Source organism: Xylona heveae (assembly GCF_001619985.1).
Source record: "Xylona heveae TC161 unplaced genomic scaffold L228scaffold_3, whole genome shotgun sequence".
Lineage (NCBI taxonomy): Eukaryota > Fungi > Ascomycota > Xylonomycetes > Xylonales > Xylonaceae > Xylona > Xylona heveae.
The window spans coordinates 1,705-239,439 of NW_017264195.1; the positions used below are offsets into that span (position 1 = coordinate 1,705).

The 237,735-nt window shown below is 47.9% G+C and overlaps 94 protein-coding genes and 1 non-coding gene across 95 annotated transcripts; 39 read left to right on the forward strand and 56 right to left on the reverse strand.

Annotated features, from left to right (window-relative positions):
* Positions 1-935: 935 nt before the first annotated feature.
* On the reverse strand, positions 936-1,521 carry L228DRAFT_259203 (hypothetical protein; the record flags this gene model as incomplete). Its single annotated transcript, XM_018334145.1, has 2 exons — positions 1,462-1,521; positions 936-1,370 (listed from the first exon to the last, which is right to left on the reverse strand). Exons 1-2 carry the CDS (start codon positions 1,465-1,467, stop codon positions 936-938), a joined length of 441 nt encoding a protein of 146 aa, XP_018189469.1. The 5' UTR covers positions 1,468-1,521.
* Positions 1,522-2,196: 675 nt separating this feature from the next.
* L228DRAFT_259204 (phosphoesterase-domain-containing protein) lies at positions 2,197-3,682 on the forward strand (the record flags this gene model as incomplete). Its single annotated transcript, XM_018334146.1, has 2 exons — positions 2,197-2,379; positions 2,447-3,682. The coding sequence occupies 2 exons, from the start codon at positions 2,197-2,199 to the stop codon at positions 3,680-3,682; spliced, it is 1,419 nt and encodes a 472-aa protein (XP_018189470.1).
* Positions 3,683-4,064: 382 nt separating this feature from the next.
* On the reverse strand, positions 4,065-5,383 carry L228DRAFT_208682 (hypothetical protein; the record flags this gene model as incomplete). The annotated part of the gene is made up of 2 exons (XM_018329767.1): positions 4,065-5,052; positions 5,136-5,383. 2 exons carry the CDS (start codon positions 5,381-5,383, stop codon positions 4,065-4,067), a joined length of 1,236 nt encoding a protein of 411 aa, XP_018189471.1.
* Positions 5,384-5,992: 609 nt separating this feature from the next.
* Positions 5,993-7,678, reverse strand: L228DRAFT_244781 (hypothetical protein). Its single transcript, XM_018332012.1, has 4 exons — positions 7,410-7,678; positions 6,954-7,347; positions 6,857-6,890; positions 5,993-6,804 (listed from the first exon to the last, which is right to left on the reverse strand). The coding sequence occupies exons 1-4, from the start codon at positions 7,559-7,561 to the stop codon at positions 6,050-6,052; spliced, it is 1,335 nt and encodes a 444-aa protein (XP_018189472.1). The 5' UTR covers positions 7,562-7,678; the 3' UTR covers positions 5,993-6,049.
* Positions 7,679-8,815: 1,137 nt separating this feature from the next.
* L228DRAFT_266292 (hypothetical protein) lies at positions 8,816-9,684 on the forward strand (the record flags this gene model as incomplete). The annotated part of the gene is made up of 3 exons (XM_018334839.1): positions 8,816-9,093; positions 9,170-9,305; positions 9,385-9,684. The coding sequence occupies 3 exons, from the start codon at positions 8,816-8,818 to the stop codon at positions 9,682-9,684; spliced, it is 714 nt and encodes a 237-aa protein (XP_018189473.1).
* L228DRAFT_218164 (hypothetical protein) lies at positions 9,591-11,208 on the reverse strand. The gene is made up of 6 exons (XM_018330174.1): positions 11,113-11,208; positions 10,898-11,054; positions 10,531-10,828; positions 10,395-10,471; positions 10,246-10,335; positions 9,591-10,188 (listed from the first exon to the last, which is right to left on the reverse strand). The coding sequence occupies exons 1-6, from the start codon at positions 11,177-11,179 to the stop codon at positions 9,708-9,710; spliced, it is 1,170 nt and encodes a 389-aa protein (XP_018189474.1). The 5' UTR covers positions 11,180-11,208; the 3' UTR covers positions 9,591-9,707.
* Positions 11,209-11,829: 621 nt separating this feature from the next.
* On the forward strand, positions 11,830-13,608 carry L228DRAFT_236903 (MFS general substrate transporter; the record flags this gene model as incomplete). The annotated part of the gene is made up of 4 exons (XM_018330876.1): positions 11,830-12,222; positions 12,260-12,413; positions 12,480-12,922; positions 12,994-13,608. The coding sequence occupies 4 exons, from the start codon at positions 11,830-11,832 to the stop codon at positions 13,606-13,608; spliced, it is 1,605 nt and encodes a 534-aa protein (XP_018189475.1).
* On the reverse strand, positions 13,521-15,009 carry L228DRAFT_227741 (S-adenosyl-L-methionine-dependent methyltransferase). The gene is made up of 2 exons (XM_018330459.1): positions 14,102-15,009; positions 13,521-14,002 (listed from the first exon to the last, which is right to left on the reverse strand). Exons 1-2 carry the CDS (start codon positions 14,826-14,828, stop codon positions 13,875-13,877), a joined length of 855 nt encoding a protein of 284 aa, XP_018189476.1. The 5' UTR covers positions 14,829-15,009; the 3' UTR covers positions 13,521-13,874.
* Positions 15,010-15,329: 320 nt separating this feature from the next.
* On the forward strand, positions 15,330-16,533 carry L228DRAFT_255290 (hypothetical protein). Its single transcript, XM_018333878.1, has 2 exons — positions 15,330-15,567; positions 15,677-16,533. Exons 1-2 carry the CDS (start codon positions 15,489-15,491, stop codon positions 16,354-16,356), a joined length of 759 nt encoding a protein of 252 aa, XP_018189477.1. The 5' UTR covers positions 15,330-15,488; the 3' UTR covers positions 16,357-16,533.
* Positions 16,494-18,484, reverse strand: L228DRAFT_218170 (cytochrome P450). Its single transcript, XM_018330175.1, has 7 exons — positions 18,353-18,484; positions 18,113-18,291; positions 17,444-18,050; positions 17,160-17,379; positions 17,031-17,095; positions 16,868-16,975; positions 16,494-16,802 (listed from the first exon to the last, which is right to left on the reverse strand). Exons 1-7 carry the CDS (start codon positions 18,458-18,460, stop codon positions 16,587-16,589), a joined length of 1,503 nt encoding a protein of 500 aa, XP_018189478.1. The 5' UTR covers positions 18,461-18,484; the 3' UTR covers positions 16,494-16,586.
* A 255-nt stretch (positions 18,485-18,739) lies between these two features.
* Positions 18,740-20,009, reverse strand: L228DRAFT_208979 (aromatic prenyltransferase; the record flags this gene model as incomplete). The annotated part of the gene is made up of 2 exons (XM_018329786.1): positions 18,740-18,881; positions 18,964-20,009. The coding sequence occupies 2 exons, from the start codon at positions 20,007-20,009 to the stop codon at positions 18,740-18,742; spliced, it is 1,188 nt and encodes a 395-aa protein (XP_018189479.1).
* Positions 20,010-20,614: 605 nt separating this feature from the next.
* Positions 20,615-21,977, forward strand: L228DRAFT_281051 (aminotransferase GliI; the record flags this gene model as incomplete). Its single annotated transcript, XM_018335861.1, has 3 exons — positions 20,615-20,794; positions 20,856-21,452; positions 21,501-21,977. 3 exons carry the CDS (start codon positions 20,615-20,617, stop codon positions 21,975-21,977), a joined length of 1,254 nt encoding a protein of 417 aa, XP_018189480.1.
* Positions 21,978-22,074: 97 nt separating this feature from the next.
* On the reverse strand, positions 22,075-28,272 carry L228DRAFT_244788 (putative non-ribosomal peptide synthetase SirP/GliP2). Its single transcript, XM_018332013.1, has 2 exons — positions 27,852-28,272; positions 22,075-27,798 (listed from the first exon to the last, which is right to left on the reverse strand). The coding sequence occupies exons 1-2, from the start codon at positions 28,207-28,209 to the stop codon at positions 22,334-22,336; spliced, it is 5,823 nt and encodes a 1,940-aa protein (XP_018189481.1). The 5' UTR covers positions 28,210-28,272; the 3' UTR covers positions 22,075-22,333.
* A 664-nt stretch (positions 28,273-28,936) lies between these two features.
* On the reverse strand, positions 28,937-30,421 carry L228DRAFT_259215 (FAD/NAD(P)-binding domain-containing protein). The gene is made up of 2 exons (XM_018334147.1): positions 29,871-30,421; positions 28,937-29,813 (listed from the first exon to the last, which is right to left on the reverse strand). The coding sequence occupies exons 1-2, from the start codon at positions 30,266-30,268 to the stop codon at positions 29,252-29,254; spliced, it is 960 nt and encodes a 319-aa protein (XP_018189482.1). The 5' UTR covers positions 30,269-30,421; the 3' UTR covers positions 28,937-29,251.
* Positions 30,422-30,603: 182 nt separating this feature from the next.
* On the forward strand, positions 30,604-31,827 carry L228DRAFT_281054 (hypothetical protein). The gene is made up of 4 exons (XM_018335862.1): positions 30,604-30,913; positions 30,965-31,031; positions 31,115-31,582; positions 31,632-31,827. Exons 1-4 carry the CDS (start codon positions 30,709-30,711, stop codon positions 31,756-31,758), a joined length of 867 nt encoding a protein of 288 aa, XP_018189483.1. The 5' UTR covers positions 30,604-30,708; the 3' UTR covers positions 31,759-31,827.
* Positions 31,828-33,808: 1,981 nt separating this feature from the next.
* L228DRAFT_227756 (hypothetical protein) lies at positions 33,809-36,362 on the forward strand (the record flags this gene model as incomplete). The annotated part of the gene is made up of 7 exons (XM_018330460.1): positions 33,809-33,922; positions 33,985-34,033; positions 34,083-34,699; positions 34,757-34,810; positions 34,861-34,985; positions 35,044-35,242; positions 35,297-36,362. The coding sequence occupies 7 exons, from the start codon at positions 33,809-33,811 to the stop codon at positions 36,164-36,166; spliced, it is 2,028 nt and encodes a 675-aa protein (XP_018189484.1). The 3' UTR covers positions 36,167-36,362.
* L228DRAFT_218188 (allantoate permease) lies at positions 36,243-38,265 on the reverse strand. Its single transcript, XM_018330176.1, has 4 exons — positions 38,158-38,265; positions 37,867-38,094; positions 37,204-37,787; positions 36,243-37,112 (listed from the first exon to the last, which is right to left on the reverse strand). Exons 1-4 carry the CDS (start codon positions 38,229-38,231, stop codon positions 36,580-36,582), a joined length of 1,419 nt encoding a protein of 472 aa, XP_018189485.1. The 5' UTR covers positions 38,232-38,265; the 3' UTR covers positions 36,243-36,579.
* Positions 38,266-39,421: 1,156 nt separating this feature from the next.
* L228DRAFT_259219 (FAD dependent oxidoreductase) lies at positions 39,422-41,223 on the forward strand. Its single transcript, XM_018334148.1, has 2 exons — positions 39,422-39,716; positions 39,807-41,223. Exons 1-2 carry the CDS (start codon positions 39,530-39,532, stop codon positions 41,105-41,107), a joined length of 1,488 nt encoding a protein of 495 aa, XP_018189486.1. The 5' UTR covers positions 39,422-39,529; the 3' UTR covers positions 41,108-41,223.
* On the reverse strand, positions 40,924-42,942 carry L228DRAFT_244794 (hypothetical protein). Its single transcript, XM_018332014.1, has 6 exons — positions 42,691-42,942; positions 42,560-42,632; positions 42,278-42,480; positions 42,213-42,224; positions 41,888-42,145; positions 40,924-41,825 (listed from the first exon to the last, which is right to left on the reverse strand). The coding sequence occupies exons 1-6, from the start codon at positions 42,774-42,776 to the stop codon at positions 41,276-41,278; spliced, it is 1,182 nt and encodes a 393-aa protein (XP_018189487.1). The 5' UTR covers positions 42,777-42,942; the 3' UTR covers positions 40,924-41,275.
* A 1,096-nt stretch (positions 42,943-44,038) lies between these two features.
* L228DRAFT_244796 (glycerate-and formate-dehydrogenase) lies at positions 44,039-45,719 on the reverse strand. Its single transcript, XM_018332015.1, has 3 exons — positions 45,248-45,719; positions 44,782-45,198; positions 44,039-44,729 (listed from the first exon to the last, which is right to left on the reverse strand). The coding sequence occupies exons 1-3, from the start codon at positions 45,353-45,355 to the stop codon at positions 44,232-44,234; spliced, it is 1,023 nt and encodes a 340-aa protein (XP_018189488.1). The 5' UTR covers positions 45,356-45,719; the 3' UTR covers positions 44,039-44,231.
* Positions 45,720-45,937: 218 nt separating this feature from the next.
* On the reverse strand, positions 45,938-46,885 carry L228DRAFT_244797 (hypothetical protein). Its single transcript, XM_018332016.1, has one exon. It carries the CDS (start codon positions 46,835-46,837, stop codon positions 46,043-46,045), a length of 795 nt encoding a protein of 264 aa, XP_018189489.1. The 5' UTR covers positions 46,838-46,885; the 3' UTR covers positions 45,938-46,042.
* A 2,577-nt stretch (positions 46,886-49,462) lies between these two features.
* L228DRAFT_252492 (multicopper oxidase) lies at positions 49,463-51,631 on the reverse strand (the record flags this gene model as incomplete). The annotated part of the gene is made up of 8 exons (XM_018333689.1): positions 49,463-49,556; positions 49,624-49,698; positions 49,753-49,975; positions 50,034-50,037; positions 50,087-50,381; positions 50,448-50,668; positions 50,726-51,220; positions 51,278-51,631. The coding sequence occupies 8 exons, from the start codon at positions 51,629-51,631 to the stop codon at positions 49,463-49,465; spliced, it is 1,761 nt and encodes a 586-aa protein (XP_018189490.1).
* Positions 51,632-53,412: 1,781 nt separating this feature from the next.
* L228DRAFT_236918 (plasma membrane iron permease) lies at positions 53,413-54,862 on the forward strand (the record flags this gene model as incomplete). Its single annotated transcript, XM_018330877.1, has 6 exons — positions 53,413-53,437; positions 53,514-53,638; positions 53,706-54,169; positions 54,225-54,336; positions 54,401-54,487; positions 54,542-54,862. 6 exons carry the CDS (start codon positions 53,413-53,415, stop codon positions 54,860-54,862), a joined length of 1,134 nt encoding a protein of 377 aa, XP_018189491.1.
* A 927-nt stretch (positions 54,863-55,789) lies between these two features.
* L228DRAFT_236919 (hypothetical protein) lies at positions 55,790-57,196 on the forward strand (the record flags this gene model as incomplete). The annotated part of the gene is made up of 2 exons (XM_018330878.1): positions 55,790-56,549; positions 56,619-57,196. The coding sequence occupies 2 exons, from the start codon at positions 55,790-55,792 to the stop codon at positions 57,194-57,196; spliced, it is 1,338 nt and encodes a 445-aa protein (XP_018189492.1).
* A 1,709-nt stretch (positions 57,197-58,905) lies between these two features.
* On the forward strand, positions 58,906-59,724 carry L228DRAFT_208827 (hypothetical protein; the record flags this gene model as incomplete). Its single annotated transcript, XM_018329778.1, has 1 exon — positions 58,906-59,724. One exon carries the CDS (start codon positions 58,906-58,908, stop codon positions 59,722-59,724), a length of 819 nt encoding a protein of 272 aa, XP_018189493.1.
* Positions 59,725-59,840: 116 nt separating this feature from the next.
* Positions 59,841-61,280, reverse strand: L228DRAFT_255303 (kinase-like protein; the record flags this gene model as incomplete). The annotated part of the gene is made up of 5 exons (XM_018333879.1): positions 59,841-60,025; positions 60,086-60,257; positions 60,326-60,639; positions 60,742-61,015; positions 61,125-61,280. 5 exons carry the CDS (start codon positions 61,278-61,280, stop codon positions 59,841-59,843), a joined length of 1,101 nt encoding a protein of 366 aa, XP_018189494.1.
* Positions 61,281-63,443: 2,163 nt separating this feature from the next.
* On the forward strand, positions 63,444-64,823 carry L228DRAFT_259228 (hypothetical protein; the record flags this gene model as incomplete). Its single annotated transcript, XM_018334149.1, has 3 exons — positions 63,444-63,522; positions 63,572-64,065; positions 64,428-64,823. The coding sequence occupies 3 exons, from the start codon at positions 63,444-63,446 to the stop codon at positions 64,668-64,670; spliced, it is 816 nt and encodes a 271-aa protein (XP_018189495.1). The 3' UTR covers positions 64,671-64,823.
* A 340-nt stretch (positions 64,824-65,163) lies between these two features.
* Positions 65,164-66,136, forward strand: L228DRAFT_244801 (hypothetical protein). The gene has a single exon (XM_018332017.1). It carries the CDS (start codon positions 65,242-65,244, stop codon positions 65,941-65,943), a length of 702 nt encoding a protein of 233 aa, XP_018189496.1. The 5' UTR covers positions 65,164-65,241; the 3' UTR covers positions 65,944-66,136.
* A 211-nt stretch (positions 66,137-66,347) lies between these two features.
* Positions 66,348-68,882, reverse strand: L228DRAFT_218207 (hypothetical protein). The gene is made up of 2 exons (XM_018330178.1): positions 68,723-68,882; positions 66,348-68,586 (listed from the first exon to the last, which is right to left on the reverse strand). The coding sequence occupies exons 1-2, from the start codon at positions 68,784-68,786 to the stop codon at positions 66,782-66,784; spliced, it is 1,869 nt and encodes a 622-aa protein (XP_018189497.1). The 5' UTR covers positions 68,787-68,882; the 3' UTR covers positions 66,348-66,781.
* A 635-nt stretch (positions 68,883-69,517) lies between these two features.
* On the forward strand, positions 69,518-71,695 carry L228DRAFT_244803 (hypothetical protein). Its single transcript, XM_018332018.1, has one exon. The coding sequence runs from the start codon at positions 69,540-69,542 to the stop codon at positions 71,592-71,594; it is 2,055 nt and encodes a 684-aa protein (XP_018189498.1). The 5' UTR covers positions 69,518-69,539; the 3' UTR covers positions 71,595-71,695.
* A 529-nt stretch (positions 71,696-72,224) lies between these two features.
* L228DRAFT_244805 (Glyoxalase/Bleomycin resistance protein/Dihydroxybiphenyl dioxygenase) lies at positions 72,225-73,279 on the reverse strand. The gene is made up of 2 exons (XM_018332019.1): positions 72,799-73,279; positions 72,225-72,412 (listed from the first exon to the last, which is right to left on the reverse strand). Exons 1-2 carry the CDS (start codon positions 73,191-73,193, stop codon positions 72,394-72,396), a joined length of 414 nt encoding a protein of 137 aa, XP_018189499.1. The 5' UTR covers positions 73,194-73,279; the 3' UTR covers positions 72,225-72,393.
* A 334-nt stretch (positions 73,280-73,613) lies between these two features.
* L228DRAFT_244808 (splicing factor, CC1-like protein) lies at positions 73,614-76,002 on the reverse strand. Its single transcript, XM_018332020.1, has 5 exons — positions 75,903-76,002; positions 75,053-75,853; positions 74,679-74,987; positions 74,144-74,614; positions 73,614-74,078 (listed from the first exon to the last, which is right to left on the reverse strand). The coding sequence occupies exons 2-5, from the start codon at positions 75,793-75,795 to the stop codon at positions 73,820-73,822; spliced, it is 1,782 nt and encodes a 593-aa protein (XP_018189500.1). The 5' UTR covers positions 75,796-75,853; positions 75,903-76,002; the 3' UTR covers positions 73,614-73,819.
* A 207-nt stretch (positions 76,003-76,209) lies between these two features.
* L228DRAFT_244809 (Inositolphosphorylceramide-B hydroxylase) lies at positions 76,210-78,017 on the reverse strand. Its single transcript, XM_018332021.1, has 3 exons — positions 77,014-78,017; positions 76,718-76,966; positions 76,210-76,653 (listed from the first exon to the last, which is right to left on the reverse strand). The coding sequence occupies exons 1-3, from the start codon at positions 77,805-77,807 to the stop codon at positions 76,500-76,502; spliced, it is 1,197 nt and encodes a 398-aa protein (XP_018189501.1). The 5' UTR covers positions 77,808-78,017; the 3' UTR covers positions 76,210-76,499.
* A 1,093-nt stretch (positions 78,018-79,110) lies between these two features.
* L228DRAFT_85647 (hypothetical protein) lies at positions 79,111-80,369 on the forward strand. Its single transcript, XM_018336912.1, has one exon. It carries the CDS (start codon positions 79,340-79,342, stop codon positions 80,177-80,179), a length of 840 nt encoding a protein of 279 aa, XP_018189502.1. The 5' UTR covers positions 79,111-79,339; the 3' UTR covers positions 80,180-80,369.
* L228DRAFT_85699 (hypothetical protein) lies at positions 80,088-82,411 on the forward strand. The gene is made up of 2 exons (XM_018336913.1): positions 80,088-80,822; positions 80,922-82,411. The coding sequence occupies exons 1-2, from the start codon at positions 80,561-80,563 to the stop codon at positions 82,313-82,315; spliced, it is 1,656 nt and encodes a 551-aa protein (XP_018189503.1). The 5' UTR covers positions 80,088-80,560; the 3' UTR covers positions 82,316-82,411.
* Positions 82,412-83,039: 628 nt separating this feature from the next.
* On the reverse strand, positions 83,040-84,059 carry L228DRAFT_209061 (alpha/beta-hydrolase; the record flags this gene model as incomplete). The annotated part of the gene is made up of 1 exon (XM_018329793.1): positions 83,040-84,059. The coding sequence occupies one exon, from the start codon at positions 84,057-84,059 to the stop codon at positions 83,040-83,042; it is 1,020 nt and encodes a 339-aa protein (XP_018189504.1).
* Positions 84,060-85,806: 1,747 nt separating this feature from the next.
* L228DRAFT_236931 (hypothetical protein) lies at positions 85,807-86,608 on the forward strand (the record flags this gene model as incomplete). Its single annotated transcript, XM_018330879.1, has 3 exons — positions 85,807-85,989; positions 86,056-86,178; positions 86,243-86,608. 3 exons carry the CDS (start codon positions 85,807-85,809, stop codon positions 86,606-86,608), a joined length of 672 nt encoding a protein of 223 aa, XP_018189505.1.
* Positions 86,609-88,127: 1,519 nt separating this feature from the next.
* On the forward strand, positions 88,128-91,639 carry L228DRAFT_244813 (aspartyl-tRNA synthetase). The gene has a single exon (XM_018332022.1). It carries the CDS (start codon positions 88,578-88,580, stop codon positions 91,386-91,388), a length of 2,811 nt encoding a protein of 936 aa, XP_018189506.1. The 5' UTR covers positions 88,128-88,577; the 3' UTR covers positions 91,389-91,639.
* A 3,324-nt stretch (positions 91,640-94,963) lies between these two features.
* On the forward strand, positions 94,964-97,803 carry L228DRAFT_236933 (hypothetical protein; the record flags this gene model as incomplete). The annotated part of the gene is made up of 3 exons (XM_018330880.1): positions 94,964-94,995; positions 95,055-95,265; positions 95,317-97,803. The coding sequence occupies 3 exons, from the start codon at positions 94,964-94,966 to the stop codon at positions 97,801-97,803; spliced, it is 2,730 nt and encodes a 909-aa protein (XP_018189507.1).
* Positions 97,804-98,517: 714 nt separating this feature from the next.
* On the reverse strand, positions 98,518-101,314 carry L228DRAFT_281078 (S-adenosyl-L-methionine-dependent methyltransferase). Its single transcript, XM_018335863.1, has 2 exons — positions 100,863-101,314; positions 98,518-100,792 (listed from the first exon to the last, which is right to left on the reverse strand). The coding sequence occupies exons 1-2, from the start codon at positions 101,100-101,102 to the stop codon at positions 98,693-98,695; spliced, it is 2,340 nt and encodes a 779-aa protein (XP_018189508.1). The 5' UTR covers positions 101,103-101,314; the 3' UTR covers positions 98,518-98,692.
* A 376-nt stretch (positions 101,315-101,690) lies between these two features.
* Positions 101,691-103,089, reverse strand: L228DRAFT_281079 (PIG-P-domain-containing protein). The gene is made up of 2 exons (XM_018335864.1): positions 102,360-103,089; positions 101,691-102,302 (listed from the first exon to the last, which is right to left on the reverse strand). Exons 1-2 carry the CDS (start codon positions 102,946-102,948, stop codon positions 101,821-101,823), a joined length of 1,071 nt encoding a protein of 356 aa, XP_018189509.1. The 5' UTR covers positions 102,949-103,089; the 3' UTR covers positions 101,691-101,820.
* A 733-nt stretch (positions 103,090-103,822) lies between these two features.
* On the reverse strand, positions 103,823-104,326 carry L228DRAFT_266329 (hypothetical protein; the record flags this gene model as incomplete). Its single annotated transcript, XM_018334840.1, has 2 exons — positions 103,823-104,176; positions 104,234-104,326. 2 exons carry the CDS (start codon positions 104,324-104,326, stop codon positions 103,823-103,825), a joined length of 447 nt encoding a protein of 148 aa, XP_018189510.1.
* Positions 104,327-105,135: 809 nt separating this feature from the next.
* L228DRAFT_85816 (hypothetical protein) lies at positions 105,136-107,950 on the reverse strand. Its single transcript, XM_018336914.1, has 5 exons — positions 107,675-107,950; positions 106,881-107,616; positions 106,699-106,827; positions 106,579-106,647; positions 105,136-106,520 (listed from the first exon to the last, which is right to left on the reverse strand). Exons 1-5 carry the CDS (start codon positions 107,717-107,719, stop codon positions 105,379-105,381), a joined length of 2,121 nt encoding a protein of 706 aa, XP_018189511.1. The 5' UTR covers positions 107,720-107,950; the 3' UTR covers positions 105,136-105,378.
* A 309-nt stretch (positions 107,951-108,259) lies between these two features.
* L228DRAFT_218233 (glutathione S-transferase) lies at positions 108,260-109,483 on the reverse strand. Its single transcript, XM_018330179.1, has 3 exons — positions 109,260-109,483; positions 108,830-109,206; positions 108,260-108,759 (listed from the first exon to the last, which is right to left on the reverse strand). The coding sequence occupies exons 1-3, from the start codon at positions 109,307-109,309 to the stop codon at positions 108,407-108,409; spliced, it is 780 nt and encodes a 259-aa protein (XP_018189512.1). The 5' UTR covers positions 109,310-109,483; the 3' UTR covers positions 108,260-108,406.
* A 920-nt stretch (positions 109,484-110,403) lies between these two features.
* Positions 110,404-112,065, reverse strand: L228DRAFT_208790 (hypothetical protein; the record flags this gene model as incomplete). Its single annotated transcript, XM_018329774.1, has 3 exons — positions 110,404-111,326; positions 111,394-111,778; positions 111,832-112,065. 3 exons carry the CDS (start codon positions 112,063-112,065, stop codon positions 110,404-110,406), a joined length of 1,542 nt encoding a protein of 513 aa, XP_018189513.1.
* A 531-nt stretch (positions 112,066-112,596) lies between these two features.
* L228DRAFT_266333 (hypothetical protein) lies at positions 112,597-113,027 on the forward strand (the record flags this gene model as incomplete). The annotated part of the gene is made up of 4 exons (XM_018334841.1): positions 112,597-112,618; positions 112,681-112,716; positions 112,779-112,894; positions 112,974-113,027. The coding sequence occupies 4 exons, from the start codon at positions 112,597-112,599 to the stop codon at positions 113,025-113,027; spliced, it is 228 nt and encodes a 75-aa protein (XP_018189514.1).
* A 188-nt stretch (positions 113,028-113,215) lies between these two features.
* L228DRAFT_236940 (hypothetical protein) lies at positions 113,216-113,728 on the reverse strand (the record flags this gene model as incomplete). The annotated part of the gene is made up of 1 exon (XM_018330881.1): positions 113,216-113,728. One exon carries the CDS (start codon positions 113,726-113,728, stop codon positions 113,216-113,218), a length of 513 nt encoding a protein of 170 aa, XP_018189515.1.
* A 1,335-nt stretch (positions 113,729-115,063) lies between these two features.
* L228DRAFT_227812 (hypothetical protein) lies at positions 115,064-116,540 on the reverse strand. Its single transcript, XM_018330461.1, has 2 exons — positions 115,464-116,540; positions 115,064-115,302 (listed from the first exon to the last, which is right to left on the reverse strand). The coding sequence occupies exons 1-2, from the start codon at positions 116,405-116,407 to the stop codon at positions 115,104-115,106; spliced, it is 1,143 nt and encodes a 380-aa protein (XP_018189516.1). The 5' UTR covers positions 116,408-116,540; the 3' UTR covers positions 115,064-115,103.
* A 115-nt stretch (positions 116,541-116,655) lies between these two features.
* L228DRAFT_281087 (hypothetical protein) lies at positions 116,656-118,013 on the forward strand. Its single transcript, XM_018335865.1, has 2 exons — positions 116,656-117,016; positions 117,136-118,013. The coding sequence occupies exons 1-2, from the start codon at positions 116,922-116,924 to the stop codon at positions 117,866-117,868; spliced, it is 828 nt and encodes a 275-aa protein (XP_018189517.1). The 5' UTR covers positions 116,656-116,921; the 3' UTR covers positions 117,869-118,013.
* Positions 118,014-118,047: 34 nt separating this feature from the next.
* Positions 118,048-119,796, reverse strand: L228DRAFT_244824 (NAD(P)-binding protein). Its single transcript, XM_018332023.1, has one exon. It carries the CDS (start codon positions 119,559-119,561, stop codon positions 118,413-118,415), a length of 1,149 nt encoding a protein of 382 aa, XP_018189518.1. The 5' UTR covers positions 119,562-119,796; the 3' UTR covers positions 118,048-118,412.
* A 557-nt stretch (positions 119,797-120,353) lies between these two features.
* Positions 120,354-122,252, reverse strand: L228DRAFT_201934 (hypothetical protein; the record flags this gene model as incomplete). The annotated part of the gene is made up of 2 exons (XM_018329637.1): positions 120,354-120,773; positions 120,849-122,252. Coding segments are annotated over 2 exons (1,824 nt in total), but the record flags the coding sequence as incomplete, so codon positions are not given.
* Positions 122,253-125,071: 2,819 nt separating this feature from the next.
* L228DRAFT_266339 (hypothetical protein) lies at positions 125,072-127,221 on the reverse strand (the record flags this gene model as incomplete). Its single annotated transcript, XM_018334842.1, has 3 exons — positions 125,072-125,261; positions 125,321-125,585; positions 125,640-127,221. The coding sequence occupies 3 exons, from the start codon at positions 127,219-127,221 to the stop codon at positions 125,072-125,074; spliced, it is 2,037 nt and encodes a 678-aa protein (XP_018189520.1).
* Positions 127,222-130,664: 3,443 nt separating this feature from the next.
* On the forward strand, positions 130,665-130,736 carry L228DRAFT_t38. Its single transcript has one exon. It is a non-coding gene; the product is annotated as a tRNA-Arg (tRNA).
* Positions 130,737-131,186: 450 nt separating this feature from the next.
* Positions 131,187-132,601, forward strand: L228DRAFT_266340 (mitochondrial cation transporter; the record flags this gene model as incomplete). The annotated part of the gene is made up of 5 exons (XM_018334843.1): positions 131,187-131,290; positions 131,394-131,527; positions 131,624-131,718; positions 131,822-132,353; positions 132,453-132,601. 5 exons carry the CDS (start codon positions 131,187-131,189, stop codon positions 132,599-132,601), a joined length of 1,014 nt encoding a protein of 337 aa, XP_018189521.1.
* A 1,274-nt stretch (positions 132,602-133,875) lies between these two features.
* L228DRAFT_266341 (hypothetical protein) lies at positions 133,876-135,754 on the reverse strand (the record flags this gene model as incomplete). Its single annotated transcript, XM_018334844.1, has 2 exons — positions 133,876-134,564; positions 134,626-135,754. The coding sequence occupies 2 exons, from the start codon at positions 135,752-135,754 to the stop codon at positions 133,876-133,878; spliced, it is 1,818 nt and encodes a 605-aa protein (XP_018189522.1).
* Positions 135,755-136,127: 373 nt separating this feature from the next.
* On the forward strand, positions 136,128-139,680 carry L228DRAFT_244829 (hypothetical protein). Its single transcript, XM_018332024.1, has 5 exons — positions 136,128-136,444; positions 136,499-136,596; positions 137,040-138,177; positions 138,234-138,894; positions 138,975-139,680. Exons 1-5 carry the CDS (start codon positions 136,295-136,297, stop codon positions 139,466-139,468), a joined length of 2,541 nt encoding a protein of 846 aa, XP_018189523.1. The 5' UTR covers positions 136,128-136,294; the 3' UTR covers positions 139,469-139,680.
* On the reverse strand, positions 139,623-140,049 carry L228DRAFT_85951 (hypothetical protein). Its single transcript, XM_018336915.1, has one exon. The coding sequence runs from the start codon at positions 139,919-139,921 to the stop codon at positions 139,691-139,693; it is 231 nt and encodes a 76-aa protein (XP_018189524.1). The 5' UTR covers positions 139,922-140,049; the 3' UTR covers positions 139,623-139,690.
* Positions 140,050-141,168: 1,119 nt separating this feature from the next.
* Positions 141,169-142,829, forward strand: L228DRAFT_85954 (hypothetical protein). The gene is made up of 2 exons (XM_018336916.1): positions 141,169-141,909; positions 141,983-142,829. The coding sequence occupies exons 1-2, from the start codon at positions 141,368-141,370 to the stop codon at positions 142,698-142,700; spliced, it is 1,260 nt and encodes a 419-aa protein (XP_018189525.1). The 5' UTR covers positions 141,169-141,367; the 3' UTR covers positions 142,701-142,829.
* Positions 142,830-142,958: 129 nt separating this feature from the next.
* Positions 142,959-143,882, reverse strand: L228DRAFT_266344 (hypothetical protein; the record flags this gene model as incomplete). Its single annotated transcript, XM_018334845.1, has 2 exons — positions 142,959-143,312; positions 143,484-143,882. 2 exons carry the CDS (start codon positions 143,880-143,882, stop codon positions 142,959-142,961), a joined length of 753 nt encoding a protein of 250 aa, XP_018189526.1.
* Positions 143,883-144,502: 620 nt separating this feature from the next.
* Positions 144,503-145,819, forward strand: L228DRAFT_236951 (DNase I-like protein; the record flags this gene model as incomplete). Its single annotated transcript, XM_018330882.1, has 1 exon — positions 144,503-145,819. One exon carries the CDS (start codon positions 144,503-144,505, stop codon positions 145,817-145,819), a length of 1,317 nt encoding a protein of 438 aa, XP_018189527.1.
* Positions 145,820-145,868: 49 nt separating this feature from the next.
* Positions 145,869-146,188, reverse strand: L228DRAFT_85986 (hypothetical protein). The gene has a single exon (XM_018336917.1). It carries the CDS (start codon positions 146,088-146,090, stop codon positions 145,917-145,919), a length of 174 nt encoding a protein of 57 aa, XP_018189528.1. The 5' UTR covers positions 146,091-146,188; the 3' UTR covers positions 145,869-145,916.
* On the reverse strand, positions 146,188-147,246 carry L228DRAFT_85995 (hypothetical protein). The gene is made up of 2 exons (XM_018336918.1): positions 147,229-147,246; positions 146,188-147,160 (listed from the first exon to the last, which is right to left on the reverse strand). The coding sequence occupies exon 2, from the start codon at positions 147,075-147,077 to the stop codon at positions 146,286-146,288; it is 792 nt and encodes a 263-aa protein (XP_018189529.1). The 5' UTR covers positions 147,078-147,160; positions 147,229-147,246; the 3' UTR covers positions 146,188-146,285.
* Positions 147,247-147,690: 444 nt separating this feature from the next.
* L228DRAFT_86005 (hypothetical protein) lies at positions 147,691-149,793 on the forward strand. Its single transcript, XM_018336919.1, has 4 exons — positions 147,691-147,799; positions 147,855-148,154; positions 148,207-148,590; positions 148,644-149,793. Exons 1-4 carry the CDS (start codon positions 147,724-147,726, stop codon positions 149,531-149,533), a joined length of 1,650 nt encoding a protein of 549 aa, XP_018189530.1. The 5' UTR covers positions 147,691-147,723; the 3' UTR covers positions 149,534-149,793.
* A 260-nt stretch (positions 149,794-150,053) lies between these two features.
* On the reverse strand, positions 150,054-151,740 carry L228DRAFT_209128 (glycosyltransferase family 4 protein; the record flags this gene model as incomplete). The annotated part of the gene is made up of 4 exons (XM_018329798.1): positions 150,054-151,125; positions 151,185-151,573; positions 151,624-151,658; positions 151,707-151,740. The coding sequence occupies 4 exons, from the start codon at positions 151,738-151,740 to the stop codon at positions 150,054-150,056; spliced, it is 1,530 nt and encodes a 509-aa protein (XP_018189531.1).
* Positions 151,741-152,125: 385 nt separating this feature from the next.
* On the forward strand, positions 152,126-154,405 carry L228DRAFT_266349 (P-loop containing nucleoside triphosphate hydrolase protein; the record flags this gene model as incomplete). Its single annotated transcript, XM_018334846.1, has 1 exon — positions 152,126-154,405. One exon carries the CDS (start codon positions 152,126-152,128, stop codon positions 154,403-154,405), a length of 2,280 nt encoding a protein of 759 aa, XP_018189532.1.
* A 124-nt stretch (positions 154,406-154,529) lies between these two features.
* On the reverse strand, positions 154,530-155,130 carry L228DRAFT_86014 (hypothetical protein). Its single transcript, XM_018336920.1, has 2 exons — positions 154,825-155,130; positions 154,530-154,762 (listed from the first exon to the last, which is right to left on the reverse strand). Exons 1-2 carry the CDS (start codon positions 155,008-155,010, stop codon positions 154,655-154,657), a joined length of 294 nt encoding a protein of 97 aa, XP_018189533.1. The 5' UTR covers positions 155,011-155,130; the 3' UTR covers positions 154,530-154,654.
* Positions 155,131-157,071: 1,941 nt separating this feature from the next.
* Positions 157,072-157,798, reverse strand: L228DRAFT_86061 (hypothetical protein). The gene has a single exon (XM_018336921.1). It carries the CDS (start codon positions 157,651-157,653, stop codon positions 157,285-157,287), a length of 369 nt encoding a protein of 122 aa, XP_018189534.1. The 5' UTR covers positions 157,654-157,798; the 3' UTR covers positions 157,072-157,284.
* Positions 157,799-158,382: 584 nt separating this feature from the next.
* L228DRAFT_209276 (aspartic protease pepA) lies at positions 158,383-159,823 on the forward strand (the record flags this gene model as incomplete). The annotated part of the gene is made up of 5 exons (XM_018329804.1): positions 158,383-158,699; positions 158,757-159,040; positions 159,115-159,360; positions 159,425-159,628; positions 159,693-159,823. 5 exons carry the CDS (start codon positions 158,383-158,385, stop codon positions 159,821-159,823), a joined length of 1,182 nt encoding a protein of 393 aa, XP_018189535.1.
* A 1,231-nt stretch (positions 159,824-161,054) lies between these two features.
* Positions 161,055-162,166, forward strand: L228DRAFT_236958 (signal recognition particle, SRP19 subunit; the record flags this gene model as incomplete). Its single annotated transcript, XM_018330883.1, has 2 exons — positions 161,055-161,601; positions 161,835-162,166. The coding sequence occupies 2 exons, from the start codon at positions 161,055-161,057 to the stop codon at positions 162,164-162,166; spliced, it is 879 nt and encodes a 292-aa protein (XP_018189536.1).
* A 701-nt stretch (positions 162,167-162,867) lies between these two features.
* On the reverse strand, positions 162,868-165,420 carry L228DRAFT_86088 (aminotransferase). The gene is made up of 5 exons (XM_018336922.1): positions 164,785-165,420; positions 164,510-164,540; positions 163,903-164,212; positions 163,498-163,754; positions 162,868-163,361 (listed from the first exon to the last, which is right to left on the reverse strand). The coding sequence occupies exons 1-5, from the start codon at positions 165,173-165,175 to the stop codon at positions 162,905-162,907; spliced, it is 1,446 nt and encodes a 481-aa protein (XP_018189537.1). The 5' UTR covers positions 165,176-165,420; the 3' UTR covers positions 162,868-162,904.
* Positions 165,421-166,327: 907 nt separating this feature from the next.
* Positions 166,328-168,008, reverse strand: L228DRAFT_255323 (serine protein kinase). The gene is made up of 5 exons (XM_018333880.1): positions 167,763-168,008; positions 167,385-167,701; positions 167,111-167,323; positions 166,916-167,034; positions 166,328-166,862 (listed from the first exon to the last, which is right to left on the reverse strand). The coding sequence occupies exons 1-5, from the start codon at positions 167,930-167,932 to the stop codon at positions 166,587-166,589; spliced, it is 1,095 nt and encodes a 364-aa protein (XP_018189538.1). The 5' UTR covers positions 167,933-168,008; the 3' UTR covers positions 166,328-166,586.
* Positions 168,009-169,890: 1,882 nt separating this feature from the next.
* Positions 169,891-172,094, reverse strand: L228DRAFT_209255 (dual specificity tyrosine-phosphorylation-regulated kinase 3; the record flags this gene model as incomplete). Its single annotated transcript, XM_018329802.1, has 6 exons — positions 169,891-170,091; positions 170,153-170,243; positions 170,323-170,785; positions 170,849-171,196; positions 171,298-171,379; positions 171,465-172,094. The coding sequence occupies 6 exons, from the start codon at positions 172,092-172,094 to the stop codon at positions 169,891-169,893; spliced, it is 1,815 nt and encodes a 604-aa protein (XP_018189539.1).
* Positions 172,095-173,211: 1,117 nt separating this feature from the next.
* Positions 173,212-174,058, reverse strand: L228DRAFT_244845 (hypothetical protein). Its single transcript, XM_018332025.1, has one exon. It carries the CDS (start codon positions 173,823-173,825, stop codon positions 173,580-173,582), a length of 246 nt encoding a protein of 81 aa, XP_018189540.1. The 5' UTR covers positions 173,826-174,058; the 3' UTR covers positions 173,212-173,579.
* Positions 174,059-175,449: 1,391 nt separating this feature from the next.
* L228DRAFT_266356 (hypothetical protein) lies at positions 175,450-180,183 on the reverse strand (the record flags this gene model as incomplete). The annotated part of the gene is made up of 15 exons (XM_018334847.1): positions 175,450-175,476; positions 175,529-175,761; positions 175,875-177,116; positions 177,166-177,399; positions 177,448-177,595; positions 177,646-177,684; positions 177,736-177,890; positions 177,949-177,964; positions 178,023-178,120; positions 178,196-178,435; positions 178,493-179,405; positions 179,461-179,555; positions 179,606-179,732; positions 179,790-179,931; positions 179,990-180,183. 15 exons carry the CDS (start codon positions 180,181-180,183, stop codon positions 175,450-175,452), a joined length of 3,903 nt encoding a protein of 1,300 aa, XP_018189541.1.
* A 981-nt stretch (positions 180,184-181,164) lies between these two features.
* On the reverse strand, positions 181,165-181,572 carry L228DRAFT_86259 (hypothetical protein). The gene has a single exon (XM_018336923.1). The coding sequence runs from the start codon at positions 181,445-181,447 to the stop codon at positions 181,199-181,201; it is 249 nt and encodes an 82-aa protein (XP_018189542.1). The 5' UTR covers positions 181,448-181,572; the 3' UTR covers positions 181,165-181,198.
* A 125-nt stretch (positions 181,573-181,697) lies between these two features.
* Positions 181,698-182,723, reverse strand: L228DRAFT_252518 (CDP-alcohol phosphatidyltransferase; the record flags this gene model as incomplete). The annotated part of the gene is made up of 3 exons (XM_018333690.1): positions 181,698-182,072; positions 182,127-182,503; positions 182,567-182,723. The coding sequence occupies 3 exons, from the start codon at positions 182,721-182,723 to the stop codon at positions 181,698-181,700; spliced, it is 909 nt and encodes a 302-aa protein (XP_018189543.1).
* A 995-nt stretch (positions 182,724-183,718) lies between these two features.
* On the forward strand, positions 183,719-187,226 carry L228DRAFT_259270 (hypothetical protein). Its single transcript, XM_018334150.1, has 11 exons — positions 183,719-183,859; positions 183,911-183,952; positions 184,014-184,062; positions 184,116-184,247; positions 184,346-184,366; positions 184,445-184,563; positions 184,618-185,185; positions 185,238-185,259; positions 185,316-186,011; positions 186,078-186,167; positions 186,245-187,226. The coding sequence occupies exons 1-11, from the start codon at positions 183,776-183,778 to the stop codon at positions 186,771-186,773; spliced, it is 2,352 nt and encodes a 783-aa protein (XP_018189544.1). The 5' UTR covers positions 183,719-183,775; the 3' UTR covers positions 186,774-187,226.
* Positions 186,841-189,310, reverse strand: L228DRAFT_218284 (carbohydrate-binding module family 50 protein). The gene is made up of 6 exons (XM_018330180.1): positions 189,231-189,310; positions 188,885-189,136; positions 188,642-188,804; positions 188,098-188,585; positions 187,922-188,038; positions 186,841-187,852 (listed from the first exon to the last, which is right to left on the reverse strand). The coding sequence occupies exons 2-6, from the start codon at positions 189,094-189,096 to the stop codon at positions 186,913-186,915; spliced, it is 1,920 nt and encodes a 639-aa protein (XP_018189545.1). The 5' UTR covers positions 189,097-189,136; positions 189,231-189,310; the 3' UTR covers positions 186,841-186,912.
* A 152-nt stretch (positions 189,311-189,462) lies between these two features.
* On the forward strand, positions 189,463-189,854 carry L228DRAFT_244851 (hypothetical protein). The gene has a single exon (XM_018332026.1). The coding sequence runs from the start codon at positions 189,467-189,469 to the stop codon at positions 189,656-189,658; it is 192 nt and encodes a 63-aa protein (XP_018189546.1). The 5' UTR covers positions 189,463-189,466; the 3' UTR covers positions 189,659-189,854.
* A 1,141-nt stretch (positions 189,855-190,995) lies between these two features.
* On the forward strand, positions 190,996-194,420 carry L228DRAFT_266360 (glycoside hydrolase family 18 protein; the record flags this gene model as incomplete). Its single annotated transcript, XM_018334848.1, has 5 exons — positions 190,996-191,704; positions 191,840-191,982; positions 192,036-192,323; positions 192,391-193,006; positions 193,096-194,420. 5 exons carry the CDS (start codon positions 190,996-190,998, stop codon positions 194,418-194,420), a joined length of 3,081 nt encoding a protein of 1,026 aa, XP_018189547.1.
* A 108-nt stretch (positions 194,421-194,528) lies between these two features.
* On the reverse strand, positions 194,529-195,890 carry L228DRAFT_244852 (hypothetical protein). Its single transcript, XM_018332027.1, has 3 exons — positions 195,334-195,890; positions 194,860-195,095; positions 194,529-194,747 (listed from the first exon to the last, which is right to left on the reverse strand). The coding sequence occupies exons 1-3, from the start codon at positions 195,755-195,757 to the stop codon at positions 194,619-194,621; spliced, it is 789 nt and encodes a 262-aa protein (XP_018189548.1). The 5' UTR covers positions 195,758-195,890; the 3' UTR covers positions 194,529-194,618.
* A 963-nt stretch (positions 195,891-196,853) lies between these two features.
* Positions 196,854-197,931, forward strand: L228DRAFT_244854 (hypothetical protein). The gene has a single exon (XM_018332028.1). The coding sequence runs from the start codon at positions 197,184-197,186 to the stop codon at positions 197,781-197,783; it is 600 nt and encodes a 199-aa protein (XP_018189549.1). The 5' UTR covers positions 196,854-197,183; the 3' UTR covers positions 197,784-197,931.
* Positions 197,932-198,008: 77 nt separating this feature from the next.
* L228DRAFT_227864 (protein phosphatase 2C) lies at positions 198,009-200,243 on the reverse strand. Its single transcript, XM_018330462.1, has 2 exons — positions 200,084-200,243; positions 198,009-200,017 (listed from the first exon to the last, which is right to left on the reverse strand). Exons 1-2 carry the CDS (start codon positions 200,154-200,156, stop codon positions 198,171-198,173), a joined length of 1,920 nt encoding a protein of 639 aa, XP_018189550.1. The 5' UTR covers positions 200,157-200,243; the 3' UTR covers positions 198,009-198,170.
* Positions 200,244-201,026: 783 nt separating this feature from the next.
* Positions 201,027-203,019, reverse strand: L228DRAFT_227865 (hypothetical protein; the record flags this gene model as incomplete). The annotated part of the gene is made up of 4 exons (XM_018330463.1): positions 201,853-203,019; positions 201,517-201,797; positions 201,324-201,437; positions 201,027-201,245 (listed from the first exon to the last, which is right to left on the reverse strand). Exons 1-4 carry the CDS (start codon positions 202,535-202,537, stop codon positions 201,027-201,029), a joined length of 1,299 nt encoding a protein of 432 aa, XP_018189551.1. The 5' UTR covers positions 202,538-203,019.
* Positions 203,020-203,903: 884 nt separating this feature from the next.
* Positions 203,904-204,693, forward strand: L228DRAFT_236971 (translationally controlled tumor-associated; the record flags this gene model as incomplete). The annotated part of the gene is made up of 4 exons (XM_018330884.1): positions 203,904-203,918; positions 204,011-204,122; positions 204,249-204,552; positions 204,609-204,693. The coding sequence occupies 4 exons, from the start codon at positions 203,904-203,906 to the stop codon at positions 204,691-204,693; spliced, it is 516 nt and encodes a 171-aa protein (XP_018189552.1).
* A 544-nt stretch (positions 204,694-205,237) lies between these two features.
* L228DRAFT_218299 (phosphodiesterase/alkaline phosphatase D precursor) lies at positions 205,238-208,502 on the forward strand. The gene is made up of 8 exons (XM_018330181.1): positions 205,238-206,155; positions 206,216-206,624; positions 206,672-206,810; positions 206,927-207,096; positions 207,167-207,253; positions 207,400-207,559; positions 207,670-207,874; positions 208,083-208,502. Exons 1-8 carry the CDS (start codon positions 205,721-205,723, stop codon positions 208,338-208,340), a joined length of 1,863 nt encoding a protein of 620 aa, XP_018189553.1. The 5' UTR covers positions 205,238-205,720; the 3' UTR covers positions 208,341-208,502.
* Positions 208,503-209,742: 1,240 nt separating this feature from the next.
* On the reverse strand, positions 209,743-211,150 carry L228DRAFT_266367 (hypothetical protein; the record flags this gene model as incomplete). The annotated part of the gene is made up of 2 exons (XM_018334849.1): positions 209,743-210,219; positions 210,629-211,150. The coding sequence occupies 2 exons, from the start codon at positions 211,148-211,150 to the stop codon at positions 209,743-209,745; spliced, it is 999 nt and encodes a 332-aa protein (XP_018189554.1).
* A 1,252-nt stretch (positions 211,151-212,402) lies between these two features.
* On the reverse strand, positions 212,403-214,123 carry L228DRAFT_236974 (hypothetical protein; the record flags this gene model as incomplete). Its single annotated transcript, XM_018330885.1, has 8 exons — positions 212,403-212,640; positions 212,728-212,735; positions 212,848-213,004; positions 213,223-213,326; positions 213,365-213,379; positions 213,508-213,663; positions 213,858-214,016; positions 214,085-214,123. 8 exons carry the CDS (start codon positions 214,121-214,123, stop codon positions 212,403-212,405), a joined length of 876 nt encoding a protein of 291 aa, XP_018189555.1.
* A 370-nt stretch (positions 214,124-214,493) lies between these two features.
* L228DRAFT_198165 (C4-dicarboxylate transporter/malic acid transport protein) lies at positions 214,494-215,600 on the reverse strand (the record flags this gene model as incomplete). The annotated part of the gene is made up of 1 exon (XM_018329618.1): positions 214,494-215,600. A coding segment is annotated over one exon (1,107 nt), but the record flags the coding sequence as incomplete, so codon positions are not given.
* Positions 215,601-219,665: 4,065 nt separating this feature from the next.
* On the reverse strand, positions 219,666-221,750 carry L228DRAFT_266370 (hypothetical protein; the record flags this gene model as incomplete). The annotated part of the gene is made up of 2 exons (XM_018334850.1): positions 219,666-221,110; positions 221,252-221,750. 2 exons carry the CDS (start codon positions 221,748-221,750, stop codon positions 219,666-219,668), a joined length of 1,944 nt encoding a protein of 647 aa, XP_018189557.1.
* A 1,209-nt stretch (positions 221,751-222,959) lies between these two features.
* On the forward strand, positions 222,960-223,694 carry L228DRAFT_208920 (P-loop containing nucleoside triphosphate hydrolase protein; the record flags this gene model as incomplete). The annotated part of the gene is made up of 2 exons (XM_018329784.1): positions 222,960-223,008; positions 223,087-223,694. 2 exons carry the CDS (start codon positions 222,960-222,962, stop codon positions 223,692-223,694), a joined length of 657 nt encoding a protein of 218 aa, XP_018189558.1.
* A 220-nt stretch (positions 223,695-223,914) lies between these two features.
* Positions 223,915-225,444, reverse strand: L228DRAFT_255334 (NmrA family protein; the record flags this gene model as incomplete). The annotated part of the gene is made up of 2 exons (XM_018333881.1): positions 223,915-225,262; positions 225,441-225,444. 2 exons carry the CDS (start codon positions 225,442-225,444, stop codon positions 224,046-224,048), a joined length of 1,221 nt encoding a protein of 406 aa, XP_018189559.1. The 3' UTR covers positions 223,915-224,045.
* Positions 225,445-226,789: 1,345 nt separating this feature from the next.
* On the reverse strand, positions 226,790-228,047 carry L228DRAFT_236980 (NAD(P)-binding protein; the record flags this gene model as incomplete). Its single annotated transcript, XM_018330886.1, has 3 exons — positions 226,790-227,370; positions 227,507-227,933; positions 228,027-228,047. The coding sequence occupies 3 exons, from the start codon at positions 228,045-228,047 to the stop codon at positions 226,790-226,792; spliced, it is 1,029 nt and encodes a 342-aa protein (XP_018189560.1).
* Positions 228,048-230,259: 2,212 nt separating this feature from the next.
* L228DRAFT_86597 (hypothetical protein) lies at positions 230,260-230,981 on the forward strand. Its single transcript, XM_018336925.1, has one exon. It carries the CDS (start codon positions 230,389-230,391, stop codon positions 230,857-230,859), a length of 471 nt encoding a protein of 156 aa, XP_018189561.1. The 5' UTR covers positions 230,260-230,388; the 3' UTR covers positions 230,860-230,981.
* Positions 230,982-233,636: 2,655 nt separating this feature from the next.
* On the forward strand, positions 233,637-236,231 carry L228DRAFT_208782 (hypothetical protein; the record flags this gene model as incomplete). Its single annotated transcript, XM_018329773.1, has 3 exons — positions 233,637-235,653; positions 235,711-236,123; positions 236,184-236,231. The coding sequence occupies 3 exons, from the start codon at positions 233,637-233,639 to the stop codon at positions 236,229-236,231; spliced, it is 2,478 nt and encodes an 825-aa protein (XP_018189562.1).
* Between the last annotated feature and the right edge of the window lie 1,504 nt (positions 236,232-237,735).

Sequence of the window (237,735 nt, forward strand, 5' to 3'; positions counted from 1 at the left end):
GCAAGACAATGACAACAAATAGAACTAGAAATCTTTGGCATGATGGAACAAAAGGTTAGAAGAATGAAGAAATAACAGGAAGGAGGGAAGCCTTACCTTTTATAAGAAGACCAGGCAGTTATAGAATTAGCCTTTTGAGTCAAAAGGATGAAAAGGGAGGACCTAATGTAACAATGGTTACAAGGGTTGGTAGCAGATGGTGCAGAGCCTACTTATAAAGTGCAGAGGCATGGTATACTAAATGATATCACAAGATAGGAGGTCACATGATGATAAGATAAGAAGGTAGAAAGCAGTAGCAGAAATAGTAATTGCAGTGATTACAAGTAATTACAAGGTGATCAAGGTAATCAGGTGTAATCAGCATGGAACAGATTGTCTATATAAGGAGGATGGTTTTCCTATGTAGCTAGAATTGTTCTGTATAGTTCTTGAAGTTACTGTATTGACATTATTGTTTTAAGCATTACTGCTTTACAGTATTTAGTTATCAGTATCTAGATAATAGTACAATGGCAATCTTATTGTTTACTTTATCTACCAGACCTGAATCACTTCATTCATCTCATATCACTCCTATCACTAAATAATATTGCAGGATGCTATATTACTAGGTAAGAACCCTTGATGTACTGACAGGAAACTATCTAGGAAGATACAACCTGACACCTATCTATAGGTGTCACCATAACACTATCTAGGAAGATACAACCCAATGCCTATCCATAGGTGTCATCATAACATAGTCTATATTAAGATATCTTGACAGCTCTTATTACTAAATAATATTATAAAATACTATATTACTAGGTAAGAACTCTTGAGATATTAACAGAAAACTATCTAGGAAGATACTACTTGATGCCTATCTATAGGTGTTACCATAACACTAATTGACATTATATCTTGGTATAAGAGTAGAAAAAAAAAGTACACTAAGCAATACCAAGGTGGGCAAAGTTATCCAGAAACTTTTCACTAAGAGGAACTTCCTCCTCCATCCGGTTGTAGCATTGCCTGTAAAAGTTGCACTGGCCTAACCGGCCCACATAGTGCAGCTTTCGTGGAGGTGTTCGTTCGCGTCCAGTCACCTGGAGCTTACTGGAAACGTCACAAAAGCATGGAGGGTTGCGAAGAGAATTCCCGCCACGATCGTCAAAGCACAAGAACTTTCCACAAGGGGAGCACTTGTAATACGGACGTCCTGCATTGCCATTGCGGTTGGAAGACCGGGTGACAAATCGGTGGCTGGGACGGTGGCATAGGATACACAGTGGTGGTTTGCAAGGTGGATCGGCAAGTTCCACACTGCCATCGGGCAGCAAATCGAACGATATACAGTCGATAACGGGGGTTACTTTGTGAATAGTCTATGCTAGGACGTAAGCCGAGATTTTTTGGATGTCCCATGGAGGTGTTGGAGGGGCAGGGGGCAGGTATAGAAAACAACCTTTAACATACCCGCATCTTAAAGGTAATGGCTTCCAAAGAGCAGTCCGAGGATCTTCAGCGTCAGGAAAGACAGGAGGCCTCAGACAAATACCAACCAACGGAGAGCTTGCCCCCTTTTTATGTATGCCGCCCAACCATCCATCTCTGCTTCAAGTTGATTTTGGACGTTTGCAGCGAAATGGGATGGTAGTAAATATTAGAGGACATACTCAGCCAGTCATCAAGGGTGGAAGGGAAATGATCCGTTGCCTTTGAGGGTGGTGTATTTGTTGGTTGTGGTCATACGCTTGTTGGCAACATGAACACTCATTGGTGGTTAGTATTTACTAGATTTACCAGGGATAGTAACGTTGAAAGAATACCTGATCGGCTGACTTCTTGGCATAGTACTTTAGCTATTTGATTAACTATGTTATACTAGGGTGTGCTGGTCCTGGTCGGGTTAATCTTGACTCCTCTTTTCTTAACCTGGCTTAGGAGTAGTCCAGGTTGGTTTCTAGCCTCTATCGTTAACCTCTAGACTAATTAACCTTAATAAACTTTATAATATTTTGTTTATAAACTCAATTATCTAAATTAACCTAACTATTTCAATTGTTCTAAAATTTTCTATAGATATCTCTATACTCCGTAAACAAAATGATTTAGGGACAATGGCCTCAGGAGAGTCAACTAGTTCTTCCTCGCATAATCTCCTCCCTATTTCTTTTCTCGCTATTTGTTTTTTTTTAGTCGCCTGCTATAATGGGTCTCGTGGCTGCTCTCCTTGTCATAGCAACTATGGCTGCTGCTGACACTATCGCCAACCGCGAGCGGCTTGGGGCGATATCTAAGGCCGCCGAGGCCACAACAACGCCGCAGAACTGGACCTCCAACGTGAGGGGTACTGCTTTTGACCGCTTCTACCAAATCTGGCTGGAGAATGCTGTATGTATAATATTACGCTTGTGTGCAAGCACAAAGTTCATTACACAAACTGCTCACGATATAACAGGATTACAGCGGGGCTGCGAGTGACACCAATCAGCAGTGGCTAGCTAGCCAGGGTATCACCCTCACCAATTTCTTCGCAGTCGGCCACACCTCCGAGCCCAATTACTGCGCTGCGGCCAGTGGCGACAATTATGGCATGAACAACGATAATTTCCACCAGATTCCGACCAATGTGTCGACTATAGCAGATTTGCTGAATACCAAGGGAATCTCGTGGGCTGAGTACCAGCAGGACCTACCCTACCCGGGCTTCCAGGGCAACGACTATCCCAACCAGCAGACCCATGCCAACGACTACGTCCGCAAGCACAACCCTCTGGTGCTCTTCAACAGCATCTCTAACAATGACACAGCGCTGCGCCTGATCAAAAATTTTACTAATTTCTACGACGACTTGCGCAACAAGCAGCTGCCGCAATGGGCCTTCTTTACTCCCAACATGACAAATGATGCGCACGATACTAACATCACCTTTGGCTCCCAGTGGCTGCGCGACTTTGTATCCGAGCTCATGAACAACACCTATTTCTGGGACAACACCTTACTGCTGCTAACATTTGACGAATCCGAAAACTACGCCAACAACAATCGCATCTTCAGCATCTTGTTAGGTGGCGCTGTCCCGAAGAAACTGGCGGGCACGAAGGATCACACCTTCTACACCCACTATTCGGGCATTGCGTCCGTCTCGGCCAACTGGGGCCTGCCATCCCTCGGCCGCTGGGACTGCGGTGCTAATATCTTCCAGCTAGTCGCCGAGAAGGCCGGCTACACCAACTGGAATGTCGATACCACCAACCTGTCCCTCAATCAGTCCCTGCCCGGCCCGCTGGCGCTCGGGGCCCGCTCCAGGTACCGTTCGACCTGGCCGGTGCCCTCCACCAACGACTCGTGCTCCGCCGGCCATGGTATCCTCCAGGGTGTCGTTGACACCTACACGGGCCGTGCTCCAACATATAACTACACTGCGCCCTTCCCGTACGATGCCTCCCACGGTCTTGACGTTGGTGTGGCTTATTTCCGCAACGGCTCTACCTACTTGTCGGGTGTCAACAGTACCGGCCTAAGTACCGCCGAACGGTCTTCCAGTATCTCGAGCTCTGGCTCCAGCTCGGCCTCAGCCTCTTCCAGCAAGAGTGCTGCCGCGAACGTCACCGTCCCCGCTGTCAATGGCTTCCTGGCTGTCGTGCTCTGGCTGGCCTGCTGGGTCTGGTGTACATACTTGCTGGATGTATAACAGCAACTCACTCTGGTTGGACCAATCAGGTGTCATGTCATCTTTGAAAAGTAATAAGGATCTCATGTCTCTTTTTGCACGTAGGTTCGCTGACAATTTCTGTTCTTGTATAAGTGAATGTTATGTATCAGGTTATTGGCTTAGCGCGGCGTGAGAAAATAAGTATGATACTTTAAGTAGTTATGTTTGAGTAAATCAACAGAAGTTTCCCTGCCTGTAACCCGTTAATTTTAATAAGACAAAGGACTGTTCCTGTTTTAAGGATTAGAATTTCACAGTTACACCTTGTTTGTAATTTATTGCAATTTGAGCTTGCCAAATCATTTTGACCGTTCACTACTGATTCAAATCATCATCCTTTGTACCCAGCTAAAATTCCAGGTCAACTCCACCAGCTGCGATGCTTTCTCCAATCTCGCTGTGTTGCGTCCCTCAAATCATCCACATTAATTACATCCACGCCTTCACGCACAAGTATATGCCACACATGGTTTCTTAACCCACGCGGCCAGCTTGGTGTGCCCCAATATCGTACTTTAAGACCGCGCTCGTGTGCAGCGTTGATTTGGCACCGGAGCTTGGAGAGCTGGCTCTGAGAGAATCGGTTAAAGTTCAGATGTCCAATTGCCTTGTAAAAATTGACAGAGGCGTAATAACTATTAGAAGGGGTGTACGGAAGCTTGTCTGCCGATCGTTGCGAACAATGAGCCGAGATATCGTCGAGGGGAGTGTCGAAGAAGATATCGCGATACGTGATTTGCCCAAAGAGACGATGGAAAGGCGCATCTCCTGAGACAACAACCGTAATCGGTCGCTGAATGACGGACGAACCGTTGAAATGTGTGAGGTACCCCGCTTCACGGAGCGGCTTTAGATTTTCGACGAGACGAGGCCAAAGATGCTCACCGTCGGCTTTGAAGTCGACAAGCAACACTAAACTCTGGGACGGATCATTTGCAAACACACCGGCGACATCGTTCCTGTCTGCATTATCATCCAAGGATAAATTGACCGATCGGGGGTTGTGGTCTTCAAGCATCTTCAGAAGTGGATCGAGATACAGGCTGCGCAAGCTCTGATCTTGTGTTAACGTAAGGGGTAGATGTCCCACTAGGAGTTCGTTGCCCGAGAGCCAGACATCAGCCTCTATGCTGGTGCAACCAGCAGCGAGGGCAGAATGCAAGGGAACGCGACGCCAGTAATCGTTATGTGAGTGGCAAGCGACGGGAATGACACCGTACGTTGCCCAGTGAGAGAAGATCGACGGGCGACCACCGGGTAAAACCCATGCATCGAGTGCAGAGTCAAGATCATCCGGGAAGAGATACACAAGGCCCTGCCAGGTCAGGGAAAGGAGCTTGAGGAGTCCACTAGATTGATTGAATGAGGTCAGCCTTGCAGGATCGTCATCATCGGAAAGGAAGTAACGAAATGTAAACCCAGGAGAACCTACAGAAGAATGATGAGACCCCAAAAGGGACGCCGCACCAATCGACAGAACAGAGCCTGTTTTGACAAAGGTCGGGTATTGCACCATACATGTGAGCATCTCCACACCGACAGGCAGGATTTGGTAACAGAGATTGGATTGTACTTGGCCCAGGTAGCCCGCTTGGATTTCGACAAGACTGAAGTCGACAGACCCTCCTCCGATGATATCTCAAAAGGACTGAACTCAGACCTATAGTATGGCGTAGCCATGATGGTTTGTATAATTACGAGACTACCAAGAGACTGCGAAGAGGTACTACAAAGCTTGATTATTATAACGAGGGTGCCCTGGTGCCTAACCCCTCAACTACGATACCTTAGGGACTCACGTTACCTTACCTACGCTGTTTGTAGTAAACATACTCCGATAGCTGCAAACTAGGTAGGTAGCTACCCTGCTCCCTAGCCAAAGGCATCCATCTCGAGAAGACGCTGGTAGGTACCTGAGATACATGTTGAAGACTTCACTGATACCTGGCAGCCCTCGTAGCTTACCGAGAGCTGCCGTTAGCGGTTTGGTTTAGCTGGGGCCTTAGCCGATAAGCAGCCACTCGTTGCCGTCTTCTCCTGATACCGCCACTGTCCCCATCATGGTTGCCTAGATAAGATATTGAGAGATTTTCCGACCCCCGATTAATTTTGTGTTTTGGTGTATATAGCATAGCGATCGGAACTCATTCATGTCACCCCGACAGTAGATGGTCGGACTGGGCACCCACCAGGCTACCCGTACCCATTCTGCAGCTGCTATCATCTATTGTTTATTGAAAGACTATTATAAAAGTTAAAACGTATCATAGGCGATGGTGGTTAGACAATGAATCGTAATTTGTTTATTTTTGCTTCCAGAGCAATTTGATCGATCAATGAAAACTTTTAAAAAGGTATACTATTCTGTTTCAAACAGTCTATACCTCCTGAGCCCCCGGTTTGCTTTTCTAATTTTACTACCTCTTGTTTAAATTTCCTTACTTGAAGTTTGAGATACTCACTATCCGCTTCATTCCCTGACGACCGATTTGCCCTCTGGTCAAAGCTTTCGACAATGGACTTTACATCTCTCAAGTGGTGTCGGATAAGAAGGCACTTGATACTAGTTGCAAGCTGACAGGAGGGTTGATAGTTTCCAAGTCGGATGTCAAGTTGCGAGATGGGTTCCTGACAGGGAGCAGACGAGGTAATATATAGCTCAAACAGCTTCGAGAGAAGCATCGAGGTTAAAAAGAAACCTTGGGTATTGGAACAACAGAAGCTGCAGTGGAGGAAGCGCGATATCGAAGGGAGTACCTGCTGCGAGAGAATTAGGACAGTATCGAGTCTAACGACACGATCAAGACCAGAAATGGTTTGTAGATGACAAAGATGGTCGGAGAGACGGTGAAAGCAATTGCATGATGCAACTGCCGCTTCATTTTGTTGATAGAAAAGTGGTTGAGGCGATATTAGCTCCCTGCCCAAACTTTTTCCGCGCTGGGGTTGTCGATCCATTGGGAGTTGATAATTGCTGACAGATGGTGATAGCCATGGCGAGGAATCCTGAGACGTGTGTAGCTGTCCCTGCTCGTCTTCGCCATCCTCATGGCATGATTGTGTGCTTTCTATATCAAAATTAAGGTATTGAGTATCGAGTCCTGTATTTAATTTAGTTAGACAATGATTTTATATGGGTGCGCCATTACTAACCAGCTCCTGTCAATTCCGGAATTTCCGAATGGTCCTGTAGAATTCAGGTTACCACAAGTCATGATAGCTAAAGCAATTCCGTGTGAATGAATCTTACCTGCTGATGGTTGAGAAATTCAAAATCATCTGCCGTGGATCCCCCAAAGTCTAAGAGCGGATCGAGAGGCATCTGATAGGGCGGTGTGTCTAGTGGAAATATAGAAGGTTTATCGGAATCCGTTCTCTCCACCGGCTGAAGTGAAGACAGATCTGCTGCAGGCGGCGAGATCGTGGAGGAAATTGTGGTGATAGGTTGAGTTGAAGACGGAGAGCAATTTCTGCCCTGAATTGCGCAATCGCTAGCGGTCTGGGGTGTCGGCACTTGTATCGACTGTGCCTCAGACGATCCTTGTTCTTCTCTCATTCTTTTTAACCTTTCCAGAGTCTTCTTATTGACGCTCCCCTTTGGCTTCCCCAGCTTTGCTCGATAACTGTAGCGGCACTCCATACCACTGGCGTGGAGACGTTCAACGGTCAGCTCAAACCCCTGCCCAGATCTGTAGATAGAACTTACTCCCTCGCGCATCTTGAGCATGGCATACCGCCACTACATCGGACCTTTGCACCATGGCATGCGTTACATGCAGAGCGAAGCTTTCTCGTCTCTTCCGATGCTCGCCTTGCATTTGTGTTTCCTTCGGAAGCTTGAGGTGACGGAAGAGTCATGTTCGGCAACTTTCCTTGTATGATCTTGTAGACCAAAGACTTGAAATTACTGTCTAGATCTCTTAGTACCCTGTATGACAGTGAAAAGTCAGGTATTTCAGATTGGCTGAAGATTAGAGAAACCGCGGCTTTCAGGCATCTATATTTTATTCGTTCAAACACTGTCACATTTGCGGTTGGTTCCTTTACATAACCTCCCTATCTGCCTTCAAGATACCCGGAGGGAAGCCATCAAAATTGCCCAACGGGTCCTGCAAATCTAATAAACTAACAGCAAGGGCTGGGATGCCATATGGTGTATCCCCACACGGGAGAGTCAGACCAAGAGTAAGCCGCAGACATGCTAATGCAGATCTTGTATTTCATGCCAATGAACAACAATGGTGGTAAAAACCTAGCCGTCAAAGACTATATTAGTGTACCATGGATGGACGGAGTAGTCAGGTACATGTTAAAGCTACTGGCAAGGCTTTTCTTTCAGGCAATCTGGTAGCGAATTCCTTTGGCAATCGCTCCTAGCTAAACTGAAACTGAAATGCAATCAATATCGGCGGAACTGATCAGAACAACAATGTAGTCCATCTCGATAGATGATTGATCACTCCGTAGAAGAAATAACTGTAGGATGCAGGTACTGAAAATTAAAGGATTAAAAAGAGAACGAGACAGAAGCATGGATTGGGCTGTAGGCTGATACACGTGGCGTCCATTGTGCTCGGCTAATGAGCCACAAGGGTAGTTCTCTGTCGACTGTCAGTAAACCACCAAGGGACCCTGAATGTTATGTCATTCATCCCTTTCCAACCCCAACAGCATCACCATTTAACCGACATGAGGAGAACCAAGTTATATGTATGGGCAAATATCAATAACGACTTGGTTTCATCACTTAACTATTGTACAGGCCCCACTCTAATATGAGGGCGGTCTGAAATTTTTCTCAGCGGTAACTGTCACGGAAGATTTTTCGGAGACTTATTACGCTGCTGCAAATGTGGATAACGCCGAGCTGGACATAATGGCAGGGTTTGGAGACGGCTCGTGGACGGAATTTATCCATTGATATGGTAGATATCACTACAAAATTGAATCCGATCTAATACCATAGCGAGTCAAAGTTTTCCTCACACCACAATTACCGGTAGAATGATAATACTTAATTTATGGAACTACAGAACCTCACCAAACATATAGAGAGCGTTCAGCAAGTTCTGGTAGTTCGGATTACGTGTCTCGGGGATGCAAGCCACCGCAATGAAGCCCAATGAAACCGATGCATCTTGGTACTTTGCGTACGGCTCCAACATGGTGTCTGATGTCTTCGTCACCAGGCGGAAAATCAGCCCGGTGAGGAGCGAAGTAGCGTGTATCAAAAGCCATACACTATGTTTCAACATAATGGGTATCCCGTATTCGGATCCTGCAATGGCAGGTATTCGCGCAATTGAGGATGAAAAGGAAGATAAAGCTGTGTACGGTGTTGCTTACTTGTTGAGCCAAGAAGATCTCCACCGAGTGGTACTCACTGAAGGGTAACGTTGTCAAATCCCAAGGCAGAATCTCATTGCTCGTAACATGGACAGTCCTCTCACTGAACATCCATCCCAGTGGCGGAATTGCATACGATACGGCAGTCCTAGATGGCAGTCTTGAAAGAGATGGTTCTCCCATAAGAGTAACAACTCTGATTGGAAGACACGCCATCGAGCTCTCCTACGAGCGATTGCCTTCTGAGAGATACTTGGTAAGTCCACTTTCGACTGCGCACCAATATGTGCGGCCTAGGTCTCATGTCACTAATAATTATCTTTCTTTCGTGACAGGGTCTGCTGGTCCGTGGTGCTCGCGACCATTCGCTTCCTGAGCCTTATCAAAACAGACTGGCTGCGCATGCAACCTTTCATCCATTGCAAACCCGGAGATATCAGATTGGTAAATGGTTATTCAGCAGCTTCTGGCAGCGGGTTGCATATTGGATTGAAAGAGGTGTTCACAGGTTCAAGGGTCCCGATGGTTGCGTTCCAAAATGGTTCCTAATAATATTTGATTGCCTGCTATGGACTATGTGGATATACCACGACTATGTTCATTGCCACCTTTGGGGACGGGGCGACGGTCGTTGAGCAATGTTTGCAATAACTGCTTTTCATACTCGATTGTCTCTCTCTGCGTTTGGGTACACCTGCCTTACAAACGCTCGCAAATTGTCATTCCAGAGTTGCTTTACCTCATCTTCCAACACCGGCAGCTTGTTCTTGTGCGCCCTTGACACGTTTTCAACGTCTGTCAGTACCCGAATAATATTGAAACCCAAGACCTTCTTTATATCCTCTCGTGCAATCCCTCTAGCCAGCATCGAGGCTACCAAGGCTGGGTATTTCGACACATCCTCGAGACCTTTGACCGCGCAAACCATCCCGTCATAATCTGAGCCTAGACCAATGTGAGAATATCCAATTTGGTTGGCGACATGACATATATGGTCCACGACATGGTTTATCGTCGCGGCTTTCGAGTCGGAGTGGGTTAGGGAGGGAATAAAAGAGATCATGATCACGCCGTTGTTGTCTTTTAGTTTGGCAAGCACGGCATCTGTTACGTTGCGATTGCTTGGTACGAGTGCAGAACTACAAGACAATTTATTAATGTAAGTTGCATAGATTAAAATGCGTGACTTGACCAACCTCGATGAATGAGAGAATATGACGGGCGCTTTGGATTTCTCCAAAACCGCATGCATCACATCGTCGCTTGTATGAGATAGATCAATTATCCTATGTGCCAGTAAAACCAAGTTAGAAAATACAATATAGTATGTAAAAAAGGGCCTTACATTCCGATACGATTCATTTCTTGAATCATTGCCACACCTTGTGACGACAGGCCGTTATGAGCTGGAGTATTTGATGTCTTTGAATTTGGGGGTAAGCAAAAGTCCCTTAATCGGCGCATACAGAAAGAGACAATACCGCGCTGTCTGCATAAAGATTGTTTTTGTTGTGTGCCAGAGTAACGTAACGGACGCCGAGCTTGTGATAGAGGCGTAAAACACTGGCGCTGTTTGCGATTTGATGCAGACCCTCTACACCAATCAAACTTGCAAATTTCTGTTCTTTAAAAAGCTCTAGGACATCCTCTGCCTTATACACTATCCCCATTCTCTCGGGATACAAGTCATGGACTCGGTGAACTAGATCGATTTGCTGCATCGTATCGCGTACGGCTTCGAAGTGTATAGAGTCATCTTTGAAATTGTCCTCGTTGGGACTGCGTACATTCACTATCAGTGTCTCCCTTGTAAACCATTAATCACGATGCAACTGGGAGAACACCAACCAGTCGACATAAACACTCCAGAAAGCTCCGCCGGATTTTCCTTCAACCAGCCTTTTAAGGTCTACATGGCCTCCAAGATCCTTGTGAGACTGGAATCGCTCGTCCAGTTTATTGTCATAAAATCCGCGAATCAAATGTGGCCAGTCATTATGTCCGTCTGCAAAGAATTAGCTTGCTACATTAAATTTTGTACTGGTTTTTGATATGCCACGAACCAATTAAAGGAACTTCAGAAAGAATATCAAGTGCTTCTTCCCTCCAAAACTCAATGTCGTCTTCCATGGCAGGTAGTCCTAAATACGGGGTTGGCAACAAACGGTCACTGTAAAGAGATTTACGTTCTAACTGAGCGGCCGATATATATAGTTATATAGATTTTTGGATGTGGATTAATTCGATTTCGGTGATTATTATCCTATCCTTCAATACCACAGCTAAATAAATCGGCCTGGAATAGGTCTACATAGGTATGGAATACCCAGAGTATATATCAGTCTCTTATTCACAATCTCCTCTTGAGAATGACTGGAAAATGGATTGATTTAACAATTTATATTTTGTCTATTTAATGTTCTCTAATTCCTGCGTCGAATCGCTCTTCGAGCAGCCTGCAAGGTTGCCCGTAATATGTTGATCGTCAGGTATTGATTATCTTTTGCCGAATTGGGATATCCAGCGTCGGACAGATTTCATGTCGCTACAGAAAAGTCTCCGAATAGTCTCCGCATCAACCAAATATTGTTTCATCCAATATCCCAACGGGCCAGTAATTAATTTTTCTTTTCTTTAGGGTTCTATCGCAATTCTCTTTTATTAGCTACGTCGCCAGCATGAAAGATAGCTTGGAAAAGCTTTCGAGGAAAGAGTTCTTTGACCGTCCCCATTTCACCTCCAACTTTCCGACTTGACGACTCGCCCTGAATCCGATAGCCATGAGCTCTACGTTCAAGGCATTTATGCCGCCCTATCAACTCGGGGCACGGCTTGGTCATAAAACCAATTTGGGCGTCATTCTTGTCACTTCCACCTTGGTTAATTTCCTCGACCTTTTCCAGCTCTCGTCAATTCTCTTTGGATTGCCTGAAATCGAAAAAGCTCTCGATTTTGGTGTAGATGAGATAAATTGGGTGCTCGTGGCTTACAATATTACGTTCGCTTCATTTTTGCTCATTGCGGGACAGCTTGGTCAGCGACTCGGCTTGGAGAAGATTTTCATGACAGGGACCGCAATATTGACTATATCAAATATTATAAACACTGCTGCACCTAACAAATCGGCGTTGATTGTTGGCCGGGCCATTTCAGGAATCGGTGCTGCTCTGACTGTAGGTGGAAATTGTCAATACTCTTCCCTGATTGCAGTCCATTGACCTCGCTATACAGGCTCCAAATGGACTCGCGATAATTAGCAGAACATTTGCCGACGGCAAGGGGCGTAGCCAAGCCTTAGCACTATATACTGCTTGTGCACCACTTGGATCAGTCATTGGAACTGTTGTTGGAGCCCTCCTTGCCGGTAACTATATCCAGTATAACCCAGACAAAAGTTCCGATAGAAACGACTAACGCACAAGCAACGTAGCATCCTCGGCCGGCTGGCGTTCCGTGTTTTGGGTCTGCTTGATCCTCTCGGCTCTGGCGCTCATTGTAGCGGCACTCTTTCTCCCGGCCTTCTCATGTGAGAACGAGCTCTCTGTCGACTATATCGGCGTTGGAATCTTCACGGCTGGGATTGCATTACTAGTGTACGGTCTCAATGACAGTTCTCGAAGCGGATGGCGATCTGCACAGGTCATTGTTGGACTTGTCTTGGGCGGATGCCTCCTTTTGCTCTTTTTATGGATCGAGACACGCGTAGCAAATCCGACAGTGCCGCGTTATCTTTGGAAATCTGGCTCGTTTTTCCTCATGCTTTTGGTCATTTTTGCATTTGGCGGTAGCTTTAGCGCCTGGTTCTTCATCTCTACGCAGTTGTGTGTAAACCTGCTGCGTTACACTTCCATTTTGACTGCCGTATATTTCTTGGTAAGTGATTCCCTTGCATCCCACCCCCTTCGACTCCGAGTTATACTAATATGGGCTACCGTCTGAAATAGCCCGGGGCATTCTCAGCCATAATGACCGGTGGATCATCGGAACCTCTCGTGAGACTTATCGGCGAGAAGCTCACCATGATGGTGGGATTGGCCATAACGGGTGCAGGCGCGGTGGCTTGGGTATATGCCACGCCTGAGCGAGCCGCCGGCACGGGTCATCATGGAGGATACTGGTACGCGATTGTGGCAGCCATTATTTTTGTCTGTGCCAGCCCCGTGTCGATGGTGCCCGCCCAAAGTGTCATGCTGCGCCCTGTTCGAGAGGGAGATTATGCTGTGGCCAGTGCTTTATTCAACGCTGCATACCAAGTTGGTGCCAGTGTTCTGTTGGCGGGCGCAAATACTATCATGGGCAGCGAAACAACCCAAGTCAAAGGTCCGAACGGCATGCCGATCGAAATGATCGATATGGACGGCTACCAGGGCGCTTTTTGGCTACTTGCCGGAGTCTTGTTTGCTGCGACGGCCATTGTCGGTGTTTCGTATTGGCCAAAGTCTGAGAAGAAGAGTGAGCAAGAATCATTGGAGGAGGCAATTCCAGAGACAATCCAGCCAGACGAAAAAGGATCCGTGCCGCCGAACCATCAGTCCGAGCGCGACGTAGCTATTCCATGAAAGGGATAGCCAGCTGGTATGCGGGAATAGGCATGCCTTCAAAAAAGTCATTGTGATATTGCCAGAAGGGCAGAATATTTAGGATTTAGAAGCATTATTTGAAAATTGTCTCCCAGGCATGTCCTTGTGGAAAGTCGACGTTATTGATCGCGGAAATGTCTGCTATGTTATTTTATTTTGGATTTTCCCAGTATAGTCTTTTTAAAGGGTATAAACTTCTACGTTTCTAACAGGTGGAACATTCATCCTGACAAAATTGAACGATTCTATTTCTGCGAGACCTTGCGACCAAAGGCCAGACGGTAGTGGTAAACATTGCCCACTGTATTCATCTCTTTCTCCAGGTCGACCTTTAATTGGTCAAACTCCTCCGCCGAAGGGTGCCCAGGCTTGTCTGTTTAATATCGTTAGTTAATCTCCGCAAAATTTCATGCATGTATCAATCGTTCGGAGAATGGAACGGGTCAGCTAAAATGTACTTGGGAATACTCACCGGCCAGCATCTTCTTCATCGCATCCGAGAGAAACAAGAGCATGTCGACCGCCCGTTGGCCCTGCTCTCTGTCCTCCGACGCAGCGCCCACCTTGATGGTCTGCACGTGTTCTTGGACATCCACAGCACCTGCCTTCTGTAGCCATTCAACAAGGTGCTCGGCCGGCCGCGGTCTATTTCCAATGGCGCCCCACGCGCGAACCATGACATCTCGGAAGCGCGTGAACGCTGCATGCTCTGGGCCCTCTCGGATGGACTGCATGTCACCCTCGTGCAACTCGATCCAGCCGCCTGGCTTGACGCACGCGAAGAGCTTCTTCACCGCGTCAACGCCGGCGTCGTCATTGGGACAGACTGACAGGACGAACCGCTGATGAGCCACGTCAAAGTACTCTTGCAAGTGGGCCGGCCAAGTGTCAAAGATGGAGTGGAGACTTAGTTCGACATTGGCCGGTCGGTCCGCCGGCGGGAGGAAATGCTGGGCAGAAATGTCCGTGCCAATTAGTGTTGCGCTGGAAGGGACCGTCGTTGCGAGGTCAACCAGCCAGGTACCCTCGGCTGTGGCAGAATCCAAGACCCGCAAGTCGGGCCGTGACAGGTCGGCGGGGCAGAGGAGGAGTTTTCCTCCCATTTCCGCCTTGACCAGTTCGTGTTGAGCCCGTAGTCGATCATATTCGACTTTGTGTCGTGGTCCGCCGTATGTGTCTTTGACTTTTTGCTCGCTCATTTTTTATCCTGGGAATTTTCAATCGTTGATAGGAATTTCGTAAATTCTTCGAGAAGAGAAAAAAAAACAGGAGAAAAAATGTGGGGAAATATTATATGGATATTTTTTTTGAATAAAAAAATAAATAAATATATAAATATAAAAAGGGAAGGAGATAAAATGATTTTGAGACTGAGAGAGGTTCTATGCTGGTAGCAAGTCCGGAAGACTACAATATTAGAAAAGGATTTGCTTTAATAACTCTCCGTATTAACCACCTCTCATTTCCCTCTCGGTAGTGATAATGGCCGAGTTTCTCAGCGGAGTTTTCGTGATGCTGCATTCGATATCCAGCACGGTCAGTAATTTTGGGACAAAAATGCGATTCCCCTCATTACGTGCTTGGAACAATGAATTTAATGCCGACGTAGAAGTTATTTCGCTAGCAAGAATATTGACTATTGTATAAACATAGCTGCATCTTGACCATGAGCTAGCTGCATTTCTTCACCCTTCTTCTGAAGAAGTAGCTCCCTTTTTATTGTCCGAAAGCATTTTATAAAAGATACAAGGGCATCTATCGCACAAAATCAACGATAGCATAAAGTTTATAACATATTGGCCGATCCATCTCCCGAGAACAGGACATTTGTCATTTGCTCCACAAACAAGGACGAAAAAATGAGCTCAGAAACCACAGAGGACTTGTCTCAACACCCGCCCATTGCGGCGGACAAGTTGGTCTTGTACGTCAAGAAAGGTATGTTTCCTCGTTCTTGTGCTTGAGCGGACTCTGTCTGCTTGTTGGCCCTTTTTCCTGCCTCGAAGTATAAGCAGATAGTAGAAAATGATACTTACTTCTGAAATAGCTAGCCCGACATCGACAGCGAATTCAGTAAAACCGCTTATGCTTCTAGAAGCACTTTCGATTCCTCATGACATCCATATCATCAACTCTACGAGCAACGAAACATGGTTTCATGCTGTGAATCCATACAAAATGGTCCCTGCCATCGAGGACGTCGAAGTGTACCAGAGTAGCGCAGGCCATGAGCAACGACTGAATGTCTTTGATAGTTCGGCATGTTTGACGTACTTGGTAGACAAATACGACAAGGACGGGCTGTATGGAGGCAAAGATCTCATTGAACGGACGATCGTCATGAATTGGCTCATGTCATACACGGCTGGTCTTGGCGCTACTGGGAAATGGTGGCTCCTCATGAAACCCCGTGCGGAGACGGTTGGCGAGGCCATTCAGGTCTTGGTCAGGTCGATCAAGTCCGAGTACAGCTTTCTCGAAAAGCGCCTGAACGAGCCCGGCCAGAAATATGTTGCCTTGCCGGACAGGCCCACAATTACTGACTTTGCCATCTTCCCATTGGCAAATGAACAAGTCGCTGCCACGGCAGAGATCGATTTCTCAGAATGGCCAAAACTGAAGGAATGGAGCGAGAACATGAGCAAATTCCCACCCGTCGCAAGAGCTCTTCATCGCATCTGCCGATTTGGACTGTCAGAGGAGGAGCTGACTGCTCAAGGATTGTAAACATTTTTTGTTATTTCTAATAAAGTTTGTAAATAGTGCTTATGTTTAAAAATATTTCAAATGAAGAGCGATTTGCACGATTGGTAGAATAGATACACATAAGAGGTTTTTATAACAGTATTTGGGCCGACTTGCCCGGAAGCAACTATTCGATCAATGAAAGTACACGCACAGGGCTTTTCTCTTCTATTTTTGTATCTGTGGTAACACATATTATTGACAAAGTTACTCTATTCAATCCTTTGTAGATCTATCTTGACATCGGAAATCGGAGTCCAGCTAGTCTTCGAGTCATCTGCAACCTTCTCGGCTAGGGCGGATGATGACTGAGAAATCTTGTACTGGCTGACAAGATGGAATAAAAAGGCTTTCATCATGGAATCTGCAAAATGCTGGCCAAGACACTTTCTTGTCCCAAAGCCAAAGGTAAAAAGATTATATCGCAGCTAAGATCTCGTAAGCCTCCAACTTGTTCTGTTCCCCCATCGTAAAACCTATTCTCAAGACTCACCTCTGCGGGCTTGACGTGTTGGAGCCTGCTTGGATTGAACATGTGGCTGTCTTTACCCCAAAATGCTTCATTGTGATTTATCTTCAGGGTGTCGACGACGACAGAAGTCTGACAGTGACGATGTTAGCAAGTAAACCGCCAAAAAGGTGCAACCATCTCATACGTTTGGAGGTATCACGTATCCGCCCAATACTTTCTCCGTGGGAGAACTTTCGGGAATTGTAAAAACTGAGCGCAGATTCAGCATATCTTTGTTTTATTTTCACCAGCAGCAATATTTCTTGAAACAAACCTGTAAACGGACGAAGACGAAGGGATTCTAGGAAACAGAGGTGTAATAGCGTATCTTTACGGCGGTAGTAAGCATCCGGATCATCGACATTCTTGCGGATTTCTTCACGCAGCTGCTCTTGGACGGAGCTACTCTCCGCCACCAGCGCAACCAGCCAGCTGAGAACATGCGTGGAAACGTCCAGATTGGCGAAGAGCATTTCGCTCAATGTCTGTAGAGTCTATGAAAGGTGTTAACTAATCTTCCAGCATGACTGAGGGACAAAGGTCTCGTGTCAAAAATACCTCACTCATTGGGATCTCTCCGTTGAGGACCTGATTCCAGGCTTGAACGATTGGCGGTGGTGACGAAACGGTCTTTTTCGCCTGATATATCTGATCATTAAATGTCATCCACTCGTGGCGGAAGTTGATGAGCTCTTGAGTTGCTTTTCCTTCCAGCGGACGACCAAGCTCGTAGCGAAAAGCTCCCCCATTGAGCACATGTACCATCAGTCCCAGACTTTTCTGGCCAATAGACCATAGCTTTTCTTTTTCAGCATCAGTTAAAGGACCATAGATGTATTCGGCGGTGCACATGAATGGAAATCGAGAGATTGCATGTGCGCTGTGTACATCGAAAGACGTAGCTCCTGCGGTTTCCGTAGCTACCATAGATTTAACGTAGCCGCGCGCATCTGATTCAATAGATGAGCTATAGCTCCGCACCCCATGATGAGCGAAGAACGGTTCCCATTCGCCGCGTAATTTCTTCCATCTTGTACCATTGATCAGCCCCATACAATCGCCGAGAAGTTCATGAAACATCCATCCGGCGTTGCTTGATCTGGCTTTATTATGGTGAGGAGAGTCCGAATGAAACACTCGCACATCCTCGGGTTTGGTTATAACTCTAGTGATAGGTTAATAATGATATGCTCACGGGATGTGGTCCCAATGACAAGAATCACTGACACCTCTGGAATGGTCCCTGCCCAGACCCTGTAAACGGCGCCGTATCGGCTCCATACTCTGCTGCACTCTCTTCCATCTAGAAATTTTTCTATGCACTGACCATTTGGCCATTTCCACCTGGGGCCAGCGATTGATTCTCCACGAGCATTGCGAATGGGATATATAAACGACAAGATATCCTAATTTCGTGTTAGAGAATATTCGCTTGCTTGGTAGGTTATTTCAAGTATCGTGACATACCGAGACAATGGAAGTAACCACAGGTTCACCGTTTAACCGAGCGATGAACCATCCAATACCAACAAATAGTGTTCCCACTATTGTCAATAGAGAAAGTAGAGTGAACATAATTGTAAGTGAAGTGGGGGATAGCTATGCTTGCATTGGAACTGGCACGAGCGCAGGAAATAAAGTACAAACAGCTCTTACATCCCAAAGGCTTGAAAAAAGCCCGGACATTATTCGGACCTTAGAAATATACTCCGATTTCAGACTTCACTCGGAGGCAAAATGAAGTGGATTGCCAAGGTAAGAGAGACAAAAGTATATGTATTTCATATTGGATAAGGCGTCAAACATCATTTCCTCAATCTTGTAATCTAACTAGAATCAATAGGTATAACGCAATCAGGCTTTCACATTTCCACGTGGCCGAGACGAATGATATGTCTCTGGGTTCAAGTAAGATGTAACGGCCAGAGAATCACCATCAACTGCACAAGTAACATAAGTATGGAACCCCAAACCGTCGCCCAGGTTTCGGTGTTTACTGTATAGCAATGAAATAAACAGTTAGTGGGGATAATCTAGGATTGAATGAGGTAAAGAAGATAGACACGGGCCGTACGTACCAGAGCCGAGAGACCCCTTCATAGTAGGATCCGTTACTCAATCCTTTGCCTCGCTTTTCAAGAAAGGCCGATAAACCTCGTGCCACCTGCTCGTCATCCTGAGCATAGTGTCTCACTGGCAAGTACACCTTCGTCTTCGGACTAGGACAGCTGGCTTTGATTTCCAGATAGTAAAGCAAGCCCGAAGTGCGATGGCCTTTTTCTGGAAGGGAGTTCGAGGCGTCGAAGCTTTGGTCATCAATTCCAAATATATTGCACCATAACTCTTTCAGCGACGCAATGTCGGAGATGGGATCGAGTTTTCCCTTCATGGTCAACATATCCACAGCACTATCAAACGAGGTCCGTGGTGATCTTATATAGATCTTTATCCGCGATTGTACTGGATCCACACAATCGATGGCGAGAATTTCGACCTGGAGCTGCTCTTTTTCATCAAACGAACGCAAGAAGTCGGTGACTAAATTAAGGGAATTGCCAAAATGGATTCCAACTGAGTCTAGACTCTGTATCGCATTTTCGACAGTTTCGAGGTTCGATTTCCCCGTTCGTGATGATCTCCAACTGGGCATAAAATAGTATTTCGTCACGACCTTATCCTCCAAAAGATCAAATGCTATGAATGTTTGAGACTGAGGATGTTGAACCCCGTTCTCGACTTCCGAAGGCTTGATTTGCTGAGGACTGAGCAGCTTGTTGGAAAAATGTCGATACAGCTGGAGATCCAGATCTGGAGAAACCGGGAGAGCATTCCCGAGCATCTGCACACCTGCAAATAAATTGAAAGGATCGGATACTGATCCCGCTGATTGTCCAATTGGCTCAACTGAATAGCGTACGGCTGGGATCTTGCGCTTGGAGCACCAGCACCAGCTAAGTTCGGCAGGTGTATGATCATCTGTCATGAAACTCTGCCACGACTTCGGCGGACCACTCGCGCGAGGATGAGGCCCGAGAGATCGTGCTACACGATCTGTGAAGAAAGTTCGGTGAAAGTCCTGAGACTGCTTCGAATAGCCGGCAATTTCCATCATATCCGACAACATGTGCCCAAGTTCATGGTCCCATAATGTCTTGTCTTCATTTTCGACACTCGGTCTGTCTGAACTTCTGCCCTGCAACAATTCTTCGTCTGAGCTTACTTTTTCCGTGACAACGGTTCGCTATTTGGTTATATCAGCTGAGACTCTCTCATATGTTCTGCTTTATTGTTTGCCTTACTGCAGACTTCACCGCAGGAAAGCTCGGTGTTGTCCAATATTCGCTACTATAAAACCTCTATCAGATGAATTTTCAATAGGACGCTTTGCAATGAAGAACTCACAGTGTCTGTATTTGAGGAGACATTGTTTTTGGAATAGTCGGATACGGATGATCTCCAAATGATCAACCAACAGACCTTGAAATACTGTAGATCCACGGTCCTCAAAAACACTGCCCTCCAGGAATCGCATTCAATTCAGACAAGGCAAAAATTCAGGCCGGCGGCACATAACTTAATCGCCGATTACCTTCGTTTCGGGCCAAAAACATTTAGTCCACCCAATTTCGCCGATCGGGCTTTATGGCAACACAGACATTTTCTCTAATTAGAGAACTACTAGTGAGGAATCGTGCCCCTGCGTATCCCTCACTTCAGTTCAGAGTAGCCATGTTGTCCCGCCAAAGCAAAGAGAGAAGCAAAACGCTGATTCCGTACTTACTGAGCCAGCATGACGCAGTACTCTCTGGCAATCAAGAAACCGTCGACCTAAGCACTGCAGAGAATTGGCTGATAAAGGATAAAATACTGGAAGGCCTACCAAAGGCGTTGGAGAGTTTTGACAATTCTGTACGCTCTATAAGCCACTTTCTTCGCCACAGAAAGCAACCGATATTGACACATTGCGTAGGATTTATCATACGCTCAAGGTATCGGCGGGTGCTCGAAAACAAGAGAGCGCCTGTCTGCATTCATTAATGAGCATTTCAACCCATTCTCCAAGGTTGATTCATCGGAAATTGTTCTGGCGGCGGGTGGCAGTTTTGCTCTGACGGCGCTTGCGCAGCAAATATGTGACCCTGGGGATGGAATACTCATCGCGGCTCCATACTGGGCCGGACTAGATATCTCCCTAAGCGTACATCATGATGCAAAGGTCGTTCCTGTTCATATACCGTTGGATGAATTTTTCGATGTGACAGGCGTAAAATATTACGAGGCTGCACTGAAGAGCAGCCCTGTTCCCGTCAAAGCTGTGCTGGTTTGTAATCCGCACAATCCATTGGGCAGATGCTACCCAAGGGAAACGCTGCAGGCAATGGTAGACTTCTGCTCTCGCAACAGCCTGCATTACATTTCCGATGAGGTCTATGCCCTGTCCTTGCATAGACCTGTGGAACATGACTATGTCCCGTTTACATCGGCTCTGTCACTCGACGGTGGAAAGGGCTTGGTTCATGTGATATACAGTCTTAGCAAGGATTTTGGATGTAGCGGACTCCGTCTGGTAAGTTGTTTCGCCCTAGATTGCAAAAATATATGCTCAATCTTCCAGGGCGCATTTATCACACAAGGCAATGAAACCGTTCGTCTGAGTGGTGCACTGAACACTCATAGTCAGACATCAACCATGGCGACGTCAATGGCTTTGCGGCATTTCCTGAGGGATGATATCGTGACACACATTCAAACCGAGGGAGCAGAGAAACTTACCACTGCTTACCATAAGATACGCGACTTTCTAGCTGCACGGCGCATTCCGTTCTCTCAAGCACCCTATGGCCTGTTTGTCTTCGCGAGACTTTGCCTCAGTGACAGTGTCGAAAGCGAGAAATTACTGAATCAGTGTATCAAAAAAGCTGGCGTAGCAGTCTCTACTGGCACAAGCTACCATTTTAACCAGGCTGGTTGGTTCCGTATCTGCTATGCTGTTCCGCCGGAGCAACTGGAAGAAGGCTTGCGAAGGATTGATAAAGGCATGACGATGTTTCATGACCTGATTTCTCAGGCCGATAGTACTTTATCCGCGTAGGAAGATATATATAGTAGCCTGAATTGAAACAACTTGACACAAAATAGACTTTTTTTTACAAAGAGCATCGACTCTCACTCAACCTCTTCTTTTATTTGGCAGCGGATTCCATTTAAATTAATATGAGCGTACGTGAAAACCATAGACTACAAGTTTACGTCAGGCATTTCAAGGAACTTCATCTATGATTCTAGAATTCCCTTCTCTAAATCACATAAGAAATCAAAAATCTATACGAAAATCTGGAAAGCGTAACAGTTCAAAAGTTTAAATTCAAAGCCTTCGAACACCCGTCAACCGCCTAGAATGTTACTTTGAATATCCAAAGCATGTCACTATAATGGGAAGCGCAACCTCTATCGGTTTCGCCCTATAAATTGGCCCACCACCCTTTGAATATTTTCTTGAATCCGAGCAGTAACTGGAGTACTCACTATGTTCTCCATATATTCGAATTCGCATACAGTTCCTTCCGTGGTTTCAGTGAATTCAACCAGGAGGGGAAACTTAGCCCCCGTTGGTCTTAGCTGAATCTCCTCCTCCGTCTTGGCATTTGGGAGGCTGAATTGACTCGAGAGCGAATCTTCCCGCCTATTGTAAACCACAATGATGTCAAACAGCGCGCCCTCGCAAGCCGCATTAAGAATGTTTTTGTAGGGCAATGCATGAGCGATAGCTCCTTGGATTGAGGAGCGCACTGAAGAAGTTGCCGGTTCAATAGCTTCCGTCCAACCTTCATCGACCTTGATGCGCAGCGGGAGTCGGTCCAGGAATAAGCCTAATAGTTCACCAGTTCCTGGTTCTGTTCGATCGATATACGGTATGGCGATGACTGTGTCTTTGATGCCCGCTGCAGAGCACAGTGCAATAGAAACAGCGGATACATATAGCTCTAAAGAGCCAGAAAAGTGAGGGTCGTCTGTGATGGTGAATGAAGTAGATGACCCTTGGCTATCAGAAAGTGAAGCGCCGTTTGACGTGAATGGCGTCGTTCGAATGTTTCCAAGATGATTCGTCCAGTATCTAAGATTTTCCATATCAGGAGATTTCGAAACAAAGTTTGCCTTCCAATAAGCCCATGCAGCATAACTCGGCTCAGATGCAATGGCTCGCGGAGGAGGCAGGCTTCCCTGCAAGAGCTGCGTGTAGTATTTCTGAGTAATTTTGAAGAAATTATTGATAGAAACTTTATCGGTAATGATATGGTGCTGAACCAAAGTGACTGTAGTGCATCCGTCTTCCTCGACCAGTAAGATTCGGATTAGTGGGCCAGTAGACAGGTCAAAAGGCGTATTTACTAATTCCCCAATTAGGCCCGGCTGAGAATTTTTGCTCCTGATGACCTGCGGAGAAGTATTGCATTTTGTTCGGCGCAAAAGGCCGTCTTCAGTACGATATGAGGAACCAAAAATAGCCTGTTCCAAGAAGACCTGCTTCATAGCTTCCTCGAGGTAATCAAGTTTGATGTCTCCGCTCATAGAGACCGTATAAGCAACGTTGAAAGTTTCCGGGTTGCTCGAACTTGAAGAAAGCTGGAACATTTCCTGTTCCAGATGTGAAGCCTTATCCCATGACTGAGGAAGAGTTCGCCATGCTGAGAGAAACGAGGGAGCTCCGGTAGGGGCCTCTTGCTTCGTTGCAAGATACTCGTCCAATACCCTCGCGAGGTCAGATAACACTGTTTTCTCCAGTATTAATCGCATTGGTATTTTGATTTCGAAAATTGCGGACAGTCTCCGAGCAATTTTAATTTGACGCAAAGAATTTCCACCGAGGTCCAAATAATCAGCGGTAGCATCAATCTCGACATCTGAAGCGAGATTCAATGTTTCCCGCCACACATCTCCCACTAATCTTTCTGTACTGTTAAGCGGTGCCCGGGACCCACAAGGGGTTAATTGAATAAATTGCTTCAGTGATTTTCTGTCTAGTTTCTGGTTGGCTGTGGTAGGAAATCGTGGCAGAGCAATAATAGTAGACGGGCAAGCATACGCGGGCAGCTTCGAACGTATTGCATCTTGGACGTCCGCTATGACCACATCATCAGGTGTCACGAAAGCGACGAGATTTCCGTCATGGACAATAGTTGCTGCTTGACGGACGGTGGCGCATGCTGAGCGAAGGGTGTTTTCAATTTCTTCCAGTTCGACACGGTATCCTCGCACTTTCACCTGATTATCGACTCGTCCAAGGAATCTTAGCTCCATCGATTCGGTCCAGACACCTTGATCACCAGTCCGATACATTTTAGATCCTGGAACAAATGGGTCCGGTACAAACCGGCTTCTGCTGATGGAAGCCATTTCGGATCCAAGGTAACCATCAGTCACTTGTATGCCGGACAGGCAGATTTCTCCGGTCACCCCAATTGGGACTGGTTGATCCTGAGCATTAAGTAGGTACACTCCCACACGTGGGATTGGGTATCCCAGCGTAACCCTCTTTCTCGGTCGAAGCAGTAGAAACAAACAGCCGATAGTGCATTCGCAAGGCCCGTATGAGTTATAGACGGTTCTATTACCAGACCAGCGTTCAGACAGACTTTGAGGAACCGCTTCACCTGCGAAGAGAATGGTGTCCAAATACGGAAAGTCTTCTGGCGAACAAACTGAGAGAAAAGAAGGAGTGACCATTGTTGCATTGACGCGACCCACATGTGCAAAAGGGTCATTGGGATCCACAAGGACTAGAGTAGCCCCGTAACAAAGAGTGCCGAATATTTCTGCAATGTTTACATCAAAGCCCGGGGAGAACATTTGAGCGTGCCGTCTTCCGGGGCGCGCATGCATCCTTGCCGGCTCGTAGGACAGATATGAGAGTACCGAACCATGGGTCACCCGAACGCCTTTTGGCTTGCCGGTGGAGCCGGATGTAAAGATGATATAAGCAGAATCATCTTTTGTCGTGCATGTTGTGAAACGAGGGACTGGTAACAGCTTTGAATGTCCTAGAACCTCATGAAGGAGAAGCTTTTGGGACGATGATATTGTGGAATAGAGATTGTGACAGGACTCATCCGGAAAAATGCACAACTTAGCATCAGACGTCTGGACTATGATTCCCATCCTGTCTAGTGGAAGTTTTGTATCCAAAGGAACGTATGTCGCTCCGGCTTTGATAACAGACAAAACGGCAATTAGCCAGTTCAAGCTGCGGTTGCTGACAATAACGACAGAATCCCCTAGGGAGGCATGACGAGAAATCTTCGTAGCAACATAGTTGGTGACTGCATCTAACTCTGAGTAGGTGATGGACTGTGTGAGAGACTCGATCGCTGTTGCGTCCGGCCATTGGTCAACACCATTCTCAAAAAGATCTTTCAATGAAGAAGGACCTGAGTAGGGATCCCAAAATGTGGGAGAGTTTCTCACAAGCGTGAGATACTCCGAAGGTTCCAGCATACGCTCTCGGATATCGCAAAGCTCTTGCACCCTTGGATCTATAAGAGCAAGAAAGAGGTTTCTATAATGTTTCAGTAATCTATCAATTAGTGGCGCTTCAAAGAGAGACTCATCAAAGAGCCCTTTGAAGCGCAGGTATCCATCGTTATTTTGAATGGAAATGACCAATCCAAATTCGGGCTTATCCCTGCGGTTGAATCTACGCAAGGTAATACCATTTTCTTGCCAATCTATTGCAAATCCTGGCAAGTCATATTCCAAGAATAACACTGTCTCAAATATACTCGAATGACTTGTGGATGCAATCTGTTCTAGAGCCTCAGCGGCGGACCACTGATTATCTCCAATCTTCAATAGCAAGGACTGAATATGCTTTAAAAGCTCGTCTCTCGTTTTGAGATTTCTCATATTGACAGGGAAAGGACAAGTATTGATCAGAGGCCCGACAATATTTTCTATTTCGGGTATGGGAGAGTTGCGTCCAGCAAAGACAGTGCCAAAAACAGCTTGATCTTGGGAAGTGTAACAGCCTAGTAGGAGCGTCCATGCAGCGTACGTTATTACGGCTGAAGACACTCCGAAATCACGAGCGCTTCGTTGAATGTGTGGCAGGGAAATACCAACATCTAAGGATGCTTCCCCGAACTGATATTTCTGGCCAGGAACTTCTGGAGTTGGGAGGTGTAATGGAGTCCCATCTTGAAAACCATCCATCGCCTCGCTCCAGAATTGCTTTCCTCTCTCGTTCTGCTTTCCTATTTCATTCTGGAGATCGATCGCAAAAGTCGAAAATTGAGGAGGATCTGGCAAAACAGCTCCTCTGAGAATAGATCGAAGTTCCTGAACAATTAATCCCATTGACCAGCCGTCAATCCTACTGTGATGGACAATCCAAAGAAGGATTGAGCGGCGACCCGCAGCTGTAATTAGTCGGAAGGCGTTGGCGGGGCGGAAAATGTCTCTCTGGTTTTGCTCTTTTGTCAGGGCAAACAAGTTCGCGGACTCTTCTTGAACCGCGTCATCCAGAGCACTCGGCTCAACAATCCGCTCCATCCAATCGTGCTCGTAAGTTCCGTTGATTTTTTGCTCTCCGCTCACAATGTCGAAAGAGGTCCGGAACACCGCATGCCTTGCCAGAAGTCTCTGCCAGGCTGATCTTAATTCAGCAGCGGCATCCTGGTTGCTTATATCGTCAAACTCAAGCGAAATAAGCATATATCCTGCTGTCGGTTCTTTTATGCTGGATCTGACCATCCCTGCCTGAGCAGCCGTCATCGGCACCGAGCATTGTGGCTTTGCCGTACAGGCATCTGCAGCCCCCGTCGGAGGTATATTTGTAAGTGTAGTCTCAATTCTTTGCAGTCTCTCAGACACCTCAACCAAACTCGGAAGAGCGAAAAGCTCAGAAAGCTGAATAGAGAACTCATTTTTCCTCAGGTAAGACAGCAAAGTGATAGCAGAGAGAGAATTGCCACCCAGAGCCCAAAAGGAGGATTCCGTTTGTATGGAGGGTTCTGGCAAACCTAATGCATCAGATACTGCAGCTCTCAGAATGTCTATTTTCGTGGTGTGTTGTTGCTTCCTTCTTGGTGCATCTGATCGCTCATCTAGTCGGTGTTTCAGAGCTTGAGTATCGAGCTTCCCGTTCGATGTTTGAGGAAGTTCATCGTAAGCGAAAATTAGATCCGGAACAAGAAACTCTTCGTGCTTTTCTGAAAGTTGGACACGGATATTATTGACATCCAATTTGGAAGGACTAACAAAGGCCACGAGTTTCGTTTTATGCATAAGTGCCACAGCTTGTCGTACGCCGTCAAATCCGAGTAGCGCGGGGACGACTTCTAAATCGAGATTTATTAAGAAACCTCGGTTTTTCACCAAGCTACCTTCCCGGCCTAGGAATTGAATGCCACCTGCCGTTCGCTTTCCAATGTCAGAGGTTCGGTATATACGTTGATCTTTCCATTGGATGAATTTCTCTGCGGTCAATTCCTTGTTCTTAAAGTACCCAATAGCAAGGCCCACGCCACTGATACATATCTCCCCCTGATCGGATTCCTCTAGACTTTCATTGAGTAGAAACATCTGAGATCCGCCGATAGGATATCCAAGGGTTATAGGAATTTCAGGACGAAGTTCTGCGATGCTCGTCGAAATTGTCGTTTCAGTTGGGCCGTATGCATTATATATCTTGCGATGTGGTAGCCACCATCTTCGAACCAACTCTGAGCTCGGTGACTCTCCGCCCAGAAAGATACAACGAATATTCTCATATCGACGAGGTTCGTGAAGAGTGTGCAGTAGTGTGGGCGTTGTGGGTAATATAGTGCAAGTCTCTGCGTCTTGCAGAAACCCAGCCGATTCTGAGAGAAGCAGATGACCACCGTTGCACAGGGTGCTAAACAGTACTCCGTAACATGCTGCGCTCGTGTTGGTTATATACCGAACTGTCTACAATGAGAGCTTCACTTACCATCAAATGCAATGGAGAAAAGAAGCATGACGCGGTCAGTCACCGTCACTCCTAAATTAAATGGTATTCTCTGAACATAGTTGAATACACTCCGTTGAGAAATGACAACTCCTTTGGGTTTTCCAGTCGTCCCAGAAGTGAATATAGTGTAGATGGGTTCTTCCAGATCCTCGGTCGTATGAGAATGTTGGGCTGAAAATTCGCCCGGCTGAGTTCTATTGAATTCCGCCTCAATTTCTTCGGCAGTAATGGCGTACTTGAGATCAAAATTGCATTTCCTGGTGACCAAGGAAATTTTGGGCTTTACTGTTTCCAGCACTGCATCGATTCTGCCCTGACTCCAACTTTCGGCATCCATTGGCACAAAACACGCGCCGATTCTGATAATCGCCAAGATTGACGCAACTGTCTCCAGATTTCGACATCCCAAAACTGGGACTACGTCTCTTGCAGCGACACCGCGGCGTAATAAAAGAGACTGAATCTGCAATACCTTGGAATCCAGACTAGCGTAGGATAGGCGTTGATCGCCTTGAGAGACGGCAATAGAATCGGGTTGATCTTGGACATACTTGTGTATCATACCCCATATTGATCCTAGATTGGTGAAATTGGGCGAGTAAATGGGAACTGGGGACATGATGTCTGAGTATACCTTGGTATGTGCGAGTCCAAAACGAACCAGACACGGAATTGAAATAGATTTTATTCTCTTTGAACAGACATATATTTTCTACGTGTTAGTCTGTAATTCTTCCCTCAAGAATACCTTTACGTTTTTCGGAGATTGTCAGTGATGCATCTAATGCCCGGAGCTTAAGCGTCGGTGTCAAAATGTTGGTTAAAACAATTCGCCGCCACCGGCAACAAAAGGACAAAATTTCTAGTAACACTTCTAGCTCATGTTAGCCCTAGAATGACCATGGTTTTCTGAATAGTTAGATAAGCAATAATTGATTCAATGGATTGTTTGTAATTTCGCAGAATTGCTTATACCTATATAGACATGCGTGGCACAGTGTTTGAGAAAATCCGTTTTAAACCAAGTTGACAAACTAATCCAAAATTCTGGTCATCATACTTCACGGCTGTCTTGTAATTAAAAGCATAAAAAATCTTCAGCATGATGTACCATCATTGTTCACTGTGCTTCGTGTGACACATCACTACAGATCATCCAAAATGGTCAAGTTGTAAACACTTTTGAAAGATTAATATGGCATATTTCTGAGCCTCCTCGGGTCCTAAAATAATCAGGAACGAGATACATATATTCGGTTCTAGCATCATTGATAAAATAAAATATCGGAGAAGATATGTATGATGGTGATCATTGAGACGAGTCATAGTGTAAAATCAACTTCGCAAATATTGCTTTGGGTTGTCCGAGCAGTAGGATATTAAAAAAGGGCCTTCTGGCCAAGAGCCTCTGCCAAGATCTGAGAAGATGCGCCCATGGCCGCCAAAGAACCAGAAAAGATCGCATTCGGCACGTTCTTCATCATACTGCAGTTGTCTCCTGCAGCAAAGACGCCCTTCACGCTGGTTTCGTAGAAAGGTGGACCTGCTTTAAGATCGCCACTGGGAGTCTTTTCCAGTCCAAGGTTCTCGCAAAATGGACCTTTAGGCTTGGATCGCGGATGGTGGGCTAAGAATCCTTCCACAGCATGGGTGCCGTCTTCAAACTCAATAGTCACTTCCGCGGGGCTACCGGTCCCCTTGTTAAATCTCTTGATCCGACGAGAATCGACTCTCATCTGCTTGGCTGATCCAAAAGCCGACTGAAGATTGGTTGACAGTTCTTCGGAACCGTTGGTGTAGAGGGTTACGTTCGAGCTGAGGGCAGCAACCTGGCGCGCTACATGGAGAGCAAAAGGTACATTGGCCAGCCCTTCGGTTGCAAGGAGACCCGCTGAGGGACATCCACGTTGTTCGTAGCCTTTGCAGAAGAGACAGTGAAAGCTGCCAAACGTCAGCGAGGGCTTGGTTAACCCGCACTCGGATTTCCCACAAACTTACATTCCTTTGCCCCAGAAATCGGCGTACCCTTCAAGATCTGGGAATATATCCTCAACTCCACTAGCGAGAATCACTTTCTTCCCAGTCCAGGTCTTGTCGTTTGCATCGACAAGCTCAAAACGCCCAGTACCGTCGGTTTTCCGAATCTGCTTCACCCCAATATTCTGAATAGAGACTTGATCATAACGCGAAGTAATGTTTTCTCGGGCTTTCGAGCGGAATTCCGCTGGCGCTGCATGGTCAAAACCAGGAAGTAGGTGCATGTGGTCTGTCGCATCATTGCGATAAGAGCCTGCGTCAAAGACAACTGATGTATGTTGCTGGCGGGCCAAAGTAAGGGCGGCGGTCAACCCAGCAGGACCACCGCCAATTATGAGTGCATCGTATGTTGAGCTCATTGTATATCGTGCGATGAATCTGAACGAGATATTGAAGACTTGTCCGTGGCAGTATGTTGGTCGAGAATATCGAAACAATTATCACTGTATTTTCCTAGGTTGCAGAGATATTTCCCCATGATGAAGGATTCTAATCTGAAATTGTAACCTCCGGAAACAAAGAACAAGAATGACATCGAATTCCCCAGCTTAAGTTTCCGAATAGTGTCCGAGTTGGAGTCGTCGGAGACTAACGATGCTGGTTGACCTGCAGGGTCCTCACGTCGGGTGCTGCCGACACAATAATGTCCCGGGATCACCACAACTCTGGGGAAAAACGAAGCCAGTCGAACTATAATGAAAAGCATGCCAATGCAACTGAATGTGATTACTTATAAGATGGAGAGCGCCCCATTTCAAAATTTGATCAAAAATTATATTCGACTTGGACACTTATCACCATGTCTTCCAGCACCACGACGCCTTCCGCGAATGAAAATGTTGAAGAGGTTGGAAAGAGATATTTCCTTCCGCGGAGCTACGATGAGGGTAGGCGCATGCAAAATCAGCATGAGTGGATTAAGGGATGCGCTGGTGGCCTGATTAAGGCCCCAATTGACCGAACACGCTCGAACCTTCATGTGCTGGACGCTGCCACAGCGGATGGTAAGTTCAGTAAACAATCTAATGAGAAAACCGTGTACTGAACCTCTATAGGCTATTGGATACATGACGTCGCCAGGGAATTTCCAAAAGATGCCGAGTTCGTCGGTTTTGACAGCGCGTAAGTTGAATTCGCTCGATACCTATTGCCCGCGTCCTGGTTGTTTCAGGAACAAATGATTTACTGTGGTCCTTTGATGTTAGCCCTGAGGAGTTTCCGCCCATCGAGAACCCCTCTACCAAATTTCATGTTGCCAAACAAAATTTGATCGAGACATTCCCGGCGGAGTGGGCGAACAAATTCGATCTGGTTCATCAACGCTTCGTCATCCCCCTGTTCAAAGAAGCGGAGGTTCCAAACGTCCTAAAGAATTTAACCGGCTGTGTCAAGCCTGGAGGATGGATTCAATTGGTGGAGATGGATTTCAGCGCCTATGTCCAAGCCGAGAAAACTACTGCGATCAACATGCTTCATACATTGACGAACTCAATTGTCTCGGACCCCAAGGCTGCTACAAAGCTTGGACGTCGCCTTGAAGAGCAGGGTTTTGTCAATGTACACTCTGAGGGAATTAATCTGGTTGCCGGAAACGCACCTGAAAGTTCTGAGCTGGGTGAACGGGGTTCTCGAAACATGCTGGCTGTCCTGCAGTACTTTATGTCAGTAGCAAAGTAAGTATCCTTATTGGATTCGAAAGCAGAAAATATACTAATGACCTAGGCCGGAAATGTTTGGCATGACCCAAGAGGAGTGGGCAAGCTTGCCTGAGAAATTTACGCAGGATATGAAGGAGCATAAGATGGTACTGAGAGTGTATTACGTTTGGGCGCAGAAGCCGGAACAGTGATTTATTTTTGATGAAATACATTGTAATTATTTCTTTTTTTTAAAAAATAAAATAAAGAATTTCTAGAGCTATACTGTGAAAAATGTTCTCGACTAATCTCTCGGCATGATACTTGAATCAGAGTTTAACAGGGAGATATATCCAGATTTGGGAGTATCAGTGGTTGGATAGCCACAATTCATTGTTCGTGGTGAGAATTTCTAGCCAGGTATATCACAATGAATCTCTTCACATCAACTTCCTTCACCCCTTTACATTCCCATTTATAGGGTATCCGTTAGTCTAGTCTGGGTCAGTCTTTGCCCAAAATTTCCACACCAAGCTAGTCTTTGGTCTAGGTTAGTCTTTAAGGTAAAGACCAACCTCCAGACCAGACGTGGGCGGTTTTTTTAACTAAACCCATCTATGCATAAATCTGGTATAAATGTGCATATTTTAGACAAATCACCAGCATTCTCAGCATAATTTTACTAACTGATTGTTAATATATTTCCTATAAAGGTAATATTGGTAGTAATCACAGACCAGTAGAAGCACATTCAAAAGACCAACCCAAGGTGGTCTAGTCCTACTCTCAAATTTCCCAACTTCGAGTTAACTGCGTAGAAGACCAAAGACCACCGGTTTCCACCAGCCCCAACGGACACCCTACCCATTTGGTATTAATTTGCTCTATCCATTTACTTAAATACTGTTCAAATTCTTTTTTAATTTCATTAATGCTACAACGATTCTGCCTGGCATGCAGCAAGTGCATGCTTGTTTGTATTGTTCATTTCCTCGATGGAGACGACGACGAAATTTCTTTCTGTATACAGAGCGGGTCAGTCGCATGGGAAGAGCTAGAAGAATGGGAGAACAGCTATTTCCTATTCCATCCTCTTCCTTTTTAGAGAATAGTCTGTTTTAGATCCAACCATGTTATCATGCTATCCTATCACCAGAAGGTTTCTCAATTCTTCCCGACATGTCTCCTTCATACTGACTTGCTCCTAGGTTCTCCTATTGGGCTTGACATAGAACCCGGATATGCGATCAACCCAGACGTTAGTTCACAGTCGTTTTCTTCTTTTTTCTTCTTTAAGAGCATTGCTGCTAAATCACGTTTCATCCTTGTCAGAAAAGCTACAAAATAACCTACTCTGTTGAGACGGATCCAAATACTGGCGATGGGCAAGCAATTTATCGCAACTCCGAATACGCTGAAACGTATCAGCCAAATCGGGCCCTTCTTAAGCGACACTACCGGATGGCTGTGCTGTGCAATATGACGGGCCGGGGGCCAGCCTACGACTAGGATGAGGACATCCCTCCAGGCATGGACCAGGCCCACGAAATCTCCAGCTCAGAAGAAGGAAAGTTGCGTTTCGAACTGGAATTGGCAGCGGCAACTAGAGCAAGCACTGCTCAGCTCTAAAAGCAGAATGCCCAGAGAGGCGGCCAACTTGTAGAATAGCAGCAAAAACTGTCTCGACTGAAGGTGAAGATTTCTGATTTTGAAGAGAAAGATACCATGTATGTCTAGCAAATTCGAATACAGAGGCTGTCAAGAAGATTCGCAAAAGCGGGACTCACAGAGTCACAGCCATGCAACAGTTCCACTCGCAAACTACGCCAGCAAGCTCACGAAGAAAGAATTGAAAAATGCCGGGCTAAAGGCGGAGTGCCTGCCCCTGCTGCAAAGTTTCGAGAAAATAAGTTGAACGGTCTGGATGCCTGAGTCCAGTTACTCGTAAGCCTTCCCATGATTTGGCGCTTCGATCAAGTTGATAACGAGAGCTTAGATAAGGACCCCTTGCTGCACTGGCCCCTTTACCCGTTTTGGAGTTAGAGCAATACGACTAGTTCCAGTATAATCCTGGTTATATCGTTACCCAGAGTTGTTGCTTTGTCCGGGCCTGATAACGATTCGCCGATATCAGCAAGTTGCTTTTGGCCCCGGATCTTTCTTGTTAGATGATGATCGATCAGTCAAAATGAATACTTGCTCACTTGCCCTGCATCTCAATTCTGCAATGACCGACGTGAACTCGTTTAAAGGCCTTCAAGCATGTCAAAAGTCGAAACTGAATCTCCCATTCGTACCGCTCCAGTTGCGAAACGGCTTCGGGTCGGAGACAGGACATTAGTTGCTTGCCTGGGCTGCAAGCAAAGGAAACAGAAGGTTTCCCATTCTCAGAACCACATTTTGTTTTCTGCGCCTTGCTAATTGCTCCAAAAAAATAGTGCGACGGCCAATCACCGACATGCAGAAACTGTCGTCGCGCTGGACGAGGTTTGCGACGTAAAGTCCTGACTGTTTCCAACTGCTGACCAGCTGGCAGAATGCCTCGTCGAGGACCCGACCACTAAGCGGCACCAGCCGCGAGGATATCTACAATCGTTGGAAGAGCGTGTGGCTTTCTTAGAAGGAATGCTTCAAAGCGTCAACCCGGATGTTGCTCGCGATCATCTGGGGCAAAAGGTTGCCGCGGAAAGGGCTTTCAGTACGGAGCAACCTCAAGCCACAGCTTCGGACACCATCAGTAGCACATCTAAAGACGCTTTAGAAGATGAAAAAGTCGACGACCTTTCTTCAGAAGTTGGTCTACTATGTTTACATGCGGCGGGGCGCGAGCCTCACTATTTCGGCTCCTCATCTGGCTTCGCTTTCACAAAGGTCCTGAATTCGTCGCTGAAAAATTTCCGGAGCCAAGGTCCAGGCATTTCTCTTGGGTGCGTGAACGACTCTTCGCTGAATACGAGGTCGATTGTGCCACCTTGCCCTCTCCCTAGCAAGCCTGTCGCGAGTATGTTGACGCAGGCGTACTTCGAAAACATACACACCCAATACCCGTTCCTCCATCGACCAACGTTTGAGAAGTGGGAGGCGGATGTTATGGCTGCAAGGGATGGAGAGCCGAGACATGTAGATTCGATCATGTTGTTTTTCTTATACATGGTAGGCGCTTGTTTTACTGTCGTACGGCATTTGGGTTGCTAAACTGCTTTTACCCAGGTATACGCTGTCGCTTCAATGATTGTTCCATTCAATCCAGAGGGGTCAGCCGAGGTAAGTTCATGCTACCGAGTCACAGAGATAGAGATGACTGAGGGGCGTAGGGATACAATGCTGCAGCTCAGCAACATATGGATTATGTGATCCAACTAGATACCGTCGAATCAATTCAGGCAATCCTGTGCTGTGCCATGTATTCTTTGAGATCTCCTGTTGGTGTATCAATATGGTACGCTATCGTGTATATCTTCTAAAATTCCTTTGGCTTGATCGCTGACCTTTTTTAGGACACTTTCTGGTTTTGCATTACGACAATGTATGGAGCTAGGACTTCATAGAAATACTCGCAAGTACTATCGCAAACAAGATCCTCTACGCTTTGAAATTGGAAAACGAGTATTTTGGTGCTCTTATGGCTTGGACCGGGCTGCTGCAATCACGCTTGGAAGACCGTTTGGTATCATGGACAAGGACATTGATGTAGAGGTAAGCATTTTTCCCGTCTCTGGCACTGGTCTAAATTGACAAACTTCCACTCAGTATCCTCTGGATATAGACGATGCTTTCATCGATGCCTCTGGGTTTCACTCAGCTCCGAGGTCTAATCCGGCTGATCCACCAACGAGCATATCAAGTGCAATTCACACCTTTCGGCTCCGACGAATCTGGTCGAGGATCAACGAATCTCTGTATCCGAGCGTAATCTCAGCTGACGCCGATATTCTGGCGTCTCCGGCAGTGGTTCAGCAGCTGCGAGAGGAGTTGGATGGATGGCATGCCTCGACGCCGCCTCAACTCCCTCCGATTTCTGCCGCACTCTCCACTTTTACATCTCAAGAATGGTTCCAGCTGGCCTACGATCATAGCGTTTTGATGCTGTATCGGAAGCATCTCACGACAGAGTACGCCTCCAGAGATGCAAATGCCGGAGCTATATTCCTTGAATGCACGGCATGCGCTCGAGAAATATGTCATCTTTATCGCCGCCTGTACATCCACCATCCGGTCAGCTACACATGGGGCTCTGTGCATATCCTCTTCCTTGCAGGTCTGACATATCTGCATTGTCTGTGGACATCACCGGTGCAGGACCAAAACTTTCAGCGAAACGAGGTATATGGCACTTGCACAGCCTGCACGATGGTATTGGTGGTAATGGCCGAGCGGTGGAGCGCAGCGGCAAGCTATCGCGACATATTCGAGACGTTGGCCGGCAAAACAATGAGCATGGTCTGCGATAGGGAGAATGGAGTCTGGCTGGCGCCAAATGAACCTATCATGAGCTTTGAACAAGATCCGGACATGTCTCTGATGAACGAGTGGATCATGAATGCCGTTGACGTTGGCATGTGTGGAGGAGTAGAGAAGTTGTTGAGCGATCTCGTGGGAGATCCGTTTTCGAGTTTGTGATAACCATATATATATCCACAGGGCAACGGGTCTAGATGGAGTCACGGTGATGCTTGCTTTGTATAAATTTCACACAATGAATTCTCGGCGCATAGGAGAGCTAGATCCCAAGGCTCGAAGATCTAAATATTCCATCGACTTCGTCCTGAGACTTTCAAGATACTGCTACTATCGCAAAAATCTATACATTCCACACTCTACCAAATGACAGGTATTCGCTATCTGCACTCTACACCAAAACGCCAATGCTGGTCTCTAACTCTGGCAATTCGTAACTACCTCTAAGGTCTTTGCAAGTCATCTGAGAAAATCATTACAAGTCCTTCCAAAACTGCTATAAAATAATAAAATAACTATCAATAGTCAATTGAAGCCAACTGGATAATAATAACAACATCAATAACAACAAAAAACTAGTAAAGCCATCTCCAGCTCGGATCCTTTGGACCCCGGGCAAGCACGTCCGTCGGAACATCCTTTTGCTTGAGCTTGACTCCCTGCGCGGCATCGCGTTTCTTGTTATCCCATCTCAGATACATTCCAAAAGCAAAACTCAAGAGGATGCCTATGGCCTGGAACACCGCCGTGACGATCAGGGCAGGGAGATACTTGGGGGCGGTATTGGACTTGAAGGCGATCGAGCTGACGATTCCACCAGAGTTACTCGCGCCGACGAGGACGCCAGTGATGGCGGCGCGTCCGTTCTCGGAGGGCTGGTTGTTGTTGTGCCAGCTGTGGAAGAGACAGCTGGGTGCAAAAGCGCCAGATGTCAAGAGGAAACACGCAAAGTATGCGAGGCCCTTGTGGTGCAGGGTGTCGACTTTGATCAGGATAATGTATCCGATCATGGTCAGACACATGGAGAAGCACAGATGGAGGGAGCGTTCTCGGAAGAGATCGGACGAGCGGGTGATGGCGAGGAGAACGACGCATCCGACGCAGTATGCTGTTTGATTGGGTCAGTAGATGGAAATGCTGGACTAAGGATTAAAAAAAAAAGAGGGGGGAAGGGACGAGGGGAGGATATGGGAACTTACGAGCAACGGTATACAGGTTTGTCTTGACGATAGTAAATCCCAGACGCTGAACCATTTGGGGCAGAAAGTTGGCTACGGACGCAGTAGCTACACCGTACGAAAAGCCAATGCTGGCCCAGATCATGATTCTGATATCTAGAATGCGCTTCAGAGCGGTCTTGAGGTCAAACTTTTCGTCCGTCTCGACGCTACAATCTTGAAGGAGACGCTGCTCGCCGACAATCTTTTCTTCTTCTGTGAACCAGCTGCATTGACTCATGCTTTTGGGAAGAATCCACAGCGCACAAGAGGCAAGAATGACGGTAGCGCCGCCTTCGATGATCATGAGCCACTTCCACCCGGGAACATGGGGGTCTTTGATCTGGAAGACGCCAAAGGCGAGTAGGCCGCTGAATGCGCCAGCGATGGTGGCTGATCCGTAGAATATGGCCATACGGAAAGCGAGTTCGTTTCGTGTGTAAAAGAGGGTGAGGTAGAAGGTCACGCCGGCGAAGAAACCGGCTTCAAAGGCGCCCATGATGAGACGAAGAACAATAAGGCCTGCCCAGTTGTGAGCGGCACATTGGAGCATGGTCATTGAGCCCCTGTGTTTACGAGTCTTGAGTCAGTACTGTGTGAAATACCAAAGGTTTTGAGAGGTGTTTAGGTTTGATTTGCGCTTACCATCCGATCATGAGGGTAGGAAGCATGATTTTTCCGCTGAATCTCTTCAGCAGCAAGTTCATGGGCAGGTCTAGTAGACAGAATGTAATGTAAAAGAGAACCAATGTGATCGAGTATTGGTTTCCGTGCATATGCAGGTCTCCCTCGAGACCATCGGTTTTGGCGTTTCCCAAGTTTGACCGGTCAACGCTGTTGAATAGATACATCAAACTAAGAAGAGGTAGAAGTCTTTTTTTCACGAGTCAGCGGGATATATCAAACATGGTGTTTTCATTGTATTGGAACACGGACCTTGTATCAAGCTTCCATACGACCCGCTTCTGAACCACGGGGTCAATGGCTGAGAAGACCTCGCCATATCCCATGTCGCCGTTCTTGCTTCCCTCCACGTCGCTCTCGACGGTTGGGGTCTTGATGTTCTTGCCATCGTCCGTTTCCATTGGAGAAATTGCGTTTGCAAGAAACCAGATATGTGTGGTTTTTTTTTTTTTTTTGCTAGAAATGTCTGGATCTAGATGATCCTTCAATATTATGGTGTAGAGGTCCAACTGAATTGCTAATTCAAAAATGTGTCAATGGACAAGTCAAGAAAACATCAAAAGATCAACAGTGAAATATATCTTCCGTTTATATCCACCGAGCTAATCATGCCAAGGCCAACAATAAATGCATGATTGATGAAGACACACCCAAGGAGGGTCAACAAGCACATGGGAAGCATGGAAGCTTGTTCAAAGATAGGAAACTACCACTAGGGCGGTATGCGGGTAAATGCGATAAGCCTGTTGCATGTCTAGAGATGGTGGCCTGCGCGGTCTTTGGCCTGAGAAGCCGTTGTTGTCTTGGCTGTAGTCGCACGACTGCATCCTTGGTTCCTGGCGGGGAAAACAATGCCCCAGAGATAGTAGACGAGGAACGTCCCGACGAACCTCCGCTAGTCCGGGTACAATTCGTGTCATAGTTTCAGGCAATATACGCTCCGTACGGGTATCAGAGACCAATATTCAGCAAAGACACTATTAGCCTCCCGCCCTGAAGGACCGATAAATTGCGGGGACCTATTGGAGAGCCAGGCATGATCCAAGTTCAGGAGAGATGTCGGAACATTCCTCCAATAACAGTTGAAGCAGCGCCGGTTCAATGATAGCCGTTGGGGACGGTCGGGGTTGGGCCGATCTAGTGGCCGACGGTTCAAGATCGTATTCTTCCGACGTCTACAAAGAAGGTTAGTATTTGGCCATCCATTCGAATTGACACCTATTATGTACTCTACCTGAGATGTACGAAAATGATAAACGAATTACTGCATTATTATTGAACGATGATCATGTCAAGTAGATTGTTCTCCTCACAGGCATCTTAAGAGCTCATTCGGTCATATCTATCCCCGAAATGCGTAGTCTGGCTGGGACTAGTTGAGACCGCGGCAAACCTCCCGCTCGAACCGATCAGGATAACCGTCAGGCCGTCAGACCGCTATCTTCCGATCCAGGGTCGCTGGGATCTCCTCCATCAACACTTTGTTGTCTTGACTAATCTAGTGTGTATGCTATATATTATAGCAATGACGTGCTCCAATTGCGTGTTTGTTTCGCAACGCCGCGTTCTTGCCGTTGCTCTCCGCGGTCTGCTGCAACGACTGTACGATATACATTGAACAAGAATGGCTTCAAGACCTCTGCCCCCGTCCAAAGACGCGCCTATCGTGATCATCGGGGCGGGCATCTTTGGTCTCAGCACATCAATTCAACTTGCGCAAAGGGGATATACGAATGTCACTGTCATTGACCATCAACCGTATGATGTTTCGCAATATTCTTATGATGCGGGCTGTGATGCTGCTTCGGCAGGTATGTGCACCACGGCATTCAGATAACCACAAGCATGCCCCGCATCGATTTAATATCTAGCCTTAAATGTTGACTCTTGTTGGAATTCAGACATCAACAAAATCTTCAGAAGTGCATATGGTTCGCAAACCGTGTACCAAGACATGTCACTAGAGGCAACGAATGACTGGAACGCATGGAACGCCGAGCTGGCATCCATGGCTCGGCCCCCACCGGGACTCACAAACCACGACGAGCTCTTTGTGAAAAACGGAAACGTTTCGATTACAGACCAATCCTCTCTACCTGATTTCGAGCTGCAGTCATATAATAACATAAGCGCTGCGGGATTGCGAAACAACCAGGTGATACTAACAAACGACGAAGACGTCCAGCGAGCGAAACTCAGCGGATACGGCTATGCCGTGGATCCATTTGGTCGCAAAGCTCGCGGCCACTCGTTTGTAGGGTTATTAGATATGGGCGGAGGGTTTATGCGCGCTGCCAAAGCCTGCCGCTTTGCGCTTCACAAAGCCAGACAGTCGGGCGTCAACTTCATCTTGTCGCCCAAGGGAGGGCGATTCGAGTCATATGTCTATGCTGCGACGGACCCGACTCAGGTCACTGGCGTGCGTACCGCCGACGGAAACGTACATAACTCTGCGCTTACCATTGTAGCTGCTGGTGGATGGACTCCGACCTTGGTGCCGGAGCTTGACGGCCTTTGCGAAACAACCGCGGGCACGGTTGTTATGGTTCAGCTTCCCGTGGACTCGCCACTTTATGCTCGATATGCGCCGGAAAACTTTCCATCGTGGTCGTACAAGATGCGGGATGGTGCAGCTGGAGGCCTGTACGGCTTTCCCAGGGACGAGAATGGTGTTGTAAAGATTGGATATCGTGGAACTAAGTTTACGAACCCGCAAATCCAACCAGATGGCAAAATACGCAGTACCCCTGTCACGCGGTGGACAGCGGAGGAGAAAATCACCACCGTGCCCAAGACTGGACTCGACGTGATCCGCAAGTTCATTCAGGATTTCATGCCCGATATACTGGATGCAAATCTCTCAATCACAAAATCGCGGATCTGTTGGTACAATGACAGTTATGACAATCACTTCGTCGTAGATCACGTGCCTGGGAAGAAAGGGCTGATGGTCGCGACGGGTGGCAGCGGCCATGCGTTCAAATTTTTGCCAAATATTGGGAAATATATTGTGGATGTGGTCGAAGGAAAGGGCCTGGACCGGGCGCTCATTAAGCATTGGAAATGGAGGGCGCTGGCGCCCAACCAGCCTTTTGTGAACAAATTGATGGAGGGTTATGCTGGCGCTCGCGTTCTAAGCAAGCAAGAGCTTCTCGAAGCGGAGAAGCAGAAGCTTGCAAATAACCCCAGGGCCAGGATATAAGTGATATAATCCTCTATGATTATAGTGTATTTAGAATTGAGCATAGCCGACGCTAGAGGTCAAAATAAAGATGAGAAACATGACAACAAACAAGTAAATGAACCAGGGTATCGCCCACGAATTTCCACCATTATAAAAACGAAAAGTAATAAAGAAAGCCGGGCTCCTTCACGGCAAGGGATTAGTGGTGACAGACCCTTTGTCCTTTGTTGGAGAACCATGCTCAACGTGGGATTTCCCGCCGCGCTCAATATCGAATCCAATTGCCTTTGCGTCATCAGAGCCGCGCCGCGGTTTTATCCGCGGGTCATCTCGATTCTCATCATTGTAGTTATGAGATGGATTATAAATGGCTTCCTGGCTGACTGAAGTGATGCCGGAAATTGACGTTAATGATCGGCACCGTTGGCCACGCTTGAAAGGGTTCAACACCCCAGCTCGACGTCGATTGCCATCAAAACTAGCTAGATGCGATGCCTCCATTTTGCTTCCAGAGGCACTGGTGTGGCGTCCCGAAAACGACCGTAGACCAAAGAGCATGCGCAGTAGCGGCCACCAGCACATGAGATTTGAAACGTATATGGATGTTGACGATTCGCGAATGTGCCAGACCATGTAAACCGGGATCGTGGGGAACGAGAAATTATAGTATTTGTTTAGAATTGCAGCTACTATGACGAAGATGCCGAGAGAAAAGACAGCCAGCAGGATTCCTTTTCTGATTTGTCAAAGCGTCAGTATAAAGCACGATTCGTATCTGTTATGAAAGATTATACCGACTTCAATGGAGGAAGCTGAGTCTTCACGATCAGAGGGATTGGGATAGCCAGCATTAAAGCGTCTGATGAGATGTTGAATACTGTCTGGGTAACGCAATATTTGAAGTAATTGGCGCATTGGTAATCTCTTGGCGGGACTGCCCAATAATCGGAAAAAGGGCGACAGTAGACAAAGAAGAATGTGATTTCGATAAAGACGAATCCAAATGCGACATATCCTGCAAGGATTTTGACGAAGAGATTCTGCCTAAGACCGATCCTGTGATTGGAGATTTGCGGGTGAATTTAGACTCCGCGCAGTCCGGATATGTCCAGTGATAACTTACGTTAATTTGTGACTGGCATATTGTTAGTTCAAGCTACTATCACACTTGATCAGCTGCTGACTTACTAAAGAGCAAGAATGGAAGCCTTGACACCCCATAACGTCACGAGCATACACTGTTCGACGCCAATGTCGATTTTACTGCCAAAAATTCGATCGGCGACATCCTTGGGATTTGCCAGCACCTTTGGAATGTCTGCGGGATCGATCAAATTGGTAGCATATCTCGCAGCGATTTGTAGGAGGACTAGAAGCGCCGTATAAAAGCACTGTTCAATATGCAGTCATTAGTAAACTACTCCTGTCCCCAATCTTCCCATTTCGAGTATTAATTTTGTCTCAACATACAAAAGTCACAATCATGACATAGTCGTCAATTTTGAGGCGTTTTATCGAGCCGGTGCTTATGATTCTAGACCAACTAATGTATATCTCAGCATTGACTGCCTTTTGGGGGATACAAAGCGCTCAAAACGAACATTCGTCCCCCAAATATAATCACCGCTATGCTATAGAAGATGATCGACTCCTTTAGCAATTGTGCAGGCGTAGGTGCTGAAACCATAATGATCACAGATGGGGCCTTCTATGACCTTTAACTAGATCCCTCGTTTGGGGTTTGAAACGGCAATGGTTGTCAGAGCCAAGGTTGGAGAAATTTAGAGAGCTGTCAGATTCAAGCATGCGACATGCGCGCGCGTGCTTGGGGTTAAGAGTCTCCCCGGATCCCATATCGCATCTGCTGAGCTACTCAACGGGGATATCACAACGGCATGAAAGCTGGGCCCGCTATCAACGTGGGAGAATCCCCCAGCTAACCCGATGCTCTGGAGCCGACCGTAGATTTGCCAAGGGTCAGTGCACTCCATTACCGTGGGAGTCGCTGATAAGCCGGCGATAATTGCACAAAAAGGGTACAATGGTGACAGGGCTTGCAGCTTCCACCTGCCGCGTTGGGTTCGATCGGAACGGCTCGCGAATGAGAGGACTTGTAAAAAGCGTCATCAATTACCGTAACACGGGATTGCTGAGGCACAGCTCCTCAGTCAATTTCCGCGTCCTCATAAAAGATAAGGATTCTTCTCGCCACATCGGATGACTTTTAATCCTCGTCTGTCAAAAGGCCGCCCTCTTGGGGAGGTTGACTTGTCGTAGTCAGTGGTCACTAGTCTTCTCTTTGGATGTCTTGGATCGCTCTCTTACCCAAAGGACTCTAAGGCCTCAATTAACGGAGCCAAAGCATGTCATACCGTCGTCAGGGTCCGTTGGTGCAAATCGTTAAGCCCTAAAAGGCAATCATGTAATCTGAAACTTGTGGGCAAAATCGCGAGGGTTTGGACGATCTATTGCACCGTTCAGGGTCCATTGAACCGATCGGGCATATCCGAAGCCATGCCATCCAGAACTCCGTGAGAGACTCCCAAGTCCGAAGTGCATTATTGTTATCAAGGAAACCCGTCAATAACTGTTAAGGTTCATGATTGGTCTTTTTCTCGGCCAGCAGCCTCTTTCTGCTTTTCGCTTTTGATGTTCAAGATGCCCCGGCAACTTCCACCCTACTGGCTGCCCGTTTGTAGAATCCCTTGATTAATGGCTCATATCGCTCGACTCCCTGCGTGTCGATTATTATCGCACGGAATACTCCGGTCCACGCGCATCCCGCGCATCCTCGTTGGCTTGGATGTTGTGGTCATCCTGGCTAAACCTCTGCCTTTTAATAAAAAAAATAGAAAAAAAAGGATAAGACGAAATAATAATAATAATATTATATTAAAGATGAATAAGAATAAAACAAATAGAGACTAATATTAGATAATAAAAAGAAATGCACCTTGTGAAGTAAAATGTATAAATGTATAGAAATTAAAATTCATCGTCTATCCAATATCTACACAAGCGTTAGTTAACGGGTTGATAACAAAAACAAGGACGTAAACAATCGACGCCAGTATCCATGCTCTCAAAGTGACACAACTGTGTGTTCTATATACATACGACATCAGCCATGCAGGGTAAAGCCTTAGACTTCGTTTTCGTTCACTGGCGAAATAGCCTTTCCAGTTTCCAAGAAAGACCTTATGTTTTCCAAACATTCCAGCTCCGCTCTTTGCCATGACGCATTCGTGAGACCTCCAAGATGGGGTTGGAGGGTGCAGCGGTCGCTATCAATGAAGTATTGCTTGATCTCCGGTTCCTCTTCAAAGACATCCAAGCCTGCACGTCGGACCTTTCCAGTCTCCATTGCTTCAATGAGTGCATCTTCGTCAACGATGGGTCCACGAGCAGTGTTGACGAAAAAGACACCATCCTTCATCTTCGCAAATTGCTCGTGAGAGATCATCTTAGTGGTCGCGTCATTAAGAGGACAATTGACCGAGATGACGTCGGAGGTTGAAAGCAGCTCATTCAGTCTCGCGCAATACGCCGCACCATAGCGAGACTCCTCCTTTGCAGAAAGTTGGTTCCTATTGTAATATTGAACCTTCATATTGAACACAGCAGCTTTATGCGCCAAATGCTAGAAATTGTTAGCGGAATCCTCATGATTGTATCTTGACATGCTTTCGTACCTTGCCAATGCTTCCCATCCCAATAATACCCAAGGTCAACCCGCTTGGGTCGACAGTTGGAGAATGGTCGTGTCTCCATTTCCCTGTCCGTGCAGAGTTCTCCGCCCGTGTAGCATCCTTCAAAACGGCCAGCATCAAAAAGATTGCCATGTCTGCTGTAGCCTCCGAGACAGCATTTCGAGTATTACAGAAGATCACCCCGTTCTTAGTCATCCAGTCCACGTCGAATTCATTGTAACCCGCCGAACCAGAAACCATAATCTTGCAACCCGGAAGCAGACCTTGAAGCAGTTCGGCATCGAAAGGCTCGTAAGGCTTTGTGCCCATACGGATCAGAAGAGCGTCGTACGGACCGGAAGAAGCGACCTTTTCGGGCACTTTGCGGATGACCTCTTCTCGTGTAGTTGCTTCCAATACCTGTACAAAATTAGCTCATGCCGGAATGGTCAAAGATATATATTCCTACATCGAATTGGAATTTGGCCTTAAATTCCTTCATGTATTCTTCACCAGCACATTCAGGGTAGGTAAACGCAAGCACCTTGGGCTTGTCCGAGATTGCTGATGGTGCCATTCTTGCCGCACTTCTCCTGTATGATTCAACAACGGATCGAAAATAAAAGAGAGAGTATTCTTTGTATTGTTCCTAAGTATGAAAGGACAGCGACGGCGGCTTCTATATACTATCCCGCCTCGAGAAATCTGGAGATGAGCGGTAGTGCGCTACTCAATCACTCAGAGGTGTCAGAAACCGGGGCAAACCGCCTCGGCTCCATCATGGGAATTCCATCGATCATGGCTGACCAGAGCGGTGTCAAGGTCATCAACAGGGAGATTCCGACCAAGATGCGCTGTTGAATTGAGAGGGTGTCGAAGCATTTGGCGGGGTTATCTGCCCCACTCGGAAGGATACGATCAAGGGCGAAATGTACCAGAGCTAAAGAAACGGAAAGGCGGGGAGGAATTGCGTGTTCGCCTTGAAACCGCTGATAAACCCTTCTAAGACTTGGGCCGATGGAAATGATTCGCTCGTTCAGTGGGAAGGCTACAATCCGCCAAGGGAGGTTCAATTAGCGTTGATTGGAAGCTTTCGCTAGGTTAGGGGCTGTCATCCAGGATTACTCATAAAGAAGCGCATTGTTCTATCTGAATACTATGCCCAAAATAAATACACTTCAAAGTCCGATATAAGTCAACCTTTGATTCAATTGCGATGCAGCGAACAGTCGTGATTATCACGGGACTCTACTTCTTCGCCGATCTATATTGGATATGTCCTTACTCCTCCTGCTTGAAACCCAATCTCGCAAAAACGTCTCCGTGTATCTGTTTGATTATCCCTACCCTTTTGGCTTATAGTTCCCTCTTCCGTCTCCACTGTGGCTGCGATTGCTGTCTGCATGTAATCTTGCCAGTCCCCAAATTTACTGCCAACTTGGCTTTGCGCACCTCGTTCATATCCAATGTTGCAATGTGCCTCCTCGGTGTTGATATGAGACCAACCCTCCCAAAGATCTTCTTCGTCGCTACTCTGCTGACAATGCGAATGAAAATTTTGATTTGGCTGGCTCGAATTCGCGGAATTCGAAATGACTGTTCTTTGTCGCGTTGCCTTCACCATTTTTGCATTCTGACTTCTCCGTTTTCTATTCGCAGCTTTTCCCTCCTTCCTTACCACATGAAGTAGATGACCTTGTTCATCGCTCCATTTCAACATTGCGTGCTCATCTGCTGCATCTTTTGCAGCATTTTTAATCCACGCTTCGACCCACCGCAATAGACGAGGCTCCTCCCACCAATATCTGACGCGTGAGAGCAGCGAAGCACGGAGGGCAAGCAGGGTAGAAACGTCGCTGCCTACACGGGCGAGTATGCATGCCTCGCACCTATTTTCCTGGTAGCACCATTGCCAATATGGAACTCTCAGATCTCCATGTTCTTGCGTTGATGGAATGGATCCTTGATAACGGGCTTTTGAGTACGAGCGCGAAGGCGAGTACTTACTGGTTTGACGCTCCCAGAGCATTTGTATATATGCATCTGGTGCGATCCACATTCTGCAAAGAGCTCGTAACTGTTGGATAACCAATAGTGTAACGTGGACATGTTCCTCGGTGGTAGAACTTCGGCCCGTTGCGTCCCGCTGCGACGATTTTCTTCGGTATCCCTGACCCTGTTCAACGTAAGTAATAGGTTCGTCGTCAAGTGCTTCTGTATGATGGAAGTTGCTGCTTCTATGGTGCCTTTCCCTATTACTGTCAAACACGGTAAAGTATACCGTATCAGTATTGTGGGCATACCTGAAACTATCGTCTTGGCATAGATTTTTCCGGGTTCCCGACTGCATTGGGAGGGGAAAAACTCTCACCAGTTCAACCGTTTCTCCTCGGCCTTGTGTCATTGTCCTTTTCTCGCTGCTTTTGTCTTTTTTAATGGCGTTGTTTCTTTCCGAATGTCTCTTACAATGTTCATGATTTTCACCTCGATTGGCTTCATCTTTCACATTTCCATCGGGTTTCAAATCCAAGAAGTCCACAAATGTCTCCAACCGGAGGCCTACTTCAGCTACAATAGCAGCAAATAGTAGTCGGATAACGACAGAATTAAGGCCGCGGTGAATGTCGCATAAGGTTGCGCACAGCCCGAGGCGATTATCTGTACCGGCCGTCTTATTCAACGAAAGGGACGAAGTAGAAGATGAGGGAGAAAGATGGTTTCTCGAGGACGTTCTGTGGGGCCATTCTGCGCCCCCAAACCATGCAACAAGACGCTGCTGGATGCATCCGGGTACGGGGCTGCGTAGGTGTACGGGCAAAGAACGGATCTGGGCTCTGGTGATTTTCTCGTACTGTAAGTCGAGGAAAGACTTGGTCCGATGATGTTCCCGATAGTGACTAAGTAGCAAAGTCAAGTCATGAATATCTGAAGATGAGAAGGAATTCAGTGTCAACGTTGAGTTTGAAGAGCCTTGTTTTTGTACACAGCGCTCTCCTCGTCTTCCGTTTTGCAATTGTCTTATCTGGGCTGGTATGCATTCCTTCTCCCACCTTTTGCGGATGTGTCTTTCTGCTGGAGCATGAGGTTGAGGCGGTAAGTCTTGAGCTGGAGAATTACGATTAAAATGCGGAGCTTGCTGAAAAGCCTGTCTTTTTGATCTGCCATTCTCGGTATCTAAGCTAGCGTCTTGTGATCGCGAAGGAGCAGAGCGATAACAGAAACATGATCTAGAATCACCACTGCTCTCTGTTTGCTCCCGCGACAAATTCGATCCGGTTTGCACAGACGGATCGAATTCTGGTTGATCCTTCGTAGGAGCTGTTCTTGTAAGCTCGGAGCAAGGGCAGCAATGGCACTGCGATGGAATCTGCGGTGACGGTGGTGGTGTGGGAAGAGTGACCTTTTGAGCCGGCTTTGTTTCCAATTTGGGGTGATCTCCAATATTCATGCTATTGTGGAATATGAGATCTGCACTCAATCCTGGGAAATAACCATCATTTTTAATTATACCAGCAAATAGTGGGGCTGGCGCCGCAGATATGCAATTGCAGCTGCATTTTGAAGTTGCGCCTGAAGAATCAGTCTCGGCCGTCTGAGGCATTGAGTTTGGAAGGAAGCGTTCGTCTTCTCTTAAGGAATTACAACGAAATGTCGAGCTGGATGCTGAATAGACACTGCTTTTGGTTAGCGACTGGGGCCTCTGTGTAGTTGAACTCTGTTCTGCTGATCCGGCTCGTCTGTGTGTTGTTTCATTAGCATTATTCACACTTTTAGGTGTTAATGGCCGTTCCATTCTGTCTGCTTCAGCTCCATTTGTATCTGAAGATAGTAATACTTGATAGACCTTGTTAAAGTCCGATGGTAGTTGTGGTTGCATTCCAACGCGCATTATAGATGCAGAGAATATCGCTACGGATGTTAGCAAAATCTTCTTTTTAGTCTTTTGGCGCGGCAAAATTTAGAGCGGAACGAGCTTTATATGGCGCTGAATGTGACTGGCGCATTCTAGTCTGGGCACAAAAAATGTCATTGTCTTAGTTTAGTATAGACTTTGGAAAGATTTCGAAATATCAAAAGACTAGAATCATCCATCGTATAAAACATTGTGTTTCATATTTGTTAGCGTTCTGAAAGCGAAAGAAGAAAAGGTGTGTCATGACACAAAGAAAACTAAAAGTTTTTAATTCTCCAGGACAAAAGGCTTGGAAGGCAGACCTGAACAAAGTGAATTAAAACGCGCTTTGCAATGGGTGAAACTGCCGAGTAGCCTTTTCTTTGTCAAACAATAAAGACAAGCGTTGAAATATCAAGATGTGCCAGTCTGATCAGCAAGTAGCCGAATGCGGGATATCAGAGGCAGAGCAGGCAGTATAATATCTCCCGGATGTACGAGAAATCTAGCGAGAAAAAGCACCCCGCCGTTGCTTCGCCGTGTGGCGCAGGAGAAGGGCGATTCACTTTTCAAATGGATAAAATGACAAATCGTTGTGAGAAACCAAAAACGCCATTGCATTACAGATGATATCTACCCATTACAAATATCAAGGTATAAAAACTAAGAGGAGCTTATAACATCATCTCGTTAAATTATATCGAGCCCGTCCCTTGGAACGTACCATCTTTAGCATAGAATCAGAAGTATACCAAGGCATACCAACTCAAGCCCGGCAAACAAAGAAATCTTTTAGTGATTATCATCCTGAAGGCTGATACCTCCCTCGCGAATGCGCCTCTGCGCTGCCGCAAGCTCATTCTTCCCCAAATCTCCAAAACCGTACCTGTATTCAAGTTTAGCCTATGCACAGAAACAAAGTCATTACTAGCATCTGAACATGGAATACTTACCATGTGATCGCAGCCAGTCCCAAAAATGCACTGATACAGCTGAAAACCAGAGCAACAATTCCTCTAGCGGTAAATCTGAGAGCCGGTTAGCAAATGTATGGAGCATAGAGTTTTCGCATGATCACATACCCAGCAGGAAGCGGCTTCACAGAGATATTTTCGCCGGAAAGATCCAAAAAGTTCTTGGTGTTGCCCGCAGCATTTCCAGCAGTCGGGATATTTTTGGCCTTGCAGGTATCGTAATGTTCCGGGGGAATACTAATCGTTTTCTGGATATCAAGCGGCGCCTCAATCATTGTAGCGATAAGACCCGAAGCAACGTGCCATTCAATGTGGCAGTGGAATAACCAAACTCGTAAAGACAAGATTAATGTCAGTTGATTGGCTGAGAGATCAGTGAAGAAGGTGACTTATCTGGGTTATCGGCGCGGAATCGAATGACAAAAAATCCCTCCGGCTCGACCACAAGAGTGTCTCTCCGCATGGGAGTCTGAATCAGTGGCACGCTTCCATTATAGTTGCCCACATTTTCAGTGGACCGATAAGCAACTTGGAATGCATGACCGTGCAAGTGGAAGGGATGCTTTCCAGTATCATCATTGTTAAGAACAATTTCAACAACTTGTCCCTTTTCAAGGACAAAGGCATGAGAGTTTCGACCGTAAATTGCCGGATTGGTGGCATTAGGGCCAGTTGTAAGGACAGAATACAAGGTGGGAACCTTGGGTGGGACATAGGTGATTCCGTTAAAAAAGGCGCTGGATTGGTTCGTAAGAAACATTTTGGGAAGAAAATATAAAGCGCTCATGGTTAGTTTAACTTACTAATTTGCACCATCGCCAAGATTATCCATAGTTAAGTCGAGGTTGAAGGAATAGTCCACATGATCGAAGATCTTTTCGTGATCGTGAGGCACAAGGAGACTGTCGTCCAAGGGAGCAAAATCATCAAGCAAGGCTGCCTGTGGCATGTCCTTCTTCGAATCATACACCAACCAGCCCGTCGCGTTAGGGTTCAAAGTGTCAGGAACAGTGTCAAAGAGTGTCTAGACTAATGTCAATGACCAACGTAATACGGGGTACTGTTGAGAGGATCACAATACCTCATCCATGCTCATCACGAACGGGAAGTTGGCATCCGTAGAGTTTTTCATTGAGATGAGAACACCATAACGCTGAGCTGCGCCCATGTAGATCATATCAGTTTCGTAAGGCTCCGTATAGATGCCGTCAACTTCGATGACCTTCATAGTATGGCCTTCAAACCAGATATACTGGCCAGCAAAAGCGCCAATATTGATCATTCGGAAGAAGTAAGTCTTTCCAGGTTCAACAGAAACGGTGAGGTTTTGGGTGTCATTAACCAGTGCGGCATCCGGCACCGGCTCCGCACCCGTTGGGTTGGCGTAGCTGATAAACCACTTGAGCAGAGGCGGCATTTGGTCATGATACCAGTCAGAGAAGGTCAGAACAACCTCTTCATCATAATCATCCTTGAAAGGCGATTTAGGGTCATTGACGATCAAAGGACCGCGGAGACCATCGGGATATTGGCCTCGCTCGTGGGAGTGATACCAGTATGTTCCCGGCTGGTCAACCTATTGCACAGATATCAATAAATATCACATAACCTTCTCGCGATTTGTAGAGCATACCGTGAAATTATACAAGAAACTCTGGCCTGGAGCAATACTGCATTGAGTTACGCCGACGACGCCATCCATTTCAGTGGTGCCATTCATGTAAAGTCCGTGAAAATGTAAGCTCGTGCTCTGGTTTCCCAGTTGATTGTTGACATTCACAAGAACTCTGTCGCCGACATCTGCGGTGATAGGCGGAATTGGCCATTGGTTGTTGATACCAATTGTTGGGCGCTCCTTGGCACCGTCCGGGTTTGCAGTCACCCAAGTGATATTGAAATCATAGTTTCTCGTTGCAGCCCGCGCAAGCCCACCTAAGCTGGGGAGCAACGCGGCTGCAAAGAGGAAATTGGAAAGAGAGAGGGCCATGTCTGGCACAAATGAAGAAGAAACCAAGCAAAAGGGAGCGGACAGGGTGTGCGATCAATGAAGTCTTTTGTAGAGAAACAGGAATTGCCACTCAAATCTTCAAACCCTTTGATGCGCGCGCTGTGTCGCTCTGTCAAGGCGTCACAAAGCTTCAGCTTGTTGACAATGAGGTTGTTCGGAGGTCGAGCGGAGGGGGAAAGAGCATCAGATAAGATTTTCGCAGCGTTCAAAGGGTTCGGACAGCGTCGGAGAAGATATCTGATGGCGTGGTTTTTAGTCGTAGAAAACAGCCTTTTGAGGCCCCACGTTAATCGTGGAGTGGATCAAGAATCAAACAAATTAAATGGCAAGAGCGGACGGGAAAGTGAACGCCAAGGAAGCACAGTCGCCTGGCCTGGCCCACCTTCCAAAAAGCTTTCTTCTGAGTTCAGTGCGTATTGGCCCTCCTGCCCATCCACCCAAATCGAGGACAGCTCAATAGCGATTGGTCCAGAATGGACCGAAAAAAAAAAAAAAAAACCACCGAAGCAAATCGAATCGACGGCGCCACCCTTGCCCGCCCAGGTCTTGGTAAAATGCTTATTCGCCTGCCGATCCTGGTCTGAGTTTGGAGTCCGCGAGGCAAAGAGCGAGGCGTCGGTTGGGTGTGAAGAAAGCCCTAATGGGGGAGACTCATCCGGACTCCTTCAGTTTCGTTAGTCATCGGATCAGGTCAAGTCCAGCAAGATCTGATGCAGGTTACCAGGCATGCGGGCAACGTGACCAATAAAATGATTAACGTGGCTAAAGAGTGGAGATATATTAGCTTCGGGCATGAGCGAGCAACTCTATGCGGCATTAACTTATCAGATGGTTAGACAAGGATCCGCTCTGCACCCTTGAGGCACCCAATATGTGTCGATCCGAGAAGCGATACCGTTACAGGATATTGCGCGAATGGGATCGCGGTGGCCTTGGCAGAACTGGGAGCAGCCTAAAAACTTTTTCTAGCAGTTACGGCAGTATTGGTGCCACAAAAAGGTGGGTGTTTAATCTGGCGAACATTCTCGCTGCCGATGAACGGTCATTTGAATCCTGGCGAGGGCAAGCTCCACGGTCGAGTCTAACGAGGATAGCTTCGTGGGTTGAGTAACATGATTTGACGAAGAGAGCGAAGCGGGAACGTCCTGGGAATCAGGCGAAGGCGAAGCTGCGGCCAAAGACACATGGAATTATCTTCGGCAAAGAAGCCCCACACCAGCGGATCCATCGAGCTCCCAATCTACCGATTTTTTCTGCACCCATTCCAATTGAATTCAACCGCCTAAAATTCGAACTCGTAATACGACCCTCGATTGAATTTTGTTCTTTCCCTCTCTTTTCTCGTCTCGGTTTCCGGCAAACAAGGATCGGCTAGTGGGCTGATCGAGGGTTTCCGATATCGGGTGAGATTTCCAAGTTGAGTGGGAACACGGCTGAAGGAACTTTTTAGCGAGGATCAAAAGCTCGGATCCCCACCCTCCCACAAAAAGGTCACCTTATCTGATCATCAATTCCCCTTCCTAATCCCACTCGTCCCCCCTCCACATCTTTTTGACCTGGAGATTTTTATCAGATCCGTCGCCCACGCGCTTCTTCTCTCCTTCCTCTTCTTTAGAATCATCCTGGCGAACGAGCTGCTGGCTTCGGCTTCAAAAGCGAAAGGTCCTGAAGCTGAAACTTCGTCCCGCAGCTAAAACAAATTGAAAAATAAAACTCAGTAAACAAGCTCAAGTGGTCAACAGACCGCTGCAGTTGCAAAAATGGTCAACGTTTTCGCCGTACCCAGTAAGGTCCCTGGCCAAATATGACCTGTTTTGACAGAAAAGAACATGAAAGAGCTGACATGAATAAAATCTCATAGTCTTTTTCATCTGCTTTAGAGAGTGTCTGGAGACGAGTATTATTGTCTCAGTGCTCCTGGCCTTCTTGAAGCAGACTTTGGGACCTGAGCAGGACAAAACAACATATAAAAGATTGGTGAAACAGGTTAGTGCTTTGCTATGAACTCTCTCATCAACTACTTCTCGCCTGCTAACAAAATGAAATGCAAAAGGTATGGTGGGGCACAGCGCTCGGTCTGATCATTTGTCTTTGCATTGGCGCCGGAATGATTGGTGCCTTTTACGGCTTCGGCAAGGACCATTTTGCCAACACCGAGGACATCTGGGAGGGCACTTTCGGAATCATTGCCTCCCTGATCATCTCGGCCATGGGTGCCGCTTTGTTGCGAGTGTCCAAGTTGCAAGATAAGTGGCGTGTCAAGCTTGCAAAGGCGCTCGAGTCCAAGGAGGTCAAGAAAGCTGGTTCTGGTCACCGTATCAAGAGATGGGCTGCTCTTAAGAGATGGGCCGAAAAGTATGCCATGTTTATGTTGCCATTCGTGACTGTGTTGCGTGAGGGGCTCGAAGCTATTGTTTTCATTGGTGGTGTTGGCTTGGGCCTTCCTGCTACGGCTTTCCCCATTCCCGTGATCACTGGTCTCATGGCGGGCGCCGCCGTCGGTTACCTCATCTATAAGTAAGTCGAAATTAATCAATCGTCTCTGAGGCACAGTCTAATCATTTTCTCCCAGAGGCGGAAACTTTGCTTCTATCCAGGTCTTCTTGATTGTGTCCACGTGCTTCTTGTATCTGGTCGCTGCCGGTCTTTTCTCAAAGGCCATCTGGTATTTCCAAAACAATAACGTAAGCTTATTAGAACTATTGCTTTTCAAATTTTGCACGATCAAGATGCTGATAAGATCATTAGTGGAACAAGATCGTTGGCGGTGACGCCGCCGAAGTCGGCAATGGTCCTGGTTCTTATGATATTCGCCAGAGTGTCTGGCATGTCAATGTTCGTGTCTCTATTGCCTTGACTTTTTGATTCTTCCGACTAATCATCTTCTAGTGCTGTGGTCCTGAGATCAACGGTGGTGGTGGCTGGGGTGTCTTCAATGCTCTTTTTGGCTGGCAGAACTCGGCCACTTACGGCTCCGTCATCTCATACAACATCTACTGGATAGTCATTATCGTGTGTTTCTTGGCCATGAGATATAACGAGAAGAAGGGCCACTGGCCTTTCTTGAAGCCCAAGAAGAACCTTGATGTTGAAGAGTGTGACGATGCCGCAAGTGGCTCGAGAGCCGAAACCGTTGAAGTTGATGTCGAGAAGAAAGACCATGCGGCAGATCGGGCAACTTCAACCAATGTCAGGACCATTGAGGGATAGTAGGGCGCTCAACATGAACACATATTGAGAGCTTATCCCTTATCCTCTTGAGCTTCGACAGATGAGGTGACAGGTCCGTTGAGCGGCGCGTTTCCGGACAGCGCAGGGTAAACAGAGAGGAAGAAGACATGATCCAGAGAGTGACAGCACATACCGAGAATGGCGAATGGGCGTTTCAATTTAACTTGTTTTACGATACCTGAGTGTAAATATTATAAGCAAAGATCGGATTAATGAGATGGAAAGATGCTGGGAGGGAGAAATTATGGAAATTTATACACGGCTCGTGGCGCACAATGATATGGTGAAGATGGTGTCAGCCGAAATGGAAGCAATGTGATTGGACGGCACCAGATCTCCTGCGTGTCAAGGTCTCGCTCTCTCTAGGCAGCCCTGAGAGACAACTGATGCAAGGAGAAATAAAGGCGGATAAATTGGTGCCATTTTGCAGAAGTTTCTACGAAATATTTTGAAGATTTATGTTTCATCTCGAATCGTACAATTTATATTTAATTTTCTTTCATGCTGACAATTAATGATGCTTGAACGCTGTGAAAGTCTCTGATGTTTTTATGCGACTTGTCTGGTCGGTTAATTTGTCACACCTCGCACGAGCTTTATCCAAGCGACGTCATGAGTACCTGTGCTGAGGTTCCGTTGTTAGAAAGCTGCAGTTCTCTTTGCTTCGTCTTGTCCAGAGTGTCTTTTGTTGAATGAGAGCAATGGCGTGGCCATACCCCTGAAATCCAACTCCTCCATTGTGTTCCGGTGATTGAACACTTCACTTCCTTTAAATCGGCGATTTTATGGCCGCTGACCGCGGCATTCGAACTCGAAAAGTTTTTAGGGCGCCGACCGTGCTGCCTACCGCCTCACAAGCAATTGGCTTTACGCACATGATCATATTATACAATTCAGACTTTGGCCATGCCTGCTGAGCCGCCCGAGATATCCAATTTGCAACTCGAGGATGAGCCGACAAGGGTCATCTACTGCAATGGACATGCCGTACTTCTAACTCCTGTATCGAAAGACGGCGATATTGTTATAGAAGTCCGAGATCCATCCACACTTCAATTCTCTTTCTTTCAAGTCGACTCTCAATGTCTTTCTCGAGTTTCACCGTATTTCGAAACTCTCTTCCATCCCACCAAGTTCCACGAAGGCGCGACGCTCAGCGAAGCAAGGCTACACCTGCACGAGAGCCATAAGAATTCGGAAAGGGCGGCAGTCGAAAGTCTGCCCAGGGTGACCCTTGAGGAGCTTGGACATCTCACATCCACGAGGCCATCCGATCGCGTGGTGGCTGATTTTCTTCGATTACTCCATGGCTACGACCTCCCCGATCTTCCGAAAGAAATCTCGGCTCTCAAATACGCTGCCACCCTCCTGATCTTGGCGGATCGGTTCCAAACGATTTCTACGGTAGCTCCGCATGTCCAGCATGGGAAGCTCGCTCAAGCTCTTGATCGGAAGCTAAAGGCATCCAAAACGCTACAGTTCAATGAAGAGCGAGAGCGACAAAAACTCTTGATTGGCCTGATGATTGGTCATTTCCCATTGGTTCAACGATCAAGCAAGGCATTAATCATTAACGGATCAACCATGTGGGACCCTGAGGAGGAAGAAGAACAAGATGGGGAAGAGGATGTGGACATGTGGTGGGACCTCCCGAATGGACTAGAGAGTATGTCCCCGCTTGATCGTCCTTGCTTGTTTTCACCTTCTTTTGGATACAATTCTGACAAATATTCAGCGGAATTACGCTATCGCCGCGAGTGTATCTTGCGAACGTTGAATTCTATACAGACATACTTTCTGAAGCAGTTCACATCCAAACAGCGACAATGCCGACTAGGCTATGACTCTTCGGCGCAATGCGATTCTTTTCAGCTTGGCGAAATGGTTCGATTCTTTGTCCGAATTGGAACTCTCCGCCTGCAAGGCAACATTTATGACCATGGCGAAGGAGCCGATGCGCACCCTGGAAATCTTGATCGGCTCTTGGAATCGTTGCGCCAATGTCCGTCTTATCAGATTGATCGAAACCATTCGCATTGTGGCCTCCGCACATTGATCTTACCTATTTTAAGCTATCTTGAACTGTGGATCTCACTGGAGGCTCAAATATGCGCTCGATGCTGGAAGGATGATCGAGCAAATTACTCATGGTTGAGTGCTCCGCCGAGCAGAACCTATAAATTCCAGGTATCTGCACCACGAGGCTCTCGAAAGAATAAGAGTGCCACTTCCCGTACTCCTTGTGGCACTGATCATGGTGTTGCAAAACACATTTTCACCGCCGAGACTCATGAGTGGAAACCCGATGCATAGTTGCAGCTAGCACTCCGGCCTAGACTAGGCAATTTTCAAAGCGGCGGCAGTGCGTACAGCCGAATACAGTCATATGCTATGATATTTTGCCATATATCTTCTGGCGAGCCCCCGATATTAGCATCTTGGTAGCATTTGCAACAACAGCGCATGTTGGAAATCGATTGCGTCTACAATGAAGGCCCATTGCCCTTATTTTGAAAACTTTGATTGGTTTTTTTCGTCCGGAATGTCGGCCTTAAAATTTCCTATCAAGCGTTCACTCTCTAATGTTCATCACTGTAGTGGGGGGGTTTGCCGCAAGGCTGGGGCCATGCGGGAGCAGCGGATAGCTTAGACGAGCCGAGGCGCAGGCGACAACTCGACTTTTGATTAGCCCGTTAGTCTCAGAGGCTCAGTCTGTTAACCACGAGACAGCTGCATAGTACATTGGCGGTCTGCATAAACTAAAGACTTGGCTACCGAATACTTTGCTCAGCCCCGATCCAGCGCTACATGACCCCTGTCCATAACATGGATTCCCCACTGAAAACTGTTCCATCTGGCGCTCAACCTCACTCACTAAGATCTGTAGCTCGTGGCTGTGTGAGGCATATACCGCACCGGTCATACTTTTGACATACCTGTTGTTTTTCTGTTTACTAGACTATAACCTCGTGATTCATGAATGCGGAATACTACATTGAGGCTATTCAATATAGCTTCGCTGCTCCGCCTACAAGCACAAAACATCTCTAGTCATGACGTTTCTAACCTTGTTTCATGATCGCGTTCATGTCCAAGCCTTGACAGGGCAATTGCATAAAGCCCAGTGTTTCTGCCATAAAGCATATAGCATCATCGCAACATTAACATTTAATCGCTACACTCTTCACATACTGAATTCATTCTTGTCTCCACACCAGCCTTCTAGTATTCTCTATCTACAATAATATCGTTTGAAGAGTTTGAACATCTGGCACATCATCAATCTTTCGGAAAACACTCGTCCGATTGAATACACTGCATATGCTCCTATCCGTCAGCTACCCAGCTCACGGTGTCACACTTCACTATCCGGAGGTCATTTCGCAATACGCCTAGATTGCTTGAACTGGCGGTCTGAGTTGGTAAAAGCCTCAGCAAACAGTGCGAGTCGCAGCAGCTCCACTTTCGGGCCTTTCATCCGTCGGGAGACACGACAAACATTGAATTGCGGGGTGGCGCTCTTTAGAAGTCTGGGCCCGACAGATCGAATCGTGAATACAAAAGAAGTAGTAACGACTGGGGAAATTAAATATGGCAGCTACATTAGACTGCCGCTATCCTTCTTTTTGCGAAGCATACCTTTCTTCATCAGACTACCCTGCACAACTTTCGTCAACGCCCTTGGATTACCATCGCCGAAGCTTTAATTCTTCCCGTCGAGACAGTTTTTACACGCGCCATCCCAGCCAGGAGGGTCGCAAAATGTCAGGATTTCTAGGGTCTCTCAAGAAGAGACTTTCTTCGGCATCCTCGCGAAAAGAGGATTCTGCGAGACAAAGTAGAAGCTTCCCTATGCATTATCAGGACGTCTGGGATCCCACTCCACAAGGTAAATTCCCATGCTTCCCTTTTTCGAAAGCTGGCTTGGTCCAAGAGTTAACATTTAATTTCTTACTGTAGAATACCACTCCAACTCCAATTATAAACCTACCCTGACTTCGGACTCTCAAGGTTTCACGAGCATGGCCGACGCTCCTCCTCCGTCCTACACTGACAGCACTTCTGCGATAAGGTCATTCGAAGATCCATACAGCGCGTATAGTCCCGAGTCGGTGGGCTACACGGCTCCTGCTACCCAGGCTGCTGTAGAAACAGCAGCTGGCGACGATTCTTATGCATTCCTCTCTCAATTCGATACCATCTTTTTAATTGACGACAGTGGCAGCATGGCCGGTCGATCGTGGAGAGAGACCGCGGCTGCGATCCGCAGCATTGCACCCATATGCACTGCGCGCGACAAGGACGGAATTGATATCCATTTTCTCAATGCCCCAGATTGTAGCGAGTACTGGGGTGTCAAGACTCCTGGTCAAGTCGAAGCTATATTCTCATCGGTGAGACCGTATGGTGGTACGCCGACTGGCACGCGCCTGCACCAGATTCTAAAGCCATATTTACAAAATTACGAGGCTCGACCAAACTCGATGCAGCCGCTAAATATTATTGTCATCACCGACGGTGTGCCCAGCGATGATGTAGAGAGTGTCTTGGTCAATGTAGCGAAAAAGCTGGACCGGCTGGATGCTCCTGCTTGGCAGGTGGGAGTACAGTTTTTCCAAGTCGGCCAAGAACCTGGCGCTGCGGAGGCACTTAGAGAACTTGATGATGGACTGGCAGAGTTGGGCGGCGTCAGAGATATGGTTGATACAGTGCCCTGGGCCGGCGTTTCTAGTGGAAATTATAGCGACTTAAACGCAGATGCGATCTTGAAGGTCGTGCTTGGTGCGGTGAATCGGAGATTAGATCGTAAAGTCTTGAGATCCGGGAGGTTGCAAAGATAACAAGAAGTAATAATACACTTTATAAATATATCAAGTTCATAATGTGCCCTGACTTTCGTAACATCCTTGGTCACTCGTTCTAACGTCGGGTGTCAAAGTTGTAAATTAGATAGGACCTAACTATGAGCCAGCCAAGGATGATTATATAGCTCTTCAGCCGTTGCTCGCTCTTCGGGAAGCCAGCATAGCAGTTTTGACGCAAATTCTAGGAATTGCTGCTTCTCTGCTCCTTCAAAAAACGGTGTGCGATTTGCAAAAGTATATTCTGTAGACGGAACGAGATCCTGGTATATAAAGCAGCCTGAGAAAGCTCTTAGCAACCAATATTAATGAGTCAATTGCATTGTAGGACCGCGCGTACCATCTTCAGAATATAATTTAGAGTAAATGTCTTTGTCCGCCCGGTCTAATAGTGACTGAGGAGGCGGCCCTAGCAAGGCAATCATCTGAGTAAAATGAGTCACCTGCGAGTACTCTGAGTTATTTGAGTCGAGCCCATCAAGGAGTGAGGTTTCGTTCAATAATTCCCAGAGCTAAGCAAGCATAGAAATATGTTAGCAGAGCGGACAAGGAAGATATACTACGTATATATGAACCTTACCACCATGCCCAAGTTCCAGATGTCGGCGCTATATGTCCATCCGGCCTTGAGCAAAACTTCAGGAGCACAAAATTGCTCGGGCTGGATATCATGATAGTAAAGAGAGGAAGTGTCTCCAAAGACAGCAGCTCCAAAATCGGATATCTTAAGAGCCCCGAAGGCTTTCCTTAATCTGCCGAAATCTGTTCGAGATTGATAGATTGGATGTCCGTCAACTTCCTTGAACACCGGCGGATTGATACTCAGGTCCTTGATGTAGTCTTCAATGACTGATTTATCTTCGAACGGGACGAGGAAATTATCCCCTTTGAGATCTGTGAAATGTACCGGCGGTGAGTATAACTTCTATTTGGTGTCGTGTAATAGGAACTGACCTGTGTGTATCACATGACACTCCGTGTGAAGGAAATCAAGACCTTGTAGAACAAGCCTTAGGAGAGATTTGAGAACTCGGGGCGGTAGGCCGATAGAGTTGAGATGGCGGCCGACCATCCAAAGAGGCTCTCGCAACGGCTCATACACTAGTATGAGATGTTCTCCAAACGGCCCGGTGATAGTGAAGGAGTCTTCAATCGACCGAACATAGTTGCGGCCCCGATGTTTTGATGAAGCTGCTATCTGGGAAATATGCTGAGATATTCTGAATTCAACAAATGCCGATTTGCGATCTCTTTCAAAGCAATTGGTAATCTTAAGAGCTTCATATTCATTTGATTGCCATGGCCATCTAGGAAACGTCAGTATACGTGGATTAGCAAAGACGAATAACCTACCAATTTGTGTATTGAGCAAGCCAGACAGTGGAGCCAGTTCCCCAGCCAAGTTTCGAATTAAGTCGATAATTCCGAATTACTTCTCCAGCACGTGCAGGATAGAATCGCCTGGGGTCGTAATCCGGGTTTCGCTCCTCTTCAAGGAGTGGCTCGTTTGGGAGCGAGCGAGCTGCCTGATTCATTGGTCCAACGCGAGAGCTGGACCATCGTATGGCTGATGTGCGAAATCGCCGCATGGAGGCTCTGCAAATGGCGTATATCGAAGAGTCTCTATTTCCGCATTCGTACTGGCAAAGGTTGATTATTATTCAGGCCGAGATGTCTACTGTGATTTTCCAATGTCCATGTGGCTTCTTCGCCTATATATATCCACAGGTCCGCAGCGAACGATAAAGTGTCTCATATATTTATTTGGAAGACAACCACCTATCATCCATCAACTACTGTCTTCTCGTGATCAAAACAAGGTCAATGCGCTCCTCCAGCAGTACTGAATAGGCGAAGACCTTGCACAGAGAAATTCCAGAGCAAGAATCGATCTCTAGCCCGTTTGCCAAATGAAGGAAGAGGACGGGATTCCTTACAACGAGCTACCCGACGAGAGCGCCAGTCCCGAAGAGGTCAGAGAGGCTCTTCTCGAGCTATTCATTGGTGGGGGTTTGGATTAAAGACTGCGAGAGACTGGGCGATGCAATGGAAGACCGGGTCCGGAGCTCTACTAAGAGCAGCAGATAGAGAGTCGATAGAGGCACAGTTTGAAGATAGCTTGGCCGCAACAGCCACGTTGATCTCTATTGAAATATCTCTAAGAATGGAAAAGAAACTTGAAGCCATCCGAAGGCGAGAGGAGACAACTGCTCATTTCATTCAAGTAAGTTTTACGGAATTTTAAAACAAGTATCTTGATTTAACTTCCAGCTAGTTCTGTAAAAATATCCCTTATTCGATTTTTACGTGGCAAAGGCGTTCTTGGATTTCCTTGCCCTCACATGCAGCATCGTTAAGCTCGAGTGAAGCGGAAATCTCGTCGGCATCTCTGTCAAGCTCTGGCATTTCACGGTCTACAGCAGATGAAACCAAGGACAGATCCTGTTTGATGAGAAATCGAAAGTCAAAGACCCAGCCGGAAGGTAATATATCTATCTGCCTTTTCAAATATGGAGAATTGCTAATCCATACAATGAAGCAGAAAGCCCGTAGTAAACACACTTACCTCCATAATGTCAGAGAGCTTGACTATCCATTTTATCTAACAAAGGAAAATTTCAAAGAGAGAGTAATCACATATTGTATTTTGCAATCTTTCGTGAAGGTGATGATTCAATATAAGATGTCTGCTAAATGATTTTGGTATTATTTCGAACATGAATTTAACGTTGTGTGATTACCTGACAGCATTACCTTTTACATAGTATACAGACATTTTCTGGAGTTAATTGTACCTCTTATAGAATTTATTGTCCATAGTTATTCACATTATAGAGGATTTCTATATAGTCGACCACGATTGCCTGCTTTAGAGCCTGCTCTACAGGGAATGTAGCTAGCCGGACCAGACCAACACACTTTTATTTCTGCTTATAAGCAGCACAGAAGGGACATTGATTTTCCAACCGGATAAGAATTGCTGCTAAATCCATCCGCAATTCAATTTAACTTTGGTTCCTACAGTCCTACTTCATCCATATGTATTGTAAGAATGAATCTGAAACGTGTGTTACACTTTTCGCCTTCGCATGGCTAAACCAAGATTTATTTTAAAATATGATTGTCGTCTGGCATCATGCCCAACCCTCCTGGATGGGACCGCTATCAAACGGTCGAGAAGCGGATTTCAAACCCCTTGAAGAACAGGAACTTCATTGAAAAGGCGGACCTCTTGTCTGAATCTGCAAACTTTCGAATGAGACATTTCAACATTCTAGCTGAAAGGTCAATATTAAACATCACATAAAACGCATGCTCGAGACCGACAATAACAATCACCAGTCCGCGGTCGCAGCTCAGCCTTAAGATTCAAAGAAACTGGAAAGATATACGTCACCTCTTTTGTGCTAGTTGCATAGACTACTTGTTATCAAGTCTGTACCTGAAATTAACAAGCTCAACTGTTCCCAACCATGGTTGAGAACAACCAAATTGATGACAGGTACTCTTGGCCTTCAAATAGATTTCTCAACTGTGGTTGGAATACTAAACAGCATACTTTCTACGCATTGTTTGACGCGAGCAGATCCTACACAGGCTCGTCTATAATACACTCTAGGTGTCACTATTCAGAAACTGGTCAGAAAAAAGCGGACGAGTACCATGTCAACATCGTCAGGCCATGTCCTTGATGGGACATGGCCTGGTTCTGGGAGAACTTGTCTCTGATGAGGCGGCCCCCAAATGCAACCATGAACATCTTTATGCAAATGACTAGTTAGTATCGGGAAACCATATGGCAGAAGCATGTATACTGACGCATCAGCCACAGAAGTTCTCAACTTCAATGGCATTGGAACCTGCCACGCAAATGACATTCTACACCTTGCCTGCTGGGTGCCATTCACCAATACTTCCAGCCAGCACGAGACCCGTCATCAGAATACCACATACTTCCGATCATCATCTACGCTCTGCCGCGGTCGCCGCATCGACAAGATCACGATGATCCACGCCCGAGCCAAACGAGGGGACTATGATGAGAAGCCAGTCAACGCAACCTTCGAAAACTGTCTCTCGGAGGGGTTAACGCACTTACAACGTGCCAATGAGGAGGTCGAAGACACAGAGGTTGACGACGATGATTTTTACGTTCTCACTGACGAGGACTCCTCCTCTGAGGAATCGGTGGATGCAATTGTGAAATGTGTCCCAGCTTGCACGAGTGAGGGGAGTGCCTTGACAGTCAGCCGTTATATTCGCGGCAGTTTCACCAAGGTCTACCAAATGGCTGCTCAATGCGTGCTGATGAAGAATGAGGTAATCAAGGACATGGTGAATCGCGGCCTGATTGATCCTTCAAAAAAACATAGGTTCAAGACATGTATACTGTCACACAAATTATAGAAGATTTGAACTTCGATGGTATTGGTACCAGCCATGCCGATGATCTCCATATTTCCCCAGAGTCCAATCGCGTGTGGCCGTGCTCGTCCTACTGATGCAGCGACAGGTACTGATCCAACCACCCCCTAGTGCATAGAAGGGCAAGTTGCCGGGAAAGTCGGATTGGAGGCATCTGGTTGCGATGTTAGAAAATCATCTCGATGAAGTTGAAGAGGCGAATCAGCCGCGCCATAATAAACGCGGGGCAGTGACGCTCAAAATATCAATAAAACCAGTCGGTCAAGAACTGTGCAGACACGGAGGACCTGATATCCTCTGTGGTTTTCGACACAACCACAAGTGCGGTTCGACTATTCTCTGTCACAATTGTCATCGTCATGCATTCTTGCAGCCAGCTTCAACTGGTGCACACAACAGGGTCGGTTGTTCAGCTAGCTCTGTCGGAGTCTGGAACACAACACAACCAGATGGCATCTATCCTTGAGTTTGTCGTGGTTTGGGAATTGTTGAGGGCTTGATTGGATGAGTATAAGATAGTGAAGATCCGCTTTTACAAGAATTAATAAAGAGAGTGTAGGAGTTCGTACCTTTTCAATAAACTTGTCAGTGGCTTTCGTTGAAGATGTCTCTTGTCAATCAGTGGGCAAAAAAACGATAATGATAAAGAGTGTAAGAGGTGCAAGGTCTTGTATTGGGCCAGTGAATTTTTATACGTTGTTTACATGTATTGGTAAACGGATATAATAGTACAAAATAGACTACATTTTCTGTCAAATATTTTCCCCACTTTGCCCGTACCCGATATAAGATACAGCTAAAGGCTAGCGGTGATTCTCTAAGAATATTACCTACAAGTAGCTCTCGTAGGGGACTCCTGGTTAACGGGTGGACCGCACAGGGTTAAGGATCAGCAACTTTACTCTTCCGGCTTAGTTAACCGGAAAGATATCAAGTGTCCACTACCATTTATCCGATTTCAGATTCTCCAGACTCCTTCACCATTGCAAACGAATTGCAGCATTCTCCACTTCCGATACATATAAGAATCGTTTTGCTATCCCACTCAAATCTGGAATCTATTGAATAATAATGTCGGCCCAAGCTCAGTCTGCCAGTGCCAACAGCACTTTGCGTCCCACAATCTTATTGCTTTCCCTTGAAAAAGAGAGTTTCTGGGAAGAGCAATACTCAGACCTCGTCAAACTGATTGGGACGGATGCAAACATTGTTCGACTCACAAAGGCTGATGGCGCCCTTGACTATCTCACGAACAATACACCATCTGCGATTCTCGTCACTGACCCGGCCATGGTCAAACGTAAGCCTTCTTTTTCAGTCGTCAGCCAGAAGGTTGTCGAGTACGTCCGTAACGGTGGTACAGCCGTCTTGGCCACCCACTTTAGCAGTTTTGTCCGACCGAATGACTTGGGCCAGTGGTTCCAGAGAAGCTGGGGCTTGCCATGGATCGCCGGGGACTATCACCGCACGACCGTGCAATTGAATCACGACTGCTCATCCCCCCGCCTAGAGCAAGCTGAAATGCTCAAAGAATATAGCCAAAAGGCTGTCTTTCTTAAGAACGTCCCAAAGGATGCAGCGCTCTATCTGCCGTCCTCTGATTCCAGGACCGAGAGCTTCGGTTTTCCTGCTTCCCCTGTCGACACTTCCCAAGTGCCTGTCGTATTTGCCAAAGTCGGCAATGGCCGACTGGGTTACGTTGGAGACGTTAACAATGAGTGGGGATCTGTAGCAGTTGTCTTGTATATGATTGGCCTGAATCCCGAACCTTGAAGCAACCATACCTCATGGCACATTCAAAATGGTGAGCGGATAGATTCAAAAGCACAATCCCAACACATACTAACGAGGTTACCTGAAGACCATTGTTTTCGATACAAGGGCAGAACGCAGCACATACTATTTCAGCTGGACAGCTCGATGCTAATAAACCAACTGTCAATTTTTTTATTTTCTTGCTATCGCTTTACCTTGTGATCCGCATATCGTTTTTGTAGAGAAGCATAGCTTATTGAATTTCGGGCAAAATCTTATTCTTCATGCATTGATTGCTCATTGCTTTTCATTTTTCTCAGCTTCTTTTGATGATATTAGTGCTTCAGTGAAAGACAGAGCTATTGAAAAAAAGCTTAGTCAAGCTATTGCCCGTGGAGAAATAGAAGAGCGCGTAAAGACAGAGCCAAGGAAAACATCAAATTAAACAATTGAATAGGAAGTTCGTGAATCCCATTGAAATCAGCGCTCTTTAGTCCTTCTCACAGACCAGGCCACCACTACGGACCGATAATTTGAACCCTTCTCCAATGGTCCCCAGTCACCGCCATCGATCTGTGAAGGGAATGGCTAAACGACTTGATAGAGGCGAATCTCAAAATCTAGATACGTTTATTGCAGGTAAAAAGTGTCTACACAAGCTTAAAATGATGATTTGCATAGGTCAAACAAATGGTATATTCTGTATTCATTTACATTGTAACGCCCAGAATTCCCTTTTCAGACGCGAAAAAATTTATCCAAAAGACTTTGGGACGCTCTTAATATATACAAACGCTACTAAACAAAAATAGGTATTGAAAAATACGAGATATATACAACCCCAATCTACAAACGATCATGAGACGACGCAGCCTGGTGCCTGCCGCTGCGGCCACCACGAGGTTGGGACGTTATGTGAGGACTCAGTATCTGCGCCGGCATTTCCAGCCGAAGGTACAATTACCGGGCTCTCGCCGTCCTCTGTGGGCGGATGCTGTGAGGTAGGTGGGGGAGGGGCTTTGGTTTGGATGGGACTTTGCTCATCTCGCGATTGCCAGGCTTCTGGCACGAAACCGTGTGCAGGGCCACTCGTTTTTACTGGTTCGAGCCTCGGAGTTTCCGGGTGAGGATGGCGACGGATATCTGATACTGAGGATGACAATGACTGGGGCTCCGATTGTGAAACTGAAGATGGGACCGAGTCTTCTGGCGTCTCAAGTATTTGGGTCGCAGACTTCATTAGCTTGCCTGCTACCGAGACGCATCCGCCGTATGAGTATCTGATGAGGGAGTCTCCGGTAAGGCTTCCAATAATAAAGGTGTTCGGTGCGATTTCGAGGCTTTTCTCGGCGCCCGCTCTGAAGGTGTCCCCAGAGATCGGGGCTTGATAGTTGGCAGCTGAATCATGCGAAAATAGCTGCTTCTCGTTCCCATGATGGCTAATGGCTTTCGCAAAAAGTTCATCGAAAAGTGGTTTAGAAAGATAGTCTAGGGTTCCGCGTCGCCCAACGGCATATTGCAGCCCCAAAACACGCCGCTCAATGACAGCTTCGCTTGGCAATTTGATCGTCACTATCGCTGCTCTGTTGTCTTCGCCGTCTACATCCACGTTGATGATTTCTCCATTAGGAATCCCCTCGTAGGTTGTTTTCCAGTCGCGGCCTCCCAGCATTGCGATGGATTTTCGCCTGTTGGACATAGTTGAGTTGCGACGGGTTTGCGCGTTGATGCTGGTCCTCGATGAGATTGAGGCAAGCTTCATATGTCGATAAATACCGGCATACTCTGGGTAAGCCTGATGATGGCATGCCTTGAGTGGTGATGGACGGGCTTCAGGGTTCCATTTGAACATGTGGATGATTTTCTGTGTAGGAGGTGCTGAAAGGATCACATCTGCCGCGCCGAATCCGGATCCGATGACGAGCAGTGCCTCCTCAGGCGACGGGTTTGGTGCATCACTTGCAACCGGTGTTTTATTCAACATTGTAAGTGGTTGTAATCTCGGAGGCGGAAGGATTTTGTTTGTGAATATACCAGTCGCCAAGACCAAATTTTTGCACGATATTCCGTGAGAGCCAATGTAGAAACTTTCTGAGGTCCTACGAATGTCTGAAACATGAATGGAACTCAACACAGCGTCGTCGATTGCGACGGCGGCAGGATAAGCAGCAAAGTATTCCGCTACCTCGCGCCGCGTGGGGCGTATGAGCTCCGGCATCTTCTCTCCATATACCTGCAGATGATGATCCTCAATGCTGTAGTCTGGTAGCGAGAGCATCTCTGCATAACTCAGAGTACCAATATTCATGTCCAGCGTGCCAGGGTCCTCTTCCCACTGACCTCCTGGGCAGGAAGCATCGCCGACTACCAGGTGCGAAACTGCAAGCTCTGGCCGATAAGCCCATCGCACGCAAGTGCGGGTTCCTAGTGAAGTATCCGCATCCGGTCGGATCAAGGTATCGAGCAGCACATTGATGGGCAACGCCTGCGTGCTATAACGCATTGATGAGGGGAAATGTGCGGCATATTCAGGTTTCGCATTGAGAAGATTCGGACATGCTGCGAGTTTGGAATCTAATATACGATCGTCATGATTACCGGCGTAGAAAGGGACGTGACCGTGGAGGATATAAGACAAGATCAACGCCGAAGGGCCGTTCCCTAGGTTCCGAGTGAGCAAGAACTTCGCCAGAACAGATTCGGCAGGGATTAAAAGCGATTGGCAGCATTTCTCCTTTTGAGAGTATTGGCTTGGCGTTGTGGAACAATATATGAGTAGCCAAGAGGATCAACTTACCAACTATGACGGTATCGACGTTAATAGGCCCCATGTTTCCGCCATTGGGCGAACTGGAATTCATAGGGCCTTCAAGGGCAGAGACGCATAGATTTGGGCATGCAGCATGGGTACAATTGCAAGCAGTAACCCGGAATCATGAAAGGATTAAAAACGAGAAAAAAAAAAGAAGCTTTTGGAGTAACAATATGAAAAGGTAATGGATTCGTAAGGCGCCCGGTTCAGGGACCCAAGTGGCCGAGCGATAGCGGGGTTGTCGGGTTGTATCTCCGTCAAAGCTTATACTTGATAGGGGAACACTTTCCTTACGATCTTAACTCATTTCGTCAATCATAGCCATTAACGTCTCTGCCACCTTGAAAGTAAACATCCCATGTCTGAGACTTCAAAATTTTGCTTTCCACAATGTATCACGTCATTTGTTAGTGGTGATTGAGTGATCACTCCCTGGATGCAAGGATACTGGCCTGATAACACCTAACCAAGAACGATAACTAACCGCGGAAAAACAACAAAGCTCTCCATATCCTACGCCTTCTTCATAGCATCGTAAGGCAATTAACGTTTTCATATTTCTACAGCAAATAATTCATATGACATTTAGATCGAGTTGAACCGTCTGATCCTTTTTGTGCTGTCTAGACTATGCAAAAATGATGCTGCAAGCTTTCTCTGCACCTGATAAAATCCCTGTGCCTGATATGGGCCAATACCCGATCAATATGTTGCTTCAAATTGCTCTGCCTCTTTTCCCGCATTCAACTCGCTCAATGGCAAATGTCAAGATCAAGAACAACTCAAATTGCGACGACGCAACATGACAAGTGAGAAATTGGACAATAGCGGCAACGGTAGCCTAAAAGTGCCTGGCTTCAACAACATTCCCATTTACCACGAGCTAGAGCTCCAAAAGCGATTCACCAACGGCATTTGTGAATGGGAACAAAAGTCCCGCTTGACGGCGCGAGAAATCGCCATGCTACGACTTATGGAGAACATCACGGAGAGTGAGCATTGGCAGACGTCTCTTTTCGATGACACAATCTTAGACAACTGGCGCCCTGAGGCATTGTCTTCCGGTTTCCTCATGAGTCCCATGGCATGGGAATGGTGCGTTTCCGAACTTCGCGACAAAGCCAAGCTTTTCCACCAAACTGGCCGAATAATTGTTCTCAATGCCGGATCTGCAGTTTGCAAGTCAGATTCTGTCTTGGAGCCCGGACTGCAGAAGGAGCTGCAGCAATCAATGTCTGCGTCATATTTGCTGTCGACGGACTCGGACCCAGTGAAGGCACAGGTGCGGCACCGAATCGACCCGTCTTTATACGCTCTGGTCTATGGTCGGTCGCACGTTCTCACGGACGGCGGACGAGTGGAAATGGAAAATCTATGGGAGTCGTGGCCCAAATGTCGCGTGGCTCCAGCTCCTATCTATCCCTCCGTGAGAAACAGAAACCGAGAGATCCCTCATGGAGGGGCATACTGGAGGGTACAATGCTGGTCTAATCGGTTTCAATGGCTCCCTTGTGAAGTTGAATTTTGCAAAAGTACGGGCACAGATGTGCGGATCACATCTTATATAAACAATCTGCACCCTCAGAACGTCTCTGCGTACGCCGCGGTTGAAAAGCTCATATCAGCAGCAATTGGTGCTTGGAACGACATTCTTGTTGTGGGCGGGCAAGGCAGATGGCCAATGCGGCTCAGAACTTTTGATTTCGAGGAAGAGAACGATGAGCAACCCGACTGGCACAAGGAAATTCATGCCTATACGGGACGTTTTCCGACGAAGGAAAAACAGCAAGAATTATGCGCAAAAGCCAAGGAGTATCTGGCTCTTCCGGAATATGACCCCGAATGTTGTGTCTGGTTAGATGAAACCGGGAACCAATCGGATTTACTAGCAGAGATGACTCCTGAAAAATGGGAGGATACCCTCGCCTTAGCAGATGTCCTGCTGAATAAGTACGGTCGACTCAATTATTTCCATTACCCCGATCCCGGGATCTCTTTTTCCTACGAGGACTGGAAAACAGGAAACAACACCGGTAAAGCCGTCATGGATAAGGTCAACCTCTTCGATCCAGAATACCCACTACCTCCGGATCCAGATCATCAGTACTATGCAGTGGCGCTTGAGGATCAGTTTCGCAAAGCGGGATTGCAGGTCATTGTCAGAGAATCAAGCATAGAACTCACACCCGAACATCCAGATTACGCTGGAGATGACGATTATCGCATTGAGGGGACACTCAACGAGCATATCGTCGCAGCGACCAGTTTCTATTATGACGTTGAGAATGTAACCGAAGCACGAATCAGTTTCCAACAAGAAGCTCCCATGGAGGAACTCGAGTATAACTTTGACAAATACGTAATCATCGAGAAGGTCTGGGATTTCCCAGGTATGCGATTATTTGACAAGGACAAATCGCCCGCAGCTCTTCAGGTCATGGGATCCGTCACCACGGCACAAGGACGGCTCCTTTCTTGGCCAAACACGTTACAATACAGGAGAGAACCATTTTCAATCCGAGATCGCTCCCGTCATGGACACCAACGAGCCATTACCATTCTACTCGTGGACCCTAATTACCGTATTTGCTCGACCAGGAATGTTCCCTCGCAGCAACTCGAATGGTGGGCTGAAGCCGCTGTTCAGAGCGCATGCCTGTATCAAAAATTACCAGCTGAGCTTGTTAGGATGGTGAAAGACGAACTTGAAGGATGGCCGATGAGTCAAGATGAGGCCGAGACGTACAAGAGGGAATCCAATGCTGAAAGAAGTTCGGTCATGGAAAATGTGTATAATGGAATAGAATCCTATAAATTCATCGAAAGGTCACATGAATTAGCGGATTATAATGAGTAAAGGTGAGGCTCAGGTACACAGGCAGACATCCAAGGCTGAAAAAGGTGCGCTCATGAAACATGCTCGGCGAAGTACGAACCTACACATTTATCGACACGTCACATGGGTTGTCAAAATAACAACCAACTTTCAGCTTTTAATTTATCTTGTGTTATCACATTCGTCCACGGTCTAGTTTCATTTAATCGACAATTGAGATTTCAATTTCTGAATGTACTTGTCCAAGCTACCTCGTTTCTTATTTAACCTAACCTTATGCATTCCTATATTCCGCAATCTTCTTGCTTATGTGATTGCCTTCTCTCTGCATCCGTCATTAATGTTCCATTTCCTTTTGCTATCAAGGCAACTGAATCATCCTTAACTTAGACCTCCGATGTTGTGCCTTGGATCTGGGTAGACGAAACAGAACGGTGTATATAGCTATCTTCAGCGTCAGATCCAAAGGCCCGATTCCTCTTACTCCGTTGCCTGGTCTTCTGCTTTGTTCGAGAAAGTACCCTGACAATGACCAGTGTCAGCCAGTCTTTCCATAAGGATCTTCAGGCAAAAATTTATGAAACACTGCATTCAATCCATGTATCTCTCGAGTCCACGAGCTTTACTTCAGCAAGTAAATTAGGAATTTATTCCCGTAATTGGAGCATGGTCACCCGTGAGTACCTTTAGGCCTGTGAGGATGATCGACTCCGTTCACATGACCTCTCAAACCAAGATCCCATATAACTTGGCATTATTTATCCTGATAGTACTGTACTGTGCTGTGCTGTACAAAAGTAAAGCATGAGCCGAAACATGCTCAATGATAATTGGATATCCTGCGCCGCCAGTCAGCACAAGAAAGTCGTGATATCCTTAATAATGTAGGCAGAAAACATGACCCGATTGTCACGTAGCCGTAGCTATGTAGGCAAACCACGCAGCCACGCTTGTCTTTCTTTCTTTCTTTCTCCTCCCCCCGCAGCAAAAAATAAAACAAAATTAAAACAAATTCAAGTTACCAAATGGCAATAATCCCAAAAAAGCAGCGAAAACAAGATTTACTATTCCATAGAACCCAATTTATCATTGTCTTTTCTTTGTTCACTTCTCTTTCTATCTTTTTATTGGAAGAGAAGCAGGGACAATACAACAAATACAACAGTCCAACAACACAACAACACATCAATCCAACAGCACAACAATCAAGAAACGCAAAACTCACTCTACAAGATTCCCATCCGGATCCCGCACATAAAAACTCCTAATTCTCCCTCTCGCTCCCGTGCGATCCACCACTTTTCCGCCTTCCAGTACTTCCAGCCCCGCGCGCTTGACCTCCTCCAGCGCATCCGCCACGGGGGTTTCAGTCAAAAAACAAAGATCCGCGGAGCCAGGGAGAGGATATTGGGCTTTCGGTTCGAATTCCTTGCCGGCTTCGTGCAGGTTGATTTTGTGCGGGCCGAAGAGGAGGGCATGGCGTTTGGTGTGCGGGGCGGAAGGGGGCGAGAAGGTCTCGGCTTTCATGCCGAGATGGCGCGTGTAGAAGTCGATGGTGGCGGGGATGGAACGCACAGTGAGGACGAGGTGGTCGAGGGAGGAGATGGTGAGTGGAGGCATTGGTAGGCAAAGAATCAAGATGAATTTTATACAGATTTTCCTGGGGTTTATTTTTGGAAGTTTGGAGGGGGGAAAAGGGTCTGGGAGAGATTGGTGTGAATCATGCGGGGTGTACAAAGTACAGAGGTACGTTGTATTGTTGATGATTTGAGGGTTTATAACGAATTTGGAGAAGGTGGGCTGTCACGTGTGGGGATGAGGGTACTCCGTGTGAGATCTCTGTTTTTGCTTATATTGGAGAGGAGCTATAAAGAGGTTTAAGATTGGTTTGATGATCTACTGGATATTGCTTGGGGGGGATTGCGTGCAATCATGAAGTCATTACGAGATGGAGCGGAGTACCGGTGCATTTGAGCATCGATACATCGATAATCGTCACACGAATTCTCAGGAAATGCAATTATTCACATATAATAAGCACTATCAGAAGAAATCTTTTAAATTTGCTATCCTATAGCGAAGAGTAGATATTGCACACAATGGTTGGGTTGGAAAGCAAAACTTCGATGCGGCGGAAGAACACCCTATGTAGCTTGGTAGAAAGAAGGGCAAACGACATGACAAATCTCGACCTACAAACTGGTTCTAAAAGACAAAATATGGCATCACGGTTAGCTTTTTCTTCTTCAGATGGCTTTTGTGCGGCTGAAAAGCGAGCTGTAGACGGCGTCAACAACGGGCGTGGCGGTGATCTGCCTGCCGCCAAAAAATCTGCCGTTGAGGCCCATAATGGCGTTCTCGCCTCCCTGGACACGGTCAAATTTCAAATAGATATCGCCTTGAGAATTGGGGTCCAAGGAGATGTGAACGACATGTCCGTACTTCTCCTCGCATTCGGCCCGAACATCGTCTTCAAGTTCTTTGATCCAAATCTCGCCCTCCTCTCTGAAAAGAAAAGAATTAGCACCAATTCGAAAATAAATGACAAAGTATGTGCTGAATAAACTTACTCGGACGGATCGAACATGTTGCGTAGCACAACGCATCGGCTGGCCATGCTGACATTGACTGGTAAAGGCTTGGTCTCCGTCTTGGGTTTGATGATCTTTGTTCTCTCATCAGCAGCATTCGTATCAGCAGGCTCATCGGTACGAGCAAGCTTCCTCATAAGAGCATCTCTGCTGAAGTTGTTGAAGTTCACACCGGCAACGTCAGTATCGTCTAATGCACTAGCGCCACTGGCACCTTTCTCTTCACGGCCGCCTGCACGGTCAAAGTTTCCACCAGAACCGCCAGCATGCGCACCCCGTCCGCCAGAGCCAGAGAACGAAGAGCCCTGGCCTTGAAATCGTTGAAGGAGGTTTGCCGTAGACTCGGGAGTGAATTTGTCGTTGCCAAGCCCAACACGGATCGGACGACCTGCAAGGTCAAAGCCATTCATTTTTTCTAGGGCCTCACGAGCTTGACCAGGGTCACGGAATCTATATCATCAGAATTAGCAAAGTCCCACATAGCCTTCGCTTAAGGTAGCTGGTAGAAACTTACTGCACAAAACCATAGCCTCTGCTCCGCCCGGTTTCATCCTTTTGTAGTTGGACAAACTCGAGCTCGCCAAAGGGCTCAAAAACATTCTGTAGATCGCTTTCAGTGATACTGAAATGAATATTGCCGACATACAACCTGTGAAACGGAATAGAGTTGGGATGATGAGAGTTGCCTTCGGTATTGCGGGCTTGACGGTTCTTCTCGGCTTCGGTAAGCTGTGCAATGATGGGAATGCCTAAAAGCTTTTGACCAGTGAGCTGGATGGCAAGCGGCACGGATTCCTCTGCTTTAAACTCCACATATCCAACACTGATATAATGATTAGCTACCTTCTTGTAATTGTCAAAAGGGAAAAAACGTGAAACTGTGCTTACCCCTTGGATCTGCCACTGACTCTGTCCTTGACAATCTGCGCTTCTTTGACAGGGCCGACTTTTTCGAAAAAGGCAATCAATTCCTTCGTTCTTAAACGGGCAGCCAGTTGCTGTACGAAGACGGTCCTGCGATCACGCTCATCTTCAGTAAGTTGGGGAGAGGTAGTCCTAGTTCGACCTCCCCGGGGGCTTGGCGAACGACGTCGGCCTCGACCCCGGCCTCCACGATAGCGGTCATCGCGATCCTCACGTTCGCGTCTACTCCGTCCACCAGGTCGGTAGTATCTGTCTCCATCAGGAGACCGAGATCGGGTCCGGTGTCGACCTCCACCACGATAGTAGTCGCCTCCAGAGCGGTATGAATCCTCGGGATCTGCGGAGTCGCGATGACGATCGCGGCGCGAAGCACGTCGGTCGCTGTCCCGACTTCGGCTTCTTCTCTTTCCCCTAAGGCTGCCATTAGCGCTACCGCGGTCGCTCCTTGGGCTCCTAACATCATCCATCAAATCGGCATCTCGATCTCTCTTTGATCGATCCCGACTGCGATCCCGTCGACGGCGCTCACGCTCACGGCTGTCATCACGATATCGATCGCGGTCTCGTCGGTCTGACTTATCGTTCTTATTACGGTCATCGCGCTCATCTCGTTCATCCCGGTCGAGGCTCTTGGGAGTTTCGGACGCTTCAGTGGCTATGCCGTTGGCAGTAGAATCGAGCAGGGCTTCCACATCGAGACCTGACATTTTGGCTATCGGTTGGACACGTGCTGAGGCAGAATCTAGGATGGGAGGAAACTTTTCACTTTGCGTTTGTCAGAATTGATAACGCAGCGACGGTGATCACAGCGAACCCTTTTCTATTTCAATTCGAGGCTGAGCAGTTGGATAGTACGTTGACGACTGAGATATGTGGGTGGCTTGCGAATTTGAAAAACGGAATTGGGGTGAATCGTACGAGGGTAGAGATGATGAAGTTGTAATGAGTTGAGGCAAAACGTGGGTCGGAATAGGTCGGTCACGTGTTGGTAAAAAGTATGTGTCGCTTAGTCAGTCGAGATGGCGATCTCGTGACGGAGTTTTATTTCGCAAAGGTCCAAAAACGGTAATGGACAATCGCGGGAATGGCTGCATGAAATTTGAGCAGACAATGTTATAGATGCCAGTACATGGGTATCTGCACTGCAATTAATATTAATGAATAGTAGCTTAAGTTAGCATACATGTCACATCTTGCTTCCCTAATTAAATGTCAACCAGTTGACAGCCATGACGCGTTGGTAACGGAAAAAAGCAAAACCAGAAAAGGAAAAAATAAAAATTTGAGATGAATGCTGGTTTTTCTCAATTGAGTACACAATTCTATGCTCCAACTGTCCGGGGGAGCATCGTTCCAATAAACGCCATTTTCAAAAGCCACCTTGAACCTCTACCAGCCAGCTGGTATAAAATTATTGACTTTTCATGGTCTTTGTGCCTCCAACGGACAGCTCCGTGCCAAAGATCCTGTCCCAAAATTTGCTAGTTACGCCGAACCCAAGCTGATAGTCAGCAAAGTGGTGAGCAAGGTGATACTTCTTCAACTCGCGATAGTAAGCCGGGAGTCTGCCTTCAATTAGCGCGCAAGTTTCATCGGAAGGTATCAAAGCAAAGATCCCAAGTGACTTACGTCCGGTGGTGAAGGAAATAGTGGGTAAGGTCGTAACAAATGTATCCGAAAATACCGCCACAGTACACTGCAGTAGCGGCATACCAGTTGTAGAAGAAAACAGCGTGGGCTAGCTTCCAGAAAGGAGTTGCAAGTGCGAGGAACAATGTCGGTGGCATCACCAGGCGATACCTGTCCATGGGAAGATAGTGATGAATACCGTGGAGGGTAAAATGCAGTGTTATAAAAAACCTGTTGTCCGGTAGATGGCTACTTCTGTTAGAGGAAGGTCCGCAGAGAAGAATGATGTAACTTACTCGTCCAAATGAAAGAGAAATCTATGCATGAGATATTCGACCAACGTCCACAAACAGAGACCAGAGGTCCAGTAAAGGGCAGCCTCCAAGGGACTGGAAAGGTTTGCAGCCGAAAGGAGGGTACCGTAAATGACCGGAGGTACCCAGACCAAGGGCACTACCCACCAAGGGGTTTTGCTAAGCGGCTCAAGAAAGTTACCAAACAGCGGCGCAGATGCTCCACCCTTGTAGTGTCGAGGCCTGTGAACTTGCTCCAGGTAGAACGCCTTGCTGAATCCGCCGAAAAAGACTTGCTTCATCAGGGGTTGATTGAGATCCAGGAACTTGTGCTGGCGAAAGTCATTCTCATAGTCGGTGTCTTTCGACAAGTCCTCAGCCGTAGACATCCCCGTAGCAGCATACAAAGGTTCCCGTGCAGTGCTAAGCCCATCTGCTGCTCCATTGCTCTTCAATTCTTGCATGCCGGCTTTGGATGGCGGAAGGGGTACGATTTCGTCGGGCCGAGTACTCTTGGCAGCTGAGTCTAGAACGGGTTCCGTAGGCATGAAACCGACCAGGCAGTCATCCAAGATTTCATAAGCAGCCTCTGAATGCGTGTGAGAGATTTCGTCCGCCATAATGTCCGTGACGTCTTTCCCAGCGAACTCCAATATCAGATCTCCACCTCCGGGATGGTCGTTTAAGAATGAAGTTACATCATAGACTTTAGTCCCGCAGGTAACGTAGCATGACTGAGCGGTGTTATGCGACTCGACGTCCTGTCGCAGGATTGTAGGGAGCGTTCTCGCAGGCATTTTGACGCCTAATATCGCTTTTTGTCGCGGATACAATGGCAGGAATAGAGAAAATATTAAAAAGCCTCGAAGGCCGCAATAGATGCGCGAGCGATGAGGGAGACAGATAATGAGACAAAAAGACGAAAATAAAACGACTCAAATCTGACCGCGCAATGGTCAGTAAAGGAGGAAATATAATTGAAGAATTCGCTGGAGATTATTAAAATGAGATCGACTGATGGGTCAGGAGAGACTGATCCGCCATCTAAGTTAAACTGCCGCGGAGCAGCCCTTGACAACTAATTTAGGCGATCGGATCTTGTAAGTCCCGAGCGAGAAGGCAACCGACCAACTCGTTGCCCGCTCTTTCCTTTTCGGGCTGTTTCAACCTCATCTAAACAAATGCTTCATGGCGCGCACAATGGAAATCTTGTGCCTTACGTGTTTATCAACGATGAATTTTTCTCACAAGTCCTGCATGTGTTATTTGAAGACTGATGAATAATCAGTAATATCTTTTTCCAAGTGCAATTTGTTTTCTAGCGCTTCTGAAAGACCTGCGTGCTTTATGAGCTTCTCTTCATTCTGCCCTTTGTTGCTGAAGAATTAGTTGTTGCGAATTGACTCTTTGACTTTATCCAAATCTCCGCATGGTTTTCTGATATATCTTTGGTTTTTAATCCTGTGCGTCTTATTTGCCTGATTTCTGCGTTGCAAGCTGGCATCATCAACGACTGGCAGCACCAAGTTTCGATCGTCCTGGTGATTCGTCTTGCTCGTTGAGCTTATATCAAAAAGAAATGAGGTTCCGCAAAATCATTTGAGGTTAAGAGATATGCCCGAAGGAGATGGGTTTGTATGCACCACCATGGACAAAGAATGTCATTGAATATCTGCTTTACATTGCGAATAATTTTGACGTGCTGCTCTCTTCTAAGCCAGGGAAATCTGAGTCATGTCGAAAATATCTCCTACCAAAATGTCTACTTCTTTTCTCTTTCCGGCGGGTTTGAGAATCGCCATGCCCTTCCCACGTTTTTACAGATATTGGATAGGATAAACATGAGACCGGATCAATCTATGGTAGATTGAATCCCAAAGTTGAGATTTGAGCATTTCACCTCACCTCTGAAGCAGATTCAGCGCAAATTTCCAAAGGGTCTTACAGAGCAGGCTTCATTTATTTCATTTTGTTGCCGAGGTGCAGGACTCATTGAGGGGCTACAATTGCACTGCGTGTGGAGTGGTAAGGTCAGAGGCTCTTCCATTCACCTTTTCCTTGCCTGTCCAATGTTTGTTTCTGTTGTTTCCTGTGAACAGTGAATGATTTTTCGCCTCTTTTGTGGGATTTCCCAGCCATCAGTTATTTAAACCTGACTCACCTTTCTAAACTCCTTGATCATTCGTTACACTCTGTTTTTTACACCCACAATCATCGCTGCTAGCAACCACTTTTCATCTCAAACTCCCATCACCCCTTCACATTCGTTAACATCTCTCATTCATACTTCCCAAGCACTCTTTGAAGTTGATTCTCCAAGCTGAACAACATGTCTGTGAGCGAAGTCAACGCTGACTTGCGGGACCCAGGAGGAGAGAGTGGTCATCGTGGGGTTCAGCATCGAACGCTCACGCCTGGCAGTCAGGAAACTCACGCTGTTGCATCGCAAGCAGAGGAGACCCTTCATCATGGCGGCAATCTCTCGGCGTTTTTGCCGCTTGATTCACCCCCAAATAACCAGATTGAAGGCGTCTCGCCGCTTAACGGGTCCAACTCGAGCGAGCTCCTTCCCTCTTCCTTCCAACCTCTTCGACCCCCTCAGACACGTGATCCCTCCTTTGGCAATACTCCAATTTCCAGACAACCTGAAGAAGAAACAACTCACACTGACAACCCTGGCATAGCTACATCTTCTCAGAGGAACAATAGGAGTGAAAGCACCAATCGACAACTGTCATCGTCTTCCGTCCTTGAGCCGTCGTCTGAGACTCATCAGCCCGAGCAGGATACTCAGGCGCGTGACCGTATCAGCCCCCATCCTCAGAGACCGGATGAGACTTTGACCGGTCCACCCACTGCCGGTTCTAACCAAGGCGAGGAGCTTGATCAGAGTGAATCTTCAGACGAAGAATATTACAATCCTTTTGATTACGGCACAATTGAGCTCGTTCTGCCGATTGAACCTTACAGAATTCTTACTGAAGATTGGGGCACATTGTCACCTGGCGGGCAACACGTTATCATTGACGACATTCAATTTCAAGTAAATCAATCACAGTTGACTGAACAGCCAGCTCGTGCCACTCCTACTGCCACTCCCGCACCACAGTCACCTGGCCGAATTCGACGGCTGCTGTCCAGGTACGTGACACAGATGAAAATCAATTGATTTGCAGAAACTGAGAGACTAGTAGAACCACTCGTTCAATCCGCTCTATTTTGCGTCCTCGTCGTTTCTCCCTACGAAGGCTCTTCCAAGGCCGGCGTCCCACGCAAAGTTTCTCGCCGCGTCTGCCTCGACCGCGTCCACAGGGCTCTCGCACAGCCAGAGGAACTCCTTTCGAAGGTCCTCCTGGAAGATCAGCTTTTGATCAATCAAGAGCCGGACATACCCAATTCAATTTACCGTTTGAACCCCTTCCACTGCCCGCCATCCCTGTTGAGGAAGGTACACTGTTCCCATCTTTCGATCTTCATTCAGACAATACCGCGGATAGAGCGCAAGCTCATCCCCCTGAAGATCGTCAGTAGACAATTCTCATCCCTCAAAATGACGTCGACGACAGGAAGCAGAAACGCAATCTCACGTGTTCAGCCTCTACGTTTCGGGAACAGGAGTGCCGCATTTGTTCGTCGCTTGGGAGAGTTCGAAGCAGTTCGGAAAATTGATGTTGATAGAAAAGCTACTGAAGAAGATAATTGGTACAACTATGCAAGGGCACAGGTGGATAGAACAATAGAACAATCGAAACAGTACAAACAAGATTTAATTGCAAGGCGGGTGAGGGAGGAGGTCTCCAGAAAACTTGCAAGTAAGTTGAATCAGTGCTCCAGACTTGTTTGAGCATCACGATCCATGGCTTCACATGTGGCCAAAAACATCAAACCAGCATGCTAAATTTCTTTTGCAGATGGGAACGTGTTGATCTTACAACGCCTGGCACCGTCTTCCTTCAAGGTGCGCAATCCAACGTGCAGTCACCCGTTCTGCCCGGCGCGCAGCAAAACCAGATCGTCAATCATTTATGGTTTTTCGCTGGAAAAGTACACTGCCCTCGCGGCGGAGCGGGTGCCTTCCTGCATCTTTGAAGGAAGGCGGCGGAGACCGGCAAGCGGCAGCGATAACAGCCGGTGGTGGGGGCAGCCGTCGATTGACGACTACTCCTACGCCTGGTTCTGTGTCGGGTGCCTCGAGTCACTGTGGCGCGGAGACGAGATGCTGCAAGGTGCGATCGACCCAGCCGATGCAGTCTCCGCTCCCCCAGTGGCTAGGGTGCACCCAAACTTGCCACATCTCCCCGTGCTGGCAGATATCTGCCAGTTCATCTTCCCTGAACTACGGTCCCAGGTGTCGGGATTTTTTACGCTGTTGCCGCCGCAGGCTCGCGCCTTGCTGAAATGGAAAAATGCCATCAGCCGCCAAGAAATCCTCGAGAATCAAACCAACAGAGGTTTCTTGGCCCGGATCGGCCTCCTATCAGACTATGATGAGGAGGATCCGGACGCGTTCGAGGTCAAGTTTGCGGACAGGCCGCGGCCCCAGGGTGTTCTCCAGCCCAGTGGGGCCGTCATCGAAATGACGGCGGCCGAAGTCAAGGGGAAGCTGTTGAGCGAGGTCATGACGGCGGTGGAGGCCAAAATCCGCGCCGAGTGGCAGCGGGTTGGCTATAGTGAGCAGCCTGCTACTCGGCCTGCCAGAAATCCACCCAACGCCGCCGCAACTACCGCTTCGACGACTGTCTCTCTGCCACCAAATACTGCCACTGCGCCAGCGACGTCGAATCCTTTTATTCCCGCAGCTGCCTCTTTTGCTTCTCAATCAACCTCCGCTTCTTCCGCTCCTGGATCTCTCTCTTCTCCTGCTCCCGCTCGGTCCTTCGCGTCTACCCCAGCTGTCACTCCGACCTTGAATACTTCGTTACCCGCTTCTTTAACTCCTTCATTTTCTCCCGACACCGCTTCTACGCCGAGGTTGAACCATTCTCTTCCCTCGCGGCCTGCGCGTTCATTCTCATTTGATTACACTTTACTTGATCCCGCTTTACCCGGCGTACCTGCTCTTCTTCTTCAAGCTGCCTCCACTCCCACTCCGACTCCGGCTGAGAATACGTCTGAAACGATGGACATGGACATGGACATTGATATTCCTGACGTCAATGACTCCACCGAGAACGCGGAAGACCAATCACATGGAGCTCAAGACGTGCCTGCATCTGCAGACGAAGACAGCGATATCGATCTCGCTGACCCGTTCCTCAATCCTCGAAAAAATGATAGATTTTACGGTCCTCCGCGCAGCATTTGATGAGTCTTACGATACGGCTGACGAACAACTGATGAGATTTATGATACGAAAATACCGATACGATGGATGATGCATAATGCATATTAGAACGAAGTATGACGAGTTACGAAGTACGATGAAATCTTGCCTGTACCATTTCTCTCCTATTGCTTCTCTGTATTCTCGTTTTTCTCTCTGGACTTTGCTACGTTTGGCTTTCATTTATTTCTCATTTGTTTTTCATTTGTTTTTCATTTATCTTTTATTTTTCATTCAACATTTATTTCTCATGTCATGCTGGCGTTGGTGGGATACTTGATACTTGAGCGTTATGAGCGAGCATATCTACTTGTTCACCGCATTCGGAATGTGTTCTCTGACTGTCTTCCTCGGCAAGGCAAATCACAAGGTTCTCTAGCTTCTTATCGCTTTGAATTGACATTGCATTCTGTTACTTCAAATATGTGACGGGTGCTATTTTCAACTAACTGACATCTTAAAACTGAAATCGTGATTCTAAGGCAAGGAAACACGCGCTTGGGAAAGAAAAAAAAAGGCCAGTTCCGTAGATAACCTAAGCGTACCATAAAAGGGAGTCATTTACACTCTCGGGGACCAAGTTTACATACTCATACAGGGTACTTCCCGCGAGTAATGAAACGCTGAAGCGCAAGACGTATCAGAGAGACATATACCGAAAGGGAGCAAAGATGAATAAATGGAATATAGAAGGGCATGCGTCGTTCTAAATAATGGTTGACTCTCGTTCAAGCACCTTGGATAAATCCATGCAGGCTGACTGATAAAGATCGTCCACGACATGACGCATGAACCATGGGTTCGGGCTCTTGTCCCAAGCATGCTGCACGCCTTGGACAGTAGCGAACTTGACTCTCTTTCCGACGCCGTTCTGCAGACGATCGCTAAAGACCTGCGCTTCCTCCAGCAGCATGTCCCATTCGCAAGCGTAAATGGCAATATCGTTGGGGAGTTGGGCCAAAATCTCGTCAGGGGCGACGCCAGGAGAAAGACATGGATCGCCTCGCTGTTCCTCAGGCGGAAGATATGCTTCGTCAAACAGATTGGTAAGGAAGGTCGGAATGTGTTTGTCTGGACGAGGGTTCCGCGAACGGCGGAATGCACGAGATCTGGTGGCATCGGTAGCAGGATACCAAGCGACAATGGCTCTGATGTTGTAATTTGGCTGTTCGACAAAGGTCTTGCTTCCGTCAGACGATTGCTGTGCCACGATTTGCACTTGTTCAGCGAGCTTAAGCGGCACGGTAAAAGACAGGTTGCCACCGGCGGAGAAGCCAGTCATAGCCATCTTCTGCGCATCAAGGCCCAATTCTTCTGCATGTTCGGCCAGCCAAAGCACGGCGTCTGCTCCGTCTTCTACTGCCGTGGGAAATGGATACCCGGGGCCCAAGCGGTAGTCGACGCTCACAAAGACTGCGTCAATGTGTTTAATAACCACATCGGCCCAGCGTGCATCGTCTGTGGCTGATCCCAGAGTGAATCCGCCGCCATGGAAATTAACAATTACCGGATACTTTTTGCCGGGAGGTCGCTGAACGTAATTTTCCGGAGTGTAGAAAAAGAGCGTGATCTTGCCAGGCCAGGAAGATATTGTTGTTTCTATTCGCTTTGAGAATGCCGGTTTGGGTGGCTTTGGAGGTGCGACCCGATGCAGGTACATGCCCCATGTCATGAGCATTCTCCACCATATTGCCTGAAGGTGGAGAAACCAGCGCGACGAAGGCATTTTCTTGGTGTTCGCTGTCTGCTTTTCTTTTGGTGACAACCGGAGAAATCGATGGCGTTGTATGAGGCGGAGGAATATCAAGCAAATGCTTGATGGGATCAGTACTAAAAAGAATAAGAATGATGGGGTATCTAATGACTGCCACGATACAAGCATCGAATCATGAATGCATCAGGCTGATGCAGAGCAAGGGTGTGTGAAATAAAGCATAGAGTATGATCCCCTATGAGAAATGGGGTCAAGTGGGGAGGAGACGTGGAGAAAAGTTGGAGGTGATGGTAGGTGTTGTCAATTTAGGTGGTTGAGGAGAATGGTCAGGGGGTAAAGAAAAGTTCGACACTCGTATCAGTTGTCAAGGACAGAGAGTGGAGGAATGGTGATCATCACATCATGGTCTGCTTCCTGGCTGATAACCCATTAAGCGTACGTGGGCGTGATCGTCCCCGGACTGGAACTATGTCATTGGCGATGGGGCGTTTGCCTGTGGAATCGATTACCCCCACAATTCGAACCGAGGTACGTACCCCTAAATACCGCATTCGGCCATAGCTCGCTCGCTTGTTGTCGGGTCTTTCTCGGTAGTAGACTCCGATCGAGGTATGACTAATCTCGGACGGTCACATGTACGCATTTCACCTGTATTTCTCAGCACACCCCTTTTTTTATGAAATTTCATTTCACTATTGAAATGACGAGTGCTGATTGGCTCTGTAGACGAATAATTATCGCGGACACTGCAACAACACACCAACACACTACGGCTATGACTGACGCCACAAGATGCCTAAAAGGAACAAGCCCAAATGTCATTTCCCCGACGGTGCGAGGCTATGGCTGGCTGTACTAATTCCACTGTTCCTGGATAGGATGCCATCCGATAAATGACAAGAGTCTGCGGCTGCACGTACCGAAATGAAGCTCATGCTCCACGGCGACCCGCATCGTGCTCGTTCCCGCTCAATGAAATTTGGCCCGAGTCGGCCCCTTAGCTGGGGGCCTTGCCGGGTGCAACATGATATGAATACTCCGATACATGGCGGTAACCATGACAAATGGCCCTAATGAACACCGGCTTCATGAGCTATTTCGCTAAAGCCTGGTTTTTGTCACCCACAGTCCATCTAGGCTCCTCTCAAGACTCGCGACCCAGGGAGCGGGGCCAAGTTTGATACACATGGCCAGAGCCCAATTCGTGCCCTAGCAACTTTAGCTGCGGTTAGCCGGAGATTTGCAATGTGCCACTCGGCATCAAGCGCGTCAATTGTGTCCAGAACGTCCCGAAATGGGTCAATTGAGCATTGACAGCCAAGCCTCAGGGGTATCAATGGGCCCTGTTGTTATTGGACCCTCAATTTAACCTCCTCGCGTGGTTCTCCTTACTGAACATAATTAAAGATGCATCTCCTGTCACCGTCAATCTTCTTCGTCTTCATCGTTCCCTAACAGCGTGCGCTTTGCTGCCAACTTTGTCTCTCTTTTTGAGTCTTCGGACCATCTACACTCATTGATCCATTCATTTGAAGCTTTTCAGTCACTCTCTATCAATCTTTGCTTTTCGTTACTTTTTATTCGTCCACACTCTTTGAAATCTTCTTGTCCAGCCTTTTGTGCCACCATAATTGCATCTTCTATACCGGTCTCTCTTTTATTGCTCGTCAAACCTTCCCTCGCAAGACTTAATACTATAATACTACCGCACGTTAATATTATTATCTTCCATCTGAAAACTCCAAAGCTTTCCGACAATATGCGCTCTTACGGCTTTTTCTTCGCCCTCCTGGCCGCCATCATGGCGTGCATCGGCTTCTCTCAGGCGAAAATGCAACCTAGCGACGTTGAGAATACTTGCAACGCATTGGCCTCCCAGACTTTTACACTCAAAAATCTGGTCAACACAATTCACTCTCAAAACAACCCCGGACCCCTTGAGGTGCGTCACGTTAGCTCTTTAGCTCTATGATACGCTAGTAGGGGGGAAATGCTGACGAAGAACCAGGATGTTTATGAGGAGTTTGACGGTCTCTTTGACACCATCTTGGCGGATATTGAACTCTTGGGCAATACCCCCATTATCCAGGACCCGAACTCGGAGCAGACGGTCTACGAGGCATACTCGAACGTACGTATCTGATAAATATGACTGTATTTTTAACTCTGGAATTGCTAATCACTGGCATGTATAGTTTATCCAAGCCGTCTTTGAGCTTACGGATGATTTGAGCTCGGCCGCTTCAGTTTTTATCCAGCTGGATCCTCACAACGAGTACAAAATCCCCTATGCTATTCGCATATTCAGTGGTGTTGTTGATGTGAGTGTTCTCCTCTCCGCGGTGGATTGCAAAACCAGACGACATCTGGTTAACATGAATGGGTCCACTCAGGCGTATCTCTTTAACATGATCTCACTCTTTCCCAGAGGCTCAGCATACGATGCTCAGGCCAACAACCAGAAGGGTCAGGTTGACAGTCACTTTGATTCTGCAGTGAGCTCTTACCACCTTGTCACCGCGACTACCGCTTCGCCTTACTCCAACTCCACCGCTTCGTAGAAAAGGATGGATCAGATGCGTGGCATCCTTATTGGCGAGTATCCTATCGTGACAAGCATCTCCTCGACGATGTTGAATATACAGCCTTTGGAAGCCCGCGTCTTGGAAACATGCTGTGTATATCTTTCTCCAGGGGCTCTGCGTTGTGTCTTATAATACAAGATATTCCTCCAGCGAATAATTTATAGAGTACTTAGCACAGTGTCAGATCAACCCCTCTATGCTGACGAGATCAGCTTTAAAGTACATCCCAGAGAAGCTTAAACTGAAGATCAATGTCATAAATGGACTAGCCTCAATTGGTCGGCCTTGGCTCCGTAGAGGCAATCCGCGTTTGCACATGACCCTTTGCGGGACGGCACGCTGAGTCAGCCAAGTTATAATCTCACCCCCTGAACTAACAATGCCAAATGCGGAAAGTTGATTGGGCGGGTCGACCAAGCTCGGTCGCACCGGCAATAGGAATCCGTCATGACGCACATGCCTGTGACGTAACGTCAAAGCACATGCTCATTTCCCTCTGAATCCTGTCAGGTGCGTAAATCTTCCGATGCCACAAATCCATCTGTGTGCAGATGGGTACCCCAGTAAAGGGCACAGAATAGAACGATATGGAGTGCCGTGCTCTCATCGCATGAAACGGCGACGTTGAGCCCTCCTCTCTAGGACATGTCACAATCAAAGCAGCCATGAAGAAGAAGAAAAAATTTCTAACAAAAAACCTGCACCGCCTTTAGGGTTCTCGGCTGCGGATCTTGGTTCCTCCCGGATGGCGCACCATGAGTGAAAAGCTTGTTTTGCCTGTTCGAGAGGGTCAAAAAAGGTTGAATAGGTTGAATAGATTGAATAGGAAATGGACCGCTTAAAGCCTAAAAGTCTAATTTGGCTTAGAAAGGGGAAATGATCAGATTTTGTCAGCTCGCTTTCGCACTCGGTCGAGGTGGCCAGGCGAAAGCAGGATTATCGGCGTATACTTTGTAGTGGCCGTAGCATTCTTTTAGGCTCGTCATGCTTACATTATGTTGCAGAGCGGGATGGAGTGTAAGACAATGGGCAAAAAAATGGTCAAAGCTGCGGCTATGAATGGTGTGCGACCGAGGAGCGCAGAGACTGGATTGGATTGGATTACTGATTACTGTAGCGACGGAGCGAAAAGAGGGTGTCGAGCAATTTGCGGATGGCTTCGGAATCGGATTTTACAGCCGTCCATCATGTACCCGCATTCAAAAGGAATCACTCGCATGTACGAAGTAACAAGGTAACTGACACTCTGGACGATTCCAATACCGGATGGGTTGCACATCCTCTTGCTTTCGTATAAGTGTCTTCTTCCTCTCCTTTTTCGACTGGAAATTTTCCCATTCTCGCTTGATAGATTATCCCACGGCGAGTCGCCCCAGTTTATCATCCCACCAGATGACGCTATACGGTTGAAACTAGTCGGGTAGTCGAAAATTCTGATTCATTTCATTCCCGACTTATCGACGGGCATCTACGGAGACAATAATTGATGGGCAGTATTTGCTAGAATCCGGTAGGTACTTTTCGTCCCGCCTGCCATTTTCCCGTTCTGCTTTTCCAAGTTTCCCCCCTTTGCGGTGACGGATTTTGTGGTAATCGCGTACCTGCGCCCTCCGTCGGCTCTGACGTCGTTGCTAAGTCCCAAGTCAGCCACACAGGCACCAACAAATCCTCTTGTTGGTCCCCTCTTTTTAATTTTCTCCTGCCCATCCCCTCCTGCAACTCCCCTCTTGTTACAACATCCTCAACATCATTTAAATTTCCAGAGCGACATTTTTCGCTCCATCACTTTTTTTTGCATCTTTGTTTTCCCCCGTTAGCCTACTAACGGTCATTCCGTCGCAGTCTCGACGAAATATTACTTCCGCTCAATAGACGATACTGCCGGCAGAAGAAACTCACCAACTCTTCCTTAGTCTTCGGACGTGACTGACAACATCCTATCATCATGCCGTCCCTCAAGGACGCCGTGGTCAAAGTTCGGCACGCGTCGATTGACTGGAAACATCGAACGCTCCTGGCAAGTATTAATGGGAGTGTCAAATCATCGAGTGCCTCGGAGTCCTCCAGCGAGGGTCCTCTTAATGAGCTGGGCGAGCCCATGAGCAAGCACCAGCGTCGCAAAAACTCCAGAAAAGAAGACCAAGACACTCGCAGGCGTCTAAACGAAAAACGCAACCAGGAGCTGGAGGAGAAGAAGAGACTGGAGGATGAGCTGGCCGCAAGAGAGGAGCCACCAGAGCTGCATGCACGTTATGGCGCGCTCACCATTAACCAGTCCCAGTCCTGGAACCACGAGCAGCGTTTTCATCTCTCCGAGTTGACAGAAGCGCATCTGGGGCAGGAGATCACCTTCCGCGCCCGAATTCATGCTGTTCGTCGGATGAGCTCCCGCCTGGTCTTTCTAGTCTTCCGTCAGCAAATCCATACCATTCAGGGTGTTTTACACCATGAATTGGGCGTGGTAACAACACATATGGTGCACTGGGCAGAGCACCTTCCGGCTGAGGCCGTCGTGCTGGTTACTGGAAAGGTCCAGAAGCCCAAGGAAGAGGTCACTGGTACCTCTCTTCATACGCTTGAGCTCGCCGTCCGCGATCTTCACTTGATTTCGAACATTTCCGAGGCGCCGCCATTTGACGTTTATGAAGTTGACATCTCGCAAAAGTTTGCGCGCCACGGCGACACCAGCAAGAGCCATCTCTCGGACCGGACTCGTCTCTCCCATCGAATCGTCGATCTTCGTACCGCTGTTTCACAATCCATTTTCCGCGTTCAATCCGGCATCTGCAATCTATTCCGCTCGTACCTTGATACTCAGGACTTTATTGAGATCCACACCCCCAAACTCCAGGGCGGTGCCACCGAATCTGGCGCCAGTGTCTTCAAAGTGGAATATTTTGGCCGACCCGCTTTTCTCGCTCAAAGCCCCCAACTGGCCAAACAAATGTGTGTTGCTGCCGATTTCGAGCGCGTCTATGAGATTGGTGCAGTATTCCGCGCCGAAAACAGCAATACGCACCGTCACATGACCGAATACACCGGTCTGGACTTGGAAATGGCCATTGAAGAGCACTATCACGAAGCCTTGACCGTCATCGACGCCACCTTTAAGCACATCTTCAAGGGATTGTACGAGCGGTATCGAAAGGAACTGGATCAAATCAAGGAGCACTACCCGCACGAGGACCTTGTGTGGTTGGAGAAGACGCCCATCATTCAATTCAAGGAAGGAATCAAGATGCTGAATGAATCCGGATGGAAGAATGAAGAAGGCCAGCCTCTTCCCGAGGACGAGGATTTGGGAACGCGGGACGAGATCCGTCTCGGTCAGCTCGTCAAGGAGAAGTATCTCACCGACTTTTACGTTCTGGACAAGTTCCCCGCTTCCGCCCGCCCGTTCTACACCATGCCCGATCCCAACGACGAGCGTTACACCAACTCGTTTGATATCTTTATCCGCGGCCAGGAGGTCCTCTCCGGTGGGCAGCGTATTCACGACTCCAAGATGCTCGAGGAGCGCATGGCCAAGCAGGGCCTTCGGCCGAATGCCATGGAGGACTATTTGTCTGGTTTCCGATGGGGTGCACCTCCTCACGCTGGTGGTGGCATTGGTCTTGAGCGAGTGGTGATGCTGATCCTTGGACTCGGCGACATTCGACACGCATCGCTCTATCCACGAGATCCGCGAAGCTTCCCGGTTACCGCCTTGGCGCCCGAACTGCGCCATCCCGAGGCGAGCACCATTCACCCGCCGTGGGAGGGTCGGCACCATCGCGGCGTTGATGGCGAGCTGCAGCCGTTGGAAAAGCTCATCGCCAACTATGGTGACTCGTCCAACACCTCCTGGCTCGACGACCGATATCAAGTCTGGCGGCATGACCTCACCGGTGCGGCCGTCGGATTTGTACCTTCCGAGGGCTATGGCATCATTGTCGGTGACCCCTTGTGTGACAAGTCTCAGTATGGCATGGTGATTCCGGCGTTTTTGAAGTGGCTCAAGACGGAGCAGCACCTCAAGCCGATATGGATTTTGGCGGGCGATCATACCGAAACCACGCTCGGAACGAAGCTGAACTGGCGCACGTTTACATGCGTGGGCGAGCAGCGAGCCGACCCGAGCAAGGACATGTCCCACCATGACTCGGCCGTGGCGCGTAAAGTACGGCACGCCGAGAAAGAGGGCGTCAAGGTTATCAGTTCCGGGTCGTCTGTACCTGACGACATCCGACAGCAGTGTGAGCTGCGGATGAAGGACTGGCAAGCCAACCGACACGGCACGCAGGTCCATCTCACTGCACTCCACCCCTGGCGCGACTCGGAACACCGTCTCTACTTTTACGCGCAGGATAAGGAGGGCACCGTGTGCGCGCTTGTTGTCCTCGCTCAGCTCTCGCCCGAGCACGGCTACCAGATCAAGTATGCTCTCGATTTCCCAGGCTCCCCGAGCGGCACCATTGAGTACATTACTCTGCGCGCTCTCAAGGCGGCCGGTGAGGCGGGTGCCAAGAGCGTCACGTTTGGCGGAGGTGCCAGCTCACAATTGACCCCGGGCCACCACCTCAGTGGTCTTCGGATCAAGGTGCTCTCGCGATCATACCACTCGATTGCCACCCAGCTCAAGTTGACCCAAAAGAGCGAATTCCGCGAGAAGCTTGGAGCCAAGGATGAGCCGGTGTATGTGTGTTACCCTGAGCACGGCCTCGGACCCAAGGCGGTCCAGGCTCTGATGAATTTTTTTGAGGCCGACGAGAGTTAGATGGGGACCGTCGGGTGCGAAGTAGATTCTAAAAAGCAGCCTTCAGGACACTCTCAACGTGTCATGGTCACGCGCATTTTGTGAAGCTCGGCGTGGCCGCCACTACCTGCTGCCATCGGGGAGGTGCATATCCATACTACCCTTTTCCCGAGTGACGGTTGGTGGCGGCGACAAGTGTCCCGTTTTAATTCGAAAAAGTCGCGTCATGGCATCTCCCCCATTTTTTTTTTTTTTTTTTTTTTTTTTCTTTTCTACAATACCTTTTTTTTTTTTTTTCCGTCTTAAACTTCTTATCGCAGTTATTGCTGCACTTAATGTGGAGGATAACATAGAGGACGTCTGTTACGACGATACGCAGCATGTTAGAAACGGCTCTTGCTGATAGTTGTTTATTTGATTTTACATGCATCCCCCCCCCCCTTCTTCTCTTTCCCAACCCCCGCCACCCTTGTTTCTGTTTTTTTCCCTCTCATGGTCTTTGTTGGTTCCACACTGTGCTGCATCTCCGTTGCTACTTTTCCTTATACCCGTTGAGTTTCTCTGGTAGCGGTATCGGCATTGGCATTGCTATTACATGAGAATAGATAAGAATGAATACATTGTACAATAATAATGTTTTGTTGGATGTGTTTCCTACATGAAATCTGTGCTGTATTTATTTCGTTTGTTTTTAAGAAAATCTTTTATTGTATTTGTTTTATTTTTTTGTGTTATTATTCATGTCATGTTCAATCTCAAATGATTTGTTTTATTTTATTTTCTCAATAAATGGCTCCTTAATATCCTTGGCTTACTCTGATGCTTATCCGGTATGCAACATATCAGAGATGACTTTGGTATTTATTCCACACAGTGTCAAATAGTTACGGAGTAAACAGTTGGTCAGTTCGCGCACCGCGAGTGGCGTGCACTTCTTCTCCACCTGATTACCTGACATCCTGATATGAAAAACAAGTGCCCGTTACGGCCAATGTGGCTGAGACAGATCAGACTAGCGATCAAGCATATAATTCTCCTTGCTTGTTTACTGTCTCTGTCTTGCATCCACTGCGAAGTATTAACAGCGTCACAAACTATTGTATAATGAATGTGCTTTTAGTGTCAAGTGTACGAATATTTCATTGCTGTCATCATTATTATCATTACCATTATGATTAAAGGATATTCTGTCAGGTTCATGGTGGTAAGCCTTGTGTCTTTGTAGTCTAAATACAGAGCAGTCACTCCAATACGTTAATTATACAGATGGTATCCGTACTTTGGAGAGTTGGAGTTGGTTTAGTACTCCGTATGCTACAAGAGGTATAGTCAGGGGTAAATCGTCAAACACGAGACTAAACCCGATCGGAGTTAACGGGGATTCTCTACTCTCTCTCTCTCTCTCTCTCTCTCTCTCTCGCGCACACTAACACAGAGAGAGACTCGTAGGCAAGGATTCAGCTCGTGCTGACGGCGGGCAGTAGCTCCATCGTAAACCACGCAGGGGATCGCATCTCGGAAGGTATCAAGGCAGCTAGCTGCTGGACACTCGGACGCCATGGTTCTTGTATCGTAATACATCCGTATTGTGGGCCATAAAGTTCACACCAGACATGGGTTAATCGCGACGAATCTACAAACTACCAGAGTGCGGCAACTCCGAGGAACTGAGATCTCGATCGCATCGTGGAGATGACTTTCACTTAAGATACCTCCGTACTTCTTCAACATCACCTTCTGTTGCTATTGACAAAGGTACTCCGTACAGTGGTCCTAAAAATGAGGAGATGAAAGCGCTACATTGATACGTTTGCGTTACGAGGACGTTTGAGGGCTGCAAGGATGGGGTTTAAAGTTGCGATTTGCTGCATGCAGTGTCTCTGCACAAAGTACAGAGAACGGAGTAGGGAGGAAATAAGAGTGTTGTTGCATAAGTGTCCCTCACATATCTTCGTCGATGCTACGGAGTACATAGGACAATGAGAGAGAAAGACTGTACTCCAGAGTACTAAGTACGGATATTCCTTGATTGATTGATTGAATTGCCGGGTCAACGGGTCAGTGGCCTGTACGATATCAGGGCGCTCCAGTTGATGATTCGTCGTCGGTTAGTCGCCGGGTTGATTCCATGTCTCGCGTGTGTGGCTGTGGCTTGTTCCACTGAAAACAGCGAATTGGAAACACCACAACAACAACAATGATACCGTTCTCATCATTGCTTTTTTCCTTGGTCGGATGACGGCATGGCTGACCATGGCAAAAACATGGCTGAGACCCTTGCGCTTAGATTCGACCACAAATCCCATTCCATACACTTCTTCTCCGTGGAATCACTCACCCTCGTCAGTTACGGAGTATGTTGTTCGTACTGCTGATCCCTACCCGCCGGCATCTCGGCTGGAGATGAAGCTGATCCACCGCACTAAACTGTTCAGCTAACTTCTCATCCTTCCGTACTACTACTACCATGCACTGCGAGAGAAGAATAATAATCCTGTTGATGGATGTTTAGTCCACTCGGCCCAAGCATGTTCGGTCGATCGAAAGTCGATCATCCCCATCCTTTTGTCGCCGTCATGGCCGTCTCCCCGATTCTTGTTGCTCCACTCACTTGATCCGCTGCCTCTTATTGCTCTCTCTCCTCTCTCCCCTCCCTCCACACCTTTTTTTTTTGTCCAGCCCTATCACCGGCGGAGTTGATGCGGAGAAACATGTCTCATTGTTGATTTTCCTCTTGATCCCATTGTATCTCTATCTGTATCTTTAACTCTGCTGTCTCGGGAATTCCATCTCTTACTCGTATCATCATCATCCGCTGAAAGTCATCACACCTTGGCGCAAGGACCATATATACAGCGCATGTTATAACAGAAGGCAATCTTTCATCTCATCTCATATAATTCATAAATATCCTTCCCACATTATTATTTATCTTGGTCTATAAATCCCGGCCATCGAAATTTCATACTCATACTTCGGCGGCTACTGTGGCGTGTCAATTGCCGCCGACTCGACCACCTCCAGACTCAAGGCGCTTCGTGCCTCCATTGGCCATATTACTGGACCCTTCAACGTCACCTCATCTCTGTACGCCAACTGCGCGTACACTGACGACGCGACGGTCCCTCTGTCCTGCTTGTGGCAGACACGTCAAGCAGATACACGCCCAGTTTTATATCATCAGCACTTATCAGAGCACGCCGATAACCGCGTGTGTGCCCCAGGCAGCGCCATTTCGTCACTGGGCCAAATTTCCAATTTTTTTTTGTATCAAGTTCTACTCGTGGTCAAAGTATTCTAAAACGTCCGCGCAACCCCACGCATATTCAACGTAAGCTGATCGGCGCCGAATTGACTTGTCCCATTGGCGTCCCGGCTAACATGATATCATTCTACCGCAGAACAATTTCAGAACTGCTCTTCTTGTCGGCTGGCTGGCCAGCGCCGACATTTGCTCATTATCGGATCGGCAGCCCGCAACTGCTAATTTGACCAGGATTGCATCATATCACTCCACACTCCAGGTTGTGGGGTAAACAAAATTGCACGCTGGCGTGCCTTGACGGTCTCTATTTAATATACCCTGTATCCTTACCATGGAGTCCACCGCCCTGGTCACCTTTTTATTGTACGCTGAAGTTGATTTTGTTATCCATCCCTCATCCCAGTCGACTGACACTTCCCTAGACAAACTCCCAGCACAGTGCACTCGGCAGCATTGCGCGGATCCTGGGACAACTTTGCCAACGCCTATCCTATGCAAAAAGACTTCCGCAAAGGCAGAGGTCACTGGCGTGGTTGTCATTCTTTCAAGGATATCATTTGTGACGGAGACTCGCAGGCGACTCTCCAACGTCGAAACGGTGCCTTGAAAATGGGCGAGCGGTATTGGTACTATGTGAGTAGAGGACTGTCTAGTTATGGAACCTGATCTAATCCAAAATTGCAGTACCAGCTCAACGGTGACGAGGATTATCACAATCCTGGCCAATCATTCACCACGGCTTGTCCTTTTCTACCGGGCCAGCCGGTTCATGTTTTGGACATGCCCATTGAGAGCCCAGCCGAGAATTTTGGTGGCGTGGAAGAGTATACTTTTGCGCCGGCCTTTACGATGAATCCCGAAGACAAGTACTTGGCCCCGCGAACTCCCCCGATACCGCGACCTTTTAAAGAGCAAAGGCTTTCTACATCGTCCAGGCGGTCAAGTCGGAAAAGTCGTGGACGTTTTCCGACGCATTCCCGCACAGCAAAAGTCTCCAAGGGCAAACCGATCAACTTTAGTCGTCTCCTGCGCAGGCCGAACAGGAGGCAAGAAATTGCAACGGCGGTCCCATTTCGTATATCCTCTCCCAGCGTTGATGGTCGCCGAAGCCATCATTCTGCGGGTGCAGTGATGCAGTGGGGCACATGGCCACACCCTCTGGAACACGACGAGCCGCAAATTGGCCGACGTGCAAGTCTGGAGTCAATATATTGCACAGGAGGAAGAGATGCGACAGTCTGGGAGCGGAGTCACCGACCTTCTGCCCACCATTCTACACGCCCGCAGTCCTCATACAGACCTGACCTCGCCAACGCGTCACCACTCGGGTCACATCCTCCAGATGCATCGATTCGACGCGAGTGCGAATCGCTCACCCGTCGATATAAAGGGCTAAGCGCCATGCAGCCTGGACTGCCATTATACTTTTTGCCCAACCAAGACAGGAGCTCTGCCGGCTCAGATCGAAACCTGTCCGAGTTGAGCAGCGAAGAAATTCAGATTGGCCTGCTCGATGAGCCTGAAAAGACACTGCTCGCGAGCATTGAGAGTTCATCTCAGGCCACTGAAATCGAGGATGACGGTGATTATTATACTGCGGAGGATGAAGACATTGGAGATGAATTGGTGCGGAGCCCGTCGCCTTGCTCGTCTGAGAAACTGTCGAGGATACCGACGATTACACCCGAAGGCACATTCTCCGCTATTGATCTGCTTAACAAACGGTTGCCAGCGGTCCCGCAAAGTCCGCCTCCGGAAACTGTGTGGGCCCGGTCACACTCACGCTCAAAGTCGCTCGACACTCCGTCTTCCGTTTCTCACAACGTACACTACTGCCGTCCGCGATCGAAATCCTCTCCCAAAGCGAGCCGTTTTGTTCCTTCTGAGGCTATTGAAGCCGAGAATAAAGCCATAGAGCCCCAACCAGCTCAGAAAAACCCTGCCTTTTCACCTCGGCCTGTACTCAAAAGCCATTTCTCGGACTGGACCACTACGACTGCTGCTTCAGCTGACTCTCCTGCTTCGACCTGTGTCAGCCCTACGCTCGGTGTCGAGGGCGATCTTGCATTCGAGTCTCCAAACATTGGTTCGACGACAGATGACACATATAGCCCGCAGTCGTACTTTGGGTTTTCAGAGCAGACCACGCCAGCACTGTCCGTTGACGGATTCAGCGAGCACACAGAATGTGAGGCAGATCAAATAGATGCGACAGGGTTGAAGACCCAAGCTGGTTGTCTCAGCCAGCATATTCCGCTAGTGGATAGGACAGCGAAGAATGCCAATGATCCGGCGTTTATCACTGACAGCACGGATACCTTGTCGTCTCTGACAGGCCTGCGCATTGATACGAGCCAGCAGAGAGCTACGCATCAGCCGAATGAGGACCCGCGAGTCATTCTGGAGAAGGAGACCAGTGGAGATCTGGACGCACAAATTGACTTTCAATCTGCAGGCTCAGATGCCGATCCAGTGCAGAATGATGCATCCCGGGATCCAGACATTACACCTCGCAAGCCATCTCTTGCCGAGGAATCAGGTCTCACCCGCGAAGCGTCTACGCGTTCCAAGTTTTCAATTCCTCTCATGGTTGATTTAGATCTCCCCGACTACCACATTTCATTTCCTTTGCACAGTCAATCCAGTAGTACGCCTACCAAAAAAGTGGAGGAGCAAGATGTCGACCCAGAAGCGTTTTACCTCCACCAGGAATACCACTACCCGGCCGTTCCTCGACCTACACCCTTTGCCAACGCAACCCGTCCCTCCAAACCGGAGCATTCCAACCGAACCGCTTCCGCCTCCCATGACGTCTCAGAAACTCTCCACACACCGACATCACATCGCAACACGTCGTCATTCACCTCACCGGCGTCCAAGCTGACATCGACATTCACATCGCCCATGACACGTACGGAAGTATCAGCCTTTACTCCTCTGAGCTATTACTCGTCTTCGTTCCAGCCTGCTGCGCCAGTCAAGACCACTCCCACTCCCCACTATCACGATGATCACTGCCGTCGATGGTCGCGGGATAGTCACGTCTTTGAGGATAGCCCTGGTTCTAGCGCATCAGATAAGCCCACGCTTGACGTGGATATTCCTAGTAATATTTCCGGCATGGATGACTTGTTGACTGATCTGGGCTATCTTGGCGCGATTGTTGTATAGCCTTGTTCATTGTTCATTTCTCAATTTGTTCATGATGGTCCATCATCTATAACACCTCATCTTTCTTCCGTGTCTTTCATATTCCAATTTCCTATCGTACACATACATAATCATCCTTTAGGAGTCTGTACTAGCTACTACTAGCTATCTTACTACTAGCTATCTCACTACTTGTTATATCAAAATAGTAATTCACTACTTTAACCATTCTTGTATACTTTCTAGCATAGCATATTACATGGCTTCTCAATATCTAGAGTGTCATTTAAACACTTTTATATATAGTACTGCCCCTTTACTTTTTTCTGTCTAGTAACTCTAGGTATATCTATCGTTATATCATCCTGTTTATTACATCTATTATTATATCATTCTGTCCATGTACATCTACCATCATATTTGTCCTGTTGGTTTACATCTATCATTACAGGTACATTCTACATTCTACCTAGAGTATCCAGTATCCTGTACGGTGTACCTACCATGTCAGAATGATAATATAATATACAAAATTGTACAATGTATATGAGTAAGCTACATTATACATCCTGTTAATGCTATACATTTACATTACATATTCTGTTAGTACTTTATACTTTACATTTTACATTTTACGTGACGTCTATTGTTGGTATTTTGAAATGTAATAACAACCAAAATGCAGAAACAAAGAAATACAAAATGTGAAGCATAAAATGCAAATGTAAATAAAGTGTCAAGGTAGTGAGTTATATACATAGTAGGTGGCGATAGAGGCGCTGAGGCAATGATTGAGGTGATGAAGCAGTGATAGGTGCGGACACAGTGATAAATTGCCAGGTATAATGCGTAGGAATTATAATAGGTAGGTATTATAGCGAGGCGGTGAGATGGTGAGCAATGAGCGTGTTCAGTCTGAACTAAATCCTGACCATTCCTCCTCCTCCTCTTCCTCCTCCTCGTCCTCGTCGCCATCCCCCTCAATGCCGTCCTCCTCATCTGCATCTGCATTGGCCTTTCTATTACGATTCTCCTGTCCATTCCGTCCGTCCACATCCATATCCGCATCCCTGTCTTCGACCGCGCTGACTGCACCAACTGTGTCTGCGTCGGTCTCATGGTCTTGGACCGAGTCCCCGTCGGCGCCCGGGTCTTCGACAGTTTCTTCGACGGCGTCGGCATCACCGTCCCGGACAAACCCCGCCAGGAAGAACCCCATGGTCCCGTCCGCTGTGCCTTTATACGCGCGTATACAGCCCTGGCTTATACTCTTAGCATCCAGCCTCTCATCCTTTTCTTTCCCATTGTCAAGTTCCTCTTGACCCTCTAACGCTCGTGCTCGCAGCACAGCATCTACATCTCCCCTGACATCCCACCTCTTCATCCCCTCGACCTGCTCCTCCCTCGTCAGGACCCTCCAACCCCTTGTCCTTGCAACGTCAGATAACAGGGCGTGCACGACAACATCCTCGTTTTCCGCCGCGTGGATCGAACACGTACTATACGTAATCTTGCGCGCGGCGGAAAAGTGCATGGCGTGTAAGAGCAGTTTGAGCTGAAAGGCCGAGAGGGATTGAAGACGGGCGGTGAGCTGGGACTGTGACTGAGACTGGGGATCTTCGGCGTCGTTTTCGGCGAGGAGGTCTTGCGTTACTGCGTCTGCGTCTGCGTCATCTTCGTCGACTGTGGCGTTGGTTGTAGTGTCGGTAGCGGTAGTGGTAGTCGGATTGGTAGTAGTAGTGGTGGTGGCGGTAGTAGTAGAGGTAGAGGTAGGGGTTCTGTGACGAGAGCGCTTATGCTTCCTACCGGAAGAAGTCAAGGCGGAAGAAATAGAGGCAGATGATCGAACAGGAAGCACAAGAGTAGGGACTTGTTCGCGGCCGACGATGCCGCTGCCAGAACAACTGGGATCGAGAAGCAAGGCGCCGACGCGCCCCCACTGCGGATCGAGCGGGTTGAGTTTGAGAAAGTCTTGGCCTTGTTGGACTGTTACTTTAACTGCATCCACAGATGGGACTGCACCGGGGGTAGTGCCAGAAGTAAGAGAAGTCGAAGAAGAGGACGAGAACGAGAACGAAGACGGAGAAGCACCGGCCCAAGTGACCATTTTTTGCAGTGTCACTGCGCGGCGCTTATCGCGTTCGAGAGCAGTGATTTTTTGATCGGGATACAGTTGAGACGTAGACTCGGCGGTACTTGTAGTGGAAGCATTGTCTGTATCTGCAAAAGCACCCGTCCCCGCCTTTCTGCGCTTCCTTGGCCGCGCGGAATCATCATGCGATAAAGGGCGTTGGCTGACCAGAGTACGATTACTGTCCCTGCTCTTTGTAGCCAGGGCAGCCAGATGCGTCGTCTTGTTCCCCGGGGCCGCACATGTATCCATCAAGTCGCCATCGCTGGGCTGCGGGTCTAACAGGAGTGCCGGAAAGCACGAGGCTTTATCCTGGAGAATAATCTTGCCTTGTCGATATGCAGGTGTATTTGTAAGGTCTGTTCCAGCAGGGAGTGCGAGGAGATTTGGTACATGGCGATCGATATGCAGCGGGGGTTTTTCATCTGCAGACTCCTTCTTTGACCCTTGAGGCTTTTGATGCGTAGTGGCGGCAGCAGGGTTAGCTGTATTCGCGACTTGCAGTACCGTCTCCAGATTATCGACCTGCGTATACCCCGCAAACGTGGTCTTCAATTGTTCCTCCAGCGTCGTCCGCAGCGTATTGACACGCACCCAGCGCGGATGTCTCCACTTCAATCTACTCTGTTCTTTTGTATGCTCCCCGGCGCCATTGGATACGCCCGTGGCCTGCTCATCCTCTGCTCCGTCCTCGATATGCGCTTTCCACGCCTCGACCGTAGGGAATCGCCGCCGGATCCGCGCCTTTGTGAATTCCGCTTGTAATCGCGCCTTGTGCCGCGTGATAGCGACCTTGAGCGGATGTGCTGCCGGTGCCGCAATGCCTTTTTTGGACAGTAGTTGGTCGTGTACGAGTAGTAGGGCGAGAATCGGTGTGATCTGTGTCTGTTAGATATATTGAACTTTGAAGATTCTAGTAGTGTCATGGGTATATTGTAAGGTTGCATACCTTCTTCTCCATATCGAGGAGGCCAGACTTCTCAATGACTTCCTTCAGCGGCGCAGCCCATTTGGTCGTCTGGCTAACGAGCGCATATATCGTGGCGGGATTGGACTTGTTTTTGCTGCCATCTTTGCCGCTGCCTTTTTCATTTGCCTTGCTGGTCTGGTTGTAGATTCGTGACTTGAGCGATCCACCTGCATCGCCGGCACTTTCAAGAATGCGCGCTGCGTCGTAGTAGAGGGACATTTTACGTTTTTCGAATTATGCGGTGCCTCTTCGTCATTTTATTCTGGGTTCAAGGTTCCTGAATTCGAGCTGTCCCGGCCGCTGGACTGAGTACCTGTGCCCCTTGCGGGGTTCAATTATCGTTATTGAGATATCAAAAACCAATGCAGCATGTGTCTTGTGGGCCTTTGAAAGAAAATTGAATACGCTAAGAGAAATTGGCCGAAATAAATAGAAAAAGGAAAAACTGAAGCATGTGAAATTCTGTGGAATTATTTTGCCAAAATCGCATCTTGAGATCGGAGGTCGGAGCTAAACATGCAGGCTACGGCGGACTGAATGAACGTAAACTGACGAAACGTAAATGAGTCCAACAGTCCCAGGTTGAAGGAGCATGCAGGTAGTTATTAAGCTTGGACGCATATCAAAAAATATTGAAAGGTTGCCTTCTCATAATCTTTTTTTTTCCTTACGGTACTTCCACCAGCTTACCTGTTTTTCTACGGGGTTAATCATCTCCACGATTACGAACTCTCTGGACCATAATGATCTTCAACAGCAATGGCATATTATTCCTGCTCAGTTGTACACATATTCGTCAGTCACTAACCCCGGTCGAATGATCTCAACATGAAAGTGGTGGGAGGGCAAGTAAGCCATTAACTATAGACGTTATCAATCCAAATGGGTATCATAAGCAAGTATAATAATAATAATCAATATAACAAGGGGCAAGACGCTAGTCGAGATCATCAAGATCTTCAAGGTCCACGAGATCATCCCATTCAGGATCTCTGTCATCCCCATACAAAATTTCGCAGACGCCTCCAACGGGTATATCCATGACCGCATTGGTGCCATCGCCCCAGAGTGTCCGCCACGGCACTTTTGTGGTCTCGTCTTCGTACCCATCCAACTCTATTCCGATCGTATTGGCTGAGAACTTGCCAGCTTTGGACTCTCGATTGCGATTCGGCAAACGGACACGGCCTTTGCTATCAAGCGCGGCAATGTTCGCGGTTTCGTCAACAATATTCTCGATACTCGACATTGGCAGCGTCAAGTATCCCGTGTTATACGACGCCAAGGCAACGTAGATATATAGAACCGTGACAACGAGGTATGCAGGTATCGCAAGAGACCACCATCTGTTCGGATAGTAATGAATGCCGAGTTGATGTAGAAATGGAGACGGTAGATATGACCAGAGGAGGTAAATCACTTGTTTGGTCAGTAGAAAGTCCGAAAAGGGAACCATGGATATGTCTTTACACATACAAAAGGCAAGGGATGACCCTAAATACAGCGCAAATCCGTAGTATTCGTAAGTGGGAACTTTTGGGCTCGCTCGAGGCACTGTCGTGGCGGTACGGGCAGACTTGGCGACAACAGCCTCGGTGTCATTAGGCGTCTCGGCATCAGAACTATCGGGCGTGGTTGGACGTGATGTTTGGGCAGAAAACGGCGGGCGAAGCAGAGATGTCAGCGAAGGCGAAGGAGGTAATGGTGTTGGTGGTCGATTGTAGAATGGAGGCGCAAAGGCATGTGGTGTGCTCCGTCCCAGAGATGAGCCTGACGTCTGCCTCACATGGCCTGGGCGGTGCAAGACATCGCCGTCTGGTTGGGGGACCTCAATGTCGCCATCTGCTTCTGATGACGCAGATTCTGATGAAATCGGTGAAGAAGCTACAACCTCATCAAGTTGCTCATGCTGGGTTGGATCGAAGCTCTGGACAGCATCCAAGGGAGTCTGATGGCTGTTAGATTCGAGAGGCGTCAGACTGAGCAGATCCGAGGTTGAGCCCGAGCGCGAAGCAGATGATCGATGATGGCCTTTGCCCTTCTTTCCTCGATTCTTAGGAGACATGCCTCATATCATGCCATTGTCAAAAGCAGAGGTGTTGTTTGCGTTTTCGTCTTTCAGAGTTGTTCAATTGATAGAGAAGCCAGTATTTATCTGATCATCTTATCTTTGAATCAGGAGAAAAACGGTATAACCAACTCCACCATTGGACCAGCGCCATTAGGAATCGAACCCAATATCAGTTAAATACACACTCTCGGCACACCAAGGATCTATCGCTCCGAATAAATGATTCAAATCATCAACGTCATGTCTAACAACAAGACAACGTTTCAAAGAAATTGAACGACGATGTTCGCTGATAATTAAATTCAAGTTCAAGAGTATCGAGGCCACTGACTTTTCTCGCCTTTTTACAAAATGAGCTTCCATCTCATTCTGTCATGCAATTGGACATCCAGGACTAACTCCAACTCGAATTCATGTCGCGACAACATGTTACGAAAGATGGAGATCTTTTAATCACACAGCTCACTTCACATACATGTCACAGCCATAATTTACAGTTAAGACGACAAATTCTGAATGCCACGTAACTCGTTGATTCATTATAATACACAGAGCACTATGCTCTAAGCAATGGTTCTGCTTTTTCCACGCTACGTCAACTCAATGTTTTGACGAAAATGCTCGATCCCTGCCACGGTAGAAGAAGGGAAAAAAGTAATCCGCAGCTATAAAGTATGGTTTTCGACAATAAGACGTCCTCAACTCCGTATTAACGTTCCGAAGCATTGCAGATGAACTAGGACATGGATGGATTGCTAAGCACAACCGGACCAGCCCGTTGAATCTCATTCAATCCGATCCATGTGAGCATCAAAATATTCCAGCCGATGCTCAGCTCCCAATCCAGAGGGAATGTGGATGAACCCATTTAAGGGCGGTCCAAGTGCTGGCCGTGGACGGGGTTGTTGGTGGCAGGAAGACCAGACACACCAGTGCCAGTCAGACCTTCCTTGGCCTTGGTGGCATGGTGCTGTCCACCATGGTGCTTCTCAGAGCTGGTCTGACCCTGGCCAGGGTGACCGTAGCCGGTGTTGACGTCAGCAGAGGTGGCACCGCCGAGGGTGTCGGCAGCAGAGGTGAGCTCGCCAGCCTCCTGGCCGGGGATGGCGCCCTGAGTCTGGTACTGGAAAGTGTGCTCCGGGGGAGCAGTACCCGCGGGGAGGGTGTGAGCGTGGTACTCCTCGACGTTGTCATTGGGACCAGACTTCCGTCCAGGTTGGTGCTTTGTAGGTTGTTAGCTCAAGAAGTCAACAATATATCAAAGAAAGTAAACACATACACCGTGGGTAGTCATGGGCTCAGCGCGAGGGACGTGAGCGCTGAATTCACCAGTCTGGTGAGCAACAGCTTCGGTGTTTCTGGTGGCGGACATTTTGATTGTTTGTGTGGATTGATATAAAGAAACTAAAGGAGTCTCCGTAGAGTGTTGATTATGGAGGTTTATGTGTGAAGGACTTTGGAGCTATGAATTGATCTGAAGAAGTTCGTAGTCAAAGGGTGGTTCTCAGGGACTAAATATCTTTCTCCGAGTGTCTGAGAATAACGCAAAGCTGATGTTTGAGCTCTCTGGAGTGGCCAAAGTGACGAAAGCGTTAGTGGACATGATTGAGTGTAAATGACGTCAACCCCATGCCGCTCCTGGCAAAACCCCACATCCTTCAGCTTCTCACGGCAAGAGTAAATTCGAGTACGGGAAAGACTGGAAAATCCATAAAGATCGCGATCGGATTTGTCGATGAAACTCTCATAGTAGGGATCGGTAATTTTTTTTTGCATCATCGCGTGCTCATTCTCCGGTAATACCATGCTATTATGCTGTGCGTGCCCCACTGTACTCCACAGCGCACACGCCAACCTTTCCCGTAGGCTGTCTAGGGTCAAACAGCTGTTCTCAATGATACAATATCTTCCACTTATGGCCTTGATCACCTTAATCATTTCGTACCTACTCCACCAAGAGTCCCGAGCCTCCTCCGGTAGACGGATACAAGATTCGATAAACGTACCACACGCCTCTCCCGACCACCTTATTATCGTCACATTGTCTCAGGCCTTGCTTAGGTCTCCACAATTGACATAATGCAAGTATTGTACTTCGTACTCCGTAAAGCAGCTATGTTAGCGGATATTCCTCTTAATCGCTTAGCGTTCGAAGAGCTCAGCGGCGACGCAAATGGAGATTCAGCCCCATTAGCTCACGTGACCTTGATCCAGAGTAACTCTCGGTGCTCAACCTTTGTTTAAAAACTCCTAGAAGCTATTCGCAATTTCGACGTGTTTGCTGCAGAGATGGTGTGAATATGTATGTGTGATTGGAAGAATATAGTGGATGCATATATGGTGTTCAACGAGGAGTTGGCGTCAATGCTTATATAGGCAATCTAGAAGGGCGCAGTCCAAAGAGTCTTCAAAACATGTCTGGTATCAGTATGTCAAGAATGGTCGCTGGCGATTCCTTCCAAGCTGGCCACTGTATGCATCAAGTTTGACTGCCACCAAGACCAGTTCCATTCTACCCCGTGCTGCTTCTTCTTGACACGGTTGCACGCGCAAGCGCCACTGTCCAGTTCTTACTATCCATTCACCAGCCTCCTCTCTGCTATCCCTTCGTTTAATCTTTTTACCCGCCTTTGCCTGCGACACTGGGGACTGCCCGACCCGAGGTCCGGACCATCCTGGAGACGGCGTCGTACCGGCAGGACCAGAAGTGGGGAGGCCTGAATCATCCTCATCCACCTCATGGTCCATCCGATATGGCTCGCCATCTAGAATAATGTCTGCGTGCTTATCAACTTGAATCTTGACCAAGTCCTCGCTCAAAGGTGTGTTTCCGGGGCTCACAGGCTGCTTCGCCACGCCCCCGCCGGACATCATCAAGAGCCCCAAAGGTTGATTGACTGGTAGATTCATTTTATTCGCAATCACCTGAAATAAACTGCTAATGCGGGCTTTGTCCTTGCCATGAAAATCTGCTCGGCGGGCACCAACGTTTAGCCGTGTGCTTTCCCCGCTGATTTGAAGGACGAGTTCATACGAAGCTCCATCGGCAAAGGGTCGGGCGTAATTGACCCAGGCAATTGGTGAAGCTTGGTTGACCGCCGGTAAAGGATCATCCTTGACCAAAATCCCCGAGGGCTTCACATCTTCCAATCGAATTACAATCTCGCTTCGATGGCGCTGAGCATTGAAGCTAATGTGATGTGGGATGAGCTTCTGTTCCAGCCCACGCAGATGGAAATACCGACAATCTCGGATTAGTTCGGCACGATGTTCTTCGTTTCGGATATGCACAGGATATCCGCGCAAAAGATGAATTAGGTCGGCGAATGTGTCGGCTGACCGATTAGGCACATTTGGAGGCTGGATAGAAGGTGGACGAAGCAATCCGACCCGATCCAAACCGGGAAATGTTCGAGCTGGCGTGGAGAAGAAAAGACCAAATCCAAGTGAAAAGAAGTTTGGTGAATCACCAGGGCCAGAAAAAATATCACGTGGGATCTGGAAAGACCGTCCTCCAATCTCAACAAATATTTCCGACTCGAAAAGCTGCGATATCAACCTGGGCACTGAATTGTAGGTCAACAAAGAATGCACGTCTAAGTGGATTCCCCCAGAAAATCTTACAGCTATAAAATTGAGCATCTGAAAACAGCTTCACGTAGTGTGTCACATCTCTTGGTTGCACATAGTAGCCTTGAATCAGAAATTAGCACCAGCATAAGATTTCGTCGGCAGGTATCAAACCTTGTAAGTGAAGCGAGATATCCCGAAATACGACTGGGTCTCTATCAATGTATAGAGTTCTTATGTTTTCAGCATTATCGCCGCTCTCCTCCAGTTGTTTGCGGAAGAATTGCGAAAAGTAAGAGGGTGCTCTAAGCCTCTCAGCTGGGCGCCATAGCATGTCGTTTGCAAGATATACTGACCATCGGACGATAATGATGCACCCGAAAGCCGGAACAATTCGGAGCCAATTTGAATTGGGAATACTTTGTCGTGTGGTAATGCCAAATCAGTTTCGAGATGATGTTTTCCATCAATCGTTCTTAGAATTCCAGGCGGATCTGTGATCAAAACTCCTTCCCCACCTGAAGCGCGACGGGGTGGAGTAGGGCGCAGCCCATTGACCGGTTTTAGGCTTTGCAGTGACGAGCTGGGAGGGCGTGATTCATTTTTGTGCTTTGGGAAGAAAGAGGAAGGGTTTTCTGGCGTGAGTTTATCTTCAGACTCATCCTCGGGAGCATGAACTGTAGCTCGTTTCTGTGAAGGACCCCGGGCATCTTCTCCAATCGAAATAGCTGGAGTGGCTGAAGGAGCAGACCTTGATCCTGATGAGATATTTGGATCAGCTTTTCTTTTGAGTTGATTATGGCCATGCGATCTAGCGGCCGCAGCAGATATGTCCGGTGCAGTGTTTGGGTTACTTTGCTCGCCTGACGACGTGACTACTGGACTAGGGATTGTGAATCCTTGCGCTGGTGCTCTCTGATCAGATGGATCCTCAAGAAGCACTCCTTGTGGCTGGTATAAATTTGAAAAGTCAGGTGGCCCCAAAATTGAATTGCCCCAGTCCATCTCATAATAACTTCCCGCGTTAGGAGTTTGTTGTTGTCGTTGTTCGGTCTCAGCAGCAGGAGTGCCGGACCATGATGCCGAGGGATTCTGGTACAATATCCGTTAAGCAATATGTATAAGAAAGAGCTGAAGCTTATATACTTACATCTGATCCATTAGACCCTGCGCTATCTTGCTGAATGCCTGACATGGTGACAGCAAGCGTGTGAAAACACGTGATGCGAAGCTGCTGAATTAAGGACGGTTGTGACACAATAATCAATAGCTCAAAGAAATAAAACAAAGGTAATCCATTAGCTTAAAAGCACTCTAATCCCAAAATTCGGTTTTGGGAGGCTTAAAATTTTGTTGCAAAACAAAAAAAGAGCTGTGGAGAAGAGCTCAGCGGGGAATGATTTCCCCAGTGATAAGAGCTTCAGCTCCACAGTGACTAAGCGACCAATCGGCCCTAAGGTATCAGCGGCGAAGCTTGAAGCTTCCACGAGTTCCATTTTCAAAGGAAACCTTCCGCACTCTTCTCAAAGAAAGTCGCAGAGTCGTTCTACTATAGTCAATCCACAGAGAAAGTCTAGATCATTCGCCCTATGTAGAACCACAATATCGTCAAGCTCGCAGTGGCAGTACTGCTGACTGAGCCGAAATGCTGACACACCTAAGCGCGACTCATGTGTGGCCGCAATGCGTTTTCCTCAGTATTATGAAGAAAAGCCTGGGCTAACATCAAGGTTTTGCATTAGAAGGTACTTAAATTCACTAATTCAACCGTTTCTCTAATAGTGCTGAGATGATTATGCTATTGAGTTTAATTGTAAAACGGTACAAAGTCAAATGAGGTGACATTTATTAGTCCGAGCATAACAATGCAGGAACAGCCATATCAGATCTTCGAGGTCTTGTCCGATCCCTCAATCTCTTTGATCTTTTGACTAGCTCGCTGATAGGCCTCCCTTTGCTGAATCTTACTGACATAATCACAAATCTTGGGATATTTGTCTTGTGTGATTACTCCACGATTCACAGCAGACTCTAGAGGGAAGATCATTAGAATATCGGCGCCAGTCAGTTCCTTTCCACAGATAAAGTCTCCTCCGTTCGGGGAAGTGTTGAGTTGACTTTCAATGAGAGCAAAATGATTGTCGAAATTCGGCTGCGTAAACGATTTCTCCACATTTCCACCGATCATATTCGTGATCGGCTTGATGAAGAATGGCACTGGCGCATTTTTGATCTCTGAGAAACCCATGTTATTAGCATCGACTTTTTAAGAAAGCTAAAGCATAGCTTGGATATGTAAACCTACTTTGAATTATAACCCAGACAACCATGATTGCCATCAAACTTCCTTCCGTATAATGCATGAAATATCTGTATCGAAGCCACTCTTCGGTTTCTCCGCCAAGTTGGCCTTCTTTACCTGGGGCATATTGCTTGGGGGCCAGCCATTGTCCAAAATGTTCAGTCAAATATTCGACAATGGTACCGGATTCAGCCAAGACGAGTGGCTTTGATAGCGCTGGTGCTTCAAGGACGATGACTGGAGACTTTCCCAGCGGATGAACTTCTTTCAGCTCGGGAGGCGCAAGATAGTCTTTGTTGCGTTCATAGAGCTTGACCTCGTAGGGAAGCTTGAGCTCCTCCAAAAGCCATACGATGCGCTGGGAGCGAGATTGATTCAACCTACAAATTTCGGTCAGTAGCAAATCACGGTGTATCGTCACGAGCGATCATACCAGTGGAGGGTGAGTTTGAAGTTGTGCTCCGCCGGAGCTTGGCTTGCCATGTTGTGTTGTTTCTTTGGGTTTGGTTGGGAAATGTGCAAATAAAAGTAGTTGTCTAGTAAGTACCTTATATGAGAATGAATAAAGTGAAAGTAACGTCTGCCTTTTTAAAATCGCGATGAGTGAGTCAATCAATTGACACAGTAAGCTTGGTGGAAAAAACACCTTGACGTAAGATAAGTTACCAAGTGTACGGCCGCCGATCACCCGGCACAGCGCCTACAAAACACCGAGAACCTCGGATGTGAGAGTCGCTAGCGAACCATGTGCCTGCATTGAACCATTAGAGCTACAAAACAATTCCAACCGTCCCTCGGCAGAAGATTTAGAACAGCAAATATAACTACCGGGAAAGAAAATGTATTGATTTGCAGAATGTTAAGAAGAATAAAAGTCCTAGTGTAAATACGGCCAAATATACTGTGAATGCTAATTATGATGCGCTTTGGCATAAACACGTCAGAGCGTCAAATACAGATCAAATTAAATAATTAGTGGACTACCTTAAATCTAGGACCAGATTATGAGCTTATTTACTAATTTATATATCTACTTTATGCGTACGATGGCTCTCAATCATTTCAGCAAGTGCAATTGCCTTGGCGACATGGTATCTGCATCAGCAACGGCATCCTACAGATAGCCAGAGTTAACCACTAGAATCTTAGAATTAGCTCGATCCCTTCTTAAGTGAATAAAGTGTATGGAATATGCGGCTAGCTCATTGGTCAAAGAAAATAAAATTGAGGCGGCACTGAAGCAGTTGGCGAAGAAAAGTCTCCCGCAAATTGTAGGAAGAGGCATAGTACGGATACCACTTCATCGAATGCGGCAGTAGAGAAGCTTGTCGAGGATCTCGACACACAAAAATAAAAATATCAAGGATCGGAGGCACTCTGCATGCGCTTTAGTTCTCTAGTCAGTGCTCCGCCCTCTAAAAAAATAGAGGCGAGACAGGATTTTGCAGCGCTGAAAGGAATCTTTGTGCTGTGCTATTAGTGGTTGAAAATATTCCAAGGACTCAATAATCCCGGCAGCGACCATTGTTTCGCGTTAGAGACTGTCAGCGACAAAACAAGGCAATGGTTTTCTTAAGTCAATCGTCAAACGGCCATGACTTGCTCCAAGCGACTCGCTCATCCTCAGAATGTGCCATTCGCCCAATCGTCTCCATTTTCGCCTGTTTCAAAAGCGCTTTAGCTTGATCGTATTGATCGTGCGGTACAACACCTTTCTCAGGCCATGCTTCACCCAACAGCTTCCTCAAGTCGCGCATTAGCTCCATACCTTTGATAGAACCAGAGACGTCTTGCTCAATCGAAGCAGCCTCGTCAGCTGATAGCTGTACTGGAAATGGTGGATTTCCATAAGCTTGGACACCTGGGAGGCTCGACCATTCGCCTTCTAGATCAAGCACCCTAGATTGATAAAGTGCCTCCCCGTCGATCAGAAGGTTTTGGGCCAGTAACATCATGTCAAAACTAGTGGTCTCTCGAAACTCCATAGCTTTGTAGAGTCTTTCGTTGGTGGTGTAAGTATATCTTCTATATAAGGCTGCGAGCGACATCTTTAAATACAGACTCTGAGCTTTATCTTGCTCTGCAGAATCTAGCTGGTCATAATTCTGCGGAAACGCTGGGGGATCAATACCGCTTATAGGAGGGCCATCGTGGTCGAGGAGATATGGCTGGCGAGCGTGATCAAAGAGCGGCAGAAGTTCGCTTGATTGCCAATCGATGATGCCCAGTACCTGCCACGGCCTTTCAGGGGTAACAAATATATTCTCGGCGTGAAGGTCAGGGTGCCATAAAAAAGAGGATGAGATTGATGTGTCAGTTGGTAGAAGAAATTTTAGCATGCGAGGATAGGTGTTTAGCGCGGCTACTTTTTGTGAGCGAGAAGGGTAATATGTGCCGGGACCATAAAGTGATATTGATGACTGTGGCAGCTTGGTGATTTCCTGTACACAAATAAGCTCCCGGAGACCAATCGCCGTTTTATATTGTTCCGCGCTGCTCCCTAAAAAAAAAAGTCAGGTCAGCATTCAGCGTGCCATTTGTAGAAATCATGTTAAAAATTGCCTTACGCGGGCCTCGGTCAAAGTTCAATTCCATTCTTCCATCATCGAGGAATTCTCGACCTGTCGAGGGACCGACCGCGAAACGAGGCTCTCGGGTTTCGGATTCATTCTCTCCGATAAGAGAGCATCCTTCGGAATTTTCAAAAATATCGGATGAGTAATATAGGCTTCCGTACTGAGCGAAAGAAGTGGACATCCATGATTTTTGGTATCCTGAAATAGCTTTCACGACCTCGAGTCTGTCTTTGATATCCAACTTTGGCCAAATTTCTTCAAGCTGGACTCCTGCAATCTTCTCCATTATAATATACTCGGCGCCTACGGGATTTTCTTTCGCCTTCGAGCTCCAAGCTAGCACTTTTGGCGCCGGTGTGCCCAGTCTATTCCGGACCTGCAGTTGGGCATTAGGTAAGAGGCAAGGGATCAGCATGGAAGGCCACTTACAAAATCCATTGTGGCCACTTCGCTAGCAGTCGTGTAGTGCGCAAGCCCGGCGTTCGGGTTTGGGGCTTTACCCACAACCTGTGTGCCATCCTGCATTGTAAAAAGAAAAGATTTATTGAACATTCCGTCCGAAAATTTTTCAACTTGTACGCATTGTGTATGTGCATCGCCGGCCGCTTCTGCAGCACGCTTTGCCAGCTCGTTCATATTGAATCTAGTGTGCCGCATCGCCATTTCATGAGACTCATTTGCCACAAAGCGGCCCCTCGTATATTTGAAAAATTCATCATGTGAGTTCCAATCTGCATGGAGTCGCTGGCTGATGTTCTTCCTTGGTTGACCGGTAAACAATAATTTACCTCGCTTTTTCAACAGAGGAAGAAACGTACGTATCATAATTGAACAAAGCCTATTATAGCATTAGATGCATTGCATAGAGAAGAGGAAGCAACTTCACAAGACGTCAGGTGAAATGTCACAATTGCAAGACTGCGAACCCTCGAAGAAGCTTGCAAATGAAAAGAGGCCCGGGAAACAATGGCTTGAAGTGACGTAGCTGAATAAGCATATTAACAATTTAGGACTAGCGACCACTTCCGCGACGATCAAGACAATGCGCGCTTGCTCGCTTACCGCACCCGCACTGCATCGTCAGCGGGTGATCCACTTCCCCAGCTCAACATTCTCCACACTTGAAGCCAAGTGGGCGTTGTTATCACTGCTATCATCGTTCACACAGCTTATCGTCCAAGCAATCTGCCCATCATGGCAGGCCACAATCACAATGGTGAGTATTGAACCATCACTGGAATCGAAACGAAATAATTACTAATACGCAATGGCTTTTAGTTCTTGCCCAGGACCCGGCGTTGGTGAAATGGGCGGGTATGTGATGGGCATCATAGCAATACAGGGGATGATATCAATGAAGGCTAATTCATCATTAGCAATGGTTACCAACCGCCATAAGTACTTTCGATGGACCGGTCGAACGGCGTGGTTGACATTTGTCTACGTTGCTGCTGTGCCGTCGATTGTTTTATATCTTGGTTACAAGACAGACGTACGTGTTCATTGGCATAATTTCCCTTGGCGGCTACACGAGAAACATTTGCTTATGATGTATGACTTGGCTATTGCAGGGCAAATACGAAATGCGGGGCAAGCGACGAGGCGACATTATCTCTGAATATTAGATCATCAGCACTGGAGCACTACTAAATGCATTCATTCGGCATTCTTAAAGCAGCAATATCAAATTAAATTCTTCAAACCCAGTACACATGTGCTATACATGTACAAGCTGCATATCCAACTGATATCCTTCAATTTTTCCCTTCAATCAAATAGCTTTCCACATATCCAAGACAATTGCAACTCAAACCTACGCCCGAGGGGGCATATTCGTCTCCTCCAAGACTCTTCCATCTTCCAGCACAATCTTTTCGCTTCCCACCATGACAAACAAGATGCGGCACCACTCGTTAGAATTATTTCTCCACCTATGCATAGTGCCGCGCTGAAGAATCAGTTCTCCCGCCTTGATGACCCTTTCCTCGCCGCTGTCCAGTATCATGGTAATTTCTCCCGCAAGGACAACGGAATAATCCATGCTTTGAGTGCGATGAATCGGGCTTTCACCACCATGGGGCGGAATGTCCGCCGTCGTAAAAATGACACCCTGGGGCGGGACCCGCGGGAGAGTGTTTTGCTGCGGTGCCTGGAGATCCGTATTTGAAACCGGCACGCTCGGCGCGCTATGAATGACTGCAAATGCGCTTCCCTTGGGCCCGAATGGGGAAAAGGTCTGCAATGGAGCATCTGATGCAATGATTGACGTGCCAGCCGCATCGTGCGCGGTAGCAACTAGACGCGGGGGCGGAAGTGGGCTGGCCATTCTCTTTATTTTATTTTATTTCAAGGCTCCCTTGGAACGTTGCGTGGGTATTTTTGTGGTGCTGTAATCCGCTCGTATAGCTTTCCTGTCACTTGACTTTGTATTTGCTGGTCTAATTGTATCGAAGTGATCCTTTATTCAGGACGTCTTTGGTCTCAATTGGGATTTGCTGACGTCTCGTAGAAGAATGATCTCAAAATCGATGAAGAAGCAGCTCGAATAATGGATTAGAATGAACCTGAAAACTGATATTACATTCTCAAGGGGCCATCATGGTCTTCAAATACTCGTAACTCACAATCACGCACTACCGAATACCTACCAATCTACCTACTACAGCCCCTCTTTCGCGCGATGTTGGTTTTAATCAATTGGGGGCCACAAAAACAAACCGCTTGTGAGCTTATGCTGAGACTAGACCTAATCAAGCTACCCACAATGGGCTTCTTGTCTTGCCATTTTCCCCCTCCTTGTAAACGGTCCACGGTCACTGAATTAGCGTTAAAGGCTCCAGAGGTAAAATTAATTCGCGATCCAGGCAGCATCGCGTCAAGTTGTCAGGGTATCGATTGTCATCTTCCGCCATAGATTTTGGCTTTGATTTTTGGGGTATTGATAATACGCTTTGTAAAGAACCGTAAGCAATCCGTCCCTGGCATCTGTTTTGGAGGTCGGTATGTCGGTAGGTCGGTATGTCGGTAGGTCGGTATGTCGGTAGGTCGGTAGGTCGGTGAAGCCGGTCAAATCGGTGAAAGCGGTGACTTTTACGCCGTAGACAACGGCGGATATCAGGATAATTTATGCGTTTCTGCCTTTAAAGAGGCCTCCGTAAGTTGTCGGCCTTGCCGGGGCTGGGGGGCCCGCGCTGGAAAAGGCTTTTGAACCCTTAACTAGGACTTAAGTGAAGCTGTCGGGAATAACCGCCAAGCGCCGTCGCCCGAACTCCGAGCGCGTGAAACAAGGAACGGGTTTTGTTGACACTGCTAGGACTTAGCTTTACAGTGGGCTGCTAGTTGAAAGAATAAGATATTGTTGATTAAGGATTATAATAATTTGAATGCTTACGAAATTCTGGAGTTTGCTTACGGATGAACGTTCAAGCATTGAAGAAGCGAAGTGTTTGTTTGGTAAGGATTCCATAGCCAAGTCGTCGACGTCGACGAAAATAAAAATGGAAATAAAAATATACAAACAAATCAAAATAGGTTCGATAACTAATGTATCTAGAGGATATATGAGAGCACATGAAGTGAAAAAAATAAAATAAATAGAATAAAATAATTGAGAATTTAGGATGCTTAATATGCATATATTATTCGTATAGACATCTACCATCAACCGCATACAATAGAGACACGATACTGTACATCAAAAACTATCCCATGAGCTGCAACTGGTCCTCGGGGGGCCAGCGGGTCTGCGCAAAGCTGAGGCAGCGCTTAATACTCTGGAGCATTTTGCGCGTGGCCTCGTCACTCATAATGTGCGCTTGGCTTTCTCCTGTTCCCTCGTTGATCTTCTCGCGGGCTGATCGCGCGTGGATGCCGACCTGGGTCACACCAATTGGCCATGCCCTGTATCGTGTTAGTATGGTTCGTATTCTAAGTCTGGCTTCATCGGGGCGAGAAACGAGCGAACCATGCAATGAAAAGAGTGGAGCACAAGCACGATTAACCATAGGCAGGAAAAACACTGGGGCAGTAGCGGAAAAATTGGGAGATTAATAAGGACTTACGCCTTTCCAATACTCAGTCTCAAATAGCCATCATTCGCATCCACATATCGTCTCTCCTGCGCAGCATGCACAATCTCGACAATCGGCTTGAGCAAATCATCCTTGAGGTCGGATTTCTCAAAGTTTCTAAACAGCGGCCGCATGTTCTCTCTTGCCTGCAACATGGCATTGAATGCCGCTTTCCCCTGGAAACTCTGCCTCACGCTCTCCGGCCGGTTCGCCAGCGCGGCCGCCCACTCTCGTAGCACCATTGTAAAATACGACGCGAGCTGCCTGTACAAGTACTCCCGGGCCTTGTCGTCCTTGGGCGGCAGCGCAGGGACCTTCATTTCTTTCTCTGGCACCAGGATGAGTGTCGTGGGAATGGGCAAGTCTGCAGACGTCAGTCCGCCGGGCTGTGGCGTGGACGAAGCCTCCCGCGACTTGGCGGCTGCTGTGAGTCGCCTGTAACGTCTGACGCGCTGCTTGTGCGACTCGCCGAAGAGAGTGACTGGTTCTGATAGCTCGCGGAGTTTCGAAACAAGTTCATCGTCGGGAATGTCCTCGTCTTCTGGGAGAGGTGTGCCGTCCGCGCTGCTGGTGCCGGTTGGTGTCTCGCTCGACGGCCGTTCTGGTAGACCGAGACGTTTTCGCCGTGCGCGCTCTTCTCGCTCGGCTTCTTCTTCGCGCCGTTTTCGAGACTCTTCGGCCAGGCGTTTCCGTTTCTCCTCGCGCGCAGCATTTCGTGTGGCTTCCTCTTCTTCGAGCTTTCGCTTCTTCTGGGCGCGCTCTTCTTTGGCCGCCGCTATGGCTTCTTGCTCGGCTTGGTATTTCGCTAGTCGTTCGGCTTCGAGGTCTGCTCGTTTGACGTATGCCTTGTTATTGGAAGATGAAGAAGAAGTAGATGTGTCTTTGGATGGTTGTGACTTTGCGATTTCTCGCGACATGAGCGCCTTGAAGTCCATGATGATCACGCCCCGCCCGCGGTCCAGATGTAAAAAGTGTCAGATCGCGTAACGGAGGTATATAGAGTGATTTGATAGGATTTTAATAGTAGCTGAGTGGCTCAAAAGAGTACATCTGCTGTTGTGGTCTGAGGTTATTGTCGTCAGTTAGACTTGATATTATTTTGAACGACATGTCGGCCAATTTGGCCAGAAACCGCCGATGTCATTCCGCGCCAGAGACAAAGTGCATTTCCCTTTCATTGCGCAACCAACCAACTACGCTCGTGTCTTGAGCTTCATCGCAGCTTGAACATTGCATTTTATCCTGCAAATTTATTCTTCTCTACTTCCACTTCTAACACAATCCTCAATTCTACATTGCCGACCACGTCAAGCCATGAAATTATAGTCACCGCGACTTCACAACCTCAACGAGCTCCACCGTTTCAAAGCCCCAGCTCGTACGTAACCTTCCACCATTTCAACTACCCAGCATACCAAAATCAAAAGGCTCCATTCGACGTGTTATACAATGGCTCTGCAAACCGCGCCAGGCGGCAAAGTAGACCGCCAAACCACTACTCCATTTCTTCTCAAGCTCTTCTACCGCACCGGTAGCTTCCACAGGTATATTTCTCCCCACAACTTCCCACATTCCCACAAATTTCCATGTATTCCCCCAATTATCCCACTCCCACTACGCGTTCCCGTACTTGAACTAATATATTAAACTAACACCCAAACAGACTCGACGAATTCCACCCCACAGGCCCACTACCACCGCATCTACAAATCTACACCTGGTCATCCTGCACACTGCGCGAGCTTTCGCACCTCTTGACATCCGCACTGCCTACTCTTCTCCCCGACCCTGTCATCGGCACGCGACTCGCGTTTCGGCTCATATTCCCGGACACGCGGAGCGGCGGGGGCCCGGACGCTGGGCGGCCGGGAGGAGGTCGATACGTGAGTAAAGAGCTGGGCAGCATCGTCGTTGGGGCCGGAGGGCCAGGGATCCTGCCAACAGAAGATGAAGCGAGCATTGTAGCGGACGGGCCCATGGCTGGGGAATTGGGAGGCGAGCCAGACAAGAGTCTGGGCGACGCGCGGTTCGTGATTGGCGATTATGTTTCCTGCGCAATATTCCCGCCGCTCGCGGACGGGTCGGTGGCTCCCGTCCCGGGTCCGAGAGGGCCGGGAGGACCAGGAGGGCTGGGATTGCCGGGCAGACAAGGGAACATGAGCGACTTTGGAGGCGGGAGGGGCGGTGTCCTGGGTGGTCCAAGAGAGAATGGGTTCGGCGGGTTCAGAGTCAGAGGCGGACCGAGAATGGGCGGCGGCGGTAGCGGCGGAGGCAGTAGCGGTGGTGGTGGAGGAGGCATTCCAAGCGGAGAGTGGAGAAGAGGCGAAAGATTACCGGATGGTCCAGCGGCAGGGGGCGGCCGGTTTTATGGCCGTGGGAGAGGAAGAGATTATTAGGTGTGTGCCATGGTGTTGGAAGGGGGTAGTATGGGGATTATGGACTCGTTCCCCCTTCTCCATCTCTCTCTTTTCTTTGATCAAGTGTATTATTTCCCCGCAGGAAGAAACGGCGTACCGGTTTGATAGTTAGACATTGCGAATCAAAAGAATTGTTATGAACAGTCATCTTCATTATGTTACCATTCATGCCGTGTACACAGTGTACAGTGCATCTCTCTTCGGCACTTTATACATGTAGCTACCGTATATACAATATTTATGACAGATCGGAGCTCTAGATGCTTTTCCTTTATTTCCTTCCAACAGTTTATGAGGCCTCACCTCCCGCCATTTCCCAATCAAAGATACAATAAGAAGAAACAAAAGAGGAATTAGATGAATATCATCAAAATAAAAAGAAAATAAACGAAATAACCCCATCAGAAATGATAGAGGGGGAGCTAATCACAATACAACGGAGATGAAGGAATGATCAGAATAAAAGGACATAAGGAATGATTAGAATAAAGGACATACGGAAATGATGTAAACTAAAAGGAAATTACAACGACGCCTTAACAGGAGGCACACTCTTCTGCCGTTCCAACTGGGTATACATGAGATCAAAGAGCTTCAAATCATGAATAGCATCTTGGACCGTCGTCTTAATCTCCTTTCCATTAACGAGGCACTCATACATCTCCTTGAGCTCGGCTGTATACGCATCTTCATAACTACTCAGGATCTCTCTCGAGGTCGCTTCGCCAAACTCATTGAGTTCATCGACTGTGACCTTGATCGGGAGACCCTTAACATAGGGCGTATCATACTTGATACTGACCGTCTTGTTCTCGCCATAGACGGTCAAATGGGCATCGAAGCGGGGGACTTTATCAATACCCGACTCGTACGTGACGGCGTACTTTTCGCCGCGGGGGCCAGTGTAGTTGAAAATGGCCGAATAAAACGGTTCATGCGCCGACACGCCCGCCACGCTTTCGGGGAAACCTAGGGCCTCGCGCATCAGGGACAAGTCATGGCTGCCCAGGCTTCCCAAGAAGCGGCAGTAGTTCTTGCGCTCCTCGGTGACGGGCTTGCCGTCAAAGGCCTCCTGCAGGAGCGCGTTCAGACGGGTCGTGCTTGATTCTTTCGAGCCGCGCGGGAAATCGGTATACTTGACGGGAAAGGTGCCAGACTGGCTGACGAAATGGGGGTTGGGCCCGACAATGTCGCGGGACCGGGCGTAGAGGATCTTGTCGATGCCGGCGACTTCGCGCTTGAAGGCGTTGACGAAGCTGGGCGCGTAGCGGCGCATGTACCCGACAAAGACGCGGTTACCGGATTTCTGAAGCGCGCGTTGCTCGGCGTCCAGGATGGCCTGCGCGGAGGGAAGGCTGAGGGTGATTGGTTTTTCGAGCAGGACGTGTTTGCCCGCGCCCAGGGCGGCGATGGTGTAGGGGGCGTGGAACTCGTCAGAGGTGAGGATGAAGACAATGTCGACGGAGGGGTCGTTGAAAATGTCAGACGGGTTGGTGCTGCCTTTGGGGATGTGGTGCCGTTCTTGGCAGAACTTGACGGTTTGGGCGGAAATGTCGCACACGGCGACGACGCGGTAGAGGTGGTTGAGTAGAGAGAGCGTGGGGAGGTGGATCACTTGCGCGACTTCGCCGAGGCCAATGAAGCCTACGTTGAGGACCTTTTGGTTTGCCATGTTTTTGGTTGTATGAACAGTAGGGTTCTTGCTTTACTTTTTTGTTTATGGGAGCCGTAGCGTTGTCGCGAGTATCGTAATGGGGCTATTGGTGTTGCCGTTGTAATTGATATTCTTTTTAGCGGAAGAGACTTCGATAAGGAAGAATTCAGTAAGATAATAAAGAGGTAGAATTGAGCCCCCAATTGCTGTACAGGAAGAATTGTATGTGGAGGATAGGATGATAACAGAGAAATGTCAGGCGTGGGGCCTCGGAGGGATGACATGGGTGGAAAAGCGCAATTATGTCATTGTACAGTTATGCCATCACCACGCTACAGAGAGCGATTAGAACTAATGGTGCTATGGCGCGCTATAAGTGTCCCGTTTGCACCATGCCCTAATATCATTTCCGGAAAACAATAACATGCACAAATATTCATAGTTAATGGGTCAATAGATTGGTAAGGAGAGAGGTGTTTGAGTGATCACTATCTACATGAGCGACGGCTATGTACGCTATTCTATGCGATGCTATGCTATGCTACAGTATGTAGGATGTCATGCCATCTATGCGACGTATTCTTCCAACTCCATGCCAAGGTCATGCTCGAAAGATACAAAGAAGGGATAAAACTAAATGCCAGTAAAAGAAATACCGCCCAGGCGTGATCGTTACGAATACCAATCTCTATCAATAACACCATGTGTAGATGAAACAGGTGTAAGGTTTAACAGTAGGGTATCAAATCAGTTAATTCATCGAGGCACTCCTTCGCCGCCAGCCTCCCGCGTCTAGTTCCTACCTCTGCCGATTCCCTTGCGCCTGCCATTGATAATTGCATTCAGACATTTGCCGACGCCTTCGAGGTCGCCCAATAGAGAAACATGGCCTCGTTCTGAAGAAACTTTGCCGCCTTTCGCAACGCGGTACCCTTCAGGCGGCATGGCCGCGCGTGCAAGGCACACGCCGTCGCCGCTGGCAAAAGCCAAATCATCATAGGCATCAGCATGTTTGATGCCCTCGCGGCCATCGACACGGGCCCCGTACACTGTTGGTATGGATTTGCCATAGAGCACAGCTATGGGCGGGTACCGATTGGACTCGGCGAGTTCAGGGCGATAATAGAGTTCTTCTTTGAATTGCCTCACTTCGGCCAGTATCCGTCGGAGATACCGGAGAGCGTCTTCGCGTGGCATGGTCACCGTTGTGGAGACGTTGCTATTGGGATTCTTGCCGTATGCCATGGGGTTGTGTGGGCCGTCCATTTGCGGGGCAATAGTAGCGTTGCGCTCGGTTTCCTCCACATGCGTTGCTGCTTCTGCTACCTTGGCTGCAGGGGAGCCCCGTCGATGACCATCCGCGTGGTTTGCTGATCTGGTGGGACTCGGACTGGAAGTGTTTCCATTCTCTTGCTCTTGGTTCTTGACAGTAGTCCCAACGCCAAGAGTAAGATACTTCTTGCCCGGTATCGAAAGGTTCGACAGATTTTCTGCTACGCTTCCAAAAATCCCGCCAAAGCTGCCGTTGCTGGCGTTCACCAGTGGTGGAAGCGGCTGGCTGATACAAGGTGAGAATCGGTTTTCGATCCAAGCGTCGGGATCGAAAAAGTCAACGGGATACTCCTCTTTCGTCCGTTTATCGAAGAAGCACTTGCCATTGTCCGGCAATAATGCAAAGCTCGTGCGCAAAGTAAAGTTGACTTGAGCTGTCAGCACTCGGGAGCTCAACAGGACCTCATCTCCGTTTCGGAATGGTCCAAGAATATTGACACAGTGATGAGGCACGCCCGCATATACCACGCCAGAGAAGAGCTCAGGGCGTTGGTTGACGGCGTGGCGAGTAATGAGCCCACCAAGGCTATGGGCAATCACGGTTGCTCCTTGCGGCCGCCCTCCTGGACCTGTTTTATTGCAAGGGAGACGTTCGAGGTACTCTATCAATTTCCGACTCAGAAGATGAGGACTCAATCTCCAATCGTATCCGTAATCCCAAACGCGCAGCCGCCCAGACTTTGCATTCTCTGACGCGTTGAGCTTCCTGAACAGACGCCGAGAGATGTCGACTGGTCCAATGTGAGTCAGCATTCCCGAAGGAATAACTGATTCTTCCATTCGTTCCTCGTCTTCTGGCTCGAGGCCAACTTCAAGGTCGACTCGACGAAGATTTAGGCCAACCTTGACTGGAATCCAAAGCTGTCTATGCGGTGGCTTCGCTGACCGTAAAATCGATCCACGATAACCACCCATAATGACAACGTCGCCTGTCAGTTCCTCCAATGCATGCGAGAGAAGAGGAAAAGCGGTGCCTTCCAATGAAGCCGTGCTTGCAGGGCGATCGCTGGTCAGTCGACTACCCCTCGATGACCCGCTTCGATCCCTTGGACCGCTTGACATGAAGTTGGGTATCAAATTCTTTCTAAGGCTATCGCTTCGCTGCAGACCACGCACCGGCTCGGTCGGGCTTCTTCCCATGTCCAAGTTTGCTCCGCGATTGGAAGAAATACTTGTCAAATTTGGGAGGCTCAGCCTCCCAAGATTGGAATCTTGTAGGCTGTCACGGAAACTATCTTTGATGGCTTTTAGGCGACTGTTCACTTGATCCTGGACGTTTTCGAATCTCGAGTCGTCACCGAGGGAAGATGTTCCTGACATGGTTCGCTCGAGAGGCAGCGAATTATCAGAGGTAGTTCGTCGTAGCAGCCCAGGCCGTCCCTGTTTGTAGAGATGTTGATGCGCAGTAGACCGTTCGTTCCGAGTTCCATCCGTAGCACCTTCCCGGCCGGTCCCAGATGGAACTGCATTGCTATTTCGTGCAAAGTCTATGGCAACCGGCTCCTGCGATGTATCCTCGGGTCGGGATACAAGTCGTTGGGCTCCGTTCAGAGAGTCGTAACGACGTGCTGCCCCAGACAGCACCTCGCTTGGTGATGTCGAGTTTCGTCTCCAGCCAAACCGGCTTTGCGTAAAATCTGACATGGATGAGCGTCTGTTTGAAAAGGGACGTGGCTGAGCGCGCTCCTCAGAATGATGGTGTCCCAGCGCACTCCACGGATGTGCTGAAGTCGACAAAAGCGAGCTCATTTTTCGGGCAAGACGAGAGGAACGGGAGCGGGAAACGCCCTGAGCACTGTCACCCTTTTGCTCCGAGGAGGTAAATGGCAGACTTGGCAGATTGAACGAGAAAAGCTTCAGCATGCCATTACTGCTTTCGCCGCTATCATTCAAAAGTGTAGGGTTTGTGACGGCTCGTCGTCTAGGAGCTCCCTGGGCTTCAGTTTTAGAAGTGACGATGCGCGGAACAGTAGGCCGTGATGACATGAAGCCATGTTGGTCACCTTTCCTTCGGCTATCATCTTGCGGGGCAGGAAGTGTTGAGCCTGCTTCAGATGGCGAGTCCTCTGCTTCCCGGGTCGGGCTCTCTGTGCGCCTTTCAGGCTCCAGAAACATGACATTGTTCGCGGCTCCCTCCTCCACATCAGGCTCATCATCGTCGAATATGATGTCCGCTCCTCCACCGTCTATCAGCGCTCTTGCCTTTTCAGCGGCAGAAGTGTGCGGGTTCGCCAGTCGTGATTGTGTATGACTGATGCTGATTCCAATTGCATTGTGAGCGTCGTCGGCAGTTGAGCCTCTATCGTCGAGCTGCTCATCGTCCGACAGGCTCTCAGAACTGCCATCGTAGGTCCGTGTTGCATCAGGGTCCAAGAAGGACCCTGGTCGCTCCGGTGGGGTACTGAACTCTTGGCTATGAGAGGCAGCATTTGAGGTGCTCGGCAGGGGCACCGCTTCCGGTCCCACGTTCATCTTTTGAACAGAGAACGCGGCCGGGGGTTCCTTGTCCTTGGTGCTCGACTGACTGTAAAGTCCACGGGGCCAGAAATGACAGATTCAATGATTTCCACTGAATAGGTATATCGACACACGAAACGGCAAGACATCCGGCAATGCCACGATTACATGGCCCGGTCCAGAAGAAAATAAAATGAGAGTCGGTGGTGAAGTGGGATCATGAAAAGGGACTGAAGAGGGGCTGTAAAAGAGGGCAAAAGGAAAGAAGGAAAATTTGGCCTCAGTAAGACAGACTTATTGGGAAGGATGAGGGGCTGCGCACGAGGCTGGAGATCAGCCTCCATAGTAATAATGTTGGCTGTGCCATAACTAACTGTAGAGAGCGGAAAACGGCATTCGGAACGAGGGAAGAGCCATGCTCGATGGGTCCACGGATCGACCATCGGCGCTCACTCGTCCCGAGCATAATGAGGTTTAGTCACTGAATAGTTTCCTTCTCTTCTGCCCTTTCCAGCTGGCCCCAAAATCCCCCCTCCCCCCAAAGAGTTGTCATTTGAAGTCAAAAGGGTGATTCTCCATCATGTGTATCAATTGATGATCCCCCATCCTGGATCATTTTGTCTACATGATTGGACAAAACCGCCCTGTCTCGTGCGGGTGTGACTTCCTCACTCGGGGAACTCTGACACTCAGACCCTGACGATCTGACTAAGATTCGCTTCCGTGATGTCATTCTAATCGAACTAAATGTCAATAATTTTGCTAACTTTTTCATTTCTATTCGATACAGCATGTGTTTAGTTATCAGAGGCAATTCTATGGCTACAAGTGAAGAGACATCAACTCTGTTTTTGATCCTATCATGCAAAGTACATTAATTATACTTTAGACGGTTACCAACTGCTTCCTTACGAGACCCGATACCCTGGCATGACATCATCGTTGGTTTTTTAGTTGATGTCAATTTTAAACGTGTGTTTTGTTATTCTTCTACACTCACATAAAATTCCTTTTTTGACTAAATTCCAAAAATAAATAAATTTACCTACTCTTACTGTTTTTCTTTGTGGAATTTATTCATTCATTTTCAGGAAAATCGCTATTCTTGCAGACAGGATTACTCCTGGGATATTCTACGGCAGGGCTGAGGATAATCTTCCTGTGACCTTTCCTTTCTCGGTATATTTCACGAGACGAAGGATTCTCTGGGTCCCACTATAATCTTTGATCGGACACTCCGACAAGAGGCTTTACCATTTCTACTCCTTCTAGCGTTTTAAGTGTACAAAGTACGAGCGACCGCTGCAATAATGGGTAGGGAATACAACACAGCCTCACTTGAACATAAATCGCCAGCATTATTTTTTAAAGATTTCCATTACATTGAAATCCAGCTTCACCTTAATGGTGTTGTATGCAAAAAGTGTTACTATGCAATCTACATCCGGGTCAAGGCAATCTGCAGAAATTGAGATGCCCGCATCTCCTCGTCCCTCGGAAGCTTCCTCAAATGGCATTGCTAACAAGCAAAGGTTGCGAGACAGATGAAATAAAACAGAATGCAAAGGAAAATGCTACAATAATATGCTGTAAAAAGGCAAAATATATGCTATATGCTTGGGTAACCAGGGGGGAATAATGCCAGCTCGAACCATGCGGGTATGCATAAGAAGACAATTCAGAAAAAAAAAAAAAGGTCTCAATGGACCTGACGTTGCATGATAGCGTTCTCCATCAACTCAATTTCGAGACCGGAGGGACTTTTGAGCGAGTGGTGAAGTGAATGGCGCATTCTGCGCGAAGAAATCGTGGTCGTGGAATCCATCCACTATCGGAGGCTGGATAGCGCAATAGGAACAAACGTAAATGGGCGGGCGCTGCTGATCTACACCAACGCATTGCACATGCAACCATTTGGCACAAGCATCACTGCAAAAAGAAATTGTTAGTTCCTGCAGCAATTTTGAGAGACGTGTGCCGAATTATACCATTGAATCATAGGTGCACCGTCAGCCTCTCCGCCATCACAAATGCATCTGATATACAGCCCCTGGATGTCCGAATGGGGATGAGTAGGAGTCGGAAGCTGAGGCTCGGTAATAGTTGACTCCGTAGTCGGCGAAGGAAACTGGTAAGCGCCCATTCCCGGATAGGGTGCAGGGACGAAGTTGGCGGCTTTCGGTAAAGACATTGGAGGAAGCCGATGTTTTGAAGGCGAATAAGAGCGAAGAGGCGTTTTCCTGGCCATCGAGACTGGAATTTTCTTAGCAAATAGAAACTCAACTATTTTAAAACGTATGCACAAACCTTTTCTCTTTGACCTTTCCTCCAAGACCTTCTTCAAAGCATGCTGCGCATCTCCGCTTGATTTGTGCTCGTCAAACTCGGTTATTGTTTCGGCTTCACTTGCTGCATCATCGGACAGGGACAACTTCCGCATCCGCAATGGATCCGGCGTATCCAAACCAGCTCGACCACGTTTCGTTGGACTTCCTGTGCGGAAGCTTGCCGTACGCAGTTTACGATGAGCAGAAAGACCGGGGCCCAGCTGGATGCGGCTAACATCGGGTACAGGTGATCTAGATTTGGGATAGAATTCGGCAAGAGCGGGCCCAAGGTTGGAAGCCCTTCGAGCAGGCTGTGAATAAGAAAACGACGACGCTCGACTTAGAACGTAGGGTTCGTCAACATCCGTAGCGGAATCACTGTCGTCATCATACAGCGAGTAGGCAGAAGCAGCATTTGACCGCTTCCGCATTTTGGCAGGAGACGGAGAATCGGCGACGACAACCTTGGCCCTTCCATTTTGGTCAACAGCCAAACTTACCGCGCCCTTTGCATTGTCGTCCGAGCGGGCTACTGATTGAGAAATAGAGGGAGTTTGAGATTTGAGCGGAGACGGCCGTCGCGGGCCCCATCCATTGCCGCCCGGGACAAAGGTGCTCTGAGGTGGACCAGGGACCGGGCAACGACTTCGGCTCTGTTCAAGCTTGGCTCTGAGCTGACCGTCTGTCATACTTCTTTTGAGTCCTGGTTTATCAAGAACCTTGGAAAAAGCTCCATGTTGCGTCAAGCTTGGTCCTTGAGCTGCGTCACCGCTGACGATCCGCAATTCTCTATTCCTGTCAAGGTCCTTTTGGCGCTGTGATTCAAGTGTCTGGTGATGATAAGGTCGCCGGCTTTCGACGCGTGAACGGGGCCGATTCATAGCGGAGGCAGGACGCAGGGAGTGATTTGGCGATTGAGAAAAGCTCAAAAGCATGTTTGGATTGAAAGCAGAGTCTGCGGTGGCGAAGTCCAATGACGGCGCCTGAGAGCAAGAAAGATCAAAAGAAGCTGGAAGCGGAGATGGGTCAAGGCGAGTATTCGAAGAACCTCCACCTAGACTCGTTGCCTGTGGCAAGTATTGATGCTGTGATGTCAGTCCTAACTGAAGCATAGGTGCTACACCTGAATGCAGGGATTCTGTCTGAACAGCCGATCCCATCCACGGATAATTCTGAGGCTCCTTTTGCGGATCGAAGAAGGGATCAGTTTCGGGAATAGAAAGACCAAGATTCACGGCATTCTGGTCCCAAAACGATTTCGTATCCGGGAAAATTGGAGCAGTAGCAGGGCCGGACATTGGGAATGGGAAGGTCTCAGGCGAGAATTGCAGACTAGGACCGGTGGTAAAGTCAAGCTGAGGAGCCTCATTGCCGTTTTTCTTCCGGTGACTCTGCGTCTTTGACGCGGAAGAAGGTGGCATTGACATCTTTCTCGAGCCTGGAACAGGCTGTTTGGAAGAGGGTGCTAATTGAGCTTGCTTCGTTTTACGTCTTGGCCCGCTCGGAGGCGGAGTAGCAGGAGCCTGCATAAGCAATGACGAATGGTCTGTGAATGGGTCCATGAATACCTCTACACTTCCCTCGAAGGATAAATTACGTAAATGATGAGAAAGTTTTGGGAAACAAAGCGATGGGAAAGAGAGGCAGTTGGTAAAAATAAAAAAGCAAACTTGATCGAGATAGCCAAGATCAGTCTGTTTGATTTGAAGGCTCTTGTGTGTTTTTATGGTGATGATCTGGAAAGAAATATGCAGAAAGCTTCTGAAAAACTCAGGGTATCAGACACTGCCGTCGGAGTCAGTAGTGCCCGTATGAAGTCGACAACCAGATATGATGTGTATCAAATTGTTATTGCGAGAAATAAATCGACGAGATGCTCCAACTGGGGTAGAGTGCTGAACATCCTTGCATTCACTCACCAATAAGTCTTAGACTTTGCCATAACGTCTCTTAGAAGAGTTGCGGAGTGGACCCCAGAGGTGCACAATGACGCTTCGTAGGTCGAGCACCCAAAAAACCAACAGCAGGGGTTTGTGAAGAACTTGGACCCCTATCGATGGGAACACATGTAGTATTTGAATGCTATGATGAGAGGGAGTGGATGGTAGTTGGACCGCAAAGGCTGCTCGAACTACCAGTTCGTAATGTGAAGGTAAAAGTGAACGAAAGGCAGTCTCTTCGCCGGTGAAGAGTTGCAGGGAGAGCACTGTGTGAGAAACAATGTCCGGGACGAGGCTCCAAGGCTGTCAAGGAAAACTCGGAGCAGTGTCACCAAGCCTAGGCACTTTCGAAGCCAGTCAGCAATAATTCTCAAGAATCGAATGAAGAGGCATGACGAGCGGAGAACCCACACAGCACCGCTGAATGGCAAGTCCTGAGTCCTTTCCGTGGTGAAATTCAACACTCGCAGTGGAGATGGTCTGGTAAGGGAGCTTGTCTCACAGAAGGTGTGTCCGTTTACTTCTCCCCGCAAGCCTCCAAAGTTTACGGCCAGCCTAGGACGAATGATAGAGTGTCGACACTATAGCCTTTTGGTTACATTATTTTCGTCGTCAGCAGAGAAGGCTCGGCGTAAGGAAGATCAGACGGCTCCGCCGATAGGATCCATGTGGCCGAACTGGCGAAAGTTTTAGGGTCGAGACGAGTCGGGATTCGGGGCAAGATAGTTATGCACGATTGGCGGCGTTCAATCTCCACCACACACAAGGCTCACAGGTTGCAAAAAGTACGGGGAACAAGTGGGTTAGTCGGGACACATTTTCGACGTCAGCATCAGAACCAGGAAGGGAAGAGGAGAGACACAAATTGTGGGGATGCAGTGTTTCTTTTTCTTTTTCGTTTCTCCCTGGTGCAGCTTACTTTTCTCTTTCAGTGTGTCGTTGCTTTGTTGAATATATCCCCACTACTCCTTCTCCACTCTTTTACTGGTCGTTCTCTCCTACGAAAGTCGGAGCCCCTCGTTGTCCTTTGATGGAATAGCGAACTGCTCCATCCGCTAAGAGGACGCCTCAAAAGGCCCCTTGGACCGAAGCGACGGGGCTTCTATACAATCTGGTTGGCTCTGGGGAGCTCCGAAAGTGCTATCAGGAATGCAGCTGAACCCAAGCGCCAGCCTGCCGACATTATTCAATATATGCTAATTCCGGAATTTACAGGAGGTACGGCACAATGCGGCTCTCTCTATCTGTCCTTGGTCTTTTCGTTCTCTCTTGCCAGTCAATCATCTATTAGGCAAGCCATCGACGACGTGAAGCTTATTAAATCCTTGTTTAACTGGCTTGACTGCTCAGTACAAGCAGTTTTACCTTACCCCTTGCCCCTTGCCCCTTGCCCTTGGTGCGTGTGGTGGATACTTTTAACTAAGTAGGTGATTCGTTAGGTAAGGAATCTGACGGTGGCGGCGACCTCAAGTAACCCCACACTTGAGCAAGCTCTTACTATATCAAAAAGAGCTATGTGTGGGCATGGAGAGATTCACCATTTTTCTGGATTCGCTGGGCTGTTCTCAAAGGTTCATGAAGATCTCCATGATAGAGGACAAGGCAGTTTCATCAAGGCTGAATTTTGACAGATCACATGGGCCCACCAGCACACCGCTGCTCGATGAGCAAACGCATCAAGGCACCTGCAAGCTGAAATTGTTGATTGCGTTGGGCCGATCCCTTCCCTCTTTCTTGTTCTCGGTTCGGCCATTCGAACCTCGAAACACACGGCTGCGCTGGTTCCAAGGTTTGCTGGGTCGCTAATTGAAGCCCCTAACGTATTGAGCCTATAACTACGCTGCAAGGTACCGCCCTGCGGTCCTGGCGGCCTTGGGTTTCCGCCAATTGATTACTCCTTGGGACGAGTCGTGGAAAAGTCCGTTCTTTACGAGTCTTCGTCGGCAGCCTACTTTGAAGACCGACTTGCGGCGGAGCGTGGAATCCATGATTGAAAATGCCTGCAATTGACCAGTTTTCATGTAATCCAATCGACGCAATCACTAAACTATTTGATCCGAGAAACCCAACACCCGGACAACGCAGCTCTCTTGAAGGCCTCAGCTAACCGCAAACGGGCAAAAGTCCACTTGTGGCTCATCTCGGATCTTTTTGACCATGCCCTTGCCAGGTTGTTGCCAGATCGAATTTGGTCCGATCCGTTAACACGCGAGCGATGCATGTTTCAAGGCCCCAGTTTACCGGCCATTTTTTCAACGTCGGGCGAATTTTTTCAAGGGGCAAAAGTCATGACGTGAGCCTAATCTTTTCGAGTACGCCCCCTGCATAGAGAGAGAAATGAATCCGAATATCCGTTATTTATCATCAAGCTCTGCTAATTGCACCGTACATGCACAAGGCATCAATTCAAATACAAATTCTTTGAAAGGAGCAGAATTGTGTTAGAAGAAATGCTACAGTGAACGTCTGTATTTATTGTTTGAGGGGCAGTCTTTGGTTCACATAACTGAGCTCAAGGGATTGCTTGGATTAGATCGCAGATGTCGTAATCTGCTGTGTGAGGAGGTACGAATTTCTGAAAACTCGGCTCCGAAACCACAAGGGACGAAAGTCACCTCCAAACGCCCCTGAACATAGTTGGGACTCGTCGTTCAATAGAAGTAATTAGCTGATCATGGCAATCCGTGGAACATTTTGGGTGTAAAAAATTTGCTTCATTTTTTAATTATGAATTAGATGGACCAAGCAGAATCTCGTGTATGCTAAATTGAACTCGCCGTTGAAACAGAAATTTCCTCGGTTGCGGAATACAACGCTGACATGAAGGATGTTCAGGCAATAGACAGGCAGTATTCGAGCACATTTAAAACTGGGACATATATTCATGAAGATAATCGTTGTGCCTTCAACATTCTACCTTGAAAAACAAGAAAAATAGGAAGACTGTAAAACGAGTTGGCACAAATTGGGACCACAGGAGCATTTGTTGAGGAATTTCCTATTTAGGGTAGCTGCAAAGTAATTGCGCTATATATTGTGGATTAGTTAATAAACCATCAACAATCGGTCTCGTGGCCTAATGGTAAGGCATCTGATTTCGGCTCAGAAGATTGCGCGTTCGAGTCGCGTCGAGATCGAATATCTTTTTTGCTCTTACACATTTCTCTCTATTTCTCTTTTTTGCCATGTACAATGGCTACTGTGGCTCTGCAAGTCGAATAGTTACAATTATCGTACCTTTTGGGGATTTTTGAAGGACCAGAAAACTGCTTTGATTCGACTTATTCTTGTGGCGTAGGGAATATCCGGAGAAAATTGCCACCAAGTCGGACCGTAAGACCGTTATCAATCCATATCGGGTTAGGTGCGGCAGTTTTTGGGGCCCAAATTTCTTATCGGATGAAAGATCTTGCGCCAAGCTCACACCGCCTTCGCTTGCGGGATTCTTTGAATAATTATGTGAAACCATCGAAATGTGAATCACTTCGAGCTTTACAAGAACCCGTCATCTCATTCATACCTCTCTGCCTGCACTTTGGCAGCCTCTGAGCCAGGTATCTCCCGCACGCCATCTCTGAGATCTGAAAATGTCCGCATCTCTACCGGGAAGCCGGGATTTGCCCGCCTCTCAGTACGATCTTAGCACGTACTGGGGTCGAGTGCGACACTCCGCAGATCTTGCGGATCCAAGGTACGAAGCCCAAGATCAATTAAGCTCATTCTATAATGGATTAGATGCCCCCCTCGGTCAATCTTTTTATTTGCCAGTACTGACAGATTTCTTGTTGATACAGGACGCTTTTCGTCTCGTCCTCTGGTCTCGAACATGCAAAGGCAATGGTATCTTCGTATAAGACTGGGGGGCTCAAGTCAATGACGCCAGACATCTGGAAGGCGAAGAAGATTGTGGATTCCACGCTCCACCCTGGTATGTGACTCTTGCCAATTCCTCTCGTTAAATGCTTTTGGAACCAGAAGGCATGCAATATAGGAAACTTATGCTGACTGTGGCCGTTGATCCTAGACACTGGAGAACCAGTCTTTCTCCCCTTCCGCATGTCGTGTTTCGTCATTTCTAACTTGGTCGTTACGGCCGGTATGCTTCAACCTGGACTGCAGGTGCGTTAGAAGTCCCCTTTCCACCCAGACAATAATTGGTCGTTTGAAATGACGACCCCATTTCACGTTGCTAGGAGAGCTAACATAATTCCACTCTCATCAGACGACTGGCACTCTCCTCTGGCAAATCGCCAACCAGTCTCTCAATGTCGCTATTAACAACGCCAACGCGAACAAGTCCACTCCTCTATCCGCCTCCGCCATGGCCAAGTCCTATTTCCTTGCCGTCTCCGCCTCCTGCTCCGTCGCCTTGGGCCTGAATGCCGTCGTCCCTCGTCTCAAGCGCGTTTCTCCCGGGACTCGAACCATTCTTTCCCGACTGGTTCCATTCGCCGCCGTCGCGACGGCTGGTGCTCTCAACGTTTTCCTCATGCGCGGCGAGGAGATCCGCCAGGGCATTGATGTGTATCCTGTGCTCAGCGACGCTGACAAGGAGCGCATCGAGAAGGAAGGTACCGAAGTCGCCAGCTTGGGCAAGAGCAAGAAGGCCGCCACGCTGGCCGTTGGCGAGACTGCCATCAGCAGAGTGCTCAATGCCACCCCGATCATGGTTCTCCCGCCCTTGATTCTCGTTCGGTTGCAGAAGACTCAGTGGCTCAAGCACCGCCCCCGCATGGTCATCCCGATTAACCTTGGTATGTTCTGTCTTTTGACTCATTCTCATCTTTCATCTTTCTTCTTTTCATGCCGAATGGCCCATAAATTTGCGACGCAATGCTAATTGGTAATGTTAGGTCTCATCTTGACCACTTCCATCTTTGCTCTTCCCCTTGCCCTTGCCGCTTTCCCTCAACGCCAGGCCGTCAGCGCTCAGAGTCTCGAGAAGGAATTCTGGGAGAAGGGCGGAAAGGACGGCAAAGTCGAATTCAATAGAGGTATCTAAAAAGGCCATAGCATCTCTTCGGCCGCAACATGCGATACAATCACCTACAGTTTTATTTTAACGGTTCGCGCATTGCAATCTAGAGGATAGATTTGCAATACTTTTCCCAGCACAGCGAGCGACCAAGCATGCTTTTCTATTTCCCCATTCTAAACGAAGCATGCATATTGCAAGCATAACCCATATAGACTAAAGATGAGCGCCATTGATTCGTCTAGTTAGATCAACACCTGGGGCTTGTTTTTCTTCGCTTTTCAATCTTTTACATCCTCATGTCTTTGGACGTCCACCTCCGAAGACTCGTCTTATCATATTTCTTGCCTTCTGTATGGCAAGAAGGCTAGATAGAACTGGATAGATCCTCTTCGTTTTGACCTTCTTCTCTTTATTTATATCTCACAGCTACATTTCCTGTATCGTATATATCTCTTCCATTTTGCAATATTGCGACTTTCCGCATGATACACTAGCGAAGAAAGAATTTCTTTTGAACCTGGACCTGGACTTACTTTTTGCTGAACACTTCTGCTGTCCATATCATACTGTGCACATTGAAAAACAATATGAGGATGCCAACTTATGTTTTAATAAAACAGAAAGGAAGCTAGACATGTCTTGGTCAAGTTATCTGTTCCTCCATTTTGAGTGATCAGTACTAAAAGAGGCTACTTAAGACTGATCATACATGTAGTAGGTATGGTAAGGTAAGGTGGGTACGTAAAAGCGGGGAACGCGGACGTTGTTCGTACGTCCAAACGAGGCCTGGTGCCCCGCGAGTACAGGGAGAAAACAAACAGTAGTAATGAAGCCACAAACGCCTGTGCGCCCATGTGTACCGTGTTGCAGGGAGTAAAAAGCTTGTCAAGCACGGAACGGGATAAAACTTCGCAAGCACACGCAAGCAAAGCAAAGCCAAGCAGAGCTGAAGCGGTGACCCTGGGCCGTAAGTCAAGCAAAGTAAAAGCAAAAAAGAAAGAAGTGAAACCCCCAACAGCCCAAACGCCCATGTGAGTATGCAATATTGAAAAGATCTGCAAAAGCCAAATAATAGCCGGCTTTTCCGGAACCGAGTAAGTCAGACCGGTAGTGGGCAGCAAGAGAAAAAAAAAGTAGGTTGCAGTCCGTTCGAAAAAGGCCAAGCAATCAACATAAATAGATCAAAAAGATGGGTAGAAATCAGCGCTATAATGGCCTTCCTTATACGGCCCAGCGCGCTCTGGATCTGTTCCTCCTAGCGACGTCAGTGACCTTGTCACTGATGAGAAATAATCAGCTTAGTCTCTGGCATTAAGACGGGTATATGCCCAAGCGAGACTCTTCTTTTCCATCCCATCTGCTTCCAAGACGCCAATAAGGTCTCTCATCTGGATGCCCTGGCCCTTTTCGCGATCCTCGCGCCACTCGCCGAAGCGTCGACCACCAGGACCGAGATACGCTGCTGTGGCATCGGCAGACGAGCCGCCTGAGCCGGGACCAAACGAGGTATTCAATTTTGAGGGAAACGCAGAACTTGATGCGGAGGGTTTGTCCTTTGTCATCCAGGAATAAGCGCCTTTCTTTTTACCAAAGAGACCGCCACCGCCGGCGCCGCCGAGAGAGATGTTGGCCATGACATTTGCAGCGGCGTGCTGGCTGGCTTCGCTCTCGCCGGCTTTGGCTAGCTTTTCGCGTTCCTTTTTGGTCATTTTGACTTCGGGCGCGCGCTCGCCGATCAGACCGCCACCGCTTGGTGCGCCGGCGCCAGGGGTCGCGGGGACGCTGCTTGCGCCGCCTTTACTAGCATCTCCACCACCAGAAGCAGCGACCTCAGAGGCCTTTTTGGCACGTCGTGCGAGTCGGGCTTCTTCTTGTTGGCGCTCCTTTTGGGACATGTTGCGTAGGGTGCGCGCGAGTTCATTAGGGAAGGATAGGGTTGGCTTGGGGGATCCGTCGGGGGGTTTACTTGCTGCGGAGATGGATGGTCCTTTTGACGCTGAATGTTAGAAGAGTAGCGGGTAGTAAGGGGATGAATGATAGGAGCATACGTTTCATAGGCATGGACCTGGGGCTCACGGCGCTCTCCCAGCCTTGCCGGTTTCCGGTAGCAGTGGTGGAGGAAGCTCCTGCGCTTCCGGAAGGTTGTGCGCCTGTGCTTTCTGCACCAGGACCGACTGCCAAATCAGACCATTCTGGGGGAACGATACCATGAGATCCGACTCTTCTTCCCTTTGCCAATGCCGCTGCATCCTCAACGAGGTTCCTGATTCGTTCATTGGTTGCGAGTGAAATCAATGCAAGGATGTCGGCCAGAGGAGCCGTCTCGTCGATCAAGCTTGGCCCTTTGACTACTGAAACGGTAGTGCCATCACTGCCAACAACAGACTGGCTGTTTACGGGTCGATTGGCAGGAATCTTCTCTGGGATCGGATCGTATAAGCCTTCCATGGGAACGCGAACTCCATTTTCAAACGCACGTCTTCCGATCTTGTGGCGGACCGTATTGGTGTAGAGAAAAGGCGCGGAAAGATGCTGCTGGCGCTTTTCGTTGATAGCCCGAGCCTTCAACCTCCATTTTTCAGCGGCAAGCTCTTCCGGTGTCTTCGTTGGCGCAGCTGGTTGGCTAAGAGGACCTGTCCCATAGAACGCACTCGGACCAGCTTGAATCGGAAGTGAAACGCTGTAGCCTTCGTTTGTAGTAGTACTAAGAGGATAGCCTCCAGGCGCGGAGCCCGCAGATGTAGTCGAGTTGAACGATGTTGCGCCTTGCGACCCAAAAGAAGCAGCGCTCGGCTTGTCATTTGAGAGGTATGATTGATACATTGCAGCTTCTTCATCTCGAATATCGATCCCAGACGATGCGATGACGTCTCCGAGCTCATTCAGATCCGTAGCCTTGTCGGCAGCTGGCCGGGACGGAGGCGGTCCCATGGCGCCCGTATTGGTTGCTGGAGGAGGCGGAGGCATGGTGGGAGTTCCGTTTACAGGCGAACCAATATTGGCAGTAGGCAAGGCGACGTTGGAGAAGCTGGGAGAGTTGGGACTCATGGCGTATGGAGAAGACGGATTTGGTGAAAGCCGCTGTCGTTTGGTTGGAGGGAGAAATGCGCCCGCATTGCCAGGTGACGGAGATGATTGTACGGGCGAGAAAACCCGGGGAGGAGGTGCTTGCGCCATTTTTCCTTCCTTGATTGCGCCGTCCCAAGCTTCACTGATTCACTACCAAGTGGCCCGTTTTTGTGAATGTTTCTTCACTCCGGCAGGCAGTGTGCCGACGGCCGCAGACGGTCTCTGCGGACAGCTGCCTCGCTCAGTATGCTGGAGCGTTCAATAAAATGACTGTCTGTTCATGGAACGGTTCCAGAGTAGTTCCAAATCGATAATGTGAGTAAGGGAATGTTGGAAATGCTGCGATGATGTTGGTGGAGAAGCTCATCAGTCCAAAGATCCATTACAGATGCTCGCGTCGCATTTCGCGGGCATTACGTAAGCAATCGCGCTCAGCAACTCTTGACCAAATGGACAATAATTCATCACAGTCATTATACAACTGGACAATAACTCTCATTCACCAGTTCTTCTGCGCTTGATCGATCTCATTCTTGATTGATCCGTCTGATGAAAGAGTGTTGTTGATACAGTATCTTTAAGGATTGAGATCTGTGGTGGTCGCCGACACTCGCTCTCAACTCTGTTCCCAGCCAGGTTGGAGCAGTCATGGCGACCAAGAGAAAGCTTTCGGCCATTTCGCCGGCGGACGAAGAGCCCGTCGATCCGTCTGATGAACTGATGTTCTTATGTCTAGGAGGCGGAAATGAAGTTGGTCGATCATGTCACATCCTACAATACAAGGGCAAAACAGTCATGGTATGGATCCAACCACTCTTCTCACTAGATAATTCCCAGCTGACAATTGGATAGCTCGATGCAGGAATGCATCCGGCATATGAAGGGCTTTCTGCGCTTCCTTTCTACGACGAATTTGATCTGAGCACTGTCGACGTTCTTCTCATCAGCCAGTACGTACAGCATTTTGTTATCCAACCCGTTTTTGCGTCACTTGCGCTCGCCACTACCCTCGTTTGTTTTTGGAAGAGAATATTTGTTTGCTATGTGCGTTATGGGTCTTATAGTGGGCCTAATCCGTTGGCGCCGAGAGTGGCGGCGGCAGCAACAGCTACGATGCTCCGCAAGGTGGATATGGGTGCATTTTCTTGCTGTACCTCCATCTCAAATTTGCTGTATAGAAGAATTAATGAAGTTTTGTTACATTCACCGTGTTCTCTTCCTCTGCATATCGTATATCTGTGAGCTTTGCGGGAGTACCAGGCCAGACGTCAAGCCCAGGCCTATCAGGTTTCCTGCTATTGCGAGATCTCCTGTCCCTTGTTGTCTTACAGCGCAGCTCTCGCCACCCATGATTATTGATTAAATAGCAAGGCTGACCTGGGTTTCCGTGTAGTTTCCATTTGGACCATGCGGCATCATTGCCTTATGTACTATCAAAGACAAATTTCAAAGGCCGGGTCTTCATGACACATCCTACCCGGGCGATCTATAAATGGCTGTTACAGGATAGTGTACGAGTAGGCAATACGTCGTCCTCGTCTGAACAACGAACAGAGCTCTATACCGAAGCCGATCATCTGGCAACATTCCCTCAAATCGAACCGATAGACTACTATACTACGCATACTGTCTCTTCCATTCGCATCACTCCATATCCGGCCGGTCATGTCCTCGGCGCTGCAATGTTCCTGATCGAGATTGCTGGACTCAAGATTCTATTTACTGGCGATTATTCTCGAGAAGAAGACCGACACTTAATCTCCGCCGAGGTCCCAAAGAACATTAAGATTGACGTCCTGATTACCGAAAGTACCTATGGAATAGCATCACATATTCCTCGTCTTGAGCGAGAAGCTGCTTTGATGAAGTCTATCACCAGCATCCTCAATCGAGGCGGACGTGTACTTATGCCCGTCTTTGCTCTTGGGCGAGCGCAGGAACTGCTTTTAATTCTTGACGAATACTGGGCACGGCATGCAGAGTTTCAAAAGATACCCATTTACTACGCATCTAACCTGGCCCGAAAATGTATGGTTGTATATCAAACCTACGTAGGTGCGATGAACGACAACATCAAGCGTCGGTTTCGAGAACGTCTTGCCGAGAGCGAAGCTGCTGGCGACGTTGGACGTGGTGGACCTTGGGACCTTCACTATGTGCGCAGCCTGAAAAGTCTAGACCGATTCGAGGACGTGGGTGGTTGCGTCATGCTTGCCAGTCCGGGAATGCTTCAGAACGGAGTATCTCGAGAGCTGCTAGAACGATGGGCGCCTGATAATCGCAATGGAGTCATCATCACTGGTTATTCCGTTGAAGGCACTATGGCCAAGCAAATCATGACCGAACCTGAATCAATTCCAGCAGTCATGACAGTACGAGAAGGCGCGCGCGGGCGAGGTCGAACAGCTGGTGGAGAAGCAGAAAAAGTCATGATACCCCGAAGATGCACTGTTCAGGAATACAGTTTTGCAGCGCACGTCAGCGGAACGGAGAATCGAGAATTCATCGAGGAAGTGGCTGCTCCAGTAGTGGTATGTAATATCCTTATTTCTGTTTGGGTTGATACAATAAGCTAATTCGTACACAGATCCTCGTTCATGGCGAAAAGCATAATATGATGCGACTTAAATCCAAGCTCCTTAGTCTCAACGCGGACAAGCAAGAAAAAGTCAAAGTCTACAGTCCGGCCAATTGCGAGGAACTCAAGATTCCTTTCAAGACGGATAAAACCGCTAAAGTTGTCGGCAAACTGGCAGACATCTCACCACCCGACGCGTCCAAATCCACCGACGAGTCTGATCCTCAACTCATTACCGGCGTGCTTGTCCAAAACGACTTCAAAATGTCGCTCATGGCTCCTGAAGACCTTCGCGAATACGCTGGCTTGACCACCACAACAATTACCTGCAAGCAGCGAATAACATTGAGCGCCGCGGGCGTTGATCTCATACAGTGGGCTCTCGAGGGCACCTTTGGCAGCATCGAGAGACTGCCGGATAAAATGGTGAATGGCAAAACCGAGCAAAACGGCGACAACACGAGCATTGAGAATGGCGAGGAGGCCGATGAAGAAATCAAGCCATCGAGCTCCGGCACGACGTTTTTGGTCATGGGCTGCGTGGCCGTGCGTTGCCAAAACAATGGCGCAGTCGAAATAGAGTGGGAAGGAAACATGCTTAATGACGGAATCGCCGACGCAGTTCTTGCAGTCTTGTTTACAGTCGAGACTAGCCCTGCAGCAGTCAAGCGTAAGTTCTACACCGAATCCCGATGCTTCCAGGAAAAGACTATCCTTTTTCCTGACGCTTACTTTTTTTAACTGAAACAGGATCCTCCAACCTTCATTCACACTCCCATTCCCATGCTGATGATGCTCAGCTCGAGAAGTCTACAAAGTTCGAAAAGCGCAATCCACATGCCCATGTCCGCCCCGAAGAGCGCTTCGCCCGATTATGCATGTTCCTCGAAGCACAATTCGGGACAAACATTTCCCCTATTGCCAAGCCGCGTCTCGTCAACGGATCTGTCAAACCCGAACCGCTCGAAACCAAAAAGGAAGAAGAAGAAGACGACGACGAGCAATACGAAGCCGCGATCAAGCTCGACCGCGAAGAAGCAGATGAACTCGAGCGCTTGCATCGTCTCGGCATCCCTGTTCCAGGCGTGGAGATCAAAGTCGACAAGCATGTCGCCAAAGTGTGGCTGGAGAATCTCGATGTCGAGTGCCAGTATGGCGTGCTCCGAGATAGAGTTAAAGCTGTTGTTGAGCGTGCGGTTGAGACTGTGGCACCACTGTGGGTCGAGCGTAAGGCGTATCATTAATGGCTAGCTTTCTTTCCTGCTCCCTCTTTTTCTTATTCCTCTTTTTCTCGTCCTACTGTTTTATTTTATTCTCTCATTTCCTTTGTATGGACTCTTATTCCAGCGGGCAAATATTTCCCTGGTAAAAATATGGGACGGCGGTATCCTGTGTCTGCCTTAGTGCATGGTTCTTCATTCTTCATTCTTCATTTGTATCATGTATGAAATACTCGATATAATTATCTATTCAAATAAAAACACTAGAACATGACTAAGGTGTTGCCTTCTGTTTTTCTCCTTCTCTCTGCTCTCCTTCGTTTTACTCCTCTCTCCTCTCCTTTCCTTTCCTTTCCTTTCCTTTCCTTTCCTTTCCTTGCTTTCCTTCTTTTTTGTATCTTTTGTTGTTGTCGTTGTCTTCGTCATTGTTTTCAGTAAAACGGTCTCCGATACTGCAAATCCCAAGACCCCAATCATTATTGCCGCCTCACTTCAATATCTCAAAGAGAGCATTGCTATCAGAACGGAAGATAAAAAAAAACTTATATTTAATATTTTTAAAAAAAAAAAAAAAAAAAAAAAAAAAAAAAGGGAAAAAAAAAAAAAAAAAAAAAAAAAAGGAATCTTCTAGATATGAGAGCAGTAGCATCATGTCAGAAGGCTGCAAATGTGGTAACCTGGCCTATCAAATCCTAGGGATTGTAGACTCGAAGAGTCGCCAAGGCACGACATGCAGAGCAGCAGAGCAGCAGAGCACGCGGGAGTCGCGGGACACGCGGAAGAGCTTCGAGCTTCGGGCTTCGAGCCGCAACCCCCAGTCCATAGTCCGCAATCCGCAGTCCGCAGTATTATCCGCACGGGGTAGGTAAGGTCCGTTACATTGCACCTCGGTCCTCGGACCATATGACGATACAATTGACAACTGTATCGCGATTCGCAAATAATACAATCACTTCAACTGACAACAGTAAAACATAATAATTCAACCGCGGTGCTGCGCAGAATAACGGTCCCGGTTGAACTAATTACAGGTCAAATAACAAGTGAAGCAGAGTCAGGGCGAAGTTCAAATTTCGAACAGCCTGCAAAAATGCCAGAAGACTTTAAAAAAAAAAAGGAAAAGGAAAAAGGAAAAAGAAAAAGAAACCTTGCATGAACCTGTCCAACCACAGCGTCAATTGAAATAGGCAACCGCGCCAATTGCGCCATGCAGATTCATGCATGGTTGCATGGTTGCCTGGCTGCCTTGTTGCCTCAATATCTGTATGTGCTTTGATTCGTTAGATAATTTCAGCCTCGTCGAACTGCATAAAGTCCTGGTCGGTGACTGGCTATAGTGCCGAGAACAGAGGGGTAAGAGAGAGGGGGAGAAAGATATGGATGGCGAAAGAAAGAAAAGAAGGAGAAATGGTAGGGGGTAAAAAAGACGGCAGACAGCGGACGGCAGACAAAACGAATTGATAGATTGACAGCCTTGCGTCTGTGCGTATGTGGAGGAGGCTCGGCGGCGCGTGGTGGTGGTCATTATGAGAAATCGGCGTGCAGTGCAAGGAGTAGTTTATATACTGTAAGTTTTGGTCATGAGGAACGTTATGTACCCTGCGGCATGTTATTCTGCATGCCCGCACCGACGATGATTGGGATGTTGAGCGTAAGCCTCAATGCTGGAGGTCGTGGTCGAAGGTCGAAGGTTTAAGGTTTAAGGCGGGAAAAACAAAGGCAAAGTGGCTTAGATGTGCATATTGGGGAGAAGGAGGAGATGCTCGTGGGGGAGATGGGACGGCGTATAAGATGTTTGGATGATCTCTGAGGATCTGTAGCGGCTGCTTTCTCATTTATGATACTTTATATCTATTATATTGATCCAGGAGAGAACAGAGGACATAATCTTATAGAACTCGTCATTTGACGGTGCATTTAATCATGGCAGAAATAGTTGGAATAGTCTCTGGCGCTTTTGCATTCCTTCCAGCTTTGAAATATATCTATAAATTCGGCAAAAAGTTCGACGAGCTGCGGCGTCAACTAAAATTTGCGAGATACCACTTGAAGAATATCTCGAAGGAGTCTCAAATGTTCGGTGATATCATGAAAAGAGTGTATTACGACACAGCTGGTCATCCTGACCTGAAGGAGGGGAGCGGAAAAGGAGATAAGAATATGAAGAAGCTGCGCCAGAAGCTTATGGACGAAACGTCGAATATTTATGAACAGATCAAGTCATTCCTTCATCGAGTCAAGGATATTGCAAAATTGAGTGGAAGATCTGGGGTTTGGCGAAACTTTCACACCGCAAAGGCTCTGTGGCGATGGCTAAGGGAACGAACCTTGTTCGATTATACCTTGCGATTCGTGCAATTGGTAAAGTCCTCGGCTGATATCTTTCTGAGCCTCTTAATATTTCGTGACTTGAGGGCTCTTGCAAAAGAACCTGAACTTGTAAAATATGATCTGATGCGCAGCTTGTGAGTGCAGTCACGTTCATATCCGCCCTTCACTAGTGTTACAGACAGTACTGATATTTTGCCAATGTTGCAGACAATTATGCAAGGCAGATCTTCGAGCAAAGAGAAAATCACAAAAGAAGTTGCAAAAGGAAATGAAAGATCTTGAGGTTGAGCTCGTCAAGACCGAACTTCCCTTCTCTGCTCCTTCGGCAGATGCGTTGCAACTTGGAGATGAGTTGAGAAAACTAGCCAAGCGCGAATTAAGACGGGAAAGAAATGAAAGACGGGAAAGAGGATCCAATGTGGCTGAAGAATCCACTGGCTCTTCATCGAGCGGGCCGTCTCTGGAGACGCCGACAAGTGTTCCATCTCCGCAGCCCCCGCGACCCCACCCCGGGTCGATAGTATCGGAGAACGCTCGATCGTCAAAGGCTTCAAATTCCGGTCACGTTCGAGGCTCTCAGGAGCAAAATCAAGAATTATGGATCGTACCATCAGATATAGTAATTCTTCCAGAGACACCACATGCCGCAGCCGACAATCCAACCGAGATGGAGATTAGGCCACAAACAGTGCCATCAGCTCCTCCATCCACGGCGAGATCACCCTCGCCGTCTTATCCAAATGTTAACGTCAGGCCCATCGGGGGTGTGCCCACGGCTCTCTTCAGGTCCCCAGAGAGTCAGCAGGGAACGCAGCCAGACAGAACCAGAAGTCCCTCCGTCGAGGAAGGATACGTTCATGATAACGGCGAGACCGTAGAAGACGGTTACCGCAGAGGAAGACGCCGGAGTTCGAGAAGTTCTTAAGTTCTTCCGTTGGCAGTTGAAATATAAGAAGATGCTGAAATAATACCAAGGTTTTCGGACTGTAGCCTGTTGGAAGGGGGGGGTTCTTTTCTTTTGAAGCGTTCTGGCCTTTGGAAATTTGTTTTGTATAGCTAAATGTATTAAGTTAACGTCTGATAATAAGTTTTTTGGCGGCATAAGTCATTTCCCTCGCAGCCTCGGGGCCGAGAATGACACTTGATTCTGAATGAAGAAAGTCCGTGTCTCCGATTTCGATTGTTAGACAGCAACCACCTGTATCTCCGACTGTTCATCTGGCGTACTAGAGCCAGAAACTTTTATGTTTTTCCTCATAGTCGTCAAGGTAAATTCCCTGATCGAGGTCCATAGACCATTCGGAGCTGGGCCGGATGAGATAATCTCATATCCACCCTTACCTCGCCAATACTTTCCATTAATCTCTTCAGCAACATACAGCCAGATATTCAGCCCTTGCTGGATCTGGGAGGGCGTACTCAAGCGATTAACGAGTTCGGCTTCCAGAAGCCGTTGACACTGCTCGGCAAGTCCTTTCCGGCGATATCTAGGAGCATTGTATGAAACGACTGCGAACACTTCAAAATTGTTGCCAAACTGTAAAATGTTAGCTTCTCGAGACACAATGCAGTAAATCAGATTTTTGGACAAGAACATGCTAGAATGACCAAGTCGAAAAAAAAAAAAAGAAAAAAGTATTAAAAAAGTTTGACAGTGCAATTTGGTTCAAGATGACTATAAAAATGTCATACAAGCGGGCCAGCCTACCTCATTATCCGTAGCTTTTGGCTTTGCTGAAGCGCTTGCAACCGCTATTCTCTTGGTGCCATTTTGAAGCTTGGCACCAAGTACACATTCGGTGCCGACATTGTCCACTTCGTCTTTTCGGCAGATCTCATCATCTTTGAGCTCTTCCCACATTACTGCGCAGAGACCATCTGAGCCCAGGGTCTCGCATAATCCGCCATAGTCATCGAATCTATTCCCACTAAAATGCGCAGGACGATAGAAACCCGCATTGATGAGATTGACTAGGTCATGTACTAGGCCTTGATCCGATTTCAGGTCTTCAGCAGTGTAGATGGCCGTATGAAGTTGGAGTGGAACATTCTCGGGAATAACAGCTGATAACTCAATCGGAGGATATGGACATGGAATTCCGACCATCTTTAAGTTTGTGCAACGGAATGTATATCCTGCCAAAGAAAGAATAGAGATTGTTGAAAAGAGCGTGGATGCAAGGAATTGTAATGAAAGTTGATTGGAAAGACCTGTCCTATTGTTTATATATGCATGTTTGAATCTGACAATAACATCGAGAATTGATCAATCATAGGGCGCTGCCCATCCGTACTTGGCAAATGCTCCGGCAAGGATTCAAAACGTGGCTTAATCTGTATGAGAGTCTAGGCTTAATGTTAGTTAGATTGTGGAGATGAGCCAGAGATAAGCCAGTTCGGTCGACGTCTCCCTAGAGCAGTAGACAGTCACAAAAATGAAGGACTTGAAGATCATTGTAAACAGAGCAAAGAAATACAATTGGCTGCAAATATCTGCAGTTGATGCTTAATGCAAGTCATTGGGCATGGGATTGTTTCGTCAATTGGTAATGTAGTGTATGACTGGTACCTAACTAATGTCGTCATTGTTTAGGCGAAGAAGAGCTCATCCGTCAACCTCATTATGCTTCAATGCCGCCCAGATTATTTCCCTTGCAAAACCTCAATACTTATCTTAAATTGCTCTCTCTACCACAACTGGCCTTAATTGCTCACTTGCATATTTTCATGGCCAGTTCCCGGGCCATCAGCCCTCCTACTCGTCGAAAGCGTCGTGCATCTTCACCACGCGAGAGTCACAATAACAATGCCTATCAACCAAGCAAGAGACAACTAACCAGTGATAATGAAACATACAACAATAATACCAATACCAATAACAGAAATATCCTACGCATCTTTGCATGGAACGTCAATAGCATTTCTCCCCTAGTTCAACAACGCATCACTTCATTCTTTCCCGTATCATCCAAAGCATCATCATCATCGTCGTCGTCCAAACATGAGCCACCTCCATCCAACACTTCTCAACCGCAATCAAAACCGTCCGCTGCTCCAACCGGCTTACGTTCCTTCCTGCGCCGCCAATCCTGGCCACAAGTTGTCTGTCTACAAGAAGTCAAAATTTCTCCCACAGATACTGCTACTCAACGCGCAGTGCAACAAGCTATAACCCCACGAAACACAGAAGACACTGGCCCTTCTTATACGGCTCATTTTGATCTTCCCACCGACAACCAAAACTGTCGCGGTTTCGGACAGAAAATGTACGGCGTGGCGGTTCTGCTACGAGACGACTTTGCGAGCAAATATGTCCAGCGCGTGCGAGGAGTCGATTGGGATCATGAAGGGCGGGTTCTAGTCGTCGAGTGTATGTTTCCTTGCCATCCTTCTTCTTCTCTCCCTACCCAATCTCAATCACCCTCTCCTTCATCATTTACCTCATCCACAATCTCCAAATTCGCCATTCTATCCATCTACGCTCCCAACGGCACTACAAACCCCTACCGGGACCCAGTCACAGGCAGCGTCACCGGCACGCGACATGACCGGAAACTGGCCTTTCACACACTTCTTTTGCGGGAGTGCCAGATGCTCGAGTCGCAGGATTTTAAGCTCGTCTTGGCAGGCGATTTCAACGTTGCCCGCGACCAGCGAGACGGGTATCCGAATCTGCGCACGCGACCGGAACAACATGTCTTGAATCGTAGGGATTTTATTGTCAAGTTTTTGGCCGATGGCGGAGGCGGAGGCGTAGCTGGAGCCAGCGCCAAGACATTGGAAGACATCGACAAAGTGGCCCCAAATAAAACACAACCCCGACTCCACGCCATTGACACGTTCCGACACCTCCACCCCAACACACGCAAATACACATACTACCCGCGTAACAAGCCATGGGGCACAAGTTGCGACCGAGTAGACATGGTTCTTGTTTCGCGGGGGCTAGAAAGTCGTCTGGTGGCAGCTGATATGCTTGACTCTCCGGGTGATAGGGCGAGCAGTGACCATGTACCGATCTATGTCGAATTGGTTTTATCTTGATACCCCTGGTTTCTTTTTTTCTATTATTTGATAGCTTGACATACTTGATACTTGATACTTGATACTTGATACATAAATTGTAATGACGTGAGTCAATTCATGATATGAATAAATGAGGATAGTATAGTGCGATTAAGCTAAGAAAAGGTAAAATGGGACCAGATAAAGAGGCCAAAAAAGCAATGAGTAGAGGCAATAAGCCAAGTGACCTCCGCTGTGTTGGGTATAAAATGCAAAGCAAGCTAGCTAGAAGAAGCCTCGAGACGTCCATCGAGGCGTGCAATTTTGGGATTAAAAATTAATTTTGACGCGCAGGGGGAAAAAAAAAGGAAAATGTTGGAAAAGCAAATGGCGAGAGCAAATGCGATGCAATATTCTTGAACTGGTCGCAGCCCCATTGGCAAAGGCGGATTTGACAAACGTGAGATCAGTGTTTGACATGGAGTCTTAGACAGGTTCGTCCCAATCAGACGGTCTCAGGAACGTCCAGTCTCTTCCACATGCCAACGTGGATGATGCCCTCTTCGTCCCATGTTCCCATTGACTCGTCTCGCTCGAACCCGAGCTTCTCCCACATGTGCTGCACGCTCTCTTGAGCATGCACGAGTACGAGACCTCGCCAAGTGTCTTCAGCAGGCTCGCCGCCTTCCACCTTGAGCGCTTCGCGAGCCATCGGGCTGAGCGGGGGAACGATTTCCTGCGGATGACCCTTTGCCCATTCTAGTGCTGCGTTGACGAGGAGTCGACCGAGACCGAGGCCGCGGTAGGGAGCAAGCGTAGCCAGACGGCCGAGCTTGACGTAGGGTTCTTTGCCGTCGTGGAACTTTGTGCTGCTCTTCTCGTGGGCCTCTTGGCCTTCAACTGGCGCAAGACCTTCAGCATTGTCAATCTTGTGGTGGCTGAGGGGTTGCGGGTGGGGCGGGTGAGGCGGAGGCACGAGCCGGACAGTGCCAACAGGAGTTCCGACATTGCCAGCGGCGTTGCGGGGTCTGCGGTAGTCGTTGGCAGCGCTGCCACCTTCGCCAGTGTTGGCCACGGATGCGTATACCACCCAGTGGAAAGAGCGGGGGTCATCGACATCGACTTCGTTCTCGGCGGGCACATTTTGTTCCTTGACAAATACCTCGTGTCGGACTTCCATGGCTTCTTTGAATGTGTCTGGGATAGTGTCGGGTTGGTCGGCGGGCAGGATCTCCGGGTCATACGCGTTCAAGACGCTGCCCGGAGGCGTAAGCATGGAGATGAATTGTGTGGACATTGTGGGTGTGAAGCGTGAAAGCTCGATTGTGATTGTTTTGAGAGGATAAGAAGCTTGCAGAAGCTGTTGCAGCTGTTGCAGAACTACTCAGTATGTAGGGGTCTCAATCGTAAGAGCAGGTGATTCTGAGGTGCTCGATGTCGTAATTTACCCAGTGTTATAAGCTGACTTGAGCAGGGTCCGTTAAAATACCAGGCGAGCTAGATGAAGTAAGAGAGCTTAGCAGTCAGACAAATGAAAGAGAAAAGAGAGACGTAGAGAACTTCAGCTTTAAACCAGACAACGTGGAGAAGTGAGTGGACGTGAGTCAACCCATACCCCACATGGGGCGCGATTCCTCAAGAGGGAAGATGAAATAATCGTTTCAAGTCTGGAGCCGAACAAGCTGACGTTTGAAATGGAGGGATTTTGGGGTTCCCACTTGCCTACCTGAGTTGCTGTACGTAAAATGTGACATTTAGTGTTCCCTGGCGCCAAGAACCAGCGACCAATGAAGTGACTTAACTGTACACGGAATCTACAGATAGACTTTGGTACTTTGGCTTACCCGTGGGGATGTCCCGGAGTACTGCTCTCCGTCCGGACGTTTCTCCCCAGACCCTGAAAAGACACCACAATACTAATCTTACCATGTACTTGACTTGTCATGCTCCGTATCTTCAGAGGTCTCAAGAAGTTGAGGCCCGGCCAGAAAATAGCTCCAATATCCATACTCTGTCGAGGTGACTGTGACCGCTACTACTAATATGATATGACTGACTGAACTACGAAATTTAGGTGAATCGGTCAATCGAGAAGCCCTTTTTGCATATGCCAATGGCCGTTTTCTTGTCGACGAGCAACTTCAATTTGACCGACGTTTCTTGAAATTCAATGTAGATGCCCTTTGTGACGTTGTTGCCGCCACTGATGTGGAACCGTCTCCGATCGCAGCAATTGAGAAGAGGGAGGGAGGTTTCAGCAAGGCTCTATTGATGAAAAAGAAAAATGGAAAGGAAGTCCTTGCAAAACTTCCATTGCCCCTTGCTGGGCCACCATCTCTCGCAACTGCGTCTGAAGTGGGTGTTTTAGAATACGGTATGATTTTCCTGTCCGTTTGTTTCCAAAATATTTACATGAGTGTTCATAGTGAGAAAACACACAAATATTCCGGTTCCCCGAGTGCTTTCCTGGTCCTCAGATAGATCCAATCCTGTCGGCTCTGAATACATAATCATGGAGAAAGCTGCAGGGATTCCACTGTTTCAGCAATGGGGTGTGATGAAAGAATTCGAGAAACTGGAACTCATAAAGAACTTGACCAGACTTGAAGCCCAGTTATCGGGTATCTCATTCCCCTCTTATGGCAGTTTATATCTTCGAGGGTCTGCAAGGCATTCCAAACATCACATACTCGATGAGAGTATTGATCCGTCCAACTCATTTTGTATTGGTCCGTCATGTGATCGTTCATTTGACTCTAATACTACCTCAAACTTGACTTTGCCACGTCAAAGTTTTGACTCGGGGCCTTGTAAGTGCCCGTCCATCCATCATCCGCTTTCAATTAGCTAAATCAAGGCGCAGGGAATACAATATCAAGCTTTGGAACTGCAATTGCAAAGCGAGAGCTGTCCAGGCTCACAACCGGACGCTTGAACAGACAGCCAATATTCTATCATGGAACCATGGAGGAACAGACCCAACTCCTAAAATTCACAACAGACATTATGCAGATGTTGGACTTGCATCCTATATTACGCCAAGTTTCTCAGCCCACTCTATGGCATACCGATCTGCACATGGGAAACATTTTCGTTGCGCCCGACGACCCATCACAGATAGTATCACTTATCGATTTCCAATCGATATCTGTGCTTCCATTATTTCTTCAGGCCCAGTGGCCCATATTTGTCAAACCCCCACAGAATTACGTGAAAGGACTCGTGCACCCAAAACTCCCAGACGATTTTGACGACCTAGATAATGAAAGCAAAACCATTGCTCTACAAGAGTGGTCTCAGGCGAAACTCGCAAAGGCGTACGAAGTCTCCAACTATCTCGAGAACAGACTTGCACATAATGCCATGAATATCCCTCGCGTTTTTCGAGAACTCTTTATCCGGTGTGGAGAAATCTCCGACGTCGGAGTCCTTCCGCTCCGAGAATGCCTTATTGAAATATACCAGAATTGGTCGAATTTGGGCTTTACAAGACAATGTCCGTTCAAGTTCAGCGCGGAAGAAATATCTTTGCACGAACAACAATTCGCTGAATATCAATCCTGGCACGACGTCCAAACAATGGCTCAGGAATGTCTAGATACAGATGCCGAAGGGTGGATAGCTCCGCAAATTGACATTATGAAGAAAAAGAGACAGAATAAGGAGCTCTTGTCCTTGTATATTGAGCACATGGCAGGAGAGAAATCACCTGAAGAAGTAAAGAAGATGTGGCCATTTCTCGACGATACATGAGTACTGGACGCAAGGTCAGCATACGACACAGGGTACTTTTCGTGTATAAAAGGCAACATTTCTTGTCGCTGGAACTCCACTACAGGTCAGCGCCTCATTCGCCCCGGGAACTGGTTAGGTTGTGGGGGCTGTCGCTCGATGAGATATCGTATTTTACCCTGCGTCTTCTGCGTTAAGATGACGTCAGACATAAGTCGTCGTTCTTGGCTTGTGGAATAGTTTCTTGTCGTATGCGGGAGAATTTCTTGGCTGTGACGTGAAGCCGCTCGGACACATTAAATGCCCGGGCAATCATACACCTAGTGCTATAATTCTTATTCATGCTGAGGCGCAAGTAATCTTGGCGAAAGAATATGCGACATAATTGCCTAGAAGGCATAAGGTACCTAAGGTACTGGACTGGCGCTATACTTCACTGCACTCTGATGAGGATGCTACGCTAAAAAAAGCACCATTAAGGGTTGAATGTCGAGAGGAAGCTATGAAAAGTAATACTACGATATAGTAGGACATTCGCTGGTCATCCGGGATCAACTACGCGACCATCTCTCCATCCATCTCGTCCGCTTCGACGCCGAACCACCCGTGCAGATGCCGGGAACCGCGCGTCTTCTCGGTCGTCGACGATGCCATTCTCAATCGGCTTTTTCCTGGGCCAATCCCGAGCCAGATCGATACTCTTCCGCGGCGCCCAAATCTCCAAGAAGACAAGAATAAGATAATCAACAATGACACAAAGGCAAAAGAGCTTGCCTGCCCAAATTCCGCACCCATAATATCGTTTCAATCGGTCAATTAAAGAAAAACCCTGCACACCAGCTCGCCCGCGAGTTGCACTCCATCCGCCACCCGGGTGACTGCCGTAAAATTCCTCTTCGCTGAGGGCGCCGGATATGCCCTTGTATACTCGTTCTGTTCGCTCGGCAACATCGGTCCACGAGTACATCATTTTTACTTGGTCGTGGAAACGGTCTGTGCGGACGCGGTTTGATCGTAGCGCGGCAATTGCGCGCCCAGTAGCTGCAACGAGATCGTCTTCTTCTGGTTTGGCAAACGTAGTCATGTGTTGTGGCAACACTTCTGGGATTCCACCAACACGTGTGCAAACGACGTACAGCCCACACGACGCTGCTTCGACAATGACCGTACCAAACGCTTCTGTCAAGGAAGGATGAAGGTAGATGTGGCCCTTGACCATGACATCTCGCACCTCCTCGTGACGGACTGGACCGAGCATCTCGACTCGATCCTGTAGCACGTGCCGTTCCAGCATTTGCTCCAAATCAATGGCTTTGGGGCCCGACCCGGCAATGATGAAGCGTACATTTGGGTGCGCAGCCAAAATGCGTGGAATAGCAGCAATTAGTAAATCCGTGCCCTTGTTGTAAAAAAGACGGGAAATGACCACAATCGTGATGGTCTCGTGAGGTCCAAGCGGATGAGCTGGCGGAAGTGGACCCCGTGTCTTTACTGAATTTTCAGCTGGGTTTGCAGGGTATCCTAATGGACGAAAATCCTCTGCTACCACTGCATTCGGAATGACAGAGACCATCAAAGGGTCTAAGGAAGCTCGGAGGACAGTATTCTCTTTGCTGTGAAGGCATGTCAGAGTCGTTGAAAATAAAATGGATACTTTTCGGTTTGAGCATACCATGTATGGCTGACGCAAATCACATGGTCGACATCACTCAAAGAGAATTTGAGCAATTTGTTCGCCAAGATGCTGGCTGCATCTGCGAAGCCGAAGAGAGAGTGGTCGGTGAACACTGTACGCAGGCCCATAGTCCGCGCGTGCAAAATGGCTTCGTGACATAGATTGCTTAAGCTTGCATGTCCATGCACAATCTCTATTTGTTCTCTGATGACAATATTTCGAAATATTGGGAAGAATGAGAACACGGTCGGAAAGGTCGCTTCCCGGTGGACGACGAGAAACGGAACATGATATACTTTTAGGCCATTGGTGAGATATCGAATGCCTGTGCGACCCTGGTATGCATGGGTGATGATGATTACTTTGTGTCCTCGGTCAATTAATTTCTGTTCTGAGCGTTAGAAGCCTCTCAGTACGAATGAGATTGGGTACTTACTGTGGAGAGCTGATATATGTGACTCTCGATTCCACCTGATATTCGTAAGATACTGCATTTTCCGCACAAAGAAGAGGCTCAACTACCTGGTTGAGGAAAGAAGAAATCACTTATCATCCTACAATGTGTTAGAGAGCGCAGGACGCTAGGGTCACAGAAGCACCTACGCAATGTTGTATGGCATGGTTGAGGGATGGGCGCCTCAAAAGGGCCAAGGTCCAGAATTGGAATAGACTAAGCATCTCAAGCCGCAGCATATTCCATTCTCAAAGCTGGCGCAAAACATTCAGAACAATAATCAGAAGTCAAGCTGTTGGAATTATGGGCAACTGTGGTTGAAGCTTCGTAAACGTTAGAGGTGCAATGGCGGATACCACGGGATTTGCCGAAGGCGGTGAGGCGCGAGAAATGGAAGCTTGGCCAAATAATTTCTTGAGTCGCCAAAAATTAAAGAATTGCTCCAGAGTAATTCTATATCCTCCGCCGCTGCAGATCGCCCATCATGTCAGCAGGATTGTATTCTAGATATATACCTCCACAAAAGAGCGCTCCATCATTGAAGGAGCCTATATTGCAATCACCTGCCTCTTCCGAGCAGAATGGCGAAAAACCTTCCAATAACACGCCTGTGAAGAAACGAAAGAGATCTTCCCACGAAGTCAGCGAGAAGGCACCTCCAAGCGATGACGCCGAAGCTGATTCAAAGTTCAAACGGATTCGCCAAAAATTTGAAAAATCTACAAAGTCTGCGGCAGAGCGCCTTGAAGCAGAAAAGAATGCCGCCGCCGCTGTACCAATTGAGGGCGACGAAGCCCAGCTTCCCGAGCCAGAGGAAGTTCAAGGACTTGTCCCTCTTCCACAGCCAGCTCCTGTGCCAGAGCCAGATTTTGCGCCATTATTCAGCTCATTACCCAGCTGGCTCGCGGAACCGTCTACTGTATCGTCAACAGAAACAGCCCCTTTCAATTCTCTACCGATCTCCCAAAAGTTACTGTCTACTTTAACGTCCAAAGGCTACAAGTCTGCATTTGCTGTACAAGCAGCCATTATTCCACTTTTACTACCGGGAAATTCTTGGATTCCAGGAGATGTTTGTGTGTCAGCTGCAACGGGCTCTGGCAAGACGCTTTCGTATGTACTTCCTATCGTCGAAAGCCTAAGGAAACATGTGGTGAGGAAATTACGGGCTGTGATTGTTGTGCCGACGCGAGAGCTTGTCTCGCAGGCTCGGGACGCTTGCGAACTGTGTGCTGCGGGTTCTGGCTTGCAAGTCGGCACTGCACTCGGTACACGCCACTTGGATGTGGAGCAAGACTCATTGATTGGGAAGGAAGCATATTATGATCCTGAGGGCTACCAGGAAAGCCTGGAGAGGTCAAGGGCTCGAAGAAAGGCAGGAATTACAGGATCAGAAACTCAGAAATTGGAAGAGGATCGACCCGATATTCTACCGCTACATGTTTCGAAACTTGTTTCGAAAGTTGATATTTTGGTGTGCACACCCGGTCGATTAGTCGAGCACATTCGGTCTACACCAGGCTTTACGCTTCACAATGTTGAATGGCTTGTCATAGATGAGGCAGATCGCTTACTCAACCAAAGCTTCCAAGAGTGGACGTCAGTGGTTATGTCAGCCTTGGAAGGCAACCAGTTCAACAAGGAATTGAGTATTCGGGAGCAGATCCTAAGGGATCTTGGCCGATCTCCAGACTCTAAGAGAGTCCGAAAGGTTATTCTCAGCGCTACGATGACCCGAGATGTACAAAAATTGAGCGCTTTGAAGCTTCGAAGACCAAGACTTGTTGTAGTTGGCAACGCGGAGCTTGAACGCATTGAAAAGTCCGAATCAGCCGCATTATATGATCTCCCGTCTCTATTGCTCGAGAGGGCTGTGAGTGTTGAGGATGGTAGTGAGAAGCCATTGTATCTTTTGCGTTTACTTCAGTCCAAACTGCTTCCAGAGGGAGCTCTTACGATGAAGAACCCTAGTGGCTATGAAACAAAGGCAGATTCAACGGATACGTCGTCAGATGAGGACTCTGACGACACATCGTCAAGCGGTTCGGACACCTCCTCTGATGAGTCTTCAGATGAGGAAGAGTCGTCTGCTTCATCAACAAATTCGCAGGCCGAGAGTGCCAGCGCTGCATCTGCATCTTCTTCTTCTTCTTCCGGCTCATCGAGTTCGGATGATTCTTCGGACGCAGATTCTGAGAATGAAATGCCCTCGACGCGAAAGGTAGTCGATTCCGCAAAGGGAAGCTCACAATGCACAACACGAGGAATTCTTATCTTCACGAACAACAACGAGAATGCTTCCCGTCTCGCTAGACTACTTTCCATCATGCAACCAGCCTATGCGTCAATCACAGATATTCTGACGAAATCGTCGAGCACTGCTTCGGGACGGAAAACTCTGGCTGCGTTCCGAGCCGGCAAGACTCATATCCTCATCGCCTCTGATCGTGCTTCGCGTGGATTGGATGTTCCAAACCTAGCACACATAGTTAATTATGACATACCGACAAGTGTCACCGCCTACGTCCACAGGGTTGGTCGGACGGCCCGAGCGGGGAAAGAGGGGCAAGCATGGAGCTTTGTCACCAATACGGAGGCTAGATGGTTCTGGAATGAAATTGCACGAGGTCCACAGATCCAGCGTCAACCTGGAAGGAAGGTGGAACGTGTTAAAGTGGACCTGGCAGATATCAATGCCGATGAGAGGGAGCGGTATGAGGAGGCGCTCACGACGCTGAAGCGTGAGGTACAAGGAGGGAGGTAAAGTCGATACAAATCACGTCAGCAACCGTCTGTGGCAGCTGCCAATGCACCCGGCCCCTGACATGCATGCTCCGATGCACCATATCTCGAAAGGACGAGAGGAGAAAATGATATCGATTTGCACTATCGTCAGAAAGGCAGCTGCCCGCAAAGGGAACAAGAGCTGTTTTACAATTCCATTACATGAATCCACCACTTTTTCTCTCTTGGTCCCAGGCACTATTGATCCTCCACCTTCCAATTTCCACAACTAACCACCATCTCCCCACCAGCCCTTGGGCTTGCGCGTGGTGGGTTCGCATGCATAAGTAAGGGTATACTTTGATGGCATTGTGATGGTGACAGTAGGCTTGACCGTCTATGGATGGTGGTTAGCTGTCATCGATGCGGAGTTGCCGGCTGATTCGATGGACGACTTACCTTACTGGGCAGCACCCCCCAATTGTAGACTTCTTCGACCTTGAGACTGCAACCGCCACAGTCAATCGTGCTGGTGCCTGTGATGGTGGCAGAATAGCGCGTGAGGGTGGGATTGGTTGGAGCAGGGATGAAGAGCGGGACATGGGTAGTGCATGGATAGTAGGTCGTCATAGTGGGGTTGAACATGAATTCACTTCGGTGCTCCCAGGGGAAGTGCCAGTCGGCCTTAACCACCGCCCTAAGCACACCAGCAGGCTTATCAGCGACAACCACCGAAAATATCACAGAGACAATCTAGCAAGGGTTATGGTATGACCATTATCCGTCGAAACGCACATAAAGTGAGGGGAATTGCTGGATTGGTGGAGACGTACAGGCGCACCATCAGTGCCAAGACCACAGCTCGGAGGGACATCATGATCACTGAATGGCTACAGTTGCTTCTTCCCCTGCAAAAAAGAATATCGCAATAATATCACGACATTTTTCTCAAAACAATAAAGTCAATTACAAACGCCATGATTCAACTTTGCCTGCAATTTATTCTTCAACGAATCAAAATGTGAAATCGGTAACGTGGCTTCGAGCCGTTCCTTGACCCTTTCTGGGGTTGATGTCGACACATGATTATTGGTATCGTGTCCTGTTCTTCCAATGGCCTCGCTGGCAACATCATAACCGTGCTCATTGAGCAGGCCTTTTAGGCCCGTGATTATCGCTGCAGCCAAATCAGGCACAGTCTTGAGAGCATTCGGCTTGATGCAGAAGTGCGCATTTGACAGGTACGAGCAACTCTGGCTCGTTGGCTTATGCTGGCCATTCGCCGTTTAGCGAACGCAATGATCAGCAATCTCCATCACCATCTTGGTAGGTGCCATGCAGCCTCCAGTTCGCGTGCAGAGCCAAGCGGTGACAGCCCAGTGCTCCTTGCGGGAAAACTTTATTACAATCTTTGTGCGAAGTTGTCGTTACAGGAAGAAGTTGGATAATGATAATTAAGTGTCTGAGTGCAGACGTCAATCAAAACAAGTGGCGAACTATTATGAGTTTACAATTCAACGCATTTGCACGGGCAAGATACCCGAAAGAGTTTGAATTATAAACGGTATCGCATCATCGCAACGAGAAGAAGCAGCGATAATTTTGGAATTGGCAAATCCAATTTGGTAATTCTAAGAATACTATTTTCGGAAAACTTCAACAGAAGAGTATTGCAACAGAATGTCTTCGTATTATGAAATCGGGTGCTCTGCAAACCACACTCCACCTCCCCAGGCTGGTTGTTTTCCTCCTGTGGAAGATGAAGCTAAATTGGCACCATGAATCTCTAGGTTCACGTTTATCGCAGTAGTAGCCTTTTAGTCCATTCGGGGTTGTTCGAGCTCTTACACCGATACGATCTAGCAAAGAGAAGAAATACAACCGAAACCATTGTTTTGATCGGGGCAAATCCAAGGGTTAACGATGTTCCTTGCTGCGTGGAGTCTATTCATGCGATGTTTTGAGCCTTGAGTATCCGACTTCCGACAGGATATACTTCTAGCATTGGTTGTTGGTCCACTCTGAATGTTGTCAGTTTCAATCCGTCGTCTTGGCATTTATGCTTGAATCGGTCAGGAAAACCACCTCTCAGGTCAGCAACAACTGATGCGACAACAGGGGGCCTTCCATCTAGGTCCAAGCTGCGGCCCAGCTGCCAAAATAAGCAGGAGGATAGATGGATCTGCACGGGACCGGTCAGATGCTATAGTTGCTACATTTCCCACTACCGATCGCTTTAATTCCCCCAGAGCCGTTTAACACATGAGGCGCATACGATACTGATTTATCATGGACAACACGAAACTAGAGGGAAAGCAAATTGCCCTGCCTCGGCTGCATTTTCAGGTCCATGGCCATGGCCCGACGAGCATGAATGGCATCATGCGCGACGTGCTTTATCGCGACATCAAATCGTCAAAATTACCCCATGAGGCAGGTCGGTCAGGGGGGGAGGGCATCGCCACGAGCAAGTCGCCTGCGAGTTCTGATTAGCTGCAGTCTGACTCCCTTTCAATCTTGAATATCTCTGGTGTCCGACTGAAACCCCCCAGCCTACGGCCCAAGCCGCTTCAGACCTTGTTTCGTGCGCATTCGGGCCGCTCTGAGCCGGGATTATCTGCATGGACGACGAGGGAGCATCAACAACTTACCAGGAGGTGCCGCTGGTAGCTGCCGCCGGCGGCGTCGGATAGATAACCTAGATAGTTTGATGTCGGGTAATGCTTCTACCATGCCCCAGAGCGTCAGCTGCTCTGATGCGATCACTTTTGGATGATTTCCAAAAGGCCCCTGGATGGAGTCTCTCCCTCTCAAGCTGAAATCTTCTCTCCGTGATTTCAGGGGGCGGCTGCGCGCCGGGTAGGGGCATCTTCCACCCACTGAACTCCAAATGAAAGGGCGAGATGGGTATCTGGGGGTTCAAGCTATGTGCTCAAGCACCTGGTTTACCGATGACGGATTGCTTTGAAAAAAGTGGATCCCGCCTTGATAGATGACAGGGGATCGCCATGGTGCGGCGAAATGGCTAAGCCATCTCCTCTCGTCAAGGGCCAATAGAAGACAGAGAGAACGAATCAAGCTCATTGATATCTTGGCATTGAAGCCTCTGACACAGATGGCAGCCACTGAGCAGCGGAATTGTGACGGTGGCGGAAAACGTCGGGGAATTGTGATCAAAAGAGCGACATACGTGGTTGCAACCCGTTCGGTCGAGATCAAGCGCATCAAAGCTATGATTCTGGATGCAATCTGTTGCGACCTTCTGCTGTAGACCGCGGTTCGGGGCATGGATTGAATAGGCGTTAAAGACTAGGGTATTTCTCCAGTGCCGCCACTATTTTGCTTATTATCAATCGTCGATGCAGATCATTTCCCCCCATTGCGGGATGGGTGGGATGCAGGCATCGATAGGCGCACCTTACAATTATCACGAGACCCTTCGGAAGCTCGCAATCGCGGATGTTTACACTAGGTTGACCCCTTTCTAGATCTTTCAGACCATTCCATCTGCTGCATGGATCCTAGGATGAATCTGTTTCCTTGTCTGGAAAAGTGGCCCGTAGGTCTAATGCAGCGATATGCCGGACACTATTCAATTGAAGGGAAAATGCTTAGGGCGGATGATCCTACCTGTTCCTGATTCACCCTCAATTGCCCTGTGGATCCATCACGACCTTCTCTTCTTGGAGTGGCCCGTGGCTGAAGAGAAGCCCCACGACAGAGTTTCCAACGCTTCGATCAGGGGCGACCCACGATGGGATTTCCATTACCACATTCCCTTCTCGTCCGGCCCCGCCGAAGAGGCTGCTTTTGCGCAATGGTTCATCTCGTAATTGAGAGCTCGACTTGGATTCAATGATGGACGAAATGATATATAAGGATGGTCCTCCTCCACCACCGGAATTGTTTCTTCAGCACACCACCACTGCTCAAAAGACCAGAGCAACTTCACCGAGCCGCTGCTCAAGCATTCAGTTCGTCATTGTCAAGAGAGAAACCTCATAAAAGTCAGCCAACATGCGTTACACCGACTACCTCGCCGTGCTCGCCACGATTGCTTCTTTGGCTTCTGCCACTCCAATTGAGAAGCGTGATGGCAAGACTTTCAGCTTCTTCCAGTCTGTCAGCCGCCAGGTGCAGAAGAATGGTCCTGTTGCTCTGGCTGGGGTCTACCAGAAGTACAACAAGACTGTCCCGGAAAATGTGGCCGCTGCTGCTTCCAATGACGGATCTGCTACTGCTACACCTGAGAGCTACGATGAAAGCTACCTTGTCCCCGTTACCATTGGAGGCCAGACTTTGAACCTTGACTTTGACACTGGCTCTGCTGACCTGTGAGTAAAGCACAAATTTGGGTTTGGTTTGCAGTGTGCTGATGATACATCAAATAGTTGGGTCTTCTCTTCCGAGCTCCCCAGTTCTGAGCAGGCTGGCCACACCGTCTACAACCCCTCCAAGTCGTCAACCGCCAAGGTCAAGAGCGGCTACACCTGGTCCATCTCCTACGGTGATGGCAGCTCCGCCAGCGGTAATGTTTACACTGACACCGTCAATGTCGGTGGCACCGTTGTCTCTGGCCAGGCTGTTGAGCTTGCCAAGAAGGTCAGCTCCGAGTTCGTCCAGGATACTCAAAATGATGGTCTGCTCGGTCTTGCTTTCAGCAGCATCAACACTGGTTAGTTTTTTCCCTCCAAAGAAAGCGAGTAGTAAAATCCCAACACGTCAGCTAACGTCGAATAAAAAAAAAAGTCCAACCTCAGCAGCAGAACACTTTCTTCGCCAACGCTGCGCCCTCCTTGAACTCGCCCCTCTTCACTGCTGACCTGAAGCACGATGCTCCTGGCAGCTACGACTTTGGCTACATTGACAGCAGCAAGTACACTGGCTCTATCACTTACACCTCGGTCGACAATAGCCAGGGTTTCTGGCAGATTACCGCCTCTGGCTATGGTGTTGGCAGCTCTTACACCTCAAGCTCCTTCACCGGTATTGCTGGTATGTTGAACCTTGCTCCCCCCTATTCACGACTGCCTCGGGAGATGCTGATATTACCCTACAGACACTGGTACCACTCTTCTCCTGCTCCCCGACAACGTTGTGTCTGCCTACTACGCCGAGGTCTCTGGTGCTCAGTATGACAACTCCCAGGGTGGTTACACTTTCCCTTGCTCGGCTTCTCTCCCCAGCTTCACTCTCGGCATTGGCGGCTACAAGTCTGTTGTTCCTGGCAGCTACATCAACTACGCTCCTGTCTCTGGAAGCAGTAAGTCCTCTTTCCCCGTACACTTTCAGTCGTTCCATGTCAAACTAACCCTTTTTCTTTGTAGCTTGCTTCGGTGGTATCCAGTCTGACGACGGCATTGGCTTCTCCATCTTTGGTGACATCTGGCTCAAGTCTCAGTTTATTGTCTTCAGCCAATCGGGCCCTCAGCTTGGTGTCGCTGCCAAGAACCTGTAAATGCAGACTAGCGTCCTATCTCTTCTTTGATCGTTTTCGATATATTCGAAACGACAAGTTAAAGAGCTGGCTATTTAGGATCAATAGTCTCTTGAGCAGTGGTGTGTGTGACGGATGAGGGATACTGCGGGAGTCAATCAAGTACATGCAGTGTCTCTTATCCGACCATTTTACATCTTGACAGGGTACTGTGTACCTTGTCAGCACTTTTTTCCTTTCTCAGTCTATACTTTCCTATCTCCTTTTTGCATCTCATTCAGGCCCTGGATGGTAGTAAATAAAATACCTCGAGCTCGATCTAAATCTTTGTCCAACAAGTGATGCAGTGATACTGTGATGAAGTTTGCAGAAATCATCTACCTTGGCAATGTGACATACCTAGAATAATTGCCCCTGACAGATAAAACTCATTGCTGAATGTGAATGTGATGGTATTTGGATAAAGTCGTGTTTGTCCCTAGGTATTTCGAGACTCGAGATCATGTACGGTGTAGCTACTACGGCATATTCGTTCCACAATACATACTCACCGAACAGTCAATGACCTTAAATGAATCATAGTAATTGATAGATTTCAAGCCGAGAATAAACACACTATTTATGCTAGTCATGCCTTACATCAAGCATGTTTCTGAATATAGTAGAACGGAAAAGAATTCTATTCGAGTGCTATTTAACATTAAGATTTCACATTCACATTATCTAGCAGTGGTGGAATTTAAAAAGACAAATATTTTTACTTAATCTATTTAGATCTTTTTGATATTCCTATCAAACTCGAAAAATATATATAAAAATTCATTCCCTATTTTCTCTTTATCAATGCTCCGCCATAAACATTGGACTAACTGTGCGAAATGCCATTTTTATAGCCACTCGTCCCTCATGGTCTCCCAAGCATCTACAGCACGGGATATTACCCGGCAACCTCCTTCCTCACCACACAACCCACCCTTAGCGCATAACGAGCCAGAAAGCGGGACGTCGGACACTGCACCACCAAGCTCCGACGCCCAAAATCACACCTATCCAACATCCTCTCTATCCGTACCTCTACAACAAATCCAGCGAGACACAGCGAGACCCAGCGGCGAACACTTCCTCCCCTCCTTTCTGTGTGCTACGCCCTTTAATCTCACATCTACGATACTCGGTCACCCGCAAGACTTATAACAAAGCCACTCCAACGGCCCGCCGACCTGCACCACGACACATACACCCATCCAGCAACATGTCGCACGCCCGCGTGGAAGAAGTGTCCGACTCGGACTCAGACCCGGACGTCATGGACCCTAGCCAATTCGACCCGGGCCAATCGATTCTCTCTCCCGCCGACATTCCTTCCTTTTCCTCATCCTCCCCTCCCAACCCTAACCTTGGCTTCGGTGGCCCTGGGACGACAAGCGCAGGCGCCGGCGGAGTTGGAGGAGTTGGAGGACTCGGAGGACCCGGCACAGAATTTCTTCAACCCCGCTTCAATTCGCCGCGCACCGGCTCCGCCGAAGAAGCCGCCACGGTCGAGCGCACCCGGAGCTGGCAGTGCCTGTACCCGGTGTATTTTGACGCGAACCGCAGCCGGGCGGACGGGCGCCGGGTGGGCAAGGACCAGGCCGTCGCGAATCCGCTGGCGCGGGAAATCGTGGACGCTGTTGCGGGCCTGGGCCTGCATGTCGTGTTTGAGCCGGGCAAAGTGCATCCCAAGGACTGGAGCAACCCTGGGCGCGTCCGCGTGTTGGTCAAAGAGGGAGGAGTCGCGAAGAATTCGAGAGTAAAGAATAGTATGTTTGTCTATGCCTACTTCCCCGTCCTTACATTTCATATATTTCCCCGTCCCTTTTAATTTTATTTTTCAGATGATCCATGTTATCAGATCGCATTTTCATCGTTTGAAAGGCATAACAAAATCGTTTGGAAAATACAACAAAATCGTTTGAAAAGCATGATGAAATCCTTTGAAAAATACAACAAAAGCGATCAAAAAGAATCATTAAAGCTAACAATCCTATTACAGAACACCACCTCTACACCATCGTCTCAGAACACCTCAAGGCCCACCCAACGACCGAAAACTCGCCCATGCGCCTGCGCGTCGCGGGCCTGCCGACCCCGAACAAGGCCGTCCCGCCCCCTGCCATCCCACGCGGCTGGAAAATGGGCTCCATCCTGCCGCTGCACTCGCCTGCCATGAGCGGCGGCGGCGTGAGCGATGATTTTCTGAAGCAGATGATGGGCGAGCTGTCGGGAAGTCCTGCAGGGGGCGGTAGCGATAGCGATGCTGTAGCTGCCGGTGCTGCGGGTGGAAGTAGCAAGAAGAAGGATAAGAAGAAGAAGGGCAAAGCTTGAGCCTCTATTTTTAACTGTCCCAGATAAACCTTTTTTTTCTTTCTTCTTACCCCAACAAACTGTCCATTTACTGGCTTCATTGACCTAGTATTGGTGTATTGCGTTTATACATATAGACTTTATGCAGAAAGCAGAAAACAGAAAGCAGAGACGCGGAACGCGCGACGCGGGACGGGTGACGGGTGACACTTCAGAGCGCAAGAGCGCAGAAGGAGAGCATGAGAAAAAGGAAAAACAAAAAAAAAGGGGTTATGGGCCGTCTAAACCCTAAACGATGTGGGGCAAAGGAATACTTCCGATTGTTGTCTGTCTGTCTGTCTGTCTGCATTGACTGTATAGTTGGGCCATTTTTGCATCGCGGTGGCGTTTTATGTTTGGCGAGAGTATTTTTCCTACCAAATACTGCACTGTACAGTGATGTTCTTTAGTTGGGATTCAATTTATTTACTCTATTGTCTCTTCATTCCCCTCCTCGCATGCAACAAAGACTTATGACAAAGATATATACTAAATTACTTCCCCTGAGATTTGTACTAGGAAACATAACATCTGTGATGGGTATGGGATATATATGCCAGACCAAATCCCCGAGAACAAAAGATCAATGCAAAACACAAAACACACAATACAGCAGATCGAAAAAAACTAAGATCGATGCAAAATAAAAAGATATGGATCAGAAAAAGAAAAGATAAACAACAAAAGAAAAAATAGAAAACAGAAAACACACAAAGAAAACTAAACTAGACCCCGTTCTCTAAACTCCTCTTCGACAACACCTACCGCGCGGTGCACTAGATCCAGCATTTCCTCATCGGTCAGCGTATACGGCGGTGCCAGGAGGATATGATCGCCCTTGTATCCGTCAGCGGTACCCGTTCCTGGAAAGAGGCTGATATTCCACTTTGTGCTCAGGCCGCGATCATGCACGGCCATGGAGATTTTCTCCTTAAGGTCAAAGGGTTCCTTGGTCTTCTTGTCTGCGACGAACTCGATGCCCCAGAAGAGACCGCGACCACGGATGTTGCCGACGAACGGATGAGATGCGAGACGTTCGATGAGGACGGAAGAGAGGATGTTTCCGAGGTGTTGGGCGCGCGGGAGCAGACCGTCGGATTTGATGATGCGCTGGACGGCGAGCGCGGCGGCGGAGGCGATGGCGTGGCCTTGGTATGTTTGGCCGTGGCGGAACGAGCTGTTCGTTTGATATTGGTCAGCAATTAAAAGTAAGAGAAAGCAAAAATAAGGGAGTAAGAATGAAGGGGAATAAAATGGCGGGGAAAAACAGATGCTATAAAGTAATGACAGAATGATAGGACGACGAGACATACCCCGTCCCGTTGTTAAATGCGTCGACGACTTTCTGGTTGGCCATCACGGCGGCAATGGGCATGTACCCTGCGCCGAGACCTTTGCCGATGGTCTGGATATCTGGAACGACGCCGTCCTCTTGCTGCCAGGCGTGCAGGGTGCCGGTCCGGCCCATCCCGCACATGACCTCGTCCATGATGAGCAAGGCGCCGTATTTGTCGCAGACGGACTTGACTGCGCGGAAGTATCCTGGCACGGAGGGGACACAGCCGAGTGCCTATCGGGAGTTAGTTATCCTTTTCGTTATGATTGATTTCGAATGTAGAGGAGTTGGGCCAAAAAATTGAACAGATCAAGATATCTGTGAGAAAAGAGCAAGAAGATGCACGAAAAAAGAAGGAGAGGAAATAAGACAATGAACATACAGCACCGACAACTGGCTCAGCAACAAAGGCGCAAACGTTTTCAGGACCGAGCCGTTGAAACTCATCGTCCAATTCCCGCGCAAGTCGCGCAACATATGCCTCGTCAGACTCGCCGTCGTGTTTCCCTCTGTATGGGTTACATGGGGAGACGTGTGAAATGTTGTTGAGCAACATCGGTTTGAAGAGCTCGCGGCGGAACTTGTGTCCGCCCATTGAGAGGGCGCCGAGCGTGATGCCATGATATGATTCATGTCGTGCTATGAACTGCGTACGTTGGGGTTGGGAGAGCTCGACAAAGTATTGCCGGGTTCTTGTATAGTATGTTAGTCAAACATCTAGCCATGGCTTTGGACCATGTAAATTTGAACAGTTCGGGGTTAGGCTATAGTGCAGAAATGCAAGAAGAGGTGGAGCAGAAGATATGATGTAGTTCGGAAAGAAATAGTTTGGGGCGTCCAGTCAAAATCAAGAAAGCGTGATAGAGGAAATCTTCATTGCACGGTGCATTGGAAGGACTGGGGCGGTGAAAGGATACAGATCGATATGCGAGCAAAGGGACCGGAAAGCATAGAAGATATGCGGGCGAGAAAGGGACCCAGGAACATACAATTTCATAGCAGCCTCCATGGCTTCCGAGCCTACATATTTTTCATTAGCCTATCTTCTCAAGATTCATCCTCTCAAAATTTGCCATCGCCTTGCGATATTGCGGTCCGGCTGAAATATCCTGGTCTTTGCTACTCTTCTCCCTTCCCACCGCTTCGTCTCCTTACAAGAATCATATTTTCTCACCGCCGCCAATGGCTCCAAACTCAAACCAAATAGAAAACGACCAAGCAGACTATAAAAAGCAGATATGGTAAGATGAAATTTTATACTCACCAGAACTAACAATAAACACCTTGGCCATCTTCCCTCCCGTCGAGTCAATCAGCTCATTTGCGAGCTCTTCACTCGGCGTGTTGCCAAAAAACAATGCATGGCAGTACTGGACTTTATCCAACTGCTCTGCAATGGCCTGTTTGACGCGCTGGTCGCTCTGGCCAATACACGCGACTGCCGCGCCGCCCGTGGCATCGAGCACGCGCTGGCCATTAGCGAGAATGAGGTGGTGACGGTCAGCGGCAACGACAGTGTGTGGGTCTTGAAGTGTACTGTTGTGGAACACATTGCTCGATCCAGCGGTTGTTGCTGCCTGTTTCGTGCTGGTAGAAGACGTTGGTTTGGTAGCGGCCGGCGCAGGATCCGCTGATACGACTGTTGCCGGAGCCATTGCGTCTGAAGGTCCAATGTCCAGTCCTTTGGCGGAAATGCCAATTCGATATTCCAATACTGGTCGTCAAACCCAATTGCTAGGCCAATCGTGTTTTTGACCTTGTCAATGTGCCAGAAGGCGCGTCGACACCAAAATCTATCTTCCGTCAAGGTCCTGAAATGCTGCGGATATAGGAAAGAGAGAAAGACAAAAGAATAAATCAGGAGCTAAGGTACTTGGAGAAGCTCAGTGGCACAAGGAGACAAAGATCAGAATCACAGAGCAAGAGATGACGCGGATGAGAGCTCATGCGCAAGATATATGCAGGATATATTGGTACTCTCCACCCTAGCTTCGTGTCAAGTTTTATCAAGGCGGAGATAAATGATTCATACGCAACACGTTTTACCCCACCTTATCGTACAAAGTGCCGTGTGTCGTTCAACCGGAGCTCTGATCCTTGATTCAGTTCGGCCCCCGTCGCCCTATTCTTAACTCACTTTCTTTCAATGTCGTCCTGTCGCTTTCTACCATGTCGATCATCCCATTCTTCGTCAACAAGCATCCTTGGCAACTCCATACTCAGCGATTCTATTGGAACGTCGACAATTCCATTCCTGACTCACGGTAACCGCGGGGTCCCCTATCGGGGGCGGTTACCTGTAACGTGTTGTAAGTGGGGTCTGATAGGGTTTCGATTGATCGGCATCCCGTCCGGATAAGTTAGTTATAACCTTGTTGCCATAGTACGGTGATCGACTAGAAATTTTCGTCACGTTTTCTACTCCTAGCGCTATCAGTGAGGTCCTTGCACTGTGAAGAAGTCATGTTCGGTAGTCAGTCACGTCCGTGTTTATTCTGTCATTAGGCTTATCAGCAATTGAAGCTCATGCTTCGAGGTTCTTTCTGAGATACAGACCTCTGAATCTCGTTGTCCTTTTCATGCTTTCATGTTCTCACTATTTTGGTACAGAACAGCCTCGGTATAACTGTATCGGCTAAAACACCCGCCAAGATTCAACGCCTCTCTCGGTTATGACGCCGTTACCGTTTCGGCTAAAGATTGCCCCTAGGAATCGGGAACAAGGGCTTCCTGGACCGAGTATCACCCGGCCGAACATCGGGATGCCGAAAGAAAATCGGCATCATTACACGGCATTCAACAGCACTGCATGGGACAAGATATTATCATTGGTAACAAGTGACTGCACCTTCAACTCATCAACCGCTATGGAAATTGGCTGCAGATTCTTAATGTGACAAGAGAGGCTCTCAAATTCAGCCGGATCCAAGAAATAGCACGTTACTCCAGGAGTCATAAAAACAGCAAAAATACAATTTGATGTAGATCACAATTTGATATAGTCAAGGACATTCATTGACAGAGGCACTGAAGTAACATAATAATAAGATTTGTCTGCTTGCTACTTCATTCAGTCAAGAATGAATCGTTGAGAAGCTCAGTGGTTGTCTTTCGGTCTTGTGGATCTCGCTGCAACATTGACCAGAGAAAGGACGTCAGTTGCGTGAGGTTTTCGGCGCCAAAATCTGGAGGTAACCTCTCGCTCAAATAGACAGAAAACCCCTGACTGCCATTTGCAAAAAACTCGTTCATGAGAGATCTCAGATCTTGCTTGACTTTATCAGCTGTCAAGCCAAACATTCCCAGGGGAAATAGCGGCTCATTCGTGACAAGTTGAAATATCTAACGTGTGTGTTCAGCTTGTATAACAATTCTGAATGCATAGAAATTCTTACCAAGCAGCCCAGGGTCCATATATCGATTTTATTATCCCAAGCGCCCTTTTCAAGAAGCTCAGGAGCTCTTAGACCAGTTGGTGTCACCGGAAGAACATCCTGCTGGCCGCTCGGAATGGCTGTTATAGTAGTTACTAGTCAGCAATCTGAAGTCTAAACCTGGTACAGAGATCAGAAGGGAAAATGAGTTATTACCTCCGCCAAGATCACAAATCTTGACCTCGAGTGCCGGAACATCGGCATCATCCAGCGTTCCCCAAGGTCGTTGCGTGACCATTAAATACCGAGGAGCACTGTCATCCGCTTGAATTCCAGGGAGCCACTTAACAGGACTGAATTCCGGTGGCGTCAGAACTTCCATAGGCGGAATAGAGTCTACTGAGAATAGAATGTTGGCTGGCTGTAGATCTATAAGTGAGTCAGTAATGCTATTCGTTTGCAGCAATTAAGTTCTCTTCAAGACACATACCGGTATGGACTAAACCCTGCTCATGGAGGAAATCCAATCCCAAAAGTATTTGCTTGGAAACAGCTCGAATATAGTCCGCATGGCGAGGCTTCGATTTAAAGGTCATCGATTGGCCGTCCGAAAGCATAACCGGGAATACGAGACAAAGATGCTTGCCATTGGGACCATCATGTTCGAAATGGTCCAACAATGGTATAACATGATTGCGGCCGGGATGTTCAGAGCTTGATTCTGATAAACTAAGTAGGATAGATAGCTCTCGGTTTTGCTTTGAGGCTCTGGCGGTGAGTATCTTTAAGGAAACGTATTTTTGGAGACTAAAGAGCGAGAAGAATAAGTGTCGAACGGATGGACCAGCCTCTGGACTCAGCGACTCACCTTTGGTCTCTTGCGAGCCATACAGTAGAGAACGAACCATATCCCCACTTTCCAACAATCTGAAACCTTTGGTTGAAAGTGTCCTCGAGGTGGACTGGATGGTATCCTTTGGCACGATACTGTTCGACAGGTTCGACGACATCATGAATTCTCTCAAAGCGGCGCGGCATCTTTACTCACTGAATAGAAAGTTAGAAACTAGCGCATAAGAGAATATGTCAATGTGATTGCCAGAATCCAGCTATCTTCAGAGTTGACTGTATTGTAAAAACTCAGTAAAGCAGACATATTTGAAATTTGCTCAATCATGTGACCCAGTGACTTGGGTGACTTCTTCTAATGTTAATTTCTATATAGTATATCAAGTTGATCAATCGAACAAGCAGCTAAAAGCAACATACTATTTAATTCACTTCATCTACTTTCAGTTATATAAAGCAATTTAGCAGTATGACCAAGCTTGTTGAGTATACTACTTTGACGCGCTACAGTCTCTGGTTCTGTGCTTAATTAGTCTTATATTACATACTGGAAAGAGATAACCTGTTAGCTAGATATTCAATAACATGTTTTCAAGGCTATAAATAAGAGAAGAGTACAATTTTTTTAGACAGACTGCAGCCTGCTTGAGCATCACTGTGTCCATCCAGCGACCTCGGCGATCCCGGCGATCCCGGCCGTCCTGGCACCAATGCGCCATAAACAAAATCATAGTTGACTAATTGCCATTGCTATCAATCTCTATACAGGAATATGATATACCCAAATATAAAATCATGGATTCATACGACTGATTCTCAAATAGAAAGCTGAGAGCGCTACACCAGCACACCACTAAGCCCACCCTATCCAATTCCGTCCAAACATTGAAAATTTGTAACTATATAAGAATGTTACTAGCCACAGAAATCTGACAGTGGTCGACGGTAGTTAAACGACATCACAGACTTGCACCTATTAGGATATCAAATCAAAATCACGGGAGGAATCAGAATAGGTAAACAGTAAACTATAATAACACCTGTCACTCAGTAACCTGATCAAACTAACAAAGATTATTATGCCTGAATGATCGAATCGTATAAATAAATAAATAAATAAATAAATAAATAGAAAAGGTATTAGGCCCTATTACCCTAACAGCTGACAGCTGAAAACTGACACATGCCACTGTGCCACCGTGCCACCGTGCCAAATACGATAGAAGAGTAAGATCCAATACTGTAGCCTTTACATCTACATGAGTCATGACGATGAAGCGTTTAATAGGTCGTTGATGGTTGGAATGAAAACTGATTATCGCCGTAATAGGTGATAATGGATAACGGCATCCAAAATAGTGATGACGGGTAACAGGCTAACAGCAGCCAAAAGTAGATGATGACAGATAAAAGTAGATAGAATGGGTGATGACGGCTAACAGCACCAAAAGAGGTAATAATAGATGATAATATAATCATAGATAATAGAGGTTCAAAAGAGTAAATAAAAACGCCGCCGACGACGACAACATCGACAACATCGACGACGACGAATAAGGAAATAATAATGATGATGATGATGCTAACTTACATCTACAGCCCGCAAAACCCCTTTTAAGAGAAAAACAAAAACAAAAATAAAATAAAAATAAAAATAAACTAGACCAGGATAAGATATTGTAAATATATAGAGAGAATCAAGAGACCATGAACAGGTGACAAAAAAGGGGGGAAATAGAATTCCGACTTGCTGAATGAATTTGCGGCTTGCCAAAAGTGAATGATACGATATACAATAACATAAACATGACGTAAGTTGCAACAAGGGGACATGAAATAGGTACTAAGAGAAAACAAATCATGAGAATGGTGAATCAAATCGTGGCGAATGCAAATAGAGTAAATGTGAAAAGTAGAATCCAGTCATGATATATATAAGAACAAATGGCGACAAAAGCAAAGATGAGATGAGGAAAAGAAGAGTGTCCCATAAGTTGAAAGTTGAAACCTAACCACATGATCACATCCGGTATATTAACAGAAAAGAAAAAGAAAAAAAAAAAATGTCAAGTCGTCCGCTTATCAAGCTATCGAATTTCAAATCTCAAATCTCGAATCCGAAAATCAAAAATCTCGCACCGAAACAATCACCGATACCCATTCACCTGACGCTCCCGCTCCATTCGTATCCTCGTGGCCTCTGTGCCGTCATCGACAATGCTCTCTCGGAACCAGGGATGCTTGAGTGCTTGCTTCGCCGTGATCCGTTGGCGAGGGTCATATACAAAAATTTTCCGCAGTAAATCGAGAAACTGCTTGTTGAAAGTGGTAGTTTGAGGAATGATTTCCTGTGACCAGTCAGTTGGTCACTTGCTTTAAATGAAAAATAACATATAACAGGTGACATACATGAAGCTGTTTCATAGCCTTGACATATTTCCGCGATGCCCGCGTTGTTTCATTATTAGGGTAATCGAGCCGTTGGCCGCGGACAAAGTATCTATCAACAGATTAGCTTCATATGTCCCCATTGCTCCCCCGTGAGCTTTGAAGGATCATGTCTGTGGTCTTTCACTTACTTGGCTGCTTGATTCCCATTGCTGCCTCTGCCGCCAGCCATGACCTGCTTGACAAGTTTTGTGTCGAGGCGTCCCCCACATACTGGCTCCATCATGGCGAGGTGCTCCAAGTTGTCATGAGTCTGGAACAAGGCGTCGCCAGTGAAGAACTCGACCAGTATACAGCCGATACTCCAAATGTCACATGGGAAGCTCCATCCGAGGTTGAGGATAATCTCTGGGGCGCGATAATGCCGTGTTGATACCACAGAGGAATGGTATTCATCGTCAAAAGTGGCAGAGCCAAAGTCGATGAGTCGAATTTCACTGTCGAGAAGCACTCGCCGTTGTCTGGCCTGTCTTGATGTGGCGGTCGAAGAGGATGGAATTGTGCGATTGTACGTAAACGTCTGGTACTGACTGTTCACCAGAAGGATATTTTCTGGCTTCAGGTCGGTGTGGATGAGATTGAGGTCATGAAGGACTGCAAACGGTCAGCAAACATTCTAAAAAGGGGAAATAACAAAACCCTCTTGCAGCAACTTACAGGCAACGCTAGTAAAAAGCTGTCTCGCAAAGTTCTGAATCTGGCTACTAGGAAATGGCACAAACTGGTTGGCCTTGAGAAAATCAAACACGCTTTGGCCCAGCAAATCGGTGACAATGCAAATGTGGTTTCGATAGTCAAAGCAATCCCGCAGGTGAATGCACTTATTTCGGTTCTCCACGTCGTTGGCAGACAGGGTGCGGAGGACCCGCAGCTCAATCCTTGATGCATCGCGATACTTTTGTACAGATCTGATAATCTTAATGGCACATTTGGACCGCTTCTTCCGGTCATAGGCCTCGACAACCTTGCCAAAGGTACCCTGACCCAGAAGCTTGGTAATTTGATCTGGCACCGTCTAGTCAGCAAGCCGGTCATCAATAAATTAAAAGGAAGAGGCAGTCATAGCGCATGTTGAGAATGTCTACTAGCCCAGGCACAGAACTTACATCGATCACCAAGCTCAGAATCAGGCACGACGATAAAATGACCATCATCGTCATCCACCTTTTGATGTTTCATGTAAGATGTCTAAAGGTCGATTGATTAGCGTGCTGAAATCTCACAAGAAACTCATCGCTGAGGAGAAGCGAGGGGGGCAAAAGACTAAGCTTACGTCGGGCATCACCTGCACATGAACGTCTCTCGCCTTGAGCGGAGGGTTCGGCGGTGGTACATAACAACTCCAAGGATCACCTTGCACATCACTCTCTCGTCGTTTCGCCTCATCAGCGACGGCTTTTCGTGTCCGCTTCCTCTTCTGTCCGACAACACCGTCTTCAGCAGCAGCAGCAGCAGCAGCATGTGGCATGTATAGGCCATTGTTGATACTGGCATGGGAGCCCAATGACGTAGCCGCAGTCGTATGCAATGCCGAAGCGGTGCGATCGGTTGAAATGGAGGCTGCAGAGGGTGAGTTGATGTAGTGTGGGGTCTGGGTGGTCGAGTAGGATGGCGCTGGATTGTAGATGGGATCGTAGCCAGTAGAGACGGCAGTCTTGCGCTTCTTATCAGCATGCCTGGTGCTCTGATTCAATGTCACCGTCCGCGCATTTGCGTTTGGACGAGAATCGTATTGTGTGGCCGGCACTGGCACAGGTGCCGGCGGCGGAGAGTCGTCGTCGTCGTCGATGACAATGACCTCCTTGGGGATGCCATGTTTATAAAATTCAGCCCAGTTGGGTTTGCGTTCCTGGCGGCTGCTGCTCGACTCGTGGTGATTCGAGGGTGCTTGCGAAGTGGCCATTAGAGCATTCTGCGGCGTCAACGGCGGCGGAGGCGGCGGCTGTTGAGGTTGTGAAGAAGAATGGCCGGCAGCGCTCGTCGGTCGGCGAGATATGGGTGTCGTGGTCGTGATAGGGAAGCTGTAGTGTGTGGTCCCCAATCGCGACGAAGAACCGTTTAGTAGCGCAGCGTTGGGATGATATCCGCCACTTGGAGTGTAATTTTGATGATGGGAATAACCGTAATGCGGATGAGTAGCAGGAATTGTCGCGGTTGCGGTCGAAGGCGTCGACATAGTCGGGGCGAGCGAAGAGAGAAGAAAGTAGAAGAGAGGTTGGCGTCCGGCAGAGGCCTACTCTCTCACACTCTCTTCCTGATATGAATGACCAAGGGGATCCGAGGATATGTCACCGAGGTGCGAGGACTGAACGTAGGTTGAATCGAGAAGAATCTGCTCATCAAAATGCCACAAGTGCCTTTCTGACAGAGCTTGATTTTGAGCAATGAAATCGACGCCCTCTCCACGTCTTGGATTTGCACAACTGTGGAGAAGACTCGTGGCTCGATCAGAGAAAGCGTGGTGGTTCGACAGGGCGAATGTGCGGGCAAATGACGGGGTTAGGTCAGCGAGCGGGCGGTCCGACGCCTCAGAGAGAAACGCGCAACATTGGAGTCGAGAGGTTTATCTCAGAAAGAGAGCACCAGCGGGAGACAAATTGAAGTAAATGTAGCTGCTATGAATCGGAACTCGACACGCTCTGAGCTTCTTTGAAATGAGAAAAAAATGAAGAGAAAGACGTTAATGGGTTAATTTTGAAATTGGGGAGTGCCAACTACGTGTGGGTGAGGATTTGCCGGTTCACTCAGTAAAGCCCTCGAGAGTCGACGTTGGCCTGGCTTGCTGGGTGGGAGGAATGGTAAGATGGCTAGACCTTTGGGGAGCCCAGAGACACAGCAAATGTAACTACTAAACCGTGTGGCTACGACAAAATGGGGCAAGGAAAGACGTGCCGCAGTAACTGTAGTAAGAAGCAGCAGTAAGAGTGTGATACAATATCTAAGAAAGAGAAGGAGTATGCCATGTATAGATGCATTTCATTTGCCTTCTCAGCACATCAAACACTTGTTGAAGCACAAGATCCACTCCTCATTTTCTGCCTTTCCCGAAAATCCATTCAGGTATACGAATACTTACCTCTGCGTGCAAATTGACGGACAGTTGTAATGTATGTGGTGCGTGCGTGCATGATTGCAACCAATCTGATTCCTGTGTGCCAGCCTACCCGCGGTACGCGGAGACGGGGGATGACTGGACGATACAGAGTTTGTTCCAGATACTCCGTACACACCAACCCATATCTACTACTTTCTCTCAATCACCACTCACCTTTTCCTCGCCTTTTCCTTGTCCACAAAAAGCAAATGGAGCTGCTGGCAATGCAATAAATTGGCGAAGAAATGACCCCAAATATCAAGCATGGATGCGAAATGCCCATCTCACTCATCCCTAGTTGTCTCTGTACTCCTGCTCATTTTGCATCAGGTAAAGACCTGTACTGTACCCGAGGAGTTTCCCTTGATCGACCGGCAGGCCGGGTACCTCAAGACGAGGGCAGATGGGCGGCGAAGGGCCGGAGGGCGTGGCAGCGGTTGCGTCAAGTAAGTAGGACACGACGGGCACGGGTGGGCAAAGCGAGACCGGTGGGGGCCGGCGGTGCCCATGACTGGCTGGTGGCGGCCGTACTACTGTCATGTCCTGTACTGTGTGCGGTTTGTTTGCTCTATGAAGAAACGGAGAATGAGGCCAATTTTCATCGAAGACAAAGAGAAGTTTCAACCGTAGCGGCAAGAGTTAGGGGGGTCCCCAAAAAAAAGGGTCCTCTGGTCCTACATCTGGGGGCGGCGAGTCAGTCCAATTGGGAAATTGTAATTCAGAGTCTCTCCTCCCAGATCGATTTACATGCTGCGCTTGGAATACTTGTCCATAGGTCGATGCATTCCTAATTCCTCTTCATGCGACAATGAAGAGGATCGTGGGTCATGTATGAGAGGGTATTGTTCGTCATCACTGGCTTCTCGTCATCATTCGCCCTTCTCCCAACGTCGTCATTTCTCAGGAAGTGGGTGAAGGGGAAACGGTGGTGGAGAAAGACCTTTGATGCGAATCTCAAAAGTACATGGCAACTTCCGAGTCTACTTTTCAATGTTCTTTTACTGGTGCAGTGGTTGAGTATCGTTGGAGAGCATAAATGTTTCGTCTTGTCAAGTTGGTGACTGCAACTAGCCGTAGTATGCTGGTATCTTAGTACAGTGATCCACCTTTCCACAACTCCACAGTTTCCAGCCATTTCCTTGGCTGCTCGTCTTGCCCTTGGCTCGTCTCCTCCCGAAATTCAGTCTTCCTCGTCCTGTAGTATGACATCGTTGCCCTAGTTGATCTTCCACCATCTCTTGCAAGGAGGTCATCAGTGTACCGAATCTTCCGAGTACAACTGCAGATACTATTCATCAATCATTAACCTTAATATTTCTCTGTAAAAATGATTAGACCATGTTATGTCACCTTGTGCACAGTGCTCAATCTCCTTATTTCGTGCGACCTCGTGCAGTGATCGGGGCTTTCCAGCGGTGCTCCTTGGCTTCTTCTGGCTCTATCACGCATTTGGCATGGGACGACGGGGGAGGCAAATAATCGAGGCGAACTTGGCCCACTAGCTCGACCCAACCGAGGCGAACCCAATCCAAACCCCCCAGCAACCCGTCGAGTTGCCCTCTTCGACTCCCCCACAAACCGAAGAGAGTCGTTCTTTTACTTAAGGTAGGTAAGGTAACTTAGCTACAGTATGTCCTCGGTATAGCCATCTTTGGGGACTGTCCTGCCGTACTACTTGGTCACCGTACACCACCCAAGCAACCGTAACTCCGGTACGAGGAGCTGATGATGACCGGCACCAAAGTACCCGTGGGGCGTAGGTATAGAACGAGAAGAGAACCGATTCCTCCTCTCGACAATCGACCCTCCTTTTTTCCTCGTTGACAACTGATTTTAATTCTTCAACTCCTTTTTTCCGCCAAGGTGCTGAGACGTCTCTTAAGTCAAAACGGATGAAAACGCCCTCGGTTTAAAAGACAAAGAAAACATGCACACTTTTGTCTCGGAGACACACGACTTGCCATATATATTGCATATGAGGCTGCATCAAGTGAGACATTTGATAGACTGCTTCGTAAACTCTTCGCTCCACGAGCAATGGCGCACTGACTGCGATACATGTGCCTTGCATATTTCCAAAATTGTATTCATCCCCAAAACAATAACTATTCCGAAAAAAAGAGCCCATGATCTATCTCATCTCAAACGTACTCTAATTAAAATCTTACCGATTTTGCTCCCAATTGTCCAACTGTCTTTCCGTTAGTAATGTATCCTAGCCCGACGTTTCATATACGACCTACCAGTTTTCCAACTTCTTTAAATACGACAGGCTTGGTCATGAAAAGGTCAATGCCAACTTCAAATGCCTCTTTCTGGTCCTTGGAGCTGGCTAACCCAGTGAGGGCAATTATAAAGGCGGGTGATGGTGAAGGACCGGCTTGATCTGACCGTAGATGTGTTGCTCGACGCTCTTCCTCAAGTTCTCGAATCTGGCTAGTTGCCTCAAACCCGTTCAGACGTGGCATAGATATATCTGTAAGATTTGCAAATCAGAAACATGGCCTTCAGAAACAAGACTTGAGATATAATCGATTCCAACCCCGGTCGCTGAACAGGATAGAAAATTATCTCTTGAGTAAGGCCTACCCATGAAAATAATGTCATAGCATGTCTTTTTCGCTGCCTCGACGGCTAAGAATCCATCCACTGCCATATCGACCAAGTCGTACTTTCGCTTTTTCATAAAGGTCCTCAACAATCTAAGGTTGATTTGGTTATCGTCCACCAAGAGTACTTTGGGAGAGAAAGACTTCGAGGGTGAGAGTGTCGGGGTGCGGTCATCTCGTTCTGACGATTCTTCGCGCTCCTCACTAGGTTGAATGGGGTCGTGCAAGACTTGAGATATTGATTGAGGTGCAAGCGGATGATCCTTGAACGGTGCAGATGTTGTTGCAGTCGAATAAGTCGATACAGCTGGCTCGGTAGAGGCCTGGTCCAACTCCTGTTGGGTAGACTCCGCAACAAAGGGGAACTCCTTTCCTTTGTTTTCTGGCAGATCGTCATAATCTGGCGGATGATAGTCGAGTGCTCTGCTTGCATTGAGACTGTCTTCACGTCCCAATGCCACACCATTATCCAAAAGACGGACGTGGGACCCATCAAGCACCACTTCAGTCATTTCCCTGGCCGCACTGACCGAGGGTACGCTCGAAATATTAACTACATTCCCTTCCACCGTTTCTGGAGATATTGGTAATCCAGTGGGGATCGTAGACATCTCCTTTAGTCTACTAAAAAGGACAAGAAGAGCCTTAGCTAGCTTCTGCGCGCCAAATGGCTGTGTCAGATATTCTATCACCCGTCCATCATTGAAGACTTTAGGGGTTTGAGAGTACTGTAAGCCATTTCGGCATAAAACCAATAGAGCCGGGGTTAGACCGTTATTCATGTGGTTCAATGTGACGGCAGAGAATGATGAGAGCATCGACTCGTCAATTATACATATCGATACGGGCGGGTTTAGGGGCGTGTTGGAGACGACATTGAGGTGGAACCAGTTCGTTATATAGTTCAGCATGGAGTCCTGGATTAAAGATGAAGCCCTCGTCTGGATGGATGAACCAGGGGAAAACAGGGTAGGCGGCAGCACGCCAATACTAAGCCCATTGCCGTCCTCTTCCACTGCAGCGACAACGTCAGGCTCGGTAGCGCCGGCCCCAGGAGCAGAGTTTGTTGAACTTGGAGTCGTCGACGGACTGTCATTGGTTGAAGTGCCACGAGAAAGGGGAAGAGTAATGGTGAATTCTGATCCTTTTCCAATTTGGCTTCTCACGTCAATATGTCCCTCAAGTAGCTGCACTACAGTTTTGACGATGCTCAAACCAAGACCTGCTCAGCCTTAGCACAATGCGTATTATAGTCCAACTGCATGACTCACCGGTCCCGGGTGCGAGGTGATTCTCCTGCGAAAAAGGCACGAAGAGTTTAGTGCGTAGATAATCAGAACTTATTCCTTTCCCAGTATCTGACACGATTAGTTTGACCATTTCCTTTTTAGTCTGGCTCGAGCTATCTTCTAGCTTAGTAGCCTCAAGCTTCACTTTGACATAACCCTTTTCAGTGTACTTGAGCGCATTTCCAAGCAGATTCATGCATATCCGTCGAAAGGCTCCTACAAGCTTTTAGTCATGGAAACCCGAAGATAAAGATTGCCACACACCTGGTTGAGTAATAAAAGTCCAATCGTGAGGCGCAATATCTAGGATGATATCAACGTCGGGCTCACTCCTATTCATGATTTGACCTTCCGCGCTAGTACCGCCTCGTGAAAGGTAAGCCTGGTCTTCTTTTGACATATCACGGAAAGCCTATGACTGGATGTTAGAGAAGAGATGACCATAGCAGATCTGGTACCTACATGACCAGCATAAATTCCGCACACAACTTCCTCGAGGACCTATAATCCACTTAGCTTCCACTATTTGCGAATTCTTAGTATTTGAATTACCTTTGCAAGATCTATCTCGGCAACAATATTCAGCGGACCCTGATTTGATTTTATAAGACCTCTTTCTGCCAAACGACCATGTCGTTTGCTGTACTTTGGCTTTCGTGCGCTCCGTTCCGATTTTACAAGTGAATTGATCTTGCTGAAATCCAATACTGCCCAAAAAGATTTAGTTATCAAGTAAGAAGCAAGTTGATTTGATATGAAAAGTACCATGATTGATTGTATCCTGAAACAGTTAGAAAATGAGCATCAAAAGGTCCGATTCAAGCAGTGAAAGCACTTACCAATAGGGTTTTACCACATGCGCTAATCGTCTCGACAAGAGACTGCTGAAATGGATCGCACTTGGTCTGCTCAAGGAACTCATTACTTGCTAATATGCCTGCACCAAGTATCATAACGGGTCAGTTTGAACGAAAGAATTAGAGCAGGATAAGATATTGCAATGAGCACTTACCGTGAAGCGGGCTTCTGAGTTCATGAGATATGCTTCCAATAAAATTGGTCTTGCTTTGGTCTGCTGCCATGCTTTCGAGCCGACTCACTTCAGACATGACACAATTCCCAAATGCAACGGTGTATAGCACTTCAGTTTCGTAGGTAAATGTTGTAAGAGGATTCAAGGACCAGCAAAAACATGCGCTGAACCATCTTCCTGCTTTTGCATCCCACAAAGGAACAAATAGCAACGATCGAGCTAAAGAAAAGTCAGTTTCACTCCTGGACGATTAACACTAACCCCGAACAGACTGACCACCAGAGAAATGCTTCAGAAGAATATTTTCTTTTGCCCTTCGACGGGCCTTGCGCGATAGCTGTTCTTCGGATGTTGGCCCGGACAAAGCACCGTTGGTCGCCTCCTCTTCCGAAGATGATGCCACGCCGTCTTCGTCAGCCAGCCATAATTTACCGCTCGGATAACGCTTCACTAAGCTCGCAATCATCGCTTCACCCACAGGAATGAAAGACCTCGAAGATCCCTTCCGCGGAAATCTAGCACCAAGGATATCAGTCGACCGATCTCTTGTAGTACCACTGCCCCAAGTTGCTCGAGAAACATTGTCGGCTGACCCTGGCGTTTCGCCAACAGAAACAGTTCCGTCTCCGGTCTGGGTTGCCGGGTCTCCGGTTTCGAGGCCACTTCGACTGTAGGTGTCGTTTCCTGTGATGCCAGGTTTGGTCGATAAGAAGATGACTCCGCCATCACCTTCAAACAGCGATTCATGAAGAATATTAGCGGCACGCGAAAAAGTCTGGCTTAGTGTTTCCTCGGCTTCGGGGACTTGACTGGTGGCCGCCTGGACGGGATCTTTATAGACAACGTTCTCCGTCAACACTGGAGGCTGCGCATTGGCATTTTTCTTTTCGACCAATGCACCATCGTCCGATGAAGTAGTTTGTGGATTCACGATGTCACCAGTGGAAGGGGGAGGAGCAGTCAGGCCTTCTGCAGAGGGTCGAGTGTTTTCCAATGTCGAGCTCTTTTTTTCGGCTTTCGAAAGATCGTCATAAGACGTGGAGCGAGACATATGTCCCCGCTCAAGAGACGAGCCCGATTCGACAAAGACCGAAAGCCCTTTTTGCATCTGGAGAGCCCGCCTCCTCTCGCTCGCATCTCGAGCAAGTTGCATATGCTGCATAATAATCATGGCCATGTGGCCCAGAAACTACAAAAGGGACGAGTTAGAGTCGGTGACGCGTTTCGCTACAAGATTTCCAAACCTCAATTTCCAATGGGTCGAGCGGTGGATGTGGTTTGTCATCGAGAACAAAAAGGCTGCCAATATTGACACCCTTATTGGTTGTGATCGGAGTGCCTGAAGCCATATTAGCCGCACATATTAGGCTGCGGAATCACATGTATTACCAGCATAAAATCGAAAACCGGGTTCACCCGATACGAAAGGCAGATTGCAAAACGTCGGATCTTCTTTCAGGTCGGTTATCTGAAAGCACGGGAAATCGCCATTGCTGGGTGGGAGGGCAATGGTGCGCTGCATGAGAAATTAGAGGAAGGGGGGCCACCAGGTCATAGCAGAGCTCAACCTCACCTCGCACAACCGACCCTCCTTGGACACGCTCGAGCATCCCAGCCAAAGCGAGTCTGCAGGGTCTGTATGTCTGGAATTGTCATAGAAGTTCAAGGTCTTGGTAGATTCGGCAACAAAATATTGCGTTTCACGGTCTATTAGCCTTTAGCACTATGAGCGACGGTCGAAGCAATCAGGGGCGGAAAATGAAGCTTGCATACGAGATCATGGCCCGTTGACAGTTGAGGCGCCATGCTACCAGCTGAGCATAAGCAGTCAAGGCAGTGTCTGGAGACGTTGCTTGGGATGCAACCAGACCCCCTTCGTGACATGCACTCGTATTAGGATCGGGCCGAAAGTATTTGTACAGTTCTCTCGCGCGAACCGCATCCAAAGATTTCGCCGAAGACGCCATGGGGGTGCAGTGATGGCAATTGCCTTGTAACGGCGGCCTTGCGTGGAGGCCGCCAACTGGGAGAAACCTAGAGATAAAAGTTCCGCAAGGGCTCAAATAACAATAAGAGTTTAGAAAGGAAACGACTAATCGACAATGCAAGACTTATAAAAAAAGGGTTGATTCAAAAGCAAGCGGGCACAGTATGTCAAGATTCAAAACAGCAATGCGAGTTTCCACCGCAGGGGAAAGCGGAGACGATCGAAGGTCAAAGTCCAACAATGCGAACAACAACAATGAAAAGCAGATTCCAGGGAGCCTCAAAAGGAGCAGGGCAACGAACGTAATGTAGCATCAAAAGTATCATGAAAGGAAGACGTAGTACGGAAGCGACAGAAGGACTGAATGAGTATCCCAGGCTTCTCCCCACGCGCTTTCACGTTCTTTCCAAAATATTTTGTGTGCAAAAGGGCAAGGGAGCAATATCTCAATGTTTCAGTCCCGTGTGTGGATGCCGATCTTCGTCCTTTCCGCAGCAACAACTTGCCCCCGGCACCCGATTCGCCTTACTCCGTAGGGAACCAACCGTCCAAGCGAGCAGTCGCCAATCAATCTAGGCTGATCAGCCCGCGCATTAACCGTGGCGCTCCTCGCATGGCCGGTCCAGATCTTGCTTCCCCTCCGGTCTGCCGTGTTCGAGGCCGTTCAGGGATCACCCCCTACATGGGAACTACTCGCTTTGATATTCTTCATATTCGAATAGAGTTATGTTTGAGTTCGGTAACAATTCCATTAACACGTTTCGGTGTGCCTCTTCAATTTGGACGAGCTGGGAACGCGTCTGTTCTGATATCTATGGTCAACTTTCCCGGAGACAAGGTGGTAGAGCGGTGCGGAATAGGCTGACTGGCCATAGACGCAAGACACTATTTCCCACCGTCTTCAATTCGCACTTTCAAAGAAGTGAATAATGTAGTAAGTCTACTAGATATTACTAACTAGCTTCTATCAATCGACGGTGCTCATCCTAGAGAGATTAACAGAGATATGGGCAGTGGAAACAGCACAGATCAGATGATTCCAATATGCGCCTTCTTCCAGGGCCCTCTCTCCTGAGAACGGAAAATCCGAAATGCAAGTAAACTTGGACCAAACACCACAGAAAACCCCGCTGTGTAATGCAACAAAGAAAAGCCTCACCATGAGTTGCGAGTTCCTGACCCGTGGAAGGAAGAGCGTACGACGGATCTCTTCGCCGACCACATTCCTCAGCCAGTGCTATCATTATGGCATAAGACAAATATGCAACAATCGCATTGGAGCTTGGCTAGAGACGAAATGGAATAAATGAACAAAGAGATTCCAGCCAATTAGATATTAGACGCACAAGGCATATATGACTCTTGCCATATCGAATTAAATGTGATAGCACAATGTAACTTGGGGGAAAAGATAGCAGTATATGCAATACCGAGTCCCTCTCCACCGAGGTAAAGCCCCCCGTTTGTTTCGTGTCAATACTCGCCAGAGATGCCCTACTCCTTGGACTGCCGGGCGGCTTCGCGCGCTTCGAGATCACCCTCGGCAATCCAGCAGCTAGCCTTGACAAGCTGAACTACATTGATCAACTGCTTGGCAGCCATGATAGGGAAGGAAATGGCAGCGAGAACCCAAGGAATGAAGCTATCCATCTTGTTCGCACGCGCCAATTCAAGAGCTCCAGCGCTATAAGGGCTCGCGAAGAGGTTGGACGGCGACGGGTGGGCGGGGTTCCCGGGTTGAGGGGAGGCCGCACCTGCATTTGACGAGGGCTGGAGAAGAGACGGCGAGAGAATTGGGGAGGAGAAAGAAAGAAGGTAGAGTGCGATAAAGAAGAGCTCGTTCAGAGCACAGAATGCGAACAAAACTTTCTGGAGGAAATTAGTGGTTGGAAATAGACTATTAAAAGCAGCAAGGATTCTTACATTATTGGAGTAGTATAAATTCAGCACCCAGCTTCGGCTTTCATCGACCTTCTTGTGGCTTTGATTCTTATCCCCCATGGACAAAGTTGCGTACATATGCATGTAGTGGCTTGCAAGATCCAAACTAATGAGACCTTGGAAGAGTAACGACCACCGCGGCCACGCGGAGCTCAGGAAAACCAAGAGACAAGCGGTAGTACAACGGTCGGTCACCATGTCCAAGACAGCTCCGAATCGCGTGGATTGACCGAATCGTCGGGCAGCATAGCCATCAAGAGCGTCCAAGAGACACGAGACACTGTAGAGAAGAGAGCAGGTTCTGGGATGAAGGGGCATGTAGTACAGAGATGCTACAGCGAGAATGATTCGAGAATAGCCTGATACCAACGCGATTAGTGAATCTGAGTCGTAGCTAGGGCATAGAATTGTTAAGGGCTCACCGATAAGGTTGGGTACAAATAGAAAAATGTTCTCGCGCTTCTTTTCGCCAGCTTTTAAGGCAGGCGTACTGGTGTGCAAATTGCCATTCTGTTCGGCTTGTTCGGTGGGAGCAGATGCTGCTTGTGCAGCCTGGTTTCGCGTCCTCACACCAGACATTATGATTGTATTTGCAGAGGCAGGTTAAGCAGGCTCTGTTCGGAGAGATCGGTGATGTCTTGCTCGGCCGAATGTAATAGAGGACTGCGTGATGAAATTGTTGAAAACGCCAGAGAAGAGGTTCTTGATGAAATATGTCACTCAACAATACCGATGGAACAGGGTGGGTTCTAATCGGTTTGAATAAATGACCCAAAGCACGATTGTATGATACCTTGCTGCGACATCAGTTTGACCTGATAAGACCAATTCAAGCTGGTGACGATAAGGAGGGTGATAACGAGTGAGCTTTTGCAATGTCGACTTACAAGCTATGAGAGTGGAATAGCTCTTGAATTGAGCAAAATGTGTCGAATGTCTGAGAGGCTTACAAGCTTAGCAAGGGAGACCTGGACGTCAGACGAGCACAAGGAGCTGATCGCGACGCGCTCAGTGTACTGCAGAAAGGTGAAGTTTGATTTGTTCGTGAAATTTTGGGTCTGGAAATTAGCCTTGTTCGACGGCTTCTGTGCTTCCGTCCGCCCCGGAAGGGAAGGAAGCAAGCCAGTCTGATGACTAAGCGCTATGGTTTGCCAGCACCTTCCTCATCGGGTTGTCAGGTTCTCACAAAGCAACTTCCATGATCTCTTCCCCTCGTTCCAACCGCAAGTCTCAACATCATCATCAACTTGCATATCCGCCAATGGATTTTCCTAGAATATAAACTTCATTTTACTAGGAGGTATACTCGATATATAGCAATTATTCATTTGGAAAACCCAACTCCAAGCCACCGACTGAGATGACGCCGTCATGGAATGCAGTGCAAATATCAGATGGCTACCTAGGTAGATACTATAAACATATTATACAAAGATTAAAATTAATGTAGTGAAACTAAACAATGGTCCCTTAATTCATAAATTCTTCCAATATCAGAATAATCAACTTGGTGCTCTTGCCGACGAATATGGTTATGACGTAATCACCACACATTCCGTTCATTCCGAGGTTATGGTCATAGGTGATGGGTAACTATCTCTTTTCTGATCTGAGTGATAGAGGGGAAATGTATGAAATTGTTCGAGATGCCTTCGACAGGTCGGACATCTAATTCTTGCTTCTCGTGCAAAGTACGGAAAGTAAAATGTGATAGAGTCAGTTTTGTCTCTCTCCCCAGACCAAGCCTTTGCTGAAATACTATTTAGGGCCGGCCTTCTTGCGAACGTTGCCAAAAGAGTAACATCCAAGTAGGTGATTTCGAAAACATTTTTCATTGCGTACAAAAAAGCTCAAATCAACTGTCTCTAGTGCGAATATGGGCCTGACGCAGTTGCACCCCGTGAACTTCATGTCATAGGTAATTACCAGACCGATGCTATGTTATACATTAAATACTAATTGTGAAGATAGACTCGGTATTCGGGGAACGAGTTTCATCCTCCTCTTTGGATGATGCTGGAAAATTACCCAGGGTCCCCCATGATAGCATCTCGCAGATAAATAGCCGCTTAGACCGACTGACAAACATTGTGCAAGGATTTTGTATGTGTGCTTAGTTATTTATTTACTTTTTATTTTCATTGTATTTTACTTTTTTTTTCTTGCGCTCATTCAGAACTATATTCTAATTCGGGCAGTAGATCAATCGCAAAATCAAGGAGGTAAATTATTCAGCAATTCTTGTCACTTTTTTTTTGGATATTCAGTGTCCTTTCCTGCAGACTCTTATTTAAATGCAGATTCAGAATCCGTGCGCCAGCTAAGAAACAAGCCTGAGAACTCTGGGTATCTAGAACCCAAAGGCTACAATGGAGCAACGTATCTAGCTGACACACACTGGGCCTGTATCAATAATGAAGTAAGGCCTTTGTCCACATTTTGAAGAATTGGATCAGGCTGAAGCGGAAGTCAGGTAAATGAAATTCGGTCTCTGCTAGGAGGAAGTTTGCAAACCGATTATTTCGGCTTGAGAAAAGATGAGAAAATCAGATCAGGCCAATCTCATCCTGCCGACGAAATGTTAATGCCTCCGAATACTCTCACGTCAGATGGCCATTCAATCTCTACAACATCGGAGCAAGTATTTCAGCGAGCATTAACTGCAAATATCCCAACGAAGTCTCAATGCGACTTCCTTATCAATGCATACATGATAGGCTATCATCCTATAGCAGGTTATGTGGATACCACATCGTTTTTCGATCGCTATGAATTGTTTTGGTCTTGGGCTGCTGATATGCAGCACGTACACTCGCCCGAAACATCTTTTATCGCATTACTCAAGGCGTTGCTCTTTGCTGGATCAGTCTCATGTGATATTGGACAGCGTTCGGTATTTTTCCCTGCCGAGGAAAACCTTCACATATCGTCAATACTTTCTGATTCTGCCGAAAGAGCACTGAGATTAGCAAACTTTCCCCGTGCACCTTCCATAGATGCGCTCACAGCCTATATGATTCTACATTCTACACGCCTTCGTGGTAAGTATTCTTTATTGCCTTTTATCACAGCAGCTCACTGATGGGGATGCAGCTGAGGAACCTCTCGCCTGCTGGTATGCCCATCCAATATGTCATTCAAGGTATTTTTTGAGCTACTAACAGTATAAAGTGCTTTTGTGGGCCTTGCGGTCAGAATAGCTCAGATGATGGGGCTTCATAAAGATCCGATACATTTCAGTGGCTTCACACAACATGACTCAGAATTCCGAAGAAGACTCTGGTGGCACATACTACATATTGATACAATCACCTCTAGCTGGGCCGGAATGCCATGGCTTGTCGACAGTTCTTCATGGGATGTTAAACCTATCAGTGAATTAAAGGAGCAATATGTCGGATCTCAAGACGCAAGTGAAATAGCGACGGACAAAAGCGATGATCATGCGCAATATCAGTCTACAGTCGGCATACTACTTGCTGGAAAATTCGAAGATTCAGGTAAAAAATTTTTGAACCGGCGGCTGACTTCTGTGAATTCAGCTGACCTGAATTGCTTTGGAAAAGTAACAACGCGGAATATACTCGATGTGAAAACCAAAGGCGAAGGACCAAGAGAAGCAAAAATTGCTGAGGCGAAAAGACTGCTCGAAAATCTGGAGTCCAGTCTTAGCAATAGAATACGTCACATTGAGAAATTAGAAAATTACCAGCGGAAGAGCGGGATTGAGGATCATGAGAACAATCCCCGACTGAACCGATTTGCAAAGCTGCTCCTATCTGCTCTTATCGACAAGACTTGGAGCTTAGTCTGTGACAAAATCGCGCAAGGGCCATATCATGCCATTTGGCCGAACTTTCTTCCTCAGTATGGGCTGAAATGACTCGAAGCTCAATTTATGCATAATTCCGTTTTCTGATGTTTGAACTCTAGAGCTATCACGCATTGTCAAAACCTAATACGAAAGACTGTCATACTGGCGTCCGTGGACGATTTCTCTCCTTTTCAGTGGTCGTGGCCCGGGTAAGCAATGCACATCTATCTCTATCGCAGTTCGGAGCTTGAAACCATTGCGCTAATATACGTATACAAATATCCAGAAATCACCAGCCATTACATGGCTTGGCCGTACTTCTCAAAAACCTCGACCACGAGCCTCGCGGGCCTTTCGCAGATTCCTCACGCTCAGTTATTGATGAAGCATTCAGCCTTTGTTCCCCTGGAGGCGGTATCACCGGTACCTCGATAGATGCTCCATGGCCGACTTTGGAAGTCCCATTCAACCAGCCATCAGTTCAGCAGAAGCCACGACCACTGACTGAAAATGGTCAGAGGACATGGCAGTTTCTTTGGCAATGGCGGGCTCGCGTCTGGTCAAAGGCGGGGCTCGATCCAAATAATTGCATGACGCGCGAGCAAGCGATTAGTAGTGCGCAAGGCCATGCAAGAGAACTAGGAATTGTTGAAGAAGATGAAGATTGGCTCCTTTCATCGGTCAATTGGCATCCTCCTCCAGACTTCTTCGACTTCGGCTCGCAACCCGGCCTAGGTGAGTGGGATCAATGGGATATGCTTAACGACCCTGGGAAGCTTTTCGATCCAGACGTGCTCCCTGAGATGCAATTTTAGGTAAAGCAGCTTGCTGTAACTACACAGAATTTGAGTCACAGGCAGGTCGGCAATGTTCAAAAACCTAGAATCGGATATATATATATTTGAAAAGGCAAAGATCCCTTGAAGCAAAACACTTTATAATGAAAGCCTGCATTTAGCTGTTAACGCCTACGCAATACCATTCGTCTGCCCAGAAATCTGAGCTGCAGTTGCTGCCGTCGCTTCCCAAAATTGCATTCCATGCGTAGAGTTGGTCGGTCGATATACCATTATTTGTTGCAAACTCGTCACATGTGTCGCCACTTTGTGCTTCCGCAAATTTGTTGCAATTGCTTGCAATTCCGGATTGAGTCGGACCAGGGGCCGTCACGGACGTCGTAGATGTGGCGGCGGGAACATTAGACGGTATATTATTCGATGTAGTGGCCGCTCCACTGGCCACTCCCACACAGTAATACTCATTCGCCCAAAATTCTGACGCGCAATTCTCCCCATTGGATCCCAAAACGCTGTTCCATGCAAACAAATCTCCAGTGGAAATGCTATTTGCAGCAGCAAAACTACCGCACGTGTCTCCCGTTTGCGCCTCAGCGTACTTATCACAGTCTGGAGCAATCCCGGTTTGAACCGAACCAGCGGGCGTTGTCGCTGATTCATTTGGGTCAGAGTCTGTAGTCGTCGCCTCTCCGCCTGTTGTTGTCGCTGGTGCTGGTTGAGTTTTTGTCGTCGCAGCAGAACTTGATACTCCTATACAATAATATTCTCCAGCTTGAAATTGCAGACTGCAATTTGCGCCGTTTGCACCAAGTATGGCATTCCATTCGTATAGCTCATCGGGAGTGATGCCGTGCGCTGTTGCAAAGTCATAGCAATCATCCCCGGCTTGGGCTTGTGCCCAGTCGTTACAGTTTGATGCTATTCCGGACTGTGTCGCCGTAGGTGCAGAGACTGCTCCGCTGATTTTTGTAGTCGAGGTGCTGTTCGATGCGCTTGTCGGCGTGACGACGCCCCCTGGGCCGCCTCTTTGTTGGTTTCCAGCATCGGCGCCGGTGCCGAGTAGCGGCGGAGGAAGGCTGTAGGTACCTCCGGGAGCACTGAAGATCGGAACGGTCAGCTGGGCTAGGGACGTTGGGCGTTGCTAATGCCAAGGTTCAGAAACTTACCCTATACAAACGAGCTGACCGGGCGTAGGACTGTCGCAGAGTCCAAGTATGTTCGGATTCCATTTTAGGAATTGAACTGTAGAGACGTTTCCCGGAACACTTTGGGCGAGGGCGTCGCTGAAGCCTCAGGAGTTAGCAAAGAATGAATGGTATCTGAGAAGCCTTTTATGGCGTACCATGTAGTTCCCTCTGGCACCTGTTTCAAGGTGCAAGAGGACGGAAAACAGGTGGAAGCTGAAATAACACATGTGTCGCTCCCAGTAATTGCTTGAAGATCCCCGGTTGTAATACCGTATGTTGTTGACAGTCCGTCGCAACTAGAAGACGTCTGGCGCATCCTAAGGGATTCCCCACGAATGTGTGGGTTGGCCTTGTGTGATCTCTTTTGAAACCCTCCTACCAGCTGGCCCATACAGGTTTGATTTGCTGATGAGGCTGCAAGGGTAGTCGTTGGACCTGTTCCGTTACCAAGGTATACCGAACTGACTGGCGGTGCGGGAGGATATGTTGGCAATTCGCGGACTGTAATATCTGGTATGGTTGCATTGCACACGTCCGCGATATCTTGTAATTGATCTACAAGATAGTCCGAATAATCGCTGTCTGGTAGATATTGAGACGTTACTCGAGTATATAACATTTGAATGAAGCAGTAATCACAAAGCTAATGTGTCATTAGTAACTGATCAACGGCGCCTTCTGGATATTGCGTGCACTTACGGTATCATCGTCATAAAGGTCTGCCATCCTTTGGTCCTCTAGATTAAGGCTGGAACTGTTTCCTGAGCATGCCGTAACTGAGGAATTGGTGCCACAACTAGGGCGATAAATATCTGACCCTGTCCAGTTTTGCGATTCGGTAAGACACCAGGCGTCAGACACCCTACGGAGAAGAGCTTCCAATCAGTAAACTAATACATCATATCGAAAGGTATACAAGAAATAGGGGAAGGTATAACGTACGTTGAGCCCAAGCATGCATATCTCATTCCGTCAACGAACCTCCCGGAAATCGTTTGTGGGGGTATGAGTTTTCCATACGATGAGAAATATTGACCATCGCATGTGGCACCAACGTTGAGATCCCACAACGTTGCCTCCCATGTGCAATTAGCGCTGCAAAGCGTCGTGATATTATCGTCTTGCCAGTAGTAATTGTCCACTGAACCAACCATTTGGAAAAGAGTTTGGTCGCATGCTTCCACCGTCTGATTGCTATTGAAGAAGAATGAACGAGTTAGAATGATTTTCAACCAGTAACCCCCAATTTTACATAAATATGATCTCGAAGTCAATTAAGACCACTTACAGTGCTTGCAGACAGTCCGTGGTAACGTTGTAAGCTTTTGCTAGCTTGTCAGGATCCACTGGAGGGTACAAAACAAATGCAATGGCAGGCTGAAGGAACAATAGCCAGATAAAAGATGCTGGCAGTAATTGCGACATGATACTATCATTTAGAAAACAATCATCGATCAAAAAAAAAATTAGAACGAATGAAACAACAAACAACAAACTCATTCGTAAATATGTTCTTTAGCAGCCATGAACGAAGAAGGAGCCAGTTCTGATGAAGACATCTCGAAATTCGACCCTTCGAATATCCTGTACCAACGGCTCATACACCTTGAATTTCCCGCGCCTTATTTGCTCCTTGCACATGGCTTTGTGGACGATGCCGAATATCATTGCCGTGCATTTAGGCTTTGTCACTGGAGAAACGAGGGACAATGCTAAGAAAATCATAAAAGGGGCTGGGAAGGGGCCTCGGATGGCATGATTTTTTCGTGTCACGTTAACAGACTTTTTCCACTGACAATTCTTCAGGGCAGGTCTTGTCTGTGCCGTTCTTTTGCAGTTAGGGGGAAGGATCGGCTGACACAGCCACCGTTGATATGAACGATAATATGCCACCGTTAAGAATTGCGGGATGTCATTCAAGGGATGAGGCGCTAAAGTTTGATGGATGATAGGTAAAGCCGACAACTAACGCTAGGGCGGTCCAATCAGCATTATCTAGTTAAGCGCTCGTCAATTAGTTGGCGGATCCCATGTCTTTACTTGGGAACTCCTTGCAACCTCTTCCTCGCCTCACGATTTACCTGTGCCGTTACCCCTCACTAGAGATTCAACATTGCGCATAGCTCAACGAGTGACCTCACAAAATAAGCATCCCAATTTACAGTGCCCGTCTTGAAGGGAGTCAATGACCCGCAGTGGTGGTTACTCTATTGCTGGTTCTCTTTCACTTTGACGCGGTTGCCCCTTGCTTGATTGGTTATCCTTCTGCCCTTCCGTACGACACGGCAAATGGAGCGATTTGCAGGCACCATGTTGAGGCTGCAGGATCAGGCTCCAGCGAGGCTGAAGAAAATGTTGTTGCTATACAGAGTATCAAGGAGACGCCTGAGTTTCCCGCGAGATTATGGTTCTTAGCCCCTAGACTGATTTACCGGCGGGTCTGCGTGAGGACCTAATTATTCTCTTCTAATTTGCTTTTCCTTGATGCTTTTCTTTTTGGAAATGCTTCACAAGCTACTGCCTTCTTGATATTGAATGAGATAGTCGTGTTCGTTCAGTTCAGTCTTTGTATTTTCTGAAAAGCAATTGCGGGATTCGATGAATTTATGGCCGTCCCAGGCAAACACGCAGCAAGCTTTCATATAGATCAATTATGCATCCGCGGCTTGTGCCACTCTTTTTAACTTTTTTGGTTTGGAAACTGCTTCAAGTACAAGCAGGATCATCGAACGATGACGAGCAGGCTCTTTGGTCTGAACTTCGTGAGCTAGACTTGTTTTCTCTCCAACCGCGTGGGTTGCCTACAGGCACCTGCAATTCGAACACTCCCTGCGAAAATGCGGCATGTTGTGGTGGCGGAAACAATAATCTGTGCGGATATAGTCCGTCAGAATGCGGTGCTGGAAACTGCACATCCAATTGTGACGCCAAAGCCGAGTGTGGTGTGTTTGGCGCAGAAGGCAGTCAAAATTGTCCGCTGAATGTTTGCTGCTCCAAATATGGGTATGTCACCTTACTGTTTGCAGCTTTAAAGATTGCAACCTTACACCGGTATGGCTGCTAATAAGATACCGTTATTAAGCTTTTGCGGATCGACCCCAGATTTCTGTGACGCAGGCTGTCAAGCAGGCTATGGAGGCTGTGGATCAGTCAATCGACCATCTTGCGGTGGCGGAGGCAGTGTGTCCACGCGCACGATTGGCTATTATGAATCGTGGGCAAATGCCCGCACTTGCCAAAGCGTTTCCCCCGAAGATCTCAACCTTAACGGCTTTACCCATATCAATTTTGCCTTTGCTTTCTTCGACCCTCAGAGCTTCCAAATTGCTCCCATGGATGGCAATAGTGCATCTCTTTACAGCAGGTTCACGGGCTTGAAGAATTCCAATAGCGGGCTACAAACCTGGATTTCTGTCGGCGGTTGGTCATTTACAGATCCTGGGCCTACGAGAACTGCGTTTAGCGATATGGTCAGCAGTTCTGGAAACAGGCAGCAGTTTATCAACTCGCTCATCAAGTTCATGGACACGTATGGATTTGATGGAGTGGACCTTGACTGGGAATACCCTCAAGCTGATGATCGCGGAGGTGCCCCTGCTGATAAGGAGAACTATGTGACTCTTGTGCAGGAATTGAGGAATGCCATTGGTTCGAAATACGGCATTTCAATGACATTACCCACCTCTTATTGGTATCTACAGCATTTTGACGTCGAAGAGATTCAGAAATCGTTAGATTGGTTCAATCTCATGGCGTACGACTGTAAGTATCATTTGGAGAATGAGCCCGTGCTTTTTTTTTTTTTTTTCCCCGAGACTTCCTCGGTTGTTGACTATAATTTACAATGGCTCTTTACAAGTCTGCCACTGTTTTTACGATGATGCTAATCTTTCACAGTGCACGGCGTTTGGGATGCCGACTCAAAATTTGTCGGACCATACATTGCGCCGCATACGAACATTACCGAAATAGACCTTGCGCTTGACCTTTTATGGCGCGCAGGTGTGAGTCCTGATAAAGTCGTCATGGGCGAAGGATGGGTATGCATTGTTTTCCAGCACACATTCGTCTTATGTTGACATGTTTTCTTTAGTACGGGCGAAGCTTTACATTGAAAGATCCCTCCTGTAATACACCGAATGGGGTCTGTGAATTTACTGGTGGTGCTAATCCTGGTCCTTGTTCCGATGCTTCCGGAATCTTGACCCTTGAAGAGATCAACAATATCATATCCGATAACAGCCTGACGCCAGTTTGGGACAAAGAAGCTGCCGTAAAATGGATCACATGGGACAGCAACCAATGGGTTTCTTATGACGATGACGATACATTTCAACAAAAGCGTGACTTTGCCAACTCACGCTGCTTGGGCGGACTAATGGTCTGTAAATAACCTCTCCTTGTCTTCCATACATTTTTCTCACTCCTTTTTGTTTCTGTGAAAATAGGTATGGGCAATGGATCAAGTCGACCAAAAAGCCGACAACGGTCTTGCGCCAGCAGAAGGCATTACCACCAGCACGCAGCAAGATGCACAGCAAATGAGTCTCAATCTGCAGGCCGGTATCACATGCTACACCACAGAATGCGGCGGGACTTGCAAAAAAGGAACAAATGCAGTGGCACAGATGAATGGGCAGCCGGGCCAACTGTCCACAAATTCGAGATGCGACAAAAATGTGTATCGTACTTTGTGCTGCGATGACGGTACATTCATGGGGACCTGCCAGTGGCGCGGATACCGGGGCCTTGGTCTCTCGTGTATCAGCGGATGTGCGGATGGTGAGACGGAGGTGGTCAAAGACACCAACTATCATGATAAGAGTGGAGACCGGACCTGCACAGGCGGGCTCCAAAGTTATTGCTGCAAGGGTTTTAAATCTGCACCTATGAATGGAAAAGAAGATCAACTCAAACAGGACGTCGTCGACGGGGCAAAGGCAGCTGCAGAAGCAGCTGCAGAAAATGTCGCACTTGATCTCGCTGCAAAGGCGTTTTGCAGAGTAGCAGTTCCGGCTCTACTTGCTCCACTTGAAGCACTTGAGGACTTAATCCCCATTATTGGTATGTCTTTTTTCTTTCTTCGGTTATAAGCCCTTCGTCTCCATTAACCTATCAGAAGCTAATCAATCTGGGTCTTATTATTTAAACAGGGGAAATTCTTGACATTGCTGAAATAGCAGCGACGCCTGAATTGATCAATCTCTGCGTTAAGGGCGTAGAAAAGGAAGGCAAAGCTGAATTCAAAGTCTTTGGGAAAGAACACACACTTTCCTATCTCGAGCCTACAGAGAAACCATCTCTGACAAGGCCTCCAGAAAAGTCGCATACCCCAGCGAAGACGTCCGAAGACACATGCGAGACACCCGAGAAGGTCCGCAGAGCGGGAGAGGGCGACGGATGCCGCAAAAGAAAGCGTCGATCAAAAACTGTAACCACTACCACCTCAGTCAGCGATGTCCCCGGAAGAGTCCAGCCCATTCAATGCATGGCAGAAAAGATTCAGCAGCCCTGTCTACACTATAATTCTGTTATCAAGCATCATCCTGAGATGAAATCCGTCACATGCCCTTACAGTAGTCAGGTTAGCCCGGATCGTCCATACGTGGCCAAGTACAACGACGAACATAACACTGCGTGGACGTCCAAAATACCAAATGCAGCTAGGTGCGAACGAGACGAATGGCCTCCTGCCAAATTTATTTCCATCAATGATGGTTATAAAAACTTGCAAGGTCATGGGGTCAGGCCAGAAATTCCCGAGCAACAATACATTCGACTCCTTGACGGCGGTTCAAACGGCGCCGCAGGACAGCTGTTCAGGGGGTGTCCAAAAGTTGCGCCGTCGCAGCTCGTGGACGAAGTAACCAGTGTGGAAGAAAGAGGCGGGGGCATTGACACGGTCTGGGTCAAGGTGAAAGCAGTGTTTACTCGACCTGTGTTTACGATTGATTTTCCGGGTATAACAGATCCAGATGGCGTGGATGGGCTGCAGATCAACGAGTGTCAGCCTGTTCAGCAAGGGGTCAATCACATGGGGTTTGCACTGCTCAATGAAGATCCGTTCTTTTTGGACCACCCTGATGCAGCTGCATTGACCCCGCTATATGATCAGAGCCCAAATTTCAGGAAACGCCGAGGTCTCGGAGGGCTGGTGCCGGATCAGATAGCTGTTGTGGAAGCTAATTCAAGCCGCAAGGCCACGGATGAAGAATTGCTGCACAACTTCGGACTGATAAAGTGCCATGATGGCGACTGCTCGCAAGAATTGGCAGGATTGGGGATCGAGTCTGCAATGACCTTCGAATCGTCACGGACACAGCCAGCTGATGTCAAGGCGACGATTACTACTAGGTCTGCTAGAAGAGCAGATGAACAGCTATCAAAATTACGTAACCATGGATTGCCGCATGGTGACATTCCGCAAAAGACTGAGGCACCAGAGATGGCACTTCTTATGGCATCGTTGCCAAAATAGCCCTTTTAGTTTGGACTTCCTCTTGTTTTTTTTTATAATACCTCGTGGTTGAGAATATAAAGCGTAAGTCTGATTGCAAGATTTTTTTTGCATATAAATTTATTTAAAGGACAGGAAATTTGATTTCGAAGTTTGCTAGAATTAAAGCGCTAAGTGGGATGCTATTTGGATTCCAATCTCTGAATATTCTTTGGATGATCACGCGCCATTTTGAGCTTCCCGATATCTCCTATGGCGTTCCTCTTCCCACTTAATAAGAGCCTGTTTGCATTCATCTCTCCGAAATGAGTTTGGCCAACCATGTGCTCGAAAGATTTCTCTCATTTCCTAGATTTGCTGTCTTAGCCATTCATTTTCCTAAAAATAGCACCGGCCTTGCGATCAAAGGTAACGTGCACAACAAAATTAAAGATGCATCACTGTATAGGAATGTACGTACCTCTCTCTGACGCGTCTCTTCGGACTGGCGCCGGTCATCTCCCCACCAAATATACGGCCACCCATTCAGCGGCGAAGCCATCCATTCCAGCGTGGCAAACTTTTGCTTCCATCTATCCAATATATCCGACAACCTGAGCGTCTCGTCGTGGCATTGATCTCGCCAGCTTCGCGGATCGCCTGGGGGGTATGTAGGATCGTAGGTATAGCCCATAATCTCGTACGGCGTTATTGTCCCTATCGAGTATTCATATCAATATCGTAAGCCAATTGTCACGGTATCCCGTATTTTCTTTCTCCCTGCCCCATCCCATCCAAATACCCCCAAGCTATCCTTTCCTCCATCTTCTCCGGGAACGAAAGGAAAATGAAAAAAATAAAAAATAAATTTAAAAAGAGAGTGAGGAGATTTAATGAAACTGAAACTGAAACTGAAACTGAACTAGAAATAGAAGTAGAGGGGGAAAAGCCTTACCATCAACCGTATCAAGCATCAAATAAACACCCGTGTTCTTCCCGTTCGTCAACCCAATCACGTTCGGGGGAAACGTCGCTCCCACAGGTGTCGCGAAAGAGCCCACTTTCTTGGCTACGCTTGACTTGAACCATTTACCTCGATAATCCGCAGCATGCACGTCGAGTGAAACAAGGAAGTCGTGGTTGTCGGTATTAATATACGGCAAGTGACGCAGCAACTCGATCACCGTGTCAGTGCGGCCCAAGTAGCCCAGCGTTTCCTGGTTGATCTCCGGCCACCCCCCTGGAGGAGGGTACATGATATCGGACGGGTCGACGTATGGAAGACGACTTAGGAATTGGTAGTATGCTGTCATGGTGGCGATGATTTCGTCCTGGTTGTACGACGTGCGGAAGTTGACGCGGGGGTCTATTGGGGCCATTTTGAAGCGTTGTTGGAGATTGGTTTTGGTTTTCGTATTTTTGTGTTTCTTTGTTTTAACGTTTTTTATATTTTTCTCTCTGGGTCTATGAATCCCTTGGATTTTCCAAGTTTTTTTTTTTTTTTTTGTTTTTAACGAAAGAGTGATTGAGACCCCGCTGATGTGCTGTGCTGTGCTGTGATGGGATGTAGAGAATAACAATAAAGAATAAGAGAAACAAGCAACTAGGGCGCTCAATATTGTCTCGCGGCACGACAAGGACGAAAGGTTAACTTGACGAGATGGTTCTGGGTGATTGATTGAGAAGGGAGTATACGCTGTTGGGTATATGGGTATGTGTATTCGAAAAGAGCACAGCAGAAGAGAAAGAAGCAAGACTGAAAGGCTAGACGGCTGGTGGGCGGCAGAAGAAGAAGTCGTCGTAAGAATAATGTAAGGGGGTTTATATACACTGCATGGACCCGGTGTCTGTTTATGCTTTTACAACGGGGGACAAACCGGTGCGGGGGAGGCGTTAATTGAACAAAAAGGTCAAGTTATTATAAGTATATCTAGGCAGAAGGAGGTTAAAGTATAATATTTATAGCGAGGAGTGCCGCCGTGCCGCCGTGCCGTAATGCTGTAGTGTCGCGGCGCCGGGCGGCGCATAAGCTTGGCAACGGCGCAGAAATGGCACAGAAGGGGCACAGGAACGCCGATGTCGATACAGTATGCAAGGACAAATGCTCTTTTTATACTTTTGTGCAAGTAATATTCCAGAGTTTCATAATGGTTTCATATATATCTTATGCCATGGTAAAATTATGCAAGGTCTCTCAAGTCACACCACCATAACGAAGTTAAATTGTAGAGAGGGAGAAAAAGAGGTAATTTGATACGAGTATAAATGGTTGGTCATCGTACAGTTATACCCCACAAACAGTGAGTGGAGACATAGACTGGGCATAACTATAACTTAGTGGGGCGACGAGATCTGGAACCGCCGGGTATTTTAACCAGTTAAAGCTATATCCCCGCCTGACCTTGGCGGCTGCTTATTCTCCACGGATCCGCTATCATACTACAACGACACTGGATATTGCCCGAATTTCATCATATTGATGCTGCTGCGTGTGGTGCTACAACAAGCTGTACGCTGATCGTCCCTTACATATGCAATAAGTGATCCTGATCGACCGGTAAATCAGTTACACATTAGACTTCAAGTCCCATAAAAACGATCCTTGAGCGCCAGAGGGCTAGGAGACAGAATATATATTTCCATCTTATTCCCCCAAGATGCCTCTTAAAGAAGCCCAAGAGCACATACCGGGTAGTGAAGCATACAAATTTACCTTACTACTCCATCCCTCCTCTCCAAAAAATAAAAACAAAAATAAATAAAACAAGGCCGAGAACCAAAGATTCCCATCCAAGAGAACATAAAATGGGCAACACCACTGCCACTGTCCCCGTACGATTCGAATTCTACATTCTACGCTCCAACACCAAGCTCGAGTTCGTGCACCAATTCCCCAAACATTTCGTCGGTGTCGGGGATCCTTATGGCCAAAGCACCGATCTTTACGGTCAAACAAGTACTACGAACAACACTACATACGTCCAAGAGTTTCAAAAAGCAGCATATGCGATTCTGAGAGAACACAAGGACGAGCTCCCTCCGACGTCGGATCCAGCATGTGAATTCTGTGGCGGGCCCACGCAGAAAGTGGTCCATTTGCTCTCGTGGCTTTATAACATCGCGGATCCGTTCATCGTGGCGTGGATCCCGAATGCGTGCGAGAAGAGAGAATGCGTTTCTAGGGCCCACGCGCAGATGCAGGCCAAAGTCGGACAACGGGACGTCTATGCGCGTCTGTTTCGGGAAACAGATTGGAAGACACGGTCGAATAGAGGGTGCTGTGCGGCGTGTGGAACTACGAAGGCGACGAAAAGGTGTGCGCGGTGTAAAAGGGTGTGGTATTGTAGTAGGGTGCATCAGAAGGTAGATTGGAAGAGGCATAGAGAGATTTGTCAGGTCGGTTGAGTGCGGAACTGTTTTTTTTATTTGAAGTGGCTTGGTTTTTTCTATTCGTAGGGGAGGTAATAAGACTAATGTGAGACTTTGTGGCATTGAAACACCGTTTTAATCTAGTTCTCAGGGAATAAAGAATTAATAGGTTACAGGTGGTCCTACACTTATTATCGACCGGTCATGAACTATATGCCTGGCTACTGAGTGCATCAGTGTCTTGAGAGTCTCACAGTGTCAGCAGTCTATGAGTTTGCAAATTGATAAGATAGATTTCATATATGTACAAGATGTGTGATCCTTTAGACGCCGTGCGGCCACGTAGCAACGCCTTTACCCGGCCCAGATATATTGCAAGTGTACACGGTGTGTGCAAATGGAATGATGAAAGGTACAAAAAATTCAAGTCCGTCTTCTCCTCGGATCCGTTGCCTCTTGCCGTCTCCACTCGCGCAGTTCGCGGGTACTCATCGAACCCATGCCTCCTTCTGAGCGACGCTCCCAGCCACCGAGTCGAATGACAATACAAGTGGCATTGTCACCAACCTCGCCGACTTCTGTTGCAAAGCTGACGACACTTGCTGCGCCCTGATCTGGGGTCTTTGCTTCTTTGATGATATCCACAATTTCCTGATCGCTGAGCTCGCCACTGATTCCATCAGACATGAGGACGAGAAAGGAGTATTCTGCTGGTCCCATTTCAAGACGTCTCACTTCTGGCTCAGCCGATACGCCGATTCTTTTGGACTGCATGTCGCCAAAGGAACGTGTATTTGCGAGACCACTAATGCGTTCCTCGCCAAAAGAATCGGTCACAAATGTAGCAGCATATCTTCGAAGACGGGCCCCTTCGCCTGGTGACGCAGGATGATGATCAATCGTCATGGGCACCGCAGCCCCCGATTCAGTCGCGCAAAGGAGAATTCGGCAGTCGCCGACATGTGCCGTGAGCAAGGTTGAAGACGATCGTGGATGCCAGAATGGTGTTGGGGTCGGGGTGGAAATCATGGCCACGCTGCCTGTGCTTCCACCCTTGAAGCGAGTAGGCCCGCCAATCTCAAGCCGAGACTTGCCTGGCTCGCCGAGAACTTCAGCTTCGTTGAGCGCCCGCTCCAGAAATATGTTGTCCTCGTCGGCTTTGCGTGCCTGGGCAAGAATAAAATCTAGGTCGGCTTTGAGAAACGCATACATGAGAACAGTCTCAATACCAACATCTAGCTCGCCTGCCGCAGCTTGTCCAATGGCGGTGCTATCGTCGGTCGCATCGTCGACCGAGTATCGCTTGGTGTTGCTTAGAGGAGAAAAGTATTGTGGCTTGAAACGTCGAAAGTAGCCGCCCACTGTCTCTTTCCATTGATGAACCATTGCCCGTTGAAGGCTCAAGACGTTTGGAGGTTTTGCAGTTCCGCTGCTGTGGTGTGTGACGGAACTGCTTGATCCGGCAGTGGAGAGGAGTTGGCCATCACTGTAGGAGGTACTCGCGCTCATTGTCACTGACATTGTCTCTGCGTTTGCTGTCGATGTCGGTCTTAGACTTGACTCTAGTCGAAATAACCTCGCCGTTTCCTCAATGTATGAATGTAGACTGTCTCTGAGAAACTCGCTGCATTCTTTCCCGCCATGCCCGTCAAATACGCCATAGTAAAAGACCTGAGGGTCTCCGCTTGCCGTTTCGGCTCCAACACCCTCACCTGGAGTGGCCCTGTTCCGCGCTAGCGTAACTGACAGAGGCTGCCTTTTCGCAAAAGCCGGAATGTCAATAACACCAGCCTGATATGTATCCTCGTTGTATGGTCTCGTACCGCGCGAAACCGATGCGCCAAAATGGTGCTTTGCGCTCCGCAAAGGAATTCGCACGACGGTCATTTCTCGCGCAAGACCAATTGCTGGTGCGGCTGCAGCAGGAGCAGGGCCCGGCCCTGGTCCTGGTGTATGAGGGGTTGATGCGGAGCGAGGGAGCTTATGATGAAGAGCCGCTGGAGGTCTCGAATCTGGGTGCATGGAAGACGACGGGAGATGTGTAACAAAATAATCGTGAAAGCCCTTTCGCTGGCCATGTCTGGAATGACTGCATTCATCTGATCTCACTCCTGACCTGCCTTTCAGTGCCTGGTTCGGCGACAGAGACCTGTGACCTTGAGAAGGTTTTGGGCGATAACATCTCCTCTGTGATTCGCATTTTGGGTGGCTCAACGACGGTCCTTTGAGTTTGCGAGACCTCGATAGTCCTGCATAAGCGCCAATGAACTCTAACATGGATCATACTGTTAGTGAGACTATTGAAAAGGGTAGCACTGTTCACGGGTATCCATTACCATAGGTGTCGCCAAGCGTCCAACCTCTCCCGATTGCAGAGAGAGATAGACCGCACGGTCGTATGCGAACCATTCTTCTTGTTTGAAAGTTGATATCTTGATCTTCGTCACAACATCACTGAAAGAGGAAGCAACAGCATTGCGACGCTGGGAACTTAAGAAGTGATGGGAGGTGAAAGCAGGGTCCGATGCAGCCGAGCATGTTTTCTGGGGGCGATCCAGGCCGGGGGTGTCGGCTTTCTCCACTACAGTTCCTGAGTCCCGCCTAGATGACCTCGCTTGGATCCTCCTCCACATTTTGCCCTATTACAACAGTTGGTTTTCAAATAGATTAATTGCATATCTTCAATCACAAGAACTTGCGTACGGATCAATGGAAAAGACATTATTGTTTGAGGAAGAATAGGCTAATTTGGGTTTTATGCCGATTGATTGCCAGGCAAGTGAAGCCGACAATGACGTGCGTGGTGGGGGCAAATCTGGAAAAAGGAAAACACGGAACGGTCGAGCTTCAAAACCATGTGGACCTACTACGTAGGCAATCGAGAAGCCGGTAGAGCATGGCGCAGAAAAGAAATGATATATGCTAGAGAGGGGATTTCGTCTATATGACCCGTTGTCGAAGAGGCAATTATTTTCATTCCCTATTTCCAGCTTTGCCCTGCCCTGGTCTAAATTATTACATAGATTATTCCACCCTTGTATACAAGAGTGACGAATGTGTGATGACAAGGAAACGAATGAGATGAAATGAAACCAGAGAAAAAGAAAGGGCTGCCTTCACGCCAAATGCCTTGCATGAACCAACAGTCAGGTGATTAGTAGATAAGTCGAAATGAAGGTATGTGAATGTACGTGTACGCGGGTACCATATTAAGCTTCGCAAGATTGCGATGAAGACATTGATAATACAACTGCATTAAATCGATGATGAAAAGTTCATCTACCGTCCCACTGCAGCTACGGCAGCTTTGGCAGCTTTTTCTTCAGCAGTCTCCTCGGCCAAGACTTGAGCACCGCCTCGCTCTCGGTCCTGAAGCACTTGCTCGCGCGAGCCGACTGCTTGCTTGGTTGCCTTGCCTTCAGGAACCAAAGGCAAGACGCCATTTTGCTGTGCGAGATGCGTCGCCTTCTTGATTTCATCTTTGTAAATGCCGTCGGACTCTTTTTGGCTGGCATCAGGACTGGAGTGGGAAATGGGGTTAATCTTGTTCTCCTGGCGGGCATTGTCCTGGTTGACCTTGGTCTGAGCGGCAAGACGAGAGCGCTCGTAGCGGGCGGAAACGTCGCCGCCTGTCCACTGAGTCCCGAGCAGCCGGTCCCAGAAGGTGAAGAATGGCTGAGAGAAGTTGGTCTGTTGGATAATTAGCGAGGCTGTGGAAAGGAGAATTTCGCCGTGGACGAAATAAAAGGGTCACTTTGGGATACTTTACCTTGATACCCCAGCTTTGGTGGTGAATGTCGTGGTAGCCGGCGTTGTTGGAAGTCAGGAACTGCAATGGATCCCAAGGCAAGGCATATCCGCAATGGTCGTCAATGGTTTTGATGGTTGAGCCAGTGAAAAACCACATTCCTTGGCGAGTTGTCATATTCACGACCTTGTAGGCAATACCGGTTCCAAGTGTGTCCAAGAGGAAACCCTCCAGAGGGTGGTTGTAAAGAGCTCCATAGGCGTACGGAACGTATAGACGGTGGTGACGAGAATGGAAGTGAGCTGAAGAGGCGCAATTAGCATCTGTAAGCGTAGAAGAGGATGACAGGTGGCTTACAGTAGAGCCATGGGTTGGTGTGCATGATTCGGTGCAACCAGTATTGCCAAGTATCGATGATGAGGGCACCAAAGAAGAACTGCAGAGCCGGGATTCCCACCCAGTAGATAGCCTTTGCGACAGTCAACTCCCAGTTTGCAAACGCCGGCACAACAGCTTCTTCTCCAGTAGCCATCATGATGGTCTGAGTCAAGGACGGATAATTGCCGCCTGACAGGGCGCCTGCGAGGATCGGATGGGCGGCGCCCAGCTTGCTAGCTGAGCCAAGGGCATCAACTCCGAATAGAGACAACAGATTAGGGATCAATCTCTGGGCTCCTCGAAGTCTTCTCGCCCACACTGCAATGTCGTAGTCCTCCTTGCCGAAAACATCGTCTGGTTCTACCGCTGCCATCGCTATCCCAAAAGCCGTCTGGACAACTTGTTGCAGCAAAACATCGCGGAGCACCTCCCATCTAGTTGCATGATTGCGCTTGAGAACTTCAGCAGGCGTATGTAGTCGATACTTGGAGAGATAGTCGTTCACGTCGATAAAGTGCCATGTCAGAGAGACGATCCAGTAAGCGGCGACCGGGAGAATCAGAATCAAGAGCTTGTCGGGAATAGAAGGAATAAGGGGCGGGAGCGGCTTGAGGGTGTATTCCGGTAGAGGCGGAAACCCAAACGCTAATGTTGCATTCGACATTGTTGAATGGTGGTACTATAATGCCCTGCACTTCCGGCGTTGATGTCAATCAACTCAGGGTCTGTAATCAGGGGACGTAAAAATGTCTCGATGATCGGGCGTGCGGAACAACGGCCACGCGGCCAAAGACAGGTCGTCAGCACTGACGCCAAACCTGTTTGTCTCGAGTGCAAATAAACAAAAAATAAAAAAGGCGCGAAAAGAGAGTAAGAATGGGGAGTTGAGATGGAGAGAAAAGACGTCGGTGGACAGGGCGGCGATTATCTACGGTATAAGATTACATTAGTGCGACTGGAAACGGAGCAAATGGGTTAGAGGATTCGCCGATGATGGGCTGTGGCGTCGCGTGTCAGGCCTGGGGGTGGAAATGAGAGTTTTTGGAAATGGGCTGAGCAAAAAGCTCACGCAACTTCTTGCATTGGTACAAATTTTGTATGATGAGATTTGGAGAGAGATGCTCCTATTATGATTTATTTCCATGCTTCATATATTTTTGTTTTGGTTTCTCATTCGACTCAAAAATTCTCATAAATCGACAGGCAGGCGAAGGCATGATCCCTAATCCGGAATATCAAAGTTCCGAAGCGATTCCGGCGCAAACATGTCCGATTTATCTGATCATCTAATCAAAAGATCTCATCTCTGGAGCCGGCCATTCCTCTTTAGCTTAGGGGACGGAAAGGGGCAATCAACTCCAAAAGCAGCACGAACAGAAACCTAAGCCATCACCAGGTGTCAGGAGATTGCATTCCTAAATGTAGCCTGACCACTCAAGAAAACAGAAATGGTGAAATCTCTATCGTGCATAAATGGAAGCTTAGTTGAACATGAGCCTGCTCTCAGCAATGCTCATATGTCGTGGCTTTGTGTGAGATTAGCTGGTATTGGACAACGTATTGATGGTTTAATTGCCCCATGACAGTCAACCCTGATTCACAGACTCCACTGAAAGAGTGTCTGAAACAGCTTTCAATTTTATGGCAAATTTATGACAACTCTGTACTCAAACCAGTCTTCGCAACATAACAAATGTTCGCTCATGCAAAGCTCCTCCCAGTAACTCCTTGCTGGCCAGAACGAGGAGAAAAGAGGGCCAATCTGGAAAGAGGAATCCTGCTACAATTATTGGTTCGCTTACATCGAACATCGCTTTTTCCCCGCCTAGACCTTTCAAAAGTTTCCCAAAGAAGACTAAACCGGGTACTCGCCCCCACCAGGGAAAAGAGTCCAACCAAATTCATCCCACTTTTTCTCTCCTCCTCTGGCTGCTGATCTCCGCTTCCTGGTCCCTTTTTTTCATCTTCATTCCTCCATCCACTCTTTTTCAGCTTTTTGCAGCTTCTTCTAATCCCCATTAACCGCCAAAATGATCATTTACAAGGTGAGTACGGGCTTTGATACCACAAAAAACTTCCATTCGGCTACAGCGAAATGTATTTGTACCCCTCAATTCTAACAGCTTCCTGAAAATAGGATATCCTTACCGGTGACGAGATCATCTCCGACTCGTACGACCTCAAGGAGGTTGACGGTGCTGTCTATGAGGTTGACTGCAAGAAGATCGTCAAGGGTGCTGAGTCTTTCGGTAAGAATCCCCGGATTCTTTTATTTTGGTTTTTACTTCATGCATTGCGGCTCGTAAACACTGGTTTTATGATCCCAAAAAAAAATCAAGGAACGTGTATTAACGTTTGGCCTTCTTTTTCTGCAGACATTGGTGCCAACCCCTCTGCCGAGGAGGGTGGTGATGATGTTGATGACCAGGCCCAGACCGTCATCGACGTTGTCGACGCTTTCCGTCTTCAGCCTGCTGAGTTCATGGCCGACAAGAAGTCCTACCTCAGCGCTCTCAAGGGCTACATGAAGAAGGTCAAGACGGCCCTTTCTGAGAAGGGCGCCAGCGAAGAGACCATCAAGGAGTTCGAGACCAAGGCCTCTGGCTATGCCAAGAAGATCCTTGGCAAGTTCAAGGACTACGAGTTCTATATGGGCGAGTCCATGGACCCCGATGGAATGTGCGTATCAATCTCTTTGTCTTTTTAATGGAACATATTGCTTACTAATGCCGTAGGATCGTCCTCCTTGACTACCGTGAGGACGGTATGACCCCCTACATTACCGTTTGGAAGCACGGTCTGGAGGAGATGAAGGTCTAAAATGGTTTCGATATCCTGCGGCGACCAGATTTGGTCGCTGACCGCATTGCATCATTGGTCGGTTAATGATATAACGATACATGGGTCCAGGCGCTTTTCGCCGCAAAATTCAATATATTCTCATTGTCTTTGAATTGAGCAGTTTTGAACACTTTTTTTCTTTCTGTGTTTTTGTTTGTGACGTTGAACCATGCAGTACATGTTGATGGTCAATATGAATCATGGCTACATTTCTAGACATTGTGAGCCAAACGAAAATCTATTATAACAGATTTTGGACATTGGAATTCTTATCATTGTTGCTCAGGCAAGTATTCTGTACGTAGAAAACATTAACTTATCATGGACTTTCCCAGTCGCTTACTAACGAGCGCGTTGTGACAGACCGCTTGACAGCTGCTCTTGCTCTCAAAGGTCGTTGATCATCACTTTGATTTGACCGAGAAATGAGTGATCCTGGCATTTGGAACTCAAAAATCATAAGCTCGTTGATAAGAACAAGGTCCAGTACATATTGATGTATTTCACAATGCAGTATCCTGAACGGGTTTCTGGGTTTGGCTTTGTTGATCGCCACTTGAACTTGGCCAATGGATGTCGCTACGACTCGGCACGTGGTGGCGGCAACTCCGCAATTGCCATAGCTTTTGCGGAGAGTGTTCAACCATCCAACAACAGGAACCATGGTAAATATCCGCAACCTGCATGCTTATGCACTGTGCTCTACCACTGAGCAATTCTCGGAACCATGACGTGCGGGCGCGTCGTAATTGCAGCGTGCCAATTGGTCAATGAACCATAAGAGATGCTGTTGATGATGACGACGGTGTTCTTGGAAAGCTGCATTTTACAAGAAGAATGAAAAGAAGAGTTTCAGGGGTACGTCGAATATATAGTCTGTCATATCTTTCAAAATTCAGAATTGGATTCCCTTTTTTTTGCTACTTTACTCCTTTCTTGCCTGAGGAGAAGTCTACTTTTTCTTTGTTGCAATTTGATGTGTTGAGCGCTGTCATTTTCTGCCACGATGCTCTACCTATTGAGCACCCTCACGCTGGCTGCGGCTGCGTCGGCATCATTCGTTGGAAATTTGAATTACCGGAGCCCTTCTTTGCATCATCCTGAGCTTGGAGTGTCACTCCGAAAGGTGCACAAGCGCAACAACGCTGCCAGCGGTTTCAGTCCCTCTCAACTTAATTTTACCCACGGGGTTGCATCTGGTGATCCGTACCCCGACTCTATTATTCTATGGACCCGCATTGCCCCAACTAGTGATAATGATCGATCAAATATTACCGTTTCTGGCGCTGTTCCCATGTACAATCATGACACGGAGGAATATGTTTCAGTCTCCACAGCCCCAATCTGTGTCAACTACAAAGTCGCTTCAGACAAAGCTCTGTCCTCTGTAGTCTCTACCGGCACTGCGTGGACGAGTTCGGACATTGACTACACTGTCAAGGTTGGATTGTCCTCTTATGAATCCATTCAAGCTTCAATTATAATTAACCTGATCCAATAGGTTGAAGCTGACAAGCTTGCGCCGTTCACCACCTACTACTACCAATTCAACGTATGCAATTCAAACAATACCAGTCCCATTGGTCGAGCAAAGACCACACCTGCGGCAGATGACACTGTTAGCTCAATTGGCCTCGCAGTGTACTCTTGCAGTAACTTTCCCTACGGCTACTTTAACGCGTACGGCAACCCCGTGCGCAAGGACTCTGTCGATTATGTCGTGCACCTTGGCGACTACATTTACGAGAGCAAAGGCAGCTACGGAGCACCAATTGGTCGCCTTCCTCTGCCAGACAAGGAGATTTACTCTCTCTATGACTACCGGAAGAGAATCGCCACGTACCGGACAGATCTCGACTTGTTGGCTTCTGCAGCGAGCTTCTCATGGATTTCTGTCTGGGATGACCACGGTAAGTCTTCGAGGTATTGGTTTGATCCTGTTTTGACTTTCTTGCAGAAGTTGCGGATAATACATGGCGTGACAGCTCTTCGCGCCTCAATAACACTGAGCAATCGTTTGTCATGGACGGTGGCGTCAGCGTCGAGCAGCGCAAGATGAATGCCGTTCGTGCGTACTTTGAATGGATGCCAATTCGGTAAGTTACGCAATGTGTTTCAGCCTTTTGGTACTTGGGGACGAGTTGGCCAGTCAGCCAATTTTCTCTAGAGTCTGAATGCTGTCAAGCGGGATATTTGACACTGACGATAATAGACAAGTCGAAATGGACGACAATTTGCGCATCTGGCGTAACTTTTCCATTGGGTCTCTGCTCGACCTGATTATGCTGGATACGCGGCAGTATGACCGGTCCATTACTGATCTGTACTGGAATACGGACTATGTGCACCAGATCTCCAATGACGCTGGACGTACTCTAATGGGTGAGTTTCTGTGCTCATAATCTGCTGGCTTCTCAGTTGCGTCTTCAAAATGCTGATGCCTGGGTTATAGGTTCCCGACAAGAAAATTGGTTCTACAACCAGCTCTCTGCGTCTGCTGCACGCAAGGCTGCTTGGCGCGTCATTGGCAACCAGATTGGTATGTCTGTAAACCTTTGCTCCCTGTTCTTTGTCACCTGATCTGTCCATTGGTTTGCCTTCTCCCTTCTACACTTCATGGTCTTCAATCCTCGACGCACTTCCCTTTTTTATATATACACAAAAGCCCGAGCTCATGGTCGACAGTCTTCTCCCGCATGAACGAGTCCGTGGCATACGGGAATGAGAACCCCCTCGACTACGACGCCTGGGACGGATACCAGGCCAGCCGTAACCGGACGTTGCAGCACCTGTATACTCAGAACATTAGCAACACTGTCTTTTTGTCCGGAGACAGTCACATGTCGTATGTCCAGTCTTTATTGAGTTCCTGTATTCCCAATTTCTCTCCACCAGATAATCGCATATTTTCTCCACCTCCCTTATTCCACTTTTCTCCCACGGCTAACAATATAGATGGGTGTCCGACCTCGTGTGGCTCGACGAGCACCCGTACGACCCCGTCACCGGGGCGGGCTCAATCGGCGTCGAATTCGCCGGAACCGCAGTGACTTCCCCGTGCCCGTACGGCCAGAACATTGCCCTCGACAAGGCCAACAACGCCAGCCGTGCCCTTGTCCAAGCTAACCGCGAACTGCAATGGCAGGATGTGTATTACCGGGTGGGTTCACTTCCACTTCCTCACTTTCTCTTCTGTCCTCATTTCTCCCTTTAATCCTCACTTTTTTCGTCTCTTGTCCTCGGCTCATTGATTCTTGTCAACTTCAACTTTGCCCTCTAAACAATATTCTTCCTCCCGCAATCAACCCAAGCAATACCAATTTCTGACAATAAATAACAAAACCGGTTACAATACTGACTGTGACAAGGGCTACTTTGAACTGCACATTTCCTACTCCAACATCAGCGCCTCATTCTTTGGCATGCCCAACATCACGCACCGCAACCCGCTGGAAATCCCACTGGCCTCATTCAGCGTGCAGTCTGGCGAGAACAGACTGTCTCGTCCCGTCGCGGGCGGGAGCGTCGAGAGCGGCGCGCTCAAGTACGGACAGACCGTGCAGACGAATGTGACTGTGGATACCAGTGCCGCTCGCTCTGGGAATAATTCTCGTCTTGCTCTGTGATCATGTCTATTTATCCAGTCTGTGAGAGTCTGAGAGAGAGAGAGAGAGGTGGGGAAAGAGAGGCGCAGGGGGCGGGAGGAGTAGAAGGTAGGGAGGAGGGAGACATATAATCTATCAATACTTTACTCATCAACTATATCAATCTACCTGGTATATACAGACACAGCGCCCGTCACTTATCACTTGGAACTTTTAACTTGTAACTTGTTGACTTGTCAACTGACTCTACTACAGCTCACTCCACTTTGTAGTTTCAACGCTCAGCACTCAATACTGTTTGTCTAACAATATCCAATATCCAATATCCAATATCTCATCTTCAAAGTTCAACGTTCAATGTTTGACCTTTCATGTTTCATATTTGATATTTTACAAGGCACCCAGCCTCGCAGCTTATACCTATAACTCCTCGATATACTAACCTCCAACTCTAACCTCCAACTCTAACATCTAACCTCTATAGCTTACCTCTAGCTCTAATCAAATCTCCAACTCTTGGCTCTACCTTATGTCTGTAGTCAAAGTAAGATTTGGGTAATAGTAAGAAAAACAGTCAACTACAATAAAATTCTTGTCAAAAAGATATACCCTAATTAAAGTACTAGGTACTAGCTACTAGAGAATATATAGGTAAATGGTGACAACACAATGGTGACAATGCAATGGTAAAATAAGCAGGATATATAGACACAGGCACAGACACAATCACATGGGCACACGAGCAGCCGAGGGTTTTGAAAAAAAAAGTGTCTACTAAATCTGATCTGCTCCAAGCTAGAAGATATAAATGTGAGATGATTGATATATCATGTATGATGTATCAAGCAAGCAACCACATTGTGCGCGGGAACCTACAAAGGAGAGGGAACGTGGAAGGAAATAACCACGAGACCCGGAACAGAGTCAGGAGACGATGAAGATATAATCACGACCCCCACAGACAAAAGGTAGAAAAATAGATATAATAGTAATAATAATGATAATAATATAGAGAGCGAGAGAAAGTGGGTATAAAACACAGGCAAACAGAAGATATCCCAGAAAAGAAAAGAAAAGGAAAAACCGAACAGAAAAGCAAAAGCAAACAGATTAAAAGACGGTAAACTCCAATAGCACCGTTGAGTTATCAGATAACCTCCACGCTATGCAACGAACACCTACACCTATTCCTTCCACGCATGTGTGATCGTAAGAATATGATTCGGATAAAAAACGCCATTGACTCTCCCCATTAGAAATGCTTTGGCATGACATAACATGTTACGCCGCGGTATATAGCACCACGCCTGGCATGTGGTATGGAAAAAGATAGACCCAGATACTGGATTCAAGTCCGATAGGAACGACAGAATCGACAGGAACGAAGGACGACAGGACAGGAAATGACAGGACAGGACAGGATTTAAAAGGTACTCCAGTTCCAGTCGCGGGGCACGCTGGCCGAGACGCTGCCGTACTTTTGCGTGGCTTCAAAGTCGCCCAGATCGGTACGACCGCCGACTACGGCGGCCGCCGCCGCGCCGTGGCCCTGTCGACCGAGCATGTTGGCGAGGGCGGCACGGTGGCCGATGCCCGAGGTAGGGATTTCGCTGGGAACACCATGGGATCTTCCCAACGACGACGACGACTCGGACGACTCGCTGTTGCTGCGGCTGCAGCGGGCAGTCTCCCAGCGGCCGTATTCCTGCCAGCAATTGTCGCAAGCGCGCGAGCGGATGCCGTCCGGGTGGAAGCGGGCATACTGGTCCAAGGGAATGGTATAGGGCGAGTGGTTGGAGCAGAAAATGTTGCCGCAGCGCCGACAGTGGTGACGGCGGCCAAAGAGCGTAAAGGGTTTATGACATGACGCCGCGTCGCAGCTGGGTGCTGATGCGTCGGGCTATATAGTCTTGTTAGTATTATACAGTGATGAAACAGTATTATAGAGTTGATGGAATATTATGCTAGAGATATGGGGACATAGGTGTTGTTAAATGGGAAATAAAAGAGTGGGTGGATGCAAGGGTTGGGGGTAGCGATAGCCGATCGATCAGGCAAATGGCGTGCGAGTGATCAGGTATGATGAGGTTCGCATATCCGCAGTGTCGGTCGCGTGGACTCTGGGGACCCAAAGACGCAATTCGCGAGGGGTATGGCGAACCACCGTCATACATAAGGCAGGGGAATCCCATCGGAAAATAAAGACGAACACGAACAACAACGGGAAAAATAACATGATTTTTTTTATGACGACAGGGAACAAACAAACGAAGGGGAAAAGATGAACGGGATGAACGAGATGAGCTTACCTTCCAGTGTTCGCGGGTGGGGAGGCCGGTGACTTCGCCAAAGGCCATGTCGTTGAGTCGCTCGTCTTCGAAGATGCTGCGCTTGGTTTGCGCCAAGTCGCTGAAGCTTCGCGTCAGAGGGGCACGCTTGGCGGCCGCCTCGCCGTTGAGGCTGTCGGTGCTGCTGTGCTTGCTGTGCGGTGGAGTCAAGGGGTGCTGGTACTGGTACTGTTGCTGCTGCTGCTGCTGCTGAGGCTGCTGTGGCGGCGATCGTCCACCCTGTCGCCGCATGGTGGGCTTCTCGGTCGGTCGCAACACGGCAGGAACATAGAGAGGCGACTTCAAGGGCCGCAACTGGCGCGAGTGCGCATGAAGATTGTGGAGGGTATTATTTGAAGCGCGAGGAGACGTTGGAGAAATGTTGGTCGGCGACATGAAGCCGGTCTGCGCGCTACGAGGTGAGATTTGTTGCGGCTGGTAGTAGACGCCGGCATGCTGCTGCACGCCCGTGTATACAGGAGCGATTGAGATTTCCGCAGTCATCTTTGTGTTTCTCTACGAGAGTAGTCTTGTGGTCGTGACAGTTCGTAAATGCGTGTAGAGGATGTGATTTTGGTTGAATGAGGACGACACCGAGTGTAGAGGATCTAGTGTATCCAATACCCTTGGTAGATTCAGGTTGAAATCTAGATGTGGTGAAGATGTGTAGAGATCTTGTATGTTTCCTCTCTGCTGATGCTGACAGAGAACAGATGTCGCGTGAGAATGCGAGGATGTGTAAAAGTGAAAAAGGATGATAAGGATGGTGAAGACGACGTCAGAATACAGAAGATCTCAGATGAGCGTCAAGGGGGTGGCGTGTCCGATATGATGTCGATCTGTGTCGTGTGTGTGAAGATGCAAAAAAAGGGGCAGGAATTATTGAAAACCAGAATGTCAATGAGGGCAAGAGAGGAGAGAGAGGAGAGAGTAAAAAGGTGGGAGGTCAGAGGGTCAAAAGTGTTTGGTCGACGATAGTTATTACGAATAGTAACGTGGGATCGGCCTTGGTAGCCCTGGGGGGGTGGAGGGGAGGGGGGTGGGTGGTGGGTGAGGGTGGAGAGGAGAGTTTCCCAAGGGGCAAAACGTTCACGATGGATGATGGACAGGGGAAGAGAAACGACGATCCCGGGGAGGAGTAGAGAGTAGAGGAGAGTAGAGTAGAGTACTCCGTAGAGAAGATTTAGAGAGAGAACTGGGAGGCGGAGGAAGAAAGAGACACATGCAAAAGGACGTTGAAGAGGAGGTAGTAGAGTAGTAGTAGAGTTCTACTAAATCAGATAGTGGCATCAACCAAAAGTTTGCTATCAGCCATCAAACTAATTATTACTTTTGTCGCCTTCTCATTCGACCAGTCCAGACGACGGCGTTGGCCAGAAGAAGTTTAAGACCGAGTTAGTTAGTACGGTAAGTAAATAACGTGCAGTGATAAGTCCGCAGGGTAAGGGTTACGATACGAGATGCCCATGGTACTTGTCGCTACTTGCACTTCCCATCAAATGCCGTTTCGCTTAATTTACTCTGTAGACACATTTAGATCCATCTCACAGTGATAACTACCACTATTACGCTACATCAAGTTTTAGCTGGAAACTAACGCTTCGCTCGCTACCAAACCCATCTCATCACTGACTCCACTGGCAAGCTCCGTTAAGAGTCCAGACATGCCATCACCACCATATCTTTCCTTGACAAGCAACCGCTCGTCTGCCCATTTACCACACGGAGTACAGTGATCTTTGATAAAGGCTTTGCTTCATGTCGACAAAAAGGTAAATTGTCCCTCAGTATTACATTGTACCGTTGGTCCCTGTTGATCCGTAGCTGAGGCCTCGTCACTGACCGCCAAATACAGTTTCTGGCGTCGACGATCCGAGGATCCTGATGATCCCAGATGATCACCACGCGGCTTGAACCTTGTCTTGGTACTCGTAGTCCTTGACACACTGACCTCCCCGTTCATTGTAGTATGTATGTTCACCCATTTACTCTTTCTATCAAATCAGATCCAGTACAATATCTATGCACGTCTTTGCTTGATCCAATGCATGAAGCTGCATATCATACGGCGTACAACATACAGTGTACACTACAATAATAATATGATATTTTTACCTATAGAAGAATCAGCGGTGAGTACTAGACATAGCCATCCTGCCATCCTCACCTTTACCTACCTACCTACCTACCTACCTACCTACATTCTTACACCGGGTGGTGTAAGAGTACGCATGTACACTGCAGTACCGTGAAAGGAGATATTGTTTAGACGTCCTGTCATTGGTCGAATAACTCTTATCTCTCCGGCCCTTCCCCGGCCCGAGAAGGACGTCTTGGCGCACGACATCTTTCCCTTTTCTGCATAACCACATGCAGTTCCTTATCATCGTTTGTTGATTGGCTACCGTTTCCGCCTCAATCCCATGGTAGTGTTGCGGTACCTCGGTACAGGCATCTACAGTAGTCCTAGGCAGTCCTAGGCATTTCTTACTAGAGTATCTCCGTAGGCATCTTAGCGATCTTAGTACCGTAGCCGACTCCACCAACCCACTTTACTCACTTGCTCACTTGCTCACTTGTTTGGTTTCCTCTCGTTGCCCTGGTTGGTTCCCTCCAGGCCTCGTTTCCTCATCGCCAGGTTCGCTCGCTCGAGGAATCGTCTAGACTCTGGCAACTCCCGCTACTTGCTACAGTAGTCCGTCAGTTATGATAGCTTACTGCGTAATCTGTATCCTGCAAACATGTCAGTACGTCTGCGGCATCGGCATGAAATCATCCACTGTCTCGTCTATAACAGATTACAGCATTCAGGGTCTCGTACTCTGTACGCTTCGTAGGACTACCTACCTAGGTAGTATTACCGGACTCGTACAAAACCGGATTCCGGAGACCCGGAGACCGGAGAATCGGAGAATCTCTCCTCCTGACGTATTCGTACCAGTAATACCGTACTCGCGTGACACCAGGTCCAAGCTCCTCTCTCCTCGCTCTGAACCCTTGTTACGTCGTTGTCGTACCTGCGTAGTTTTTACCGCTCGGAGTCTTCTCGGACATCATCTCACTACACGATACCGTTGTAATCCCAGATCCTTGGTTCCTGGCCGACAAGCCTACCATGATCGTCAGGCAATCCGACGCTTGCGATTTTCCTGGCATCGACGGCGTCGATGCTCAAAAGGGGTGATTTGCGCCGGTTCTTCTACTAACATACTCCGTACGAGTACAGGCTTCTGGCTCCGCTCCAGGCCCTCGAGCCCAAGCACCAAGCACCAGGGGCACTGGCACCAGGGCGCCGATGAACCGTTGATCCGGGACATGGGTCCAGGGTCAGATTCAGATCCAAGTGTTTTTGAATTTCTTTTGTCAGTGCCTATTGTTACTTTTGTCAATGCCGACTTTTGTCAGTGTGCCCGGCCGGCCCGAGACAACAGTGTTTACAATGTCCAGAAGCAATATAGATGCTTCGGGCTCGGGCATTGCGGTTAGTAATTGTCAGGAATAAGGAGTACAGGAATAATTACTCCGTACTTTTCCAACAAGCTCTTTGCTCCGCGTCTGTCGCGTTTTGATTATCAATATTCAATGAGTTTTTGAATTTATTATGGTCAAACTACGGATTATCTATGGTATCATCTATGTATCTATGACGTCGATGCTAATAGCTGTCATCAAGGAAATATGCGAAAAGAAAAATGCTCGCAGACAGACATCTAACAAATCTAGAGGAGAATATCCATCTCTAAACGAAGAAATCAAGCAACAAATATGACAAAACAAAAGAGCAAAGGATCAAAAGAGCAAGAATCAAATCTAATCTACATGCAGGTCAATCCTCTTTATTATAATCCTCCTCCTTGTCCTCGTCTTTTCCAGGCCACAAGACCAGTCCAAGCCAGACGGCACGAATATGGCACACCCCGACAAAGAGCCACACGGCGACCTGAATCACCGTGAAGACGCTGGTGACCCAGAGCACGCCCTCACTATGTAACTGGCGGCCAATATTGATCGTGGCCAGGATGAATCCCGTATTGGGAAAAACCATGCTCCACCACGTGAGATGGAAGCTGAGCCGGGGCACACACACGAGGACGCTGACGAGGGAGGTGCAAAAGAACCAGAAGCTGAGCGCCCACAAGAAGATGCTCGCAAACACGGCCACCACGACCAGCACCTCGGCCGTCGGCACGGCCTTGACCTCGCCAATATAATGCTCTGGAAACCGCTGGAGCGCGCCATTCGCCATGCCGATGAGCGCAATGGCCGTAAACGACGGCGGGCCCACGGAGATGAACATGCCCGGGCGCGTGGCAGGCTCTGGCAAGCCCGCTGTCAACAGCCTGCCGAAATAATTCGCATACATGAGCATCGACACGAGAAAACCCAAGCCCTGGAACGTCGTGCCCGCGACAATAATCGGGATAGCGTGCTCTCGCGGCTGGCTGCTGGAAATGACCGACGCAATGGTCCCCGACAGCATGACGGGGAAAATGGGCAGGATCCACGACGGCGCAAACGACTGCAGCGTGATATGTGTCGCCGTGAACAGGTACCAGTACTGGAAGATCCCGACCAGCGCGGTGCACGCCACGTAGATCCAGAACAGCACGCGCTGCGCGACAATCAGCCAGGGCCCACATGCCGGGACCCCGTACAGTTGAATGTCGCTGATGATGGTCGCGATGGAGAGCCAGAAGCATCCAAAGAAGAGCGACTCGGTCGGGTGCTGGAATGATTGTTTCAGCGCTTTGGGAACCAGCCAGAACCGCAGGCACATGCCCCCGCTGATGCCGCAGAACAGGACCAAGTCGAAGATGAAGACGATCTTGCCTATCGTTTCTAGGCCCCGGAATTGATGCGGCGTTTGGCGCAGCAGTAGTGCGATTCCCCCGGCGCTCATGGTCGTCGTGTACCATGCCCATGTCATGTGTCGCATGCGTTCCAGTATCGAGACGTGTTGGTGCGAGCCTGCTGGGCCGTCCCTTTTACCCGCTGTCTCTTCTCCTCCTCCTCCGCCTTCTTCGGGATCATGTTTGTAGTCTCCGTCGGAGTATGGCTCCCCTCGACCTGATTCCAAGTCGTGGTGGCTTTGGTCCATGTTGACCATTCGCTGGTTCGATGCCGTAGACATGTCCCTCGTGCTCCTTTTCCTCCTCAAAGTTCCCGTGCTTGTCCGCCTGTCTGTCTATCTGTCCGTCTAGCTGTCTATCCGTCTGTCCGTCTATCCAATGTATGCGACGATCGTCTATGCGACTATGCACTATGCACTATGCGCGTTGACGTTGACGTTGACGTACGACGTATGTATCTCCAACAAAAAGCCAATCGCTTTCACAGAAGATATAAAGAAACCCTCGCCACCTCTCGTCTTCTCGTCTTCTCGTCTTCTCGTCTCATTCAAACCTTTTCCCAGGACATGTAGCACAAGCTCAAACTCAACAGACAAATTGACGATCGACAGTCGCATGCAATAATATAGAATAACGTTACAATGACGGAGAGTCCTTCGCCCCGGAAAGCCCGGAGAGTACGGAAGTATAATTCACACTACGCCTGCTTTTGTCGCGGAATTACCGTGTAGGGTAGAGTGCCTCGTTCCCCTGTTCCCCGGAAGGCAACAAGGCTAGGTACTCCGTACCGTGTAAAGTAAAGCAATGAGTACGGAGTATGAAGTCATCTTTTTTCTTACGTACAAGGTGATTTACTGTGCCGCGATCAGGGCCAACGGGCTGTAGGTTGCAATCTGCGGTTGCGGGTTGCGGGTTGCGGGTTGGCCGTTGTGCGTTGTGGGTTGCAACTTGCGGGATGTGGGTTTGCATGATGATGACATCATACCCATCATACTGTACCCATTACTGTCGTTGTCATTGCCCGACAGGCCAACATCCCTACACGGCGCATTGATACCACCGAGCACCGAGCACCGAGCATCCAGCATCCAGCAAGCCAGCACATGGGCTTCAGAGCGAGGGAGCATAAAGACGAAACGAGCGAATGAGCATAAATACAGAGTATAGAGTGTATCTTCATTAAGTTACAGAGTACAGAGTACGGATACCAACAAGCGAATGATAAGGCAAGGTATGTAATATGGAGTATGTAGTGATGCAGTGTACCTCAGTGATAGTCTAAACCATAAGTCCGATATATCCGACAGACGTTCCGCAGCAGCACCGCATGCGTCAAGTCGTACACAAGTACGGAGTAGCCGATAACGATTTGACAGGGGGAACGACCTAATATTTTTCCTCGAAAAAGATGAGAAAGTCTGGATAACGAAGCAGTAGCGCTGGAGAAGAGATAAATATATTCTGTGAACATATAAATAAATGAATAAAAAAAAAAGACTATAAGAAAAATGAGGGAGAAGAAAGGGAAGAGAAAAAGGGAAGAAAAATAAGAAAAATCAGTATCAGATTATACTTCTTGACCCGCGCTCATACTCGTGATTTATCCTCAAGTCCCGAGCCCCGAATCCCGAGCCCGACTGATCTGGCTATGGTATCCAAGGTACTTTGTATGATAATTATATCAAAGATGACATCGGAATAGATACAAAATGTGCAGATGCAATGTCTGTAGCAAAAGAAGATTCATGACCCCATCGTTCTAGTCGCTCTCTGGATCCGTTGTACACGGGGGATGAATTTTGACTTTTGAAGTTTTGAGAATCTGCAGAACGGCAGAGGATTGTTGTCTCGTGATACACGTATGTCTAAACTCATAGATTGTTCTGTTACGTTTTCCCGGTGTACGAAGTAGACTGTGCTCCTGGTATATATTTTCAACTTTCAGGGTTCCTCGAGTTTTTCGCAAGGGGCTTGCATGTGTTCGATGTTCGGTTGACTGAGCTGTCGTAATTCTAGCCAACCACCCTTCACCTCAAAGCAATCTCGTAGTTTCTTCCAAACGTCTGACGCTTCGGGGGTAGACGAATTGGTAGATCTGAAAGGTTTGCAGTGCCAATATCAAGACTAAAACGGGGATCTCGATGAAAGCGAACTTGCAAATATACCTATACCTCTAAAAGGTCACGAATATTCTCAATGACACTGTAAAAAAGCTTGACTAGGATGCTGGCGTGATTGGCCAACCTCCCAACCGCAGTCTCACAAGCTCCGCAAGGCAGGTCGACCCATCTTTTTCCACCACTGAATCGTCCATGTCCCGCCATATCCGAAAGAGATATTTGCCCGCATCACTTTGCTTCAGAATGAGGCAAATGGCCCTGTGAAATGCTAGCAGTTTCGGGTGCGGAGGATCCATGGTGCGTTTCGGGCAAAGTTGCAGTGTCCGAAATACAGGAAGAAGCTTAAATTTTAAAATTGGGTGCTCTGTCGAGTCAATCTTATAACGATGAGGCTGTTCAGTGGCTTCAAAGTATATCTCGAATTCGCCAAACCTTCTGTGATATTTATGAGCGAGCGTGAGCGCGTTGAGAGGACTATCGATTTTATGCCCTTTGACCAGCATCGCCGCCAGAGGTTCAAACATGCCTAGGATATTCAGCACAGTTTTCTTCGACTCATCCTAAGTCCAATGTCAGGAGAAATGGCTGAGGAATCTAGGATTTGGTTGGACATACAATCACGGATTCTGATTCTGATTCAGAGACGGAGTACAAATAATGAGGTACAATGTGAGCGACTTCCAATTCCTCAAGGTCGAGAGATCCTCTGGCATGCAATTCTCGCAAAAGGTTTCCATCGTCATCTCGACAGTTTTCCCCATCTTCTTCGCTACGTTTCTTGGCTTCATTGTAGTCAAACGTTAGGGAAATGCAACATCGATGATGATCGCGGATTAAGCATTCCTTTCTTAGCTTCGACACCCGTTCCGAGATATCGGCTGTAGACGAAGGTTGCATAGACGATATCTCTGCAGGGGTGGGTTGTGGAGTTTTCAGCGTAGAAGCTCGTACTAGAAAACCAAAGTCAATGGTGACCATCGACTCACGAGAAGAATTGAATCGACTTACAGGGTATAAAAAAACTGTCCATCAGAAATTCAGCAAAATTTTCAACCAGGTCTACAACATCCCTTTTTCTCATATCATCCCACAAAGGAAAATCACGGAAAAATAAGACAGCAGGAGAGATGCCTGACGTTATAACATCCAGCTTTTCGCCCGAAATGGCGCCATAGATGTGAAATAAAAACAATTTGAGAAACTTGTCTTTTGCTTGAACGTGCTTGAAGGTATCCTGGATTAAGACTGCGGGTTTGTAATTGTTCCGACATTTGCGCTCAAGACCATAACGCTGGAGCAACTCGTTTAGGAAATTTTCTGCTGTTTCACGAACCTGCGGCAGCAGTGCCACAGATTGAGCATATTCCATTTCAACAAGATCTTCCACAATAGGACCTCACAGCCAGGTGTTCGATGTAAGGATTTGAACAAGTTGTACGTAGATTTCTAGTTCGAAAAGAAACGTGGCCTGCTACCTAGTAGGCGATTTTCTGGGGTACCGGCGGGCTATATAAGTATTAATCCCAAAGCGGAGTGAAGGCATCATGTCGATCAAACTATTGAGGGAATGTCTAGATTCAAGAGAAGGTAGAGGGAATAGTAGAATAACATGTGTGAATCATCAAAAGTTAAGGCATTGTATCAAGGTAAGTTACGGGATTGTGACTAAAACCGCATGGTTTGCAGGGACCGGAATAACCGACGTGGGGGACGATCCGGAGTCAAGCGAAGCCCTCGGAACAGCGGGAACTATTCCCTGTTTCCCAACTCGGGCTAGGAATAGGATATACTAGACTAGACTTGATGCTGCTTTAGCAAGACAGATACCGTATCATTCAGTTTCTTGGCAAGTTGACATTCTCGTGAGATTGATTAGAGGAATATAAATATCATTACTTTTCAATTCGATGCCCGACTTATAAGTATAAGCAAACCCGGAAAACTATTAAACGCCTGTAGCGCTCTTTTCCTGTCCATTTTGCTCTTCTTCATTCATAACGTATTACCCATTGAAACAATAGACATGAGGAGGACAAAAGTAATCGGCAATCATCTGCCGGCGGCTTCTGCGCCCCAGACTGGACCCGATGCTAGACCAAGCCCGCCCAGAGCAAAGAGCGTCCATGCAACTGCGCCAGACTCTAGGTCGGTAGAAGTGTCCTCTGCACCAGTGCGAAGGAGGAGAGACGACGCTTCCTTCTCCGTGGCAGTGTACGCTTCGTCGTCCTCGGAAGAGGAGAGCAGATCGTCTTGTTCGGGAGCTGCGCTTTGGCTTTGACTCTGTTTACTGCGGCCCTGACGAGCTTTACCGCGGGTGCGTTGTGCGGGGCTGGACTGCGATCTGGTAGCCGAGGAGGAGGAAGCTTGTGCTTCTTCAGATTTATGGATACCCAGCTTTTCAGCGAGGTGGCCAACTTGTTGCCGCTCGTATTCGATAAAACGTCCGACTTGTTCGCGTTCCTTTTCAATCAAGTTGCCAAGCTGCTCGCGCTCCTTTTCAATGAAATTACCAACTCGTTCTCGTTCGGCTTCGACAGCTTCCGCCACATGTTCTCTCGCCCGTTCAACTTCGGCAAACACGCGCTTCCTGATTCTTGACATTCCGATACTGTCGAAGAGAGTCGGTAGAAGGTCAAGACCACGAACAGCTGCCCAGACGGTCAATGTGACTCCACTAAGGAGGACGTCCCATCCCATCACACTGACGGCAGGATGATCATTCAGTCCGCGGATAATGTTGCCAGCGGTTGACTTGCTGTGATCGAATTTTGATTCATTTGGGGCAGGATGTCCTTGCAAGCGGGCTTGCGCTGCGTCAAAGAGGTAGTACACGCTGTGCCGATGGGAAGGGTTGCTTCCAGAATTGTTGTCGATGATGGCCGACACTGTAGCCTTGGCGTGGAGAAGAAACGAAATCGCAGAGATGAAGCCAAAAACACGCAGATAAGCGCGGTGAGACTCGTGTAAGGATGCATGTGTTGTGCCCCATTTCTCAGGCGCGAACGCGTGGATTAGTGGCGGAAGGTAGGCCAGGATCAAGGGAATGAAAAGGACAGTCTTGAAAGACGGAGTGTTCGGAGCATAGTAGAGGAGAAAAATTGATACGTAGGATATTGCGAGCGGAACAAGGTGTAAGGCTGGGTGCGCAGTCCAGAGAGGAGACTTTTCTGGCGTCAGTCTGCGGACCCGGTCACGGAGGCGGTCCCATCGAGTGTGCACGGCGTTTTCTACCCTGGCTGCCCCAGTTACAAGCTCATTTCTCAGTTCGCTAGATTTGGTCTTGGACCTGGTGCGTTTATGCGAACGGGCCTGAGATTTTGTTTTGGAAGAGCTGGGAGAGAAGAGGTGGTGGTGATGTGCGTGTTCTCCTTCAGGATCGAGGGGAACCGAGGTCAGTAATATTGCAATGTTGAAGAGATTTTGGGCAAACGAGAGTCCGACGAATTGGCTGAGAAGGATGAATGCCCAGAGATGTGGAAGTCGGCGTCGTTGGCCTTGAAGTGTTTGGTCAGCTTGATCTATCACATATAGGATTCATGAAAAGTAATAAAGGCTAAGTACGATCAAAGAAGTTGCGTAAATAGCGTAAACAAGGATAATAGCATAAGAAAACGAGAAATATGCTTGATACTCACCTTCAATGGCTACAAAGACACCCCACGCTGCTGCTCCAAGAAACGCCTGCTGCGTCCACCAGAACCTCCGACTCGTCTCAGTCGTCAACTCCCAAAATTCAGTGATGAGGTCCGTTTCTCTCCACCATCTTCCCAATTGGAGGTCCACTGCCTTTTCCTCTTCGCCTGCAAAGAAAACGCCTGCTTCTCCCCACAGATGCCTTGGCACGACTTCACCCCGCTGCAAAGCCCATACACGGTACGACAACAAGAACGCACCAAACACGTAGTAGCCTGTGACAACCAGACTGAGAGCCGCCAGTGCTGCAAAGATAGCTACATGCTTGCGACGATGGGACTGTCTGCTACGCGTTGCTTGCGAGGGAGGTAAGGCGCGAGAGGCGCGGTAGAGTGTGCGGACCACCAAGACAGTGACGTGTGCGGCAACGAGCCCGTACGCCGTCAAGAATGCGAGAGGACGAGCATTGGAATTGGACAGGTCTGGTTCAATTGGAGCCATGGTCAACTTTTTTTGTAACGGCACTTGGCTTCTGACAGGGTGGAGTTGACGCGTGACAAAGTCGCGTTAATGAAGAAAGAAGGAAGGAAGAGAAAGGAAGAAGCGGTCTGGCTCTGATTGTTTGGTAACAACACGACCAAACGGTGCAGAGAAGCGATGGCGCGAGACTGAAGAGTGAATATGATCCGACGACCGGCAACTCCGACTGTGAATATGCAGGGCTGTTTTTGAAACGTGGGTGAGAATAAATCTGTAGGGGCAAAGGAGGATTCTCCGAGTCAATGGGAGAGATCTTCGGTGCAGTTGAGAATCTGGCTGAACTGCAAATGTATCACATCTTTCGATCGTCCCTGAGGCGCGCCCTTGCAGCGGATGTAGCTTGAGCTCCCCGTCGGTGGGGTCTGCCTGGAAGAGTTTCTATCCGTTGAGAGATCTCGACGGAGATCAAAAACCAATTGCGGCGTTAAGTAAACAATCTATGAACAAGTAGATTGTTTATGTCCAGGCGACTTGATGAAAGAAAGAGCATTGTACCGTAGCTAGAGTATAGAGGGGAGGAGACAGTCACGATGACATAGCCTGGTGTGTATATAGCAGAGTTAAACACTAGCGACACATCTATATTAATTCCACGATCAACATCCTCCCTCGCAGACCACGACATGAGACATGGCAACGAGGAATGCAGCGACAAGGGGCAAAATGAGTGATGTTGACCTTCATATTGAGATGGTGAGTCTATCCATGTTCGAGGATCTGCTCATCTCACATGCTTAGTTTCCTACATAGGACATCTTTTTATCTTCACCTGCAAATCAATTCAGTACACAGAACCAGCAGCACTCGAGACACCATCCCATCCCCAGATGACCCACCAGCACCACCAGCCCTTTGTTGCTCCAGCTGTTCTTCCGCCCTTCTGCCGTCTCCACTAAACTAACTCCCGCCATCTGCCAGACGCAAACCTCCGACTCTCCGACGACCTTTATCACTGTACGTCTCACTAACCCCCGTCAAAACGGTTAAGGCCAATTTTGCCGCAGCCTGCGTACGTAAGAACCGCAAAGGCCATCATTTGCATCTTGGGAGCGAGCCAAACCAAATAGACGCCCTTTATCGTCACCAACAACAAAGGATCAAGGATCCTTTAACCTTTTGCTTGGGACCATTCTCCCTCCGCCGACGTGCCATCGGTTTTTCTGGGAGAAAATGTATCATCTAGTCAAAGGATTATATAGATATGCAACTAGCAAAGAAGGTACGCTTTTTAGGTCTTGCGTCATCCCTCTGAAACCCGCGCGAAACCAAGTCCTGACAGAAAGGTATAAAACGCCAGAATATTCGGTGATTCTCCTGGGTCTTGACAATGCCGGAAAGACTACTCTGCTCGAACAAATAAAGGCGCACTTTTTAGAATCTCAGACGGAACCGCGACTCAAGACCGTCCCGACCGTTGGCCAAAATGTCGCAACCGTATCATTACCCGACATGTATCTCAAAATCTGGGACGTCGGGGGCCAGCACTCGCTCCGCAATCTATGGCAGTCGTACTATTCGTCTTGCCATGCGATAGTCTTTGTCATTGATAGCAGCGACGTGGGCGATGCGGACATCAACAAGCTCCGGAGTGAGCAAGGTATTGAAGCAGGACGGCTGGCCGAATGCAAGCTCGTGCTCGAGAGCGTATTACAAAATGAGGATGCGGAAGGTGTGCCGGTGCTTGTGCTGGCGAATAAGCAGGACCGCGAAGACTGCGTCGAAGTTGTCAAGATCAAAGAAGGCCTGGTACGGAAAGTGTTTGAAGGAGAAAAGGGCGTGAGTGTCAGGGATAGTCGCGTGCTGCCCATGAGTGCGCTGAATGGTGTCGGGGTGCGAGAAGCAGTTGAGTGGATCTGTTCAAGAGTCAAGTGGAACAAGGAGTCGAGGCCGCCAGTGATGCGATAGAGTTGTGGTTTGACTCAGAGCGGGGCTTTGGAAACCACCTGCTCTTCCTTTTTCTTTTTCTTTTGTCTTTCCTACCGGCATTTCATTTGTCTCTATTCCCGGTGTCGGCTTCATTCAGCTTTATAATCATGTTAAGATACCCCAGGTATAAATTCCATTTCTTCTTCTTCCTTATGATCATCGGGTCACTTGCATAGCATACATTTCCTTTTCCGCCCACACAACTCACACAATACCAATAACAACAGAAAATTTATTTCATTACAGAACTCAAACAAAACCGCTACCATACTCATAATATACATTTGGGGGGCGGAGGCACACACTACATATTCATCCAAACCCATCTCCTCACAGCCGACCACTCAGCCTATCCTCCACCAACTTCATCACGGGCTTCAAATTCCCCTTCTGGACCCTCTCCCACAACGACCCCTTACCCGACTTCCTGCCCAGCTCATCTTCCCGCCTGAACCATTCTTCCGCGCTCTTGATCCTGCTCGGGAAAATCTCATCGAGCAACGCATAGTCTCTCTGAATCACACCCACATTCCCGCCCGAGTATTTCCACATGTTCCAGAACCCCGTGAAATTGTCCTTGATCGACATTGTCGCCGCGTCCTCTGGGTCCGCATTATACCCTGTCCCGCGCGACGCTGATCCCGCCATGGGCCCACTGTCCCAGTACTCCTCCAGGCTGACATCAACATACCGCGCCGGATGGCCCGTCACTTTCTCAAACGCCCGCGCTAGGTCCGCATAGCGGATATGTTCAATAGCCACCTCGAGATCCATCCCGTGTGCTCGCTCGGGGTGGTCAAACAGCCACCGCACGTAGTAGCCGCAGTCGTCGAGCGCGACGTGCGGGACTGCGCCGTCGCCAAGAGGGACGCGCCATGTTACGATTGCGCTGTTGCCGTCGTCGTCTCCTTCTTCGATACTCGGCGTCATGGGCGTGTTGGCTCCAATGGTCATTTCAATATATGGTCCTGTCGTAAACGCCGCGACTCCCATGGTTCCCGCGCTGTTCGTGGAGCCGCTGCTACTCAACGTATTCGTATTCATCTTACCGTTATTGTCGTTATTGTTATTTTTGTTATTGTTGCCGTTCTTATTGTCGTTATTGTCTTTGTTGCTGCTGTTCTGCGCAAGGATAAACTCCGCCACGCGTCCTTTGCCATCATAATGTCCCGCCCGAAACAGGGGATTATATCCCGACTTTTTATACGCATAGTCCAAATTGGCGTACACATAAAACACAACGCCTGCCTCAATGGCAAGCTCGTAGCACCGAATTGCCCAGAAAATCTCGGCTTTCTCGCCGCAATTGAACCCGTCAATGTTGACAAACGCGCCGTCGCAGCCGTGGTAGGCGCGCCGCAGGTCGTGCTCGTTGGCAAATGTGCCTTCTACCAGTTCTACGTTTCCGAGAGACGCGAGATATTTGGCCCGCGCAGAGGCCACGTCCCGCGTGAGCACGCGGCAGGAGTATTTCTTGTCTTGCACAAGAGCTTGGATGATGGGCATGCCTTGGGCGCCGGTGCCCCCGATGACGAGGATTTTGGAAGCTTGCATTGCAGAAGAATGTGGGTTTGCAGTTTTTGTCTTTGTTTTTTTTATATTTGATTTATTTTTTTTTTATGACCTTGGGTCTTATCAAAGAGACTATGCCGTAGACAATGGGACATGATGCTTAATGACAATATATTTAAAAGCACAAATGTCTTAGTATGTCCGAATCAATACCCATTGACGCAGCGACAAGATTAGTGATGGGAGTCTAGAGTCTTTGATCTCTGATTACTTTGCCTCCGACTGTTTAGTCTTATGTTTTCCCCCGAAAATGTTGTATTATCTCGGACGCCAAGGCCGAAGTTTGTTGCATCGGGAGCCAGGACCTTCAAGATGGATTACTTGTGAAATCCGACCCAATGGTAAATTGAATTAGCTAGCTGCTATACATCGGAAAGATCATATTCTCCTGAATGCTGCTCAGCCAAACCCATTCCGTTGCACGGTCTCACCACATAGTTGTTTTGTTCGTAATGTGCATTGGTCAAAATGCTGCTATACTGAAGCGTCTAATACGGACCAAATCACTAATCTCTACTCCAACTGTCCGATATTTGACCATGCGTTGTTCGTTTATTGATGTGCTGTTACACGTTAGATCATCCAATAACCCCGAGCCCTTCATCCTCGGAGTAATCTTCTAAAATAAACCCCCCTCATCTTCCCAAATCTGACAATAAGTCCCAAGTAGCTAGTCAGGTGCATCCGTATGGAAAACCGGGGTTGATTATTCAACTGTTTACGGCCGTTAATAACCGCGGGTCCGCAACTCTGTGCATTGTGGACGCGGGTAGGAAAGAGTCCAAGGTAAGCTATTAATACTTGCCGTAGTTATACTTCGTAGTTCAAGGCACCTACCTACGAGTAGCTCGTCTCGCTTGTCGAATAAGTAACCTTAATTAATGTGCGTTGGTGCTTACTGGGGATGTAGCTGGGATTAGGTTCGGCGTGCGGGCCGGCGGGCCTGCTCACGGAGATGTTTTGTCACTAGACTCGCGACGGACGGTTGTGACTTGTCGGTCCCGTCGGAGTCGGAGAGTTGACTGAACAAAATATCATCAGGCCATACATTTCTTTGCCACTGAGCATAAACGAAGGCCACAGGGTCCTGGTTCAAAAATAAAAATAAAAAAAATAAAAAAAGAAAAGAGAAAAAGAAAAGAAAATTTACAGGCATTTACACATTTTAATGTCGGATTTTTAAAACAAGAGACCGAAGAAAAAAGAATACCATTCTATTCCAAATAAAAACCAACATTTTGAGATTGGAGACGGGCCTGGATTCGATATAAATCCAAGCATTGATTATTCCTAGCTACATTCTCGTCACCCTGAACTAATGGTCAAGTTGGTCAATAAAGGTAGTAAGCTAAGTAATTATCCAACAGGGAGTAACTATAAACTTGCTAATTCCAAACAATAGCAGATTGGTAAACAGTAATAGGGAGAAAGGCACACATTAAATCATCAATCATTATTAAAATTGCTGGAAAGAGATGCAATGGGGAAACGCAGTCAAATCTCTACTCCTTTCCAAGGAGTACCAGATAGTGGTCGACAATACTAGTTATTTGATCCACATAGCCTTTGAACGTGATTCCAAACGTCTTCTCCGTATGGCTAGGATCAAACCGGATCGGATTGGTCGACGTAGACTTGCCATCAACCTTCAAGATGCCCTCCGATACTTGCTTCGGGTAGTACCTTTTGACAATATCAAAAGCTGCGGCCCAAGTAGTGCCTTCAATCGCTTGCGAGGTAGCAAGGTAGCACTGATTTCCAGGGATGCGAGGATTCAGGCTTTCGACCAAGAGCGTAGCCACATCATCGAGATGCACCGATGCCGATGGTACCGAATAAGGAGCTGGACTTCCCAACAACTGACCGACTGCAAAGCCATTTGTGCCCTTTGTGATTTGTTTAGCATCAGTTACAGTTTCGTCTCGTCCGAGCACGTAGCTGGGACAAATGTTGACCACGTCAAATTCCGGCTGCTTTTCTTTGACAAAAGCCTCCGTCGCTTGCAGCGCAAATGCTTTCGAAGCTATATATGCGGCCATGCCATTTTCGTATCCACCTTGTGGCTCAGGTGCGCGGTCCGCCTCTGCAAATGAAGAGAGGATCAGTACATATCCTCCAGACTGACCAGACGATCAATGATCACGATTTCACCGCTGACCATTATGGATGACATTGGTGGAGAGTTAAAGCATTCGGATATAAGAGTGGATGATACGTACCGGTATAGGTTTTTGGATCAGGTCCAAACATCGCTTGAGGAGGGACAAGTGCAACGATTGAAGACACAATCACGACTCTTTTGATGCCCTTGGCGGCCGGCTTGACTGCCGATTCGAGAATTCCAACGGTTCCCTTGATAGCTGGAATAATAACTTCATTTTCAAAATCCGTAAAGTTTGGCGAGGCTAAAGGAGAAGCTATGTGTAAGATATATTTGACGCCTTGGACAGCCTCGTCGTATGCTCCTTTAGCTGTAATGTCTGGAACAATCACGGGTTCGAGACGGTCAACGTAGTTGGAGATGGAGGGCAAAGATTTGATTCTCTCAAACCCAGCTTGGTTGCGGACTGCACAACGGACACGGAAACCTTTTTGTAGCACAAACACCAAGGTTCGAAACCCTATCATGCCCGTGCCGCCGGTAAGCTATTCGACAGTAGAATATCAGTTTAGAGATCAATGCCAATAACTCTTAAAGGGTGGGATCAATTAACTAAGAGCTGGGTTGGAAGAACGTACCAGAACAAGATCACCTGCCATTTTTGCTGTAAAATGTCACCGATAGCGTTATTTGAAGATATTCACAACTTTTCCGCTTTTCCTTTGAGCTTCGGTGGGGATATTCATGTCGTTTTATATGCCGTGGTCATGAATATTTTAGAAAATGTCGCCATTTGTCAGCCCCGTGGTTTCACAGACCGATTACTGAAAGCATAGGTGCATAATTATTCCATTACTGATCAGACCGAACTAAGGAGTTAAGCCTCACAAAAGGTGGAAATGGAAGATGGAACAAGAGTTTCGGTCGTTGCTGATGACATCCCCGCAATGCTTTGCAACATTAATTTGTAATGGTATGATGCTTTGGGCAACGAGTCTTGTATGTGCTGCTTATCGTTTCTAAGCTAACCTTTATGAAAAGAGGTGATGCTACCATGGGAAAGGAGGGCCATTTGTTCGACCGTTAGTGTTTACAGAACCGGACTATACGCACTTTGTAACAGTGGCCGACGACTCCCTCACACTTGAACTGACTGGACATTTCGGTTAGCATGGCTAGAAGAACGTTCCCTTTTATCCTGTGTCTGGTCAATAATTGCTGTCAACCTGTACTCGGCTGCCGACCATTTCCAGAAAAATGGCGGGCGGTGGACAAAGTTCTTGTATTACACAGCAAGACCGTCGGAGCAGCAAGCTGTGCTGTACTGAAAGTACTCGGTATATATTGTCGACTCATAAAAGGGAAGCTACTACTCAGTAGGTATGCATAACCCCGGACAGAGAGTTAAGCTCTGTGGGGAAAAGAAAGAAACGTAAGCAGAGTGGAGACCAGAGGTGATTCTGGCACTGCACTGAGATACTGGCGGTATCTGTTGTGCTCTTGAACTGGAGACTCCTCCCCGCGATAAGTTATGAGCGATGGCGTAAGAAGGGAATGTGGCAGGACACAGGGTATTTGCAGCCGCATTGAGATAAGCAGCAGCCACAATGTGGATAGCGAAAACTCTTTTTTTCCCGGGCCAAGAATAGGTAGTTTATGTTGAGGGGCAGGGGAAAATAAGGGACGGAAAAGTGCACTTCCGGCGGGATCACGCTGGGAAGGCCTCACCGGCTCCCCGCCGAAACCCTACCTACTTTCCCCAAATATTACAAGTGTTCAGAGCTTTACGAAATTTGCTCTGTGGGAGAGATGCGGAACTTACGTGTACGTACCCATCGAACGTGCCTGCCGATCATGAGATTATGCGTCCAGCCACTAGCTGTTCCCGCCCAGAAGGCAACGGCGTCCCAGATGAAACATCAATAGCGACAGCAATTTGACGATCTTATCTTGATGGAGCAAGAGACCTGAAAATCAGATGTTTGTTTTCAGCACCAGTAGTTTGGTAGATGGCAGACGTTGTGTACGTTTGCCGCATTTTCTCCACGCCTATGGTTCAAGCCAGGGAACAAACTCATCCTAATGAGACCCTCCAATCTCGGATCGGCCAAACGACGACGTGCGGTGACGTACGGTATAGCAACATATGTGCGAGAACGTCGTTGGTTGGGTTTTTGAAGGGGAGCATGAAGGGATAAGAAAATAGGAACGGTGCCTGCAATATTAGCTTCCCGAGGTAGCCGCTTCGGTAGGATAATGGTGGGGAAGCACACGATTTTCGACCCATCAGATACTCTGGTAACTTACGGTCGACTCTGAGCAGCATTGAGCTGGAGAAAATTTCCTTGCGGAGCAATGTTGCGGGGTCAGAAGAGACAAACTCATCAATTATGAGTTTTGAACCAAAATCTCCAATAAAGTATATCTGCACTAGTCTCGCTGTAAAGAAATACCACGTACTTGTCATGTCAATGACATTATATTCCGCTTCTTGTGTGGTGGTGATGGTTCAGAAACGCACATGAACAATGATGACCAGAATTGGGATTCTAATTTGTGCTCCGGACACTGGCAAGGAAGATTTGGGAAGGGGCGGAGAGACGGATGTGGAAAGAAGGACTCGCCTCGCTTGAACGACCAAAGTTCTGGAGAACGACGTCCCCAAACGACGACCCCAACCCAAAGGACCTTGCGTGACTCTTAGCTACTATGAGCTGGCACAGCTCTGGACCGAAATGCTGCTTTCAGCGGTCTTATTTGACTTTCACTCCATCACTATTTTCTTGAGTGACGCGCGACGTCAAGGGCTCACCCTTGAGGGAACGACTAAGCTGCATGCAGAATTGGTTTTGATGGATTTGACACGTGCAAAATTCTTGGGCGGTAAAAGAGGAATGCTTTTTTCTTTTCCCACCACGCAGTCACTAGTTGGGAAAGGTGGATTGAAACGATTACATGCAGAGTTATGGGAATCAGATCCCTGCTCAACGATGAGACTGGATGAAAGTGATGGACACGCCTTCTTTCCCTACCTCCAAAACGAGTTACGATTTGATCAAATCCGGTTGCTTCGCCCAGGCTGCCGAGGCGCGGTCTTTGACACTATTGAATTGCAAACAGTTCCCTTCCCTCAAGGGTAGCCCCCGCCCGATGACCCGCACCACTCGTTGCTTAGTTCTGAATATTTATCCTCTTTCTTTCTTTCTTTCTTTTTTTTTTTTTTTGCGCGTCTTTAACAATAGTCTTTTTCTGTTGGGGCGACTCCCGAAAAGAGCCGGAATTGGAACAGGGACATTTAGAGATTTAATAGTTTCGATTGTAACTTTTTCCGTCTTACCTCGCACACTCTTTCTCCACAAGATCGGACTGCATCTCGACGCGAAAAAGTTACATGACTGCCTATTTTGCACATCGATGATGATAAACACAGCAGGGAGTGGGGACCCTCCATGTCGAGAACACGCCATGTGAGCTATCGCTTCGACGCGAGCCAAAGCGTACTCGTACAGAGGGCCAAGGGGAGAAGCCGAATGGAGTTGCTCATTCACAAGCACGAGTGAGACATGCGGCCTCTAGCATTGAAATGTACAATTAACAATTTCTGTGCGCTAGGTGGTGGTGGTGGAAGTGTGTTTTGATCAATTACATCTGCATCGCCCCCTGTCGCTCCACGCTCCGTACATATCATTCTCCTTCTATCATGAGAGATGCACTTCAGGGAGTTGTGAAAAGGTCGCTTGTCGCGGGGGAGTGTCGAAAAAGGTACAGTACGGGCACAAGTGCCCGCGTCGGTTGAGGGTTGACATGATGAAACACTGACAACAAGGGCTATGACGATCAAGTCGTGTCAAAAATGGTACACAGGCCTCTCGGACAAGGTCATCGCCATGAGAGAGTCTCACCAGCGGATAAAAGGTTCAAAGAAGTGTTTCATTGAGTTGAAATAGGGCGACTGTGGTAAAAGGAGAGATCTACATACGTTTTGTCCTCCGAAAGTCCCCCTGTCGGGCCAAAAGTATCAGTACCGAGAGAGTACGAGGCTGTGTGGCAGAGACAAATTCAGTTCATGGGTCCCAGGTGGGCCGGATCGTGCCGTTTAGCCACTCTTCTTTCTGCATGAAAGCATAGAGTGCACGCCTATGCGGAGCTGTACAGGAATCGTACCCGGTACCCGCAGTAAGCTAGTATTAGCTCACAATATCCCGTCATATACAAAGTTAGGGGGAGAATACCCAGCGTCAGAGGGATTTGCTACCTAAGAGTACAGTTCTCGTCCCTCTTGTCTTCGGTTGGTGGAAGAGAGGAGCGCAAGAACCTTGGATGATCCGCATCAAGCGCATGTAAGGCATCCCCGGGCGCGGGATGTAGGACAGCATATTCGCAATGAAAGCAGAACACACCAAGCACTCCATTTTCTTTTCTTCTTGAATTTTGGGCAGCTGAAAGTATGTATTGCCTTTAATTGCGAGGGAAAAGAACCCTAAAAAGAAGCAGCATATCGCAATGCATCTGAGCAATAATGAATAGTGAAGCCACCTGACATGTCTCCCGGAGTACACCTAGACCACCGTTGAGGGAGACCCCTTGGTTAGTTTGTGTGTTGGCAGTACAATTGTCTGGTGTTCAGAGTCACTCGGTGAATATAGCTTGTTCGCGTCGTGTTCGGGAAGGGGGAAAGAGCGAGAGGAACGAACGACATGCGCGCCTTCCTTTCTTGAGGACGTGCCTGGTCGCGCGGTCGACCAGACCCCTGCCATACTAATCCTAGTTCGCTCATCCCTCGCACCCTGCCAGACCCGCAAAAGGGTTCGTCCATGCCGCATGTTAATTGGTTCAGGAGGGGGCGAAATCGCCCACGTCGTGCCAAAAAGGGTCTTTTCTGCTCCCCTGGATGATATGAGAGTGCCAAAAGTCGTCCTCTGGCACCCTTTTGTCTTCGCGCCCCTTCTCATACCCCCCACAGGTGGCCCCAAAGAGTCCCAAGCAAAAGAATTTTGTCCTTCACCATCTTCTGCCTGCCCTTTTCACTACGATTCCGTAGCCTTTTTTCTCTCTCACACTGCTGTCCACAGCTTGATTCGATGCTGGCGAGTTCTACAACGCCATTTCGCGCTGCTGCTAGCCCGCGGGTATTGTGCGGGTGCTGTGTCTACCAAGCCTTCTGCTGGTGTGCATAGCACAACTGCGGCCGGCATCGTCCCTCTCTACTCCACTCCACCCGAACTCCTCTCGACAACCTTCCCCCGTCTTCGCCCAGCACCTCATCACTACTCCCACCCACTCCTCCCTAAACTCTTCTTCCCTTCTTCCTCCTCACCTCCCTCCCGGGATCTTCAGCACATCTGGCCAGCGTTGTCGTCTCGCGCGTAAGCCCTCTCGACATTCAGTCGTCCATCCGTTTCATTTCTGCCTTTGTTTTTTGCCGTTCCATTCTCCTTTCGCGCGTCAATATCTTGCCTTTCCCAACGCCATCTTTCGCCCTAAATCTCCAAACTCTCCAGCCATCTGACGCTCGTGTCGCCATCAGCTGGCACCGACAAGTATTCTGCATCTGCAACCTCATTTGCATCATTGTTTCTGTTGCATCTTTCGTTCAAACCGCCGGCGAGACCGGGAATTCTATGCACCAGTCGTCCTTGAGTGCGTAGGTTGAAGTCATTGCTTCCTTGAGCCTCCGATACCACTGCGGCCCTTTCACTTCAACGCCTCCAAACTTTTCGAACCCTTTTCTTTTCTACCTCGACTGTCATCATTATCATCAGACGCTGGCGTTCTCCTTCGCTTGTCCCACCGGACACCCTTTATTCCTTTAGTAATTCTTGCCTGGATCTTTGCTTTCGTTTCCATCCACGGCTTGTGAATATTTACGGCATCTTCAGCAACATACGCATTTTAATCCCGGGAGGTCCAGCAGATATTTGCTCATGAAAGGGGTACGTTCTGGCGTTTGGCCCCCAGCGAGGAGACAGTTTATGAAGAGACTCACACTTGGGGGATCGGTTTGCATGAGTGAGCAAGTCGTGACTACTATACTGTGTGGCTTCTTCCGTGCAAGATCAGCCGCTCTGTCTACGTCTTCAGAGTTTTCATTGGACATTTGAAACTTGATGCTAATAAGATTCGTTGCCATGTAGATTTCCTTCACTCGTCGGAGTTTTTGTTGACCTCGGTTTGACAACTGATATTGTATTGCGCTTTGTCCGTCGCATTCGACCAGCATTTCGTAGCGATTGTCTTTCAGAATCATCATGGCAGCTCTTGTTCAAACACTACCCCAGCAAACTACTTCAGTCACCATGCTCCAGACCAGGCCCACATCGGCATCTGGGGCCTTCCAGACAAATTCTTCACAAACTACAGGATCTCGATCAGCTTCAGGCTCTCGAGGAACATACAATGGATCGGCTGGGAGTGGACCGGCTGGACCATATCGAGCATCGCTCTCTCCCGTTGCGCCCTACGCCTTTACTAGCACTCCAAATTTATCTAGCACAGCCTCATGGCAGAATAAGTCTACCCCTCATCTTCGACCCGAACACCGGACCTTGTCGGCTCCGGTAAATCCAAACGGTCAGCTGTCCTCGTCTAGCTCTTCTTCTGGATCAAGCAGAAATGCCGGTTCTTCGACGAGCGCTACGTCGTTCTCTTCAGACTCTTCTTTGGGTCAGAAACGTATGGCCAAAGACGACACGTCGGTTCCGTCTGGTCAGAAGTCAACGGGTAAACAATTCTTGGACGTCAATATTTCAAGTCCTTCGTTGGAAGTGCCCTCGGTCAGCCAAACTGCAAAACCCTCTCCTGACCGTTATCGCCGAAACCATCGTCGAGCGGAGACCAATGTACCCATCTCATCTTACTCGCAGCAGCAGCAGGGAGGAACCTTGCCTTCGGGTTCCGGCATGACTTATGTCGGTCATTTGTACAATCATGCCGCCCAACCTAGCGGCTCCCCTGTTCTCCAATCTCATGCCTCGTTTCAAAATGCCCCTTCGATTGCTGGTATGCCAAACTTTGTCGCAAACTACACACCACAGCCACGAATGGCCAGTGCTGACGACATGCTCTTGTATCGCCGGCCCACGCTCGAGCATGCTAAGCAGTACAGTCGACGGAGCATCAGTAGCTTCAGCAGTGGAGATTTAGCCACCCTTTCTAGCGACATTCGAACAGCCTCAAGGCCACTCAAATCTAGAGACAGCAGAAGTATGGGCCCTCCATCTCCTGGACAGCGAGAACTTCGAGCCGCGCAGGCTAAGAGCCCGCGCGGCGGCTCGCATAGTAGAAATGGAAGCTCCGAGAGCGTACAATCGCACCGGAGCGAAACTCGTCCTTCATCCGTAAAAAGAGACGCTAGTCTTGCAGCCTCTGCCTCTAAGCAGGACCCGAAGCATATCAATATTCCGGCTCGCGGGACCTCGGAGGGAAAACGTCCAAATCAGCCGTCTTCGCTCTCGAAGCCTACTTCCATGGGGACAAATGCTTCCACAAAACAGCCTCTGTCCTCTGGCAGCAATTCCAAGGCAGCGGCTCCCGAATCAAGCTCAACTGGTGTGACAAACACACCCGTGGCCGATAGCAAGGCCGTTTCACCACAGCATGCTTCTCCTGAAAGGGACGGTAAGAAGGGTGTCAAGTCACGTCTGAGGCGGGCCTTTTCCTTTGGGAGCGCTGCAGAGCTTCGGCGTGCCTCTGCGGAGAACAACATCTATGCTGCTGCTCAGACAAATCAGCAGAATCGCCCTTTTCTTTCTGAGCATGAAGCAGAGCAGGCTCGGAAGCAAGAGGCGGCCGGAATCGGTGAGGGGATCTATTCTGGTCAAGGAAACATTTTTACCGGCTCGACAGATAATCTCTCCATTTCGTCGACGGCGTCCTCTGCTTCAGTAATGATTCGGAAGATGGGCAAAGGGATGAAAAGGTCTACGCGCTCCTTGGCTGGGCTATTCCGGCCTAAATCGGTGATTGGCGTTCCATCGGCCGACTCTGCCATGCCAGCAGCAAGCGTGGGCGAAGTTTCCATGGTCACAGTTGAAGCGGAACGAGAAAAGGTCAATGTAAACGCGAAGGCGAATGAACAGATGCGAGGCGGCACCGGCTTTCCGAAGCTTGAGCGCAATTCGCTGGATGCTGTCCGCCGTAGCATAGACCTTCCTCGTGATGGCGAAGGTAGTACAAATGAACTTGGCCGGAAACGGATGAGCATTGCAGGTGGTGATAAGGAAAGGGCCGAGGTTTTGGCGGCAGTAAAGAAGGGAATCTTGAAGCGTACGAAACCTGCTGGTTGACCCTGACGAACTTGATGTTTTGCTAACCCTCGGACAGGGACCGGAACCGATTCTGGCAGCTCTTCTCCAACGGCGAAGACTTATGATGGAAAAGCCCTTGAATTGAATCTTCCCAACATTCCACAGGCCAATGGCACCCCGGGATCAACGGCGCCCAGCACTCCCGCCGATGATCAGCCACCACGTTCTGCTCATCGTCGCACCGAGTCTGTTGGATTTGAGGGCGATGACTATTTTACCGCCCTTGCCAATTTCTCTATGAATGGAGCCAAGAGCGCGCCCGTTACCCCGCAGAGCATGTCTCGAAACATTTCTTTCAGCCCACGAATCCAGTTTCATGACACCTGGCCTAGCGGAGAATATGACCGCAGGGGCGACATTGCGACTTGCAATCGTTTGACGCCTATGCTAGCTCAACAAATTAAGGAGGAACTCAACACCTTCAAAATGGTAGGTGCAATACCTGTTCTAGAAGTAGATTGTTTCAAACTGTTACTGACCTCTATGTAGGAGATGGAAGTTCACGAGCAGTCCAAAGTCTACACACACTTCTTTTAAATTCGCCGCAGCGCGACAGTTTATTATTTTTGTTTCGGCGTATGAGGCGAAGCCGGAATTCTTAGCTCCCGGTTGACGATTGGCACAATAATTCGGATCTACCTTGACGACACATGCAGTACAGTGGGATGGTGTTCTTATTTTTTTCTTGTGCTTTTCTCTTTCCCATAGGCCCTCCTCTCTCACACATGATTGATTTTTTTTTTCTCACTTTGGGAGCTCTTGCATCTGGGATCTGTTAGCATAACTTTCATTCCTTTTTTTTTTTTCTTTTTTTCTATTTTGCGTGGTCTATTCGAGCGAATGGGGTTTTCTTTCACATTACAGGATGTCTCCAACCATTCAATTACGGTCATTTACGGCGTGCGTTTTGACTTGCATTGCAAAACTCAAATCTTTTTTTAATTTTCCTTCTGCGTTTTCACTTCACTTGTTACATTTATGGACGTCATCTTTTTGCTTTAAGTTGCCAAGTCATAGCGACTCCTTCCTCAATCAACCCGAACTCATGCGCACGTATGCAAAGACATACATTTATTTTTTTTTTCTCGGAAGAAAGCATGTTGGCATATTCATCTTTGCATCTATCAGATCTTGTTTTCCCACATTTGATTGATACTTTTTAAAGAGAGCGACAAAGCGAGCAAGGTAGAAGACTTGGGCATACGAAGCAAAGGAAAGAAGACATGAACGCAATGGCGAAGAGCAGAAGTTGTTGCCTTGCTTGCTGTCATCATTGTCATTCAAGACGTGAAAAGAAAAATGCTTTGCTATGCGAAAAGTAAGAAAGCATGTCTTTTCTTTTAGAATTAGAAAGAGTGTGCTTCATCCCTCAGATTTCTTGTGTCTCATTTCATTCTCTTTTCATTTCTCATCGGCTGCGGTACTTATTCTACAACTTTTATGGGTAATTGAGGTGTTTCTCTTGTATCTCTTGTCAACTGGAGGCGCGATTGCTTTCCCAAGATTCTAATGTTGCTTGGTAAAGGTGATTGGTTGAGAAATAATACATACTGGGTCCTTTTTTTTTTTTCGTCCAGTCGTAGTGTCTTGGGCAGTACCATATCGAGGTACGGATAGTGTGGTCGATTTGATTGTTCTGCCTGCCTTGAAATGAGATGTGAGCATATCCCTGAATCCATTGGACACCCTGCGCTAAGGCAAGGCTTATCATATGGACTTTTGCAACTTGGCTTGTTACTATCTTGATCCATGGAATTCATAATGGCTTTTAAACAATTTGGTCATCTTATTGGCCGTTCGGAGGTACTATAGCGTGGTATCGGAGAGTTTGCGCACTTACGGAACTGAGTGGCAGAGAAGCAGGGAAACTGTTTTCATACGCGGATACAGTCCTGTACCCTCCATAACCCGCGATCTTCTCTGCAATACGGACGAGAATCAAGCTATATTATAGCTTAAGTCTTGGCTACATCAGAGAAGCTCTAAGGGAGTATTGTGATACAGTAGTTTGTCCCTTAGCGTGAAAAAGCAATGGATCCCG

Excerpts from the sequence above, each read along its gene's own strand:
- L228DRAFT_244781 (XM_018332012.1), bottom strand. The coding sequence starts at position 7,561 with ATGACTCTTCCGTCACCTCAAGCTTCCGAAGGAAACACAAATGCAAGG. Across the intron at positions 7,348-7,409 it reads TGCTCAAGATGCGCGAGGGA|TGGTATGGAGTGCCGCTACA; the intron begins GTAAGTTCTATC and ends TCTCCACGCCAG. Across the intron at positions 6,891-6,953 it reads AATTTCTCAACCATCAGCAG|GACCATTCGGAAATTCCGGA; the intron begins GTAAGATTCATT and ends TGAATTCTACAG.
- L228DRAFT_218164 (XM_018330174.1), bottom strand. The coding sequence starts at position 11,179 with ATGGAAGACGACATTGAGTTTTGGAGGGAAGAAGCACTTGATATTCTT. Across the intron at positions 11,055-11,112 it reads TTCTGAAGTTCCTTTAATTG|ACGGACATAATGACTGGCCA; the intron begins GTTCGTGGCATA and ends AATTCTTTGCAG. Across the intron at positions 10,336-10,394 it reads GAAATGAATCGTATCGGAAT|GATAATTGATCTATCTCATA; the intron begins GTAAGGCCCTTT and ends ACTGGCACATAG.
- L228DRAFT_227741 (XM_018330459.1), bottom strand. The coding sequence starts at position 14,828 with ATGAGCGAGCAAAAAGTCAAAGACACATACGGCGGACCACGACACAAA. Across the intron at positions 14,003-14,101 it reads GATGAAGAAGATGCTGGCCG|ACAAGCCTGGGCACCCTTCG; the intron begins GTGAGTATTCCC and ends GATATTAAACAG.
- L228DRAFT_255290 (XM_018333878.1), top strand. The coding sequence starts at position 15,489 with ATGAGCTCAGAAACCACAGAGGACTTGTCTCAACACCCGCCCATTGCG. Across the intron at positions 15,568-15,676 it reads GGTCTTGTACGTCAAGAAAG|CTAGCCCGACATCGACAGCG; the intron begins GTATGTTTCCTC and ends CTTCTGAAATAG.
- L228DRAFT_218170 (XM_018330175.1), bottom strand. The coding sequence starts at position 18,460 with ATGTTCACTCTACTTTCTCTATTGACAATAGTGGGAACACTATTTGTT. Across the intron at positions 18,051-18,112 it reads GCAGGGACCATTCCAGAGGT|AGTTATAACCAAACCCGAGG; the intron begins GTCAGTGATTCT and ends ACCTATCACTAG. Across the intron at positions 17,380-17,443 it reads GAGAGATCCCAATGAGTGAG|ACTCTACAGACATTGAGCGA; the intron begins GTATTTTTGACA and ends CACCTTTCATAG.
- L228DRAFT_244788 (XM_018332013.1), bottom strand. The coding sequence starts at position 28,209 with ATGGATGCCGAAAGTTGGAGTCAGGGCAGAATCGATGCAGTGCTGGAA. Across the intron at positions 27,799-27,851 it reads TTTCTCCATTGCATTTGATG|CATGTTACGGAGTACTGTTT; the intron begins GTAAGTGAAGCT and ends ACACGAGCGCAG.
- L228DRAFT_259215 (XM_018334147.1), bottom strand. The coding sequence starts at position 30,268 with ATGAGCTCAACATACGATGCACTCATAATTGGCGGTGGTCCTGCTGGG. Across the intron at positions 29,814-29,870 it reads GATTTCTGGGGCAAAGGAAT|CTTTCACTGTCTCTTCTGCA; the intron begins GTAAGTTTGTGG and ends GACGTTTGGCAG.
- L228DRAFT_281054 (XM_018335862.1), top strand. The coding sequence starts at position 30,709 with ATGTCTTCCAGCACCACGACGCCTTCCGCGAATGAAAATGTTGAAGAG. Across the intron at positions 30,914-30,964 it reads GGACGCTGCCACAGCGGATG|GCTATTGGATACATGACGTC; the intron begins GTAAGTTCAGTA and ends GAACCTCTATAG. Across the intron at positions 31,032-31,114 it reads TTCGTCGGTTTTGACAGCGC|CCCTGAGGAGTTTCCGCCCA; the intron begins GTAAGTTGAATT and ends CTTTGATGTTAG.
- L228DRAFT_218188 (XM_018330176.1), bottom strand. The coding sequence starts at position 38,231 with ATGGGATATGGCGAGGTCTTCTCAGCCATTGACCCCGTGGTTCAGAAG. Across the intron at positions 37,788-37,866 it reads CCTACCCTCATGATCGGATG|GGGCTCAATGACCATGCTCC; the intron begins GTAAGCGCAAAT and ends TCGTAAACACAG. Across the intron at positions 37,113-37,203 it reads AAACCTGTATACCGTTGCTC|CATACTGCGTCGGATGCGTC; the intron begins GTAAGTTCCCAT and ends CCAATCAAACAG.
- L228DRAFT_259219 (XM_018334148.1), top strand. The coding sequence starts at position 39,530 with ATGGCTTCAAGACCTCTGCCCCCGTCCAAAGACGCGCCTATCGTGATC. Across the intron at positions 39,717-39,806 it reads CTGTGATGCTGCTTCGGCAG|ACATCAACAAAATCTTCAGA; the intron begins GTATGTGCACCA and ends GTTGGAATTCAG.
- L228DRAFT_244794 (XM_018332014.1), bottom strand. The coding sequence starts at position 42,776 with ATGGTTTCAGCACCTACGCCTGCACAATTGCTAAAGGAGTCGATCATC. Across the intron at positions 42,633-42,690 it reads ATTATATTTGGGGGACGAAT|TTGGTCTAGAATCATAAGCA; the intron begins GTTCGTTTTGAG and ends GATATACATTAG. Across the intron at positions 42,481-42,559 it reads ATGTCATGATTGTGACTTTT|TGCTTTTATACGGCGCTTCT; the intron begins GTATGTTGAGAC and ends CATATTGAACAG.
- L228DRAFT_244796 (XM_018332015.1), bottom strand. The coding sequence starts at position 45,355 with ATGGCACCATCAGCAATCTCGGACAAGCCCAAGGTGCTTGCGTTTACC. Across the intron at positions 45,199-45,247 it reads AGGCCAAATTCCAATTCGAT|GTATTGGAAGCAACTACACG; the intron begins GTAGGAATATAT and ends AATTTTGTACAG. Across the intron at positions 44,730-44,781 it reads GGATGGGAAGCATTGGCAAG|CATTTGGCGCATAAAGCTGC; the intron begins GTACGAAAGCAT and ends AACAATTTCTAG.
- L228DRAFT_244797 (XM_018332016.1), bottom strand. The coding sequence starts at position 46,837 with ATGTGGATCGCACCAGATGCATATATACAAATGCTCTGGGAGCGTCAA.
- L228DRAFT_244801 (XM_018332017.1), top strand. The coding sequence starts at position 65,242 with ATGTCGGCCCAAGCTCAGTCTGCCAGTGCCAACAGCACTTTGCGTCCC.
- L228DRAFT_218207 (XM_018330178.1), bottom strand. The coding sequence starts at position 68,786 with ATGAATTCCAGTTCGCCCAATGGCGGAAACATGGGGCCTATTAACGTC. Across the intron at positions 68,587-68,722 it reads CGTCGATACCGTCATAGTTG|GGAACGGCCCTTCGGCGTTG; the intron begins GTAAGTTGATCC and ends CTCGGAACCTAG.
- L228DRAFT_244803 (XM_018332018.1), top strand. The coding sequence starts at position 69,540 with ATGACAAGTGAGAAATTGGACAATAGCGGCAACGGTAGCCTAAAAGTG.
- L228DRAFT_244805 (XM_018332019.1), bottom strand. The coding sequence starts at position 73,193 with ATGCCTCCACTCACCATCTCCTCCCTCGACCACCTCGTCCTCACTGTG.
- L228DRAFT_244808 (XM_018332020.1), bottom strand. The coding sequence starts at position 75,795 with ATGTCAGGTCTCGATGTGGAAGCCCTGCTCGATTCTACTGCCAACGGC. Across the intron at positions 74,988-75,052 it reads GTCAGTGGCAGATCCAAGGG|TGTTGGATATGTGGAGTTTA; the intron begins GTAAGCACAGTT and ends TCATTATATCAG. Across the intron at positions 74,079-74,143 it reads AACATGTTCGATCCGTCCGA|AGAGGAGGGCGAGATTTGGA; the intron begins GTAAGTTTATTC and ends TTTTCTTTTCAG.
- L228DRAFT_244809 (XM_018332021.1), bottom strand. The coding sequence starts at position 77,807 with ATGCCTGCGAGAACGCTCCCTACAATCCTGCGACAGGACGTCGAGTCG. Across the intron at positions 76,967-77,013 it reads TTTCTCTTTCATTTGGACGA|CCATCTACCGGACAACAGGT; the intron begins GTAAGTTACATC and ends TAACAGAAGTAG. Across the intron at positions 76,654-76,717 it reads TATTTCCTTCACCACCGGAC|ACTCCCGGCTTACTATCGCG; the intron begins GTAAGTCACTTG and ends AATTGAAGGCAG.
- L228DRAFT_85647 (XM_018336912.1), top strand. The coding sequence starts at position 79,340 with ATGTCTGTGAGCGAAGTCAACGCTGACTTGCGGGACCCAGGAGGAGAG.
- L228DRAFT_85699 (XM_018336913.1), top strand. The coding sequence starts at position 80,561 with ATGACGTCGACGACAGGAAGCAGAAACGCAATCTCACGTGTTCAGCCT. Across the intron at positions 80,823-80,921 it reads GGTCTCCAGAAAACTTGCAA|ATGGGAACGTGTTGATCTTA; the intron begins GTAAGTTGAATC and ends TTTCTTTTGCAG.
- L228DRAFT_244813 (XM_018332022.1), top strand. The coding sequence starts at position 88,578 with ATGCCGTCCCTCAAGGACGCCGTGGTCAAAGTTCGGCACGCGTCGATT.
- L228DRAFT_281078 (XM_018335863.1), bottom strand. The coding sequence starts at position 101,102 with ATGTCCCTCTACTACGACGCAGCGCGCATTCTTGAAAGTGCCGGCGAT. Across the intron at positions 100,793-100,862 it reads TCCTCGATATGGAGAAGAAG|ATCACACCGATTCTCGCCCT; the intron begins GTATGCAACCTT and ends TAACAGACACAG.
- L228DRAFT_281079 (XM_018335864.1), bottom strand. The coding sequence starts at position 102,948 with ATGTCTCCTAAGAATCGAGGAAAGAAGGGCAAAGGCCATCATCGATCA. Across the intron at positions 102,303-102,359 it reads AGGGTCATCCCTTGCCTTTT|TGATTTACCTCCTCTGGTCA; the intron begins GTATGTGTAAAG and ends TGACCAAACAAG.
- L228DRAFT_85816 (XM_018336914.1), bottom strand. The coding sequence starts at position 107,719 with ATGTCAGGCATTCAGCAAGATAGCGCAGGGTCTAATGGATCAGAT. Across the intron at positions 107,617-107,674 it reads CAGGGTCTAATGGATCAGAT|AATCCCTCGGCATCATGGTC; the intron begins GTAAGTATATAA and ends ATATTGTACCAG. Across the intron at positions 106,648-106,698 it reads TATCTCGCTTCACTTACAAG|GCTACTATGTGCAACCAAGA; the intron begins GTTTGATACCTG and ends TTCTGATTCAAG.
- L228DRAFT_218233 (XM_018330179.1), bottom strand. The coding sequence starts at position 109,309 with ATGGCAAGCCAAGCTCCGGCGGAGCACAACTTCAAACTCACCCTCCAC. Across the intron at positions 109,207-109,259 it reads TTCAAACTCACCCTCCACTG|GTTGAATCAATCTCGCTCCC; the intron begins GTATGATCGCTC and ends CGAAATTTGTAG. Across the intron at positions 108,760-108,829 it reads TGTCTGGGTTATAATTCAAA|AGATCAAAAATGCGCCAGTG; the intron begins GTAGGTTTACAT and ends TGGGTTTCTCAG.
- L228DRAFT_227812 (XM_018330461.1), bottom strand. The coding sequence starts at position 116,407 with ATGGACTTCAAGGCGCTCATGTCGCGAGAAATCGCAAAGTCACAACCA. Across the intron at positions 115,303-115,463 it reads AGACTGAGTATTGGAAAGGC|GGCATGGCCAATTGGTGTGA; the intron begins GTAAGTCCTTAT and ends AACACGATACAG.
- L228DRAFT_281087 (XM_018335865.1), top strand. The coding sequence starts at position 116,922 with ATGGCTCTGCAAACCGCGCCAGGCGGCAAAGTAGACCGCCAAACCACT. Across the intron at positions 117,017-117,135 it reads CGCACCGGTAGCTTCCACAG|ACTCGACGAATTCCACCCCA; the intron begins GTATATTTCTCC and ends ACACCCAAACAG.
- L228DRAFT_244824 (XM_018332023.1), bottom strand. The coding sequence starts at position 119,561 with ATGGCAAACCAAAAGGTCCTCAACGTAGGCTTCATTGGCCTCGGCGAA.
- L228DRAFT_244829 (XM_018332024.1), top strand. The coding sequence starts at position 136,295 with ATGGCGACCAAGAGAAAGCTTTCGGCCATTTCGCCGGCGGACGAAGAG. Across the intron at positions 136,445-136,498 it reads ACAAGGGCAAAACAGTCATG|CTCGATGCAGGAATGCATCC; the intron begins GTATGGATCCAA and ends ACAATTGGATAG. Across the intron at positions 136,597-137,039 it reads GACGTTCTTCTCATCAGCCA|TTTCCATTTGGACCATGCGG; the intron begins GTACGTACAGCA and ends GTTTCCGTGTAG.
- L228DRAFT_85951 (XM_018336915.1), bottom strand. The coding sequence starts at position 139,921 with ATGATTGGGGTCTTGGGATTTGCAGTATCGGAGACCGTTTTACTGAAA.
- L228DRAFT_85954 (XM_018336916.1), top strand. The coding sequence starts at position 141,368 with ATGGCAGAAATAGTTGGAATAGTCTCTGGCGCTTTTGCATTCCTTCCA. Across the intron at positions 141,910-141,982 it reads TATGATCTGATGCGCAGCTT|ACAATTATGCAAGGCAGATC; the intron begins GTGAGTGCAGTC and ends CCAATGTTGCAG.
- L228DRAFT_85986 (XM_018336917.1), bottom strand. The coding sequence starts at position 146,090 with ATGGACGTCTCGAGGCTTCTTCTAGCTAGCTTGCTTTGCATTTTATAC.
- L228DRAFT_85995 (XM_018336918.1), bottom strand. The coding sequence starts at position 147,077 with ATGTCCACACAATTCATCTCCATGCTTACGCCTCCGGGCAGCGTCTTG.
- L228DRAFT_86005 (XM_018336919.1), top strand. The coding sequence starts at position 147,724 with ATGCTCCGTATCTTCAGAGGTCTCAAGAAGTTGAGGCCCGGCCAGAAA. Across the intron at positions 147,800-147,854 it reads AATATCCATACTCTGTCGAG|GTGAATCGGTCAATCGAGAA; the intron begins GTGACTGTGACC and ends TACGAAATTTAG. Across the intron at positions 148,155-148,206 it reads AGTGGGTGTTTTAGAATACG|TGAGAAAACACACAAATATT; the intron begins GTATGATTTTCC and ends GAGTGTTCATAG.
- L228DRAFT_86014 (XM_018336920.1), bottom strand. The coding sequence starts at position 155,010 with ATGTTCAACCCCACTATGACGACCTACTATCCATGCACTACCCATGTC. Across the intron at positions 154,763-154,824 it reads GGGGGGTGCTGCCCAGTAAG|ACGGTCAAGCCTACTGTCAC; the intron begins GTAAGTCGTCCA and ends CACCATCCATAG.
- L228DRAFT_86061 (XM_018336921.1), bottom strand. The coding sequence starts at position 157,653 with ATGCCCCGAACCGCGGTCTACAGCAGAAGGTCGCAACAGATTGCATCC.
- L228DRAFT_86088 (XM_018336922.1), bottom strand. The coding sequence starts at position 165,175 with ATGGCTCCGGCAACAGTCGTATCAGCGGATCCTGCGCCGGCCGCTACC. Across the intron at positions 163,755-163,902 it reads CTGAGCCAGTTGTCGGTGCT|GCACTCGGCTGTGTCCCCTC; the intron begins GTATGTTCATTG and ends AACTCCCGATAG. Across the intron at positions 163,362-163,497 it reads GCATTTAACAACGGGACGGG|CTCGTTCCGCCACGGCCAAA; the intron begins GTATGTCTCGTC and ends TCAAACGAACAG.
- L228DRAFT_255323 (XM_018333880.1), bottom strand. The coding sequence starts at position 167,932 with ATGCCGCGCCGCTTTGAGAGAATTCATGATGTCGTCGAACCTGTCGAA. Across the intron at positions 167,702-167,762 it reads TGGCTCGCAAGAGACCAAAG|TCTCCAAAAATACGTTTCCT; the intron begins GTGAGTCGCTGA and ends CTCGCTCTTTAG. Across the intron at positions 167,035-167,110 it reads GATTTGTGATCTTGGCGGAG|CCATTCCGAGCGGCCAGCAG; the intron begins GTAATAACTCAT and ends CTACTATAACAG.
- L228DRAFT_244845 (XM_018332025.1), bottom strand. The coding sequence starts at position 173,825 with ATGACAGTAGTACGGCCGCCACCAGCCAGTCATGGGCACCGCCGGCCC.
- L228DRAFT_86259 (XM_018336923.1), bottom strand. The coding sequence starts at position 181,447 with ATGATAGCACTGGCTGAGGAATGTGGTCGGCGAAGAGATCCGTCGTAC.
- L228DRAFT_259270 (XM_018334150.1), top strand. The coding sequence starts at position 183,776 with ATGAAATTGTTCGAGATGCCTTCGACAGGTCGGACATCTAATTCTTGC. Across the intron at positions 184,248-184,345 it reads AAACATTGTGCAAGGATTTT|ATCAATCGCAAAATCAAGGA; the intron begins GTATGTGTGCTT and ends TTCGGGCAGTAG. Across the intron at positions 185,186-185,237 it reads ACATTCTACACGCCTTCGTG|CTGAGGAACCTCTCGCCTGC; the intron begins GTAAGTATTCTT and ends ATGGGGATGCAG.
- L228DRAFT_218284 (XM_018330180.1), bottom strand. The coding sequence starts at position 189,096 with ATGGTTGGTTCAGTGGACAATTACTACTGGCAAGACGATAATATCACG. Across the intron at positions 188,586-188,641 it reads ACCTTTATGACGATGATACC|CTTTGTGATTACTGCTTCAT; the intron begins GTAAGTGCACGC and ends ATGACACATTAG. Across the intron at positions 188,039-188,097 it reads GTGCCAGAGGGAACTACATG|CGACGCCCTCGCCCAAAGTG; the intron begins GTACGCCATAAA and ends CTGAGGCTTCAG.
- L228DRAFT_244851 (XM_018332026.1), top strand. The coding sequence starts at position 189,467 with ATGAACGAAGAAGGAGCCAGTTCTGATGAAGACATCTCGAAATTCGAC.
- L228DRAFT_244852 (XM_018332027.1), bottom strand. The coding sequence starts at position 195,757 with ATGGCCCCAATAGACCCCCGCGTCAACTTCCGCACGTCGTACAACCAG. Across the intron at positions 195,096-195,333 it reads GATGCTTGATACGGTTGATG|GGACAATAACGCCGTACGAG; the intron begins GTAAGGCTTTTC and ends AATACTCGATAG. Across the intron at positions 194,748-194,859 it reads AAGAGACGCGTCAGAGAGAG|GAAATGAGAGAAATCTTTCG; the intron begins GTACGTACATTC and ends CAGCAAATCTAG.
- L228DRAFT_244854 (XM_018332028.1), top strand. The coding sequence starts at position 197,184 with ATGGGCAACACCACTGCCACTGTCCCCGTACGATTCGAATTCTACATT.
- L228DRAFT_227864 (XM_018330462.1), bottom strand. The coding sequence starts at position 200,156 with ATGGTTCGCATACGACCGTGCGGTCTATCTCTCTCTGCAATCGGGAGA. Across the intron at positions 200,018-200,083 it reads GACGCTTGGCGACACCTATG|AGTTCATTGGCGCTTATGCA; the intron begins GTAATGGATACC and ends GATCCATGTTAG.
- L228DRAFT_218299 (XM_018330181.1), top strand. The coding sequence starts at position 205,721 with ATGCTCTACCTATTGAGCACCCTCACGCTGGCTGCGGCTGCGTCGGCA. Across the intron at positions 206,811-206,926 it reads TTTGAATGGATGCCAATTCG|ACAAGTCGAAATGGACGACA; the intron begins GTAAGTTACGCA and ends TGACGATAATAG. Across the intron at positions 207,560-207,669 it reads TCCGGAGACAGTCACATGTC|ATGGGTGTCCGACCTCGTGT; the intron begins GTATGTCCAGTC and ends CTAACAATATAG.
- L228DRAFT_86597 (XM_018336925.1), top strand. The coding sequence starts at position 230,389 with ATGAAAGTGATGGACACGCCTTCTTTCCCTACCTCCAAAACGAGTTAC.